This window comes from Streptopelia decaocto (assembly GCF_964273445.1).
Source record: "Streptopelia decaocto genome assembly, chromosome: 9".
NCBI lineage: Eukaryota > Metazoa > Chordata > Aves > Columbiformes > Columbidae > Streptopelia > Streptopelia decaocto.
In genome coordinates, this window is record NC_138664.1 from 20,986,802 (window position 1) to 21,230,594 (window position 243,793).

General features: G+C 53.9%; 8 protein-coding genes across 23 annotated transcripts in view; 3 read left to right on the forward strand and 5 right to left on the reverse strand.

Annotated features, from left to right (window-relative positions):
* The window catches only part of ZNF609 (zinc finger protein 609), a 59,783-nt gene extending 51,006 nt beyond the window's left edge, over window positions 1–8,777 (forward strand). For 2 of the 3 annotated variants that reach the window (XM_082060573.1, XM_082060574.1), the window contains exons 4-10: window positions 1,503–1,590; window positions 1,845–4,197; window positions 4,598–4,964; window positions 5,110–5,285; window positions 5,751–5,967; window positions 6,629–6,698; window positions 6,835–8,777. In XM_082060573.1, the coding sequence (XP_081916699.1) occupies window positions 1,503–1,590; window positions 1,845–4,197; window positions 4,598–4,964; window positions 5,110–5,285; window positions 5,751–5,967; window positions 6,629–6,698; window positions 6,835–6,841 (3,278 nt within the window). In that variant the 3' untranslated portion in view covers window positions 6,842–8,777. Of the gene's footprint in view, window positions 1–1,502; window positions 1,591–1,844; window positions 4,198–4,597; window positions 4,965–5,109; window positions 5,286–5,750; window positions 5,968–6,628; window positions 6,708–6,834 lie in introns of all 3 variants that reach the window. The other variant, XM_082060575.1, reaches the window with a different exon arrangement.
* Window positions 8,778–10,396: 1,619 nt separating this feature from the next.
* OAZ2 (ornithine decarboxylase antizyme 2) lies at window positions 10,397–21,374 on the reverse strand. The gene is given in 6 exon segments (XM_082060618.1): window positions 10,397–11,137; window positions 12,730–12,815; window positions 14,451–14,626; window positions 18,334–18,414; window positions 18,416–18,491; window positions 21,228–21,374. Coding segments are annotated over 6 exon segments (573 nt in total). The 5' UTR covers window positions 21,248–21,374; the 3' UTR covers window positions 10,397–11,003.
* A 27,257-nt stretch (window positions 21,375–48,631) lies between these two features.
* On the forward strand, window positions 48,632–75,359 carry RBPMS2 (RNA binding protein, mRNA processing factor 2). 4 transcript variants are annotated; one of them, XM_082061403.1, is made up of 8 exons: window positions 48,632–48,959; window positions 60,548–60,625; window positions 61,085–61,123; window positions 61,350–61,412; window positions 62,936–63,158; window positions 63,607–63,755; window positions 73,824–73,897; window positions 74,105–75,359. In XM_082061403.1, the coding sequence occupies exons 1-7, from the start codon at window positions 48,900–48,902 to the stop codon at window positions 73,884–73,886; spliced, it is 675 nt and encodes a 224-aa protein (XP_081917529.1). In that variant the 5' UTR covers window positions 48,632–48,899; the 3' UTR covers window positions 73,887–73,897; window positions 74,105–75,359. The 4 variants fall into 4 exon arrangements, with proteins under 4 accessions (XP_081917529.1, XP_081917530.1, XP_081917532.1 ...); XM_082061404.1 differs by having other exon boundaries at window positions 73,824–73,893; XM_082061406.1 differs by having other exon boundaries at window positions 62,936–63,086.
* A 23,951-nt stretch (window positions 75,360–99,310) lies between these two features.
* Window positions 99,311–119,831, forward strand: SORD (sorbitol dehydrogenase). The gene is made up of 9 exons (XM_082061015.1): window positions 99,311–99,457; window positions 102,786–102,819; window positions 104,688–104,852; window positions 107,602–107,761; window positions 110,094–110,212; window positions 110,516–110,581; window positions 115,612–115,787; window positions 116,547–116,668; window positions 118,691–119,831. Exons 1-9 carry the CDS (start codon window positions 99,398–99,400, stop codon window positions 118,854–118,856), a joined length of 1,068 nt encoding a protein of 355 aa, XP_081917141.1. The 5' UTR covers window positions 99,311–99,397; the 3' UTR covers window positions 118,857–119,831.
* Window positions 119,832–120,882: 1,051 nt separating this feature from the next.
* Window positions 120,883–160,759, reverse strand: DUOX2 (dual oxidase 2; the record flags this gene model as incomplete). Its single annotated transcript, XM_082061110.1, has 39 exons — window positions 120,883–121,005; window positions 121,406–121,534; window positions 121,657–121,812; window positions 121,962–122,120; window positions 122,351–122,583; window positions 123,085–123,238; window positions 123,422–123,549; window positions 123,640–123,689; window positions 123,803–123,902; window positions 124,423–124,653; window positions 125,463–125,641; window positions 126,118–126,210; window positions 126,321–126,381; window positions 126,620–126,795; window positions 127,352–127,445; window positions 128,110–128,335; window positions 128,742–128,927; window positions 129,183–129,385; window positions 130,223–130,336; window positions 131,044–131,181; window positions 132,062–132,180; window positions 132,375–132,541; window positions 133,191–133,354; window positions 134,074–134,176; window positions 134,521–134,608; window positions 134,730–134,826; window positions 134,955–135,015; window positions 135,097–135,263; window positions 135,756–135,957; window positions 137,230–137,417; window positions 138,787–138,951; window positions 141,022–141,110; window positions 141,748–141,839; window positions 156,533–156,726; window positions 157,253–157,467; window positions 158,702–158,915; window positions 159,068–159,202; window positions 159,782–159,839; window positions 160,613–160,759. The coding sequence occupies 39 exons, from the start codon at window positions 160,757–160,759 to the stop codon at window positions 120,883–120,885; spliced, it is 5,598 nt and encodes a 1,865-aa protein (XP_081917236.1).
* An 8,288-nt stretch (window positions 160,760–169,047) lies between these two features.
* On the reverse strand, window positions 169,048–233,446 carry NMB (neuromedin B). Of its 8 annotated transcripts, none has more exons than XM_082061304.1 (8): window positions 178,176–178,490; window positions 177,347–177,442; window positions 176,814–176,939; window positions 172,902–174,581; window positions 172,627–172,866; window positions 172,101–172,294; window positions 169,517–169,610; window positions 169,048–169,324 (listed from the first exon to the last, which is right to left on the reverse strand). In XM_082061304.1, the coding sequence occupies exons 5-8, from the start codon at window positions 172,760–172,762 to the stop codon at window positions 169,254–169,256; spliced, it is 495 nt and encodes a 164-aa protein (XP_081917430.1). In that variant the 5' UTR covers window positions 172,763–172,866; window positions 172,902–174,581; window positions 176,814–176,939; window positions 177,347–177,442; window positions 178,176–178,490; the 3' UTR covers window positions 169,048–169,253. The 8 variants fall into 8 exon arrangements, with proteins under 8 accessions (XP_081917430.1, XP_081917427.1, XP_081917429.1 ...); XM_082061301.1 differs by having other exon boundaries at window positions 172,902–174,957; XM_082061303.1 differs by lacking the exons at window positions 177,347–177,442; window positions 178,176–178,490 and adding an exon at window positions 233,433–233,446 and having other exon boundaries at window positions 172,902–174,957.
* SEC11A (SEC11 homolog A, signal peptidase complex subunit) lies at window positions 181,247–192,894 on the reverse strand. Of its 2 annotated transcripts, none has more exons than XM_082061300.1 (6): window positions 192,800–192,894; window positions 192,611–192,720; window positions 189,242–189,391; window positions 184,950–185,069; window positions 184,422–184,479; window positions 181,247–182,093 (listed from the first exon to the last, which is right to left on the reverse strand). In XM_082061300.1, the coding sequence occupies exons 1-6, from the start codon at window positions 192,848–192,850 to the stop codon at window positions 182,076–182,078; spliced, it is 507 nt and encodes a 168-aa protein (XP_081917426.1). In that variant the 5' UTR covers window positions 192,851–192,894; the 3' UTR covers window positions 181,247–182,075. The 2 variants fall into 2 exon arrangements, with proteins under 2 accessions (XP_081917426.1, XP_081917425.1); XM_082061299.1 differs by lacking the exon at window positions 181,247–182,093 and adding an exon at window positions 183,792–184,256.
* On the reverse strand, window positions 192,993–232,496 carry ZNF592 (zinc finger protein 592). 3 transcript variants are annotated; one of them, XM_082061295.1, is made up of 10 exons: window positions 232,388–232,496; window positions 231,616–231,727; window positions 226,661–228,963; window positions 210,778–210,956; window positions 206,273–206,449; window positions 204,409–204,568; window positions 201,484–201,762; window positions 200,043–200,155; window positions 196,585–196,720; window positions 192,993–195,835 (listed from the first exon to the last, which is right to left on the reverse strand). In XM_082061295.1, exons 3-10 carry the CDS (start codon window positions 228,953–228,955, stop codon window positions 195,323–195,325), a joined length of 3,852 nt encoding a protein of 1,283 aa, XP_081917421.1. In that variant the 5' UTR covers window positions 228,956–228,963; window positions 231,616–231,727; window positions 232,388–232,496; the 3' UTR covers window positions 192,993–195,322. The 3 variants fall into 3 exon arrangements, with proteins under 3 accessions (XP_081917421.1, XP_081917422.1, XP_081917423.1); XM_082061296.1 differs by having other exon boundaries at window positions 195,608–195,835; window positions 196,547–196,720; XM_082061297.1 differs by lacking the exon at window positions 192,993–195,835 and having other exon boundaries at window positions 196,581–197,790.
* Window positions 233,447–243,793: the final 10,347 nt, after the last annotated feature.

The following is a 243,793-nucleotide window of genomic DNA, read 5'->3' on the forward strand; positions in this document are numbered from 1 at the left end:
GCTTAGGATCTATCCCCGGGGTTTAAATTGTCCTGGGTTATTGTTGGAGGATTAGGAGGGGATTTGGGCTGATTGGTTGCAGCGGGTTAAATATAGGCTGGAGCGCGTTGGAGGGCGGGCCGGCTGCGTGCTGCTCGCTTCGCCCTTCGCCTTTCATCTCCCGCCCGCCATCGCAGCGCCGGGGGAAGATAAAATGCCAGCACGTCCTTTCTAATATCTCACGCATCGATCTCCACCTGCGTGGGGGTCCCAGCAGTTGGTTTGGTGCTTGTTTCTACCCGCTGTCACCTCCAGCGTCGTGTCTCGGCCGTGTCCGTGCTAAGGCAGGTCCCCAACGCTTTCCAGAGCACCCAACATTTCCCAGGGAAAAACAGACCTGCGTTTTCCTTCTTTTCCCGAAACAGAGCCACGTTTCGGACCTCGGCTCCATATATTATCCCCCTGAAGGCTGCAGCTGGCTGCTGGCACGGCACACCGTGGGATACGCGCTGAGATTTATCAGCGTGCTTCAGGCACAGCTGCTCCGGGCTCCATCCATCTCCCAGGGCCAGCCGGCCGTATATCTCACCACGCTCATCGCCTCTCGCAAACGAGTTTCCAATCTCTCTGGTTTTACCTTGCTCAGATAAACGTTCTTGGTGCAACAGGCTCCGCTCCCAGTAGTTCTGCGGTAGATCCGAGCGGTTCGCAGCAGAAAGAGGTGTTCCCAGAGCCAAGGGACGCAGTGAAAGGCCCCCAGCTCCGAGGAGAGATGCTGAGGGTCTATGAGCTGTGAGCCAGGCTGCTTCTCTTCTCAAATGGGGGTGAAAAAGCTGAAACCAGGAGTTTTTCTGAACACCCAATGCCTTTGCTCCATGACAGGAGGAGATGTGGCCCCGTGGATGGTTCTGCAGGCTGCGGGGTGTCCTGCAAGGTGCAGAGGGACCGAGATTATTCCCTCAGAGTTGGTTTTCCTACCAGGGTGGGCTGTGGAGCCGGGATGCTGGGCTCAGCTTGCCATCTAGTGGCAAACCCAGCCTTTGCCGGAGGCTGTGGGGCTCACGGCCGCACACGGGGGTCTCAGCCGTGCTGGGGTTCTGCGGCTCCGCGTTGGGGCCGCAGCCTGCCGGGGCTGTCTGATCTCCCCGGGGGTTCCCAGCCCTCGCTCACAGAGATTTCCGCTTTCCCTGCCCGACCTGAGCGCACCTGGAGACAATGTGGCTCTTCAGGCCCCCCCGGAGCCTGCAGAGCTTTGGGAGTCACTGGTTTTGGCTCAAGGAGGAGGTTGGGTGGACACTGATCTCTCAGCCTGGCTGAGAGAGGGGTACTGGGGGGCTCCAGCGCCTGTCTTGGTGTCCCCCCAGCCCCAAGCCCAGGGTCTCACCTCTCCCCAGAGCCCCAAGAGCCTTCATCCACCTTCCGGCAGCCCTAGAGCCGAACTCTTCCTCCTGCTGGTCTCGGGGAAGGACGAGACGCTGAGCGGTGACACCAGCCCCAGCTGACCCTGTCCCCTCCTCTTGCAGGTATGCTGGTGGTCAACGTCACCTGGAGGAACAAGACATACGTGGGGACGCTGCTGGACTGCACGCAGCACGACTGGGCCCCTCCCCGGTAAGCGTCCATGGGCAAACTGGCCACGGATGGGCCCTCGGCACCCGCTGAGCTCTGCCATGGGGGGTGACATCTCCTTGTCCGGGTCACAGGCTCATCCTGGAGGCTAGAGGTGGTCGAGCGTTTGCAGACTGACCTGGTTTGGTTTGGTTTGGGAACCATCCCGCGGGATCGGAAGCGAGGGGAGAAAGGGGGATTGTGTTGCCCGGTGTGACCATCTCTGTGCTTAAACCTCCCTGTCCTCCTCCCCGCAGGTTTTGCGACTCTCCCACCAGCGACCTGGAGATGCGCAACGGCCGGGGCAGGGGCAAGCGCATGCGCCCGAACAGCAACACGCCCGTCAACGAGACGGCGGCCGCCTCGGACAGCAAAGGGACCAGCAACAGCAGCAAGACGCGGGCGGGAGCCAACAGCAAAGGGCGCCGAGGGAGCCAGAACTCCTCGGACCACCGCACGCCGCCCGCCGGCACGGCCGAGGACGTGAAGGCCAGTCCCTCCTCCGTCACCAAGCGCAAGAGCAAACCCCTCTCCGACATGGAGCTCAACTCCAGCTCGGAGGACTCCAAGGGCAGCAAACGCATCCGCACGAACTCGATGGGCTCGGCGGCCGTGCCGCCCACCGCCGTCAAGGTGGAACCGGCTGTCCTGGACCGAAACTGCCCCTCTCCCATCCTCATCGACTGTCCCCACCCCAACTGCAACAAGAAGTACAAGCACATCAATGGGCTGAAGTACCACCAGGCCCACGCACACACGGATGACGACAGCAAGCTGGAGGCGGACGTGGACAGCGAGTACGGCGAGGAGCCCGCCCTGCACGCCGACGTCGGCAGCTGCAACGGCGCCGCCGCCGCTCAGAAGGGTTCGCTCTCGCCCGCGCGCTCAGCCACCCCCAAGGTGCGCTTGATGGAGCCACACAGCCCGTCCCCCTCCAGCAAGTTCAGCGCCAAGGTTCCTTGCAAGAAGAAGCTGGGTGGAGAAGGAGACACCGACCCCGGTGCCCTGTCCAATGATGGCTCTGAGGACGGTCCGTCGGTGGCCGACGAGACGAGTAACGACGGCTTCGACTCACTGGAGAAAAGGTGTGTTGAGAAGGACAAGTCCAAGAAGGCGTCTGGGGCCAAGTCGGAGAAGATCCCTTCCAAAAGCTTGAAGTCGGCCAGACCCATTGCGCCAGCCATCCCCCCGCAGCCCATCTACACCTTCCAGACGGCCACGCTCACCACGGCCGCCCCTGGTTCCTCCGCCGGCCTGGCCACCACCGTGGTGCAGACCATGCCCAACAGCCCCCAGCTCAAACCCATCCAGCCCAAACCCACGGTGATGGGAGAGCCCTTCGCTGTCAACCCTGCCCTCACCCCTTCCAAGGAGAAGAAGAAGAAGGACAAGAAGAAGAAGGAGCCCAAGGAGGTGGAAAACCCTCTGACTCCCGGCAAGGCCTGCAGAGCGGAGGAGGGCAAGAGCCCGTTCCGCGGGGAACCCGGCGAGCTGGGGCCGAAGGGCGAGGGGCTGCTCAACGGCTCGTCCGACCCCCACCAGAGCCGCCTCGCCAGCATCAAGGCCGAGGCGGATAAGATCTACAGCTTCAGCGACAACGCGCCCAGCCCGTCCATCGGCGGCGCCAGCCGGCTGGAGAGCAGCGCCCCGGCCCAGCCGCTCACCCCGCTGCACGTCGTCACGCAGAACGGCGCCGAGGCCAGCTCGGTGAAGACCAACAGCCCGGCATACTCCGACATCTCTGACGCCGGGGAGGACGGCGAGGGCAAGCTGGAGGGTGTGAAGGCCAAGGATCCCGAGCAGTTGGTCAAGGAAGGCGCCAAAAAAGCTCTTTTCCCCCCGCAAGCGCAGAGCAAAGAGTCTCCCTACTACCAAGGCTTCGACACCTACTATTCCCCCGGCTACCCGCAGGCTAGCCCGGGCCCGCTGAACCCTGGCGGCCAGGCCGCAGCTGACACGCAGGCCTTGAAGCTGAAGAAGGACGAGGAACAGGAGAACCCCGAGGTGAAGGTGAAGAGCGAGGGCTGCGAAGAGAAGAAGCCGGAGCTCGGCGGCTCCAGCCAGCAGCCCTCGGTCATCCAGCAGCGTCCCAACATGTACATGCAGTCCCTCTACTACAACCAGTACGCCTACGTCCCCCCGTACGGCTACAACGAGCAGGGCTACCACGCTCACCTGCTGAGCACCAACCCCGCGTACCGGCAGCAGTACGAGGAGCAGCAGAAGCAGCGGCAGAGCCTGGAGCAGCAGCAGCAGCGAGGGCTGGAGAAGAAAGCAGAGCTGGGCTTGAAGGAGAGGGAAGCGGCGCTCAAAGAGGAGTGGAAGCAAAAGCCGCCCATGCCCCCCACGCTCACCAAGGCCCCGAGCCTCACAGACCTCGTCAAGTCAGGGCTAAGCAAGGCCAAGGAGCCGGGAGCTCCCGACATGGCCAAATCCGTCATCATCCCCAAGCTGGAGGACTCGGGCAAGCTGTCGGGCAGCCAGGTCGCCGAGGGGCTCAAGGTGAAGCTGAGCGAGGGCGGCCACCTGGGGAAGGAACCCGGCGAGACGAAGGCTGGTTCTGAGTGTGGGCGACAAGCCGAGGTGGACCCTGTGCTCTGGTACAGACAGGTAATCACGGAATCCCGGGCTGGTTGGGTTGCAGGACCTCTGTAGATCCCCCGGCCCTGCTCACGCAGGGTCACAGAGCAGATCACACAGGATCCCAGGTGGGTTTGAATGTCTCAGAGAAGGAGACTCCACACCAGATCTGGGCAGCCTGGGCCAGGCTCTGGCACCTCCCAGCAAAGACGTTTCTCCTCATGTGATTCAGTAATGCCCACGGGGTTTGCTGGGGCCATCGCCTCAGAGAACACGTGTAGTCCTCTGCTCATGGTGGGAATCCTTGGGGTTCCCCTGGGGATGGAGCCCGGGAAGGGGAGTGGGGTTCACTGGTCTCCAAATTCACCAAGTTTTGGGACAGGCCGGGCTGGGGGATGGCAGCTGCTCTGATGGTGGTTGGTTCTTGCAGGAAGCTGAGCCGCGGATGTGGACCTACGTGTACCCGGCAAAGTACTCGGACATCAAGACCGAGGATGAGCGGTGGAAAGAGGAGAGGGACCGCAAGTTGAAGGAAGAAAGGAATCGGAGCAAAGAAGCCGCGTCCAAGGAGGACGGGAAGGAGAGCGGCAGCTCCGAGTGCAAGCTGACCCCCAGCGAGGAGGCTCGGCTGGTGGGGAAGGACCCCAGACCCAGCGTCCACGTCCCCGTGTCCTCCCCCCTCACGCAGCATCAGTCCTACATCCCCTACATGCACGGTTACTCCTACAGCCAGTCCTACGACCCCAACCACCCCAGCTACCGGGCCATGCCCACCGTCATGATGCAGAATTACCCAGGTAGGGAGCCGGGCTCCTCTCGGGGACGTCCCTTCCCTGCTGTCCCCGTGCCGGGGCGGTGGGTGGCAGCGGGACATCCTCTTGCACACGTCAGGGCTGTGCTGCCCGCAGGTTCCTCACGCCCTGGGTGCTTTTTCTCCCCCAGGATCATACCTCCCCTCCAGCTACTCCTTCTCCCCGTACGGGAGCAAAGCGTCCGGCAGCGATGACAGCGACAAGTCCAGAGCCAGCCCCAGTGTCAGCTGTAAATCCAGCTCGGAGTCCAAGGCCCTGGACATCCTGCAGCAGCACGCCAGCCACTACAAGAGCAAATCGCCCACGGTGAGGGTCGGGAAGGCGCTGGCTTTGGCCGGCTCCGTCCTTGAGCTTCGAGATGCTCCCTGGATCCTGGGGCTGAGGAGTCATCCCACAGCACAGCCCTTTTGGGCTGGATGCGCCAAACCTGCTGGTCCTGCAGCACCTGGGTGACACTTGTCCCCAGCCCTGGAGCTGGCGGGTGGGACACAGGAGCTGTGTTCATCCCACAGCAGTGCGGGTCACGAGCTCCTCCTGGATGACCCGGTGGCAGCAAACCCCAGTTTGGGGCAGGACGGGGGTGCTTGAAACACAACCTGTGTCTGGCTTTTGGGCTGGTCACCGGCCACCCTGTAATCATCTCCCAGAGAGTCGTGGGCACCTGTGGGCAAAGGCGGGGGAATGTCATCCCCATGGGGCCGCCCGAGTGCCAGCACGGCCCCGGGGTAGCAGGTAGCGTCCCTCAGCCTGTGTCTGCTTTCTCCTCTCCAGATAAGCGAGAAGACGTCTCAGGAGCGGGACCGCGGCGGCTGCGGGGTGGTGGGGGGCGGCGGGAGCTGCAGCAGCGTCGGGGGAGCCAGCGGGGGAGAGAGGAGCACAGAGCGGCCCCGCACGTCCCCCTCGCAGCGCCTGCTCTCCACCCATCACCACCACCACCACCTCGGGTACTCGCTGCTGCCGGCACAGTACAACCTGCCCTATGCAACAGGTGAGAGCCCAGCCCGCCCTGGCACTTTCGGGCGGTGTGAGCCGCCACGCCAAGCTTTGCTTTGAGCAAACCTGCCCCTCTACTCTGCCCTGGGGAGACCACACCTGGAATCTTGTGTCCAGTTGTGGCCCCTCAGTTCCAGCAGGACAGGGAACTGCTGCAGAGAGTCCAGCGCAGCCACCAAGATGCTGCAGGGAGTGGAGCATCTCCCGTGTGAGGAAAGGCTGAGGGAGCTGGGGCTCTGGAGCTGGACAAGAGGAGACTGAGGGGGGACTCATTCCTGGGGATCAAGATGGAAAGGGGGAGTGTCAGGAGGATGGAGCCAGGCTCTTCTGGTGACAACCAGTGACAGGACAAGGGGCAATGGGTGCAAACTGGAACACAGGAGGTTCCACTGAAATCTGAGAAGCAACTTGTTGGGGTGAGGGTGTCAGAGCCTGGCCCAGGCTGCCCAGGGGGTTGTGGAGTCTCCTTCTGTGCAGACATTGCAACCCGCCTGGACACCTTCCTGTGTAACCTCATCTGGGTGTTCCTGCTCCATGGGGGGATTGCACTGGATGAGCTTTCCAAGGCCCTTCCAACCCCTCACTTTCTGGGATTCTGTGATTTTCCAGCTCTCCCGTCCCAGGCTGGAGCTCCTAACGCGCCTTCTCCTCCGCAGGTCTCTCCTCCACAGCCATCGTGGCCAGCCAGCAAGGCTCCGCTCCCTCCCTGTACCCACCTCCGCGGAGGTGAGACCGGTAAGGCCGTCCTGCCGGCACGGCCGCCCTGCTCCCCGCGGAGGTGGCTGTGCCGGGGGTGCCCGTGGGGACAGCGGGTTTGGGGTTTGGCGGCGGCGGGAGCTGACGTGCCCTTGGGTCGTGGCAGGACGTGACGCGCCGGACGCCTGGGCTGTACGAGACATGTGACTGGCTCACATGGGGAAGCGCCGGAGACTCGTTAGACATCAGTTGAATGGTGTTAATTGTTCCGCTTGACGTTCCTGCCGTGATCCGAGGCAGACTCTGTCCCGTTCCCCCCGTCGGACACACACTGACCCCCCTCCACACCCTCCCCTTGGTGCGTGGGCGAGCTGGTACCTGCGGAAATATTTATTCTACTGGGCACCAGCGCTCGGGACGGAGGGGACTCTCCCGCCTGGTGCATATGAAGAGGAAACGGAAGCACTGAGGTTTCTCGCTGGATTTGGGACCCCGCCGCGGCTCTGCGAGCTGCTGCTTGGCGCTGGGGCCGAGCGCCACGGGACTGGGGCCGGGCAGGGGCCGCGTCCCGCCGGGAGTCACGCACGTGTCGGGGAGGCTGGTGCGAGCTGGGGGTGTCACCCTGACCGGTGGCAGCCGGGGGGCGCGGGGACGTGCGGCATGTGGGGCGCAGCCTCTCCCAGCTCCGTGGCTGCTCCCACACCCCACGGCACCCGTGTGTGGGCTGGAGCCGCCGGCGCGTGGGCTGTGGCCGGGGCGGTGGGCTGGGGGAGCCGGGGGCTGCTCTTGGGCCCGGCAAAGCAGCGTCTGCCCCCCCTGCACCCCCACCAGGGTCCCTCCCCAGTGCCTTGCACGGGCCAGACCTGCCCCAAGTTCCTGCCCGCGGCTTTTGAGCTGGTTTGTGAGCTGTGACTCTGCAAACCCCTGGCCTCTCCTCTGCCCCCCTCGCCCCAAACCCTGGGGCAGTGCACCCCACTTGGGGCGAGGGCTGTGATGCCCTTCGCATCCACCTTTTGCTTTTCAATGGGCTTTCCCAGGCCGCGGGCAGAGCCCGGCCAGGAACAAGCACACGGGCTCTGCCAGAGGCACCTGCGGCTGCGCCGGGTCCCGTCCGGCCCTTGGTTCCCCAAGCTGGGGCTGGGGGCACCGGGCACTGAGGCCGCCGGTCCCCCCGCCCAAGGACAGGGGCTTTCTGGTCCTCTGCCCCGCCGCAGCGGCTCCCCTGGCCAACGCTACCTCGGCCCCGCAGCACCGGCTGCCCCGGCTCCCCCCGCCAGCCGTCGGTCTCGGTTGCGTCTGTGCGTCCGTGTCGCACCCGGCCCCGAGGGGCGGCTGTACCGGGATGCTCTGCCCGCCGGGCTCTGTACATACTGTAAAAAGCAATTGTTTGAAAGCTGTTGGTTTTGGGTTTTGTTTTCTTCCCCTTCCGGTTCCCTCCATCCCACTTTACCCGGTTGGAAAGGAGGCGCGTGCTGGGGCGGCCGCTCGCGTTCCGCTCATGTTTCTTCCGCTCTTGGTGACGGACCCAGCGCGGCCCTCGGGGACGGGGGGCTCGGGGGTCCCGCCGGCCGCTCCCACCGCCGGCCGCGGTGTCGGCAGAGCCGGCACAACCGGGGCAGCCGCGGCACGGAGGGGTGGCCAGAGCGGGGTGGGTGCCGCCGGCTCCGCTGGCAGCAGAAGGGGATGCGGGGGGCTCCAGGTGCTGCTCCCCACCTTCCCCCTTGGGTCCCAGTTGCGTCTCCCTTTAGGTGTTAAACAAAACAACCTTTTCAGCAGAATAGGTTTGAGGTTTGACTTTTTTTTGGGGTTCCCTGTCAGGTGCTGCCCGTGGGTGGTACCGCAGCCCCCGGGGTGTCAGCGCTGCCCGGGGGTCCCCGTGCCCCCCCAGGGTGTCAAACCGTTGGTGTTTATAGCTCTTGTTTCCATTGGCGTTGCTGTGTTGGGTTTTCATTTCAGTCTTCCTGATTCTGCCCTTCTGTAAAGTGTACATTATTACCAAGTTCCTTGTTTTTTTTATATATATATATATAAATATATATATATACAAACTGTACTCTTCTTGCCTTTGTACATTTGGGCAAGGAGAGAGAATAAATCTTTTTAAGAGACAATCACAAACCTGTGAGGGTGGCTTTTTCTTCCTGCTCCCCCCAGTTCTCTTTTGTCCCCAAACGCTGTGGGCAGTGATTTTTTTGGGGGGCGGGGGGTGCCCATCCCTGGGGTGTCTGAGGGTTTAAGCAGATGTGCTGCTCCCGGCATCACGTTCTGTGACGGGTGAAGAAGGAACAAAGCGGTTCCGTCGCACCCGGGATGCGCCAGCGAAGGGAACGTCCCAGCCCCAGGAAGGGGTTGAGGCAGCTCTGCTCCAAGAAGGGATAAAACTTGGCTTTTCTAAAGCCAGAACTAGAAATGAAGGTTGGTTTAAGCAGAGAATGGTGCGAGGTCTCCTGCGCTGCGTGTGGAGGGGACAGGAGGGTCATACCTGTCACGGGCACAGCAAAGGGCAGTAAATACATTCCCAGGCTCCCACTTCAAACCAGACTATTCAAGGAGGAGCAGAGCCCCCAGCCCTTTGGTTTCATTGGAGGGGAAGGAGGGAAAGGCACAAACTTTAAGATGATTTATTCACACCAACTCATATCCCAGCCCCACCTCTCTCCCCCAGACAGAAAGCGCTGAAGGTGATGGTTGTGGAACGGCTCGGCTACTTCAAACAATCCTCCAAGGGCGAGAGCACAGCAACGCGCAGGGGGACAGGGCCCAGCGAGCAGCTTCCAGAGACACCCGCCTGAGCCCGGGGACAAGAGCACAACCTCCAGTGTCACAGAACACGAGCTCCGGCCAGCACAGCGGGACAGCCCCGGACTGGGAGAGCAGCTCACGGGACTGGGAGAGCAGCTCACGGGACCGGGAGAGCAGCTCACGGGACCGGGAGAGCAGCTCACTGAACTGGGAGAGCAGCTCACGGGACTGGGAGAGCAGCTCACGGGACCGGGAGAGCAGCTCACGGGACCGGGAGAGCAGCTCACTGAACTGGGAGAGCAGCTCACTGAACTGGGAGAGCAGCTCACTGAACTGGGAGAGCAGCTCACGGGACTGGGAGAACATGTCACTGAACTGGGAGAGCATCTCACTGAACTGGGAGAGCATCTCACTGAACTGGGAGAACATCTCACTTAACTGGGAGAGCATCTCACTGAACTGGGAGAACATCCCCCAGGACTAGGAGAGCAGCTCACCGAACTGGGAGAACATCTCACTGAACTGGGAGAGCATCTCACTGAACTGGGAGAGCATCTCACTGAACTGGGAGAGCATCTCACTGAACTGGGAGAACATCTCACTGAACTGGGAGAACATCTCACTGAACTGGGAGAACATCTCACTGAACTGGGAGAGCATCCCCCAGGACTGGGAGAGCACCTCACTGAACTGGGAGAGCATCCCACCCAACTGGGAGCACCAGCATCCACACCTGCCCCTGCATGCAACCCCCTTTGGTTTGGATACAACTCGGTGTCTCAAGGTTTGAGATCATCCCTTTGGGAAGGGGAGGAGGAAGGAGAGGTGGCAGCTCCAGCCCCACTCCAGAGCTGTCCGTCGGGATTTTGGTTCTTTGGGACCATCACACGGTGAGGAAACGTCCTCCCGAGCGGAGGAATCGCTGCTCTGAGCCTGCGGCAGCACCGGAGGCTCCGCTCCTCTCAAAAAAGCAGCCCCAGCTGAGCGAAGTTCATCCGAATGCCCCTTTTATTGAACGAACGCTGTGATAGTGCGGCGGTAACATCGAACGGAGTTAAGACTGCTTAAAACAAAAGCTGGAAGAGCAAGAAGTTTCAAAAGACAAAAAAAAAAAAAAAAGACCAGCTTAAACAGCATCGGTCGCCCCGAAGTGGAGACGTGCGGGGTTTTAATGTAGTGTTAAAGGTTAAACTCGAGCACGTCTCCTCCCTCCTAACACCCAAACACACCATCTATTTAAGAGTCTGAGTGAAAAATAACATGAAAACCAAAGTAGTGGGTCAGATGAGCGCACACCAGAAAGGACCAGCGGGTTTGGAGGAGCCACCGCTGCACCTCGCTGGGCTCCCCGAATTGCACCCCGACAGCTCCTGCGCCCCTTCAACACCTCCCTTTACTATTTGGTGATTACATGTGGATATATAGTTCTCTAGGCAACACGTTTCAATGAGATAGTCAACTTGGAGGATACACAGGCCAACCTAACAATGAGAAATGCAGTTTCAGTCCAACAGAAGCTTGTTTTCCCTTTCCTTGAGGAAGGAGGTGTCGCCCCCTCTCCCCTCAACAGCATTTTGGGGTCCCCCGCTGCGGTTATTCTTCGTCGGAGGAAGAGTTCTGCTCCAGGGGGTACACCATGAACATCACGTCCGGCCGCGACGGGACCGAGGGGTGACCGGGCCGCACGATCTCAAAGCCCAAGAAGCTGAACGTCTTCAGGAGCGGAGCTACCAAAGAGAAGGAAACCGGTTACCGCCAAATAATCCTCCCCACCTGCGGCGCCCGAGAAGCCGCGAGTATCCGAGGGCACTGAGCACCCTCTGTGAGCTGCTTGCTCAGAAAGACACATTTTTAACCCCACAGCACTCTCAAATAGGTGGTTCCGTCTCTGCCTGCGTTCAGCACAGCTGCCCTAAGCGCCAGGGGGATTTGGGTTGTGCAGCGGAGCAGGTTCGCCCCGTTTATCCCGCGACGGCTGTGCCGGCCCCTCGGAAGCGGCGGTGCCTGGTTACCGGCCCGCACGCCCAAGCTTCCAGCTTTTATTCTGTAGTTACACGGCGGCTGCTCTCAGCACCCCTGAGCGGGTCAGACAGCAGCAAACGGGAATCTCCTCACCCCAGCTCTAGGCAGCTTTCTGTCTGTGAGGAGCCGGAGCTCGGCGGAAGCTCCCCGGGGAAAGCCACCGCGGGTTACGCGGGCGATCCGAGCGGGGCCACTCCAGAAGCACCCGCGCACCTTGTTTCAGTCAGACAAGGTTACATAGGCGAGAAGACACGTCCTCGCTTGTAACGAAGCCATCGCTTCCCTGTGGTCCGGGAGGTGACCCTGGTGCCGCATCTCATCTCCGCAGCATCCATCAGTGTCCAGGCACACAGGGAAGCGCCAAATGGTTTTCAAGCCAGCGCTCCATTTCCATCTGCACAGACAAGGACCCGGGATCTGGAGCTCTCCAGAACTCATAAGCCCGGTCCAAGTGCCTGTTTTTAAAAACAAACTGTCTCCTGTGAGCAGCCGCTGTAGGGTCACCTGTGCATCGTGGTGACACCATGGCAAGAACTTAATCTGGAAATTATTCCTGGCGTCATACCAGGGAGTGACATCGCGGCTCTGCTAACGCGTTTTGTTTCAGAGGAGACGCTGCAGCTTGCGAATTCGGGTTTGAATGACTCCTGCCATGGCGATCACTTGGTTACTCGCCTGCGTCTCGGAGGATTTAAATCCATCCATAGCTCGGAATATCAGCACAAATCGCCTCCAACTTCCGTGCTGTAATCACTCCTCCAACACATCTATCTTTAGATCCTAATGCAGCCCCTTAAGCCGAAGCATCTAGAGCCAGGGTCAGGATTACTTGGAGGTCTAGGAAGGGCAGAAGTGCCAGGAGATCTTTAAATAGCAGCTGAACATCAGGGCAACAAGCTACAAGAGTTCGTTTCCTGTGTAATAACCTCTCCCTGGCTTCTCCTTCCACATCACAGAAGCCTGGTATCAAATTCAGATCGTCACTCCTCACCAACGGTGAAACAGGCACCAATTTCTGGACAATAAAATGCTCCAGGTTGCTCAGGAGCATCTTTCCACAGGAGTAACAGCAAAGCCCACCTGCTGCAGAAACCACAACTGCTCCCTCTCTCTCAGTCTCCAGAAAGGGCTTATTTTCTCCATAATAAACTATTTCTACTGTGCAAGAACACCATGAAAACGCTGCAGTAAACAGCGTCTATTAAGCCTGGCCTCGGGATTACCAGACTTTAGTACAGGTTCAGCAGCGCCAGTTTGGACCGAGAGAGCAAACCTGACAGTGGGGGCGAGTTCTCACCTCTGTCTTCTCTGCTTTTTCTGAAGCAAATAAAGACGTAGTTGACTTTCATTTTCTCTTCAGCAAACTCCAGCAGCGCTGATAACCTGCCAAGGAGGAGACAACAAAGGACCATCAGCAATAGGAAGTCCTGGCCTGAGGAAGCCTCAGAGCATTATCAACTGTTCCGATGTTTTTGGGCAGAAAGATCCCTTGTTTAGAGCCCCTTCCAGCGAACAATGTGCTGGAACAATGGGCTTCCTGCCGCACTGTCCGGCCCTGCGAGCCGCAGCCGGCAGGCACCCGCGGGTCAGCAGCCCCGCGCCCGGCACGCCGCCCAGCTTCCCATGGGGCTGAAAACCTCAGTGTACATGGGGGATCTGCACGTTTGTGCTTTATGGGGGGAAAAGCAAAGGGAAGGGAGAGAAGGAGGGAGAAGGGAGAGAAGGAGGGAGAAGGGAGAGAAGAAGGGAGAAGGGAGAGAAGGAGGGAGAAGGGAGAGAAGGAGGGAGAAGGGAGAGAAGGAGGGAGAAGGGAGAGAAGGAGGGAGAAAAGGAGGGAGAAGGGAGAGAAGGAGGGAGAAGGGAGAGAAGGAGGGAGAAGGGAGAGAAGGAGGGAGAAGGGAGAGAAGGAGGGAGAAGGGAGAGAAGGAGGGAGAGAAAAAGAGGAGGGACAGGAGAGAAAGAGACAGGGATGGGAAGAAAAGAGAAGAGACAGGAGAAAAGGGAGGGAGATTAAGTTTGCGAGGGTTTTGTTAATGCGGTAATGAATTATTTTAATTACAGCCTCTCCAAGGCTGTTTTGCCCAGCTGAAAATAATCTTGGGGAGCTGCCCTTTAAGTCGCGGTGACACAGGCGGGTAAATCCCCTCCCAGAAGGTTCCACTGCCAGGGGAGCAGGAATTGCGACAGCTGAAGGATTTATGGGCCGACTGCAGAAATTACACAGACCTTTACCTGGCCTCGAAGTCAAATGTGAGACACGAGAATACCGGCACTTCTGACGGTGCCTAATGAGGGTTTTTTCCTTAATTAGCTTGTGTAATTGATGGATGAAGCCTACCGGGAGGTTTAGGAGGACGCGGTGAAGCTGGGAGCGCTTGGCAGCGGGAGCTGCTCTGGAAGCTGCGTTTACACAACCTGCGCAGAGCGGAGCTGTCTGGACAAAACACCGCCCGGTTCTGCCAGCAGATTGAAACCAGGGGCTCTGGCACAGCCCAGCGCCTGCGCGGACCCACCTGCTGCTGGGGAGCGCATCAGTATCATGGAGGTTTAGGTTTTTCCCTTAAAAAAAGAGGAAAACAGCTGCCAAAAGAAGCTTGCCAAGGGGCCAAAAAATGGAGAAAGGCTTGTAGATTTTTTCCATCCTGAAGCAGGCAAAGCTGTTGGTTATTTTTCATTAGCACAGGGACTGAAAAAAACAGGAACCCATCTGAAATGATCACTGAGGGGAAAGAAAATATATAAGGAGGATTGATAGGAGGACACAGGATGGGGGGGAGAGGAAGGAAGGGAGAAGGAAGGGAGAAGGAAGGGAGAAGGAAGGGAGAAGGAAGGGAGAAGGAAGGGAGAAGGAAGGGAGAAGGAAGGGAGAAGGAAGGGAGAAGGAAGGGAGAAGGAAGGGAGAAGGAAGGGAGAAGGAAGGGAGAAGGAAGGGAGAAGGAAGGGAGAAGGAAGGGAGAAGGAAGGGAGAAGGAAGGGATACACAGAGCAGGACCAGAGCCCGTGGGATGCCCAACTTACCCTTCTTTGCTTCCATCGGCTAATAATCCATCCGGGATTTCCACGAAGAGGCTCTGATTCGAGAGCACGGCATCCCAGGAGGAGGTTTTCACTTCCGTGACCTTGTACTGGAAGTGGACAAGATGAGGCTTCCCCTCGTGCACCGGGACATCTTGGTTAACAGTGATCTTCTCGTCCTGTGCCAGGGAGGGAGGAGAGCGCGTGAAATAAGGTTAAGGGTAAAGGAAACTATCCGTGAGACTGTGGATTAAAAACGGTAAGCAACCGTGCTTAAATGAGCATGCAAAGAGATGGTGTTTTACTCCTGAGTAAGGACCAGCCCTGCAAGTCCAGAATTACGGACTAAAACAGCCAGCGGGGGACTCGCCGTAGCTCACGTCCGAGCCAGAGCTCTACACAAGCATGAAAGGTTCAGAGCTATCATTTTGAACCACCTGGAGTACTTTGTTCTGTTCTAATCAGGAACAAAAAGAGTAAAGCCCTGCATTATAAACAGCCAGGGGAGTGTAACTAGAGGGATGCAAATGGCAAATTACTCCAAACATGATACTTCTCCCTCTCGGGGACACACACCGCAATGAGCGCTCAGACCTCGCAGTGATAGTCTGCTCATGTTTTCCTTGCAGCCTTGCAAATTTACGTTATATTAAATATCTGTGTATTGAGTCTTCATTCACCGCGGGTCCCAGCCGCATGAACTACCGGAGCATCTGCTGCCACCAATTCTGTTACATCCCCACCCCCCAACACGGTCTTTTTGTTTAAATGCCCACAAATTGCTTTCCCAGATTTTACAGCCAACAGGTTTAAGGGATGAAAATGGAAGTGGTGGCGTCACCATCCCCAGAGGGGTTTAAAAGGTGTTTAGATGAGGTTCGCAGGGACATGGGTTAGTGCTCGAGTTGGGTTATGGTTGGACTCAATGATGCTGAGGGTCTCAACATTTTCAAGCAGATCTTTTCTTCTTCAGCTATTAAAAGCATTGCTGGTTCAGAAAAAATATCTCCGAGAACCTTCCGAGGCTCCTCAAGGCTGTGTGCCGGTGCTTTAACTCCTGTAACCACATACATTAAAATAAATCCCTCGTGGTTTGACTATTGTGACACGGAAGCCACCGTCGAGTATGTTAACGCTGGCAGAGGAAGCCGCCGTTTGTTTAAAGCCCACAAAGCTGAGCTGAAAAACAAGTTTACACTTCATCAGAATAAATATCCTGTAGGAAATAAGTTTATTCATCGAGGTTGAAAGAAGTTTTTGTGGTCGCGCCTGCTGTCGGGTTTTACTCCTGTTTCAAGCCAAGTGTATGAAGGCACCCACAGGCTCAAGTTAAGTCAGGAGCACGAGTTAGATCTGAGCTCAGCAAGAGCTCCATGCTGCAGAAAGCAACAAAAAAAACCCCAAAACCAGCAAGAAGAGGATTATCGCACATCCTCCAGTTTCTTTGACAGCTGTTGCTGTGCAGAACGCGTCTCTGCTTCAGCAAAGATCCTCCTCTCCGCAACAGCTCACAGATGCTTTTCTTATACTTTGTGATAACAAAAACAGAGCGAGGAAGTTGAGAAAAGCAGCTGGGGGTGACGCACGGGACGGGGAGCCCGTGGCAGGAGGGAGAAGCTTTGGGAGCCATCGGGCTCGTGTCCCCATGAGCGTCACCCAGTGCTCCAAACCAGCAGAGGCTTTGCCACTTGAACACCCCCGAATGCACCAGCGCAGTGAAACTGCAGGGATTAAGAGAACCGGTTCGCCCGGTTCGGTGGGAATTACGTTTCCATTTGATTTCTAGACCTGCAGCCAGCGAGATGCTGGGGTGAGAAGCTGTTCCTGTGAAGCAGCAGCTTAGAATCCTCGGGAAACCGCCGAAAGCAAAATCCTGTTTACGCAACAAACGTTGGGGTTTAGTTCAACCCCTGCAAAATCCCTGTGGGGAAGAAAATAAACCCACCAGATACACAGCTGCCGAAACCACCAGCTCTCCAGCCTCGGGGAAGTGGAGCCACAAGTAGCAGCTTCCACTTGGTTACAGTTCCATTTTCCAAGCTCCGATGTGCCGAGAAGGACGGGGCAGCCCCTTGGCAGCGTCCGAACAGAGGATGTTATGATCCAGCACAGCCAGCGACTCGAGAAACCCGCGCTGGCATGTGCTGCACCTGCGGGATCCTGCCAAGTTTGCCAGCCAGGGCACGTCCGCTCGCACGATCGCCGCTGCCTCCCCAGCTCCGGTAAAACGCCTTTGCTCGTAACGCAAAGACCGCAGGGAGCTGCTGAATCGATAGCGCGGTTGCACAGGGAAAGGTCACCCCTTGAACCACAGCAGCTGATACAGCTGGAAAAAGTACCAAAGCTTTCGGCCCAGGTGCCTTTCCAGGTCACAGCGGAGCTCACTGGCTGAAAAGCTCGGCCCGGTCCAACTCCAGCGGGATTTGAGAGGGGCAGAGTCCCAGGAACCGCCGCCTGAGGTTGGATTTTGAAGCACTCGCAGCACTGCTCTGGGATGCGCCACCACAGAAGGGGCTGATGTTCTGACCCAGAAGGAATCACAGCTGGGTGCAGCTCTCAGGTCACATCCCCCCTGCCCACACGCCGCCACCAAAATCTTCTGTGTGAATTCGGAACCGTACTGAAGCCAAACCCTTCAAAACCTCCAAACTGTGATTTTCCTCCTACATTGAGCCCGTTTTCTGGCTTTGGCCCTCGCCTGGTCCAAGGCACAGCAAAGCAGCAGTTCAAGGTGCAGGGTCTTTTATTTCTTAGCCCCTCCCTGAGGGAATTGATTAGTTGCGCTGAGCCCCTCTTGAAGCCATTTATATACCTTTGTTATCCATCAGGAAGCCCATTGTGCAATTTTCCTACCTCTCTGGATTTTGTACCACCTGTGACAATTCAACTCGATGGCATTAAGCTGACATGACGTTATTATTAAGAGGCGACAGAGGGTGACATTTATTCACAAGGTAAGCGGGTGAGGCATGTGCTAAAAACTCACCAAGGCTGCATTAAAGGCCTCTGGAAGCAGCCATGAGGTTCTCTCACAGATTTCAAGAGAAGACTTTGGTTGCTGTGGCCCAAAAGTCCCTGTATCTTTTCATCGCCGTGTGCCTCCCACAGGGTAATTAAAAATCAAGCCTGACGCCCATGCCAACACCCCTGTGCGAGCAGCCAAACCTGCGAGCTGCGCAGAACTTCACACTGCCTGATCCGATAGCGCATGGCAGAGCAGCTCCATGTCCCAAAAGGGAGACAGGCAGATGTTTTCCCCTTGTAACACAAGAGAAGCGCCTGTCACCCCTCAGCGAGGACCAGCCAGGTCTCTTCGTGCGGAAGGAAAGGCCTTGGAGAGCAAAGAGGCCAGAAAAGCCAAGAGCTGCGCAGCTCCACGTGCTCCTGAGCAAGCGTCCGCAGGTACAAACCCTCCCGGTCTGCGCTGCCGGTGTCCGAGTGCCAGAAACGGCCCCGTTCGCACTTCGGTGAAGCCACAAGTTCCTCCGTGCGGCGGTTCAGGCCCCGACAGTTCTGTTTTTCCGGACCGGGGCACAGGAAGGAGCTTATCAACCATTCTCTGCATTTTACCTTGCTGCTTCTTGCGAGACTTTTCAGAAGTTGTTTGATGTTTCGATAATCCGCGTACAATAGCTGAAACAGGCCGCTGGGACACAGGGCTAGTGAATTATTTGCTGCACACCTTTAAGAAAAAGGTCTCTGATTTCTTAATAAATAGGTGATACTTAAGCAGGAGAACCAAAAATTAGCTGTTGCTGAAAAATTAAGCGTTCTCCCACTTATCACCCTGAAGTTGTTTGCGTTTATTCCCATGAGAGCGCGGAACGAACCGAACGCAGCTGCGACGCGGGTACAGGTCGGTATTTAGGCACGAGATCTTTCTCACCTTGTAGATCAGAGCTGAAAGAGAAGGATCCCTGCCACCCCCTCGCCCACCGGGGATCTTCGACAGTGGGTGAGGGGCATCAGGAGCACCACAGAGGCCCTGGAACGATGTGCCTGCAGCACTGCAGCTGGGGACAGTTACTCAAAGGTAAAATACTACTGCAAGATAAAAAAAAGAGAGGAAAAAACAAGGTTACATCAGTAGGAATCACATTTAGGACGCAACAGCTCCTCAGCACTCGTATCCCTGCGCATCGGAGGCTTTAGAGCCCCGATATCCACAAGGAAGAGTCGCTGCCCGCGGTGTATCAGTGGCGGTGGGTTGGGAACGTGAGCGCCGAGCAACCTGGTGCTAACGGGGGGACGTGCGGCCAGAGCAGCACACACCTCCTGCAGACAAATATCCACCCGTTCATCCACAGGGCCACGCAGGAGGAGGCTTCGCTTTCACGCTTCCAAAATGAGGAGGAGCAAAAAGGGCCGGTTCTTCAGGTATTACTGCAACGCGCTCTACAACGCCCGAGTTGACATTTTCATATGCAACATCACACACGCATCCTTCACTCCAACCCGAAAAATGACAAGCGCGCCCCACGGATCTACTTTTAAGAGCAAGAAGTTAAGTTTCCCTTGCAGTTGGGATGCCCTACGCAAGGTCCTTCAGGATCGCTTTGAACACACACTTTAATATCTGCTTTAGAAACTTAACGAAAGCCAATGATTTCCCTCCTGGAGCATCGCTTCCTTTAGCGGTGCCACAGACGCTCTTTGCGAGGCACCACAGCGATATTCCTCCGACAGAGCCTGCAAAAGCAACGCCGAGAAACCAGTTGCTCCCCAGTGCTCCCATTACGAACCGCGCCAGCGCAAAGCTATGGAAACACCACCAAAATAAAGCGGTTTCAATAAGCACACGGAGTGAGAAATAAGGCTACTAGGGACGGATGCTGGAGATGCATTGACAACTTACTGTCTGTCCTAAAATTTCTCACTGGAACTGTTTCCCAAGACTTTTCCCTCTCCGCAAAGGGGACAGATGGAAATATCCAAGACCGAGGACCAAACCACGCTCGGGGAACCACCTGGAACGTCCACCAGACTGCAAGCGAACCGCCGGAATCTGCCATTTCTGAACGCCAAAAAAACAACTCACAGTTGCGCCGCAGGCGGAATTTGCTAAGATCTCAGCTCGCCACCTCACACCAAAATACTCGGGAAACACAAAATAGTCTTCTTCCATATATTTCTTCCTCCTCCGAGCTTTTCAGCAGCGTTGCCGTGGCCTAGAGCAGCCCCTGCTTGAAGACAAGGCACTGAAAGACCCCAGGAATGGCGCTGAGCGTGGAGTCGGTCCCTCCTCTCGCAGGGTATCAATGGAGCAGTGTGTATTCCGGAGTAGTGGATGTGCAGAGCCATGACAAAGCACTTTGCTCTGCACTTCCCCACCCCCAGAAAGCTGTTGGCAGCTTTGTTATTCCCTTCCCTCCTCCCTCACCCCCCCCAGTCAACAATGTACTATTGATAGCTCGCTCCAACTCGCCGCCAAGGCATCGAGAAGCTGGATAATGAACTGTAGTTGTGGGAAAAAACACACACAAAAAAGAGACAGGCTGTAGTTTACATGCAAAGCAGTTCAAGACACTTCCCAGTTCTGCTTCCTCTGGCACATGCAGAAGTCAAAACACAAAACCCCTCCAGCTGCTAAGCCCGGCTTAGCCAAGACTTGCGCGCCAGCCCCAAAACCTGGGGGGGGGTCCCAGAGCAGGACCACAAATTAAACGGGGTTTTGCTTCCTCCAGATGCACATTAGCACCTCGGGAAGAAGTTCGTGCGAGCGCCCAACAAAGTCTGAGCGCTTCGTGCATCCACACACCAGCGACTCCGCTCCCCGAGGCCTCTTCATAGCTTAAAAATTCAGATTGTGCTCCCTTCTGCCCTTTGGAGAAGCTGCTTTCCAGCAGCTTGGTTGAGATTACGGTGCACTTAGATCACCAAGGGCCTTTCACCGAAGAAACTCCCGAGCAAAAGCCTCTGGCCGGATCCCCGCCTGAAACAGGAGCTGGAAGCGCGTGTTTGTTTTCAGCCGGCGGGTATAATTTTAACTCACTAAGCTTCCAGCCATCTCAAGCCTGTGTCCCGTCCCTGGGCAGCGCAAAGGACAAGCACCTGCAGCCAGCCCTGCCCCACAACAACGCATTTTGGGGCTAAAACCCGCGCTTTTTGGGCTTTAGACCAGATGAAACGATCCTTGCAGCTCCCTTGACGTTACAGAAATGAAGTTTTTTTGCTTGTTTTCCTTTTCACCCCCTTCAAAACAGGCTTTTGGGATGCTGTTGCGCTCCGCCTGTAATAATATCACGCTTCCAGCCACCGCAAGTCATATATTAAGGAAGCTGGTTTAAAAAGCAACTTGTAAATAACAGCACGGCTCACACACCTACAGCCAAGAAACAAGGATGGTTTAGACGGACGGTCCAGGCGCTTATCTAGAGGCTCAGGAAATGACACTTTTCGGGCTCTAAACAAGGAAGAGACACACGAGATAATTCGGTCAGCTGAGAAAAAACCCCACAAATGGTGTAAGTTCATGATAAACGCCAAAAGATCAGCGTTCCTTGGCGCTGCGGGGGAGACACGGACCCTCCGGGCGCTAAACCCTCATTAGGAAAAGGCTCATTAGCACAAGGCTGCTCAGACACCGCGGAGGTGATGCACCCCCAGCCCCGACACCCCCGGGGGGCAGAAGAGATTTTAACAGAGAGGGGTATTTAAGAGAGCGGCGAGAATTCCCCGCTTGGCCCCGCTCGGCCCCCGCCCCAGCCCGGGCCCGGCGGCCGCTCCGCTCCGCGGGGCGCTCAGGCCGCGACGGGCGAGCCCGGCGGCGCCGCCCCGCACCTGTCCTGGGTGTTTATCATCCTGCGCTCAGTCTCGCCGCGGCCGGGCCGTGTCCGTGTGTCCGTCCCTACGCGTGTCCACCGATCCCGCTCCGCTCCCTACGGCCGCCGCGCTCCGACTGACCCCGCGGGCCCGGCCCGCCCCGCCCCCGCGCCGCGCGCCGCCCGGGCCCCGCCCCCGCGCGGGGCACCCTGGGAAACCGCCGCCCCAAACAAAGCCCCGCCACGCCCACCCACCGCGCAGGCGCGTTGCGCTCCGCCCCCCCCCCGCGAGTGACGTCACCACGGCGGCCGGTCGGGTGCCGTCGGGTCCCGCTCGCCCACCCCGGGGCTCCCGGCAGCCAGAGTGGGGGAGCGCGGGGCTGTGCGCCCGGGGGCCGGTTCGACCGGGGGTGGGAGCGGAGCTGGGGAGCGAGTGTGAGGAGAATGAGCAGCGCACGCAGAACCCCAGAATGTCAGGGGTTGAAGGGCCCTGGGAAGCTCATCCAGTGCAATCCCCCCATGGAGCAGGAACACCCAGATGAGGTTACACAGGAAGGTGTCCCGGCGGGTTGGAATGTCTGCACAGAAGGAGACTCCACAACCTCCCTGGGCAGCCTGGGCCAGGCTCTGCCACCCTCACCCCAAACAAGTTTCTTCTCAGATTTCAGTGGAACCTCCTGTGTTCCAGTTTGCACCCATTGCCCCTTGTCCTGTCCCTGGTTGTCACCAGAAGAGCCTGGCTCCATCCTCCTGACACTCCCCCTTTCCATCTTGATCCCCAGGAATGAGTCCCCCCTCAGTGTCCTCTTGTCCAGCTCCAGAGCCCCAGCTCCCTCAGCCTTTCCTCACACGGGAGATGCTCCACTCCCTCCAGCATCTTGGTGGCTGCGCTGGACTCTCTGCAGCAGTTCCCTGTCCTGCTGAACTGAGGGGCCACAACTGGACACAACATTCCAGATGCAGCAACACTGTGGTGGGAAACATGCGCGTCTGCAGAGCTGTTCAACATCTGCATTAGTGACACGGGTGAAGGGATCGAGTGTGCTCTCAGCAAGTCTCTGGGGACAGGATCCATCCGCAGGGACCTGGACATGCTCCAGAAGCCGGTCCATGAGAACCTCCCGAGGTTCAACAGGGCCAAGTGCAAGGTCATTACAACCGTCCCCCAGTGTAAGGATCGTTTAACAAAGAACTGTTGTTTTTACAAAACTGGGGACCTGGTGCCTGACCCCAGCTGGGGGGAAGGACTGAGAGACATCAGACTATGAATCCTTAATGCAAAACACAGTCTCTTTGAACTAATCCCAGATTGCAGACTGATTCCTGTATTTAAAAAGGTAATCTAGGGGGAAGGGTAACCAAAGATCCAGGAATCCATATTTTAAATAAATCCATAAGGGGATTGAGGTTGTTAGAATTAGATGAATGAGGCAGGTAAACTGAGGCAGGGTCAGGTGGTCTGTAAACCCTGCAGTACTGACCAAGGGGGAACAGGGGAGGGAATCTGCGGCCAGGATTTGGGTGATATAAGCAGGGGCTTTTTGCCTTATTCCATGTGTCTGCCTTTAGGTAGAACACCCGGTCTTGCAAAATCATTATTAAAATATGCTTTGCCGAGAGATCTTGCCTGAGCCTATAATATTTTCAAGGTATTGTTTCCTACAATGAGAACCTCCTGAGGTTCAACAGGGCCAAGTGCAAGGTCCTGCACCCGGTCGGGGCAGCCCCGGTGTCACTCCAGGCGGGGATACAGGGATGGAGGGCAGCCCCAGGAGAAGGACTTGGGGTGCTGGTGAGAGATTGGACAGGACACACATGGACCTGCTGGAGAGGGGCCAGAGGAGCCCCAGAAATGATGCGAGGCTGGAACAGCTCTGCTGGGGACAGGCTGAGAGAGCTGGGGTGTTCAGCTGGAGAAGAGAAGCTCCAGGAGACCTTAGTGTGGCCTTTCTGTACCTAAAATGGGCCGATAAGAAAGATGGGGACAGACTTTTGAGCAGGGCCTGTTGTGACAGGACAAGGGGTGATGGTTTAAAACTAAAGGAGGAAGATTCAGGCTGGACATGAGGAAGAAGTTTTTTATACTGAAGGTGGCCTGGGGGACTGCAGGCTCATAACCCAGGTGAGCAGGAGCTAAAATAAGGAAACTGGTGGAGGGGATGTCGAGCTGCCTGTGGCAAAGCTCTGCGGCACACCCGTAAGGGACAGGACAGTCACCTGGACAAAGACAGGACCCTGGAGAACCAGGCAGTGCCATCAGACCCGCAGAGCTCGGTGGACACCGAACCTTCCCACGGGCGCAGAGACTGGAAGAGAAGCTCTTGACACCCTCGAGATGCAAACCCTGCAGGCTGGGGTTGTGGGTCTCACACCCCTCGCCGGCTCTCACGCTGTCCGTGTGCTGCTGCTCACAACGCGCCCGAGAACACCGGCCCTGCGCGGCTTCCCGAGTGACACTGGTGGCAGCGCCGTGTCCCAGCGAGCCCCGCGCTCCGGGATCTGCCCGGCTCGGCCGTCCCGGTTCCCAGCGCGGCGCAGGAAGCGGCCAGCTGTTGTGAGAGAGCTGGACACCGGCCAGCGCCCGAGTTCAAACGCAGCCCGTTAAATGGCCTTTCCCCCTTCCTCCGCGTTTAAAGCCCCGCTCGCAGCCGGCGTTCTATTTATAATACCCAGGAAAAGCGAGCTGAGACTTTCCCACAGTGCCGGCTTCTTGGGCGATTGTTGTTCGGGAAGCTGGAATGTACACGGTATTATTTTTATATCCCTCTGGGAAGGATTATTTCTGTTTTAATTGCTGCGTGTCCCCATCTGTGCCGAGGGAAGTTTGCAACGCGCGAGGTCTCTGGCTGCTGCTCGCGGGTCTCAGACGCTGCTGTGGGTGTCTCTGCCTGCGTGTCCCTGTTGGGGAGGGTGGTGGGTGCCGCGAGAGATGTCCTAACAGCCAAAATATCGCCGATGTCACATTGTTGAACCCCAGGAGCACTTGTTGTGCCGCTCGCTCGCCCTATGCCTTTCCCATCCCCTGCTCTGCAAGGCCCTGCGCCGCTTTCCTTCTCCTCTCATTTGCTGCCCTCTGCCCGGCACCGTCACCCTTCTCCTCGCTGATCTATCACGCTTCTCTCTGCTTTTATTTCTCGAATAAAAGCCATTTCCAGGCAGCTTCACAGCCCCGAGAGCTCTGCTGGTGATTTTAGCGCCGGCTGGTTCCGCTGTGCTCCGGTTCTGCTAACGCCGCGTCGCTCCTTCATAAAATCATTGCTGCCGTGTCCTCCCCTGGCCTGGAGGTGGTTTTATTGCCCTGCCTGGGGTTTCAGCACTGAAAAGTGCTGTTGCGCCATGGTTTTTGCCTTTTTGCTACGGGCACCTCTGAATAGCTTTGCTGTTCGTCACGCCACGTTTTAGGATTAATTATCCCAAATTCTAGACGCAGAACAGGTGACGTCTGCAACCTTCCTGTTTTAGAGGCTTGCAAACGGCAGTTGTGCACCTCCCTAATTATTCTCATAAATTATTGTGATTAATTGTGGGCTCTGGAGCTCTCAAACGATACTTTCCAGCGCTGGGGTGTGCGGTGGGTGCCGCGTCCAGCCGGAGCCTCCGCCGCGGTTCCTACAGCACATGCGTTTGAAAGGGGTTCCCTCGTGGAAAATGCTTCCAAGCAGAGGTTTCAAAACAGAGAGAAAAGAGCTGATGGTTTTATATGTAATTAATACCCTGTCGCTATTGAAAAACACCTTGAGAATTGTGCCATTCAGAACTGTACACATACCTGGGAATGTAATTGTGTTTTCAACAGCAGCCTTTTCATCCCCCATTCTGTGATTGCTCTTTTCTTTTTAACGCGAGGATCTTGTTTTGCTAGGGGAAAAATAAAAGTGAAGGCTGCCAGGGAATTTTGTTTTCATAGCTCGGTGCTCCCAGCCCAGCTGCCGGTTTGGCCGTCCTGTGCCAACACGCCTGTATCGGTTACAGCCGCGGCAGCGCCCGGAGCGCCCCTGGGATCGCAGCCTGGCACCGCGCTCCAGGTGCCGCCGCGGAGGTGGCTTTTCGGTGTTTGAACTCTTGGACTGTTCAGTGTCACCAACCTGTGTCTCCTGCCCACAGAATCACAGAATGGATTGGGTTGGAAAAGCCCTCAGAGATCATCCAGTCCAACCCTTGGTCCAACTCCAGCCCATTGACCAGATCATGGCACTAAGTGCCGTGTCCAATCTCGGTTTAAAAACCTCCAGGGCCGGTGAGTCCAGCACCTCCCTGGGCAGCCATTCCAATCCTGACCACTCTCTCTGCACAGAATTGCTTTCTCATCTCCAGCCTCAATTTCCCCTGGCAGAGTTGAAGCCCATGGCCCCTTGTCCTGTTGCTGATGCCTGGGAGAAGAGCCCAATCCCCACCTGGCTAGAACTGCCCTTCAGGTAGTTCTAGAGAGTGCTGAGCTCAGCTCTAAGCCTCCTCTTCTCCAGACTAAACAAGCCCAGCTCCCTCAGCCTCTCCCCATAGGGCTTGTGTTCCAGTCCCTTCCCCAGTCTTGTTGCTCTTCTCTGGACCCACTCCAGCACTTCAATCTCTTTCCTGACTGGAGGGGCCCAGAACTGAGCACGTCACCTCTGTCACAAGAGGTTCCTTCCAAGCTGTGTGGATGCGGTTTTCTGCCCTTCCTTTATATTTCTAACGGGATGAGCTGATTCCTTGGCACACCTGCCTGAAGCTGGGGGTCAGACTTGAGGCACGTCGCTGCCATCAATGGCTTTCTTTTTTTAATGAGCTTTGTCAGAATTTATTTAGCCATTAAGCGGTGCCAGCGCGGAGTTCACGCATGAGCTGAGTTGAGAATCTGCTAGGTGTGAATTAGTGATGAGAGAAAAGCAGGTCAGGGGACGTCTTGTTTCGGAGCACGCTGAGCATCAAGCTTAGCTTGGGCGATGTGTCCAAGGCCTCGGACCAGGGTGAAAACATGTAGAAATCACAGCAAGTGTGTGCTCTGAAGAGGCATCATCCTTCTTCATGCCAGTGCAACGAAGTTGTCCTTGTGCAGCGTGAATTTGGGGCGTGCTGGGGTGAGATTGAAGCCACGTGGTGGCCCATCACAAGGTGGCTCTGTCACTCGTGTGTCACTGATGAGCCCCGCGCTCTGATCGATGCTCCGGGCCAGCGCCAGCACCTTTACAGGCGCTAGAGCGGGGACGATGGGATGCGGGGTGAGATGCTGCTGTGGGAGACGTCCCTGCAAACCTGCCGTCCCTCCAAGCACAGAACCTCGAGATGGGCTGCCCTGAAGAGGCAGGTCGTGGTTTTATGGGCAAACACCGGGGAAACAAGCGATCCCATAACCTCAAGGCGTAACAGAACATGGGAAGGAGGCGTGTTGGGAAGAGTGAGCCGGGAAGTCCAAAGGACTTTTCGGCCAAGAGGTGACCTCCCAAGGTAAGTCTGGAGATCACTCCTGGCCAAAATCAGTGCTCCCCGAAGGAAACCTGCCCGTAGCATCTTCTCTGCGCCATCCCCGCTCCTCTGTGCCCGGAGCTCTTTTCCTTGGAGCCCGTGGTCACACTCCAGGACTGGTGTGTAGCACCAAGAGACAAAAAAGGGGGAAAATCTGAGGACAAATTGGTAAAAAAGCACACAAAGGAAAGCACTGTGTCTGGCATTGCACATCTGAACCCAGCTAGGTCTCTGTATTGATTTTTGTGAAAGCTCTTTCAATTATTTTCTCAATGAGCTCATCTTTCCTGGCACGTCGCTGCTCGTTTCATACAGACACGGCAGTTTTCATTTCACGTCCCTTTGGTTTCATTTCCCACATGGGAACGGGCAGCTCCGCGTGTTGTTCCTGCAGAAAAACAGGTGCCTGGAGGGTGTCTTGGTGCTTTAAAGACGCTGCGTGAAGATGGAGTGGATGGAGCTGGAGGTGTTTCAAACAGAGCTGCCCAAATTTAGCCAAAACCATGCCCATGTCCTACCTCTGTGCAACGGGACTTGCTCGCAAGCTGCTTTTGCTTTTCCATGTGGTTTCGGTGGTTCGGGATCCGTCCCCATGAATGGAAAGGGGGTTGTGGAAAAGGATGTGTTGGCGTGAAGAGGCGCGGTGATGATGGGAGCCACAGCCAAACACCCAAAAGGCATCGTGGAGCTGCATTGTAAGAGCGCAGGCTGACTGCACATTGCGAGCGCAATCTGGAAATTAAAGCCTTGCATCTCCTTATGGCATTTCTCAGTATTGGAGTGAGGCTTCCTAGAAATTTCACATGAAAGAATTCAGAATTATGTCCTGGGGGAGCTTGTTTTCTGTCATTTATATTAACCTATGGCTGTACCGTAAATGAAAAAGTCTCAGAAGGGACATCTGGAGTCCCTGCAGATCTGAAATCCTTAAAGCGCCATCTCAAAACTCCCTTGTTGGAAACAAAGAGCTGAGAAGCTCGGGGACCTGTCCAGGCAAAACACCTCCTCCATTTGCTTTAATAATTGTGTTTTTCTCAATTCTACACCCCCATAATAATGTGTCTGGGCCTGTTTTAACGCACTGGATCGCTCAAAAGCTTACGTTGAGGCCTGATAGCCGGATATTTCTAGAATAGGTAAAACATCATTCCTCTCTTTCCATGTCACACCTGCAAACATGGACTTGGCCGCCCAGGCTCGGGGGTGTGCAAAAACCCCGCGGGTTCGGACCCTTCTGTGCGCACACGAGGTCTCTGCTCAGCGCGTCTCCGTTCCTGTGCCCTCGGATTCGCGACGCTCGTGTTTTCTTGTCCCGCAGGAATTTGCCGGCTCAGTGGAAGCGCTGGGGCTCCCTGCGGAGGTTGCAGGGTGTTCACCCTCCGCGTCGTTTGCGAACGGAGGCAATGGAAGGAGTTTTTCCCTGTGGATCTGCCCGCCTTGCCCCCGGCCCGGGACCGCAGCGCGGCTTTGGGCTCCTCTCCGCAGCTTGTTAACCACAAGCCAGCCCTCAAGTGGCTGATTTTCTGAAGATGAGTTCCTTTATATTTCCCAAATTCTGCTAAAACTTCTCTCTGGATAGTTTTATTATGGATGTACATATATATAGGTGCTCGTCTCCTAGAAGCCTGTGCTTTATGGATATTTTCCCAAGTGATGTAGGTCAATTATTTATCCACAATATGGATAGCTAAGTCGCTTCATACAATATAACCTTGCAATCCTTTCCTGTTTCAAACCCGCCAAATAAACCTTCCTCTAGTGTTTCAAAGTTGGCTGTGTTCTGTTTTTTTTAGGTGGGATTTAGTTTACTCTTACAAAATTACATTCTTTATTTGAACCAACCTCAGAAGTCACTTCTCGGGCATGAGGAGGGGGAGAAACGTCTTGGATTCTGGAGGAGTTGCGAGTTTAATTTAGCGGATGTGACAAGAATGAGAAAAATGCCGTGAGCTCTTTTACAACCACTACCTTAGAAAGAGACTCCAAAGCTCCCAAGTTAGATCACCTGTAACTCTGGTAGTAAAATGGTAGAAGGAAAGTAAAATTGATGGTGGGTTGTTGTGTTGCAAAGGAGACTGCAAACCCTTTTGGGGGTTGTGAGCGCGCATCTGTAGCACTGGGTGGGATGTGCACCCACGTGGGAGCGGGGAACGCGGCCGGGAAGGTTTTGTGTGCCCACGAGGGGGTGAGCAGGATCTCCAGCGCGTTCCTTCGGTTTCTGGGTGCCCGAGGTGCCGTTCCCTGCTCCCCTGGCGCTTGGGTGTGTGCGGCACGTCGCTTGCCAGCATTGTTATAACAGCCGTGGAAAAACGGGGCGAGGGTTTGTCAGCTCAGAACACGTCCAGATGCCAAACCTTTTCATACCTCTTACCTCGCCGTTCGCCTTGTTCCGGGGAATTTGTATTGAAACACAAAGAATAGAGAGGGGAAAGAGAGGAGATGGAGACAGGAAAAGGGCGTCCCCGGGCTCTGCGCGGCGGGGGGACAAACACACCTTTGTGTCGCAGGTGACTCCAGCTGGGTTCATCCGGTTGTGTTGGCCAGCGAGAGGAGTCCCCAAGAAAACAAATGCCTTGTTTTTCAAGACCCCCACAGCTAAAAATATTTCTGGAGACCTCGTTCCGTTGGGAGAGAAAGCCGAGGTGCACAGCTGGGCTGTGTCGCTGGTGTCTTTATGGATGGGGCAGCCTGTCCTGGGGGCTCCGGTTCCAGCTGCCGGGTGAGCCCAACCTCAGGAAAGCTCAAAATATTTAGCGATAAGGAGCTTTAGAAAATGCCGAGGAAGGGGTTGATGTGCAGGTCATCTGTAACACTGACAAAAGGATTCACGAGCTGCCCGCGTGGAGGATGATCGCGAATACAGCACCGTAAGTTGGGGGTACACGTGTTGCTGGGGCTCACCTGTAAATTTAGAATCATAGAATCATTTTGGTTGGAAGGGACCCTCAGGATCATCGAGTCCAACCTTAACCTGTTTAGGGTACGGATAAAGGTCTTACACCTGTGGGAAGTGATGTAATGGCCTCACTACAGCCCACAGCTCCTGTGGGACGGACTCCTGAATCCTCTCAAAGGGAACCTGGCGCTTGGATAATTTGGATTTGAGTTTTTGGATAGTGTCCCCTTCAGCTGGCCCTTCGGGAGGGACAGGAGGCTGTTTGGGCTGGAGCATTGTACAAAATGTCGTATAATGGCTCTGCTGGGTGCTCAGCCTTGCTCTGGATGTTGAGAACTCACCCGAGACCCGCGGCATCGGCAGAGCAGTTCTGGCCGTGAGCGGGTCCCAGCGCGGGTGTCCGGCCGGGGAATGCTGTGCAGGGGCCGTTCCAGCCCGGGACCCGCTCTTGGCCTCTCCTTCCACCCACGGCGCGGAAAACATGTCCACCCACGTGTCCCAGCACCGCAGGAAGGACAACGGTCGTGGGAACAGCCCGGGATGGGAGGATGAGCCCCACCGAGCCCGGAGTGCGAAACGACAGCCAGCACTGGGCCCTTGTGGCCAGGAAGCCAATGGGACCTGGGGTGGGTTAGAAGGGGGTGGTCAGTAGGTCAGAGAGGTTCTCCTGCCCCTCTGCTCTGCCCTGGGGAGACCACACCTGGAATCTTGTGTCCAGTTGTGGCCCCTCAGTTCCAGCAGGACAGGGAACTGCTGCAGAGAGTCCAGCGCAGCCACCAAGATGCTGCAGGGAGTGGAGCATCTCCCGTGTGAGGAAAGGCTGAGGGAGCTGGGGCTCTGGAGCTGGACAAGAGGAGACTGAGGGGGGACTCATTCCTGGGGATCAAGATGGAAAGGGGGAGTGTCAGGAGGATGGAGCCAGGCTCTTCTGGTGACAACCAGGGACAGGACAAGGGGCAATGGGTGCAAACTGGAACACAGGAGGTTCCACTTAAATTTGAGAAGAAACTTGTTTGGGGTGAGGGTGTCAGAGCCTGGCCCAGGCTGCCCAGGGAGGTTGTGGAGTCTCCTTCTGTGCAGACATTGCAACCCGCCTGGACACCTTCCTGTGTAACCTCATCTGGGTGTTCCTGCTCCATGGGGGGATTGCACTGGATGAGCTTTCCAGGGCCCTTCCAACCCCTCACATTATTCTGTGATTCTGTGTGACACCAGGTGCAGGGCTGTGTGGGGACACGAGTCATCAGCCCGGGCTCATGGTCCCTCACAGGATGGCATCGTGTGTGGACACGTCCCATGCCCGTGTTGCTGCCCCTCTCCAGGTGTGGGTGCTCTGCACCCCTCATCACCCCTTCCCTGCTCAGCCGTCGCTCCCACCGGCTGTTCCCCCCATCTGAGCAGGCGCTGGGCACTGCATGAAGCAAAGAGGCAGGTTATTATGGGCCAGTTTAAATGTCCCATGTGCCTTTTAATATTTGCCTCCTTTTTATTAAGTGAGGCACCTTCTCTGGCTACTAAAACCTCTGCGTACTTGGGAAATGATTGAAGTGCCACTTTTGGCTCTGCCAGCAGGATTTTTTTTAACTATTTACCAAGTTCTGCTCTCAGTTGATTGAAAGATGGCATGTTTTGGAGTCCCTCATGCCCCAAATCTTTCCCAGGACTTTCTGGGGCCGTCGCTGTGCTCTAAGAGCCCCGGGAACGTGGGTGCAGCAGTGTCCCGTCCTTGTCCCCAAGCACGGCCTTGTCAGGCACACTTAGTCCATGGCCCTGTGTTTTATTTTAGGGAATATTCAGCTCAACCTCCACCTCCTGGCTGTTTTGCTCGGTACATTTCCAGTTCCCTTCTCTCTCAGCGAGGCTGGATACACGCAGGGAGGGGGAATTATTTGGGACAGGAGTTCTTGGTGGGTTTATGATTTTGCTCCCGCTCTGCTCGGTGTGTCCCCAGCTGGTACCGGTCACTGGGGGTGTCCAAACGGGGCTGCGATGGAGCACATCCAGGCGTGGGAGTGATGCTGAGGGGCCGCACCCCATTGCCAGAGGAGAACCATTCAGGGTGGGGATGTCCCAGGACCAAACCCCATGGCCACCCTGCTCCCTGTGCGCCCCTCGGTGTCACTTGTCACCCCATCCGTTACCTGTTTTTTTGTCTCTCTTGCTCCTCCATTCTCTCCATTCCCACTAGTGACTGCATTTTTACCACTTTATGAGGTTTATATCAGCTCTTGTGGCCTCGGAGGGGCACAGAGGGCAGGTGCAGAGTGGGACGTTTCCTTGTCCCAGGAAGGTGACACCAGGAACAGCGACACATCTCACTGCTGCCGCAGTGAAAACAGAGATTGATCCATTTAAATCCCACCTCGTGACACCTCAAACTTTGGAGTCTCAAAAACATTTTCAAGCATCTAAAACTAAACCAGGTTCCTCTCCTTCGCCCCCCAGGCAAACTCCTGGGGGAGAAGGACGCGAGGCCGCGTCCCCTCCACGCGTGGTGGCGGTGCCGTGTCTCCCCGCAGCGGTTCCAGCGCTGCCCTCGCCGTCCGGCGCCGCGCGGCCGGGCTGCGGCGGAGCTTTCCCTGCAGCGCGACGGTTGGGGTCACTCTTTCACAACCAGCGGCTTCTCCCGAGCTCCGAGCGTTGCATCCCATTAATGTGCCGGCCGGGGTTTCAAGCTCTCAGGACTACATTATCTGGACAAACGCAGGGTCAGCAACATCTTTAATTTTAAATAGCACAGCCACGCAGGAATAAGCTTTTTACATGGCCTCAAAAGCTCAAGAAATCCGTTTTCAAGCTCCGTGGGCTTGTCTAGGTCTGGATCCAGCGAGGGAGGTGGGATCTGTTCATCATCTCGCCTGTCGTCGGTGGGGAGGGGGTGATGTGGCTTAAGCTTGCAGTGTCATCCCCAGGTCTGGCACATGGGCTCATGCCACCGTGTTTGTCACGGTCACCACAGCCTCCTGCTTGGCGCCCCAAAACCGCTGCGGTCCCGCGGCAGGGGGGGTGTGGGGTGAGGCCAGGACCGTGCCAGGATCCCCATGGGGAGGGCTTATGGTTTCTCCCCGTGACAGACTTATAATTTATTCTGAAAGGGCCAGTGGAAAATGTAATTAGAAAGCAGAAAAAAATAAGAATAAAGTCATGGCTGTGCCCTGGCTGCCGTGCACTGGTGGCAGAGACGGGGGATCTCCCCACAACTTGCTCCCCATCCCTTCCCTCACCTCTGCCCGTCTCAGCCCCTCCCCCAGCTGCTTCACCCACCCTGACAGCCCCAAAACCACCTTCTTGGGGTGAGGGGAGCACAGACCCACCAAACCCATCCCTATGGCTCCCAGCCTGGGTGGGGAGAGGGGACGATGCCACCGCGGTGTGTGGGTCTGGCTTGTGGTAGGCACGGGGGGGCCGGGCTGAAGCTGTTCTCTGGCGGTGAGGGGCTGGGGGTGGCCAGGCTGGAGCATCCTCAGGGGGTCCGTCCCGTGTGAACGTGGCCTCTCCCAGCCCACCCGGGGCACGCATGGCCACGTGGGAACGTCCTGTCCTGGCCGAGGAGCTGGGGGAGGATGGCGGGGGAAATGTGGGGGTGGGAGCGAAGTGTCACCCGGTGCTGGGAACCGACCGCAGCGAGGAGGGGTCTTCAGGGAGAGGTTTAGTGGTGGTGAGAGAGCCCAGCTGGCCGTGGCCGGCTGTGTGACCAGCCAGGCGTGCCAGGAGCGCACGTGGCTGCTGCTGGCGCTGGGTAGCAAAGCTGTGCCGGGAAGTGCCGAACAGCTGGCGGGGCAGGGAGATGGAGTGGGGGGATTGCACAGCCCCATGGGCCACCCTCTTGCATGGCTGCTATTGCTGGAGGAAGAGGAGCCCGGAGGAGATGTGCTGGGGGTGGTTTGGGGAGCAGATCACCCACGCGCGGGGTGCTTTGCAGTTCCCGGGTGTCCGGCTCTGCAGAGGACGTGCCAGTGCCGAGGAACCAGCCGCAACCTGGCACCATGGGGGAGCCGTGAGAAGATGATTCGCTTTATTATCAGTGTGGCAGGGGGTCCCATTGCTGAGCATGGGCCCAGTGACACCCTGCCAGCACGTCCCAGGGGACGTGGCGCTGGCAGCGTCCTGGGCCTCGCGGGATGGCCAGTGCACCGGCTGGACGCTCCTGGCCTCGCCATGTGGGAGGTGTGAAGTGCCCTATTTGCTCAGGCAAAAGTGTTTCTCCCTCTGGATCTGACCCTTACACAGGGGCAGCCCTCTCCTCACATCCCACATGTTCTATCAGCTGTGGAAAACCATCCTCTTCCAACGGTGCCGGCATGTGGGGCCTCGCTCCTTCCCTGCGTCGGTGCTGCCGCCTGGGGCTTTCATGGGCGACTTTCTGCTGGCCCCTTGAGCCCAGCAAAATCATCCTGTGCTTCTTCCCCGCGCTGGGCAAACACTTGCCGTGTTATTCATTAACCCGGTTAGTCACATAGCTGTAGCACTGGACTCAATACTGTTCAAGCCAGTGAACCCGCGCCTGGATTCGCCCGCTCCTGTCGGCTCCGAGGCACCGCAGCTCCATGGAGGAGAAGTTCGTGCTGTCGGCGGCCCCGGGACGCGCTGAAACGGAGAGGGCAGTGGCAGATTGCGGGAGGTGAAGGAGCCTGGAACAAGTGCTCGGGGGCTGTGGGTATCCCCAAAGCCAGGGTTTGGTTTGGATGCGAACGTGGTCGGCTTTTGGTGGTGCCCTTTGCTGCCGCATGTGCCGGCAACGCCGCCGTTCCTTCCGCCTCGCCGAACGGCAGCCGGCCCGAGACGGAGCCTGTTTAATTCAGCAAGTCATAAATTCATAATGCTTATTTACCACGCAGGGCCATGAATATTTGATAGCGGACACCGGCCTGCTGCAGCTCGGCTCGGGGAGGAGAAGGGGCGGCAGGCGGGGGGTGGCGATGGGGCTGCCAAGATGGGGCTGGAGAGACGGGGGCTCCTCCCGCAGCCCCGCACACCGGGGTGAAGCCGCGATGGCTCTGCCGAGGGATGCGTGGGGGCCGTTTCGGCAGCTGGAGGCTGTCAGGTCGCGGAGGAACGAAGCGGGGAGCTGGGCACCGAGCGGGGAACCCGGCCATGGGTGACGATGGGGGAAATTTGGAGACCTCGTGGGGGCCTTGGTTGTCCGGAGGGTGTCCCAGGGACGCGGGGGCTGCCCCGTGTGCGCTGCTCGACGCCGGCTCCGCTCGGCAGTGGTTCAGCAATTAGCGCCGTGAACTCGGGAAGCCCCTTGACCCCCGACCCTGTCTCACTAATTGGCCGTGGGAGGAGCGAGGGGTAGGGAGGAAGGCAAGGAGAAGGCACGGGCGGGGGAGTTTAGCCCTGCAAAGACAATATTTTGCAGTTCACTCAAAAAAAGCCTCTTCCTGCTTATGGATCTCGAGCGTTTTGCCCAGCGTAAGCAAAAGCCGTCACGGCTGTCAGCCCCCCTGCAGCTCCTGCCGGGCCCAGGGGCGCCGTTCCTGCTGTTTTGGGGGGGCTGCTCTCTCCTGCCTTCCCTTCGCCCAAGCTCTGCCCACCCTGGGGTGCACGGGGGGGATGGAGGGAGTGGGCACGGGCTGGAAATGCTGGGACCCCATGAGCCAGTCCAGGTTCCCAGCAAAGGGCTGCGGTGGTGGGGGGACAGTGTGTGGAGTGGGGACAGTGAGTGGAGTGGGGACAGTGTGTGGAGTGGGGACAGTGAGTGGAGTGGGGACAGTGAGTGGAGTGGGGACAGTGAGTGGAGTGGGAACAGTGTGTGGAGTGGGAACAGTGTGTGGAGTGGGGACAGTGTGTGGAGTGGGGACAGTGAGTGGAGTGGGGACAGTGAGTGGAGTGGGGACAGTGTGTGGAGTGGGGACAGTGAGTGGAGTGGGGACAGTGTGTGGAGTGGGGACAGTGAGTGGAGTGGGAACAGTGTGTGGAGTGGGAACAGTGTGTGGAGTGGGGACAGTGAGTGGAGTGGGGACAGTGTGTGGAGTGGGGACAGTGAGTGGAGTGGGGACAGTGAGTGGAGTGGGGACAGTGTGTGGAGTGGGGACAGTGTGTGGAGTGGGGACAGTGAGTGGAGTGGGGACAGTGTGTGGAGTGGGGACAGTGTGAGGAGTGGGGACAGTGTGTGGAGTGGGGACAGTGAGTGGAGTGGGGACAGAGTGTGGAGTGAAGGGACAGTGTATGGAGTGGGGGACAGAGTGAGGAGCTGGGGGACAGCATCAAGAGTGGGGGGACAGTGTGTGGAGTCAGGGGACAGTGTGTGAAGTGGCAGACAGAGTGAGGAGCTGGGGGACAGTTGGGGGCATGGGGGACAGTGTGTGGAGTGGGGAGACAGTTTGGGGAGTGGGGGGACAGTGTGTGGAGTGGGGACAGAGTGTGGAGTGGCGGACAGCGTGAGGAGTGGGGGGACAGTTGGGGGAGTGAGGGGACAGTGTGTGGAGTGTGGACTGTGTGGAGTGGGGACAGCATGCAGAGTGGGGGGACAGCATGCAGAGCGGGGGGACAGCATGCAGAGTGGGGGGACAGCATGCAGAGTGGGGGGACGGCAGCTGGCGGACCCGCTGCGATGTGGCCGCTCCAGCCGGGCGCGTGCCCGCAGGTCGCCACCACGGGGGACACAGCTCGGCGGTGCCCGGCGGGTCGGTGCCGTCCCCGGCGTCACTCAGCGGGTGCTGCCGATAAGGTGCCCCAGCCGCGGGAGCCGCGGTGGCACCCTCTCGCTGAGCGGCTCACCGCGCTCCGTGCCGCGCTGACACAGACCAGGCCAGCCCCTGTGACAGGTCTCCCCTTTTACGGTAGCTTTTATCTGTCCCTGGGGAATGTGGCTTCAGCGCCGGCTCGGCCCACGGCAGCTGTGCCGCCTTCCCTCCTGCCGCCCCGAGTTTCCCAGCAGCACATTTCCCGGCCCTGCCGCTGTTCCCCCCAGATGCAGCAGGAATTAAAGCCCCTTCCCAGCACACGGGGGGTCCTGTCCCGGGCGGCTTCGCTGGCGGTGAGGAGAGCACGTGCTGGTGGTGGACAGCTCAGCCTGGGGACACCGAGGTGCACCCCTGGGTGTTGCACCTCAAACCTTTCCTCTGCCCACAGGCTCCCCCAGCTCACACCTGAACTTTTCGCCCGGGACGTGACTCCGCGCACTCCCCTGGTTGTTACAACACCGGTGCCGGCAGAGCTGCCGGCGGGGCTGTGGCTTAGGGGATTGGGGAGCGTGACCCGTGTGGGCAGCTCTGCTTTAATTTACAGTGATGGATGTTTGTGGGCCTCACGCTAGAGCCTGTTCTTCACCGTCCCTGTGGTCGGCTTCCTCCTGTTCCGCATGGAAAGGACCAGATTGCTGCGGCTGGTGCTGCGAGAGGGGTTTCCCATGGTGGCGTGCGCGTCCTCTGTACCAAACACTGTCACCTTCCCCACAGCCACCAAAACGGGGGTGACAGGGCAGGAGCAGAGCTGCTTGGAGGACACGAGTGGCAGGGAGGTCAATTGGGAGAAACTGGGAAGATGGGGTGTTTGCTGGGAGGCAACTCCAAAGTGATGTGGAGCGGGTGGGTGGGCACGTGCGTGGGAGCAAGCTCTGGCTGCTGTCACACTGTGGGAAGACCCCAGACCCCTCCAGCACCGATGTCTCGTTGGTCACTGCTGTCCCACAGCTCTGTTCTGTTGGGCGTCCCCACCGGTGTCACCTGCTGTCCCCAGCAACATCCCAGCCCGACCACACCGCAACCACAGGGCGGCTGTTTGCCAAAGCGCTCAGCCGGCCCCGGCCTCCTCCGGGTGCCTGTTCCTCTGAAATATTCATCAGCGTGTTCCGCGGGAGACACCGAATTGCTTTAAACCTCTCTGAATATTTCATCCCCCCCGCCCCGCAAATGGTTCTGCTGTTCTGCGAGAGCTGGTGACGTCCCCGCGCTCAGATCCCCCGGAGATAAGCTGCAAGAAAAGGCAGGATGGTGTCCCATGAGCCCGCCCGCGCGCTGGGGCCGTGACACCGCGACACAGCCGCCCTCTCCTCCTCCCCTCCCAGCTCAGGGCTGGGCAGGAGGAACTGGGATTACTGGGGCGCAGGCAGCGGGGCTTGACAAAGGCTGCCAGGCTTTGCACAACAGCTCTGCCTTGCAGTGTCTGACCGTTGCTTCGAGGCACCCGAGTTACTCATTATTCTGATTAAGTCGTCAGCAATTTTGACCAAATAAGTCAAGAAAGTGGAAAAGTATCTGAAGAGGTTCTTGCCCCTTGCTGCCCTGCCCGGAGCGGGGTTGGGAGCTGTTGCTGCTGTGCCAAGGCTGGTCGCCACTGCTGATTTTGCTGTCTTGGGGACAGGGGACAGAGAGAAATTGGGGTTGCCCACCCTGGGTGCATAAAGAGACATGTCTGGCCCCATCCCATGGCCTCACCCCACTTCTTGGGGGGCTCTTCTTCCACCTCCTGGCTCCAGGAGTTAAAACCTCCCTTCCAGCCTGGCGTCGCTCATGGAAAGTTTATATATAGCCTTTTGTTTTTGCCAGCATCCCCCTTGAGTTTAAATAGCTCTTCCCCGTCCCTGGTGTTGACCCCGGATGTATTTATAGACAGCAATCAGCTCTGTGCTCAGCACCAAGCAAACCGAGCTTGTGTTGTCCCCCCCGTGGGATGTCCCCCCCTGGGATGCTCTTACATCAGCGTGGCCTGACGTTTATCCTCACACCTAAGGAGGAGGGCTGAGGACCAGAGGGGGACTGCTTGGGGGGTTCAGAGCTGGAGCTGTGCCAGGCGGGCTGGCTGCACCAGTTCTAGCGGTGGAGCCATCATTAGGGTTCAGAGTGAACACCAGCTCGCCATCATTAGGGTTCAGAGTGAACGCTGGCTTGCAAGGACCGACAGCGTTTCTCCTGAGACTGCTGTTTCACGTCTTCCATGTCAGGGAGGTGTACACGCAAAGCCAGGCCTGTGAGCCATCCCGCGGGGTGGTTTAACTCCCCGGGGTTCATCAGGACACTCCTGCCACCTCCCCTCAGCAGCTCCCAGCCAGGAGGTCCGGGCTGCAGGGCGGCCTCCCCTCCAACCTCAGCTCTTGACTATTTAAGGCAAATCTCCTCGCTGGACTTTTTAAACAAAACCCGGGCTCCTCTCGCTCTCCTCGTTTTAAATAACTCGCCTGGCGTAAACACAATGAGGCATAGGACGATAAATCAGGCATTCCCGGGAGCCGCCTGGCAGGGTGCGCGGGGGGCTCGCCAGACCCCCGAGCTTCGCAGGGAGCAATTTTCGGTGCCTGGAGAGGAGCGGACGTACACGGGGAGTGATAAGAGGACAAGAGGGGCTCTCGTGGGGCAGGCGTTCCCAAGGAGACTAATGAGATTACGGGGCGAGAGGCGCTGCTGGGGCTGCCGGCGTTTGGGGTGAAATAATTAAAGATGCAAAGCAGTTTCCATCACAGCCCCTTGCTTGTTGTTCCCCACCAAGGCTGGAGTTTTCCCTTCTTGAAAATGAATTTTTCCTGGGAAGTTTGTGCTGGCGATGGGCAGTGATGCAATGGAATCGCAGGAATTTTGGGGGAAATGCCTGGACTGCAGGCACGAGCCCAGTGTGGTGGTCATGGGGACACTTTGCACCATGGCATGTCCCCTCCCATCACACCGGCCGAAGCCATCGGCAGCGACCACCTCTGGAAAATCAGTCATCGATCCTCGGTGTTTACACACTGTGGTTGAAGTAGAACAGAAGTAATTATAGCTCGTCCCAGGGACCGGTGCTTCCCATGATAAAACTCTTTGTTTTCTGTGGTTTCAAGGCTTTGCCAAACTTTAATCATGAGCTCAAGTCTTTCATGCTGGGTGTCTGACATACCAACGTACACAAATTCATCTAAACAGTCCAGTTTAAACAAGTCTGGCGCTTCTGCCACTGAGAAATGGGGAAGATCTATGGCTTTGGTTCGCTGCCAAGGCTTGAGGCTCCACGGGGTGAGACTTGGGGGTGCCCTGGGGATGGGGATGCTGTGCCCGGTGGGAACCCCACGCTCTGCCCAAGCCAAGGAGCCCTGGAAAACCCCGCAGGTCGTGCAGGCTGAGCTGCGGTGAGCGTCCCTGCATGGGGACGGCACCGGGACGGGTGCTGCTGGGGTGCATTTTGTACCCCCATGTCCCGGAGGGATGGTGGGGCCACACTGCCTTCCCTTCTCCACCCGAAGACAGGGTGGACGGAGCCGCCTCTTGCGAGGCAACGCTTCACTGAGCTCTCATCCTCCCCTGACTTGCTAATCCCTCTCGTTATCCACATGACCGAGGAGCAGCCTTCGAAACGTCGGGTTTTCACAGTATCACAGTATCACAGTATGTTTGGGATTGGAAGGGACCTCAAAAGATCATCCAGTCCAATCCCCCTGCTGGAGCAGGAACGCCCAGGTGAGGTCGCACAGGAACATGTCCAGGCGGGTTTTGAATGTCTCCAGAGAAGGAGACTCCACAACCTCTCTGGGCAGCCTGTTCCAGTGCTCTGTCACCCTTACTGAGAAGAAGTTTCTTCTCAAATTTAAGTGGAACCTCTTGTGTTCCAGCTTGATCCCATTACCCCTTGTCCTATCATTGTTTGCCACCGAGAAGAGCCTGGCTCCATCCCCATGGCACTCACCCTTTATATATTTATAAACATTAATAAGGTCCCCCCTTAGTCTCCTCTTCTCCAAACTAAAGAGACACAGCTCCCTCAGCCTTTCTTCATAAGGGAGGTGCTCCACTCCCTTAATCATCTTTGTTGCCCTGCGCTGGACTCTCTCCAGCAGTTCCCTGTCCTTCTTGAACTGAGGGGCCCAGAACTGGACACAAGATTCCAGGTGTGGTCTCACCAGGGCGGAGTAGAGGGGAAGGAGGACCTCTCTCGATCTACTAACCACCCCCCTTCTAATCCACCCCAGGATGCCATTGGCTTCCTGGCCACAAGGGCCCAGTGCTGGCTCATGGTCACCCTGCTGTCCCCAGGACCCCCAGGTCCCTTTCCCCTACACTGCTCTCTAATATGTAATCTCCCAACCTATACTGGAACCTGGGGTTGTTCCTGCCCAGATGCAGGACTCTACACTTTGCCTTGTTAAATTTCATTAGGTTTTGCAGAGCAGGTTGCACCCTTGGCCAGCAATTGCCTCCAGGTTCTCCATGGGTTCTCCTTGACCAGAGGAAACGGAAGGCTGGAGTCAGTGGGAGATCGTCTCCGTGCCATGCTTGGTAGGTTGGGATCTTCCCAGCACACAGGGTCTGATGATGGAGAGACGCAGGGTTGTTCCCTACCCTTGAAGCCACCCATGGACATGTACCCCCGAGGTGGCCGAGGGGACCCCATCTGAGCAGGGGAAGGGGTGATAAACGAGCTGATAAAGGGCTTTTCCAAGCTTGCAGCTGTCACAGAGAAAGCGCCACATCGAGACCGGAGCGATGCTCATCCCGCACGTCCCCTCTCGCTCACCGCTTGCTCCGTCAGGCTTTGGGGACCGTGGTGGCATCGGGGCCCATTGCGGGCAGCCGCGGTGGCATCACGGGAGCCAGGCCGTGCCGTGCGAGGTGGGATCGCTCGCTTGGCTTTTGGGCCATTTGTTTTCCAAGTCAGAAGGTCATGTGTATGTCGGTCGTGTTGCCAAAGATTCCTCCACAACAAGTCCTTTTGTTTTATTTGACAAGGTCTGCAGTGTGTAGAAGAGCTGGACATTAATAACCTTCGTGAAAATGGAGCGCCTTTTTTCTTGGGAGAGTTCGGGTAATGCTTTCTGTGGTGACCAGGGAACACATCACGCGGCAGGGCTCAAAGCTCCATTACAAAGGTGCCCCTTCTTGACTCTCTAAATGCTTAACAGCAAAGTTTGGGAGCATTTCTGCCCTCCAAATGATCCATAATGTCTGCTAAGTAGGTACAAAGATAACTTAGCAGAGGGTTAAGAGATACTGGGCTGGAGAAGCCACATGGATGGTCAGAGATGGGTCTGCTGAGCAGGATGGGACATGGCTTCTCCACTTGGTAGCACCTGGTTGAGGGATCCTACCGTGGGCAACCTGGGTTTGCTGACACCCAGAGGTGCCTGGGCCGGGTCCTGGGCTCAGGACACCAATGACATTGATCCTGTCTCAATGCCCCGGGTCAAGCCCCGTCCCGTCCCTGCTGCTTCAGCCACCCCCGTGGGCCGAAGTTCTCACCAACCACCCTGTCAAAACCTCAGCCAAACAGCGGCAGAGGGTGGCAAGGGGCAGGATCTGGCCTGGCAAGGGCTCACCACGGCCGCCGGGACGGATCTGGAGACCGTCGGTGCCACTTTGTCAGCGCCGGGTGCCAGATGCCGAAGCAGAGCTGCGCTCGCTGACAGAGCCGGTGATAGCGGAGCTGGGGCAGCCTTCCCCCGCGGAGCTGAGAGCACGTCCCGCCGCCAGCACGAAACTCCTGTGCTTGGAGGGTGCCAGAGCACAGCAACAGGCTGCCCGGAGAGGCTTTGCTGAGCTCCAGCTGAACAATGCGGAGCATTTTGGCCCCCGAGAGCACCACTCTTGACTTGAGCTGCTCTCCTGGCTGAACGGCGGTGGAAGGAGCTGCAGGGGTGGACACAGAGGGAGCGTCAGGATGGAGTCTGATGGAGCTGGAGTCTGTTGGAGTCCCCATCAGGGAGACCCTGATGCTCCAGCGTGTCTGCAAGGTCCGTGCACGTCGCACGGCCCCGGCGCTGGGACCCGCTCGGCACAGCCGCGTTTCTGCCTCGTTAGGGACCAGCGATCGGTGTCCCGTGGGCAGCGGTTTGGTGCGGGAGGGTGCTGGAGCCAGGCGTGCAACCACGCGCTTGGCTTTCTCCGGGGGCTTTAACAAATTCCTGCATAAAACACTCACGCTGGTTTGCTCCCCTGTAATTAATACGCCCAGACAGTGCAAACGACACATTAATTATGAAACTAAAGAGATAACAGCACTGCACAAGCAAGGAGGAGCGCTGCCCTTTTTTCCTCCGTATTTCATCTTCAAGGCGAAAAAACAAAGAGTTTCGGGGCAGACTAAAGTATTGTCTTCATTTCCTAGGTGAATAAACAGCAAAAGCCCTGCACGCAGCCGTTCTGTTTCCACCCAGAGATTGCCAGCACGCTGCATCTGCAACCCATCAGCGGAAAGAAGCGCTTGGGCTTATTGTTCCCTCTCCTGGCTCTGACCAGGCTTTTCAGTTTGGCGGTATTTTTTTCTTATTATTATTCAAATTTTGTAAACACCAGCTCTCCTCGCCCCTTTTTGGTCCGAAGCCCAACTCAGTGGGTTCACGTCACGGGGCGCGGCGAAGCGTCCTCGGCGGCGCTGCCAGGAGCCGCTCCAAAATGCCCATAAAAGCAGCTTTGCGGCGATGCGATGCATCTGAGCAAACATTTGCGCACCTCCGAGCCCTTGTCTCTCCCGGTTAGCTTCAGCTCGTCCCCCTGGGGGAAGGCCGAGCTGGAGAAGATGAGTGGTGACGTACAGAAAGGAATTAAAGTTTGAAAGCGCTCACCGCCGTCCTCCAAGCAGCTACTCCAGGCATGTGATGTTGGATGAGACCCGATGTTCCACCGCTCCTCGTCTCTGCCCAGCACCCACCGGGCCACCCGAAATCCCGCGCAGCCCCCAGGATGGGGCTGTTTGCATCCCATCATTCGGTATTCAAACATCAGCGGTTCGCGGTGCCACTTTTCCTGCCAGGATTTCACCCTCTGCCCTTTAGCGGTGCTGCTGAATCAGTCCTGGGGATGTCCCAGGTTTCGGAGGGAAGGTTTTGGTTGATTTGGGGCAGGCAGTGGTTGCCCTGGGAGGTCGCTCTGGCCATGACATGGGGTGACCTGCTGCTCTCCCACCTCAGAGCATCCTCCTGTTGCCCTAGAGCCCTCACACCTCTTACCATGACATTGGTGACATGCTCCAGGGCTGCCCATCCCCTTCTCCAAGGAGTGACGTGTCCTGCAGCTATCGCGGTTAAATACAGCAAAAGAACTGGGACCAGCGGGAAGCTCAATGGTTTGACTGGGCAGGAGCAGTAATCCGTCCCCTGAAACTTTGCGGTGCTCAGGACCGGTGTAGCCATGCGACATTTGGTCCAGCACAGGGAAGGGGTTGGGAGCTGCTCTTCAGCCTGGCCTTGGCCAAGTGCCATCCCTGCTGTCTGGGGACAGACGGGACAAAGGAGGTTGTGGGTCCGGGAGGAATGGCTGGGTAGGCTCTGTGTTGGCAGAGAAGGGGACCAGGAGGCGGGGGAACCACTGATGAGGACAGTGAGGGGTCACCAAGGAGGTGGGGGAACCACTGATGGGAAAAGCGAGGGGTCACCAAGGAGGTGGGGGAACCACTGATGGGAAAAGCAAGGGGTCACCAAGGAGGTGGGGGAACCACTGATGGGAAAAGCAAGGGGTCACCAAGGAGGTGGGGGAACCACTGATGGGAAAAGCAAGGGGTCACCAAGGAGGTGGGGGAACCACTGATGGGGACACTGAGGGGTCACCAAGGAGGTGGGGGAGCCACTGGTGGGGACACTGAGGGGTCACCAAGGAGGTGGGGGAACCACTGATGGGGACAGTGAGGGGTCACCAAGGAGGTGGGGGAGCCACTGGTGGGGACACTGAGGGGTCACCAAGGAGGTGGGGGAACCACTGATGGGGACAGTGAGGGGTCACCAAGGAGGTGGGGGAGCCACTGGTGGGGACAGTGAGGGGTCACGAAGGAGGTGGGCTGGGTTAGTCTCATCACATGGAGGTTCAAAGGGGGTCTACTAGCAGCTTACAACTCCCAGAGGAGTAGTTACAAAGGTGGTAGAGCTACACTTTCCGTGACAGTGGCAGATAATATAACGTGGGGCAACAGCTGCGGATGGTGGCTTGGGAGGGTCAGGTTGGGTGTCAGGGGTGGTGGGACAGACACCTGGAGAGGTGGGATTGCTCTGTCCTTGAGGCTTTTCAAGGCAGGACCAACCCAATCCAGTGCTGGTGAGAGTCCTGTGGGCTGTTTGATGGCAGACTCCAGAGGAGCCTTCCCACCACTGCTGGCTGGTGCTCTAACAAGCCTCCAGATGTTTGAGTGACAATCCGTTCCAAAAGCAGCATCTCAGCCCTAAAGCTGCCTCCTCCCTGTGGCCAGAAAGCTCTCTAAGAACTCATCTGAGGGCTTGCAAAGAGTCTTCGGTGACACTTGCACGTGCCCATCACTTGCTGCAGCGGTGTCAGCCCCACGGCACAATGCGGTCACCCGGTCTGCACAGCCTGCTTGGAAATCAGGGTTTCTCCCCATCCCACGGTTAGTGGCCTCTTTCCAACCAGCGCTGCGAATCCCAGAGTAATTAACCAGCAAGACCAAGGGCAGAGCAGCTGGGATGGACAGAGGCTGTGCAGGGGGGTCTCAGGGAGGTGTGGGGCCTCCCAGGCAAGGACAAGAGGAGGAGAAGTTGGTGTTGAGCAGAGGAAATCCTCCCTTCATCGTACCTCAAACGCATTGGACGTGGCACGGGAGCATCTTCACTGCCCTGGGACAGTCGCCAAGGCTCAGCTCTTGTCCAGATAAGCAGTGAGAAACAGCAAAACAACGCAGCACCTCATCCAGAGCGTGGCACAGCCTGTGAGGGACCCAAAGGACCCCCCGTGACAACCACCGTGAGCCCAAAAATGAAATTCACTGCCTCTATACAGTCCTGGGATCACAAAATTATACAGGATGCAGGAATCCAACCGGAGAGAGACATCGCTCCATTATCACCTACATCCCATCTCCTGTGCCCGTGACCTGCTCGTTCCAGAGTGAGAAGGAGCGCTTGGAAAATGTGAAGCAACTGTGCGAAAACACAAGATTGCCTACAGGTGGTTGTCCTTTCAAGTCCCGCCTTGATTTCTCAGCCCATGACAACCTGTTTCTATCTCAGGTACTTAAGTCACCCCCTCACTAGGACCTTCTTGATGGTTGTGAGCACCTCACAGCTTTTACTGCATTTTCTTGGTGAGACTTTGCCATTTCTATCATTTACAGGCAGGACAGTGTGGCATCATGGCAGGACAACTGAGGACAGGGACAGCCCTGTGTGGGCTGCCCATCCCTACATGTGAAATAGCATCTTGGTGGGTGTGGGGTGATGAGGACAGGGCCTCTGGTGCTTGGACGGCACAGGTAGATGCTCTTGGGTGAAAAGTGTTGGTGTAAAAACACATTTCTGTAAAACCTGGATAAGCAGGGGTCAAACCAGAGTGCCCCCCTGGTCCTGCACTGGTTCCTCTGATGTGGTTTCAGATTGCAGCTGAGCATCTCCATGTGGGAGTGGAGAACCACCCAAAGAAAAAACCTGCAGCCAAAACCACTGTGGAGACATCCCAGATTTCCAGCTCACCTGCACAAGCTGGTAGCAGCGGCTGCTTGTTTGTCCCACCTTTGTCCACCCCGGGGGGCAGGAACCGTGTCCCTGCGCAGCTGGTTGGACCATCGAGGGCTCCATGTGCAAAGCACACGCTGCTTCGCCACGGTGCTTTGGGAGGGGAGAGGCTGCCTGGGTGCGATGTTTATGGGGACATCAAAGGGACTTGCAAACCACAAGCTGCTCAGATGTAGAGACGCTGCCACCACGTACGGCCACACAAGCAGGACGCCTCTCTCTTGCCCAACAGCACCACGATGAACTCGCCTACGGAATAAACCACAGGTCGCGGCCACCGCTGTTGTCCCAGGGCGATGGATGCGGCAGCTCTTGGCTTGCGGCGGGGCTTTCCTGCCGCGGAGGAGGCGGGATGTTCCCCCCCCATGCCGCTTCCTCGGCTCTGATGGAAACCCGCTGCTGCTCCCGACTTCCACCCTTTTGTGTCCTCCTCCGCTTGCCGCAGGCTGCGCATCTTCTGGCTCCCACTCTATAGAAAGTACAAAAACCCCCACTCTAAACACCCATGTTATGCTGGGTTTTGCTTCATTAGCACAGGAAGCAAATAACCCTGGTCTTTGTCAGGGCGGGCTTGCTTCGAGTCTTTTCAGCACTTTCCTGGGAGTTATTACTGCACAGGGACAAAGTTTTGGTGAAACGCAGCATCGCCAAAGATGGAGAAAGCCCTCACCGTGCTGGGCGCTGCGGGTGGATTGGGGGCTCTCGCTGTGGTTCAGCAGGGCTGGGTGGGTTCTTTGGGTGAAAATTCTCCCCACAAAACACCCCGTAGGACAACATTGTCAATAAGTTTTTTAGTTAAAAAGGGGTTTTTTCCTCCCCTCTTGCAGGACCTGGCAAGGATTGGGCTTTCTGGCTTAGTGGCTTGTTACGCAGCCTCTCAAAAAGAAATAGTCGCTTTGCTGCTGTGTGTATGAGAACTCGACACACAGATCCAGCGTGCTGCATGCAAACTGCCGCTGCTGCTAAAAGCCCTCATGTAGAAAGCAAGGAAATGCAAAGCCAACCCTCCCGGGAGGACACTTCCTCCCCCCAAAACACCTCCTGCCATGAAACCCCGTGGCCCCACAGGCGCTTGCTTGAGTATGGAACCACCTCTGTGATGGTGCTGCCTCCACGTCCCCTCCACTGCTGGACCCGCAGCTCCTTGGCTTGTGCTGGATGATGCTTGTGCACGGGGGTGGCTGAGCTGAGGGTTAAATGTTCACGGGGAGGCTCTGCACAAGCAGGTGGCAAAGCAAATCAGAGGCTGGGGCTTGACCAGGGCGGCAAACCCAGGTGCTGGTGGAGAAATCAGCTGTGATTGCCCTTCAGGACATGCACATGAGCAAAATGCTATCCCGCAGCTGCGGGCAAGTGGTCGCTCAGAGCCAGTCGATTTTGAAGTGACGTTTGATGCAGCTGGGACAGCACAGGCCATGGATGTGTTAGAGCATCTCCAGCCAGGAGAACATGTTGCTTTTGCAGCTCGGGGGGCTATGGAGCCACCAGGGCTGATGTTTCGCCTCCCTTTCACCCAGCTGTGGAGCTGGGGAAGCGGTGAGCACCGGGTACAAGCCACACTGGTGGAGCTGATGTGCCTCGGATCCCCTGATCATCTCCCAGTTGGTGGATTGACCCCAAACTCTTGAGGTTTTACACCTTTGCCTCGCACAGGGAACGAGCTGGGGGATGCGTCGTGCAGGGATGAGCCACATAGCCCATTTCTGCTCCTGTTACACATCCCCAACTGCGGGCTGCAGGAAGGCTTGGAAGAAGGCAAGACCCTCTTCATCCTCTCCAGCTGCCATAGTGGAGATAGGAATGGGATGGGCTGCTCCCTGGGCATGGGGGGGATCTCTGTGTGATCCCTTCTGGGGATCTGGGGACCCTGACCTGTGCCAGCCTTCCTGCCGGCTTGATTGGGATGAGGCTGGTCGGGCACCAGGGTGGGCAGAGAGAAGGGCAAGAAGATGGACATGCCTCCTCTTCCCAGGCTCCTGGCACCCACTGACCGGCTGCAGGGACACTGGGCGGCTGTCCCCAGGGAACCCCGGGCTGCTGTGCCTGGGGACTTGGGGCTGCACTCCCGGGGTACACGGGGCTGTTGTCCTGGGGGATGTGGGACCACTGTCCTGGGGGATCTGGGCCATAGTCCTGGGCTCATAGGGCCACTGTCCTGGGGGATGTGGGACCACTGTCCTGGGGGATCTGGGCCATAGTCCTGGGCTCATAGGGCCACTGTCCTAGGGGATGTGTGGCCACTGTCCCAGGCTTACAGGGCCACTTGTCCCTGGGGCTGTGGGGCCGCTGTCCCAGGGTTACGTGACCCGAGTCCTGCGCTCCTGGGGCTGCTGTTCCAGGGGCTTCATCGGGGGTTACAGCTGTGCCGTCCCAGGGCTGTGGGGCCGCAGTCCCGGGGCGTTCGGACCCCCGCGGGGTTCAGCCACGATCCCCCTGCCCCGGGGATGCCCCGAAAGGAGCAGCCCGGCCCCTCTGCGGTGGAGAGGCCGGCGGCCCCTTTAAGAAAGTCGAAGCCCGAAAGTTCATCAAAGTTGAGAAAGTTTTTCGTGGAAAGGAGGAAAAAAAAATAAATTAAAATAACTCGAGCCCAACAGCAAAAAAAAAAAAAGCCCCGCACCCCCTCGGGGGCCGGGCCGGGCCGGGATTGGCGGCGGGCGGCCCGGGGGCGGCCCCGGGCAGGCGGGGCGGGGGCGGGCGGGTCCCGGCCCCGCTGCTCGGTGCGCGGCGGCGGCGGCACCGGGAGCGGCGGCGGCGGCTGGGGCGCGTCGGCCCCGCAGCTGCGGCTCGTTGCGCTCCGCTCGGCCCCGCTCCGCCCGGCCCGGCCCTTAACAGCGGCGCGGTCCCGGGACGCCGCATGTGAGCCGGGAGGGCAGCGCCGCCCCGCACCGCCCTGCACCGCCCCCGCGCACCGGCACCGCACCGGCACCCCCGGCCCGGCCCCGCGGAGCTCCGGAGCAGCCGGCACCACCCCCCTAACCGACCCCGGCACCCTCACCATGAGCAACCTCAACAAGGACACCGAGCACACCAACGGCAGCGGCAACGTCGAGGAGGAGGTGGGGACCGGGGCTGGGGCACGGCGGGGCGGGGGGCTGGGGAAGGAGCACGGCACGGCGGGGACCTGGCGATGGGGCGGCGGGGACGCGGCACTGGGGACGGAGCGCAGCGCTGGGCTCGGGGAACCGAGGCTGCGGCGTCGGGGCTGTGGCGTCGGGGCACCGGAGACGGAGTGCCGGGGCTGGGTCGTGGGAGCCGGGGTGCGGAGCCGCCGGGGTGCGGAGCCGTCGGGGAGCCGGGACGTCGGGGCTGGAGCCCCGTGGGTCTGGCCGGGGAGGGACCAGGGCTGGGGTGGGTAGGGTGAGCCCTGGCTGGGAGCCCCCATGTCAGCCCGATGTCCCTCTAGCCTTGTGGGACAGGGGAATGGTGGATTCGTGATTCCTCCAGCCTGACCGAGGGGACAGTGTCCTGTCCCCAAGTCCTTGTGGCTGGAGGGCACCAGGCTCCCGCATCTAAGCACTGCTCTGCTAGGGACACACTTGGACCATGGTGTGGGAGACCTTGCTCTGCTCCCCATGTGCTAGCAGCCTCGTTGGGCATGGAGGGCTGTGCCCAAAATCCCTTCCCCTGGATGGCCATTGTGAGCCAGAGCACGGACCCTGTGCTGGGTGGGCTTGCGAGGGTCACTTGTCCACAACCACATGCTGAAGCTGAGCTCGCAGTGCCGCACGTTTGCCCTCGGAGCTGCTGACATCGCTGCCGGCACAGCGCCTCTCCCATCGCGCCCCTTGAGCAGTGGGTCACCAGCCGCCCTCCATCTTGGAGCCGGCGCTGGAAAACGCCCGGCCTCGGTAGTGTTTTGCTGCAGTCCTCCGCACCCGGCCCTCGGGACCGGGGAGGTGCTCTGCCCCCTCCCCTCGCTCTCCTCCAGCGCGCCGTGCGCTCGCGCCGCCGCAACATGGCGCCTGGCTCCTTCCGACACCCGCCGGGGCTGGACGGTCCCCGTGCACCAGCTGTCTTGGGGCCACCGTGGCCACTGGTCTCCAACCGTGGCATGGGGGGACCCGGCTAATGGGGTGGAATGGATTGGCGGGCAGCGGCCATAGCGTTTCTCTCCCCTGTGCAGATCAGGGCTTTGGTGATGCGATGGGACATGGGTGTGATGCTGCTAGTGACACCTCCCAGCCTCACTGGGTGGCACTGGTGTGGGTGGGTGGAGAGGGAGCACCTGGGTCCCTGCACCACTTCCCCGGTGCGGGGAGGCTCGGTACCAAGGGGTTTCGCGGGCTGCGCACGCGTGCACAGAAGACTCAATGCGGTTCCTTGATCCAATTATTCACTGGCCTGCAAAGCTCCCCGAGGTTGGTGCTGCTTGGCGCATCCCGGCCGCGTCGCTTTGGTGCATGGCGGGTGGTGGCCGGGGCAGAACTGGCCTGCTCTGCTGCCGAGTGGTGGTTTGGTGAAGCGGGTGTTGGAAGTTGTTGCATTTTGGCAGCCTGGAAATCCCAGCCCTTTGGGGAAGCTGGTCCTCCCTGGAGTGATGCTTGGTGGCCGGAAAACCAAATTAAAGATTGTATCCCTGGGGAATGGAGCAGGGGTTGAACAGAAGCAGCCCCTGCTCTCCATCTGGGCTGGGACCGGGGGGGTGTCCCTACCCCTGGTGGGGTTGCCGTTGGAAAGCCTCTCTGCACCCAGATCCATCGCAAATAACACTGTGGGTGCTGAGCTGCTGGTTGGGCTCCACAGTGACCATTCTGAGCCCCCGGGAACTCTCCAAATGCTTGTTGTTCCTACACATGCTCCCAGGTGACCGGGGGCCATTCCTCACCACAGAAGCAGCGAATGGTGGTACAAAGAGTGACCTTGTGTTCAGGGTCCCAGCATGATCTGGGGATCTTAACACCACATCCCACCAAAATTCTGGCCTAGTGCTCCCTTCAATACAGAGCGATAAGTATGTTTGGTGCAAAGCTGAATCCTTCTGTCCCAACACACGCAGGGGGCTGCGCTGGAACATCTTCCCACACTGTGTGGGTGACGCCGCCAGATCCTGGCGCTGCGGACACTCCTCCATTCCCCCCTGCGAGGCTCCTTCGCCGCCTCCTCAAGTGTTTCAGAAGGGCACGGTGTGCCCCAGAGATGGCGAGGCGAAGCTCCTAAATCCAGCCTTTCCCTTTATCTTATCTGCAAGCCCCTGGATCTCGCAGCCCCTTCCTGCCCGGTGACATGCGGAGGACAGGAATGCCTCTCGCTCCTCTTGAGGTCGTTAAGGGGAATGTTAAACAAACAGGGCCTAGTGTCAGTCCCTGCTGTTCCTCACCAGACACCTCCCCAAACTCGATCCCTCCCCGCTCGCTGCTATCTTCTGTTTAGTTTTCCAGGCAGCTGCCGATCAGCGTGACAGAAACGTCCCGGTGCTCGTGAGGGGTGCTGCCGAAGGCGCTGTGCACCCCCTGTTGCGGGCAGAGCTTCTTCCAGCAGCCAGAGGAGCTTCCTCGTTTACCGTGGGCACTGCGTGTTGTCTTTGTGTCCTTATTGCAATAAGGATGCCGTGCGTTCATCCTTCTGTCCTGGGTGTCTGATGCGGAAGTGTTGCTTCTGCTCTGGAAGTTCAATCTTGTTCTCCCAGGAGGTCACTGGGAAGCTGAAGATCTGTGGGGAGCAGGGGACAGCTGGAGCTGGCTGTGGTGAAGTCTGCAGTTGTCCTGTGTGTCCCCTCGGCCCTGTCTCTCTAGGCCACTCTCAAGGACTCGTTTGCAGCTCCACGGGTAGTGGCGGCTGCTGTCGTGGTAGAGCTTGGACATTATGGGCTGGTGGATGTGGAAAGTGTCAAACGTGAGGTTGTGCTGCGTGGGCAGAGCCCAGGTGAGGACCAGGAGAAGCCATGGGGCTGAGCTCTGCCCAAGGAGGACCATCTTCCCCGTTGGCCCATGGCAAGGCTGCAGTGTTGCCCATCAGAGTTAGAAAACGCCCCGTGAGGGGAGGCAGGAGCTCTTGGCTCCCAGATGGCCTCCTCGGTAGCAAGTACCTCATCCCTGGCCTTTCTCAGCTGCCAGGACCGCCCAGGAATGCCAGTGGCGAGCAGCCCGTGTTACGTGCTGGATGTCTGTAGCACATCACGGACGGGTGCCAGGCATCTCTTGATTCCTGTAATCTCTGCTTGAGTGGACCTAGATACCTCTTGCATGCGTGGATTCTGGCTGTCTGGCTTGAAACAAATAAGGTTAACGTAATTTCTGAAGTCAAATGGCTCTGTGATGCCGCTCTTTGCTACAAAGAACTTGAGGGTGTAGTAGTTATGGTCACCACTTGCTAATCTGCTTGTACTTGGTCTGGTTGAACCAAGATGGTGCTTCAGAGCTGTTTTCGTGCCTCATAAGTCCCCTCAATGTTAGATGCAGCTTTCTGCTAGTGACAGCTTGTTGGCTGAGCAAACACCCTGAAGTCACTGTGCACGGAGGTTCTGGGAACTGGTGTGTTCCTGGACCTCCTCTTGGTCCATCAATGAGTTGCTCTTACTAGAGGAAGGCTGTGGGAATTTTTGTCCTGGAGCCTCTGTAAATACCCTGCAAAGGAGCTTCCTTCTTCTTTCTTGCTCTTTTGAATCTAAACATCTTAGACATGAGTTTCAGTTGCTTTGAGCACCAAAACCCCATGATGGGGTAGCTGTTCTTCCTAGTAAATGAGACCCAGCTTCAGAAATTATTCTTCCTCCTTGGCTAATCTGAGGAGTTGCTGAGCAGAGCTTTCCCTACTTGCCCTGAAAATGAAGGGCTTTCTGGTGGTGCTTGCACAAGTTATGAAGGGCCAAAGCCAAATGCTCCCTTGCTAGCAAGGGACTCTGCTTTCCCCTCACCAAAATGGGAAGAATGCCCTTGGAGATGTCTGGAAGGCAGCTAAGAGTGGTTCAGGCTTTGCTGTCCTTTCTCATGCCTCTGCTGGAGGAACTGGTGCTGTGGGAGGTTAAGTACGGCTCTTGCTGGAGCTGGTAAGGAAAGCTTGTGGAGCCAGAAGATCCTTGGCCATGCCAAGTTAAGTAGACTTTGCCACTCTGATCATGGAGACTGTCTTGGACATCTGAGTGCCTGTAGTAAAGGCTTCGTCTTGAAGTGTCACCAGGTCAGGACATCACCGATAGTGCTCAGCACCTTCTCTTCAGGAGCACCAGGCTGAGATCCAGTAGTCTTCTCAGTTTTGAAGGTGAGCAATCTCAAAACCATGTTCCCAGGGATATCTGTACATCACAGGCCACCCCTGGAGCAGAAAAGCACCTTCTGCAGCAACAGCCACTGTTCCATGAAGACCATCTGATGAGGAGGTGCCAAGGGGCAAGCAGTGGCACCAGCGCAGTGAGGAGATGTGTGGCAGGTGATCCTGCCCTTGGTGTGGCAGAAGTGGATGCTGCAGGCTTGAAAAGGACACTTTGACCACTGCAGGGTCATGGCATGGTTGGGATGTTGCCTGTCCCACCGGAGAGGAGTGTCTTGATGCTTTGGGTGATGGCTGGATGGCAGGTGAGTGTGGAGCTCTTGGTGTGTCTGGGCTGGTGAGGCTTTCTGTGGCCCCAGGGCTCACCCTCTTGCTTGGAGATAGGAGCAGGGATGATGCTGAGGCTCTGTCTGTCCATCTGTCTAGTGAACGTCATGTTCTGCACCCAGTCCTGTGGATGGGGATGAGGTGTTGCCCTATGGGAAGGAACAGTCTCAAGCCCAACTGGCCACTTGTAGTTATCCTGTGGTAGGGTAGGGTGGAAGGGTGTACATCTGAGACCCTGCCTCAAGCCTTGTCCTGGTGTGTCCAGTGGCTGTGGGGGTGGATTTCTCTAGAGGACAGTTGTGTGGGACCTCACATGCTGGCCTTGCATGTTGCTCTCCTTGGCCACTGAGCCCCAGCTCACCTGGCTGCAGGCTGTGCTGGAAACCCAAGGACCCTGTAGGGCAGTCTGACCCATGCGGAGGATCTCCAGCCCTACTGCGTTGCCCAGAAGAGCCCATGGAAATGTTGCACCTCCTCGTTTGGGATGGTGCAGTCCCTCCTGCACTGCAAAGGACGTGGTGATGGGTTCTTGCGTTGGTGTGGGGTCAGGTCTTGGTACGCGGCTGTGTGTCAGCTGCTGTCCTGGGGACACGTGTCCCCCACATCTGCTTTCAGGGGCAGGACACCAGTGTTTGTCTGAAAGTGGGACCCCCCTGGGTCACCTAGAGCAGTGATCTACGGACCTGGAGAGAGCAGCCAGCTCCTCTGGGAGGTACTGGAGGAGGGAAGGAAGCTTCACCTCCTGGGGCTTCCCTGTCCTGGCATCCTCCTGCTGTCCCCAAAGGTCTCCCTGTGAGGGAGGTGACACCACAATAACCACTGTCTACAGCAGAGAGCTGCTGCAAACTTTTAGCTTGCCATCACTTGGGTTTTGTGGCAACCTTGCTTGCTGCTGGGCTCTAGAGGTGCCCGATGTGCTCTGTGGGGCTGTGGCATGGCCAGCGGTGTGCTGCCCCCAATTGAGTTGGCTTGAGGAGGGATTCCTGTGTCCTGGTGCTGTGGGCAGAGCAGGCAAAGGACTGAAAAGTGCCCAGGAATCACCTTGTGGCAGGGCAAAGTGGAGACAGACGTACTTGCTGAAGGACATGAGGTGGGAACGGGTATCGTGAGGGTTCTGCATCCAGACCGATGTCGTCTGCTCAGGGCAGAGGCTGCCAGGAATTCATCTCGCCTCTGTGTCTCCTGCCAGGAGATCAAGTGCCGGGGTGTGGGCAGGAGGAGCAGTGCTGGGGCAGCACTCCCCGGTGTGAGAGCTGTCCCTGTGGGTGAGGTCCAGAGCTGCTGGTGCATGTCCCCAGCATCCCAGGGTCCCCAGAGCCGCGGGCTCAGTGCAGCGGGCTGGGCGGTGCACACTTAGATGTGAGTGTCCTTCAGTGCGTTGGCTGGGATGCTCCTGCATGTCTCCTCCGGCTTCACAGACCCCTTAGCAAGGGGGGAAGCTGTGGTGGCATCTCCCTGCACTGGGGACCTGATATCTGGGGAGTCATGGGGGTGGCTTCCCCACGTCTCAACAGCTCTGAACCCTTGCTGTGGCCCAAGCCCCCTACGTGCCATCCTGTTCACGAGATCCCGCAGAGACATGGGGGACAGGGCTCGATAGTGGGGAGTCTTTGGTGCAGAGCTTCCTCTGCGGGACCATGGACTATTTTTGGGTGCTGCCCCGTTGCGCCCAGACTTATCGGTGCCCATGTGCTTCCTGGTGCCTCTTCCTGCCCCGACCGCAGGGGCAGCTGAGCCCCCCTGACGTCCCCCTGCTCGACACAGGGTCCCCGCGATGCTGGCGAGGGGCCGACCCTGATATAAGCGGTGTCACATGTGAAACACTCCAGCCTTGGGGATGAAATGTGTGTGTGCTTGGGCTGGCTGGTGGTCAGCCTGCCTTCCTCTGCTTTGGGTGAGCAGGATGTTGGTCCTTGGATGCCTTTTGTGCAAAAGGCTGATTTTTTTGGAATGAAATGCCTATGTGGGGGATCAGTGCTGCCCTGGGAGCTGCCTGGGGACATCAGAGCTCTTCTGGTGCTGGACTTGCAAGCTGCAGCCAGCTCTCGCAGCATCTCTGCTGGTGGAGGGGAAACTGAGGCACGGAGCGGTGAAGGAGCCCGTTAGCAAGCCCATTCCCTTTGGGAGGCACGTCGAGGCCGCCCTGCTCTCCCGCTGAGCCGTCCCCAGCGCAGATCAACCATCTCCCTCCCTCAGTTTTCCCCTTTATCTGTGTTTTCTGGAGGTTTGATGTTTAGAGGAGCAGAACATCCCAGGGCTGGGTGCACCCAGCTCCGTGGCCGGAACCCTGCTGGATTGGTGACATGAGGGCACTGTCCTGTTTTTAAGACACGCCACCGGGCCCCGGAGCACTTCCCTCCCCGCAGCTCTGTTTTGCAAGCTCGTCTCGCCGCTTTTCGCTGCCGTGCCTTATAAGTCCCGGCTGCTGGGGCCGCCGGCAGCCTCGCTGCATTCCAGCAGCCTCGCGTCAAGTGGCCTGAGCGGCATCGTGGTGGCCAGGGCTGGGGCTCTGTACCCCCCCATGGCTCTGGTGGCCCTGGGTGCTGGAGGGACACCCCACTGGGATGCTGGGACCTTGGGGTGGCTGCGGCAGAGCTTGTCCCCATCCTCGGCAGGATGGCACGGGGTCCCTGCCGCTGTGGCACAGGAAGAAGGCTCGGTGGGAGACGGCTTGTCCCCAGGGATAAATGGCACATAGCAGGGGGTGGCTTCTCCAAGAGGAGGGACAGCCAGTGGCCCGATGTAGATGAGGCACCAGAGCATGTTCCTGCTGTAGCTGTCCCCAGAGGTCCCCTGAGCAGTGGTGGTGAAGGCTGGTGTGCTCCTGGTGCAGGGAACGTGGCCCCAGGACACAGCTGGTTTTGGGGGCTGTGGGTGGTGCAGCTGAAGGGCTGATCTTGCAGAAGGGGAGGAACCAAAGCTGTGGATTGTGTCTTAACAAAAGCCCAGTGCTGGAGACCCACCGGAGCAGCCTTGTGCCAGGTGGGTGCTCATGCCTTCGTGTTTAATGTTTCTGACATACACTGCCCTGCAGCCCAGCAAGGCTCAGGTTATGGCTGCACTTGGGACTCCATTTCCAGAGCTCTTAGACACGGCCAGGAGCTGTGGGTGTTGTAACACCCATTGCTGACCTCCTGGCAGTGCTGGAGCTGTGGTGGGAAGTGGCAGGTGTTGCTGCTTGGCTTCTTTAAAGCCTTGGTGCTAAGTACCTGGCTGTGCTTGCAGCAGAGATGTGTCTCTTCTGGGAGGCACAGCTGTGTAAGGACTGCTTGATAGCCACCGAGGACTTGAGCACTAAACGAGTTTGTCCTTGTCCCTCCCCGCTCCTGCGTGGGAAGCTGTGCTGGGATCCTCCCTCCCTACGCGATGGCCTGGATGGTCATGTCCCTCCTGGCACAAATCTTGTTTTCCATGGCTCTCCTCCATCTCCGCTGGGTGTTTGCAGCGGGGACATCCCCAGAGGGGGCAGGGATGGGAAGGGAAAGTGTTTTCTGCAGGGCCTCCAGCAGCATCACCCGGCTGGGCTGTTGCAGCCCAGAGCTGCTCCCTGTCCTGCTTTTCCCATGTGTGTCCAGTGAAGATCTGTTGTCTGGCTGAGCTGCACTTGTTCTCACCTGGTACCTCACCTCAAGTGGCTGGTGGCAGAGTCTAAAGGTGACCATAAGAACAAGATATTCCTGGAGATCTGCTTCTGCAGTACCTTCTCCAGGCTCCTGCTGGACATACAGTTTGGCCCAGGCAGTTCCTGATGTAGCCCTGGGTAGATTATTATTATTTTATAAATATTGTTTTCTTTTGTCCCATGGCTTGTCCAGCTGCTCTGTGGGGAGGCTGAATATCTACATGTGTTTGGTGGCAGGGAGAACATATTTAAACAGAAACCTACCCTGTTTTGGCATGTTGGGTGCAGAGGCTGGGAACCGGGATTCATCAGCCCTGGGTGGTCCCTGTGGCCTCTCGAAGCCAGCAGGACTTGTCCTGCAAAGGGGTGACTGGAGAGTCCCAGTTGAGTTAACCTACTGGAAGGTGCTTGTCCAGACCCTCTTGTCCTCATCTAGTTTCCTAATTTGGGGAGCAGAGGGAGGAGGCTGGACCAGCGTGGCTCACAGGGCATGAGATGCTTAGACCAGCAAGTTGCCTCCTACTTATCTGCCGTGGGATAACCCGATCTCCTTTGCTTTCTGGTTGCTGCTGGTTACACTTGGTCTCAGAAGCTTTCTCCTTCTGGTTTACCCCACTCTGTCCCTCAAATGTATTGCTCAGGACTCTCACCAGCTTCACTGTCACTTCCCTGAACAACCTGGTGTTGCTTTCCCCTTTTCTAGATCCCTTATGGATGTGCTGAATTACAGAGATCTCAGAAAACCAACTGCTTGGTCTCATCGTTTCTAACAAGCTCTTCTGAGCGGTGACCTTCCTTGGTCTGTCTAGAGACCCTTGGGGAAACCTCATTTGAAGATGTTAGCTGGTGGCACGTGGTTGCTCTGGGGCAGTGCCATCCCTCGGCAGGTGCTGTGGGTTGGCTGGGATCCCCTTTGCGATACCGTGTGTGGTGACAGGCTGGGCCTGGAGGCCAAGGGAGGCTTTTGGTCTGCGACAGAAGGTCTCTTGCTCCCGTCCTTGGCAGCGGCTTGTGGGGCTGGCGTTAGGAGCTTGGTACCCTGACAAAGGGCTTTCCTGGGCACTCACGTTGTTCTGCTCAGGCAGTTGTAAGTGCTCCGAGTAGCCGACTGCCCCTTCCCCGAGCAACTGCGCATCTTCCATTCTGTCACGCCTGTCGCATGGACTTACCGAGCGACACATCACGGGACCATTTAGAGACCCAACAGGGATGCGGATTTCTATCTGCTTGGAAGAAACATCCATTCTGGGGGGCTGAGCGCACTCGGATCCTGAAATATTGAAAAGGGCCGGTGCTTTCACGTGGCTGAGGCACGTGCGTGCCGCCGTGAGTCCTCCCCTGCAAGACATGGCCGCACGTCTTCTGGGAACGCGCTGCAGGCATCGCTGCTCCATGTAGCTCCTGCTGAGGCGCAAACGCTGAGGCTGTCAAGGCAGCCAGCAAGCTGAGACACGGAGCCTTTGCGCTCGGTCCGGGTGGGAGGTGGCCCTGGAGTGATGCATCAAATGAGGGGCTGGGTCGGACAGGGAGGCTGTAGTGCTGAGCCTGGGAGATGTTTCTGGTGTGGTCCAGAGAGCATCCTGCTGCCCTGGGTGGGACAAAGCAAAAGCCAGGGTGTGTGGTAGGGCCAACCATACCGAGGGATGAGGGGATGGGATGGGAAGGATGCCGGTGTTGGACGGAAGGATGCTTGGTAGTTGCGTTTTGGAGCAGTCTTGAGATGTGCTGGAGAGCAAGAGGACCCCAAGATTTCCTTGATCACTGTCCATCCTGGAGGGCTTTAAGCTGCCCTCTGAGTTGATGTGGAGGGTGTCTCTGCTCCGGCAGGACTGTGGTGGGCACAGCAGCACAAGAAGGTTTGTTTTCTCCTGTAAAGAGAAGCTTCCCTACTTGGAGGAGTCTAAATCTGGCTGCCCCCAAGGAGCTACAGGGTGCAGAGGCTCTGCTGTGTGCTCCTGTGTTTGCAGGTGCCCCCTGTCTCCAGCCTGGGAGCGGGGCAAGCATGTGCCACTCACTTTGGTGGCAAAAGAGGCTGTTGGATACAACCCCCTTTGTCTGGGGAAGGGGAAACAGCCGAGCAAAAACTCAAATGTGGGAGCAGAGCGCTTCTGCCCAGCAGATGTGATGGGGTCACTCCAGACTGGGCCAGGAGGTGGGCTTGGCCTATGGCTCCTGGTCCTGCTGCATGTTCTGCAGCTCGGAAGCATCTGGCACTGTTTGGTGTCGTTCTGAGCACTGGGGCATCAGTGCTGTCCCATGACCTTCTTGTGGCTTCTTTGGGGCTGGCTCAGTGGGTGGCATCCCTGTGCAATGAAGAGTAAGAAACATAAAGCTCCATCTCATAGTCTTCTGTCTTCTCTCACCTGTCAGTACTGGCCGAGCTGTGGATGCCATCTCCTGGTCCTCGTTAACGATGACTAGTGTCTTGGTGATGTCTGTTGTGCATAACTTCCCTTTCCAGCTCCGTGTTGATCTACAAGACATCTTGGCAGCTTTGTCATGCTGCTTGCTATGGAAATAGGCTGCTGGCCAACATCTCCCAGTGCTGGGAGAAGGTGACCACCATGGTCTCAGTGTTGAACAGAGTTGTCTCAGCCCATGAGCCTTCAGCACTGTTTCTTCTTCCTGGATCCTTGTGTGAACTATTACAGATAGTCTGTAGAAATTATCTATTGAAATCTTCCTCCAATGCTGTACTTTTGCTTATTGTGCTGCGTGCATTTGGACTTGGTAGGTGACTTCTGCAGCTTGGAAAGAGCAGCAGCACTACATGGTCTTGGTGTAGCACAGCTGGCTTTGGGCTGGCCACCATGGAACCAACTGCAAGAGCTGGTTTGGGAGCAACTTCTGAAGGGTCTGGTGTGTGGTGGTGAAGGAGCCTCCAAACAATATCCTGGGGCTTTTGCAGAAGTCAAAAGATGTGAGGTATTTTTGAAAGTTGAGGGCTGTCTTTGAATGGGTGGCTGGAAGTGCCAGGATGGGCTGGGAAAGGAGATCTAGTGCATGATCTCTAGAAAGAGTTAGAGAGACAACTGGTCTCTTCTGGACCCTTGATATGTGTCAAACTCTGTTAGTGCTCGTGACAGTCTATGGTCTTCCAGCAGTCTTTTCAAGTTTGAGTTATCAAAGTCCAGTCAGAGTGTGGGGCTGGTGTCCATGTCCTAATCAACCCAACCTAATCAATTTTTGTAAAGGTCTAAATCCTTTGTGGCAGGGAGGAAAGGACTGGGTGTGTTTTATCCTGGACAATGCGTCTAGGTGTATAGATGAGGTTGCTGGGGACATGGTTTAGTGCTAGACTTGGGTTATGGCTGGACTCAATGCTATTAAGGGTCTCTTTCAACCCAAATGATTATATGATTCTAGTGCAGAGAAGGGTTAGTGCCTGCAAGGCCACTTTTTGGTGCAAGGTGGCCTACTCTTATTGCACCTGGCTTGTCAACTGCGCTCTTTGGGCCTTCCAGTAGACCTCATTGACCTCTCTCCTAGGTCCGGACGCTGTTTGTCAGTGGACTTCCTGTGGATATTAAGCCCAGAGAGCTCTACCTACTCTTCCGACCATTCAAGGTAAGGAGGTCTTCAGACTTGATCTTTGGTGGGAAAGGTGCTGCCTTGTGGCCAACCTTGCAGCCAAGATCTCGGGCAGAGGGAAGCATGTATGAAGTGGGAAGGTGGGTCTTCTGTGAGAGCTTGGGGAACCTGGTCTGAAACCAGTGTGGTTTCATGCTCAGCTGGCTAACTTCACCTGGAGCCTGTTGAAATCATGCTGTCTCCAAGCTTGGTGAAGGGCTAGAAAAGGGGATTTCTTCCCAAAGGACTAGCTGAAATACCTCCTCTGCCCTTAGACGCTAATCTTAGTCTTCTGATGGGAAAGAAGAGACATGTTAATGTACCCACTCCTGCTGCAAACCTTGCCTTGCAAAGGGTTTGGTGCTGCAGGAGCTCCTGGAGATGTCCCATCACATCTCGGTTGTAGCTCAGCTCCTTCAGGAACCTGATGCTGACTTGCTTTCTTCCGTTCTGCAGGGTTATGAAGGGTCACTGATCAAGCTCACTTCAAAGCAGGTACCTCCTTCTTCCAGCTTGGGTATTAGTGGCTTTGGTGTGGTGGGAGCAGATATGGAGCAGGAATCTTGGGCTGATGACCCAAGACCCTTCAAGCTCTGCTTGAAGGCCCTCTGCAGTTTTAGGTGGTCTCTTCTGCTTGCTGGGGACAGATGGGGGTGGCAGGGTAGTCTGAGGAGCTGGAAGAGGCTTCCAAACTGAAATTAGGGTTTTGTTTTGTTTTTAGCCGGTTGGTTTTGTGACCTTTGACAGCCGTGCTGGTGCTGAAGCAGCAAAGAATGCCTTGAATGTGAGTACCCGATGTGCCGGGAGGGCTGGGGGTCGTACGTCCTGCTGTGAGCTGGAGCAATGCTTGGCTTGTCCATAGCGTGGGAAGGATCAGGGTGTCCCCGCTGTGCCCTTGAGTCTGGAAGCAAAATGGTCCTGCAGGATCCCCTCTGGGAAGCAGGAGACCTGTTTAAGGCTGACATCAGCCTGAGCAAGTGGATGTGAACTGTTCTGTGCTCAGTGTAGGTGAAGTTTCCAACTGCTGGAAGACTCTTCAGGGTCTCTGAGGGTGTAGGGAAAGAACAACTACTTATTTTTTTGAGTTGGTGTGTACCTCCTTGCTCAGCAGCTGGCCCTTGATAACAGGACCCAGGCTGTGAATCCTGTTCCTTACCCATCAAGTGCTCCCTCATGTACAGGGAAGAGTTGTGGGCTGAGCAACCCCTTGTTCAAATGAGCGTGGATTCCCTGTGTGTGCCAGACCTGTTCTTCAGGGAGCTTTTTCTCCTGTTGTCTGGGCTGAGCACCATAGTGGGGGCTCATCCTACCTTGACTTGAGCTTGGAGCACCTGCAGCAGGCAGGCCTTCTCTGGGGAACCAACCCTTGGCAAACAGATGGGAAGAGGTGTTGTGGGCAGAGGTGGTTTCCAGGTGTAGGGTGAAACCCAGCTGATGCCCTGTAATGCTTTAATGAGGCACGTGGAGCTCCACTTGTGTTTGGCATCAGCTTTTTGAAGCTCTACGTCAAGCTCACCAGGGTGCAAGTGTAGTGAAACAAGCTCATAGCAAAGCTGGTCTGTCCTACAACCGTAGGACTTGCTTAGTGCTAGTGGCCTGGTTAAAGCTTTGCTTACCAAGCGCCCTGATGTGTGGCAGCTGGGCAGAGCAGGTCCTTGTCCTGGACTCTGGCCTGCCATGACCTTTGCAGCCAGAAGGTACTTGTTTCAGAAAGCAAACCAGCCTTCCCACGCTGCTGTTTCCATGGCAGGGCATGAGGCAGGGACAAAACTGTCTGGTACAGGCTCTTCAGCACATTCATGACGTTTTCGAGCTACTGTGACTCAAGAAGAAGACTGGTCAGCATGACAGGCACACCCAAAATGATGTCCATCCCATGTTGCCCTGCAGAAGTCAGTGGGATCTAGGCAGCAAGACAGGCTGAGCTGGTTCTGCTCTGCTGTGGACCTTGCCTTGGGCATTGGGGCACATCCTGGTGGCTCTGCCCAGCTGGCAATAGATGTTGCAGCTCCAGTATAGATGGGGCCCCAGCAGACAGATCTTTCCTGACCAGTGCTGGTTGGTGAACTGCACATAAGGAGCAAAACTGTGTCTCATGTTGGAAGCAGTGACACTAGGCTAGCTAAAAATAGAAATACAAGCCTGTGGGAGCTTGAGTGTTGCAGTGAGGGGACAAAAATCCAAGCGTGTGACTGCAGCATGATGGCCTTGGTTGCCTGGTTGGGCTTTTCTCCATGAGTAGACACCACCTGTGCTTGGACTGGAAACCTCACCTCTGAGAGGTTCGTGTGCTTTCTTCTGTGACAGGGCATCCGCTTCGACCCAGAGAACCCCCAGACCTTGCGGTTAGAGTTTGCTAAAGCCAACACAAAGATGGCCAAGAGCAAGCTGATGGCCACACCAAACCCCACCAACATCCACCCTGCCTTGGGCGCACACTTCATTGCACGGGACCCCTGTGAGTATGCTGCGAGGCAGGTGGAGGTCGTGGCTGGTCCAGCCTGGGAGATGCTGGGATGGGAAGGAAACTGTGAGTGCTCTGGGTGGAATCCGCCTGGTGTGGGAGGACAAGCATGTTAGGGTTGCAGGAGAATATTTAGCATCTGGTAAAACTTCTGGCCAACACTGGAAGTGTTGAGAGAGCAGGTTTGGTTTGGTAGCTCAAGTGATGTAAGTCTTTTAACTCATCTGTAGGTGTGAAGTAGAAAGGATGAGCCTGGCACTGTGCACCCTCAGCATAGCCTGGTGGGGCAGACGTGCCCTGGTGGCACCAGCTTCACGCTCTGTGTGACAACCAGCCTGCCCAAAGCCTGTGTGGGGTGCTGAGCAGCGATGGAGCGTGTTCCTGCCCTCTCTTGGCAGGGTGTTAGTTTTACACCTCACTGGAATGGCACTGCAGAGCTTTAGCTGGGGTTGGAAACGCAGAGCCTGTCCCTGAAGCAAGCTGAGCCGCTGTCACCTTGTCTCCTCCTGTCTAGATGACCTGACTGGAGCGGCTCTTATCCCAGCCTCCCCAGAAGCGTGGGCTCCCTACCCGCTCTACACCACGGAGCTGACCCCCGCCATCCCCCATGCCGCCTTCACCTACCCGGCGGCCGCCGCCGCGGCTGCTGCTCTTCACGCTCAGGTGAGTCGCTCCCCGTGTCCCGTGCCAGGAACCGGGCTGTCCCCTCTCCCCTGCCCCTAGTGCTCGCTCCTGCCGGTCTCTGCTTGGCTGGTTCGATCCTTGGCTCCTGGGCAAAGCCTCCTCCCGGCTGAAGTGCATGGGGGGCCCCCCAGCCCTGAGCAAACTGCAGGGGGGAGATCGAAGTGGCAGAGAGCAGCTGGAGCTGGATGAGGATTTCTGACCCTGCGGGTCCAACCTGCTTCCCTGTGAGAGTCAGGCAGGTGCGGACAGGCAGGGCTCCATTTCTGGCTGGCTTTGCTGGTCCCCATGGCTAGAGAGCCACGTTGTGGGACTGCTGGGAGGAAACCCAGCATGCCAGCAAGTAAAATAGCTGAAAAAATGTTCTCCTTGAAGCCAGAATAGGCTTAGCTTGGTGCTGCAGCTGTCGGGGTCAGCCAGAACCCACTTGGGCCAAGCAGCTCCCACACTTTTGAAGCTGGAGGGGGATGTCCTGCAGGAGATGAGTGACCAGAGCCTTGCCACAGTGAGGGACCACGATGGGATGGTGGTGTTAGCCACTGGATGCAGGCTAGAGAGGGTCACTCTGTATGAGCCTATGGAGATGCTGGTGGTGGTGCAACCAGCTGCCTGGTATCCCAGGGTGTGCTCACTGACAGCTGGAGGTGTAGGGATGCCTGGACTGGTCTGAACTGGAATGTCCTGAGACCAGCACTCCTGCTGAGGGTCCATGAAACCATGGAAGTGGAGAAAGGAAGGTAAACCAGAGAGGTGTCCTAATTCCGGGTTAAGGAGCTTGGTTTGGAGCACTGGTACAACAGGAGAGCCCGGAGGCCCTGTGCCTGCCCTGCCAGGTGTCCCAGCCAGCTGTGCTCTGCTTGCCTCAGTCTCTGCTCCTGCAGTTGTGCCAGGGGACGAGGGCACTGGGGCTCTGCACTCAGACCCCAGAGCATTGGGGCATAACCTCTGCTCTCTGCCCTGCCAGGCAGGGTGCTCAGCTCTGCTCTTTCCTGCTTAAACGGAAAGGAAAAAGAGCCGTGTCCCTTCACCTTGTCCACTTGCCTGGTGGTCAGCTCAGTTGGCCCTTTGGCGTTTTCTTGCTTCTTGGAAGTGTCTTGACTGTAACTGTCCAGCTTTGACCCCAGCTTGTTTCCCAGAAGCAATATGGATGTGAGCTCCTGGCCTATGTAGGCTTGTTTGTCCTGCCTCTCACACGCTCAAAGGCCTCTGCTGCTTTTGCCCTTCTCCTGGTGAGCTCACGTTGGGCTGAAGCTCTTGCAGAGTATGTGGGGCCCAGGGCAGGACCAGGCACCGGCTGGTTCTTCCAGGGGCATCCAGAGCCAGGCTGCTTCTCCAGGTCAGCTGGCCCTTCACTGGGAGGGTTGTGCTTGCTGCTGTTCTCTGAAAGTTATTGATGATGTCCACACCTGAGTGTGCTCTTCTCCTGGGCAGCCCTGGAGAGCAGGTTCTTCCTGTCCCTGTTGTTTGCGTGTAGGGTGGTGGAGCCAACAGCTGTTGCTGGTTGAATTGCCCCTGGCAGGGAGCACCAGGAAAAAAACCTCTTTGTTCTGGCTGAGGTGGTTGAGGAAGGTGGAACCATAACTGCAGGTCCTTCAAGGATGGATCACCAGTGACATGTGGACCCTGAGTGTAAGGGTTAGATACCAAAACTTATGTTGCATGGTAGGGGAGAAAACTGCTCTCCTAAAGCAGAGGGTATCAAGGATGGCTTCAGCCAGATCTTTTCCCTCTGGGGTCTTAGTTCCTGCCCTCCAGGTGGCAAGCTACTTGTTCTAGACAAACAGTTTAGCTTTCCAAGAGGTCTTCTGGTCTAAAGAAAGACCCTGAGGCTCCAGGGAGCTCCCTGCATGGGTAGGAATCCCTGCCCAAGGCGGTCTGTAAGTGGTGACATGTCCCTAAGCCAGTGTAGCCCCTCAGGCCGTGGCCACAGCTGGACCCAGCTCTCCTCTGGAGAAGAGCACTTGGGCTGGCCAAGCAGTTAGAGCTGCTCCTTGCTGCCTTGTGCTTGAGCTGGCAGTGACCTCGCAGGAGAACTTCTGGTGCAGTATACATTACCAATAAACTTTTATGGGGTTAAACATTACTCGGGCTGGCAGCTCCGAGCTGCCTGATCTCTGGGCTGGAGCCCTGTCCCTTGCGAAGCCCAGGCAGGGTGGAGCGAGTCAGTGAGATGACTTTTGCTCACAAACTGGGCAAAAAGCTGTAACCTTGGTCTTGGTGTGCTGAGCCTTCTGCTCACACTGGTAAGGGCTGGTTTGCCTTGCTGGTGGGGTGGTGGGCATGTGGGTTGTTCTCCAGGACAGCTACAGGTCTTCCTCTTGAGACTGGTGTCAGCTGGAGGATGTTCATGGGGATGGCCAGAGCTTTAGCAGCTCTGTGTCCTTCAGTCCTGGGCCGAGTGTGAAGTTGGAGGTGGTAGCTAAGCTGAGAGCTTGTCGCAAGAGATTTAAACCCGAAGTGCTCATCCCCTCGCGGCTCTGTGTTCAAGTGGGAAAGGAGGTGGCCGCCCTCTGTGATGGACCTGTGCAACCTCCTGAAGAGCTGCCCGGAGGGGCAGGAGATGGTGCAAGGAGCTGTTGGTGAGCTGCTCGCCGATGAGACTGGTGGCACCACCAAGCCATGGTGATGGTCCCTGCAGGCACCAGGCTGCTGTAGAAGTGACCGTGGCCTGACCCTGCACCGCTGGGAGCCTCTACCTGTGGGGACTCCACTGACTTTGACTGTCCCATCTGCCTTCCCTCCCTCCCACCCTCTCTCAAATCCCTCCTTTGATGTCCCTAGTGAACTCCAGCCATGATGCCAGCGCAGGCTAGCCCCGAAGCTCAGAGCTGTCCCCGGAGATGGGACACCCTAGTGATGCCTTATTGCAGCTAGTGGAGTGGCTGTCCCACAGCTCCATTCCTAGAAGTGTTAAGCATGATGGCAGCCACGTCTGGAAAGACTGGTAAGGTAACCATCTCTCCTCCAAGGTGCACCATGGGATTTGCAAGCTTCTGCCCATCTCTGTAGCCCGTATCTCCTTGGCAACCCAGTGCATGGGCCTCACGCTACCCACCCACCAGAGCCTGGGGAATGAGATACCAGGCCTTCTTTCTAACCCACGTCTCCAACTTGGCAGCACATGACATGGCGCACACAGCATGGCACCATCTTACATCAACTCCTCCCAGCTGAGCCAGGCTCAGCCAGGGCCCGCCGGTGGGAGGGGAGCAGCCCGGTTGAGCCGGGACAGCGACAACCCTGCCGCTCGGCGTGAAAGAAACCCGGTTTCTCCCCAGCCACGACCCTTCGAGGGCAACCAGAAATACACCTTGACCTCACTCCTGGCACACGGTGGGGGAGGTGAGTGACGTGGTAGCGACAGCACACGACTAAATTCTAGCGGGCACGTTAGACAACAGCACTTGCCGGTCACTTTGTTCCAGAATTGCATACCGGGACAGACCCTGCCCTCAGTCATGGGTCTAATCTCACCTCTTTCCTCTCCAGTTACTGGAAACAGAGCAAGTTCCTACCTGGAGCTTGGCTTCTCTCTTTGCAGCCTGAAATGGCAGGCAGGACAGAGGTCTCATGGGCCGTAACAAAGGGAATCGGCAGCCTGGGAGAAGTGTGAGCGGTGTAGGGAACTGGGAGCTCGGGGAGAGGGAAGATGGTCTGGCTTAGGACTGGTTGGTGGGAGGATGGTGGCTGTGGTCAGCTCCAAAGGAACTGAGTCCTGGCTCATTTCTTGTGGTGGTTCTGAGAAGACAATTTTCCTCTGCGTGGTAGTGTTGGTGGGGAAAGAAGCCACCAAAGGTGGGGGCCCAGGTCTGCTTGTGCCCTTGGAAGACTGTGAGGCGCAAAGATGCGCAGAGCTAGTCTCCCAGGAAGATGGGGAACGCTTGATGCAAGGATAGAGACAATGATATGGCTTGTCTTGTTCCCTTTGGGCTTGGTGAACAGTTTTGTGTGTTGCCTATGTGATGGAGTTGGGCTGCATTGTGTCTCTGATGTGAAACCTCTTGTTCTGGAGTGCAGGGGAGACACCAGGGGCTACTGATGCTCCTGGGGCTCTTCTGCAATGAGGTGCTTCCAGCTGTGGCAGCACCCCTGAGGGCAGGACTTGCCCTGGAAAGCAGGGACTAGATGCAGGGTTGTTTCATAAGAATGTGAATGAGGCTGGTGGTGGTTACTGCGTGGTGCTTGTAGGACACTAGGCTGACATGATGGGTACGTAGAGCCCAGGAGACCATCTGTGGTAGGTGCTTCCCAGACAGGGAGCAGGTGAGGGACTGAAAGCTGGCAGCTGCCCGTCTTTTTGGATGTGGGATCCCCAAGGTGCCCTCAGAGCATCCACATTGCAGCTGTTGGCAGCAGCCTTGTCTAAAGGCTTTGAGGAGGTGGTGGAGGTGGACCTCTGAAGCTGGGACCCGTCCAAGCGAGTTGTGGGTAGAAGGAGCAATTCTGGATCCATGGCTATGTGGTGGTGGTGCAAGAGCCCAGCGGGACCCTGAGGCTTCCCAGCAGAGCACATCGATGGAAGGGGAGGTCAGTGCTCCAAAAAACCCTTTCCCTCTTCTTTGCTGCCTGGGCTGGCTCAGAGCAAGCTGGATCTCCTGGGTGGTGGCTATGGTTGTGGATGGACATGAGGCAGATCCCAGTGGCTGTGGTCTGATGCTGAGCCCATGGAACTGGGGATGTGAGAAGATCTGCTGGGGCTGTGGTGCTGATAGACCCTCCTTGGGGTGGGAGGCTGGAGACAGTGACAGATTTTCTGTACCCAGAGTCTCATTGCCTGTTTGGGGCTGTCATGTAGGACTCGCCAGGATTATTTTTTATGGGCAATCTCTAGGCTTCTAGGAGATTTCAAGCACTCCTCGAGATCTGCGTGGCTATGATGCTCTCCTAAACTCTGGTGACTTGGTGCCTAGCAGCCTGGAGCACGCTGTCCCTAAGCCAGCTGTGTCCCTCCGGCCAGAGAAAGGCAGGAGATCTTCCAGATACCTGCTGAGCAGCGATTCTCACTAAATCACACCCAATGAGTGAGTCAGACTGAGATGGTGTCAGAAGTGGCCAGCACTGGTCCTCCCTGGCTGGCTTAACCCAAATAAAAGCAGCACAAGCCACTTCCACTCTGGGAAAAGGAGAAACACTTGTTTGTTGAGGTCTGTGTGATGGGTACATCTCCATGAGACACCTCAAGGCCTGGGGGGCGCAAAGCAAAGGATGGACCCCTGTTGAAATACTCCTTCTAAGCAACAGGATGGATCAGCGTCCATCATCTTCTGCGTGTTCTGCAACACGGTGAGAGATGATGTGCTGATCCTCCAGCTCTCCCTCGCTGTAGCTGCATGAGGAGAGGTGTCTGCTCTGAACACAGCAATGGTTCTTGGTGGTGGGCTGAGCTGCTTGGTTCTTGCACAGATGCAAGTGTTTGGATGCTCATCTCAACCCAGACCCCTTGAAGGACCCTGGAGGTGGGTGGCTTGAAATGTGTGTCCAGAGAGCACTAATGGGTGACGTTGGTGCCTTTGGGTGCACCTTTGCAAGCTGTCCTTGCCGGCCCTGGGTTGTGTTCCTGCCAGCTGTGTCTGCAGATGGAGCAGAGCAGCTCTTGGTGGCACCTTGCCCAGGGCTCGCACCCGGTGACCTGCGGTCTGGGGGATGTGGTGACCGCGAAAGGCTCATGGCTTTCTGGTACCTGGGGAGGTGGTTGGGTCCATCCCAGTTGTAGGGAGAGCTCTGAGCGCCACCAGATGCTGGAGAGCAAAGATAAGCAGACCTAGAAGTGACTAAGGAGGAGAGGCAGGTCATCCAAGGTACAGGTGGCTTGAGGGTGGCTCTCTGTGCCCAGTCCTCCCTTCCTCTTTTTTGCCTGCCGATGGAATCACTCTCCATAAGGATGGTGGGCAAGATGAGACATTTAAATTCTGAGGGTAACTGGGACAATGGAGGAGGTGACAAGGAGAGTGGAGTGCCATTTATCCCCCCCATTTATCATTTCTGCATGATTTTTGGGTAGCGCTGCAGCAAGGGAGAGGCTCTTTGCTTCCAGATGTTTCACCTGGCCCCTGGAAGGTGACAGGCAGAGGCACGAATTTCTCACTTCCAGCTGTTTTCTGGGCCAGATGTTGAGTGTGGCAGCATGAGGCTGGTGGTGCCTGTCTCATCCCTGTGGGTGGGTGAGCAGGGCATGTTGGCTGTGGTGTGGCCAGACTCCTTTCCAACTGTGTCTCTTCCAGTAAAGGCCTCCCTTTCTCCACTTTCCTCACCCAGTGTTGGATGCCTCCATTCACTCTTTCTCAGCTCCCTCTTTGACAGATGTGGTATTTTGAGATAATGGATCTTCCAGAAGCCCCCTGAGAAACGTGCTCCCTACAGGAGCTCTGGCTTGCCCGCTGGGTTGCGATCCCTCTTGGGGCACCCCTGCGCAGTCTCTCGTGGTGCTGGTCTCCTCTTTCAGGTGGCTCTGGGAGCTGCTCTGTTTGCAGATCCTGGGGCAAAATCAGGTGTCTGAGACACTTTGAAGGATGCAAAGAGAAAAGTGTCCTGGCAGGTGCCACTGTTTTAAAGAACGTGTCCTCTTGGCTGTCTGCTGCCTCCAGTCTGGTTCTTCCAGTGGTTTCGGGAACATCCCTCCTAGTGAGGGGTCATTCCTGCTTTGTCCCAACACGTCCTTCATCTTTCTGTGGGCTGGAAGCCCTGGCAGGTCAGCACAGCAGAGTGTTGGCCTGTCCCCTGGTCCATCGCATCTGCCCCCGCTCTGGGCTGAGCTGCTCTGGCTGCCACCAGCTGGAGGGGACATGGAGTCGGGCTGGTTGGGTTTGTGCATATGAGCACCGGAGGCCTCCAGGAGGAAGGCAAGGGGAGGTGGCCCATCGGAAGTGGAGGTTTATTAGTGCCAGAGCTACAAACGGTGCGTGTTTGGGGAGAAAAGCAGGATCTCTATTGCAACTGGAGGTTCTGGCCAGGTGTGGGGTGTGCATGTGGGGCAGAAGCTGGATGCCCTGAGGAGGGGATGGAGACCCACCAGGCGCAGGCAGTGGGTGGGCATGGCCGTATGGTGTGGGATGGAGGCAGCTCTCGGGTTGAGCTGGTGGCCCTGTGACCGCAGGGGGAGGTTCCTGCTGCTGGGCAGGAGGAATGTGCTTCCAGCTGCTGAGGTGCTGGAGCGGGGGAGCTGGCCAGGGAGGACAGCTGGCTGCTGAATGTGGCTCTGCTGAGCAAGCACCTCCTGGTGACAGGGCTGGCGGGCAGTGTGTCACTCCCATCCGTGCCCTGGCAGCTGCTGTGGGCATGAGGTGTTGGTGACGCCGGTGTTTCCTGGGGGTGTCAGTGCATGGAGGTCACGGTGCTCCGGGACAGCGTGGTGGCCACAGGCTGGGGAGCTGAACTGCATCCTCTCACAGGTCAAGGGAGAAGCGAAAACATAGTGTGTGTGGCACTAAGGTGGCACTTTGACGGGAAGCCGTATGAGGAGCAGCTGAAGTCCCTGGGTTTGTTCAGCTGGAGCAGAGCAGGCTGAGGGCAGAGCTCATGGGCTGCAGGTTCAGCAGGAGCAGGAGGGGCAGGGTGAGCTCTTCTCTGTGACAGTGACAGAGCCCAGGGAACGGCAGAAGATGTGCCAGGGAGGGGCAGTGGGACATGAGGAAAAGGTTCTTCACCAGAGGTGCTGGACACTGAACAGGCTCCCCAGGGAGGTGTCACGGCCCCAACCTGACAGTGTTCAAGAAGAGACTGGACAACGTCCTCAGACACAGGGGGTGACCTGTGGGGTGTCCTGTGCAGGGACAGGAGTTGGACTCCGTGATCCTTGGGGATCCCTTCCGACTCTGGACATTCAGCAGATCTGCCCTGCTGAGGGGCTCCTGCTGGGACAGAGCTTCTGCGGACTTGATGGCTCCTCCAGGGATGAACCCTACACGAGAAGAGGGACTCGAGGTCCCTGAGCTCGTGCTCGGGGCTGTTCAGTAACTGGCACCACACCCCTTGTGCTGGTGATGGGAGGACTTGGCCATTGCAGGTAGGTGGCGGCTTGTTGTCCCCTCCAGCTCCCGTAAGGAGGCTGCAGTGTCGAGGTCTTGGCAGTTTGCTGCGTGTGTCTGTGCGAAGGAGCAAAGGTAAAGCCTCTGACTCTTCCCCTCTGTTAGGTGTCGGGCTTCTGCTTCTTGCAGTGGTAGTGTAGGGCTTGATGGGACCTGCTGAGGATGTGCCCAGCCTGGAGAGTAACTCAGGGGCTCTCGCTGAGTTTCTAGATGTGCTGGTCTTCAGCGCTGTCTCTTCTGAAGACCTGTGTGCATCTTTTGGAGGTCTCCTGTGGTTGAGGTTGGAAAATAGCCAGCGCCTCTCCCCCTCATTGCCAGCTGTCTTCTCCACCTGGAGTGGCTTTCCTGATGTCCTTGCACACACTTACAGTCTGTGGGGGAGACCTGGCTCTGGCAAGAGCTCTGCTAGGAAGAGTCTGGGAGAAACACCCTTGCTGGGCACAGCCACGTAGAGCGAGATGAGCTGTAAAGCTTCTGCCAAACTGGACGCTTTGGCTGTGGCTCCAGCTCTTCCTCTGCCCAACTGACCTGGGTTCTAGCTTCAAGAAACTCTGCCCGTCCTCATCCCAGGTTGGACGGGGCTCTGAGCACCCTGATCTGGGTGCAGATGTCCCTGTTCATGGCAGGGGTTGGACTGGATGAGCTGTGAAGGTCTCTTCAACCCAAACCCATCATGATGATGAAGGGTATCTCTTAGTGGTGTGCACGGGAGCTGGAGCTGCTCTGGGAATACTGGTTTTTCCCTCTGGCCCTGGACTGGTGCATGTGTTGGAAGGGGAACACCTGGCCAGACTTGTTCAGGATGGTCTAGCAAGGGGAACAGTTCATGTTGGGCTCTAAGGGGTTTTCTGCCTCTGTTCTATCCATCTTAGAGTGAAGTCCATCACTCTGTGGGTACCCAGAGCCCTGGCCGTACCTGCCACCGGCTGGACGGGAGGACGGGGGGTGGCCGCGGTGTTTGAGCAGCTCTGGCTGCTCCTGCTGCTGGATTTGCGCTCAGCCAAGCGGCACAACCTCATTTCCCATCCTCTCAGGCATGAAGCTGCTAACTGAGCCCAGCCTGACGTCTGCCGGTCTTGGAGACCAAACGGGAGCATCTGCATGTCTGATGCTATTCTGCTGGATGCTGCCAGCTTGCTGCATCTACTGACGGGCTGGGAAGTTTCTGTTCCCTCGTCTGCTCCTTGTGTCTCCATCTCGCAGGAGAAGGAGCAGTAGATGTGGCAGCAGCAACCTGCTGGGGAAGCCTCCCAGTCTTGCTGGTTGGCAGCTCTACCAAGTTCTTCCCATGATGTGATCTGCGTGGCTCAGAAAACTCCATGGGTCTCTTCTGCCATGGGAGCGCCAGTTCTTACCCCACGCGTGTCACGGAGAGGTGGTCTGGTTTAAATCGGCAGTCTTGAGATGCCTCCTCCTGCTGGCTGAGGATGGAGCGGCCACCACCTTGGGGTGCTACGTGTCCAAAGGGACCTTCCTCTGCCCTGTCTGCACCTGCACAGGGGGAAGATGTAAATTTGGGGTATGGGAGTGTGCTGGAGGATAACAGCCCCTCCTTGCGTGCACTTCAGCAGCGATAAATGTTATTGAGAGCTTGGTGGTGAGGAGCTTTCCTGGCTTGACTGGTGGTGTTCTGCGTGTAGTGAGCTGGGGCCAGGCACGGCGGTGAATTTGGGGGCTGTCATCTGGTTACACCAACAGGCAGAAAGTACTGGAGATGTTGGCAAGCCCTGAGCTGGGTGTTAGGTCCCTCCTTGGATGTGTGGGGTCCTGCCGTGCTCTGTAGGGCAGGATGTCCCGGTGCCGGGGGAGCCTGAGCCTGTTGTTGCAGGGGCCACCAGTGCTGCCCATGGTGCAACCCCAGGTTGGGGTGCTACTCGAGTAGTGTTTGGGGCTCACCATGGAGCTTCCTAATGCTGGAGATGTCTCTACTCCGTGTACCTCAGATGTGGCCTGAAGGACCTGAAGGTTTGGGCTCTGCTTGAAATAAACCCGGATCATGGACCTCTGGCGTGGCTTTCTCTTCCAGATGCGTTGGTATCCTCCCTCCGAAGCTACCCAGCAAGGATGGAAGTCTCGTCAGTTTTGTTAGTTTGTTAGTAAGTAAGTAATCATTCTTGGAGCTGGGTCCTTGTCTTGCTCATCCCTGGGTTCCTTGACCTCTTGTGGGAGGAGGGATGGGAGCTGGGGCTCAGCGCCCAGGGATGCGGTTGGGTGACACTGGTGGGTGATGGGACTAAATCCACCAGGGAGTGGGGAAGTGGGGAGCAGATGGGGCCGGCCCCGCTCACCGCCGCTCCTCTCCCGCAGCGTCTCCTCGGCTCGCGCTCCTCCTCCCTGCCCCTCGGCCGAGGGATGTGCCAGGGATGACGGCTCCAAGTCCTCTCGCTTTGGTTTGCGGACAAGGCGCCGGGCCCAGCCGCACTCCCCCAGGGCTGCCGGCGTCCCCCTCCCCGGACTGTGAAGCCGCCGCGGCCCAACGCCATGGGCCGTGCGCCGCCTCCATCCCTCCACCCCACGTCCATCCCCGCATCCCTCCATCCCCAGGACCTCCTCCCCGACCGAGCTTCGCCGTCCGGCTGCGCCGAAACCCGGCCGGGGCCGCTGGGTCCTGGGCTTCCCCGGGCTCGCCCTGCCCCAGCGGCTCGGCTGAAGGCAACGAAAGGCAAATGGGTTTTGCATGTTTTCTGGCATGAATTAAAACACTTAACTTGTGTCCGTGTGAGTGTAAGTTTGTTTGTTCTAGCGTTTGTGTAACCGTTAGCAACAGGTCTTGGCCCAACGGATTGATCCATCAAGGTTTTCATCTTGCTTCGGTGAAGACTTGGCTTTGAGAAATACTAACTGTCCTTGTCTCACCCCTTCTCCCACCTCCGCCCTCCCCATCCCAGTACAACCAGAAGAATTTGAAAAATGGGTTTTTTGTTGTTTTTTTTTTTTTTTAAGTATGATGCACTGGGTTTCTGTTCTCATCCATTCTTCTCCAGTTTTAAAGTCAGGGTTATTATATTAATTTTCTCTTCTTCTTCAGACTTCTATATATAGAACGGCTGTAAAATACCTAACTTTTTGTTCTTTTAATTTCCACCTCCTTCTGATTGGAGAGCATCCAGTCCTGCCAAATAATCAGCCATCCTTATGGGAATACCGAACAAAAAAAGAAGTATGAGTATTTTTGTACCATGTGTAATAAGGAAATATTTATGCATCATAAAGACTTTGTGTGTTTGTGTGCAATTAATTATTATTATTATTATTAAAGAGAAATTGTAATCCTGTAAGATAAGTTAATGTTTAGTTAAAAGCTTGAAAGAGAAGGGTTGTCTTCTGTACCAATGATTCAGTCAGGCATAGTAAATGAGAAATTGTGCAATTTTTGTTTTAGCATCTTATTGCTTGGTATTGAAGTGCTTTAAGTATTATATGACCATGGCTATCTCGCTTGTATTAAAAGATTTGAGAATAAGTTGCTATATAATTGCTGATCCTATGAGAATGTGAAACTGGATAATATATGAAATGCAACAAAAAAAAGAAAATATACCCAGAGGCTGCTGTGACTCTTTTTCTGTGGTGTGGTGTGTTTTCTTCTGGGGCCGGGGTGGGATGTTTTGGGTCTGGTGGTACCTGCACCCCTTGTCCTGCTGCTGGGAGGGATGCAGGGATGTGGGGGATGATGCTGTGGGGTTGCGGCAGCTTCTTCTATGAGGGCTGCTTGATGCCAAGCTCTTCTGGAGGCCCCTGAGAGGGCAAAAACGAGCTTTTTCTGGCTGTTTTTGTTTCCCCCTCCCCGCTGCCTGCGCAGGCTCAGGACTTCTCCTCTGTGCCAGCACCCCAGCGAGATGGCCATAGAAGGCAAAACGTCCTCGGCAGCGTCGGCCCGCTCCTCCTCCGGCGCTGGGTGCCCTGCCTGCCCCTGCTCTTCTGGGCTTTATCGGTACCTGGTAAAGTGGCCGTGGGAACCGCAGCCCGGGGGCGGTTGAAGCGCTGGGATGCAAACAGGGCTGGGTGTTAGCAGCAGGAGCTGCTTGTGGATGCGCTGGAGGCAGCTGAAATCCCAGCGGGGTGGCCTGGGGGCTATCCTGGCTGTGCCCTGCGGCTGGGCTCGGCGTGTCCTTGTGATGGGGTGCTCCGAAAACCCTCCCACGCAGCTTCCCACCCACCCGGGGCTCAGTGTTTTCCTCTTTCCCCAGGGTTTTGAGGGCAGCACTGAGCAAAGGCAAAGAGCAGGAAAAAAAAGCAAAAGCCGGATCTAAAAATAGCCCTGCTGGCCACTGTGCCTGGGAACGGGCTCAGCTGAGCTCGGCTGCTCCGGGAAGTGACTCGCTCTAGGGCCACGGGCTGACCCAGCTGGAGCAACGCTGCCAGCCCCTGCCCCACGGGACCCCCACCCACGGGCTGCAAAGCTCCTGCCTGCATCCCATCTGCATCCCAGCTCCTGCCTGCATCCCATCTGCATCCTGCATCCCAGCTCCTGCCTCTATCCCATCTGCATCCTGCATCTCAGCTCCTGCCTGCATCCCAGCTCCATCCTGCATCCCAGCTCCTGCCTCTATCCCATCTGCATCCTGCATCTCAGCTCCTGCCTGCATCCCAGCTCCATCCTGCATCCCAGCTCCTGCCTCTATCCCATCTGCATCCTGCATCCTGTCTCCTACCTGCATCCCAGCTCCTGCCTGCATCCCATCTGTATCCAGCATCCAGCTCCTGCCTCTATCCCATCTGCATCCTGCATCCCAGCTCCTGCCTCTATCCCATCTGCATCCCGCATTTCAGCTCCTGCCTGCATCCCAGCTCCATCCTGCATCCCAGCTCCTGCCTCTATCCCATTTGCATCCTGCATCCCATCTCCTGCCGGCATACCAGCTCCTGCCTGCATCCCATCTGCATTCCAGCTCCATCTGCATCCTGTCTGAATCCCACATCCCATCTCCATCCTGTATCCCATCTCCATCCCGCATCCCATCTGCATCCTGCATCCCAGCTCCTGCCTCCATCCCATCTCCATCCCATATCCCATCTCCATCCTGCATCCCATCTCCATCCCGCATCCCATCTCCATCTTGCATCCCAGCTCCTGCCTCCATCCCGTCTCCATCCCACATGCCAGCTCCGTCCTGCATCCTGTCTGCATCCCACATCCCATCTCCATCCCACATCCCATCTCCATCCTGTATCCCATCTCCATCCCATATCCCAGCTCCATCCCACATCCCAGCTCCGTCCCGCATCCCAGCACCTGCCGGCTCCATCCGCATCTCACAGCTCTGCTCACCGAAGCGCGAGCACCCCGGAGAGTAGCTGGGGCCTGGCGATGGGAGCGTGCAAGGCTTTAAATTATAGAGGAGATTTTTTTGTATATTAAAAAAAAAGAAAAGCCTTTAGCACATGCATTAACATGGCCAGGCAATGAATAATTTATGCCCGGCTCTATTAAGCTTTTACACTGGGACCCGCGCAACACGGCTCGACTCAGAGCTAAAGTAGGTCACGTCTGCTCCGAGGGTCCCCAGGCGTCCCCCCCACCAGCCAGAGTGAGCGCTCCCCTTCTTCTTTCCCTCTTTTTGAAGGTGGGACAATAAATAAATCAATCTGGGAGCTTCCGGAGCATTTTCTCCTGAAAATGCCATGCTCCACCATGCCGTGTGGTCCAGGTGCTGCAGGAACGAGCGCTTTGGAATCTGAAGCAAAAAGGCCTCTCGGCACAACTGTGCTGGACAAACTGCCGTGCAGGGGGACAGGTCATCTAACACCCATGGTCACCCATCCAGGGACCCGCTGGTCACGAGGGACCGCAGAGCTCCTGTCCCCGAGGTCGGGAGAGCCGACGCTCTCCTCATGGTCCTGCGCACCCTTGCAGATGGCCAAGGGTACCCAGACGCGGCTCGGTCACGCAGGTTGCGTGATCCTTCAGCCTGTTTCTGTGGCGAACGCCGATGAGGCTTCAGCCGGCTTCTGCAAAGCATCAAAATGGTTCCCGCAAACCCCAGCAACTTCCATCTGCTGGTGCGCACGGGCAGCGCAGCCGCGGCCAGCGGCTCCTCTCCCGAGGCAGCCCTCCTCGCTCGCGCTGCAGGCTTGCGTGGTTGAAGACCACTTTGTCCTCTGGATGGAGGACAATTCTCATGGGTCTCCAAGGACAGAAGCAGGGGTGTCTCCACACCTGAGCTCTGCCTTCAGTCCTGCTTGCCCACCTTGGATTTCATTGTTAAAGGACAAGTGAAAAACACGCAAAGGTACAACTGTACAGCTGCCAGCTGTTCCCCAAATGCCATTGCCCGTGGAATCAGGGTGATGCAATCAACGTCACCCCATCGCTGCAGCTCCAGCCTGGCCTTCTGCATGAAGAGTTACACGGACAGAAAACACTCACATCATGGCATTGGAGCTTCCCAAAAACTGTATGTTCATCGCCATCATCATTAGAGGTGTGAATATCTAGTCTAAGATTGAATTTCAGCCGCTCTGTAAAGGGTAATATTTAGAAATAGCTGGAATTTTACATAGACAAAAACTTCAATATATCATTCATCAGAAACAACCTCTGAAGATGAGAGTGAAACTATCACTCTGAACAACTGAATACATACTGTCTTGTAGGATAAATTATCAGTTGGTTTCCTAGTCTGCCACCTCCACTGCCAGAATAGCCAGCAAAACATTCTTAGAAACCCAAGTTTAATATTGAATGTTCTGTTTGAGTTTTATGTAGCAGTTACCAATTTAAGCAAGTCACCTACAAAATAATAAGATTGTTTTCTTCTTTCATCACCAATACTTTTGGTAATGAATACTAAGCCTCTTTTTTGAGACTTTTAAAAAATCTCTCACCTTTAAAGAAGGATATGGCAAGATACAACCTCCATAACAGCACAAGTTTGTTACTTATATCATCACTTTTTTCAGCCAACAGAAAGACTTGCAAAAATCACTATTAAGATTTCAAGTACCACCTTGAAAATCATGACACTACTAATTCCCATACCGTACACCTTAAAAAACCATCCCATATCTTCTTGTTTTTTATTTTTGGTGGCCTCCTTCCTCCAGTTAAACTCTACCCAGCTGCTCTGACCACTGATGTCGTCCCAGTTGTTGGCACCTTTGGCAGATACTAACAGCCACAACCAGGTTCCAGTATAAGCTGGGGAATGACCTGTTGGAGAGCAGCATAGGGGAAAGGGACCTGGGGGTCCTGGGGACAGCAGGGTGACCATGAGCCAGCACTGGGCCCTTGTGGCCAGGAAGCCAATGGGACCTGGGGTGGGTTAGAAGGGGGTGGTCAGTAGGTCAGAGAGGTTCTCCTGCCCCTCTGCTCTGCCCTGGGGAGACCACACCTGGAATCTTGTGTCCAGCTGTGGCCCCTCAGTTCCAGCAGGACAGGGAACTGCTGCAGAGAGTCCAGCGCAGCCACCAAGATGCTGCAGGGAGTGGAGCATCTCCCGTGTGAGGAAAGGCTGAGGGAGCTGGGGCTCTGGAGCTGGACAAGAGGACACTGAGGGGGGACTCATTCCTGGGGATCAAGATGGAAAGGGGGAGTGTCAGGAGGATGGAGCCAGGCTCTGCTGGTGACAACCAGGGACAGGACAAGGGGCAGTGGGTGCAAACTGGAACACAGGAGGTTCCACTGAAATCTGAGAAGCAACTTGTTTGGGGTGAGGGTGGCAGAGCCTGGCCCAGGCTGCCCAGGGGGGTTGTGGAGTCTCCTTCTGTGCAGACATTCCAACCCGCCTGGACACCTTCCTGTGTAACCTCATCTGGGTGTTCCTGCTCCATGGGGGATTGCACTGCATGAGCGTTCCAGGGCCCTTCCAACCCCTCACATTCTGTGATTCTGTGAACCACGTCTCAGATGACTCCAGAAACCACCGAAATTTCTGTCTCAAGCAGCTGCCGCTCCCAGCTGACTTCCAAGAAGCTGCAGCTCACGTCCTGTTGCTGGGATTTTCCTGGCAAATGTGCGTGGACCAGCCCCGTGGGGTTGAGGAGCAAGTCTGCTGCGCTGGGGAGCATCACCGTCCCAGCTCTGTGGAGCCCCCGCCCAGCCGTGGCTTGTGGCCAAATAAAATGAGTGGCCAAGCATGGACTTGGTAGCACAGCTCTGGACCAGGCCGGTTTGGCTGGCAGGTTCTGCTTAGCCAGGCCAGGAACATCACTGGAAAGGCAGAAAGAGCTGGGAAATGACGGAGAGGCAGCAGGGAGGAGAGAGCACGCTGCAGGTACGTTATTGTTCATTTCCTTACTGCACAGTGCCCCCTCGCAGGGGTTGTGCTCACCTGCCAGGCTTGGGTATTGCCACACTGACAGCTCCAAAAACACCTTTGCCATCCCCCTGCCAACCACCCACTTCAGTTATTCACCAACCGAACAAGAAGTCTGGAGGGACTTGGAAAGAGCATTCCCAAACAGCGAGCACAGAGAGACAAGGTGATGTTAATACACACAGGGGGTCATATAAGTTTGTAGGGAAAAAATACTAATACAACCTGCACAATATCTGCTGGTGAAAAGGGAGAGGTATCCAGACGTGGACCAAAGTGATCGATCACAGCCCAGGGGGGCTTTCGGGGGTCCAGGTGCTGCTGAGCTCACATGGATCCTGCACAAAAGCCTTTAATGTAACAGCGAGTGAGTGACAGGAGGGTTATTAGTTACCGGAGTTACCTCCATTCTGATCCAAAAATACGTGGGATGGGGTCAGATTCTCAAAGAACAAAAGCTGCTCTGAACCCGTAAAGGCTTCGCACGGCTTTGTTATCTTTCTGTGGTGTGATGGGGAAGGTGCTCCGGCTCTGTTGGGTCACGGCACATTGTGGAGACGCACAGTTCGGTGGGAAAGCCAGGAGGTGGCATCCGAGACCTGAGCACATGAAACCAGGACACTTTCCCAAGCAGCAGCTGAACGGGAGGCTGCAGCTTGGGACAGCGCAGAAAACATGCGCAGATGTTGTCCTGCATCTTCCTCTCCTCCTTGAAGTGCTTTAGTCAAAGAATCTCCGCACTAAGTTAATAAGAGGAAAACCTTTCTAATTTTTTTGGTCAGCTATAGCATTTTTAGCAAAAATACGCTGAATATAAGCGGGTTTGCTGAGGAGGGGGGTGTCCACAGCCCAGCCTGACTGTGGTGGGACCATCACCAGCACTGACTCTGGCCAGTCTTGGCTTGGTTCAGCTGAGCCTGGGAAACCCCCGAGGCTGGAGAAGTCCCTCTTCTGGGTGCCTCTGCCCAGGCATAGCTCCTGGTATGACTCATTTAACTAAAAGAGAAGAAAATTTATCACAGCCTTAGCTGATGACACAGCGATGACACATGCAGCTCTTCACCAGGGCAGGGAGGTCCACCCAGGCTTGACAGTGGGCTACCTGGTCCAGCTCTTTTTTGCAAGTGAGGCTGAGGGCTGCGATGGGTGGGAGCATCACCACAACCTACGATGGTGTTGGGGCAGACAGCAGATGGCACTGAGACACCAGCTCGGGAGGCACGGAGCACGTTGGGCTGCCTGGATGGCCACTGCTGGAGTTGCCAATCTCAGCCCAGCATGGACTGTAGAGCAGTTGAGCAGGCTGGGCAGGAGATCAGTTGGACTCAATGATCCTTGTGGGTCCCCTTCCAACTCAGCACATTTTATGATTCTATGACCAAGAAGAAAGAAACAGCTGCAGCAACCCAGGCTCCTGAGACAGGGAAAGCAGGAGAACACCCACACCTCAAAAAAGCAAGAAGTATCTCCAAATACACCCAAAATGTTCTGCTCCCTTGGTCCGGGGCACTCTCACAGAAGACATCCCAGCTTTTCCTCTCTGATGCAGATGGTTTGGAGTCTCCAGGGTGTTTGTCCTGCTGCAGGAATCCACAGCTTTCCCCTTCCCACACTCGAGGCACGGCAGCCCAAGCACACCTTATCTGGTGGGCTTCATCTCCTGGGCTTCATTTTGGTTGACACACTCCATCCATCCTCCTCGGAACCATAGTACCAAGTGGGAACTCCTGAAGCTCTCTGGGGGACCCAATCTCCATGCTGCTCATCCAGGAGTTTCCATGGGCAAGAGGAGGATGGTGGCTTGTGCCAACATGTGCCCTTTCTCCTTTGGCTTTCCTTGGCGTCCTGCTGAGGACTGGGGTGGTTGCTCAAGGGTCTATAGGTGACAATATGGTCCCCCTCCTGCTCTCTTGGTGAGGTGGGTACCTGCTGTCGTCTGCAGGGTCTTTCCCTTCTCTGCTGGCAAAGAGAGCAAAGACAGCCTTCTGTCCACCACCAGTGGTGGGCTGAGCTCACATGGGTTGTGCTGGGGTTTCTCAGGAGATCTGCCAGCCCTGCCAGAACGCAAACAGGGTGTGATCTGAGAGGGTCTCATGGGAGACCTCAATGACAGGGTGAGGGGCAACGGGCACAGACTGAAACACAGGAGGTTCCATCTGACCATGAGGAGAAACTTCTTTACTCTGAGGGTGCCAGAGCCTGGCCCAGGCTGCCCAGAGCGGGTGTGGAGTCTCCTTCTCTGGAACATTCGAACCCGCCTGGGATCCTGTGTGACCTGCTCTGTGACCCCGCGTGAGCAGGGGTTGGGCTGGGGGATCTGCAGAGGTCCCTTCAACCCCAACCAGCCTGCGATTCTGTGACCTGCTGGCCTCAGGGACTGGTGCCTCGGGCTCATGACAAGGCCTCAGACCACGCTACTGCCTGTTGGGTGTTTCCAGCTTGGAAATCACAGATACTGATAGCAAGTGCTGGAAATCTTCCTGCAACAAGCTTTTCTGGCCGTTTCCACAAGGCACAGAGGTCTGGACCATGGTGCTTCATGCTGCCTCTCTGGAGGTGGGACAGAGCTGTTCTGCATGGAGAAACAACTTACATCTTGTTGTTATTGACCTTCAGGTTACTGTGAGTTCTCAGCACCAGCAGCAGTGGTCGTGACTTGCGTATGGCCTTCTGGGAGAGAAAGCTGCAGGGAACGCGTGAGCTTAGCAGGGCTCTGACAGAAGAACCTGAATGTTGCAGATGGCTGGGAGAGGCTGTCAGCTCTGCTCTCTCCACAATGGCCCCCATTTCAGCCTGAGCTGGGTCATGTCCTGCTCCCCCAAGCAAGAAGCATCATGGCTACCCAGCTCTGGGAAGACCAAGCAGCTGCCACCTCCTCCCTGCCAGGGACCAGAAGGTCCCTGTGCTGCAGGGTGGCCATGCTGGTGCAGGTGGATGCCAAGCGGTTCATCCCAGCGCCTGACCTTGGGAACAGGTCCTGCTAATGCAGACCAGCTGAGCCGCGGGTGCCATCCTTGGCCAAAGTCAACACATCGAGCGCTGCTTCCGCGTGCTTGGCTCGGTGGGGCGCCAATGGGTTGATGGACAGCCTGATGAGGCATCCCCGCGTTGCAGGAAGCTTCATGCCTTCACCCGCCTCCCTGGCAGTCACCTGCAGCCAGTGCTTTTGCTTCCCAAACCCACACCATGAGGAAATACAGTTTCTGTGCCAGAGGACCACTTCCAAAAAACAGGAGTGAAGAGCAGGTAGTGGGACCTGCGTGGAAGCAGATCCCTGGGATCGGTTTTCCTTCCCGAGATGTTGCAGCACAAGGGTGTGATCATGTGGCCCTTGTGCTGCCCAGGAGATGTCTGTGGCTTTGGGAAGCAGCTGTCACCCCCAGAGTCACCTCCATCTGGAGAAACGCACTCCGGGTCCCTGGCCAGATGGTGGGAACCCATCACCTCTGCAGAAGTTCACTGCTCTGTCTGTGGGGCTACGACACTCAACAGAAACCTCTTAGTTTTTATCCTCATTCTTGGAGGAATGAAAGATGAGAGGAAATGGCCTCAAATTGCGCCACAGGAGATTTAGATTGGATATCATGAGTGATTTCTTCCCGGAAAGGGTTTCTGGGCGTTGGAACAGGTTGCCCAGGGCAGTGCTGGAGTCACCATCCCCGGAGGGTTGGACAGATGGAGATGAGGTTCTCAGGACACGGGGCAGGGACAGGGCTGGGGTAACAGCTGGACTCGATGACCTTGAGGGGCTTTTCCAACCCAAATGATTCTATGATTCTAAGACCAGTTGCGATAAGGGCTTCACAGACAAAGCCCTGAGACCTTTAGGAATGGGAATCACCACCCGGCCTAATTGCCTAATGGCTCATTTCCGTAAGAAAACAACTCCAGGACAAATCACTGACCACAAGTCAGGACTACCCTGTTCCTGAACCAGCCCTTGCACTTGTGTCCTGAGCACATCAAAATGCTGACGAGGACTAAATAAGGTAAAATTTGATTAAAGTTTAATTAAATGCGCACATTTTTGGGTTACTCCTCCATTGTAGGTGCTTAGATATGAGCTGTTGCTCAGTGAGGAAATACTGCTTTTCCATGGAAGTTGCCACCTGTAGGTATATTGCCTTAGGTTCATTGCCTTGAACTGAGCAGTTGGATATGGACTTCTTTTCTTAATATACACAAAAAAGGCTTACCTCCAAATCCCAGGGACCACTGGGCCTATTGCCTTGGTTTATTTTCTCAAAAAAAGAAAAATCTGAAAAATTTGCCCGTGTTACAGATTAAAAGGTTACAAGGGCATCTCTTTGGAAGACGTGCTGAGTTCATGTTATAGATTTGGCTGGAAAACTTGGATCCAATATATGTAAAAAAAATCTTGGTGGTGGAACGTTAAAAACTATTTTAGTATTTAACTAAGGCTAAAAATCCTTTATTAACATTTAACAGTTGAAAATGATGGTTTTTTTTAATTTGTGATGGAGAGGTCCTGTGGCTGGGGAACAACCAACAGCCCCTTGGGAAAAGGGCTGAAATTCCAGTCAGATCCAAGGGAAAAAAATCACATGGAGAGTGGTGGAGCTGCTGGAAACCGGACAGAGAACTGGGACCTCCATCCTTGGAGACCTTCACACACTCCTGGTGGGACGAGACCTCCAGAGGTCCCTCAAACCTCCTCTGATTATCGCAATTTATGGGACATTGCAGGGGAGACGGGATAACTCTGGCTAAGTCTCTGGCCACAGTCAGTAGGAAGTAATTTATCACTTAATACATGTGGATAAACACATTTTTTCCTTTAAAAAGTAAGTTTCTAGCTCAGAACAAAAAATACCTATTGTTTTCAGGATTAGCTTTATTATACTCACTGAATGCAACTGATGTTTTCCAGAGTTTTAAGCATTTCTTAGTTTCAGCATTTCAAGCACGTCTTGGTGTTCACTTCTCAACGCACCTGCCCTTAAAAAAAAGCGCTATGTAAAAGAAAACTGGAAGCTAACAGCGTTTAAAACTCTTTATAATCTTAAAAAAGGTTATTACAAACACACACACAAATGAAAAGCCATTAAGTAAACCTTGGGTATCTAAAGAAAATACGTTGCGGTTAAGAGAAAGGCGATCTCCCAGAGGCGTGTGTTTGCGTATCGGATCAGCTGCGAAACGCGGGAGGTTCTTGAGCTGGAAGTGGAAGCAAATGCCGGTGAGACTCACAGAGAATGGTGCTGGGTGAGCCCTGGAAAAAACACAAAATGGGTTTTCTCATGGTTTTCTGAATGGGGGTAGTCAGAGCTACGGACCTTCCATTTCTGGGCAAAGTCCATGTCAGATCTGGAGTATCAGCAGATCCGAAGGACAGAGAGGAACTGGCCAAAGTCAAAGCCAAGACGAGAAAGGGGGGAGCTGAGCCACCACATCTAATGCTTTTTGCAGTGAGCTGTGGAAAATAATATCCTTCCATTTAAATTCATGTTTTTTCCTCCCAGTATAACCTTCTTGCGTGGACAAGGCAGGATGTGAGAAAGCATTTTGGGACAGTTGCAGGAGAAAACCCAAGTGATAGAGCACTGTTGAGGACTGTGAGGAACATCATCTCCAGAGCCCGTGATGAAGGAGAGATTGTGGAGAGAAGACATTTACCTTCCTGAGATAATGGAGCAGAGATGCGTGACCTTCCTTGGACAAGATGATCCACAAAACCATCCCAGATGGAACAGAGGAACCGACTGGGGGAAACCAGCTCCATGTCAACCCAACAAGTCATGTGTGGCTCGATTCCCACCTGGTAACAGATCTCAAGGGCAGATACTTCTCAGAAATGCAAAACTGGTATCAAGAAAGCATTCGCCCGTCTTTGTTTCCACCTGCAGAGATGTACCTTGAGGTGTCCTGACTTGCCCACAGAAATCCCACTGGTGCTTAAAGCAGAGCCTTAGAGCAAACACGGGCAAAACCAACCTGCTCTGTGGAGATTACAGGGCTAGAGAAATGTGCACACTCATCGCCAGTACCCGAAAGTGCTGTCACGTGCCTCTCCCTCCCATGGATTTTGGACAGATCTCCATATCCCTTCTCTCCATCACATGCATCCCACTCTTTTGTTCTTTTTCTAGGATCTCCCGATACTGTGGGTATTTCTGGTCACTATTAAGATGTGTATTAAATCTTTGTGGAGAAAAACGGTGAGCTGTCTTAAATAATTTTGAAAATGTTCTTTTAGGGAAGAGCAAATACAGATATTATGCCAGCACTGATGCTTGTGTGACTGCGACCATTAGGAGCAAAGCTCGGGCTAACAAATTCCAAAGCATTGTGCGGGAAATCATGTATTTTGGCAGGGAAATGCTACAGAGACAATTCAGTTCTAAATAAGGTCATTGAAAATAATCTTATAAGAAGATGAGTATAGAAAAGTAAAATTGAATATGTGTTTTCCTCATTTTAGAACAAAACCCCCTCTCTGTGCCACGATGTGTTGAAATCAAGTTTCTCTTACTAACTGCACAAAGATCTCCAGCGGAGCGCAGAAGCTGTGCTGGTGAGTCAGGCGCATAGCGCAGGACCGAGGTCACGCTCCGCTCGCACATCAGTGGCCACTGGAGATGTTTTCCAGCGTGAAAATAATACCAGACTAAAGGACTGGGTTTCATTTGCCACAGATGAGCACTCTCAGAGCTCCGTGGGGAATTCAGCGTGTCTCTGTGATTCATGTTGTCCCCGGCCTTGCTCTCATTCCTCCTTGCTTGCCCCAGCAGACCAAGCCCAACCCTTTGAGGCTGACCCATCAAGGACCACAGTGAAAGGCTTGCCCTGGAGATGCTCATCGTAGTGCCGACGGTGGCAACCTGCAGGAGCAGGAGGTTTTGGAAGAGCCGTGGGGACTCAAGGCGGTGGGACCTGAGGGAGGCTGAGAGCTTGGACGGTGACGTGGAGCAGCAGATACTCGTGTGTTGCTTCCCATCCACCATCACCCCTGTCAGGTGTCTCAAATCAACCTTCAGTCCAACAAAAACAACCGGCAACTTGGCCCAGCTTACAGGAGCAACAAAAAATACCTGTGCTGCCTTCTTGGAGGGGAGAACAACCTCCACCCATGAAGCCCCACCGTGCCTTTCCCTTTGAGTCATCTTTGCCCGTGGCAAGACTGGGATCCTCTCATCTTCTTTGGCTGAGGCCTTTTCGAGTTTTCCAGCAATGTGGGAGGGCCCCAGGACTGATTCACAGCTCCGAGAAACCATTTTCTTCCAGCCACCAACTCTTTTGCATCCGGCTTCTCCCCAGCCTTGCTCCTCCAAAACCACGGGGCTCCCTTTCCCCATCAGCTGCTTCCCAGCTAAGAAACACAATCCTGGTCACGTCCAGGTCAGGATGGACTTCACCTCTGGCAGAGCTGCAGCTGCGCTGATGGGACAGGAGCCATCACGGGTGTCAGAGCTGCTTCCACGCTGCAGCAGCACACGGGGTCTGCAGGACTTCGCCCTGGAGAAGCTGGTAGAGCAAACTCCATTTGTTAACTGGAGAATTGCCCCAAGGCTCGGGCAAGAAGCATCTGTGTATGAAGAACTCTAATAAAGCCACGGACCAAAAACAAGGATTGTTCTATTGAATGCCAGGCCCCGTGATGATGAACATCTGTGAAATCATCTTTGTTGTCCTGTTGAAGTCTTCTCCCACCCCTCAGCTGGTGATGAGTGTGTTGGAACCCCTAGCAAATGGGTTCCTGGCAGGGCTGGGGGAACAATGTTATAAAAACTCAAGTTATAAAACCTTCAGAGGCTCACAGTGGGCTTTTAAAGCTGCCTGCCGAAAGTGCTGCGTGGAAGGAGCCATTGCCAAGATCACAAAGGCTTTGGAGGACAGCTGACCGTGGCCACGCGCTTGCTTTGACTGAGATTTGAATCCTGCTGCACTCAGGTCTGAAGCTACATTTTCTCAATCACTAATACATTATGGCTTTTGTGCAGCTCTAAATCACCAACCACGCATACTTGAGGGAGAAGTTTGCACCTGAAAATAAGAAAATTAGTGTTGTCATACTTGCTGCTCCATTTATGAGCTGAGTTAATTGTATTTTAATGCAGTGGTTTTCCCTGCCTCTGAGGCTACTTAGTACATCATTATCTGCACAAAGCCACCTGTAAATAACCAGTTCAAGGGAAGCGAAAGTGCACTTTTAACCAGTCTTTTGAAAAATCTGACAAAAATGTCAGCAAAACAAATTCTCTGGCCCTGAGCTGTTGGCAGAGGCGGCCGTGGCTAAGGCTGTAAGAACACCCGTGTGCAGGAATGAGCAGGGCCGGGGAAGGAGTGGTGTGGCTCTGCCAAGGTGAGTTGGCAAAGCAAACTCCGGGCAAGTGCTGAAGTGCCCTGTTGAGTTGGTTTTGTGCAGTAAGCAGCGAGCGGGTAAACAAAGGCACCCGGCGGCTCAGACCTCGCTGCCAGCGTGGGGGCGGCGATTAGCTTTTGAACACACGTGAGGAACAGGCAATGACTGCTGGGCCACACAGATGTGATGGTGATAAGCAGGAGCGATGGACTCAGCCGCAGGAGCCACAACCTTGCAAGAGATGGGCTTAGTAATTTAAAAACCAGCTTCTCTAATAGGATCAGCAACTTCCAGCTCAGTCACAGCTTTGGAAGAGAAGAAAAAACAGGAGTGACTCAACTGTGAAGTGTCACGTGTAAGCCAACTGGTATGCTGGAAAGAAGAAGGGAATGAACAGGTTGTACTCAGCATCCTACAGACCAATTAATTATCTGTAGCCTGCAAGTCAGGGCCAGACTTGGCACCTTGCTGGCCTATGTCCATCTTAGCCCAGGGATGTACATGATGGCCACCTGCCAAGGGCTAAAAGAGCGGTCGCTGTCTGTGTCACCAATCCACCAAACGAGTCAGACGGAGCCTTTACAGGGTTTCTGAAGGCATCATCCCGTTTCTTTCTCGGCCCCAGGTTTTTACTTCTTGCCAGGGCATGTTCCCACCCTGAGTCAGCCAAACCCTTGCTGTGTGTCTCAGACTTCCCAATCCCCACAAAGACTGCTAGCATAGCAAACCCAGTATAAACTACAACAGATCGCTTTTCATCTAAAAGGCACTCAAAGTTGCAATGCTGGAATAGAAAAACAAGAAGTTTATACAAATTTTCCTCCAGTTCTGTGGCCATGAGGCTGTCATTGCTTCCAGAGTTGGGTTTGGTCAGCTCTGTGGCTTTGAGCTCAACTCTGTGTGAGGCCATTGGTCCTTCTCCATCACCCCAGCACCTCCTCCATGCTCCTTCTAGCAGCTTCTTCTGGAGACACAGCTTCCCAGCCTCTTGTTGTGGCTCTTAGTCCTGGGCTTTCTCCCCAGCTGGGTTTGGCTGCTCCCCAGTGAAGGAGCCGATCACTCACTGCTATCCAAAAGGAACAGTGAGCGTGGTAAAACAGGTTGTCCAGAGAGGTGGTGGATGAACCATCCCTGGAGACATCCCAGGCCAGGCTGGACGGGGCTCTGAGCAACCCGAGCTAGTGAAGATGTCCCTGCTCATGGCAGGGGGTTGGACTGGATGAGCTGTGAAGATCCCTTCCAACCCCAACCATTCTATGATTCTACCACATGCAAAATGAGGACAAGCAAATCACAGAGGGCTGAGAGTTGTCTGGGGCAAACCTTGGAGATGATCCGTTAGATTGGTCTTCAGAGCAAGTTTTGGAGTAGGATGTATCACCATGCACATGCAGGTCACTTCAGCCATGCAGCAGCAGAGAAGTGACAGCCCAGGAGTGTCTTCTGTCACTGGGAGAACATTGGTAGCCCACATGGTGAAATAATCTAAGCGTTTATCAGTTGCAGTCCCATTGGTCTTCAGGTGGGTGCAGAAGATCTACCTCATATTCCAGCTGTCAGCCCAACACCTGCGGCTTGCGGCTCGATGGGCTCCAGCGCACTCCCAGCCTTGGGAGAGCTCTTCCTACAACCTCCTGGCGTGGCTTTCTCCCCAGATCAACTCAAGCCAGATTTCCACGCTCAGCCTTCTCCTTCGGCGGTTGCTTTTCCATCGTATTTCTGAAGGAATGTCATTTGTACGTGGACAGTGGGCTGGTCATGCCAAGCCCAGTGCGCCTTTCTAACCACACCCAGCTCTTAGTTATTTGGCCCCAAAAGGATGCTCCAGATCATTCCTGCTGCTCACAGTGTGAGGGTTAGTATGCAACTCCTACATACCTTTCTTAAAAGTAATGCATACTCTCTGCCTCCTAATACAAACACCTTAGGAAAAAAGTCAGCGTCAGATGGAACAAACACATAACGAAGCCAGTATGTGACAATTCAGCAGCTTCTCACTTCCAGAGGTGTCCAGAGAATGTGGGAACACTAGGAACATCAGAACACCTTGTCATGGTGGTTTCCAGAAACTGGAGCTACTCCAAGACTGTTGAACAACACTTGGATGGAGAAAATTTAATCAATGGTCCCTACAGACTGGTAAAGAACCACCAAAGAGTTAAACAGCAGAGCTTTATTTGTAGCCCTTAGCCACAATGGGTAACATAAAAGAACCACTGAGGTCTGGGGCCTCCCCAGCGCTCTCAGAGGAGCCAGGAAGCCCAGTGCTGTAGATGACGAGACCAGGAGGAACCAACGGGGCAACCCAAGGGAGAAGAAGTCTGGCAGGAGGGAGCAGGTGACTGCAAGGAGAGATGTTTACTGGGTGGGTGTTAGCCTTGAGGGCAAGGAACTGCCTGTGACTCTGTAGAAGACCCTAAGCAGGCAAAAGAGCTGAGAGGAGAGAGAGGAGGAGGCCTTGAAGGAGAAGGGGACATTGCAAAGAAGAACATTTGAGGTTGACTGAAAAGGGTGAGATCTTCTCCAATGGTGAGATCTGGAAGGGTGAGATGTTCCTAGTGTTCCCATGTTCTTCTCCAGATACCTCTTGAGGTAAGAAACTGCTGAACTCTCACATATTTTCTTTGTTATGTATTTGTTACACCTAAAAATGACTTTTTTTCTAGGGTTTTTGCATTAGGTGACAGAAACTATGCATTGCTTTTATGGAAGATAAGTAGGACAGGCTATTCCTGCCTCTAGGCTATCATCCCAGGCTTATAAATGAGAACAGTCATTTAGCAGTAGGCAAGAGAGGGACACAATGATTCTTGTTGGTCCCTTCCAACTCAGGACATTCTATGATTCTATGAATGGGAACCATGTTTCCTCTGTGGCTGAAGACTTCAAGGTGGACAGTGATGTTGTGATCTCCTTGGGTTGCTCCCTTCCCTTGGCAGAGCTGCTCCACAAGTCGTTGGCAGTTTGGCCCGCAAGCAAACACCACACAAACATCTATTGTTAGATCCACAGCCATTGGAAAGGAGATTATCTGGCCTCAAATCCTGTTCTCATCAGTAAGAGGGGCTTCTCCAAGTCCTTCTGGTGCTTTGGGAACTGGGGGTTTGTATGGCAACCAGCCAGACATAAGGTAGCACCAGGGTTTGTCCATGTTTGTTTAATTTCAGAGCAATCTCTGGTTACTCTCTGCAGAAATGTGTGTCATGAGGTGCTCTTTACTCCTGACATCCACCTGGCTCAGGGCGCAGATTAGCGTTGCTGCAATCCACCCTGACGGTTACTGTAGATGATGTCTAGTTGATCTTTTCCCTCCTTGGAGGAGAGCAGAGAAGGACAAGAGTGTCACACCTCTGTGTACTCAGGATGAGGTTAAACAAGGAAGAAAACCCTCCCGGGAGGCTTCACTGCTAGGCTGTCCACGTTTCTGGCAAGACCACTGATCAGGGAACTGCTGTGCTGTCCAAGGCCTCCTTGGTGACATTGAGCAAGATCTCCAGCTGTCCGGTGCTGCCAGAGGAAGGAAAAACCTGGATGCTGCAGTTATCACTTGACTCACAAGCTGTCTTCTGTCTGTCTTTGTGTTTTAGTCTCCAAGCAGGGCTCCTGATGGGTAGATTTTTATGTCCTACCCTCCACTGGATCTGGGAAACATTCAGAGGCCTGTCCCTGCTCCTGATGTACCCAAGTCCCGTCTGCTGGGGATGTTCACAGCATGGACCACCAGCATCCATCTGATCTGCTCAGAGCTTGTTTCTTCTCTCAGTATCTTCCCCATGATCCTCTACCCTGATGTCCTAAATAGTTTTTGTTAAAGTCTCAACCTTTTTTGCCCATATGGGCTATTAACGCTATCCAAGGGCTGAGATTCCACTGGGGCCAATACCTGCCCTCCCGTCTCAGAAGTGGGGTCCACGTCACATCAGAAACCAGAGCTTCACCCCCCGAGAAGGGGAAGTTATTCATTCCCCCGTCAGATGTAGCATTCATTTCTAGCCCTGAGTGGTTGAATTTATTGTAAAGAGGTGACCTTGTTTAACAAGAAATAATGTCAACACATTTATATTAACTTGCCAAACAAACCTTGAGGGGTAGGGCAACAAACTAGTACCCAGCTTCCTTGCTGCACTTGATGTTTTTGTTTCCCTGTGTTTCCTCATCTTCAGAAGAAGTGTGATTTATGCTTCATTCCAGAGTGCTTAGTTATTTGTGTTTGACGATGTGTGTGTGGCTTTTTTATAGTATTCCTTCGTCCTGCTGGTGTTGAAGTTAGTGGTGAACGGCACGGGAATGGATTAGATACGGCTGCAAAGCAAAGCAAACAAATGACTGCAGCCGGTGCTAAAAAAGCCCAGGCACCCCCAGGAAACAAACCCTCGGGAATAAACCAGCATGAGAGGGGGACAAAGTGCAGAAATTTCCCATCAACCAGAGCTTGGAGTATTGATCCCTGCTGAGAAGTAGCTGGACCTTCCACATAGCCCAAGAACGTCCTAGCTTCCTCGTGCGCTGTCCAAACTTTCCTGCGGTCTCCATCTCACCACGGTCCAGGGTCCCCTCCCTGTGGATCCACATCTCCCTCCAAGCCCCACTTGTTTTCTGCTCTGTTGTCCCATTTCACAGAATCACAGAATCCCAGAATGTCAGGGGTTGGAAGGGCCCTGGAAAGCTCATCCAGTGCAATCCCCCCGTGGAGCAGGAACACCCAGATGAGGTTACACAGGAAGGTGTCCAGGCGGGTTGCAATGTCTGCACAGAAGGAGACTCCACAACCCCCTGGGCAGCCTGGGCCAGGCTCTGACACCCTCACCGGGAACAAGTTTCTTCTCATCTTTCAGTGGAACCTCCTGTGTTCCAGTTTGCACCCACTGCCCCTTGTCCTGTCCCTGGTTGTCACCAGAAGAGCCTGGCTCCATCCTCCTGACACTCCCCCTTTCCATCTTGATCCCCAGGAATGAGTCCCCCCTCAGTCTCCTCTTGTCCAGCTCCAGAGCCCCAGCTCCCTCAGCCTTTCCTCATAAGGGAGATGCTCCACAGCCCGTCCCCCAGGTATGAAACAGCTCCCCCAAAACTGGCCTCACCTCTCCTGCATGGATCTCTCAGGGCTCAAGCTGCCATCTTAATGACGATTTCAGAGAGGGCTTAAAAGACATATAGACGAGGCTCTCAGGGACATGGTTTAGTGCTAGATTCAGGTTGTGGTCGGGCTTGATGATCTTGAGGGTCTCTTCCAACCAAGATGATTCTATGATTCTATGAACTTAGGAAAAGCTCTGAAAAGCATTCAGGCAGGTTCTCTGCCTTCCTTCATCAAAAGTCATGTCCCTTTCTTATGGAAAAATAAAAATACTAGAAGCCCAAAACATAGACCATTGACTGCACTGAACCAACAGTCTCTGGGTTTGAACACGAGCACCGTGGTGTGTGACAAGTAGCAGAAAAAAAATGAAAAAAAAGCCAGACACGAACAAGAAGGGCAACAAAAATCATTAAGGGAGCGGAGCATCTCCCGTGTGAGGAAAGGCTGAGGGAGCTGGGGCTCTGGAGCTGGACAAGAGGACACTGAGGGGGGACTCATTCATAGGGATCAGTATGGAAAGGGGGAGTGTCAGGAGGATGGAGCCAGGCTCTTCTGGTGACAACCAGGGACAGGACAAGGGGCAATGGGTGCAAACTGGAACACAGGAGGTTCCACTTAAATCTGAGAAGAAACTTGTTCCCTCTCCTTCCAGGGAGGTGTTGGAAGCTTGGTCAACTGCAAAGTCCTGCAGAGCATCACTAAGATGGTTGAGACTGGACTACATGGCACCTAAGGAGATTCTGAAGGAGCTGGACTTGTCCCACAGGAGAAGAGAAGGTTTCCAGGGAATATAATTGCTGCCTTCAGTTATGTAGAGGGACAATAAAGAGAAGACAGACCCAGCCTTTTCTGAGATGCCCTAAGGATAAGAGTTAACAGGTCAAATTGCAGTAGGGACATTTCAGGAAAGGAAAAAATTCCTCATGGTGCAGCTGTGGGACAAGCTCAAAGACTCAGAAAGGGATCGCCAGCCGTGAAAACATCACCACCAGTCTGGACAAGGCCCTGAACAACCTCAACATGGCTTTGAAGTTAACCCTGCTTTGGCCAGGAGATGGATGAGAGACCCCCAGCAGGTCCATGTAGCCTAAATCTCGCTATGATTATATGGTGATAGACCCTGGTGACTGCATTTCTTTCTCCCACTTCTCTTAATTCCATGAGTAAGGCTCCTGTGGGGCCAAAAAGGGTCAGACAGTTGGGGTTTATTTTGCTGCTTGATGCGTTGCAGATTAGCCATGGGAGGACACTGGACTCTTAGGGCCATTTAAAATGTGACCACTGGTGTCTTTTGCTCATCTGTGCAAGGTGAATAACAGATTTTAATTCAGGCAGGAATTTCAGTAGGATATTGTATGGCTTATGCACACAGAGGGTTGTGGATTAAACATGAATGATTAATCCAGGCAAGACTCCTGAATTATACGCCCAATTGCCATGTTGTGCTGGATCAGACTAAGAAGCAGATCTGGTTATAGTCCACGCAGGCAGACTAACTAGTCTGGGGAACTGATACTAGTGCCTGGCTCCCAGGAATGGTAGTAAGGCTGGGGAGGGAGTTGCCAAAGATTTGGTAGTGTCTTGAGTGAAAAGTGGACATAAAATTAGCAAAACTGTACTTGAAACCAAGGGGGATCAGAGCAGGCATGGCAACACTTGGCAATGCTGTTGCATGGACGTGGTTGGGTGGTAATGACCTGCTCATGGGGTGGCAATGTCAGAGCCAGGAAAGAAGCAGTACAGGAGACTTCAAAATACATCAGCAAGAAGGTCTTGCTGCTCCTAAACCTATTTTATAACCGTATATGTCTGGGAGAACGTTTTATTCCTGATAAGCTCTGGGGCGCAGGACCAGAGCCGAGGGCTCTGTGCTCCCACTCAGCCCTGGATTCAGTCCCCTCTGTACACGAATGTGAGCCAGTGCTTTAAGTCCTGGATGCTTATGTGGATGTTTAGAGCTCTGCCACTGTCCGGTAGCTTAGCAAAGCTGGCTGACGTGGGGTGTTCTGGGTGTGTGAAGTGAGAGTTAGTCACGAACCGGAGCAAAGTTTCTCCGGGATGTGTCTTTGGCTTAAAAACCCCAAAACTCCACCAAATTGTCTTGGGTGACTACGTGGCAGTTTGCACCTGGCGCAGCCTGCAAGGGTGGCTCACACCGCTGCGTGTGTGGGCTCGGGATATTCCAGGGAAGGACACACAAAAGAAACAGTTGGACACGTCTCAGACAAGCAACGCGTGTCCCAGACCCACCGCTGCCATGCAGACAAAGCTCGTTTGCAAAAGAGGTGGTTGGTAAGCTCTGTAGTTCTGAGAATAAACACACCATGCGGACTTGTGGTCCCGCCTCAGGTTTGGGGACAGGACAGACCCGGGTAATTGACACTGAGGGTACAGCCACCTCTCCCGGGATGGGGGAACGTGCGTGCCTTCATGTGCTTAAAAAACTGACACCCCACCTCTGAGTGTCTCACAAATGCATTTCAATTTATTCCCTGAGCTGTACTCTTCTGGGGAAAATTAAGTTACATATTAATTGATGGGATGATCCGAAGTGCAATGTCTTATCAGCATGTGAGGGTACAAGCAGGTGTGGACAAGGAAGTCAGTGGCTGAGGATGGCTTCTGATTAAATTATAAATCTGAACTGTTCACATAACTACGTGTTTAGGAAATATGTGACTGATCAACTCATTCCATAGAAAAGGCTGGGTGAGTGGTGGCACGTACACGCAGGGCTGTCTTGACCCAGAACAGAACAATGCTGCAAAAATTTAATCAGCAGCCACAAACACTCACGGGATCTTCTCCTGCCCTCACCCAGCTGTCCGAGTGTTCGAAATGTTGCATCCTGATATATTCCTTGGTCTGTCTTCCCAGCAGAGCATCTTGTGACGTGCTCAGGGGACAAGGAGCAGGGGCAAGCTCTGTGGTGGTCACTCAAACCCCCAAAACAGCAAAGGAACTGCTTTGGCAGGGTAGGAGTAAATATTTTAAAATATGGATTGTTGATAGCTCCAGCCCTGTTGGTATGTTCAGCAACAGAGACTCTCTATTTTGGGGGGGACAAAACTGAGTCTTTTTCTAACTGTTGTGACAGGTGTTGGTGGATCTGAACAGGCATCTTAGTATTTTCTGCATAAATCTGAGAGAAAACATCTGATCTAGCTGCTCAGAAATAGAATTGCAACACTGGGATGGGCAAGAAGCTTCGGAGGGACTTCAGGAAATCCAAAGTGAAACTGTTCTGGTGATAAGGATTTTTCTGCAAGGTCAACTTATGGTTATGGCACGATCTTGATGTGTGCTTCAAGGAATGGGAATGATGCCTGTGGTCAGTAAAACCTGGATGCCCGTAAGCATAACTGAAAAAGAAATGAATGCGCTGCTAAGTCCTAAGTATGTTTTGTTTAGAGCTTTCTCTGGTTGGCAGGGAAAACAGCTTGCCAGACAGTCCTGAAGAAAAATAAAGAGAAATGGACCACGGGAAGAGCTTCAAAACTTCTTTTAAACGAGGATCTCTGAGGATTTGGAGCAGCTGGAGAAGGTCCTGGTGGTCATGAAGCAAGAGCAGACCCAGTCTGCACGCTGGAGAGAAAACACAGATGGACGTGGAGTTAATCTGATCCAGAAGGAAAGTGGGAAAGAGAAGGGGAGAAAACTGAAGACACAGCACTGATAGCCACAGCAGGGAGGAACGGGAGAGCTAGAGGAACTTGTTCTGCCCCAACAAAAAGCCACTTGTCTGCCCAGCCGCTGGCAAGGAACCACCTTCCTCCCCATCTTGCTGCGGGGCAGGAGCAGAGGCTGTGTGGCCACGGGGTCGTGTTGGCCGAGGGCACGAAGAACCAGTTCCATCAGGTCCTCCTGGGAGAGAAGAGAACAGAACCGAAGCACTTTAAATCCGCCAGCCCTCCCCGTCAGGGCACAGCAGCGGCCTGGGGGTGGGATGTTCAGTGCATCCCCTGCTGCGCAAAAGCAGATCAAAGCAGCGCAGAAGCCACTTTCACAGCAAGACAAAGCCTGTGGTAATTGAAACACACTTTTTTGGCTGGCCCAACACACCTGCCATTGGCCCGGTGTGTTCGATGCACTCAGAGGAAATCTGGGCAACTGCAGAGCTTTGCCTGAAGATCAGCAACATTGGGGAAGAGAGTTCATCAGGAGAGTGAGATTTAGTGCTGTGGGAGCTGAAGATGACTCCTGTGACCCAAAGGAATTGTAGTAAGAGCCCCAAGTTCTCAGCTGAGCCCCACGTAGGTGCCTCCGGCGCTTCTTCCGACTTCGGGAGCCAAAGGGCCAGGCTGCACGTTGCTGCAGAGCTGTGGGGCTTCACAGCACCTTCCAAGCTGGGATGCAGACAAGACAACGCAGACCGTTTGCACGGCAAGTCAAGCTTGGAGGCTGGCTGCAAATAAACCCCAAAAAGGAGAGGTGCAAAGAGGTGCTTTGACAAAACCAGCGTGCCCAGCGGCCAGCATCCGCTGCTGCGTAAACCCTGAGTAAGGCGTTTCATCACGGCTTGAATCACACTCACGCTCCTGCCCTCAGAGTAACCGTGGGGGCGGCTCATGGCCACTAATTAGACCCTGGCTCAACTCAGATAAACAGGGAACCAACAGGACACCAACAGGGAGCAAAGAAATCAGCAGCCCTTGGCTGCCAGGCAGGTGGAACATTTTTGCAAGGAAAGCAAACACTCCCATTCATGCAAGCGGGAGGAAGCAATAACATTAGAAGCGCGGTTTATTTTTAGCTGTTTCTGGTGACTTTGCATGACATATCCTGCACTTTTTCTATTTTTCCAAGGAAGTCAAGCTCAGAAAGCTTCTGGCTTCAGATGGCTCTTAAGGAGCACTGGAGAGCATAACCTCTTGAGATCTTTGCCAGCTCCATCTGCCAAGGATTCTGGGCAGAAAACCTCTTATCCCTGGAACCCAGAATCCTCGTTAATCTCAAGTTTTTCTCCTGATAAGCCATTCTGCCCGCTGAGATATCCACATTCCAGCAATGCTGCGGCTGGTTGGGTCCAGGAGAGCCCATGGGCTTCCTTGAATCTTAGCCAAAGTGTGCAGGGACGCATCGACTCCGGTTCGCACCAGTGGTGGGATGACCCAAGACACTCCATTTAGCACAGAAACAGAGAACACGAAGAAACACACTTCACAGCAGAGTCAGTTATACCGTTAAGCGGCATTCCTTATTTTATCAGCGCTGGGGGGCTCTGGGAATCGTTCTCCATAAGTGCTCCAAAGACCGGATGCTCTTCCATTGCTTATATTCACATAATTTTTACATATGCATTACAATTTTTGGTAATTTTTACATACATCTACACTAAGAAATAATTATGTTATAATTAATTTCTTACTTACATCTACTAATTGTTAAATATAAACTAAGCACTCTGCTTCTAAACAATGTATTACTTGATCTTCTATCTCCCTCTCGTCATGCAGAAGGATCTAAAACTTGAAAAAAAATCCGCTCATTTTGTAGGTGGCCAGAAAGCATTTATCTCATGTCAATTGGTTAATTGATGGGTACGTCTTTTATAACTTAACCACAGTGTACGTTAATTTGGCGGCCTCTCTTCACTGTGTGCCCCCGGGGGAGGCTGGGCCAGTGTAGGGCCTGGGCCTGGAGTGCGAGCTGGGGCAGGAGCCTGAGGCGGGGGCCTGGGCTTCGGTCTGGGGCAGGAGCCTGGGGCAGGGGCCGAGGCCTCGGGCGTGGAGTGTGGGCCTGGTGCCTGCGGCCTAAGGCCTGGGGCTGGGGCAGGGGTCCGGCCGCGGGGCCGGCGTGTGGGGCCCGGCGTGCCCGCTCCGTGCGGCGGGGGCGGTGCCGGGGCTGGCGCGGGGGCGGCCGGGGGCAGAGGGGCGGCCCCGCCGCGGGAGGCCCCGCCGCCGGCCCTTGGACCAGGGCGCCGCGCCGAGCCCAGCCGAGCCATGGCGGCGCCGGGGCAGAACCTGGCCGTGGTGGTGCACCGAGCCGGGGACCTGCGCCTGGTACGGGCCGGGGGGAGCGGGCCGGCCCGGGGCCGCCGCGGCTCGGCTGGGCTGGGGGCGGAGGCTGCGGGGCGGGCCCGGCGGCCGGGCCGGTGGTGACGGGGGCGGCCCGGGGTGGGGGAGCCGAGCCGGGAGCGCTCCGGCGATGAGCCCCGGGGAGGGCGCGGGGGGCGCGGCCATCCCCGGGCCGGGGAGCTCGGGCCGGAAGGGCTGCGGCTGTGGGTGGAGGGGAGCCCGCAGTGCTGAGCTGCCCCACGGGCACGGCCGCCCGAGCCCCCGGGGTCCCGCAGGGCTGGAGGGGCCGGGAGCGGGCGCTGCGGGGCGCTCAGCCCCTGGAAAAGGCGTTCCCAGAAGGCAGAAGCGGGGGGGACGTGTCGCTCCGCCGAGGCGCCAGGCGAGGGGCAGGGGGGGTCCGGGGAGGGCAGCGAGTGCCCCAGCCCCGCGGCGAGAGGGAAGAGGAGAACACTGGAGACACTGCGCTGAGAGGTGTAGGAAACAGTTCTTTTGCAAATATAATAGGCCCAGGCAGGATCTCTCAGCAAAGCATATTTTAATAATGGTTTTGCAAGACTGAGTGTTCTGCCTGAAGGTCGGCACACCTAATAGGGCAAAAAGCCCCTGCTTATATCCCCCAAAATCCTGGCTGCAATTTCCCTCCCCTGTTCCCCATTGGTTGGTACTGCAGGGTTTACAGGCCACCCCGACGCTTACAACACCCTTCCCCTTATCAATCTGTTTAAGATATGGATTCCTGGTGCTTTGGCTACACTTCCCCCTAAATTACCTTGTAAATTGGTGTGTATACAGGTATCAGTATATATTGCGGGAAAAGACCGTGTTTTACATTAAGGATTCATAGTCCAATGTCTGTCGGTCCTTCCCCCCTGCTGGGGTCAGGCACCAGCTCCTCAGTTACGTAAAAACAACAGTCCTTCGTTAAACCTTCCTTACAGTCCTGGCAGGGAGGAGCAGGAGAGGTGAAGGAACCTGTTCTGCCCCAACAAAAAGCCACTTGTCTGCCCAGCCGCTGGCAAGGAACCACCTTCCTTCCCGTCTTGTTGTGGGGCCTTGGTTTTCAGTCGGTGCTTCAAACCATTTCTGCTCCTCGGATGTCCCTGGGTGCCGAATCGCTGCTGGAGGCTGGTGTTGGTTTGGCAAGCGCTGGATGGGGCAAGAATGATTTACATAGGCAAACACCGACGGGCAGTTTTCCGTGCAAACAGTGCGGGCAGGAGGGCTCTGGGGAACGTGCGGACTTTGGATACCTCCTGCAGCTTGTTTGGGGGATGATTATCAGGGAAACGGTTGATTTTTTACTGTTCCTGCACAGATCAAGTGACACGTGCCGAAGGTGTTCATGTGGTAGTTCCCCTGTGGCTCCAGCCACCTTTGATACAACTGCGATTTCACTAGAAGCACGTGCAGCCCCACTTCTACTAGAAATAATGGGTGAGAATGGAGATGGTCCCTCTAGTTCAAGAACACGTTTCCAGACCCCTGTGATTTACAAAGGCGTGTGGGATGTGAGGGTGGATTCTGGCTCCATCCCATCTACGTTGCTGGTCTCTAAACCAACCTACACCCAAATGTGTAAGTTTTCCTTGGGATATTCGTACTGCTGGAGCCTTGGGAGGTGCCGTCGGTGCTCCCCTGGCATTACCCTCGGGTGCGATCCTCCCCGGCTTCCCTAAAGTTTCTCTGCCACGCTGTGAATGGCACTCGTTGCATTGCCCCGCTAACCATGTAAGGAGCTGAAACAGTGAACTCTGCACCTGTTATTTGAGTTATTGATTCCTAAAGATAGGTGTGATCATCCTCCCCGTAATTCCCACACCCTTCTCCATTCCTGTGGACGTGCTGCCCACGGGGAGAGTCTCCATGACTTCAGTAGCCGACCCGTGTTAACGTGAAACTGCGTTGGCCTCATTGTTGACTCTCCTCTTGGTCTGAGGCGGTTGCCACGGGCTCACATTTGCTGCCACTTGAGGATTTATTGTTTCTCATGCATGTACCGTATCCTCTCTTTACATGTCTTCTTCCACAGAAAACAGTTGAGCGTTTCCTTCACATCCTCCGTTCTGCCAGTTCCCGTCTCTGCGTCTCTCAGTGAGCAGAACACACATCCTGAAATGCTTTGGGGTCCTTTTTGGTCACCCCCTGTTTTCTGCAAATCAGTCCAGGGGATTTACTTTCCACCAAAACGTCTGTTTTCCAGCACAGCTGTTATTTAAAAACATAAAAGCGTATTGCACGCTCATCAGATGTTTTCTATGTATGAGGTTACATTTAGGTCGATTTTTAAAAAATGATGCTCTGGGCCGTGCCCTTGGTGGGACAAAACAAACACCCCAAAATGCAGGTGCCGTTCTGAGCACTGAGCTTTCAGTAGGTTGGGTTGTATTTTGATTTGCGCTCCAGCTGACACAACTCGGGCCGTCCTGCCCGCTGATTATTCAGCAGGTATTCTTTTTGTGCCATTAAATTGCTCAAGTCCAAAGTGTGAGTTGAGGAGTCGTGCTGGGATTGAGAATGGATTTAATTAGCTAGAACGCAAACCAGCGCTCCCCAAAAGTAAGAGGGGGTTCCCCTCTCTCGCCGCAGGAGGGAAATCTCGTGTTCCGTGTTGTGTAGCAGCTTTTACCTGTGACAGTGAATACGTGGAGGGCTAAAAGTGATTGTGCATCTCTCAAATCCAGAGATCAATTTTCTTGCTAAGTAGATGTTCTGGCGAGGAGAAAAAACCAACCGTGGGCTCGTTAATATGTGTGTAATAGATACTTTTTAAAGGAACTGTGCGAATAGGAGCTGCACTCAAAGGTCTTGCGCTCAGTTTTGGGCTCTAAGATGCAAAAAAATTGTGCGGCAGATGGTTATGAAGAGTTCCTTGATAGCACTAGTTAACTTTGGTGGGGACTCAATCATAGAGGTGGGTGTTGTACTGTCCTGAGGTTGTAAAACCCAATGAAATGATGTCTTTATCTTTTGAGGGAGCTGCGGGAGTTCAGTGCAGGGCGACTTGGGGCCAAGTGACTGCTTTGATTCTGTTTTTTTCCTTCATCCCGCAAGAGGATGTGCCTTTAAATGTGATTTACAGTAATATTTACCATTGATTTACACATTATTACATAGTAAAATATTTCCTATTATTTATAGTAATAATAAAACACTTCAATATTAACTTTTTATAGAAACAGGTGGTTCAGAATCTTCCTGGTTACAGAAAGTGATTACAGATTTACCTGAGCCACCCAGGGCTGACTTCCCACCAGGTATTCCCATGGCCACACACAGACAACTGAATGCTTTTGTATCTTCTTTTTGTCCATAGGAAAACCGTCCGATCCCAGAGCCGGGTCCCAATGGTAGGTCTGGAGATGACTGCTTCTGTCTGCTTCTTTTAACAATCCCTTTCTTTTCTCACTCTCTTTTGTCGGTCCTTGATATTGCAAGGAGAGATAGTATTTCTGAGAAAGTATAAAATAATCTGAAAAGAAAAAAAAATGGTTGAAACAGGTAATGCTGAATTTCCAGTAGAAAAGAAGAGCTGGAGCAGTGGCAGATATACCCCTTAATCTGCCCTTTTCCACGTCCTGTCTCCTCAGTTCACGTATTTCATGTTAAATGGCTTTTGGGACATGTCAGATGATCTCACTGCAGGACTCAATATTAATAGGCTGGGCATATGGGCTGATACCCTGTTTCCCTGAAAATAAGACAGAGTCTTATATTAATTTTTGCTTGAAAAGATGCGTTAGGGCTTATTTTCAGGGGATGTCTTATTTTTCCATGAACAACAATCTACATTTATTCTCGAACAAAAAAAATCCACATTTATTTAAACGTAGTCATGTCACATTCTGGAACATCATCATAACTCTCCAAACCTTGAACTCCATCGTGAATTTCTTGTGACTCTATTTTCTTGAGAACCATCAGCCCCGATTTCTCATGTCCAGCAACAGTGCTTTCTTTAAATCAGCACCTCTTGTCCACGTCGCTTGCTTATAATGTACAAATGTCAGTTATCTATCAGCTGTCTGCTTTTCTTGGCGAAGAGTCTATCTGTCCTGCTGTATTCTATTGCCAATTAATTTTACTTTATTCACATGTATAGCTATTTAAATTGACTTTTTAAACGAACCATAACTAGGGCTTATTTTTGGGGTAGGGCTTATTTTCGGGGAAACAGGGTAGGAATTTGATTCACTAACTCTCCAGGGCTGAAATCGTAGTTTAGGAAAAGGAGAAAATTAAACAGACTTGCTCTTTCATTCTTGCTCCAGCAGTAGTTATGCCCCTCAGCGATTGTATAAGCTTTGTTAATGGGGGTCTTACCATATTTTAAGCTTTCCTGGTTTGTCAACCCTTTGTATTTCAGCAGATGTCTTGCGAATGTGCCACCCATCCTCACGCGTACATGTGCCGTTCTGCTACGTTTATTTAATGCTAATAAAGGTGGTACTAATTGACAGGAAGCTCAACATGAGCCATCAGTGTGCCCAGGTGGCCAAGAAGGCCAATGGGATCCTGTCCTGTATCAAAAATAGCGTGGTCAGCAGGACAAGGGCAGTGATCCTTCCCCTGTGCTCTGCATTGGGGAGGCCACACCTGGAGTATTGTGTTCAGTTCTGGGCCCCTCAGCTCAGGAAAGAGATTGAAGTGCTGGAGCGGGTCCAGAGAAGAGCAACAAGACTGGGGAAGGGACTTGAACACAAGCCCTGTGGGGAGAGGCTGAGGGAGCTGGGCTTGTTTAGTCTGGAGAAGAGGAGGCTCAGAGCTGAGCTCAGCACTCTCTAGAACTACCTGAAGGGCAGTTCTAGCCAGGTGGGGATTGGGCTCTTCTCCCAGGCATCAGCAATAGGACAAGGGGCCATGGGCTTCAACTCTGCCAGGGGAAATTGAGGCTGGAGATGAGAAAGCAGTTCTGTGCAGAGAGAGTGGTCAGGATTGGAATGGCTGCCCAGGGAGGTGCTGGACTCACCGGCCCTGGAGGGTTTTAAACTGAGATTGAACACGGCACTTAGTGCCATGATCTAGTGAATGGACTGGAGTTGGACCAAGGCTTGGACTGGATGATCTCTGAGGGCTTTTCCAACCCAGTCCATTCTGTGATTCTGTGAAACATTTCAGTGCCGCCTTGGCCTTTATGCTGGGCCATGGGGACAGCACACGTGTTGCTCTCCCGAGAAGGTGAGATGTTTATTAGAACTGTGTTTCCGTTTTGTGGCAGAGGTGCTGCTGCAGATGCACTCCGTTGGGATCTGCGGCTCCGACGTTCACTACTGGCAGCACGGCCGCATCGGGGATTTTGTGGTGAAGAACCCCATGGTGCTGGGGCACGAAGCTTCTGGGACCGTCATCAAAGTGGGATCGGGAGTGACTCATCTGAAACCAGGTACCTGGAACGAAAAATGGCTTTCTATTTGTTTTCCTGCCGGTCGGTTCGTGAGAATGCGTTGATAACAGGTTGTGCTTTTTTGTTGGGTGAATTTATCTGATGTTCTGAGCTGCGAATTCCACAGCGTGACCATCTCTTTTCAAAGGCTGTCACCGTGCTGGCCCCTGTAGTTTATGGTATTTCTTCAGTAGGCTTGATCCTGCGATATCTTGAGCTGCTCTGACTTGATTTGAATGCAGAACAGAATGTCTGCTGCTATGAGGTGCCTTTTAAAGTAGCTAGATAATGGGACAGAAAACACATCTGTTGCTTTTGCCAACAACCTGCTGTTAAGAGTTGCAGAGAGACCTTACGGGTGCCCAGGTAATAAGACGTAGATCAATGTCAATGCAAATAAACTGGTTTTTGCTGCAGAAGAAACAAAACCAGCTTTGTATTTAAAATGATGGGGTGAGCATCACTGCTGAGCAGTGAGGCCTTTGGCTCTGACACAGCCGTGGGAACATGGTTAAAAATTCAAATTGGTGTTAGGAAAGGGACAGAGGCTCAATAAGCGGCTGTCACCGCACGGCTGTGGACAGGTCTGCTTTCCTTTCCAAAGAGAGATTAAAAAAGTGAAGTTTCTAAGGAGGAGAAGGAGATCACAGAATCCCAGAATGTGAGGGGTTGGAAGGGCCCTGGAAAGCTCATCCAGGTCAATCCCCCCATGGAGCAGGAACACCCAGATGAGGTTACACAGGAAGGTGTCCAGGCGGGTTGGAATGTCTGCACAGAAGGAGACTCCACAACCCCCCTGGGCAGCCTGGGCCAGGCTCTGACACCCTCACCCCAAACAAGTTTCTTCTCAGATTTCAGTGGAACCTCCTGTGTTCCAGTTTGCACCCATTGCCCCTTGTCCTGTCACTGGTTGTCACCAGAAGAGCCTGGCTCCATCCTCCTGACACTCCCCCTTTCCATCTTGATCCCCATGAATGAGTCCCCCCTCAGTGTCCTCTTGTCCAGCTCCAGAGCCCCAGCTCCCTCAGCCTTTCCTCACACGGGAGATGCTCCACTCCCTGCAGCATCTTGGTGGCTGCGCTGGACTCTCTGCAGCAGTTCCCTGTCCTGCTGGAACTGAGGGGCCACAACTGGACACAAGATTCCAGGTGTGGTCTCCCCAGGGCAGAGCAGAGGGGCAGGAGAACCTCTCTGACCTACTGACCACCCCCTTCTAACCCACCCCAGGCCCCATTGGCTTCCTGGCCACAAGGGCCCAGTGCTGGCTCATGGTCACCCTGCTGTCCCCAGGACCCCCAGGTCCCTTTCCCCTACGCTGCTCTCTAATAGGTCATTCCCCAACTTCTACTGGAACCTGGGGTTGTTCCTGCCCAGATTCAAGACTCTACACTTGCCCTTGTTCTATTTCATTAAATTTCTCCCCGCCCAGCTCCCCAGCCTGTCCAGGTCTCTGATGGCAGCACAGCTTCCAGTGTCACCCACTCCTCCCAGCTTGGTGTCATCAGCAAACTTGCTGGTAGTGCACTCTATTCCCTCGTCCAAATAGTTGATGAATGTATTGAAAAATGATGAGATGAGATGTGTATCACCGTCTCTGTGGCGAGTGACTAAGCTGGGAAGTTGAGGAGCAGTGGGCTAGGTGGCTTTTTGCTTCAATCCATCCTCCTGCCAACTGAAAGTCTGTTGGTGGAGGGATTTGGCTTTGTTGGCTTCCTCTGCTGAATAAAAAGAGCTGTCTTCTGTTCTTTGTGTACTTGCAAGTTTAATGTGGTCGTACATTCATGTCTTTAGTCCATCCTGCCTTGTGATTGCAAATAAATAAGTAATTTTTGTCCTGTCTGGGCAGCTCCATCGTAGGAAATTTTTGTAGGAACAATTTCTTCCCCAAAGGGCTGTGGGGCATTGAACAGGCTGCCCAGGGCAGTGCTGGAGTCACCATCCCTGGACGGGTTGAAAAGGCTTTTAAATGAGGTTCTCAGGGACATGGGGCAGTGCCAGAGCTGGGTTATGGTTGGACTTGATGATCTTGAGGTTCTCTTCCAACCAAAATGATTCTTGAACAAAAAGTCAACATTCATTCAAATGTGGTCATGTCATTATCTTCTGGAACATCCTCATAACTCTTCAAGCCCTGAATTCCATTGTGAATTTCTTTTGGGGGTGTCTACATTTCTTGGTGAAGGGTCTGTCTGTTCCTGCTGCATTCCGTTGCCAATTAATTTTACTTTTTTACATGTATAGCTGCCTGGACACTTTTTAAATTGACTTTATAATGACTTGTAACTAAGGCATGTGTTTGGAGTAGGACTTATATTTTGAGCATCCTTGGAAATCCTGAAAAAGCATGCTAGGGCTTATTTTTGGGGTAGGGCTTATTTTCGGGGAAAAGGGCTAATTATTTACTGTTCCAGTTACTACAGATTCGGGAAAAAAACTGATCACCTGAGATGAGAACTGCGGTTTTGCTGAGCACAGGGCAGCTGGGGAGGTTTGTGTGTGACTGAGCTTTCATCCGTGTCTGTGCCTCAAACAGCGGCTCTTTTCACTTAGCGGCGAAGATCTCGGTGATGCAGCCACAGTGAAGGGAGCGTCGGGAGCTTGGCTGGTGCAGCAGCGTCACCTTTCTCAGCAGACGTCCCTCGTGTTTCTCTCGTGCTGGGGTTTCACGCCATCTTCCCCAGTTTGATGCGACTCGTACCTACGTGCCCACCTTCTTCGTGAGTAACTCGGTCTGCTTTCACCCTGGCAGGTGACCGAGTGGCCATCGAGCCCGGCGTCCCGAGAGAAATGGACGAGTTCTGCAAAACCGGCCGCTACAACCTGTCTCCAACCCTCTTCTTCTGCGCGACGCCTCCCGACGACGGCAACTTGTGCCGCTACTACAAGCACAACGCCAGCTACTGCTACAAGTTAGTCGGTGCCCCCTTTGCGGAGAAATATAGACTCCCTGGGAGGGATTAGCTGAAGCAGTCGCCTCGTGGCCCTTTTGAGTGTTGCAGGGAGCTCTCTTTACCTGAACACAATGGGTTTTATTGCTTTCTGATCCCTAAATAACATGTTCAAGGCTTGGATGGCAGCCACTTTGCAAAGGGTTTGTCAGGCAGCTATAGTTTATCCCCTCTGCTGCCAGACATAAATAAACATTTCTCGTGTGTTTCCTGGGATGTCACCGCTGCTTTACCCTCTAATTATTTTACTGTTTGCTCCCTCCTCTTGGTTTCGTTTCTGCCGTCTTTTTATATCTTCGCCTTCTTAGGACGGTGCCTGGAGGTCTTTGATTCTCTGAGCTGAGCGAGCTTTGCTGCGGCTTTTGGGAAGCACCGCACTGACTGCTCACACCTCGCTGTGTCACTTACAACGAAGTTATCCTGCTCAGAGCAGAGCAGGAACAGAAAGCCGTGTCCCTACTACGCTGCTTTTCTTTGTGGTGCTGAGCGGCCCCGCTAAGCTGCCGGCGTTACGCATCTGTTTTCCTATCCAGCTCAGCAAACTGGAATCTCCTCTTAATTGTGGCAGGACTGACGCATTTGCTTAAAAGCAAGTCTGTGCTTAAGTACTTTGGCAAATACTCTAGAAACCTAAACAAACCTCTGCGATGTTATACTTGCATAAATGCATTTACACAATGAGTTAAAAATAGGCTCAGGTCGTGGCCTCCCGAGACTGATCTACCTGTGGAGCTTGTTCTTTCTCAGTCTGTGTGGAGCTGGTGCTTCCATCCTCAGGGTTGATCTGCAGAGGGTCGGGAGGAGACGCTTGAGTGCTCTTCTCCTGAGAGTTCTCGAGCAGGAGGCTCCTTTCAAAGCAAACCCCAAGCAGCCGGTGTCAAGAGGAGATGTTGCTCTGGATGGGACAAGCTTCTCCCTGTCCAGACCTGCTGTCACTGATGTCCTGTGTGCTGTTAAAGTAGCATCACAAGTTTTTGCTTGGGAGGAAGTGGCTGGTTTGTAGCTGTCTTCTTCCAGGGAGAGATCTGCTTTGAGAGATTGCTTTCTTCAATTTGAGTAAATATTACTCAGGCTATATTGTTTTTTTCTTAGGCTGTGAAATGCAAAGCCTGAATTGGGTGCCCCTGGGTTTGAATCCGCAGGGCCATGCCCATCCGATGCAGAGCTCATTCCCTGGCACGAAGTCACTGCCAGCGCGGATTTGCTGAGAAAAGGTGGTGTCTGAGCTCCCTGGGTTCTCACATGTTTGGGCAGGTGTTGTCTGTCCTTCTGCAGGCGGACAGACTGTGCTGGGCACTCCGAGCAGAGTGATGGAGGTGGGATCGTGCCGCAGAGCTGCTCTCCCCGTTGATGGGAGACCCAGTAGGAGTGAATGTGATGCCAGATGTGATGCCAAATGTGAGGCCAAACTCTCAGGCAACTAAACGTTTGGAATCAGCCCTTCGGTGCCTCCTGGAGATAAGGGACATACAGCCATCTTACAGCTGCCTTCCCACAACTGTCATTTCCCTTCTTTTGTGTTGGCCTGGCTGAGATCTGACCTTAGGCTTCCCAGGGCTGTCACAAAGACTTTCCTTGCAGACACAGCTCCTGGCACCGCATGAGAGCCCACACTGGTGGCTTTCTGGAGGGCTGGGATTTATTTCTGGCAGCAGTTCAGATGGCTTTTGCCCCACTCTGCTTTTTTCCACCGCTGCATTACAGTGCTGTTTGCGTCCAGAAGGTGTTAGATACCCACTGTACACATTTTCCTGACTGCTGGGACACTTTGTGCTGGGACCAGTCTACTGATTGAAGCACTTGGTGCATCAAGTGAGGACATCCAGGGGGTGATGGGGAGACCTTTGCTCTCCATGGCATCACCATTGCCAGCAAGATGTTTTCAAAAAGTGCAGAGCTGAATGATTCAACCCAGATGAGGGGTCTGGGAGCTCAGTGGTGGGTCCCAGCCGCAGGTGGTACATACACAACTGTGGGGTTTATTCTGAGGGTGGCAAAGGAGTTTTAGTGTTGACTCACCAAGTACTGGAGAGATGGGGTGGGGAAGTTTGTGTTTGGTGCTCGGGCAAACCTCACTGGTAAATGGTTTAGGTGTCCTGGCTGCTGCTTCAGAGGGATATAACCACTTGAAACGCCTTCCAGCCCTGCATTTCTCAGACCATACAATGAGAGTGTATTTCGCCACTGTGGTTTAGACCCGTGTTTGGGGTTTCAGCGTTTCAAATGCCATGGCTTTCCTCATCACCCCCCATAAACCTCTTTGGTGACTGTTGCTTGTGTCTGGTTCTTTCAGGCTTCCAGATAACGTCACCTTTGAAGAAGGAGCCCTTATCGAGCCGCTTTCGGTGGGAATCCACGCCTGCAAAAGGGCGGGAGTCACTCTGGGAAGCAAAGTCTTCGTGTCTGGCTCTGGTACGGCAAACATTTTCAGTCCCCAGGGGATGGACGGGGTGCTGCACTCCAGCGCTGTGTTTTGCGCGGCCCAAACGCAATGCGCAGGGTCTGGGTGTGCTGAGGGGGCAGAGCAGCGGGCGCTGGTTTCCTTGCGGAGTTTCTCATGCAGCAGCAGCTCCTCTGGTCTCGCTGCCCCGGCTCGTGGTGCTGCTGCAATCCCAGAGACCTGGAGCGCAGCCGGAGCCTCCTGCTGCCCGGGAACACGCCGAGCCCGCGGCTGCTGCTCTCCGCCACTTCCATATGTTCTCCCTTTGTACCCAGGACCAATTGGCCTCGTTAACGTGCTTGTCGCTAAGATGATGGGCGCAGCGGCTGTGGTAATTACAGGTAAGTCCTTTTAACCTGTAAGAGTGTGCCTGTTTCCCGAAATACAACACTTTGACTCGTTCCACGTTATTCCTTCAAGTAACCGCTGGGGAAGGCAGCCCACGCACAATGGAAAGTCTGTCTATGAATGGAGTAGTAACGTGCCTTTCTGGAGGGAATCCCAATTAACACCTTGTTCCTCAGGACAAGACTTTAATCCCCACTAACTGGGGTCTGTGAGAAGGTGCAGGTCACAGCTGTTGCTTCTCTGTGAGGGTAGCAGACCAGGGTAATAACTTCTGCTTCCCAACGAAGACAAGTTGTGCGGGCAGAGTAACCACAGTGCTTCAAGGACAATAAACCAGCGGCTCATGAGTGGCCCTTGGGTCAAGCCTGGAGACCTTTTTCAGACTCTGAGCAGGTCTTTTGGGAAGAGGCAACACTGTGTGACAAAGCTCTGAGTTACAGAAGCTCTGTTTGCTCCTGGCACCTCTGATCACTGCCTCTTTGTTTGTTTGGGGTTTGGTTTGGTTTGGGGTTTTTCCATTTTGAGCTCTTCTAACCGCAGCTTTGTGTTTTGCCTTTGGCTCATAAGCCTTAAGGATCAGGTTTCATCTTCCCTGTAGTGCTATAGACCTTGATTGTATTTGCTTCTGGTCTTCACCTAGGCACACAGACCATGCGACACAGCATATTTTATACCCTGTTTGGAGCTATTCTTGGAAAGTTTGCTCTGAGCAGGTTTCTTCCTTCCTCTGGAAGTCCACGGTGATGGCCTGAACATGTTTTCACAGTCCTTTCTGTGTCCGGACACATTGTCACTCTCTAATTCTTCTGCCCTTCTTCCAGCTGGGGTTCAGTTCCTCTTCTCTTTGCCCTCCTACCCCAGCCCAGCTCGCTCCACCTCTCCTCGAAGGTCAGGCTCTTCTTGGTGTGCCTTGTCCCGAAGAACTGAGACCTGGAGGAACCGGAGGAGGTCCCCAGGTTGAAATTTCCACCTGGGGCTTGGGCAGGGCCTGGAAGTGGCATTTCCACCGCTCTGATCCTTCTGAGCAGTGGTGACCGGGGGGGTGGTTACAGGTGCGACTAGACAACAAACACAGGTTGCTGTGGCTTTTTTGGGCCCAAGACCCAACGTGGACCTTTCAGAAGGCTGTCACTCCACCTCCCACGCTTCGGGCCAGGTCTGGTTTTGACCTCTTGCCATTTTCAGGTTGAGAGACCACGTTCAGGTTGCACCCTCTTGCCTTCGCGGAAGCATTCTTCAGGAGTATCTCACATCAGAACCAAAGGCAGGTGGTTGCCTTCTCCTCCCTAAGTCCTCTTGCTGCTGAGTCCAGGGCACTTTTCACTCCACTCACCCCACCCTGCAGGCGTGTCCTCGGTGGACGTAATCAGTTCGGGCCTCGGATTGCGCTAAGCATCGTCATTTGGGGATGATGGTTGCTATAGCAGGAGGAGCAGCTCTGCCTCTTGAATCACACACAAGCTGAGCTGGTGCAGGAGCTGGTGTGAGCCCATGGGTGGGTGGGGAAGGGCTGAGTGAGCTGGCAGGGCTTGGTGGGGCTGAGGCAGCTGCTTCAGGGCTCCAGGTGACGGTAGGAAGCTCTTGGTACCTGGTTTGTAGGGTCAGCAAGCTCAGCGTCACGGAATTAACCCCTTCCAATCTTTACGCCTTGGCCTAGGTAACAATCCTGATTCCTGGGAGGTCCTTGGCAGAGATGCTCAGAGACACCTGTGGAGGTGCTGGCCCTGGTCAAATATTTGTACGTGACGCGAGCCAAGGAAAGGGTTTAGTTTGGCTCGTTGCCGCGGGGGATTTTGCTGCCCTTCTCAAGGAACTGCTTTTTGCCTCGGCTTTAGGAGCCAACACCTGCCAGGTGACTGTCTGCCCACAAAGGCCCCTCTTGTGCTTTGCTACGAGATTCTTTGGGTTTTTATGATGCGTTTTGTCTGTGAAGAGCTTTGGGCAGCGCTTAAGGCTTGAAATGTTTGAGTTTGTTTTGACAAGCTGCACACAAATACAGAAATACCTACAAGAGCTTTTTCCTGACCAGGGGAGAACTCGCCTCCTGCAGCTTCTGTGGCAATTGTCTTTGGCACACCTGGAGTCAAGGAGTTTAGGAAAGTTACGTCTCTGCCGAGGGGTCGGGTCCCTTCCCTGGGACCCCCAGAGAGCAGCTGGCACCATAATTAGATACTGATTTCTCAGCCTGACCTTCCAAAGGCTGGTCTGTGCCAGAGCTTGGTGATAAAAGCTGTTAGTGCTCCTGGTAGCCTTTGCTCTTCTCCCTGGCAGGCTGGTGTTCTCCCTTTTGGGGGGTGTGTGTTGTATCTAACGGCCTGCAGTTGGGTGGCAGAAGGTCAGTTTGTTCCATGGGTCCTCATCTTCTCTTCCCTAAGGTCCGTGGTTTTCTCCACTCCTCCTCCACTCCTCCTGGTTGATTTTTATGGGCAACCTTCTCCTGTCCTTCTGCCTTGCTGTGGACATCACTGAAAAACTGCTTTTCTCCTTACAAGCTCATAAAAGAGCAGCCTTAATCACCAGCAAGTGAAGGGACAGTTTGGGTGTTCGTATGGCAGTGTTGGGATGTCTTGCCTCACTCTGTCACTAAAGTTGCTTAGTAATTCCTACTTAAGAGAAACTTCACCTTGTGTTGTCTCAGTGTGAAGTCTTGGGTGCTGGTGTCTCCAGAAACCCTGGAAGTCAAGGTCAGGGAAGATGAATAACTGGACATAGTTCAGCTCCTTTGTGGAAAAAGATCAACGTAGAAAGTGTGAGAGCTTCCGGAGTATTTGCATGTTAAGTTGGCTTATAAACCATAACGAGAAGCTTAAGTGTAATAACTTCCATGGAAGCAGAGATACAAGAACTCTTAATCTGGCAGCCAAAACTTTAATTAGCTCCAAGCAGCCAGGAAGTGAAAACAAATTTCTGCCTAGAGGCGAGATGCAACCTTTAATTGTATAACAGACCAGTTTCCCAAGAGCTGTGTGGGGTTCAGCCACAGTGAGGGTGCAAATCCAAACAACTCAGTCCTTCTTGAGACTCACAAGTGTCTGGAGCTCTAAACGACGTGGTGACCTTCTCATTTGATAACGTGCAGATCTGTCTGCTTCATTAAGTGATTCATTAGGCCAGGTGTACCAAGGTGGTAGCACAGTTGGGTCTGATGGTGTTGCTGCCGCATCCTGTGTGCCTCTCCAACCCCAGGACGTCCTACCCGAGCAGGTCAGCAAAACAGAGGGCAACTGTAGTTGAGATGTGGAGTTCTGCTGCCTGAGAGCAGCTTTTGCGGCCTGGCAGGACAGCCTGTCTCTCCTGTTGCTCCAAGACACTTGTGTCTGGATGTATTTCTGCCAGAGAGCACAAAATACATTAGTGAGTGGGCAGATAGTACAGATGGCTGAATCCAGCGGTATCTGCTGCGCATAGGTGTTGTGAGCAGGGGACGTCGCGGGGAGTTTGGTGCGTGGTGGGAGCGCTGTGGTCTCCTCGCTGCACACGGAGATTTGGGAGACAGCAGCCACCAGGTAGAAGTGCTTCTGAGCTCTTCAGGTGCTTCAGAAATAGCAGCTCTTGTGCCTTCGGAGGTCTCTGGGTGCAACTCTGCCAGCAAAGACCTTGCAAACAACAACCTGAGGCTCAGAGCTCTGGAGGGACAGAAGTGACTCACATCTCCTGCAGCCACAGGGAGCAGAACCCACCTCGAGGCTTCCGGGGTGACGCTGCCCTCAACTTTTCAGCCTCGGCTTTCTCTCCTTCGCTTGCGTTTTCTGACTCTTTGTTCTCACTTCTTGAAGCTCCCTCCACAGACCTCCTGGGTGCTCATCTTGCTGGGTGTCCCCTCAGCCGGCATCCCAACCTCTCCTGCTGCTGGCGGGGCACGTCCATCACCCATCCCGGTGGTGAAGAACGTCCCATTCGCGGTGCAGTGGGCAGGGCAGGTCCTCTGGCCTGGCTTCCTCCTGGCGCTGAGTCAGAGCGGCTCATGAGGGAGCAGCGGCATTGCGCTCCTCCTCTTTTCCCTTAATATTTCCCCCTACACCCACCTTTAACTTCCCTGAAGACCGTGGGAGCAGTATTTTCTTTGCAGTGAGTATGCTGTGCATCCTGCAAGCAAGTAGGGCCTTGGCAAAGCATGATTTTCCAAGTCTTCAAGCCTAGGAGACACTGCCCACCCTTCAGTCTTGGTTCTAGGACATCTTGGCTGTTATTATACATCCTCCTTTGATCTGAACATCTTTTTGAGTGCCAACACACTGTAGACCAGACAGCTCATGATCTGCTCTCATCTGGTACCGTTAGAAGCGAAGTGGCCATGCTAACGATCCTCTGAGCCCGACGTCTCCGGTCTGAAAGGCTCCTTGGTCTTGTGCTGTGTGTAGCCAGGTCATTTCTGAGCATCAGGGTGTAAAATCAAAGCAACCTTGTCTCTGCCTGGTGCCCTTTGGATCATAAAATTTCAGTTGGAAGAGACCCTTAAGATCATCAAGTCCAACCATAACCTAGGGAGATGTATGACCAATGTTCTCATAGAAGACACCCCTTGGGTCTAGCAGTGACGGTTGTTCCTCCCCTTGGACATTGCTTTGCATGGTGCAGGTTTTGTCTGTGAGTTTAAGCTCTTTGATTTACACCCCTAAGCTTCGACATCTCCCAAGTCTTTGAGTTGTCCCCATCACTTGTCCTTTTCTGCCTGTCGGGAAAAGCAGGCAGGTCTCCTCCCTGCCCTGCGTGAGTTTGAGGGAGGGAGCTTAGACCCTTTCTTTCCTCTCCTGGTTGTAGCTGTGAACGCGTGCTCAGACCCCAGATCAATGTGCTTCCATCAGGGCCCCTCGATGGTGTCCTGCTTACTTTGGTCTGGGTGGTCTAGATAAATTTTTGAGAATGTACTAGTGGGCTGGAGCTTTCCATCTTCTCCTACCATGTAACAAATACTCTCTTCTCTCCTGAGACAGGTGAGAGCTGGTCACCCAAGCAGGTGGCTCTGTTGAGATAGGAAGCAGATTGCAGGCTCCAGCTCTTGCCTTGTTTTGTCTTTCCCCAGATTTATCCGCCTCTCGCCTGCAAAAAGCCAAGGAGGTGGGGGCGGATTTCACCATCCAGGTGACGACCGAGACCCCGCAGGAGGTGGCCTCCAAGGTGGAGGCTCTGCTGGGCTGCATGCCCGAGATAACGGTGGAGTGCACCGGGGTGCAGGCCTGCATCCAGACTGGCATCTACGTGAGTACCGCTCAGCCCCGGGGCGCAGCAGCGAGGCGCGGCCTCTTTCTGCGGTGAACAGCAAGTTATTTCCCTCCCCTAGCGCTTCGTTTCACTGAGAGGAGGTGCTCATTAGGCAACAAATGAAGAGAGGGAATTAAAGAGTTAACGCCTTTGCAGATGGCGTGGACAGAGTTGTCTGAATTGATGCTCAAGTGCTTTACCACTTAGCAGAGACCACAGTGAAACCCAAGCTCGGCTGCGCCACCGTGTCTGGCAGCTGGAACAAGTAGGGCAGCAGCTTCCATTACATTGAAGTTATGTCCAAATAAAGAGAATAATTAAGAAAATTAATGCCGGCAGGTGACGCAGGCAATTAAGGAGGGGGTGTCTTGCTGTCATGGAGGATGTGGAGAAGGTAGCACAGAGTTTCACAGTGAAAGGACAGGAGACAAATGGGACAAGCTGCAAAAAGAGACATTCCAGTGGAGCATCGGGCTCTTGGTTTTAAATCTCTCCCACTGAAATCTGGAAGTACTTTTTGTACTCCTGAGTGCGAGTTGTTTATCAGAATGAGATTCAGATACCAAAATCCTTCAGGGACTTTTGAAAGATTGCTTTTTAAGCCTTATTTATTGCATGTTTCAGCCTTAGGGCCTCCTGACAACATCCTGCCTCTCCCCAGCTTCTCCACTGCACCCTGGACAGCCCGTTACAGCCTCAAAGTGTGACTTGATTTTATTGCAAAATAAAACCTATATCTGTGTGTTTGTTCTCCAGGCCACCCGTTCTGGTGGGACCTTGGTGCTGGTGGGGCTGGGGCCTGAGATGGTGACGGTGCCCATGGTGAACGCGGCCGTGCGGGAAGTCGACATCCGGGGCATCTTCCGCTACTGCAACACGTGAGTCTCCTGCGGGGTGGCCTGATGAGTCTCCAGCTCTGGCCTTGGGGTATTCTTGCTTTCCACTAGGGGAGAGGTCGCAGAAAAGGCTGGTTTCCCATACAGCGGGTTGAACCCCATGTCACTCTGTGATCCCAGCACTGCGGTGCAGGCGGCGTGATGGATGCGTCTTGCATTTTTCCCTGGAAGAGCCTTGACCACCGCAGAGCTGTCCAGTTGGGTTGTCCCGCTGTCCTATTTCAACGCAGCATTTGGTGCAAACAAAAGGCCCAACAAACCCTTAATCTGCTGTAAGCAAGCAGGCCAAAATGATTTAAAAATTGTCAGTAGTATTTGTGCCTTCAACTCATGTCCTGTAGAAAGGGCAGGCTGGGTGCTGGGGGGTTTTGGAGGAGACATTTCTGGATATATCCGGAGCTGGTGTGAAGGTGTGTGTCCTCTGTGCGGATTGCTGAGCCGCACGGCTCGAGCACAGGTGGATGTTTTAGCGTAATGAGAGCTGGTCTTGCCTGAAGGAAGGAAAGCTCAGCTGTTCCGTCCTTGGTCTTGTTCTCCTTGGGCAGAGCCAGCGTTGCACCCTCGCAGCCTGGTTCCTGGTGTCTTCAGAGCTGTAGTTTCTCCCTTGCAGAGCAGGAATCTCCGCTTAGTGCGTAGAGGTTGTTTTCCAGTGAGGATTTATGAGGCGCAGTCAAGCTCCTTCTTAAGGAAGTGGTGGAGTCACCGTCCCTGGAGGGTTGGACAGACGGAGATGAGGTTCTCAGGACATGGGGCAGGGACAGGGGTGGGTTATGGTTGGACTCGGTGATCTCGATGGTCTTTTCCAACCAAAATAATTTTATTCTATTCTACTCTAAAATGACAAATGTCTTTAAGTAGGTGGTTTGGAAATTAGTTTAGCTGTTGCATCCATTTGTATCCCCATCACTCTAATTTGGCCCATTCAAGTGGAGCAATGAGGCGACCAAATCGCATGAGGCTCAGCCCAAGCCGAGGCTGGAAGCTGATCAAGGTTTTTTCTTTCTTCTCCCTGCACCAAGGTGGTGAGTCTGGACTCCACAGCGATCAGTCTGCAAAGGAGGGGGCAGGGCAAGAGCAGCACAGCAGTTTTGTTTTTTGTTCGATGCTTCAGTTGTTACCCATGATTTTCACTCATTTGGAGGGTGAAGCAGCTCCAGATCTCTGCGTGTGGCAGTGCCTCCCGCCTCGGTGCCCAGCAGCACAAAGCAGTTGGCTTGTCCTGCCTCCCACAGAATCCCAGAGTGTCAGGGGTTGGAAGGGCCCTGGAAAGCTCATCCAGTGCAATCCCCCCATGGAGCAGGAACACCCAGCTGAGGTTACACAGGAAGGTGTCCAGGCGGGTTGGAATGTCTGCACAGAAGGAGACTCCACAACCCCCTGGGCAGCCACCGTCACCCCCAACAAGTTTCTTCTCATATTTAAGTGGAACCTCCTGTGTTCCAGTTTGCACCCATTGCCCCTTGTCCTGTCACTGGTTGTCACCAGAAGAGCCTGGCTCCATCCTCCTGACACTCCCCCTTTCCATCTTGATCCCCAGGAATGAGTCCCCCCTCAGTGTCCTCTTGTCCAGCTCCAGAGCCCCAGCTCCCTCAGCCTTTCCTCACACGGGAGATGCTCCACTCCCTGCAGCATCTTGGTGGCTGCGCTGGACTCTCTGCAGCAGTTCCCTGTCCTGCTGGAACTGAGGGGCCACAACTGGACACAAGATTCCAGGTGTGGTCTCCCCAGGGCAGAGCAGAGGGGCAGGAGAACCTCTCTGACCTACTGACCACCCCCTTCTAACCCACCCCAGGTCCCATTGGCTTCCTGGCCACAAGGGCCCAGTGCTGGCTCATGGTCACCCTGCTGACGCATAAGGTTCCCCCTCTAAAAGCTTGTGGGCAAAACTCCCCTTGGTTTCCCTCGCTGTGGAAATCACTGTTACAAAGCCAGGCTCCTCTGTGCTCTTTCCTTGGGGTGCCAAACTGGCAACTTCTCTCACCTCCTGCTCTGTTCCCCTGGCAGGTGGCCAGTGGCCATTGCTCTGCTGGCATCCAAGCGGATCAACGTCAAGCCCTTGGTCACCCACCGCTTCCCCCTGGAAAAGGCTCTGGAGGCCTTTGAGACCACCAGGAGGGGTGAGGGGGTCAAAGTCATGCTGAAGTGTGACCCCACCGACCACAACCCCTGAGCCGCCACCGTCCCGGCCCCTTCCCCACCATGCTGCCTGCGCGGGACACCAAGCAAGAGGCCACCGGACGCCGATGTCTGGCTCTTGCGTGTTTACACCATCACCTTATGCAGGCACAGCTTTGTAATAGAGCTAGAAAATCAAACCATAATAAGGGTGAATGGCACTGAGGGGTAGATACATCGTTAGGGTATTAACAGGTAACTACAAATCAGAAGATTTGAATCAAAGTGCTGCAGTTTGTTTAGACGATGGTTCACATCGTTGGCTCTCCTCTGGCGGACCCAGAAGAGCCCGGTTCTCTCTGCATCAGGCAGAGCCGCCTGTGTGTCCGTGTGGACGTGCTGCGGGAGGCGTCACCGCGCGCGGGGTGACGGGAGGACGGAGGTGCTGGCACTCCGCCTTCCCCCCCAGCTCTGGGGAGCCCAGTGTGAACCCCGCACTTCCCAGTCGCCCCGTCCCTCGGGGATGCTCAGGGGCTGCACAGCCCGTCGAACAAAGCCCTGCACGTTCAGGTCATTCTCTCTGTGCTCTTTGCAAACAGCGGAGTGTGAGCCTAGAGCTTTTCTGGAGGAGACACCTGGAGGCCAGCTGGGACCATATCTGCTCCATGCGGGGCAGTGAGGATCTGCAGAGCTTCACTGTGGGGTGTGCGGTAACTGAGGCAGAGAGCCCTGTCCCGTGTGGCTCCCTGCGAGGCTGGGGGCACAGCTCGCTTTTTAGCGTGTGGGGAAGCGCAGGTGAGAAGGTAAGGGACAGCATCACTCAAAGGTTTTACCACTGCAAACAAATTATAACTTTGGGGGGATATCAGGCCTTCCTGCTGAGTTTGTGAGCCAAGAACCAGGTACTAGTGAAGTAGCAGGTTGCAGATAACGAAATCTCATCTTTAATTATGGTTAATTTTAACACCGGGAGATCAGTCCCTTTCTTGGGCCGGTACTGAACTTTCCTCAATAAATGCTGCCTACCTGCTGTGTTTGTGTTTGTTCAAGTGTGGGTGGGTGGTTTGAAGGGGTCTCTGACTTTAGGGACCCTGCGGACCCCTGGGCTGAGGGTTGCAGATGAGCTCAATGCTGGCAGCACCATGAATCCTTAAATGACCCAACTGCTTGTAAATCAAAGCCTGTGTTTATTGCAGACGTGACTAAGTTCATTTTGGCAGAGGTAGGGCCCTGCGAGTCTGTGCTCAGACATAACCCAGGGGAACTCCCCGGAGCAGCGAAGTGGAGTAAACAGGGTTGTGAGCGTGTCAGCCCGAGCAGGTAAAACCAACTCAGAGCAAGGCCAGCACTGTGCCACAAGGCTGGCAAGGCTCCAGGTCACCAAAACACAACCGCCAGAAGCGAGAAAATGTTCTAAAACTTCAATCAGCTTTATTTAAGCTCAGTCACAGCGTGCGAGAGCAGCAGCCCGGCGATGCAAAGCCAGGCCTTGGTTAAACAAGCACCAGTGATCCCTGATCAAAGGGTGATGCTGCTGAAAGAAGCCAAGGACGACCCGTGCAAAGCCAGGGAAGGCTTGGAGTGCTAACGAGCAGGCACTAGTGAGCGTGTTAGTGAGGCTGAGTTTCAAAACAAGGGATGGTGAGGAGCTCTCTGGCTCCTCACCCCAAGTGCAGGTCCCCCAGATTGCTGTGAATTGGGGGGTGCAGGCACTGGGCTGTTCCCCAAAGCCACTCAGAGCCGTTCCCCATGTAACCCAGGCTCTGATTTGGGATTAATGTGCCAGAGCCAGGCTTGACTCAAACACACCGGCTTTTCCGGACTGGGACGTGTCAGCCCAACCCTGGTGTGGGGCTGCAGGGGTGCGTGGGGGCAACAGGATGCTTGGGGTCACACCATGGCCGTGCGGGGTGATGCTGGGATGGCAGCGCTGTGCTGGTGCACCCCGAGCTGGTCTCAGCATCCCAGCTCAGCCATGGGTGGGTTTCTCCTGGGGGTGGGAGCCCAGCACCGTGACCACCTGGATGGAACACACGTTTTCAATGACTGCAGCCCGGGGGGTGAAACAGCACGGGGCAGGGTCAGAAATTCTCATAGTGATGCGCAAAGTAGGCCTGGTCCTTCTTGTTCAGCTGCCGACAAGCCTTCTCCACGCTCTTGGTCATCCCGGGCGGGCCGCAGCTGAACACCCCGATCTTCTGCACCTGGGGAAGAAGCGACCAAAGGGCTCAAACCCCACAGCACCAGCTCCCCCCCAGCCCAGCTCCCCTTGGCCCTGTGCCCTCCAGCAGCTTTGGGCACAGATGATGGCTCTGGCCTGGTCTGAGGAGGCTTTTGGGGAGGTTGTCACCTCCCCATGGAGCTGCTGGGGCCGTGGAGGAAGGATGGGACCACCCAGGGTCCCTGCCAGCGCCAGGGTCTTGCTGGTACAGGGCATTGCAGCTCATCCCAGCTCCGGAGGCAAAGTGGGGTTCATGCCTCTCCTGACCTACCCTTGGTGCAGATGCCACCAAGGTCTCCAGGGCCAGGAGGACAGTTTGGGACCAGCTCCAGTCCTCCAGACTGGTGGGTGAGTGTCCCCCCCGTCCCCAGCCAGGCACTGACCTCGGGGTGCACCTCCTGCAGCGAGTCAAAGAAGGGGACGAAGGGAGGGCGCCCGAAATGGGTGATGGAGCGCAGCCCCGTGAACAGGCTCTTGTTCAGCACCTTCTGGAAGTGCCGCTCGCAGATGTACTGCAAGACACCAGAGCGTGTCAGGTGGCCCAGCATGGCCCAGTATGGCCCAGCATGGCCCAGTATGGCCCAGCACAGCCCAGTATGCCGTGGCAGCCTTCCCAGTGGGTGGCCAGGCTCACCAGCATGGTGGTGCGCAGGTCAAACTTCTCGGCCAGCTGCGTGATGTAGATGTGCACGGAGACCAGGTCATTCCCGTCCGCCTCCTCCACCTCGCGGATGATGTCCGCCAGCCACTCGAACTGCCGCTGCGTGCGTGTCACCCAGATGAAGTAGATCTGCGGCACACGGGGACGAGGCTCAGCATGGAGCTGGCACGTCCATGGGGCTCCTTCCCAGCTGGGTCACGGAGGATTTTACCCCAACAAGGCCACAGCAGCAGGAGGCAACCGGGGAGGGCTCTTGTCCTCCAGATGCTTCCTCTTACCTTCTTACACAGCAGCTTGGAACTGATGGATGACTTGAAGACCAGGTCCTTCAGGATGGACGCAAAGGGCGTCACCCCGATGCCTCCTCCCACCAGCACAGACACCTCGAACTTGTTCCACTCCTGGTGGCCCTCACCAAAAGGCCCATCCAGATAGAGCTGGAAGGAGGACAGCTGTCAGCAGAGCATCTCCCTCCTCCGCTTGCCCATGGCTTGGCCACTTTCAAGGCTGGAGAAGCGCCACGGGCTGGGCACAACCCATTGCTCTTGGGCTTGGGTCACAGAATCACAGACTGGTTGGGGTTGAAAGGGGCCTCTGGAGATCATTCAGTCCAACCCGCCGCTTTCACCCAGAACAGATGTCCCCGGAGGAGCAGCGTGGGGCTCACCTTGGGCATCTTGCCGATGAGCGCCAGGCTCTCCGGGGAGTAGAGCTCCCGCAGGCGGGTGGTCCAGGGCCCCGCGGCTCGGATGTGCAGGCTCAGCGTGTCCTCGTGCGGCGCCGAGGTCAGGGTGAAGGGGTGGTACTCGGTGGTGCCCAGGGCCACGCAGGCGATGCGCACCCACTGCCCCGACTTGTACTCAAAGTCCTGCGGCCGCTGGAACCGCAGGTGAGTGACGCCTGGCGGGACGGGGATGGGGACGTTGTTAAGGTGGAGAAACGGAGCGTTGGAGAGGAAAAGCTGGGGAGATGAGCGGGCTCAAGGAAAGATGGAGCTGTGCGCTGGGCTGGTGGGATGGGCCTTGGGGACAAGGCGTGGAGCTCAGGGCTCAGGGTGCTGGAGAGGCTGTGATGGGCCACAGCCCTGGGGCCAAACAGGTCTTCTGGACAGCTAACCAATCCCCATGGGTGATGGCCCAAGCTCTGTGCCTCAGTTTCCCTGTCTGGGGGGAAGGGGTGGCACAGAAGACTCTTGCCATGCAGAAGTGCTGCAGAGGCATTGGGGCAACACACAGCTAATGCTTGGAGATGCCAGCCTGACCCACCAGCATGTGTGAGGACATTTCCTGGTGCCAGGGTCACCCACTTGCCACCCGGTTTGGGATCCGCTGCCACCCCGTGCTGGCAGGGCCGGCTGCTGTGTTCCCTGCACCGCTGCAGCCCACGTGGAGGACGCAGTACCTGAGGGCAGCAGCTCGGCTTTCACCACGCTGATCTCCACCTTCTTCCTGCTCAGGCTGAGCAGCTTGTCCGCGCCGTAGATGAGCGCCGGGATGATGAAGTAGACGTAGAAGCGGGGCTGCTGGATCAGTGCGTAGCTGCCGTGGATGATGACCTGGGCGGGGAGCAGCTGCCATCAGCACCACACTCAGCCCAACAAGCCACCACTCTGTGTCTGACTTGGTGGCAGCTCGGCAGCAGCCAGGACTGCAGCCACCAGCTCCTTTGGTGACCAGGCTGCCCCATGGGCTTGTGATGCATTGGCCACCAATCCACCCTCCCAGCCCAAAGGGTTTACCAGGACGTAGAGCAGCACGTAGAGATGGTGGGTGATCCAGAAGCCCTGGAAGCTGACGCGTCGGAAGTGGTGGGTGGCGAACACGTACATGACGGCCAGGATGACCAGCAGCAGCACTCCGGTCATGCCTGCCAGGGAAGAGGTTGGGAGGACTCAGCAGGGATCGGGACAGCCCCACGTGGGCTCCATCTGGACATAGGCAGGGCAGGTGGTCTCACCTGGAATAGTTTGGAAGAACCACCAGTAATACTTCTGTGGGAGCTGTGACCTGGAGAAGGACAAGAGGCTGCAGCATGGAGTGGCCAGAGAAAACTCCTGGTTTCCACTTCCATTCCCATCCATGCTCAGGACACTCTGGATGGTGTTTTAGAAGTCACCTACCCATCGTCTGTAAAGACACTGGAAAAGAGGCAGGACAACACGCTGAGGGGCGTGACTGAGAAGATGTAGACGTTCACTACGTGACCTGCAGTGTGGAGCACTGGAAGAGAAAAGCAGGAGAGAAAAGCATCACTGTTGCTGTGGGTGGAGATGCGGCAGATCCTGCTGATGCGTTGGTCTCTTCTCCTGAGTAGCAAGTGACAGGATGAGAAGAAACGGCCTCAAGTTGCGCCGGGGAGGTTGAGGTTGGATTTTGGGAACAATTTCTTCCCCAAAGGGCTGTGGGGCATTGGAACAGGCTGCCCAGGGCAGTGCTGGAGTCACCATCCCTGGAGGGTTGGACAGACGGAGATGAGGTTCTCAGGGACATGGGGTAGTGCTAGAGTTAGGCTGTGGTTGGGCTCTATGATGTTAAGGGTCTCTTCCAAGCAGAACAATTCTATGATTCCATGTGCCAGGGACCTGGCAATTCCTCCTCCTCTCTGGTGCAAAACATCTGTGTGTCTCCGCACTCCGTATGGGTCTTCAAGAGTCTGCCTGGTCCTGCTGTGCCATGATGGGCCGGTCCCCCTGCTTCAGCTGTGGTTCACGGGCCATGCATCCCCCAGCAGCCCACCTACCTGAGAAGATCAGGGCGGCCATGGCAATCCAGCGGTGGAAGTCCACGGCGGCGTCGAAGGGGATATAGTGGTTGAGGAAGGTCTCCCGCAGGACGGTGATGAGATTGCGGCACATGGTGAGCAGGATGTAGGAGTACATGAAGGAGATGCAGGCGGCCGATCCCCGGGAGATGATGATCCCCACAAAGGTGGTCTGTGCGATTCCAGTGCTGGGGGACGCAAAGGCGTAGTCTGGGGAAAGAGAGAGGAGAAGACGTCAATGTGGTCGGCGTCGAAAGCCATGACCCTTCCTGCAACAAGGGGACAGCCACCTGTGCAGCTCTACCAAGAAAAGGTCACCAGGGATAGGGCTGTGTGGGGACAGCGGCACGATTCGCTGTGTCAGACACCCCAGAGCTGCTGGTGACAGGGTCTCCTTGGAGGTCAAGGGAGGTGATTGTCCTCCTCTGTGAAACTGTACCTTGGTACAGTGTCCTCAGCTGGGCATCCCAGTATGAGACGTGTCAAATGGGAACAAGTCCAGTGGAGGCCACCAGGATGGGTGGGAGTTGGAGGATGTCGCATAAGGGAAAGGCTGAAGGAAATGGGCTTGTTCAGGCTGGAGGAGACGGGTTGGGGAAGACCCTGTCACTGTCTGCAACAGCTTAACAGGTGTTCCAGAGAGGAGAGAGCCAAACTCCTCCTCAGAGATGCACAGCGAAAGGATGAGAGGCAACAGCATGAGTTTCACTGAAGGAAATTCAGGTTTAGAGGATGGTCAAAAACTAGCACAAGCCCAACGAGGTGTGGTGGGATCTCCAACCTCAGACCTCTTCAAACCTTCTCTAAATACAGCCTTCAGCAGCCTGATTCAGCTGTGAAATTGGCCTTGCATTGGACCAGAGCCTTCCAGAGGTCCCTTCCAACCTCAGCAACCCTTTGGTTATTCCAGGGAGGACCAGCCCTGTTGCCCAAAGCTGAGCCGGGACCTTTCACAGCCCAGCATGCCCTACGCAACCAGCAGCTTTGGGGAGCCAGGCCTGCTCTGGCTGGGCACTCACAGTAGGCTCTCTCCACGAACACGCCGGCGGTGATGGCCGAGAAGAGGACCACGCAGACAATATGGCGCCGATAATTCTCAATGAAGCGCTTGAACTCCTGGATCTTCTGCTGGATTTTGTTCCGCTCGTACTTCTTCCGTTGCGCTTCGGTGTATAAATGCAGTTGGTACTGGTTCACCCTGGGAAAAAGAGGAGGGATGGTGTCATCTCAAAGTTATGGCCCAGGCCACACTGCCCAGGTTTGGGTCTTCATCCTGGTGGCCACCTCTGCAGACCGGTGACAGCGGTGACGTGCAGGGCATGGTGTCAGCAGGTGATCTCAAGTCATCCTGCAGTCTGGAGCACTTTTGAAAGCCAATAGCAAACATGCAGATAGTGACTCATAAATGAAACAGTAGATAAGAACTATAAAGGGTAATTTTCATAGTGATATTGAACTGACTGCGGGTTAGGGAAAGGCCCTTGGAGCTATTAAGGCAAACCAGGATGTTCTGGCCATGGGTAACAACCACTTCACTGGTTCCTTCCTGCACATCACCCAGACCCATCACCCTCCAGCACCGTCCCCGCTGAGGTGACACGGAGATATGAGGAACAGCAACCAGGCTGGACCGAACCCGAGCAGCATGCCCGGCGAGAAGAGGACATTACTCACTTTCTGCCTGGTCTCCTCCTCAGCTCTTGCCCTTCTTGCTCCACGTAGTGGCTCACGTTGTCCAGGTTTGGGTCTTTCTCCTCTGAGATGGTCCTGTTGGACACAAAGCTACATCTAGCCCAAAGCTGTACCTGCAGGAAGGGCTTTGGCAGCACTGTCCCCATTTCCCCATATATAGCAGCAGCAGCAAGAGGAGAGCTTACTCTTTCTTTTTTATGAAGGAGACGCGGTTGTGCAGGTTTTGCTTGAGCTCCTCGGGGACACCTTTCAGGAGCCAAAAGGACAAAGAGCTGTTTTGTTTAGAGTCTGTGAGATGCAGTGGACAATGTTTGGGCAGGAGTGGGATGGGGAGAGGCTCGGAGAGAACCCAAACATGTTGTACATGGAGCGACAGCTGATGCCCCATTACTGCGGTTGGTCTGGAGGGATTGATGTGACACGATTTAGGTGCTGCCCATCACCTCCAGCCCCGCAGGGCCCGGAGTGACCCTATGCTCCTGACCTTTGAGGCAGAGATGGGTGAGACGAAGCTCCCTGTCATGGTCCCGCAGCATGTAGTGGAAATCCTCCCATGTCAGCTCATCCCTGTCCTCAAAGCCTGAGGCCCGAAACATGGACTCGGTCACCTGCTCCGCCTGCTCTCTTGTCAGGCAGTTGTTGGAGATCTCAATGAAGGACCTGGAGCAAGGAGGGGAGATGGGACCACAGCTTGAGTCCTTCACATCACAGAATCACAGAATCCCAGACTGGTTGGGGTTGGAGGGGGTCTGGAGATCATCCAGTCCAACCCCTCTGCTAAAGCAGGTTCACAGAGCAGATCACACAGGTGGGTCCAGGTGGGTTTGAATGTCTCAGAGAAGGAGACTCCACACCCGCTCTGGGCAGCCTGGGCCAAGCTCTGGCACCTCCCAGCAAACAAGTTTCTGCTCATGTTCAGATGGAGCCTCCTGTGTTTCAGTCTGTGCCCGTTGCCCCTCACCCTGGCGTTGGGCACCACTGAACAGAGTCTGCTCCATCCTCTTGACACCCACCCTGAGATATTTATCAGCAAAATAACCCAGGGCAGAGCCCCAGACCAATTTTGTAGGAGAAATGGTCTCTTGGTTGCGCATGTGGAGCCCGTGGGCTCTCCCACAGCACCCTTGGGGAGCTAAGCACAGAATCTGGAGCTGCTTTTGGAGACATCTCTGTTTACAGACATTGTGAAAACATCTCGAGAGATGAGGAGAAGTACCTGAGCATCCTCAGGAACTCCTTCTTGGAGAGGAACCCATTCTCATCAATGTCATACATCCTGAACATCACCTTGGACTTCTCCTCTGGGGACCCTGGAGGGGAGGGAAAGAGGCGAAGTAAGAACAAGATCCTGTTGTCACTGGCAAAAGTGCTTTCAAACATTGTCTTTGAGAGTCTGGGCCTGCAGCAACGTCTCACCCAGCTCCGAGAAGACTGAGATCACACGGCTGAGCGCACCGTGGACAGTGGGAACAGCCTCTGCTTGGCCTCCTCAAGTGCAAGGTGAAAAATCAGGTAGATACTGATGCTTTCTTGGGCATTATTTTGCACACTCAAAATGGGGTTTTGCACAGTGATGATTTTTCTGGGAGCTCCTTTGATAAAATCTGGCATTCACCACTTCTATATATGAACCTGCTTTCCCAGTGGTCATTTAGGGGGGATCAGATGTGATGTCTGATACGGCTGTTTTGTCTTTCAAGGACAGGATGCATGGTCCATTCAGAAGACTTTTCCATGGCAGTGACAGATCAGTAAATCACTGCTCTGAGATGGCCCCCCTCATGGACAGTCTTACAGAAAACATAATTACATTGTCACTGCCCCACAATTCAAGTTGAAGCTGTCCTAAGTGAAGGGGATTTTAATCGGTAGAAGTGTCTACAGATTAACCTGCTGGATGTATCTTGTCCTTCACTCTGCTGGTGGCATTGCCAGGACTTGGGGCAAGAGATGAAGGCCAGCTCCAGCTCTCACCTTTCATGAAGACCACCAAGATGTCCAGGAACTCCCGGAAGGAGATGTAGCCGTTGCCATCTTTGTCGGCCAGGGAGAACATGGAGTCCACAAACATGGAGTGGGCTTTGAGGCCCAGGGCCTCGGCAAACTCAGCCCTGCTCAGCTCACACGTCAGGGACTCCTTGGCCTTCTGTGGAGATTCGAAGTTGAGCTCCCCGGCATCGGACCTATCGATTTCCAGCACCTGCAGGTTGTGTCCCACAAAAGAAGTCCCATGAGTGCTGGCAGAGCAGAAGGCTGGTGTCCACTTGCCCAACCTATCGTACAGACACCGGTGCCTCCCCCAGCACAAACCCTACAGCAGATACCACGGGGAAGTTCCGTGTCACTCCTATACAACGTGACTTCCACACTAAACACCACTGACCACTACGGAGACCTCAGTTATGTCATCCAAAAGTCCCTTTTCAACTTCAGACACTTTTACCACCACAGCCTTTTGTCTTCTGCAAGGGGAAATGTCCCTTGGTCCTGAAGCTTCCTTGTGCATGGCTTACCAGCTCTTACGGTGAGCAGCAGCAGCAACGTTCTTTGCTTAATCAATAGCGAAATACCTTCCTCCATGCAGAGCCGGCCACACCTCTACATACCTGAGCAAACAGGTGCCTGAAGAAAGTCTCCAGAATTTGTTTTCTCTGCTCCTGGGTGACTGCCCGTTTCATCAGGCTCTGCTCCTTCATCTCGGACACGTGCAGGTCGAGGCCACTCTCCTCCAAGTAGCTTTGCAGCTTCCCAATGAAGTTGCTCCTCTCTGCCTCCTCGCTGAAGAGCAGCACCTGCAGGAGACCCCACCAAATGGCTGTGAGCAGCAGACACCCCATCGGGATGCGTGTACTGCTCCTCTTCACCACAGTGGTCGCCCCATGGTCGGCGTTGGACCTGGTGGTTCTCAGGCGGCCACTGACACCCTTTGGGGACACACGCTGGTCCCAGTGCCCAGGACTGGGTGCTGCAGGGTGTATGTGACCAGTGGCAGAGGATGGTGGAGGGTCCAGGGGAAGGTATCGTACCCCAGGCATCACAGTACTCACCAGGTCATACTCCTTGGGGCTCTTCAGGAGCAGAGCTTTGTTCCCTCTGTTGCTAGAGAGGATCACCTCCACGCTTTGATGGGCTTTCAGGCTGATGTTCCTCAGCGCACACCCTCTCCTATCCAGCACTTTGAGGACTTTGTCAGCTTGGAGCTGAATGTAGACGGGAGAGCTGTCTGTCTTGGGACCGTGCCACTCCATGGCTGGTGGGAGAGAGGACACGGCTCAGCTGGAAGGTGCACTTGGCCTCTTACTCATCCCAGCACTTCCTTTACCGATGTTCAGCTTGGGAGTGATTGCATGAGCAGACATACGTTAAGGGAAAAAGGATGATCTCCCACCCGGAGAATACAAGCGCATTGTCAGGGGAGGAGTACAGACCATGGAGCAGGGAGGCCGGATTTTTCCATTGTCCAGGACAAGGAGATAATAGAATCACAGAATGTCCTGAGCTGGAAGGGACCCACAAGGATCATCAAGTCCAACTCCTGTCCCTGCATATGACAACTCCTAAATTCACACCATCTGTCTGTCCAGTCTCTTCTTGAACACTGTCAGGTTGGGGCCGTGACACCTCCCTGGGGAGCCTGTTCAGTGTCCAGCACCTCTGGGTGAAGAACCTTTTCCTCATGTCCCACTGACCCTCCCTGGCACATCTTCTGCCATTCCCCGTCCTGGAGCTACTGGTGCAATTGCTCCACATAGGATTCCTTCAGATAAGGTGTGATCTGGAGAGGGTTATAATTAAAAGGTCATAAGATGACTCAGGTTGGAAGGGACTTGCCCAGCCTCCTGCCTAAAGTAGGACCAGCTATGGCATCAGGCCAGTCTGCTCAAGGCTTTATCCAGTCAGGTCTTGGATAAGATGGAGACCACACAACCCCTCAACCTCTCTGGGCTACCTGCTCCACTGCTTGTCTATCCCCATGGGGAAACAGTTTCTCCTGTCTGGACACAAGCTCCATGAGCAGCCCTGCCTGTGTCCCCTGACTCCAGCAGCATAACCAGCCACCATGGTGGGACCAGCAGAGCCACCTCACCCTGTATCGCCTCGCCGGTCACCTCCCATCGCACGCTGGAGCCCTGCTTCTTCTGCAGCTTCTTGAAGTCTCGCTTGCGGAGAACAGCCACGATCCAGGCAACAAACAGAGTCACTGGGGACACGTGGGAGAAGAATCACAGACTGGTTGAGGTCAGAAGGGACCTCTGTAGATCCTCCAGACTAACGCGGGGTCACCAGAGCAGATCACACAGGATCCCAGGCGGGTTTGAATGTCTCAGAGAAGGAGACTCCACACCCGCTCTGGGCAGCCTGGGCCAGGCTCTGGCACCTCCCAGCAAACAAGTTTCTCCTCATGTTCAGATGGAGCCTCCTGTGATTCAGTCTGTGCCCGTTGCCCCTCACCCTGGCGTTGGGCACCACTGAACAGAGTCTGGTCCATCCTCTGACACCCACCCTGGAGATACTTATCACATTGATAAGGTCTCCCCTCATCCTTCTCCAGCTGAACAGCCCCAGCTCCCCCAGCCTTTCCTCACAAGAAGGACGCTCCAGACCCCTCATCACCTCCGTAGCCCAGAAAGCATGTGGTATCACAAAGCTCCTCCTGCTTTGGCAGCATCACCTGTATGGCTGGGGCAGCCAAAGGCGTTATTTCTTCCCCATCACTCTATGGCTTTATTTAACACAGGGCTGCCGCATGAAAGCCCTGCTCCCACCATTGCCCGAGAACCCTGCCACCTCAAGGACCTCAAGAGTGGCCAAGACTCAGCAGCTCCTGCTGGGAGGTGCTCAGTCCACTGGCACTGAGTCCCTTTCTTTGGTGGAAGCGGAGATGGGTAAAGAAAGGGAGCAGCAAACCTAAAGGCAGACAGCAGAGGACAACGATGATGATCCCGAAGCCTGCGCCGCTGCCTTCGAAGTAGTCCAGCACGGTCATGGGCGTGCAGTTGGCCAGGTGCTGAGCCGTCAGCTGCTGGGGCTGGGGACACGCGTCCCCTGCACAGGGGAGACAGGCTGTGAGTGTCAGGGACCTTCTACCCCTCTCATCATCCCCAGGAACCTCGGCATTCAGATGTTGGTGGGTTTCATTGTCAAGTGACCCAGGGAGCTCTGCAGAACTGGGAGGCTGGAGATAAACTCCAGATGTTAGGAGACAACCCTAGTTTTTGGGTTGAAACTTTGCCTGCCACAGCAAACCAAGCACAGAACTGGACTCAAGCACCCTTGGAACTTGGCACCATCATCTCTCCTGATGGGATGGGTTGAGCAAGAAGCACCTTAGGCCACGGTAAATTTGGGCTCTGAGCCTCTGCTCATCCATGTGCTGCACATCCAGGGAGTTCTCCTGGTGCAACCGCATGGAGCGTACCCCAAGGGAACCAAAACACTCAGGGGTTGTTGCCATTAAAGGCAAAAGCAGGCAACGTTACACAGTTAACGTGCAAAGCTTAATTCATCTGCAAACTTCATCACTTCTCAGGTCACTCATCAGTTTAACCTGCAGAGCTGTGTGTTTATACCAAGGGGGCTGGAGGACACATCAGTGCGGAGCGTGACACAGCGTGGGGTGGGCAGAGGATGAGTTCCAACCCCAGCATGACCTTCCAGGGCATCAGCTGCATTTTTGTGCCTGGAGATCTTTCCAAGACTCATGCAATGCATGGACTTCAGCCCACCTTCCACACCAGCGCTGTTTGCCCTGCTGACAAGCAACCCGTGCATTTTGCAGATGTTTTGCTGGCTTAGGGCCACCGCAGGTGTCAGGCTGGAGAAACTGCCCGTCTGATGCTTCCCCTGTGTCACTGAGTCACCGGCTGTCTCACCGAGATAGGTTTGCTTCCCTCCCCAAGTCCCTGCTGTTGCACAAAGGACTCACCCTCATTCCACACGAACACGTGGGGCTGGAGGTCTTCAGGGTCTGCGGAGGTGACGGTGGTCAGGACATCATGGAAGGTGATGTTACGGATCTTCTTGGCTTCTTCCACCGTGAATAGCCTGTGGAAAAGATGTGGGGCCAAGTGGTGGCCTTGGGTGTCACTGGTGGCAGGAGGGATTCGCTCCCCACACTGGTTTAGGAACTGAAGAAGCTAGAGGATGGTTTTTCCTCCAGCCCTGGTTGTTATGTCTTACTGGGGCTGGCAAAGCAGTGGGCAGCTGCTCTGTGGGCCAGACAGGGAAGAGGTATTTACCCATTCTTGGTATTTTCAAACCAAAATCTGTCGCCGTCACGCAGGCGCACAAACTGGTCCAGGATGATGGCACTGAAGAGGGAGCTGCCAGCCTCCAGCATGCCCCCGGGGAGCAGCTCCAGCCTGGCCGTGTCGTTGGCGTACAGCAAAGCCACCGTCTCCAGGACCTGGCCAGAAACCCACACCACACACGTGAGGAGAGGGAATTCTGCCAGCGCCTCCGAGTCCTGCCAGGAGGAGTGCAGAACGTGCCTTTCCAGGCATCATCACTCGTCCATGGGCTGGCAGGATGCTCAGCCCCACACGGCCCTGAGGTCGTGGCTTGGACTTGAGCAACTCAGCATCAGTCCCAGAGCATGCAGATCACAGCAGTGCAGGCGCAGAGGAAATGCCTCAAGTTGTGCCAAGGGAGGTTCAGATTGGATATTAGGAAAACATTCTTCACAGAAAGGGCTGTGGGGCATTGGAACAGGCCACCCAGGGCAGTGGTGGAGTCACCATCCCTGGAGGCGTTTAAAAGGCATTTAGGCGAGGTTCTTGGAGACATGGGTTAGTGCTCGAGTTGTGTTAGGTTATGGCTGGAGTCACTAAAATGATTCTATGATTTTTATGATTCTATGGGGCAGGATATAGTTATTCATGCCATTTAATTACAATTACCCCAATGCAACAGCCTCGCAGGCATGAAAATGTGCTAGGGCAGAGTGTGCACTTATGTCCCTCTTCCTACTTCGCTGGAGAAGCCAGTGAGCACCTGGACGGCCCCAACGTCCTTTGAGCCACACGCTTTCTGTGGCCAGACCAGTTCCCTGTTACCTGTTGATCCAGGTGTGGGGCAAGGGCTGACCAGTTCTGGAGACGCTCCAACCCGAATAGCTCCCGGGCTTGGTTGTAGGTGGGCAGGCCCAGGTCTCGCCCGCGCTGGAGCCAGCTGGCCACGTGGTCGGTGCGGGAGTACTTCAGGGGCCCGTACCAGTAATCTGCAGGTGGGTTGAAGCTGTTGTGATGGCAAGGCAGAGCTGGAGGAGCAACCACAGCTGCTGGACCAGCCTAGTCCCTCTGCCATGGGCCATGCTGAACATGGAGGACATCTCCATGGCCTTGTCAAGATAGTCCCAGTAACACGCTTAACATGCCCTGCATCTTCTGTGCACTTCCATTAACAAGGCTCAAGTTGGTCTTACGAGGAGCAGCTGAGGGACCTGGGGGGCTTCAACCTGGAGAACAGGAGCTGAGGGGAGACCTTATCGCTGTCTACAACTGCCTGAAAGGAGCTTGGAGCATGGATGGTGTTGGTCTCTTCTCCCAAGTAACAAGTGATTGAACAAGAGGAAATGCCCTCAAGTTGTGCCAGGGGAGGCTCAGATTGGATATTAGGAAAAAATTCTTCATGGAAAGGGCTGTTGGGCATTGGAACAGGCTGCCCAGGGCAGTGCTGGAGTCACCATCCCTGGAGGGTTGGACAGATGTGGAGATGAAGTTCCCAGGGACATGGTTTAGTGCTAGAGTTACGTTAGGTTATGGTTGGACTTGATGATCCTGAGGATCTCTTCCAGCCAAAATGATTCTATGGTCTGAGGGTGTGCCTGGGTGCTGATGGTGGTGGGTTGGGACCTGCCTCCCCACCTTGGCCCCTGCACAGCCCCACGAGAGACAGTCCCACACCAACGTGCCAGCCAGGGCGCAGGGGAGTGCAGACCTTGGAGATCTTCCACCACAATGTTGTCCTCCCGCTCTGCAATCTGTGAGCTCATCCCCAGCAGGAGGTTGTCCACGTCCATATCGTCTGTCTGCTCGGTGCTCTGAGGGGAGATGGGAACAGCAGGCGATTGCTCACAGGACTGAGGGCATGGGACAGCCCCACACCCCTGAACTGGTGCCCATGAGGGTGCAGACCCTGGGCGTAGGGACACCAGGGGCTTTTTCCAGGTTCATTTTCTCCACATCAGGTCAACCGTGAGGTGTGACCCTGGTGCAGCTGGAGGTGGTGTCTGGGGATGATTTCACACCCCTTGGTTCCCTGTCATGCTCTGCACCTCATTTCCTTCTCAGACCCCTGTGAGCTCCTCCAGAACATACATTAAGGAATGAAGCCCCCCCAGCCAGCCTGCCATGTCCTCAGGACCCCGCGCTCCCTTCCCTGTACCTTTCTGCTCCAGTAGCTGTTGCAGAGCCGAACCGCTGGGAACGAGCCGCCGGGGCCGGGCACTTGCTGGAACTGGCACTGGGGGTTTCTGGAACAGCAGACAGGGGCTGGACCCACAGCCAGGAATGGACAAGGACCATCCCCAGCTCGGGTATCCTCATCCTGGGCACAGGCACCACTCTCCCACAGCCCCACCAAGCCCATCCTACCTCATGTAAACACCCGGTGGCACCATGGTGGCCAGGAACTGTCCTGCAGCTGCCACGAACTCCGGTGAGATGCTGGGGTCCAGGTGCTGCTGGTACCCTGCGAGGCAGTGGCCGTGGTCCAGCGGTCAGGCTGGGGTGAAAGGGGCCGAGCTCCCCATCCCACCCCGTCCTTCATCTCCCCTGGTCCCCCCACCCTGCCCCCCGCAGCTCCGCTGTGCCCCTCACCATTGTACTCTGGGACAGGTTTCCCCAGCAAGGTCGGCAGCCACTCGTACAGCACAATGCTCTAGGACATGGAAATCAGGTCAGGGACAGAAATGGGAGGTTACTGGGGGCCTTGGCAGAGCCAGAATGTCCCAGCCCTCACCTGGAAGGTGGCGATGACCCACTTGCGAGCGTGCTGGAAGACATCCTCATCCGACCAGGTGGAGTGGTTGTTGGCCAGCGCTGCGGCAAGGTGGTTGTGGTAGCGAAACCAGACGATGCTCTCGGCCTGCAGGAAGAGGTTCTCGTTCCCCCAGGCGCTGCCCAGGTCTGCAAGAGCCACCGGGAACAACAGTGGGGTTGTCACCACTGGAGGAGCATCCCAAGCCCAGCAGCCCAGCATCCCCTCACCCTTCCTTCCTCCCTGGGAAGATGAGCAGCCCAAGTGAGTGAGAAGCAGAAATGCAGCAGGGACAAAAGGTGAGGATTCCAAGCAAGCTGAGCAGGTTTTTATCAGCAGCAGCCCATTTCCCCACAGGAGATATTGCCTGAGATCAGAGAGAGCAGCACTCGCCGGTCTCTATGTGTTGGCTGGGAAATGACCCGCTGCCTGAAGTTCACAGCGTGTCTGTGCTGGGAAGCCTTTGCTGGGGCACACATCTTCCTACTCCTGGGGCTGGGAAACCACCTGCTCTCCCACGGGACTCCTGACCCCCGTGTCATCGCATCCCCCACCCCTTCCTGGGGTCCCCTCTGGGCTCAGCTCCTCCTGCTCCCCCTGCTCACAGTCACATGAAAAGCCATTGAAGATGCCACCGTTACCGTAGATCCCCTGGGGACCGCCCTGTCCTGTGGAGGGGTCCAGTGCCTTCCACATGGGGACCCTCCCATCCGTTTCCCTGGGGACACGTCTGTTGGGTCCCGCGGCCAGTTGTCCCCCCGAGAAGCTCCTCAGGGCATCGCTCCAGGAGTGCGAGGGGCCGTAGATGGAGCTGCCGTCCAACCAGCCCGTCACCTCGTTGGTCTAGGGCAGGAAAAGGGCTCTTACAGGAAGGTGCAAAACATCTGAAAAGCCCCAAACTGGCCTTTTTTGTCTTGCAAGGCAGGCACCCCATCCCGCTTTAACAAGAGGTGTATTCAAATATATAGATGCAAACTATACTTATGGCTGGACTCGATGATCTTAAGGGTCTCTTCCAGCCAAAATGATTTTATGATTCCGACTGCAGGAATGAGTTCCAGGTGCAAGAAAAGACCAGGTACAGCTTCTTCAAAAGTACATTTTGTCTCATGGATCCCTACATAGGCAAGACCAAGCTGGAAGGGGACTACATCCATCTCTGGGGAAACTGGAAACAACTGGTGAGCCCTGTCCTGGCAGCATGTTGAGTATCTCCCCTGCTAAATGTGTTCAGGAAAACCACCTTTTTAGTCTGAAAACATGCTGGAGTTTCCGTTTTTCCAAGGTTTGAAACACTGCTAAAACCATGACTTGCTAATCTGGTCTCATCGTGGTTTGTCATGTGAAAGGTTCAGGAGGGAATTTTGCTTCAGCGATTTTGATTGGGAAGCTTTCTGTCAGGAAAGGAAAAGCACATGTTCTCGGGAACACATCCAGCCTTAGTACAGCAAAATAGAGAGGAAAATCTGGGGAAAATCTGGACTTTTTTCCCAAAATGACTGAAATTAAGAGAAGCTTTACAAGTTTACAACTTTATGACAGTACCGGCTCAGTTTTGTGATACGTTGTTAAAGATAAGAGTTGATGATTAAAAAAAAACATACCATAATTACTGACCTTCTAGAGCGGCACACACGTATAAATTAGTGATGGAAGTTCATTACACTTTCCGAAATGCTCCAGTTATCACTTGTTTCACCACAGACAGCCCTACCTTTGCTCATTTTAATTGAAGTGATAAAAACTTTGGCAGCCAAGCAAAACCATTAATTGTTCCTGCTTTACCGTATCCTCTTCTGCTTCTCATAGACGATGCAAGATACTCAACCTTGCATTAAAATACATGACACAGATCTAGAGTAGTTACATTTTCTGTGGCCAAGAAATGCACCGAACTTGAGCAACCACAAATGTTGCTCTGCATGAACCAGAATCTTGGAGACTGTACTTTGGGTTAGTTTGAAATTGGTTCAAACACTTGAAAGACGTATTTTTAAGGAAATGGTGGTGCTTTCCTTTATCTTTTTATTTGCAAACACTATCTTGGCTGCCACAGACCCCGGTGTTAGGTGAAGAGGAATTGAGCCAAAGAGCAAAAGAAAGGCGATGTCCTACCTGTTCCCGGGGGCTGTTGGGGCTCTGCCCTGTCCCCGTCGCCCAGTGGATGCGCTGGAAGGGCAGGACCACATCTCCAGTGCCCGCGGGGTCAAACGCAAGGTCTCCGCGCGGGATGTGGATGTTCAGGAACTCAGCGGGGCAGCCCGGTTTCTCTGTCCCCAGGATGTCTGAGAGCACGTGGAAACCTGCCAGAGAGCCAAGGGTGGTCAGCAGCTGGGAGGAGAGTCACCAGCACCCAGAACGGGATGTGGTGGTGGCCAGTTGAGCCGTACGTGATTTCCTTCCCTGCCTTCACTGCTGGTTTGCTACACGACTTTGAAAAAGTCTCTTTGGGCTGGAGCCCAGAGGTGTTGAGCTCCAGTCAACTCAAGCAGGGCTCTAGGAGCCCCTGGCTAGACCTCACAAGTGGGTCAGGGACCCGCACAGAGAAACTTAGCCAACAGATGTACAGAGACCACTGGCAGCTGGACCTTCTGCTGGCCACCACTTCACCAGGATCAAGGCTCTGCATGTAGCCATTATTTCCCTCAGCTCTTCCTTGCCCGTGGCCTTCAAGGCCAAGGGTTGCTGCTGATGCTGAGCTTCGTGGCTGCTGTTGCTCTTGGCCTATTAGAACTTCAGTGTGATGGGAAATAGTGCCTCCAGGGAGAAGCTAAATGGAACTGCACTAGTGTTTGCCCTGCCTGTGGCACATCTTAGAATCTACAGTTGGAAGAGTCCCTTAAGATCGAGTCCAACCGTTACCCCACCCCTGGCAGTGCCCCATGTCCTGAGAACCGCATCTCCATCTGTCCAACCCTCCAGGGATGGTGACTCCAGCACTGCCCTGGGCAGCCTGTTCCAATGCCCCACAGCCCTTTGGGGAAGAAATTGTTCCCCAGATCCAACCTCAACCTCCCCTGGCGCAACTTGAGGCCGTTTCCTCTGCTCCTGGCGCTTGTTCCTGGGGAGCAGAGCCCGACCCCCCTGGCTCCAAGCTCCTTTCAGGCAGTTCAGAGATCAGAAGGTCTCCCCTCAGCTCCTGTTCTCCAGGCTTGGGTGTCAGGGGATGTATATGAACCTTAAGCTGTACGAGGAGATAATTGTCTCCACCTTGTCAAGTTCAGCCAGTTTTCTCAATGAGCTGGGAGTATTTCCCAGAGACAGACACAACTGGGTTTGGAGACCCAAGACCCCAATGAGCTCCTGAGCAACGGCAAAAACTGCTCCAACTTGCAGGAATTCTGCCCAGCAATCACTCACCGCATGGCTCTTATCGCATCTCTCAGATGTTTTGCAACAAGGTAACTCTACCGCTAAAACAAATGAGGAAGTTCTCAAATGACAAATATCAGTATTTAGGGCAACTGCCGAAGGTCAATGAAAATTCACGCAAACTCTCTTGGCTGGACAGTACCTTGGCATGGCCATACCCAAGGCTTTCTCTTTTGGGTGTGGGTCTGCTCTAAGCAGTGGGTGAGGAGCACTCAAATACGTTGCCTTCAGGTGCAAGAAACCAACATTTTTCCACTCAAAGCAACATTCTTCTACCCGTTGCCAGGTCCCAGCTCTTACCGAAGAAGACGGCCAGCACGGTTGTGTTCCTGAGGGAGGGCAGCCCGGAGGGTCCCCGTGCCACCGCGTTGCTGAGCTGGCGAGCGTTGGGCACGTGCGGCTCCTGCAGTGCCTGGTAGACACCATCCGCGTAGTTGGCCGGCAGCAGACGCAGCAGCCGGGAACCTGTGGCACCCATGCAACACAGTGTGGGTCTGGTGGCACCCAACAGATGGGAGACACAGTGATAGCGGGGTACACCGGCATGTGCGAAGGTCCCAGAAGGGAACAAGAGGTCGGCATAGACCATTACTAGGTTGAGAGAGGTTCTCCTTCCCCTCTACTCTGCCCTGGGGAGACCACACCTGGAATATTGTGTCCAGTTGTGGCCCCTCAGTTCCAGCAGGACAGGGAACTGCTGGAGAGAGTCCAGCGCAGCCACCAAGATGCTGCAGGGAGTGGAGCATCTCCCGTGTGAGGAAAGGCTGAGGGAGCTGGGGCTCTGGAGCTGGACAAGAGGACACTGAGGGGGGACTCATTCCTGGGGATCAAGATGGAAAGGGGGAGTGTCAGGAGGATGGAGCCAGGCTCTTCTGGTGACAACCAGTGACAGGACAAGGGGCAATGGGTGCAAACTGGAACACAGGAGGTTCCACTTAAATTTGAGAAGAAACTTGTTCCCGGTGAGGGTGGCAGAGCCTGGCCCAGGCTGCCCAGGGGGGTTGTGGAGTCTCCTTCTGTGCAGACATTGCAACCCGCCTGGACACCTTCCTGTGTAACCTCATCTGGGTGTTCCTGCTCCATGGGGGGATTGCACCGGATGAGCTTTCCAGGCCCCTCCCAACCCCTGACATTCTGGGATTCTGTGAATTACAGTGGCCAAAACCACACAAGTTTTGGTACCAACACCCAAAACTTCTTGCAAGACTGGGATCAGTGCTCTCAACACTAGGAGGGATCCTCCATGGGCATGTTCCCTTCCAGTTGTCCTTCTCTGGTGCATGTGCATCCTCGTTGCCTTCTGGGGCTCTGGGGTGCCTTGGTCCAGTAGGTAACTGGAGTGATGCTAAGCTGCCCATGTTTGCTATGTAATCCTGCATAAACACGGTGATTGCCAACACCATAGGAAACAGGAATCATAGAATTGTTTTGGTTGGAAGAGAGCCTTAAGATCATCGAGTCCAACCATAACCTAACTCTAGCACTAACCCATGGCCCTAAGAACCTTGTCTAGGAGAGGGAACAGCCAGAGAGGCAGAGAGACAAGGGAGAAGATGAGAGAGAAACACCCTGACATTGTACCCACCACCTGTCCTGGAACTGAGCATCCAGGAGGCGGGAGGTCATTTCTCACTGATGAGCAAGTTCATTTTGAAAGGCTCTTCACTGTGGTGGGCTCCGTTTGCTGGAGCAAATCCTACATTACAGGCTTAGTTTCAGGCTTAGTTTCCACAGGTTTGTTTCCAAATGTTAAGGCTTGATCTGTCTTCTCTGAAAGAGGGAGATTCATCTGCCAGGGATGTCCCTGACAGCCTTTGCTGTAACCAAAGCTTTACTGTAATCTGCTGGATGTCCCTGAGAGCCTTTGGTGTAACCAAAGGGCTGATGACACACACATCAAGTTGGAGAGCCAGCTGGACTCAGAAGAAGCTGTCTAATTGCCACTGCACCTTGTGTCACCATGAAGGCAACCGATCTGTGCTGCAGGAAACAGAAGGATTCATAATATTTTAGATAAGATGCTGCCTGCTCTGCCCCGGTGTGTGTGGCTTGGGGACATCTCCTGGAGGTGGTCCCATGGGCTGGTTGTAGGCATGAGAAAGCAGCTCACCAGTGCCACAGGAAAATCCCACATCCCATCCCAGTGTACACCAGTACATGTTGCATATCAGCCCAACAGCGCAATATCTGCCTTGCGTGGAGCACAAAAGCAGTAGGTCCAGTGTGCCTGGAACTCCTCTGTCTCTGGCCCTGTGTTGAATGCTGCTGGAACTACATGCTGACTTTTGGCTAAAAACACCTTTTTCCCAGCTCTGGGATCCCTGACACACCTGCTGGGAAGAGCTGGGTACTCCTACCTGTGCAACCAGGGACATCATTTGAGCGCAAACAGCTGCCTCTCAGGGCCATGGGAGGTGGCCTCGCCTGGTCACCTCTGTGCTCAGGTCGGAAGGGGTTTCCCTCTCAGTCACAAAGCGAGCCAGACGCCAACGTGCCAGCTCGCCCCGTCCCACCGTCCCCGTCCCCGGCACTCACCCACCGCGCCGCGGCTGTGGTGCAGCAGGTTGTTGTACCAGCCGTCATAGCGCTGGACCTCCCAAGAGATGCTCTCCTGGGCTCCTGCAAGAGATCAGACCCACTTGGTGAGCATCACAAACACACAAAACGAGCACCTCCATTACAATATTATATTTATATTGTGATATTTTCCCATATTCTTTCTTAAACTCTCTATACAAACAGTTCTTTAGATGAGTTGTGCACTCTTTTTGAGGGATAAGCCATGTCTAAAATCGGAAATTCATGCTTGTGACCCTGATGTCCCCAAAGCAATTTCTGGCCCCCACCAGTCTACTCCAAAGGATCTTCATTTCCTCCTTCTCTCTCAGGGTATCAGAAGAAGTCTCTCCTTACTTCTGATGCCCACTGTGTTCATGTGAGTCAAGAAAAGACCTTGACACTGCACTTTGCTCTGCATTGTGTATCACCATCAGCCCTTGTCAATAAATATATACTTTGTTTCCCTTGCATTAATTTTTATTGCTTTTATTATAATCCTAGCAAGAAGCTCCAGGCCCTGGTTACAAGTTGTTTACATAAACAGCAGTAGGTGTGTCTCCTGATCTGCAAGTTCAGTGTTTCGCTCCATTTTTTTCTTATCACAAACTGAATCATCCCCATTTCTGACAGGATGTCCTAGGAGTCTGAGGAAGGTCCTCGGAGCGGACCCCCTTGGATCCTCTTCCCTGAAATCACGCTTACTTCCCCAGGTCCACGTCAGCAGCAGAGCCACCGTCAAACTCAGCATCATCTCTGCGGGTCGCGGTGGCCGCTGGGTCTTTGGAAGAAGGAACCTGCGAAGGGAGAGGAGAAGGAGGGAGCTGGAGCTGGGAGGATGCTCAGACCATCATCTCAGCTCCCTCTGGTGGTTTTTCTGCCTGGTAAAACCCCGCTGCCATCATCCTCCAACTCGATTGAGTTGTCTCATAACCAGCCTTTCTCATGATGTTTTACCATCTCACTTTCCACAAAGGCCCTGGATCCAGAGCAAATTTCATCAGTGGGACATAAACCTTTAAAACCCCGGCCAACACCTGACTGAGGAGAGGGATTCCCAGACATGAACAGCAAAAGCTATGGTTTTTGCTCAAAAACGCCACAATGCTTCCGCTGGCTTTGCACGCACAGGAACGCCAAGCTTGGATTTAACTCCAAGAGAGGGTTTTCTGTTAAATCTGTCTCTTTGTCCCTTGTTCCAGTGCCGCAGGTGTGTGCCCAAAGAGCAGCATCACTTCAGAGCCAAGAGATGCACGATGCACAGCTTTCAGCTTTTCCTGCAGCGCCCTGTTGCAAGTGAAAGCGATGCTTTTAGTTTCTTGTTTTCATCGTTTCAATCAAAACTCCAAGAAATGATGGTTTCAGAAAGGCTCCCATGTTGCCAGCAGCTCTGTAGCCCTAGATACACCATCCGCTTGGCAAACGAAGTGGTTTGAGATTTAGATGTTGTCATTTGCAGTCACATTAATTGTGTTGATAAACTGAACACTAGTTGCCAGGTTGTGAGTGCAGCATATAACCCGCGTTAACTCCCTTCTGACAGTTTTCTGTATTATGACCTTTATGACATGCTGTTTCTCAAGAAGTGACATCTTCATGTTCCTCCTCTGTCACAACAGCTTCTCTGCGCTCCACACCTCACTAAATATTATTACATGCAAACCTCGTTATCAGGTTCCCATAACGTGGATTTAACACTAAATCACTGTTGAGATGCCTCTGCGCTGACCATGTTTTCGGTTCAGGTCTCACCTCCACGGACAGAGCTGCAACCCCCACCTAGAGTTGAGGCCTGAAGGCATCACCAGGCATGGTGCAGCAGGTCTCCCCCTTCCCCTTGGGTCTTCTCGAAGGGCTCCAGCAGAAAACGTGTGCTAAGATTCCTTCTGGCGCTAAGCAAACCTCCCATGTCCTCAGCTCTCGGAATCACTCTTGACCCAAGCCATAAGATGACATGGTGGCTCTCAGGCACTTTTCATCTCCCCATGGCGCAGCACTGAAAACCCACATATTGCCCAGTCGATCCAAGACTGTGGGGGGCGTCTCTGGACCTTGACCATGGACAACATGATACAGTGACAGTGGTGGTCTTGCTCCAAGAAGTAGTTTGGACCACAGACTTCTGAGGCCTTTCCCACCAACATGGAACTTCTCTCCCATGCCTCCACACTACCTTTATGTCTATCTACAAGTTACTGGTCACATTTGTCTCTCCCAACCAAACCTCAAGAACCAAATCCCTTCCCTGGGAGCAGCTCTCCCCGGCAGAACTTGGTCTGTAAAGGCGTGAGGAGACATTGACACCATCAAGCCTTCTCCAGCTATTACTGGGAACGTCCTCTCAGGCAGGGCTAAGTCACAGCAGTCCTTACAGGATGCACTTAAGAAGAGGGACATGCAGATCTGGGCTGGGGACCTCGTGCCAGTGGCACCCAGTTGTCCCACAATCTTTCCCATGCTGCAGCACTCCCCAACGTGCTCTCCCAAAGTTGAGGACCAGTTGCCAAGCTTCTCCACAAAGAGCCCCCTGTCCTCACACCTGCCTCCTGAATCTCACAAACCACCCAGGGGGTTCCTTGACATAAGGAAACCAGATCGACCTCGGAAGCCCATGGTGCAGGAAAGCTTTGCAAGCTTGGATTAGCTCCACAGACTTATGAAGCGTCAGGAAGCTTGTAAAGTCTGATGAGCCCTCCGGGCTCTGCTGTTCCACAGACTCCCTGTGACACCTTTGGGAAGTCACTCCTTTCCTCTGCATTTAATGAAATCAAGCACTTGCTTCCCTCATCTTTTTTTCTCCCATCAGAGAGGATCTCTGTGCCCTGGAGTTTCATACTCCTCCAAAAACAATGGTGCACACAGTGCAACACGTGGCTTCCCCCAGAGCAAGGATCTCCTGCTCCACCTGATCTCAGCAGATGGACCAGGTGACTGTCACCTTCCTGGGTCTGGGAGCAAGCTGCATCTCCCCAGCCTTGGATGCCCACCAGAAAATCCCAAACCTGTGTGCACACACACAGGGACCAATGGGAGGTGTCCACCTCGGGACACCCCTAGGGCCACATGGCGCAGTGCCACCAGAGTGCACAGCAGGGGCTGCCTCCCCTGGTGGGACAGAAGGTCCCTGCCTGTCCCCATGGTGACCTGTGCCCACACCGCAGGGACATGCACAGTCCCAACCTGCTCTGTCCTGCCACCCTGCTCCCTCCCAGGCAGGGTGTGCGTGGCTCCGTCGCACCCTGCGGGTGAGGACACGCGTGACTCCATCCCATCTGTCCCCACATGTGACCCAGAACCCCAAGTCCCTGCAGGCAGGGACAGAGGTATCCCCAACCTCCTAGTGCCCCACTCAGGTGTGTCCCCCAGCCAGGTGGGGACACAGTGGCCCCGACCCCTTGGTCCCCCGTGCAGATGGGGACGTGACCCCCATCTCACTCTGTGTCCTGTCCCCCGAGCAGGCAGGGACACCAGCATCCATGCAGGTGGGGGGAACACACGGCCTCATCCACCCTGTCCATCACCCAGGAAAGAAACGTGTAGCCCCATCTTTTCCACCCCCCCATGCATGACCCCTTCCCAACTTGTCCCCCACGCAGGAGGAGTCGAGAGCAGCACAATCCCCCCCGCAGGCAGCAGGTGCGTGGCTCTGGCTCCCAGTTCTCCACGCAGGGGGAGGAGGGACACGCGTGGACCCGATTCCCCAAATTCCCCCCGTGTCCGCAGCCCCCGGTCCCGGCGCTCACCTCGGCGGCGGTGCGGCGGGCAGTGCTGCGGGGCGGCCCGCCCCGGCATTTACATAGGGCTCCGCGCCCGCCGCCGCCTATAAGAGCCGGTGCGGGACGGTGCCGCCCGATCCCCGCCACCGCCGCCACCGCCCGCAGGTAGGTACCTGGAAAAGGGCCGCCACCCCCCGCGCCGCCCCGCCCGCGCCCCGCTGACCGCCCACCCCTGCACCCCGCCGGGGCGCCTCGCCCCTGCTCGGGCCCTTCGGGCGCTCCGGGGAGCAGCCCCCGGACGCTGCTCGAGGGGTCCTGGTTAGGCGGGGGGAAGAAGGGGAGAATGAATTCCCATCCTGAGCTAGCCCGGCGGTTTTTGCTGTCCCAGTTTGACCCTCTTGAAGGGGCAGGTAAATGCAGTCCCCCCATCCCGGAACTGCAGCTCTGGTCATTCGGTTTCCAGGGGACAGGATTTTCCTTGTTTCAATGGAAAATACCCATCTGCAGCCCCGAGCAACCCCATCTAGGATGGCTGTTTGCTCTGCTGTGAGGATGTTTTATCTGGGCACTTTAGAAAGGTCCTTGATTCATCGTGAGGCAGGAAAACCGGGTTTCTCTAAGAAGAAACTCCTGGGTTTTGGGCAAATTTTCTGCCTCCTTTACCTTTCTCCCTTGCCAGTCCGGAATACTTTAAACAGAAAAGTTGTCCGTTTATGCCAAATTACTGCTCTTTCCTTGAAGATGTCTCTAGTCTTTTCCCTGTCCATACACTGTGACAGAGGAACGCACAGAGACTCCATGGCCGTGCTTCTGCATGGAGGATGCTTTCCAAGGTGCGACAGCTTCAGCTTCTCCTGCCCTGAGCTGCAGGCACCGGTTTTCCACTTCAAAGCTGCAAAAATGCCAAGGAGCTGGTCTCCTGTGCAGGGTAATCAAGTGAGAAAGACTGGGCGGACAGCAACAGAAAGAATTGTTTCCCTGGAAATCCTCTATAAAACTATTCCCAGAAGTTCTAAAGTATAGAGGAAATATAAATCTCCCTTTATATAGCTCGAAATTTAGATTTTGATTTAGCAAGGCAACACTTTGCATGTTATGTTTTGGGGTTTCAGTTGTTCCGTATCTGTTTAAGCTGTGAAGAGTTGTGTTTCAGTGAGTACACACTTGGAATCTTTCCTTCCCTCTCTGCATCTCATATGAAATTTGGGCAAAGATATAAAAATCTGGCGGAATTCAAGCAATCAAGATTTAACTTGTCCTAGGCTAAACTCTTCATTTATTTCTTCTCTTATAGCTGCTCAGACTGTTTTGTGGGCACATGGGTTGGATCTTACCTAAAAATACGATTAATACTGTTTTCAGAAAATGAGAATAAAATCAACTCCTCCATGCAGGGACAGAATGAAATTGTATTTGGGTGTGAGTCATATTAGCACCAGCATTCCCTAACTTTAGGAGACTTCTCGGGGTAGTTGCTTGCAGAGATGCTATTAAATAAGCAAAATAAAAGGACTAAGCATGTAATCAGTTTTGGTAGAGAAGCTCTAAGCCAGGAACGGGGGAAGCTCTGTAATTGCTAGAACTAAAGTGCCAGCAGGAGTTCAAAGCCATCTGTGGGAATTACACACTTTGTTGTCTCGTGTAACTCATGTTCCTTTAGCCTTGAGATGAGCTCCTGATGCTCGTGCGCTCCTTGGACCCACATCCCCGCTCTGGGAATTGCTTCTGGTCCCTCTGGACCAAGCACGGGAACAGTCCTGCCTCCCCAGATTGTACTTTTTAGGGGGAAAAGCTTCATCAAGGTGATGGGGCTGGTGGGCTTTGTTCCACTTGGAGGTGGTGGCCCCTGGCTGGGGGTAATTTTGCTGCTTAGAGATCGATGTATCAGTGGTTCCGTGTCGTTTTGGAGGAAGGCTTCACCTGCTGGTGGTTGCTAGCTCATGGGCTTCCTCTAAGGGTTCTCCACAAAGCGGAAAGCCCTGGCTGATTAAGGGAGTGGAGCATCTCCCGTGTGAGGAAAGGCTGAGGGAGCTGGGGCTCTGGAGCTGGACAAGAGGACACTGAGGGGGGACTCATTCGTGGGGATCAGTATGGAAAGGGGGAGTGTCAGGAGGATGGAGCCAGGCTCTTCTGGTGACAACCAGTGACAGGACAAGGGGCAATGGGTGCAAACTGGAACACAGGAGGTTCCACTGAAATCTGAGAAGCAACTTGTTGGGGGTGAGGGTGGCAGAGCCTGGCCCAGGCTGCCCAGGGGGTTGTGGAGTCTCCTTCTGTGCAGACATTGCAACCCGCCTGGACACCTTCCTGTGTAACCTCATCTGGGTGTTCCTGCTCCATGGGGGGATTGCACTGGATGAGCTTTCCAGGGCCCTTCCAGCCCCTCACATCCTGTGGTTCTGTGGCTGCTGGAAGGAAGGACCCGGCTCTGTCTGGGGAGGAGCTGCTCGACAGGTTTCTGGGCTCGTGCTGCTCCTCAAGCCGCAGCAGGACAGCAGCTGGCGGTTCCCTGGGCTGCCGCAAACCCTCCAGGCTGGCGGAGCCCTGCCCCAGGCACCTCCTCTCCACTCAGAGCTTTTGGGCGGTGTGTTTCTCTGCTGGGAAGTATTTCACCTGCTTGTTTCCTTGCAGCATCACATTTCCTTGCCCCTCCGGGGAGTTTTGAGGTGGACCTGCTGCAGCTGGTTATTCCGGAGCTGAGCTGGGACTGGCCACCACCACCACTGTAACCAGCCCTCTCCCGGAGGTGCAGGATGACTCTCTTTGACGGCATCTACCCCTTCTACCCGCAGCCGAGGAAGGCCTCCGTGTTCAACGTCAGCACCATCATAGTCATCGTGGTCTTCCTCACGTTTGCTTGCAGCTTCCTGCTCATCACCCCGGGCATCCGTGGACGGGCGGTGCGAGACCCCTCTCCCCATATCTGCTCCCCACGTTTGGGATGCTGGGACAGTCCTGGCCGGTTCAGGGTGAGACGGGAGGACAGCCAGGGCTGATGTCCCACCTCATGTCCCACCTCTCTCCCCGCAGAGGCTGTACTGGACGCTGCGGGTTCTCCTCAGCCTCATCGTGGGAGTGGTGATTGTCAGTAAGTGCTGCTCAGCTCTCGGAGGGGGAATCTGGGAGCAGGATTAAACCCCAGGGCAGGGTCTGTGTTGGGAAACACCGGGTGGTGGTCACAGCCGTGGCCTGGCCAGGGTTGGCTGCATGGTCTGCCCAACCCCTGCTCTGCAAAGCAGTCCCACAGCTTCCCAAAAGGGCTTCCCCCTCCCTGGCATCCAGAGGTGCCTGTGGTTACTGTTGAGACGAGAAGGAGCTTTGCTGGTTGTGACTGCACAGCGGAGGTTGAACAGGTGGTTCCTCTGGCCGTGCAAGCTCTCCTGAGCTGCCCATGGCCAAGGTTGTGGGTCAAAATAAAACACAGGCAGGGCAGAAGTGTGGTGGGAGGGAGGGTAAAGACCTCTGAAGGAGCAAGGCAGAAGGAGATGAAGGATTTGGTTTAGCAGAAACCAGGGAATCACAAAATCATGGAATCATTTTGGTTGGAAAAGACCCTCAAGATCATCGAGTCCAACCATTAACCCACCCCATGTCCCTGAGAACCTCATCTCCATCCGTTCAACCCCTGTGGGGATGGTGACTGCACCACCGCCCTGGGCAGCCTGTTCCGCAGCTTCACAACCCTTTCCAGGAAGAAACTTGTGTAATAAATGGAACTGGTAGTAGAAACCCGGCTGTGGGATTTCCAGCTCAGACAGGGCGACAGAATGTGTACTGAGGGGATAGAAGGTGCCAGATGGGGAGAGCAACCAGCCCTGACCCCAAATCTAAGAGATTTTGACTACAAGGCTGCCTGGAGAGGGATGGTGAAGCACAACGTAAGTGACACAACCCCCAGTTCACCCAGGTGATAGAAGGAGATATCGAGGCTGTGACCAGCCGTGGGGCTCTGCCAGCTGACATGTGGTGGTCACCCTCTGCCTGGGGACATCCAGATACTGGGAGATGCTGTCAGAGCTGCCCGGGAATGTGGTGTCAGGATGGAGATGGCAGAGGGATGGAGGTCAGGGCTTGCTCCGCCAGCTCAGCCCTGGGGAGCCGTCCAGTGCCTCTCTCTTTACAAGGACGCAGCCAGGCGGAATTGATTGTTTTAAAGCCAGCGTCAGGGTTTCTGTCTGGCGGCAGCAGGGCACACTCAGCCCCGCAGCTGGGAAACGTTCCTGCAGAGCTGCTACTGGATCAGTGCCCTCACAAGTTGATTCAGCAGCTGAACTTATTTTCAGGCAGGTTTAAAAGGTCTTGTTCAGCCTGGGAGTAAATAGTCACCTTCTTTTTCTTTCAAAGAAATTGTTTACACTGAGGGTGGTGAGAGCCTGTCCCAGGTTGGCCAGAGAGGTGGTGGATGAACCATCCCTGGAGACATCCCAGGCCAGGCTGGACGGGGCTCTGAGCAACCTGAGCTGGTGAAGATGTCCCTGCTCATGGCAGGGGGGGCACTGGGGGAGCTTTGAAGGTCCTTTCCAACCCAAACCATCCGTGATTCACTTTCAGCTTGTCTCAGCGTCACAATGTCAAGCCCACCACAAAGTGAAAGTATATCAGGAAAAAAGATATTCTGTTCCAAAAAAAACATATACTAGAAATGTTTCAACCTTTTCCCCCAGCTGAAGTGTCTGGCAGAGCTGTGACGGCACTTGCCACCCCGGTTTGACAGTGATCTTCACTATTCACTAACAGGGCGATCTAGGGAGCTTAATATTTGGCAGTGAAACTCACCCGTGTTCCCGAGGCTGAGGAACGGGCTCATTTCCCAGCCCTGTCCCCGGGGGCTGCGGTGCTTGCCGTGCTGGGCAGCTTGCAGGGAGGTCCTGGAGAGGATGTCCAAGGAGGAATCAGGTCGTGGGGTTCATCCCTGGGGATGTGAGCTGCCCTGCTCCGGAATGGAGGGAGGAGATGCTGAGCGCGGGGCGGACACGAGCTCTGCCAGGGCGTGGGGGCTGGTTGAGGCACGTCCTGGGCCTGAGTCAGCTCTCCTGCCCTCCTTCCCCTCCTTGGCAGTGCCGCGGTGCCAACGCCGCCCTTGCTGCTCGCCCGTCATCCCCCTTGAGCACAGCAAGGCCCAGGACCAGCCCCTCTTTAACCCCAGCCTTACTCTTCCTGGCAGCTGTGCAGTTCACGGGGGACTGGGAGACCGGTTGGGTGACGGCAAACACCTCCTACAAGTCCTTCAGCCAGGCCCTGGTCAACGTGGACATCGGGCTGCATGTCGGCTTGGCGGGGGTGAATGTCACGCTGGTGGGTGAGTCTGATGTCCTTGTCTGCAGCTCTGGAGCGGCCGTGGTCCCAGGGGGTCTCCAATTGCTCTGTGGGTGGCCTTGGTCTGCACGGAGGCTCCTGGGACCCTGCTGTCCACCCCAGCTACTGGGACACAGCAGGACCTCAATCTTCTCCCTCTGGCAGGAAACCCAGTGAATCAGGTCAATGAGACCATTAACTACAACGAGCACTTTGCCTGGAGCTTCGGTGCAGACTACGACCACAGCTATGGTGAAGGACTGGAGAAAGGGCTGCCCAACCCCATCCTTTATGTGGCGGAGAAGTTCACCACGCAAAGCCCCTGCAACCTGCACAGGCAGTACCGCATCTCCGGCCACTACGCGTCGGCCACTCTCTGGTGAGCCTTGCTCTCCTGGTCCAAGCAGGGGAGATGCAGACATGTGGGAAAGGCTCTGCTGCCCTTCCCAGGAGGAAATCCATGTGCGTGATGGGGCCTCTGCAAGGGCACCTTGGGGTGAGCAGATAACAGGGATGGTCCTGGTTCTCTGCTGATCAGCTTCACCAGGGCTGGGCACAGGAGAGAGGAACGTGATGCAGATCCCTGCTGCGATGTGGTGATGACGGCAGGGGCCCATCCCTGTGGACCTGCCGCCCTCAGTGGCCCCAAGAGGCCCAAGGGCATGTGTAGAATTCTTCCATACCCATTTCTGAGGGTATTTAATGTTTGGGAGCGAGACCAGATGAGGAGAAACTGGTGATGCTGTTATTATGGGGTTGACCTCAACTCTTCAGTTGGCTGTGCTGGGCAGTGATGTGTTGCTGCTCATCTGGGCCGAGGGAGAGCTGGTCCACAACTGTCAGGAGATGCTCCTCTCTAGCATGGGTTGTGGAGAGTGAGGACCATTGCACTGGATTTGAGAGCAGGGTTGCTGGAGAGGGACCTGGTGGTACCATGGAGTGAGAGGCCCTGGTCCATAGCAGCAGTTATCCCAGTGCTGTGTGCTGCTCTCTGCCCCACGCGTGGAAAGACAGGGAGCTGAGATAGTCCACATACACTGCCGTGACCTCCTCGAGGCTGGTACAGTCTGTGGGCTGAGCAATGGGAGGAGGAAATCCGGGCTTCTGCCTTCGGGATGCAGCAGTGTGAGCGTTGCACGTCTGCTTGCTCAGCCTGGGGTCACTCCAGCCTGCCCACAGAGCTTCTTGGCCTCATGCAATGCAACCTGGACTCCAGATTCCTCCCCCCACCTGGAAATCCTCACAGATCATCCTAGTGCCTGGCACTTGCACAACTCGTTTGTTTGTTTTCTCTTATCTCCAGGGTGGCCTTTTGCACTTGGCTCATCTCCAACATGCTCTTCTCCATGCCCGTCCTAGTCTATGGAGGCTACATGCTGCTGATCACAGGGGCCTTCATGATCTTCTCGTTGATCTCATTCTCCACTGTGAGGAACTCCCTGATGTGCCCAATCCACTTTGGGACCGCAGTCCTGCACACAGGCTATGGGGGATCTTTCTGGCTCACGCTGGCGATTGGTAAGGACACTGAGCTACACTGGGCAAGAGAAGTGGGCCCATGCAAGCCTTGTGAGGTTCAACAAGGCCACGTGCACGGTTGGGGCATCTGGGTCGGGGCAGCCCCGGTGTCAATCCAGGCTGGGATGCGGGGATGGAGAGCAGCCCCAGGAGAAGAACTTGGGGTGCTGGGGTGAGAGATTGGACAGGACACACATGGACCTGCTGGAGAGGGGCCAGAGGAGCCCCAGAAATGATCCGAGGCTGGAACAGCTCTGCTGGGGACAGGCTGAGAGAGTTGGGGTGTTCAGCTGGAGAAGAGAAGCTCCGGGGAGACCTTGTTGTGGCCTTTCTGGACTTAAAAGGGGCCCATAAGAAAGATGGGGACAGACTTTTAAGCAGGGCCTGTTGCAATAGGACAAGGGGTGGTGGTTTTAAACTAAAGGAGGAAGATTCAGGCTGGACATGAGGAAGGAATTGTTGGCCCTGAGGGTGGTGAGAGCCTGGCCCAGGTTGGCCAGAGAGGTGGTGGATGAACCATCCCTGGAGACATCCCAGGCCAGGCTGGACGGGGCTCTGAGCAACCTGAGCTGTTGAAGATGTCCCTGCTCATGGCAGGGGGAACTGGAGGAGCTGGGAAGATCCCTGCCAACCCGAACCATTCTATGATTTTCCATAAGAGAAGGCATTTTCCCCTGGCAGGGGGACACGAGAAGAGGGGTGGCAGTGTGCTGATGGTTACAGGGATGCTCACAGGGAGCACGTTGTCTTCCAGGCTTGCTCTGTCTTGTGGCCGGGATTGCTGTTGTCGCACTGCACTACTTCAACTTGGACTTGCTGAAAACTTTCTTTGATCTCCGCAAGGACAAAGCAGAGGAGTACCAGGAGATGACTCAAGTGTACGTCAACTCTCATTGTGCAAACGAAGGACTGTGTCCTTCTCAGCCCTCCAAACTCAACAGCATCTAGAAGAAAGTTTTTCCTGCACTTTCCCTGAAGGTGGGTCTGAAAGTGCAGGACACAAACCCTTCTTGATGTCCCCAGAGACCCATTTCCCCATTCAACTGCCTTTGAAGAGCACACGAGGGCACCTTGGGGTGATGTGATGTACCTTTGCAGGCTGTATCTCCCAGTGCGTGCCCTCTGGAAAAGGACAGGCTTTGCAGAGAGCTGCAAAGGGAGCAGCTCCCAGCTCTGATGACTTGAGCTGGACCCTCCCCTGGGGATCTCTGTCCCAGGAGAAATGTCCCTCCTGCCCTGTGCCCTGGCACAACGTGGTGCAGCAAGTCTCCGATGACCAGTTCCCACAGCAGAAACTGAGCTCACTGCTCACGTTCTCATGAGGAGGACCCCTGACTCCAAAAGACGGTGATTAAACCTGCTCATCTCTTTCTCAAGCACTTGATAAAGTACAGACCTTTTCATGTAGACCTTTTGGCCTACCTAGGAAAGCCAGGCACAGACCCCAACCCCACCAGGCTGGATGCGGCACGAGCTGCTCCAGAAATACAGACTGAGCAAACCTGCGGTGCAGTTTGCTCGGGGAGAATGTGGTGATGTGATTTCTTTTCGCTTTCAAACCTGGGCTTTGTTAGGTGAGACTTCTAGCCTAGTGTGGGCTGAAAAGTTGCCAGAGGGAAGGACAGAGCCAGAAGGCTGAAGTCATCCCCATCCAGCTGGAGCACACTTGGGCTGGTTGGGCTCACCACGAAACGCAAACCGGAGGCCAGAGCCAGCCAAGGTGAGAAATGACACACATCAGGCTGCGTTATTGCAAACAGAAGACGGGCTCTGGCACCAAACCCACAGCCTGAGGGAGCCTCCAAGCACCCGCATAAGGAGATCACTACATCTGAATGCTGGAGACCCGGGCAGCTTCAGCCCAATTAATTGTAAAGGACATAATTTCAGTATTTGGACTCTTTTCTATCTGAAAAAAGACCCTTGCTGTTAAGTTACTTACTTCTTTCACATCATATTTGTGTTGCACTAATGTGATTTGTTATGGGCAAGAATTATTATTTTTGATAAAACGTCATTAAAGCCCTGCTCCTTGGAAATGCTTTGGGCATTTTGGGGGGCTGGTTTCTTAAGCAGGGGCTCTTGCGAACCCCCAGCTGCCCTGGCAGAGGTGTCCACAAGGAACGACGAGGCTTGTTGACATGTGTCAAGGTGAAAACCCCTTGTCACGGGGAGCAGCACCCTGCAGGGATGCAGGAGAGCATCGAAAGGACTTTAACGAGCCAAGCAGTGGGACAAAAGCCATAAGATCAAACCAACAAGACTCCCTTGGGAAAAGGAGGGGCCTTTCTCGAGTCTTTCTTGCATCCAGACATGTCAGATCTGGAAGCATCATGGGAAGATGCTACAACCAACCACAAGTTATTGAGCTGGTGTGGGACAGATCCCATGTCCTGAAAGCACAGGGTGCTGTGAGGTTTCCCATCCTTTCTGCCAACGCATCTGCCCCTCTCCAGCCCCATGTCCTGCTTTTAGACATGATTTTCCCCCATTGCATCCTCAGCAGAAGAAAAGCTTTGGCCTGTTGCATCAGACACACAGAGGCATGAACCTAAATAAAGAAAATTTGATCCATTTGAAGCACAAAGACACCAGATCTGTGTCTTGCTTGCTCCCCAACAAACACCAGCTGTCCAGGATTTCTGCAGTAGGGCTTGCATGGGGCCAGTGACATGATGGGGGATGCAGGGACTCCTTTGTGCATCGTGTCTCCTGCAGAGCAGGCGGTCAGCACACCAGGGTTCACCACCTGCACGGAGGTTTGCAGGTGGAGGATTTCTCCCCTTGCCACCATGGGGACGGGCACACACAAGGGCCATCGCTCAGGGATGATTGTTTTCCTCACTACATGCTGTCATAGCAGCTTCTTCACGTGCTCTGTAAGAACTGTGGTTGTACAGCTCCTGGGCTGTGTCGCTGCAGGTCCTACCTCCTCTGTCCACCACAGCTCCTGCCTCAGTTTACTCACTGTGGGCAAGAAGACGTAAAATAATTGCCATTAAATCCTTACCTCTGGGGCTAGGCTGCTTCTGCCCCTTGCTTTCCAGGGGATCTCGCATCTAACCAGGGAGACAATGCCAGCAGTGGAGCAAACACTGTAAGTATCTTGGAGAGCACAGCTCTGCAAGGGGCGTCTTCAAGGACCGTGGTCCCCACGCCTGGAGGAACTCCTTGCACCAAGACATGCAGCCACTGTGCCATCAAACAGGCAGCAGAGCCATCCCCTCCCCTGTCCCCACGCTCGGCTGCAGAGGGGAACACGCCTGCGAAAGGCAGAGGTTTATGAGGGCTGAATTTCAACCCAATAAATACAAGGGGTTTGTTGCACTTTGGATCTAGTCCAGCTGTAAGGTGATGCACCTTCTGGTAGATGCCACTGGGGACATCCTGGCTGAGGTGTCCCAAGCCCAAGGAGTTCAGCTCCAACCTATTTTTAAATGCTTGTTGGGTCCTCTAGGTCCTCACTGAAGGCTCTTCCATCTGGAATGGGATGGGGATGCCACGTCTGAGCACCCCGCCCCACGGTGGTCCCTCTGCAAACCTCTCTGCTGGGCTGGGAGCTGCTCCTGTCAAGCCTTCCACTGGCCCAGGGTCACTCCAGCAGCTGAAGTCCCCCCATATCTCCCCTTCTCGTTTGCCTGGGGATGCCCCAACACACTATTTACCGCGTGTGGACTTCATTGCCCTGCACTGACCAGCCATGGTTAGACGCCCCATACGGGTCCACAAAATGTCTCTGCCTTTGCCTCTTTCCCTTCCCTACAGCTGACATGTCCCAGTAGAAGAGCATCCCCTGCCAGCCTGCCCCGAGGGACCCCTCTGTCAACAGACAAGAGAAACACCAAGTCCAACTTGTTTTATTGAGACAGAGGGGAAGATAAGTGAGCACAAAACAGAAAAAAAAAATAAACTGCAAAACTTGCACAGAGTTAAAGGGGTGAAAACCTGAAACGTGCTCCTCCCCTGCATGGACAAGGTACCTCCTAGATGTTGGTGGTTGGCTGCACCCACCTTGGGTTGCAGGGTTCCATTGTCACCTGCCCCATAACACGTGTATCTCCATGGCTGAGCAGGAGGAAGACAAACCTCCCAGACCAGGTGCGATGCTCACCTCTGGCTAACTGATTACAGCCACTCTCCAGGGCACTGCGGCACCTCCATTCCCACCTTCTCCTCTGCTTCTCTCCCACCAAAACATTCTGTCTCCCTTTCAGAGGGCTGTGAGAGCACCGATAGCTCACAGGCTGGTGGCTGTGGCTTGAGGTCTTCATAAGCGCTGTGAAAAGAAGGAGCCAACCAACCAGCTCCTGACGGCAACGTTTCCAACCCAATGTACAGCCCAGCGCATCTCAGACCCACAACAAAGCTAGGCTGTGCAGTGCCAGGTTGGGTCTGAAATCCAGGATGTCTTCAAGGTCTGGTATCTCCAGCAATCACGGACCTCCTTGCCAATCTACTCTTCAAGAGAAGGTGCGGGATACGGGGCACCCTGGTGACCACAGCTCTGCTTGCTCTTCCTGACCACTGGTGGGATAAGCATCCCTGGTCAGAGGGGACTTCTGAGAGGTCTTTGGGGTAAAGGTGAACCTGGGGGGGGCTCTACTTCTCCTTTGGTTCATATTTATTCTGCGTTTATTTGATTTATCTCCAGTTTGTTCTGGTTTACTCTCTGCAACTTAAGGAGGACTCTTGAGGTTTGTTGGGGGTGGACTAAGGGGCAGGGCAGTATCCCAGCGCCTGCAACTGGGCAGCCAGGGATGAGGCAGGAGCTCTTCCAGCTGCTGGTGAGTACAACAACTGCAAAGAAAAATGGGGGCAAACTGTCGTGTTTGAGACACCTTTCCAAGACTTGTCACCAAGCTCTTGCTGTGACACATCCCTCCTGGGGGAATTGGACCAGAGCGTGAATTCGGGGGGTGTCCTTGGGCTTTGCCAGTGCCTTACAGCCGGGTGGCTGTCACCTCGCAGAGCTCGCCCAGGGGCACCATCAGCACATCCCGTGCAGAGGAGCTGGGCTCAGCTGGCCGGCAGGACTTGTCCCACACCTCTTCTTCTTCTCCCTTGTCCTCGTCCAGGTTAAAGACCAGCTTCAGCTTCTCCGGCCGCAGGGAGTTGAGGATGAGGATGCCCAGCCCCAGCAGCAGGCACAGCAGCCCTGCGATGCACAGCATGGGGAGACACATCAGCACCTCCTCCCCGTGTGTCCCAGCCCCATCCAGACGCAGATCTGGGCTTGGAGGCCAACAGCATGTGGCATCATGCAGGAGGTTAAGGGAAGGTGTTATTTCCCTCTTCACATCTGGACTCTGCCACTAGTTTGGGGTCCCCAGAACAAAAGAGAAGTCAATGAACTGGGGCAGATCATAGAATCACCGAATCATTTTGGTTTGAACAGACCCTCAAGGTCATAATCCCAACTGTTAAACCACCCCTGGCACTGCCCCATGTCCTGAGAACCTCATGTCCGTCTGTCCAACCCTCCAGGGATGGTGACTCCAGCACTGCCCTGGGCAGCCTGTTCCAATGCCCCACAGCCCTTTGGGGAAGAAATTGTTCCCCAGATCCAACCTCAACCTCCCCTTGAGGCCATTTCCTCTGGTCCTGTCGCTCGTTCCTTGGGAGCAGAGCCTGACCCTGCAGGGACGGAGAACAAAAGCCCCAGGAGTAACCTGAGCACTCACCTGTTGCTAATGTCAGCCAAAAAGATCCACCATAGTCTGTTTTCAAGGCAGCTCGGCCAAACTGGATGGGGCACTTCAGGGTGTTCCTCGCAGTGAAGAAGAAGAGCAGTGAGAAGAGCATCAGCACAGCAGTGAGCAGGAGCATGTAGCCCCCATAGAGCAGGATGGGCATGGAGAACAACAGGATGGAAATGAGCCATGTGCAAAAGGCCATCCTGCGAAAGTACCACAAAACTGAGCAGAAAGAATCAAGTTCGGAGCCTCTTCTCAGGCTGTTCTCTCCACATTCCAGTAGAGGGATATGGCCCTGGGCAACCTGCTCTAGCTGACCTTGCTTGAGCAGGCAGGCTGGACAGGCTGATGTAAGGACATCCCTTCCAAACCAAATGATTCCATAACTTCATGAATGGTGGAGCCGTGGGACAGGTCCCACAGTGGTGGAGAGGGGTCTCCACACCTGGGGACACTCAGTGTTGAACTTCATGAAGCACTGAACCCCTCAATACGCCTTTGATGCCAGCCCTGCTCTGGGCGGGGGACTGGAGTGGAAACCTCTGGAGGTCCCTCCAGATCAACTCTTTCTCTGACTCTCGTGGTCCTCCACACCTGGCCGCGCCCAGGCGGTTCCCACCTGTTCTAAGGCAACAAGGGAGACCTTTGTTTGGAGAACGGCACAAGGAGTCGTGCCCGCGTCTGATTCAGCTCTTGGAGTGAACCCAGCTGCCAGCCCTGCCCAGCTTTGGGCTCAGCTCACAGGGAGCTGAGCACAGCAAATTGTTCTCGTTCCAATCATAATGACGAAAAATAAGTTTGCGTCAACATCCCTGCCTTGAAATATTCCTTCTCAACAGCAGGAAGGTTTGAGCAGGGCTTGTTATTTTTCCTGAAACTCAAAAAGGAGATGTGGGCAGGGACCTGGAGGGGGAATCGCAAGACTCTTCCCCACAGTGGCTCTTCCATGACCTCTGGGGCACGTGGGGATGCTCTGGGACTCCATGATCACAACACACACAAGGGCCCTCAGCTTTACACCTCAAGACAGCCTCTGAGCACTCTCATGACGGTCCCTCCTGCTCCTCACCAGTGGGTCTCATGCCCTCTTGGGCACGCAAGAGGAACCCCACCACAACTGGGCTCGTCAGGGCTCCACGTCTTGCTTGGGAGAGGACCCTGCACCATAAACCCCACACAGATGTATCTGCTTTCCTTTAACTGAAAAATAATTTTCCTCCACCTGCAATATTGCACATCAGGGGAGAGAAGACAGAAGAGGGCTCAGGGGACATGGTCAGGAATCATCAGCACCCCTGGTTATGCACAGGGCTTGGTACCAGCGACCAGCCAAAGCTTTAGAATGGCCTTACAGGGACAGGGTGGCTCCAACAAGCTCCCTCTGCTCTGCCTGGTTCTGGTCAGCAGAGACAGGGCTGACCTCTGGTTCTAACTCACCACAGCGTGAGGGACGCGTAGTGGCCGGAGATGCGGTACTGCCTGTGCAGGTTGCAGGGGCTTTGCGTGGTGAACTTCTCTGCCACATAAAGGATGGGGTTGGGCAGCCCTTTCTCCAGTCCTTCACCATAGCTGTGGTCGTAGTCTGCACCGAAGCTCCAGGCAAAGTGCTCGTTGTAGTTGATGGTCTCATTGACCTGATTCACTGGGTTTCCTGCCAGATGATGAAGACTAAGGACCTTTCTCAGCCTCGGAGGCAGCTCCAAGGCTCCCTGGTGTGGGGGCTCGAGGGTCCACAGCCCAAGTACCCAGGTGCACGGCTGCCAAACCTGCACCTGGTCCCGTCCTGTTGTGATGTGCACTCACCCACCAGCGTGACGTTCACCCCTGCCAGGCCAATGTGCAGCCCGATGTCCACCTTCACCAGGGCCCGGCTGAAGGACTTGTAGGAGGTGTTTGCCATCACCCAGCCCGTCTCCCAGTCCCTGCTGAACTGTACGCCTGTGAAGACTTCAAAGGTTAGTCAGCGAGACATCTAGTGCTGGAAGCACCTGCCATGATAGTCACCATGGCCTGGGCATCATCCACCCCATCCCAACGGCAAGGCCTGGGTTGTGAGCCCCAAGGAGCAGAAGCCTTGTATGAGCCTCCCCAAGGCCAATCCAAACTCATGACCCTGAGAGCCCCACTTGGGTTGGTTTCTCCCCAAACTCAGCGCAGTCCCCAGCCCTAGAGGCAATGGGGATTTTGTGAGGGCACCATCCAGGCACTGGTCCTCATCCAAGCCCCTGCCAGTTTGTCTGAGTCCCCTGGCAGCTGGCAGTGGGCTTTTGCTGACTGCCCAGGAGGTGTCTGTGCATACAACCACCAGCCTTTGGAGAGGACACAGATGACCGCTTGCATCTCCCACCGCTTGCTGGAGCCAGGTCCAAGGCACAAACAGGCACTGGTCTCCCCCTTAAACTTATCCTGCAAGCTGGACTTGGTGCTTGTCTGCTTCATCCACCCTCCCTTGCTTTGCTCCTCTGTCTCCCGTGTCCTGGGCATCCTTGAGCTTCCCCCCAGGACCCTGGTACTCACTGAGGACCACTGCTCCCACGAAGAGACCCGTCACCACCCGCAGGAACCAGAAGAGTCGCTGCGAAGGGCGAGCAGAGGAGGGGAACAGGTCTCAGGTTTTGCCCGGGGGAGCTCGGCACCAAGCATATCACCAGCTGCTGAGAAACGGGCCTGTCCCTCCCTGGGACACGGCTTCTGCAGGCGGGTGGCACGGTGGGGACGTGTGGCTGGCAGCGGGGAGATGCCAGCAGAGCAACAAGGGGCAAACAGCCCGCTTGGGAAAGCCGTGAGGTCCCGTCTCTGGGACGGAGCATGGAGATGCTCCCTTTAACAGTTCTGAGCTGGGATTTCCACACTCAGCCAAACCTTGTGTGTCTGGACGTGCTGGCAGCTGGCCACAGCTGGGGACAGGAGCAGCGCCAGGGGTGTCCCCTGGGGGCGGCTCTGGGCCAGCCCCGCTGCGGAGCTCAGCGTGGGACAGGCGCTGGGGCACGCACAGCGCACACCTCATCTTCGAGTGGAGTTTCGGGGAAGGTGGAGCGAGGTCTTTGAGCCTCACCCTGTTTTTCCGCTCCTATGAAATCACCGGGGCTTGCTGACAGGGAAATCCAGCCACGCTCAGACCTGGGCACCTCCTAAATTTGGGATGGGGGAGTTTGGTGTCTCTGGCATGGGGGTGCATGGTGGGTTGGGCTGGAGCTCATCCTATGGCTTGCTAGATGTCCCAGAGCCCTGGCCATAACCCTGTGGGCACACTTGCTCCCCAAGTCTGTTTTTGAGGCTGGGAAGGAGGAGATGTGGGATGCACAGGGCAGGGACCAGAGGCCTGAGCTCCCTTGTCCCTCCACTTACTGCCCTGCCCCGGATCCCCGGCAAGATGATGATGGAAGTGGCCAAGACGGAGAGGAAGATGGAGACAATGACGGCCCAGGCAGTGTCGACGGGGAAGCAGGCGTGGGCGCCGGGGTAGAAGGGGAAGGAGCCATTCCACAGCGTCATCCTGCTGCCTGGGAGGGCTGGAAATTGGTACCCAGAGAGACAGCATGGAGAAAGTCACCTCCACACTTCCATCCCACCCAACCTTCTCCACAGAGCCACCTCCTGCCCACTTGCCAGCGTGTCCCTTGGCCTGGGCATGGTTGTGTGAGCATCCCAGCACCCATGGACATCACAGTCCCGCATCTGGGTGTACGCCCAGGCATCTCCCGCCCGAGCCCTCCATCTCCTCAGGGCACATCCCAGAGCAAAGCAGGTCTGGAGACACCAGGACTCCTGGTGCAATGCTCAGATTGTCCCCAAGATGGGACAGCAAGATGTGCACACTGGCTCCCCTCCTCTGCCTGTCCGTGACCCCGGGCTCCTGCCCGTGCTCCCACCCTCCCTGCTCAGGGCACCCGGTGAATCACTGCACAAACACGGCTGCACCCAGCCCAGCTGCTCCTCGCTGAGCCTGCACGCAGAAAGCTCACTTCCCACTGTCCACGGAAACAGGAGTAACCCAGAGGGGACAGAACTGCCTGTCACTGCTGCCAGTCACCACCCGCTGTCCCTGGAGCCGCCGGAGGAAGGTGCCGCAGGGATGCTGCTCGGGAAGCTGCCGCACTTTGGGGCAAGGCACCTCGCTGCTCTGAAAGGGGAAAGGGCTGCTCAGCACCCCTGCGAGTGGGGACTGTCCCAGCAGAAGCACCTGTGTCCCCTTCCCCGGACGAGCCTACCTCTGCCTGGCCAGTCCCGAGGGCTGGATGTGCGCAGAGCTCCGGGTGCTGCCTGCTCGCGCTGCCTGTTCGCACTGCCTGCTCGCGCTGCCTGTTCGCGCTGCCTGTTCGCGCTGCCTGCTCGCGCTGCCTGTTCGCACTGCCTGCTCGCGCTGCCTGTTCGCACTGCCTGCTCGCGCTGCCTGTTCGCGCTGCCTGCACAGGCTGTGGGCGAGGAGCCAGCCTGGCGTGTCACGGCTGTGCTTGTCCCAGTGTTTTCCATGGTTCCCGCCTCCAGAGGCGGCTGGATGGAGCAGCCATGCCCACGGCAGGTCGGTCCCCATGGCAGGTCGGTCCCCACTGTCAGCCCCGCTGAGCCCCAGGGTGGGCAGGGGAGCCACAGCCAGCACGGTGCTGTGCAGCATCGCAGGGTGCGTGATCCCAGGGGGGCTTTGCCTTCTTCTCCTTGACTTTTCCTGCAGAGCAGTGAAAAGTCCATCTGTTCCTTATGGGATGCTGGGGCTCCTCAGGAGCCCTGACCGGCACTGCCTGGTGCAGCATCCCAGCCGAGGTCACTTAGCACGGGCTGTGGCTGCACCATCCCACTGACCCTGCTCCTGACTCCATCCCTGGGGCAGGTTCCCTGGGAAGGTCCCAGCTGACCTGTGGGTCACTGAGCAAGGTGACACAGTGATTGGTGATGGGGACCAGAGGAGATGCACAGGTCTAGAGGGGCCCCCAGCAGAAGATGCACAGGTTACTAACCTGGCCACAATCTGGAGATCACAGAAATCCAAGCTTTTGGGGTTTGCTCTCGTTCTTGGGCAGTTTGGTTGGTTGAAGCAGATTGCATGGATGCAGAGAGGTCCTGGCGTGGCAGAAACACCCTCCTGACCCACGTTTTGGGGCTTCCCTCCAAAGCTGGCGCAGTTACTGCCATTCCCTGGGCACTTCTTGCTGCGTCCTGGGTGATGGCCTGGCCGGGTGCCTTGAGAAGCTCTGCTCCCCTCCCTGGGCAGAGGGAGGTAAAACCAAGCTTTAATTCAGGCCCAGCAGGAAATAAAGGCATTTCTGGGCAAAGACTTTGCCATTTCCCCTCAAGTCTCAGACTGGTGCAACGCAGTCTGAACACCAAATCCTTTCCCAAGGGAGGGATTAAATGAAATTAAATCAAATGCAGGGTGGCAAGGGTGACGTGGCTGGGAAACGTGTGCGCAGAGCTGCGCTCAGAGGTGTCTGACGGTGCCGGGATGTGGCGTCAGCTCCAGCTCCGGCAGCATCTGCAAAGTGCAGGGAGATGTGGACTTCACAGCAGATGGCACAGACCTCGGGGTGAGGACACGTGTGGGGCTTGGGAACGCTTGGAAAGGTCAAAGACCCCTCCAGTGTGGGAGAGGGATAACTGGGGAGGTGCCTGGTGATTGGCATTAATTGGGATTAATTGAGGTGGGGAAGAAGCAACCGTGTGAGGTGGTACTGAGATGAGTGGTCTGGGGTTAGACCATCGCTGGTTGCACTCCCTGTGGCCAAAAATGAAAGCTGGGGGGAGGCAGTTTTCCTTCTTCTCTAAAGGAGGTGCCCAGAAACACAGTGTTTGCGTGCAAGGACATCAGGGCAGCTCACAGGGCTGCTCTGCGTCCCCCGTCTGTCCCCAGCGGTGATGGAAATGGGGTGTGATGGTCGGGGGGGATGCTCTGATGGGCTTGCGGGCTGCCAAGTATGGGAAAACTGCTGGATTCACCTCACCCAGCCCTCTGCATCCACAAAGATGTCCTATAGAAGCCTGAGGCCGTGATGATAACTGGCTTTTGAGATTTATTTTTCCCCTCTGATTTTTAATTTTCTGGGTATTTCTGTAGGTAGTAAAGGTGTGTAGTTCATCGAACTGGTCTGGGGACTCGTTCTTGCTCACCAGGAGCTCACAGGCTCAGGCTCAGGGCACTGCTCCTGCCGGGCAGCCCTGGTTGACTGGGCAGCTTCTGCTGCAGCTGTGTGCGAGCGACGGACAGGGCGATTTGGGATGAGTCACCCATCCAGATCACCCCAGGGAGCCGGGGGCAAGGGCAGCAGCACCCATCACCTCTTGCACAAGCTGCTGTGTTAGATCAGCTGCCATATCTCGTGGTGCAGGGAGGTAGATTGGGGACCGAGCAGGAACCCCAAGGGGCTGCCCCTTGCTCAGGGGATTTCTGTGGGACAGATGTGTCCAGGTGTCACCCTGCCCCGCTGGCTGTCCCCATGGCCCCTTTATCCTGGTCCCCAGCATGGAGGATGCTGCAGGGGGGGTCAGGCTGGGGCTCTGTCGCATTGGAGCCGGTGCAATGTCCCATCCCTGGATGGGGCTCAGAGCAACCTGAGCTGGTGAAGATGTCCCTGCTCATGGCAGGGGTGGCACTGGATGAGCTGTGAAGATCCCTTCCAACCCAAACCATCCTGTGATTCTTTTACCCTGACGCTTGGATGCGGCTCCTTGCTCGGGATCCTTTGCAGCAGCCGATTGACACACGATGGAGCAGCCTGACGTAGGGACAGAAGGAAGGATGGAGGGACCTCCTCTGGCCAGTGTCCACCTGGCTGAGCAGGGAGGTTCACAGTGCCTTCGCCACAGTTTGGCTCTAGAAATACTTGCAAGAAGGATCTATTTTTCCAGGTTTGCGTGGAAGTTACTGAAAGAGAAGGTGTCACTGTCCACCACACTGGCCAGCAAGCTGGGGTTTGTATCTCACGATGGAGACGGCTCTGGGCCAACTGGGAGGGCTCCCAGGAGATGGAAGAAGAGCTCAGCAGGAGCCACCCATCCTCTGATGGAGGGGCTTCAACCATATTTTTAGGCCAGAAACTGTGTTGGGTGTCCAACCCTCTGCTCCTTACAAGAGCCATCACCATCACGCAGGAGAGGTGCCAGAATCTCCTACCAGGTGCTGTTGCAGGTTTCCACGTGCTCTCAGAGACCCAGGGGACAGAAACACAGCCGCCCCATTACCTCCTGAATATGTCCATCCCACCCAGACACCCCACGTTTGACCCCATCATCACAAAGAGGTGTTGCCTCTCCACTCAAGCAAGTGTGGGTGCCCGATCTCCTCTCTCGCCTCATCCCCGTGGACCCCAGTCATCCAGCACATCTCTGCTGCCCTGGTATGAGCGTCAGGAAGGACATCAGCCCTTGGGACACATCTCATCGGGGTTTCACCATCCCAGCTCGGGGAACCCTGTCCCCACAGATAACAACCACTCCGACACAACTATCAGCAAGTCGAACTTTTCCAGGATCTGCTGGGGCTTGTTAATGATGCACTCGGTGGTAATTAGCACTTTTGTCCCAGGCTGTACCACAGAGAGAAGCTTTATTTTGTAATCCCTGTTGTTAGAGGTGTAATTAAAGTGATACACGTTTTTTCCACAGAACTCCTGCACCTGGTGTCTCCCCGCCAGCCTTGAGATTTACGTACAAAGCAACGCCACTGGTCTGTGCCTGAGCACACACGCTCCGCACCCCGTGTCCCGCTGCGGATCCTGCAGGGGATCATTCAGAATCTGCTCCGTCCAGCCAGGCAGAAGTGCCCAGAGCACACGGTGCAATAAGAAACCCTGCGTCTGTCGGAAAAGCTGCGCAAGGATCCAAAGGCTGCTCCGCAGCATGTGGGCAGAAATAGCGTAACACAAATTAAAATCAGCCGCTTGCTTAATATTAAAAAGTAATAATAATAATAATCCGTAGAGTCGACGCAGTCTGCAAGCAGAGGTGGGATTGCCTTATGTGCAATAAATACTGCAATCTGGCTTCAACTAGCGCAGATTTTTGTAGGGCTTGTGGGACAATCTGCCAACCGGTTTTGATCCTGCAAGACCCTGTGACTGTCCCAGAGACCCCCAAGGACCTCTGATTGAGCAGAGTCCCTCCACATGGCTTTAGCCTCTGGAGCTCAGAGGACTTGGACAACCTCCTGCTGGGGCTGAGCTTGCAGATGTTGGAACAGGAGGACAAACGTTGTGGTGGAAGACATCTGAAGAAGATCTGAGGTTGGGCAGGTCTCTCGTGCATGTTCTCTACCAGTTTTGTGGCTTGGGGTGCAGAGCTCTTCCCACCCAGTGGTCCTGTTCCTCCACCCGTCACCTTGGGATAGTATCTTGCGGTTGGTGACAGTCCTGCTGTGAAAGGTTGAACTAGAGACCTTCAAAGGTCATCCCACCAGCATTTATATGAATCTGGTAGTCCTGCTCTTCCCACCACAGTCTCACAGACCTCCCAGCAGAGCTGGTTCCCCAAAACCTTTCTGGGCATGTGAGTCCCATCCCTCCAGAGAAAGCGGACATGGCAGGTGAGGAAGCTGGGGAGAAAGGACGTGGCCACTTGGATGTTTCCAGGCAAGAGGAACAGAGTCCACCTTGGCCCAAGGCCCAGATCTGAATTCCCACAAGTCCTCCAACCAGAGGATGGGGGATGCCAAGACCACAGACACAGCAAGAGTTGGAAATGGGAAGAAAGGAGCATCCTACGTTCACTCTTTCCAGATCCTTCCTGTGCCCACCTCTGCCCACTGCTTCAGGAAGGGACGTGCCTGAATTACGGCTTTGATTGGCCTCCCACACTGGGAAAACGCCTCAGTGTTGCATTTTATAAACTGCATGTAGGTTTTATAAACCTACATGCATTTTATAAAAACCATCAATTTATAAAATCCATCAATTACGCAGCACCACAGCTCCTGGTACAGTCTCAGCACCGTACGGGGAGTCCCGAGGTTGGCAGGTGGACTCAGGAGCACCTTCCACCCCGCAGCTCCAGGAGCTGTCACCGGTGCAAAGCAGTTTCCCTGCACTACGTCACGTTTAGCCCACTCGCTTTATTTTATACACTACGAGCCTGAAGAACCTATTAATATATTGTTCTTCTTCTTATAGTCCTTGGCTGGTTCTCAGCACCACATGGCGGTTAAAAATCCATCATAACTAATAGAAAATGGAAGGGAAATTGTGTTAGACCTCCTCTCCCTGCGCTCCATCGCCCTGATGGAGTCCTCTGTAGATGTCCTCTCTAGCCTGAGTTATTCTGTGCTTCTAGGATGGCATCCAAGGCAGGCGCTGGACATGCTGCTTCTCAAAAGTAGGTGGCTCAGGGGGTCACCATTGCTCCAGAAGCCTACAGAGCCGTTCGGAGGAGCAGAACGAAGCGGCTGCTTCACCAAGGGGACCGAATGTCACCTGTGGTGGTAACAAGGAGAAGAAGAGGTGCTGGAAGCCTGGCAAAGGGCAGGGGAGGCGCTTTCCCCAAGGCTGAAAATGCTTGGAGGTTTTAGATTGTTTGCAAAACCCGAATCAGTACTCAAGTATTTATATTCTATCAATTGACAGTAAATTAAATTCCCCAAGCTGAGTCTGTTTTGCCTGTGACAGTAATTACCAAGTCACCCCCCCATCTTTATCTCAGCCCATAATACAGTGATGGGGGGAGATGGAGGACAGACAGACAGATGGACAGGTCTTGCTGGGTGGGTGTGAGAACAAGGATCTCACCCGGGTGTCTCGTGGCCGGTTTCTGCCGGGATGCTCAGGAACCTGCTCGCCCTCCCACGAACTTGCCTGTGCGCGGCATGAGCTGGTGGTCCCATGACGTGACATCAGGTCAGGAATCCCATCGGGCTGCCAGTCCATCCCACGGCCGGATGAGAGGCATCTGGTCTGCTCCAGCGTCAAACGCGATACGCTCTGTCATTATTTTCCTTGCTTATAATTAGTTTTAAGCCAAGGCTTTGCTACAGCTAATGAAAGGCAAGCTGGGGGTCACCCACATCCCAGAGCACAGCAGAAAGCCTGGGTGAAAACACACAGGTTGGAGAAAAATCTCCTGCATCCCTGGGCATGAGTGACCACAGAAGGACAGTGGGACAGCTCTGGAGAGAAGCTGGTGGGTAGGAACTGTGGAGTCACCATCCCTGGAGGAGTTTAAAAGACACATAAATGAGGCTCTTATGGACACGGATTAGTGCTAGAGTTAGGTTGTGGTCGGACTTGATGATCTTAAGGGTCTCTTCCAACCAAAATGATCCTGTGGTGCACAGGTTGGAGAACCTGGGAGGGCTCCAGTTGGCAGCAAGGTGACACTTTCCCCAGGGGTCATGAAACTGCTCCAGGGAGGCAGGGGAAGTTTGCCAGGACCTGAACCATCATCACATACCTCCTGGAAAACTCCCTCCCTGCTTGGTCCCATCTCCTGAAGGACACAGGGCAGTGGGACATTCAATGGGGAGCACCAGGTTTTGAAGGCAATATTTGGGACAAACTAGCTGTAGGTTATTCGGGGTTTACCCACCCAAACCAACCTTTGAATAGGTGAAAAACCACCGACTCTGAAGGCTCAACAGCCAGGCTGTAGGTGGAAAACAAATTCTCATTTATTGGTCTAAGATCTGCAGGTTTTGAGGGCCAACGTGTGGGGCTTGTGTTTGCTGCATGGGGGGACACTGGGGCACCTGGGCAGGTGCTGCCAGTGAACGCCAGAGTGGCACAGGGGACAAGAGGGGGACAGGTGAGCAACGGGGCAGACGGGCAACTCTGCAAATAAGGCTTGTTTTGTTGCAAATGAAGGCTGGTGTTGCCTTTCCCTCACTCATCAGTGAGTTCCTGCAGGAGCAATACGTCCATAAACATATATTTAGGACCAGAGGAAATGGCCTCAAGTTGCACCAGGGGAGGTTGAGGTTGGATCTGGGGAACAATTTCTTCCCCAAAGGGCTGTGGGGCATTGGAACAGGCTGCCCAGGGCAGTGCTGGAGTCACCATCCCTGGAGGGTTGGACAGACGGACATGAGGTTCTCTGGGACAAGGTTTAGTGCCAGAGTCAGCTTATGGTTGGACTCAATGATCTCAAGGATCACTTCCAACCAAAATGATTCTGTCATTCTGTGATAAATACCACCTGGGCTTCAAGCCACCCTCGAAGCGATAGGGAGCAAGGTGAGAAGGTCTCCTACTGCAGCTTTCTCCTCTCTGCTGGTCGCCAGCACGTTCAGATGCTGGATTGTGCCTTGGCTTGGTGTGGCTCTGGGTTCCCATCACTCTTTAGAAGGACTCTCCTCCCTGCAGGACCTCAAACGTTCAGGTTGAATTTAGCGTCAGAAGTGGAGAAGAAGCTTACGGCTTCATTTACAGCATCACCCTGGGATCTGCTGCCAGGTTTAGCTCTGCCTGGTGTACCTGTGAGCAGCATGGTGAGAAGGGGCAGAACCAGAGCCTGTTCACAGGACTGTGCTCCATCACCCATTTTGGGCAGCCCTGTTTGAAGCCAAAACCCCAGCAAAGCTTCGAGCAAGATGCTTTTTGTTTTCAGGAGGGTTTGCTGGTGATGCCCCCAGCAAAGAGGGTTATAAAGATGCTCCGGTAGTGAGTGGTGTAATCAGCTCGTCCAAGCTTGTAATTTCATCACGCAGCAGTTCAGGTCTCCCTCAGTGAGCAGGGACTGAATCCAACCCCCTCCCAGCTCCCAGGGAGAACCAGGAGCTTCCTCCCCCCCAATCTGCCCCCATTCCCCTCTTCCCACACCAGCCCTGGGGTTCCGCCTGCTCACGCCCACGGAAAACTCTGAGCTGGTGTGCGCAGAGCCGGCTTTATTCACAGGGGCACGGCAGACACCGAGAAAGCAGAAAACATACAGGAAATATAGAGGGAGGCTCTGCTTTTCATACAAGCAATCACTATTGACAAGATTAAAGGAATAATAAATAAAAGTGACGTTGCTACAGTAACCCACAAAGACGATGCTCTCCTCCGCTCGCCGCGCGGGGCCGAGCCTGCAGAGCTCATCCTCCAGCGCGGGGCTCCGTCAGTTTGAAAAGTACTTCTCCAGCACCTTTGCTAAGAGCCCTGTTTCCTACAAGAAAAGGCACAAGGGTGAGACGCTGGTCCCGTGCGCAGCCGACACCCCCGCCTGGTGCCACGGGGCGGGAGGGCAGACAGAACTGGACCACAGCGGCACTTTCAGGGGTGGTTTGGGACAACAGAGGCTGGGGGGCAGCACCCGAGAGGGAAAGAACCAGGAGCCTGGATGTTTTCTGCCACCCACCGCTCCAACAGCTGGACCACAGCTGGCAGACAGCAGAGCCAAACCTCGCCAGCACGCTGGGTTTGGGATTCAGGACCAAGAGCAGCCTCAGGGTCTGATTCAGCAGATACAGAATGACACAGAACACAGCAGGGAAGGGTTAACACAGGGATTATGTACTGGCCAGAGGTGCCGGAGCAACGCAGGGCAGCGAGTCACCGCTCACCCAGCGTCACCCCGTCTGTCTCCAGCAGAAATGCTGCCGCGGGCTCACGATGACAAGGGATGGGGACGATCCTCCTCTGCCGGTCAAACCCTGGTCACACACGGCAGCACCGGGAGCCCCAAGCCTGCCCGCCCCTTGTGGTTAAAAATCCAACACAGAACCACCCGTTCGCAAACGCATTCTGCTCCGCACGACAGGCTGGGAAACAGCGAGACAAACCCGCCAGCAGCTGGCGGGACTCAGCCACAGGAGGGGACAACGAGCAAAAAGAGCAAGCCCTGGGGTTTATTTAGTGCTCACCCGCAGAAAGGAAGAACCCGCTTGTGAATGACCAGCGACACCCTCCGAAAAGGAAAAGCCCACCAGCTTTTTCAATGAAAGTCAAATTCCCTCGATATTCATCCTGCCACACGTGTGCCGGAGGAGCAGAGCAACACTTAGAGAGCGCGTTAACTCCCGACTTGCTGACCGGGGGTCCCCAAGGAAGGAAAAAGCTTGTTTGCTTTCCTAAACCTAGTTGAAATGGAAGTGACGGATCCTCAGCAAGGGGTGGACTGAGAGTTTCACGGAGCAGAGCTATTGAACAGCTTATTAGGCAGGTACTGAACACAGCAGAGATCAGCTAAGCAGGGGCTGGGAGCTGAGCCCAGGTGTCCAACAACAGTCACAGCGAGGGGGAACACAGGGATGCACATCGGCACCATGTCACCCACAAAAGGAACAAAAAACTTAAGGTCCCACAGAAAAGTCTGACGCAGACAGCGCTCCAAGGCACCGGGGAGGAGCAGTGCTGCAGTATCAACCCACAGCTCGGGGGGAAGGATGGTGAAGAAAGAGGCAAGAGCTGAGTTTAGTGAGGTGCTCAGAGGTGCCTGAAGGGCAGGACCAGCCCTGTCACCCAGCAGGGTCCCCAGTGCCACCCAGGGGACAGCTGGCACAGCGGCCACCGAGCGGCGAGAGGCTTCGGGAGGAGACGAGCGGCCAGACGCACATCAGGCAGCTCAGCTGCGATGGGGCGTGTGTGCAGGACACCCCAGCTCCCAGCACAGCCAACGCGGGGCGAGCGCCAACCGTGCGCCTCGGCTGCACAAGGACTCACTCACGGCTCTGCAGACGAGGCAGGGCAGTACACCCACCTGCCCCCCCATCGTTGCAGGGGTTAATGCAGCAAATCTCCCCCTCAAAAGCTCTCGGGGAGGATGCTGAAGGGTCCAGGACCTTCACAGTCCTCTCCTCCCTTTCGGCCGCACCCCAGAAGCCAAAGTCGCAGCAGTGCTCACGGCACCATGAGGGGAGCAGGGTGGGCTCAGCCGTATCTTTGTGGTGGAAATCCCTCTGTCACAACAGGACCAACTTTCTAGGAATGCCTCAGTTTACCTTAGTCTGCCGAAACCGAGCCAAGAAGGCACCTGAACAACCAGTGCCATGCAGGTTCACATCCCTGCGACTCTGCTGCACCTGCACCTTCCCAAAAAAAGCCAGGGACAGGAGCCAGCGCTGCCGGACCTGGGCAGCAGGAGCAGCTTTACCTGTGTGCAGGGTCACTGGTAGCTCCACAAGTCCAGCAGTTCAGTGCGACAGCACAAGCAGGACCCACCTAAGCAGATTCATCCCTTTTAGGCTCTGTGTTACCTCCCGCAGAGACTCGAAAGGGCAAAACACCCAGGAGTCGCACCATGAGGTGACTGAGCGAGCCCCATGGACCGAGCGGTTCCGTCGCCACGTCCTGCGTGAGGATCCGTGCGTGTGCATTGCTCCCAGGGGCACGTTTGCCACCTGGAGCCGGGTGACTTGGACACAAAAAGCCACAGGGAGGAGGCTGAGGGTCTGCTGAAGCACAGCGGGACCGCCGGAGCTCCCCCTGCTCCCCGGCAAGCGAACGAAGTACCAACCACAGCGACACAGACCCAGGTCGGGGGCATCAGAAGCCCAAGATGGGGCTGTGTCCCTCTTGGCCTCTCTCCACAGAAGGTAAAAAAGGATTTCCATGGCCCTGCAGTGGCTGGAAAAGGGGCCATTTCCTCACAGCAGCCACAGTTCCCAGCCAGGCACTTCTGTGTCTGGCTGAGGAAGACCCAGATGCTTATTAACAACCCCTGGGCTGGAGATCACTGCCACAGCTCCATCACAGCATCCCTTGCTCGTCCTCACGCCCTTCCCCAGCATTTGGGACTAGTAGCCACCGCCCAGCTAGACACAAGCCTTCCTCTCAGCCCCTTGATTGTTGGTGTAAGAAGGGTTAACAGGACGAGAAGGGGGGGAATAGCAGCATCAGCACGGCTGCTAGAGGGGCATCTCCAGCAAAGCCGGCTGCTGTAGCTTCACACAACCACCACTGCCCTGCTCCAAGCATCTCCCTCCAGCTTAGTCAATATTCACCTGGTCAGCGAGGTCATATTTCCCCTGGTTCTCATCCAAAAGTCTCTCCTGCAAGAGGATTCTGAGGAGCTCCCGGGTCAGCAGCTCCACCATGTCCTCCAGCAAGGCGCGGAGAGAGGGGCCGAAGGCCACGGGCTCCTCGGGCGGCTCCAGGCGCGGCGAGCCCGGCACGCTCTTCTTCCCCATGAAGTGACCTGCAACGAAACACACGGAGCATCTGCGCCAGCGGTGTCCTCACCCAGCACAAGGGAACACGAAGTACCGAGCAAACATAACGCCTAAACCAGCCAGCGCAGCTCAGCAGAAACCCAGAAATCCCAGGTCCTCGTTCCACACGGGACTTCAGGAAACTTCCCTCCCTGGCTGACAGGTTAAAGAGATGCAGGACCCATCACCAAGGGATGTGGGATGATGCTGCCCCATCCCTGCCCTGCTCTTCGCCGCCCGCCGCGGGTTCCCGCGGCGCGCAGAGGGGAGTAGGAGCGTCCCCGCACACGCGTGTCCGTGTCCTCCCGCCCCGCGGTACCTGTGGCCCACAGGTTGCCGCGGGGGTTGACCTTGATCTTGGCCGCCTGGCTGCGGTGCTCGGCGAAGTCCAGGTGCACGGCGGGTCCCAGCGCGGCCCCGCACAGCAGCAGCAGGAGGCAGCGCAGCGCCGCCATGGCCGCCCGGGACCCGCCGCGGCCAGCGCCGCCTTATAGAGCGCGGGCGGGCGGGGCTGCGGCGGGACCCGCCCCGGCAGCGCTGGGGACCCGCCCCCAGGAGCCTCAGCCCGGACCGACCCCGCGGCCCCGGCCCCACCTCAGCCCCGACCGACCCCTCAGCTCCAGCGCCCACCTCGGGGGGACGGGCCACACTTGCTGCCCACAGCCCGTGGGGGTGACCCCTTAAGCACAACCCTCAGAGCCCCACAGGGTTCTCAGGGTTGAAGGCACCTCTGTAGATCCCCCAGGCCCCCTGCTAACGCGGGGTCACCAGAGCAGATCACAGAGGATCCCAGGCGGTTTGAATGTCTCAGAGAAGGAGACTCCACACCCGCTCTGGGCAGCCTGGGCCAGGCTCTGGCACCTCCCAGCAAACAAGTTTCTCCTCGTGTTCAGATGGAGCCTCCTGTGTTTCAGTCTGTGCCCATTGCCCCTCACCCTGGCGTTGGGCACCACTGAACAGAGTCTGGTCCATCCTCTGACACCCACCCTGAGACGCTGATCAGCATCAATAAGATCCCTCTCAGCTTCTCTTCTCCAGCTCAACAGCCCCAGCTCTCTCAGCCTTTCCTCAGCCTGATGATGCTCCAGCATCTTCATAGCTCTCACTGGACTCTCTCCTCACCCCCCAGCTTGTCCCTGTGGCGGTGGCGGGAGATGGTGGCAGACCTACCCCAGGGGTGGACAGCATCACTGCTCTGCCCTCGCCCACAAATCCCATGGTCCCACCACAGGAGGTGACCAGGGTGGGTTTACCCTTCTCACCCCAGGCTGCCCATTCCCCAGTCACCTGCTGCTTCTGCGTCTGCCCAGGAATATGCTCCATGATGTTACGAGTGGCCTTGTGAGGACATCAACCAGCACCCATGGCCAGCTCTTGGCACCCTTGGACACAGCCTCTCTGGGGTTTTATGGGTCAAGTTCTCCAAGTAATAATCACCCTGACCCTCGTCCACTGCTGTTATTCTCCTTGAACCCTGTCTCCAGGTGTGTGGCCTGGGAGACCTTGTTGGTAAACACTGTGGCAAAGGTGGCACTTGTCCACATCTGCTACCATTTGCAGTGGTGCCTTTGTGAACACTTTCCTTCTTCAGCCTTGACTTTGTTGAGATGTTCCTTGCACATCTGAAGCTGAGTTTTGGCTTTCTTAGTGTTCCTACACGCCCTGGTAACATTTCCAAACTTCTCCTTCATGGTCTCTCCATGCTTCCACATCCTCCATGCTGCTTTTTCACACTGGAGCTCGGTTATGAGTTTCATTCCCAGTTCAGCCAAACCCATCTCCCAGTACATCCACCTGTGTACCCAGTTATTGGAGTGTACTTGGAAGATTCCATCCTTGAAGACCTGGCAGCTCTGCTGAGCTCCTTTCCCACCGAGAGCAGCCTCCCATGGGATCCCACTCACCAGCTCCCTGCAGACCAGAGTCTGGGCATCACCACTCGCCTTTTCCACTCCCTTGAGGGCCTTGCAGACCATTTCCTGGTCACTACACCCAAACCCACCACCAGTTATCCCATTCCCCACCATTTCCTCCTCTTCCATTGATGGGATGGATCTCTGCGTGCCCAGGAACAGCACGGATGGAGCTGGGCCCAGCGATAGCGTGGGCCTGTGACACGGGCTGTTTATGCCCAGGGCTCAAGTGAAGTGACGTCCATGTAAAAATGGATTCTTTTTGTCTTCTTCTGCTCCTTCAGCCCGCAGGGCTTTCAGGCTCCACATTTACACAAGGGGTGCTCCAAGGGTTGGACCACTGCAGGAGAAACCTGTGTGTCTGAAACAATGAAGACGAGTTAAGAATGCTCAGAAATCTCCTTCGGGGCTGTAAATTTTCTCCATTTTGTGTCATATATACAGGCTGCTCTCAGGAAGCGGAAGGTCTGAAGAGTTTGGGGCTGCCCAGGACCAGGCGGGCAGCGGTGCAGTTCTCAGCAGCCACGGGACCTCAGAGCCACGCGGAGCAGATTCAGAGACCGTCACCAAGTTCAAGAGAGCCCAGATCATCAGGCACTTCATGGTGATGGAGCAGGTCCCGGGGTGAGCTGCAGGTCTGGTGAGGGTCACCACAGCCAGACACATCCAGACTGGTCCGTATTGATGAGGCAGGTCTGAGGCCAAGTCAGGCCCTGCTGAGCTGGACACCAGTGCTCCTACAACACAGATCAACGAGAGACTAAAGGCCCAGGACTGAACTTAAATGGGTTCCTGGGTCCATGAGGCCCCAGGTGAGACCAATTAATGCCTATTAGTGTCCTCAGAGCCCTGACAGCTTCTGCCAAATTTACAGCTCCATAACGTAGCAAGGAGGTGCTGGCTGGTAGGGGAGGAAGTGCCTGAGATGGCCCAGTTCTCCTGGGAAGATTTATTAGTGATGCCCTTCCCAGAATGTCCTGCTATCCCAGAGGAGATTATTTCCTCCTCAACAGCAGAGGGTTGGAGTCTGAACTGCAAACACAGCTCTGATGTTATCACAGAATCCCAGAATGTGAGGGGTTGAAGGGCCCTGGAAAGCTCATCCAGGTCAATCCCCCCATGGAGCAGGAACACCCAGATGAGGTTACACAGGAAGGTGTCCAGGCGGGTTGGAATGTCTGCACAGAAGGAGACTCCACAACCCCCCTGGGCAGCCTGGGCCAGGCTCTGACACCCTCACCCCAACAAGTTGCTTCTTATCTTTAAGTTGAACCTTCCAGTTTGCACCCATTGCCCCTTGTCCTGTCCCTGGTTGTCACCAGAAGAGCCTGGCTCCATCCTCCTGACACTCCCCCTTTCCATCTTGATCCCCAGGAATGAGTCCCCGCTCAGTCTCCTCTTGTCCAGCTCCAGAGCCCCAGCTCCCTCAGCCTTTCCTCACACGGGAGATGCTCCACTCCCTGCAGCATCTTGGTGGCTGCGCTGGACTCTCTGCAGCAGTTCCCTGTCCTGCTGGAACTGAAGGGTCACAACTGGAGACAATGCAGCATCCCAGGTAATGACCCTTCCCCAGCGCCAGGAGAAACCTGTCCCCCTGACATTCTGTGATTCCTCCACTGCACATGCAGGCGATTTATTCACTGCTTTTCCCCCACAAATTCCAGGGTTTCGCTCAGGGAGCTGCAGTGCCAGCCGGGGGGAGCCTCTCCCTGCGTCAGGGTCCCAGCTCTGCCCGGTCACCCAGGACTGGGTCTGCTACAGCCACCGTGTCCCGCACACCCGCAGCCAGAGGCAGAACAGCGAGGCACAGGGATACCTGTAGGATTAGGGAGGACGAAGCCAGGGATAAAGTGATACCAGTTGCAGAGAGAGCAGAGCAAAGAGCCCTGAGCAATTACGGCACCTACGGAAGCGTGACGGGGGGTTAAGCCCTGCTGTGTCGGGGCAGCACAGAGCTCCTGGGAGATTAACTGAGAGGGACATGGGACGAGCACCGGGAACAAGCATTTCAAACAGGGTGAAGGCTTCTGTGCTGGTGTCTTTTAAACTAGATACAAAACAGACATGACACACATCTTTTTTTTCAGCTGGTGGCTGCAGGCGTTACCTGCCTTGGGAGGAACGGTATTTCTGATCCCAGAGGTGCCGATGACAAGGCAGGAGCGGGAGAGGCTGGAAAAAGGAGAGCAGGGAGTTCCTGCCCTGTTGCACTGTCACAACAAATGCTCAGAACCTGAGGGGACACGGGGTTAATCGCTGAGGACTGAGGCCAGACGGGGCGTGCGTGGGAGCTCCGAGCCCTGATTCCCAGCCTGGGAAGAGCTGGGTCCATCCGGAGGGTGTTTTACGGCACCTGGAAATAAGGCTGTATGGGGCCAGAGTGGCCAAATTCCTCCGTTCCCGGGAAGGCAAGAGAGCTGCCACCTCCCTCGTCACCCTGAGCCTGAACAAATGCAGCCTGAGAGGCGGCTGTGGCAAAAGTGGCCTTGCCTACAGTGACCAGGTTTTCTCTGGATTTTCTAGTCTGGATCTCCTCCAAAAAGAGGTGATGTTGTTCCTAATTTGGGAAGAATAACTGGTAGCCAGGACCCACCTGGGAGCAACACAACTGGAACTCCAGCCTGGCAGGGTTTGTGATGGATCTTCTCCTGTGCTCCTCCACCGCTTGTGCTCTTCAGCTCGGCAGAAGTTCCCAACTGCTGCCAGACACTGAAGGAACCTTATAAAATCATAGAATCATTTTGGTTGGAAGAGCCCCTCAAGATCATTGAGTCCAACTGTAACCCAACCCTGACACTGCCCCATGTCCTGAGAACCTCATCTCCATCCATTCAACCCTCCAGGGATGGTGACTCCAGCACTGCCCTGGGCAGCCTGTTCCAATGCCCCACAGCCCTTTGGGGAAGAAATTGTTCCCCACATCCAACCTCAGCCTCCCCTGGCGCAACTTGAGGCCGTTTCCTCTGCTCCTGGCGCTTGTTCCTGGGGAGCAGAGCCCGACCCCCCTGGCTCCAAGCTCCTTTCAGGCAGTTCAGAGATCAGAAGGTCTCCCCTCAGCTCCTGTTCTCCAGCTGAACCCCCCAGGTCCCTCAGCCGCTCCATCACACTTGTGCTCCAGCCCCTCACCAGCTCCATTCCCTCCTCTGCACTCTCTCCAGTACCTCCATGTTCTTCTTATGAGGAGGGGCCCAAAACCGAACACAGGATTCAATGCAGGGCCAGCTTACGTATTAAAAAAAGCAGGGAAAATTCTATTTTAGAAACCAGTTTTGCTGGTAAAGGTCACCACACCGGCTTCTACAGGTGATGCCACCAGGTTGCTGCCAGGGCCACCCAACGCAGCCAGGGAAGGATGACACAGCAAACGCCGACGGTCACATCTGCATCTGTACCAAGACAAATGTCCCCTTTCCTGGTGGGACTGGCCCTGCAGCCCCCTCTGCACAGACCCACAGGTGCCAGGAACCGCCCCTGGTCACCCACAGCAGCCTCAGAGCCCCAGGATCCCCAGCGCACCCCCCGGTTTCTCCCGATACCCAGCTGGAGGAAACACGATTGTCTGTTTTGCTCTGTTTTCCCCCGGTAATTCCCACATGCCGTTTATTTTCTTGATGGGTACTGACCACTGAACTGACATTTCCATCACACAACCTGTTACAACCCCGACGTTCTGGATGGTAACACTTAACTCAGAACCCGTTGTTTTATAAATAGAGTTTAAATTGTTTTTTCCCCCTGTGCACCATTATACATTTATGTACATTTGAATTCCATCTTTTTTATTGCCCAGTCTCTTTCCGCAGTTTGCCTTCACCCGCACAACCCTGTGTATCAGCAGCAAACTGCACTATTTACTAGCTTCTGCTGATCTTTTCTGAATACACCGAGCCGGTCCCTGCTCAGCTCCCTGCTGTTTTCTGCTACGGATTGTTACCTCCTACCTTTTGTTCCTTACCTTTTAGCAAACGATTTCTCCTCTTATCACCTCCCTTTCTTTAGGAGCCTTTGCTGAGGGACCTTCCCGAATACCTTTGGAAAAGCCAGGTGGGTTCTTCTCTTGGTCCCTGATCTCTCCTGCAGGTTCTGCCAGGGCTGGTGTCCCGGAGCTGGTGGCAGCACAGGACACCAGGGTGCCTTGGTCCCTGTCAAAAAGCGACTCTTGGCTAATACGGGTAGTAAGAGAGCTCTGAAACAGGCACCGTTAGCAAATCCTTCAAAGGTACCTAAAGATGAAGCCAGATTTCACTAGGTGAAGAAAGATCTTTCTGTAACCACCTGAAATATTGTGTCCAGTTGTGGCCCCTCAGTTCCAGCAGGACAGGGAACTGCTGCAGAGAGTCCAGCGCAGCCACCAAGATGCTGCAGGGAGTGGAGCATCTCCCGTGTGAGGAAAGGCTGAGGGAGCTGGGGCTCTGGAGCTGGACAAGAGGACACTGAGCGGGGACTCATTCCTGGGGATCAAGATGGAAAGGGGGAGTGTCAGGAGGATGGAGCCAGGCTCTGCTGGTGACAACCAGGGACAGGACAAGGGGCAATGGGTGCAAACTGGAACACAGGAGGTTCCACTGAAATCTGAGAAGCAACTTGTTGGGGTGAGGGTGGCAGAGCCTGGCCCAGGCTGCCCAGGGAGGTTGTGGAGTCTCCTTCTGTGCAGACATTGCAACCCGCCTGGACACCTTCCTGTGTAACCTCATCTGGGTGTTCCTGCTCCATGGGGGGATTGCGCTGGATGAGCTTTCCAGGGCCCTTCCCATCCCTGACACTCTGGGATTCTGTGATTCTATAACGATGCAAAATAAACATAACTACAAACCGCAGAGCTGAGCCGGCCTTGCTAACGCCGAACTAAAAATGAACAGACAACACAGACCAACCCAGAAATACCCTGGTTTGCAGCATTTAAAGCCAGGTCTGTGTTGTTTCTTCTCTGCTGAATTTTGGGCTGATGTCTCGGTGTTGACTGATGCATCTCCCAGTCTGGACTGGAACAGACTGGGAGCTGCGGAGCTCCCGAAACACAGCGCAGGCCCCGCAAATACTCAGCCGAGTAGGCACACACGCTCAAAACCGATGGCTTTAATAAAAAACAAAGAGCAAAGGCCTCAAATCCCGCTATTTGTCTCTTCCGCAGAGCTCCTGGTGCCAATAAAACTCTTAGCAGTGGTTAAGCCGTTGCAGGCTCCTCACCACTCACCAAAGCCAGGTCGAATTTAAAGTCCTGCTGTGTGCCCCAAGGTCTCTGTTGATGTTTTTGTCTCTTGTTTACAAAGATTAAATCCCCCTGTTACATTCATTCGTCCACAGGCAACAACCGCTGTTTATAAAAGATGAAATGTGAAATCTCGCACATCTTGTTTTCAACTCTTTTCCAATTTCCATTTAAGCCGTAAATGAGCTGTGGTTCTCCCTGAGGTTTCCCGCTCGCTCCACACCCGCTGGCCATAGCACAAATAACTGCTCTGCAACAAGACTTAGCGAACAAAACCTTGTTTTCTTGCAGGCAAAGCCAGGCCTAACTCAGAAGCGTCCCAACCAGAATTACGTGGCAGAAATCTGACATCCCAGCCTGAGTGAATTGAGGTTCCGAGAGATTAAATTGAAGTTCGTTTTCTCCACATTGTTTTTACTTCTGTCTCGCTGGAAACTGAAACCCCGCGAGGCTGGTTTCTACAAGGAAAGATTGGGAAGGAAAGATGCTCAGAAGAGAGAGCTCTGGGAAGTGTTTTTATATTATTAAACAGAAGCAGCAAAAAAAGTCAAGAGATGAGGTGCCGGGCAGCAAAAACAAGAGAGTCCTGAATTGCACATGGTGCGTTTCTAGTCCGTCCCTAATTCGTCTGTTCTTGTCTCCGGAGATCCACAATTTCCCCCAAGGTCTGGGGAGCTCAAGCATTCAAAGGACCTGCCGGAGTCGTGTAGGGATTGTCCCGCGAGCAGGACCCGGCGCGCATGGGGAGGAGCTGGTGGTTTCCTACAGACGCAGCAGCAAAGCCACCGATCACCAGCCAGCGGAGAATTCGGTAGATGCCACCGGGAAAGCCACCGTGTCCCTTCGCACGGAGGGAATGAGCTGAAGCGGCGGGGGCATATGACAAAGGTGAAGGTCAGGATGAAGGTGAAGATGAAGAAGATGAAGATGAAGATGAAGGTGAAGATGAACAAGATGAAGATGACAAATTAATATTGCAAGGGAGGGGAGAAGGGAAAAGGGGCAGGAAGTGATTAAATCAGCTCAAAATGCAACGTGGAAGTGCAAATGGATTAGGAAAGACTCCTATTCGTGTCTGCTTCCATTACTGATGGATGTGGTCTTGTCTTCTCCATTTTTTCCCTAAAATTTCAGCCAGACAAGAGAACCTCTCATTACTTTTGTTTATAGTTACCTATTTTCATGAATCCCAGCACAAAGCAAACATCTCCTCAGTTACCCAAAATTATCCTGATAACTAAAATCTCTTAAGTGTCTCTTAAATATAAAGCAAATATGCCAAATATGCTCTGCCACCCTCACTGGGAAGAAGGTTCTTCTCATCTTTCAGTGGAACCTCCTGTGTTCCAGTTTGCACCCATTGCCCCTTGTCCTGTCACTGGTTGTCACCAGAAGAGCCTGGCTCCATCCTCCTGACACTCCCCCTTTCCATCTTGATCCCCAGGAATGAGTCCCCCCTCAGTGTCCTCTTGTCCAGCTCCAGAGCCCCAGCTCCCTCAGCCTTTCCTCACACGGGAGATGCTCCACTCCCTGCAGCATCTTGGTGGCTGCGCTGGACTCTCTGCAGCAGTTCCCTGTCCTGCTGGAACTGAGGGGCCACAGCTGGACACAAGATTCCAGGTGTGGTCTCCCCAGGGCAGAGCAGAGGGGCAGGAGAACCTCTCTGACCTACTGACCCCCCCTTCTAACCCACCCCAGGTACCATTGGCTTCCTGGCCACAAGGGCCCAGTGCTGGCTCATGGTCACCCTGCTGTCCCCAGGACCCCCAGGTCCCTTTGCCCTACACCGCTCTCCAACATGTCGTTCCCCATCTTACACTGGAACCTGGGGTTGTTCCTGCCCAGATTCAAGACTCTACACTTGGCCGAGCGTCCCCTCCTTCTCTTGGCCACTGCACGCAGCCCGTTCCAGGAGCTGGTGTTGCCTTCACACATTCCTCCAGCAGCAAGAGGTCTTAGAACTGTGCATGGACACGACTTCATCCTGCAGGTTCTCCTCAAAAAAAATAAGGTTGACTGTTCTGATTTTAAGGGCAAGAAAACCACCGTAAGATTACCCGGTCTCATGAAATAAAGCAGGCAACCGATCGGCTTACCAACCCAAGCCCTGGCAACCCCTGCTACCACAGATCGGGGTGAAGCAGTGTAATGTGTATCATTGTTTAACCGGCAACCGCGCGTTCAAGCGGCGTAAACACACACAGACAGCCTGGTCTGAAGGAGCCTCAGCTCTCAGCACATTACACCTCACCGCTCGCTTCCCATCCAGTGTGCTTGTGCTTATCCCTCAGCTTGATACGAATAGAAGTCACCCAACACAATTCCAGCGAGGATGAGGAGCCGTGCGGAACAGTCCTGCCCACGGAGGAATCTGTGCCCTGCGCTGCGGATGTGACTGAACGGTAATTAAACAATAAATCGCCTCCCAGAGAACCTGCTGCGTTCGGCTGTAACCACAACAGACACAGCAGCAACCTTAGCCCTGGCAGACTCTTTTTTCTCTCTTTGCCTCTATAAACCAGACCGTTCAACACCCACACGCTTTACAAACAAATCCCCTTCCCGCAGCGACACGGAGATCTCCATCCTTCCCACCTCCATCTTCCCTAAGCCTCACGTCTCAAAGGCTTTGCCGGAGCTTCACCTTTAACAACAAGGAGAAACCTGAAATGAAAAACAAAGACACATCAAGTTCTAACAGCAAAACCCTGGCTCTGCAGGAGCACAGCAGCGCTCACCAAACCTTTCAGCATTAGCACCCAGAGCCTGCACGCTCTGGGGCTTTTCTGCTCAGCAAAGCAGAATAAAGCTGGTGGGGACAGAGCCAGCGACAACCCTTTGTCATCCTGTCCCCATGTTCTCGGTTCCCAGGCTGTGCAGCCTCGTCCCCGGCTCCTCCCGCTGCAAAAGGTGTCGCGGGGATGCGGGGGTGACGGGGCTGCGGGAGCTGCTGATTTATCCTCGCTCTAATTAGAGCCAACACCTCGTTTCACGACTGTGGGTAACGCAGAACCACGTTCTCAGCTGCACCGAGCTGAAAATAAACAGAACATGGGCCACAGAGACAACTTCCCAAACCTCATGCTACAGCCCCTGATTTAGGGCACATGTTTGTGTCCTTAAAGCATCTGCAAATGCAGAAGAGTGGCCACCCAGTAACACCCTCCTGCCACAAGCAGGATGGGCACGTTATTCACCACATCTCAAAAACTACCATTTCTTTTCTCTCACAACCAGGGTTTCTGCAGGTGCCCTTTAAGAGCTAATCCTTGAATCCCCTACAATCAGAAATCCTTTGTGTTTCAGCCTTTTTTTATGTTAAATTGACTCAGCGACAGTAACACAGCTACTGCACGCTCAGGTTTTTGCAAAAGGTGTGAAAGCGAGAGGACGGGGAGAACAGCAACAGCTCTGGGCGAGTTTGCACCGAGAGGTGTTGATCAGCACATTTCAGAAGAGCTCGGCTCAGTCCCAAGTTAAAAACCAATTTATGCACCAAAAGAGTTGAAGCTCAAGGCAAAGCAGGGAACAGACCTGGGCTCAGCGTGTCCTGCAAAGGTGGAAACGCTGCGACAGCAGCTCCCAAAGGGAGATTTTGTGTTCCCTCACTGCTGCCCAGGTTCGGCTTTTAACAAAACATCCCGTTCGTGTTGGAGAAACTCTGCATCCAAATCCTCTTCTCAAGGGCTCCAACACTGGGAGTGGGAGGTAGGGATTTTATCCTCATTTTTTATTACTAAGTGATGATTACTCCAAGAGCCTCAGGCCCTCAGCGCCACGGGCTGGACCTGCTCAGAGACTTTTTGCAGCGTCCCAAACATAAGATGATTTGTTTTCCTTCATCCTACGCTGAGAACAAACCCCCTGGTTAAACTGTGTGACCCTGGCGCAGCCACGAAGACGAGGGAATAGAGGACACAGTGAAATGCACCTGAAGTCACACTCTGTAGGTTTGAACTGTCTGAGGATTCTGCAAGATTGAGGAGAGCTGTTAACCCTGCCAAATAGCTATAGGTAATAGCTATAGGTATTGGCTATAGCTACAGGTATTTCCCACCCCAATTCTGTTACCCAGGGCCGCAGTGACAGCTCATGTGCAAAATAATCCTTTGCCACCTTGAGCACAGAACACCTCGCGGTCTTTAAATGATTTCAGTATGATATTGAGCGGATCTACAGCTCGGGAACCACTCAGTCTCCAAAAAGCAGCAAGAGGAGCAGCCGCTGTTGCTCTGTAAAGAGGCCGAGTGAGTTTGCCCAGCTCTAGGAGCCTCCACAGCAGCAAAGCGCACGTACCCCCCTGGGAAGCAGGCGACGGGGCTGCACTCGGCAGCGATAACAAAGAACGTGTCAGGGCTCATGTCGGGCGAGATGAAAAACCTTTATTCCAAATAGGAATTGGAACAAACGTCGCGTCCGCGGGTCGCGGTGTGACAGCGCGGGCAGCGCCCGAGCGGCCGCGCTCGCCCGACGCGGAGGACACGGCCCTCCAGGCACTTGGAGAGGAAGCTCAGCTCCAAAGTACAAACACTGAACGGTTTGGCTTAAATTTTTAATATAAAAACTCACTAAAAATGCTAAAATGTGACAAACCATTGGAAATACTGTGACAAAACATCCGCCCTTGCGCAGTAAAAAACAAGACAAACCCAAACTGGCAAGCAGCTTTGAAATGCATGTTTTCTTCTTCCTTCCGGCACACCGGACCATCGTCTACTTCAAACGTTCATCTAAAAAAATCCTTGGCACGTTCAGCTTGTGTTTCAGTGCAAGAGGCTACTCTCGATGGACCAGCACAAATAAACCCAGTAAAAAGAGGACTGCGTACTGTAGGAGAAAGGAGAGAAGACACAAGAGCGCACACCCACATCTAAAGATGCAGCAGCAGCAGCAAACACGCAGGGCAATCGGTTCTGCCCGTGTGTATAAGGTTCTCAAGAAGGAATTTTAGCTGGGGTGGGAGAAGCAGGCGGAGAATGAAAGAGCTCTTACCTTGAATTTCGGATAATCGTTCATTAAGATAGTCACTATTCCAATGTAGGGCACAAATCTACAAGAGTAGAGGTTTTATGGAATCAAACAGGGTTGGAGGGCGCAGGCGGGGAAGCTTGAGCATGCAAGGGTGATGGTCAACAGGCTCGGAACGTCCTTCCCCGAGCAGGGTGGCTGTGGCCACGCGGAACGAGCGACAAACAGCCCCGGAGCGCGTTTGAGCCTCGGCCTTTTTCAGCCCTCGCCTCCCCGCAAAGCCGGTGCCTCGCAGAACGATTTCGACGGAAATTCCAATCACGCCTGAGCGTGCGCTGCCCTCACACTGCTGTCCGCCCGGCAGCGGAGCCCCGGGCTCAGCTCACAGCTTGATGCCTTCTCTTAAGCCAAGCTCAGAACTGAGCGGTCTTTGTTTTTTAACTCCCCGCAGTACTTTTTGAAACCTTTCCCGCAGGGAGAGATCCAGAGGATTAACAGACGGCGTTGGGGGAGGGCAGCGTGAGAAGCCGCAGCTTTTTCACCGTCACTTACCCTCTCGCTCGTCCCACGACGTCCTTTTTCTCCAACCAGTGCTGTCCCCGTTTGTACAGCCCTCGGTCATCCACGGCGTTATTGTCTCCCTTCGTCAGAAATTTGATGTCACCGTTTTGCCTGGCAAAGACAAGACAGCCGGTAAGGCAGGGAACAGGAACTTAATAAAAGCTGTTCTGGAACGAAACTAACACTAAGATATTAGAAGCAATCGTGTGCTACAGGACTCTGCAGCCTGGAAAAGGCGGAACTGATGGAGATACAACAGTCGTCCAACAGAAATGGCACAGACAGCAACAACCGAACGGCTTTTGCTGCCTCTTCCAATGCAAGACCCAGAGGACAGCAAACGAGACGCGGCGGTATCGGGTTAATTCACGGCAGACGAGGTGCCGTGCAGATCTAACGGCGGTGCACCCGACCCCGGCTCCCCAAGAGCATGGTTCGGATGCCAAAAAATGGTATCAGTTCAAAAAGCGACCAGTGTGAGAAAGGAAAAGGAGGAGGCTATTGATAAAGGACTGAGGATTTGCGCTCAAAATCATTTGTGGAGAGCGGGGAAATGATTGCTATGTGCTGTCTTTAATTTGCTGTGAGATGAGTTAGTGAGTTTGTCAGCAACAGGATCCTGGGGCAGAGGAAATGGGAAAAGGGGGGGAATGGAGGGAAGGAGAGAAGGGGGGGGTGATGGGGGAACTGGGGGGAACAGGGAAGTGGGGGGGAAGCAGAGGCGGAAACAAAGGGGAGGGAAAGGGGAGAAGGAGAAAAGGGGGAAAGAGGTGTAAAAAGTGTGGAAAAAGGGTGGAAAAGAGGGAAAAGGGGGGAAAAGAGGGGAAAGGGGGGGAAAGAGGGGAAAGGGGGGGAAAGAGGGGAAAGGGGGGAAAGGGGGAAAAAGAAGGGAAAAGGAGGGAAAAGGAGAGAAAAGGGGGGAAAAGGAGGGAAAAGGAGGGAAAAGGAGGGAAAAGGAGGGAAAAGGAGGGAAAAGGAGGGAAAAGGAGGGAAAAGGAGGGAAAATTAAAAAGGAAAAAGGAAAAAGAAGAGAAAAGAGAAGAGAGAAGAGAGAAGAGAGAAGAGAGAAGAGAGAAGAGAGAAGAGAGAAGAGAAAAGAGAAAAGAGAAAAGAGAAAAGAGAAAAAAGAGAAAAGAGAAAAGAGAAAAGAGAAAAGAGAAAAGAGGGGTAAAAAAGGAGAGAAAAGAGAAAAACAGAAGCGGGGAGAGAATGAAATAAAAGGGAAAAAGGGGGAAAAAAATATCTCTTTTTTAAGACCAGATCTTTCTTCAAAGCACATTTTGTCAGTGTGGGAACAACCACCACCCTGGGAGCTCAGGGACAGTCTGGCAGATGCTGCTGGTCCTGATAACACGGGCTGAGCCCCCAGATGATGCTGGAGGCACCAGCTCCAGGAGCAGCTCCAGCTCCTGCCACCAGCACCACTGGGCACAGTTTGAGCGCAGACTCTGTTTAGCGATAAAGAATGAGCTCAATTTCCTTCTGCACACAGACTAGCGAGGAAAAACCATTTTCTCACTGGAACGATACTGGTGTGGTGATGGAGTGGAGCATCTCCCGTGTGAGGAAAGGCTGAGGGAGCTGGGGCTCTGGAGCTGGACAAGAGGAGACTGAGGGGGGACTCATTCCTGGGGATCAAGATGGAAAGGGTGAGTGTCAGGAGGATGGAGCCAGGCTCTTCTGGTGACAACCAGTGACAGGACAAGGGGCAATGGGTGCAAACTGGAACACAGGAGGTTCCACTGAAATCTGAGAAGAAACTTGTTTGGGGTGAGGGTGTCAGAGCCTGGCCCAGGCTGCCCAGGGGGTTGTGGAGTCTCCTTCTGTGCAGACATTGCAACCCGCCTGGACACCTTCCTGTGTAACCTCATCTGGGTGTTCCTGCTCCATGGGGGGATTGCACTGGATGAGCTTTCCAGGGCCCTTCCAACCCCTGACATTATTCTGGGATTCTGAGTTACCATAAAACCCTAAAGAGCAGGATTTCAGTTTTCCTGCACTTTGACACTCCTGTCGGCTTTCGCGGAGACTTTTCACAGTTTTCCTATTCATTCCGTAACTACAGGAAGAAATGGGAATCTCCAGCCACTCAGAGGACACTCCTGAATTCCAAACCAGTACCAGAAGAATATTCTTTAAATAGTGAAAGAAAAAGAAGCAAATGAAGCAGCCGACACCGCAGAGTCCGATACCTTCAGTGCCTCACTTCAGGTCACAGTGCAGGCTTTTCAGTTGTACCTTTCTTAACGTAAAGATGTGTTTGGTTGTTTCCTTTAAATGAAACCTAAAATAGCAGAGAATCTAGGATTGGCACTATGGTCCTGTTATATTAAACAAAAAGTGCTGGATACCTTAATACCTCCTGCTGAGACAGAGCCAGGCAAAAGAAGAAGGGTGGGTAATATTTGGAGACCAACTGCCACACCAAATGCACATTTGTGCTTCTCCTTCCCGTACACCGGCTGAGAGCGGAGACCCCAGCTCTTCAATAATAAAGCCCCAGCGGCAGCACCAGAGCAACACGGGAGATGGAAAGCAGCATTTTACTTAAAAGAGCTCCTGACATCACCAAAAGCGCACATGCAGCGTCAGATAGCAAAGTCACCACGTCTATCGACCTTCTTTTTAAATTAGTGGTCTCAAGGAACTGACGCTGGTCAAAGTTTTGGGTGCAGAACACACCTGAACAGCAAACAACCTGCTGGGTCACCCTGTACCGCTCACACAGACGGGGTTTCTGCTGCACTACTGATGCCCACAAAGGTGCTCCACCTTGACCTTGGGCCAGGGAGACCATGGTCTCCATGTCCCAACAGCTGTGGCTGCTACAAATGCTGTTGCGCTCTCAGAGCTGCCTTGAAGTTCAAGATTTAGTTTTGGCTCAAACGCCTCATGGGGCTGGCGCGTGTCCCCCCAGACTGTGTTTTGAGTGTTGTGTCCGGTTTAAGAAGGACAAGGAATTACTGGAGAGAGTCCAGCGAGAGCTACAAAGATGCTGAGGGGTCTGGAGCATCTTTGTGATGAGGAGACACTGAGAGAGCTGGGGCTGTTGAGCTGGGGAAGAGAAGCTGAGAGGGATCTGATCAATGGGATCAATAGCTCAGGGTGGGTGTCAGAGGATGGAGCAGACTCTGTTCAGTGGTGCCCAACGCCAGGGTGAGGGGCAACGGGCACAGACTGAATCACAGGAGGCTCCATCTGAACATGAGAAACGTCTTTGCTGGGAGGTGCCAGAGCCTGGCCCAGGCTGCCCAGAGCGGGTGTGGAGTCTCCTTCTCTGAGACATTCAAACCTGACTGGACCCACCTGTGTGATCTGCTCTGTGACCCTGCGTTAGTCTGGGGGATCTACAGAGGTCCCTGCAGCCCACACCAGTCTGGGATTCTCCAACCAGGAAGGCTCATGGCTCCAGAAGAAGCTTTGCTTGGAAAATGAAGCCCCGTTCAGCAATCAAACCCAAGCAGCTGCATGTCAGACATGCAACCTGTGAAATGTAAGAGAACCGACAGTATGTGGAGAGCACAGCGCATAAAACAGCACAAAACTTCTGACAGAGAAGAAAAGGAACAAGGAAATGGCCTCAAGTGGCCTAGGAAGAGGAGAAACGGCCTCAGGTTGTGCCAGGGAACATTTAGATTGGATCTGGGGAACAATTTCTTCCCCAAAGGGCTGTGGGGCATTGGAACAGGCTGCCCAGGGCAGTGCTGGAGTCACCATCCCTGGAGGGTTGGACAGACGGACACGAGGTTCTCAGGACATGGGGCAGTGCCAGGGATGGGTTATGGTTGGACCCGATGATCTTAAGGGTCCCTTCCAACCAAAATGATTCTGTGATTCTATGAACACTCTGCCTCTGCATGAGAGCAGAACCATAAAGACAACTTTAAAAATAACACAAGCTACACACAAAACTCCTTCTCCATAAGTTCTACCTCTACCAGCAAAACTCACTTCACACACACAAATGTAGCCACAGCTCCAAGGGACAACACAGCAACACGATGCAGCAGCTTGGGATGGAAATGATGGCACCGGAGACATTCAGTGATGTGGGGAGCCCAGGATTCTGGCACAGACTCCCCACTTTGCGCATTCAGCTGGGTGATCCTCACACGTAAGCCCAGGAGGGCAGATTCTGTGTGTCTGAAACTTCTGCGTCACTTCCTACAGCACCTGCACACCTGTTACTGACATCCCACCCATTCGTTTACCCAACGAGATGAGGAAAAATACAATTTAGCTCAACATCTGCAGTACAACCCCCCCCCCAGTTCTCCACATACTTCTCATGAATTTTCAGGACGCGATGGACTATGGGAATTTCCCGTCCTTCTATCCTAAAGACGACGATTTCTCCCACTCTGATGGGATCTTCGATTCGGTTCGTGAGGAACAGCAGGTCTCCCCTGTGAAACGCGGGCTCCATGCTTCCGCTGCAAAAGAGAAGAGGAGCGGTTCAACAGGATTTCAACACTCAGTCGGTAGGGCTACACTGCAGTGGTGCAAAACTTTGGTCATTTATTTTTTATCTTTAATTTTTTGCAGGTAGATAGATCATCCTCACAAACAAAGCGCTGAAAACACACAGGGCTCTTGTATTCCCATCTGGAACAGACAGACAGATGCGCTAAAAATTTGTTCCTGTGATTCATCACTTTGCTTAACTATCTCATTTCAGGCACCACTATTCAAGGTATTTTTCTCCTGTCTTGTAAATGGCAATTGTTACAAAATACTTAACCTTCTTAATTCGGAATAAATAATGCAGTAGAAGACAAAATGATGAACTTTCAGCACCGCATATATTTGTGTTTTATCTCGAGACAGCTGCTATTCAGCACAGGAGATCCCATCGCTGCAGCAGAGCCGGGACCCAATGGCCCCGTCTTGCTCCCTGCTGCCCTGGACTTCACAGCCCCATCAGGACGGAGCTTTGTTAAATGACACGTGGTAATTAACACTGATGTAAAAAGACACAGACAAGGCCCCACGTGGTGTCCACACCAGCGTCCAGTGGCTGCCCCCCAACTGCGGCCGCAGGTTGGTTGGTTAGTAGGTCGAGAGAGGTTCTCCTGCCCCTCTGCTCTGCCCTGGGGAGACCACACCTGGAATATTGTGTCCAGTTGTGGCCCCTCAGTTCCAGCAGGACAGGGAACTGCTGGAGAGAGTCCAGCGCAGCCACCAAGATGCTGAAGGGAGTGGAGCATCTCCCGTGTGAGGAAAGGCTGAGGGAGCTGGGGCTCTGGAGCTGGACAAGAGGAGACTGAGGGGGGACTCATTCATGGGATCAATGTGGAAAAGGGGAGTGTCAGGAGGATGGAGCCAGGCTCTTCTGGTGACAACCAGTGACAGGACAAGGGGCAATGGGTGCAAACTGGAAAACAGGAGGTTCCACTTAAAGATGAGAAGCAACTTGTTCCTGCTGAGGGTGTCAGAGCCTGGCCCAGGCTGCCCAGGGGGGTTGTGGAGTCTCCTTCTGTGCAGACATTCCAACCCGCCTGGACACCTTCCTGTGTAACCTCATCTGGGTGTTCCTGCTCCATGGGGGGATTGCACTGGATGAGCTTTCCAGGTCCCTTCCAACCCCTGATGTTCTGTGGTTCTGTGAACTGGTCTCAGGCAGGAGGATGGGAGGGACACGGGTGCTGCCTCCTGCACGGCGCTTCCCTGAGGGCAACACACGAAACAGGTTTTATCACATCCAGTTACAGGGGAATAGCCCTTCTATAAAAGGGTACAGCTGAGGCTCCCCTTTTCCTGATCACGCTATGGCTCACCAGAAGGCCAGGAAAAAAAACAAACAGCTGCAGAAGCAGCATTAGTGGATCCTTTTAAGGATGCAACATAACATATAATAGAGTTTGCTGCAGCCAGTTCCCATTTAAAATACACTTTTCACTATACAAGTTTATTCTCTGGCAGCTCAAAGATTTCAGGTTCCTCTTCGCTGACCAAGAGTCATCCCACCAGACAACTATTCGGGCAGCAGCAGCGACACGCGGGCAGGGCGGGAGGTGCCGCCACGTTCTGCTGCCGCAGATGCCACTGTGGGAGCTGCCATTGACCTCAAGGAGAATCATTTGGGTTAGAAAAGACCCTCAAGATCATCGAATCCAACGATAATCTAACTCTCGGACTAACCCATGTCCCTGAGAACCTCATCTCTACGTCTTTTAAACCTCTCCGGGGATGGTGACTCCACCACTGCCCTGAGAAGACGAGCTCTGCCACCAACGTTGCATTGACACAGGGACAACCCCCAAACGAGGGGCTTGTCACTTCGGCCAGGCTCTGTGCTTCAAGACTTGCCTTTTGCAAACCGTTCCCACTCAGAGCTGTGGCTGAGCATTTCTCCAAGGGGTTTGCTACGATCCAGAAATGCCTGCGTTGCGCTCTCACCATATTCCTTTGAAGTCCTTTCTCCTCTTGTTTCCTCCCTCAGGGCCACCTCTCAGGTACACTCCAGGCAGCTGACAGATGCTATTGTTACACGAGCCCAGCAGCCTCACAGAATCATTTTGGTTGGAATAGGACCTCAAGATCATGGAGTCCAACCATTAACCCACCCCTGGCACTGACGCGTGTCCCTGAGAACCTCATCTCTGTCTATTCAACCCTCCAGGGACGGTGACTCCACCACTGCCCTGGGCAGCCTGTTCCGCAGCTTCACAACCCTTTCCAGGAAGAATCTTGTGTAATAAATGGAACTGGTGGTGGAAACCAGGCTGTGGGATTTCCAGCTCAGACAGGGCGACAGAATGTGTAAGCGAAAGATGTACTGAGGGGATAGAAGGTGCCAGATGGGAAGAGCAACCAGCCCTGACACCAAATCAAAGACACTTTGATTACAAGACTGCCTGTCACTAAGAACCTCGTCTAAATGCCTTTTAAACCCCTCCAGGGATGGTGACTCCAGCACTGCCCTGGGCAGCCTGTTCAATGCCCCACAGCCCTTTGGGGAAGAAATTCACAGAATCCCAGAGTGTCAGGGGTTGGAAGGGCCCTGGAAAGCTCATCCAGTGCAATCCCCCCATGGAGCAGGAACACCCAGATGAGGTTACACAGGAAGGTGTCCAGGCGGGTTGGAATGTCTGCACAGAAGGAGACTCCACAACCTCCCTGGGCAGCCTGGACCAGGCTCTGACACCCTCACCAGGAACAAGTTGCTTCTTGTGTTTAAGTGGAACCTCCTGTGTTCCAGTTTGCACCCACTGCCCCTTGTCCTGTCACTGGTTGTCACCAGAAGAGCCTGGCTCCATCCTCCTGACACTCCCCCTTTATATATTTGTAAACATTAATAAGGTCACCAATTGTTCCCCAGATCCAACCTCAACCTCCCCTGGCGCAACTTGATGCCATTTCCTCTTGTTCCATTGCCTGTTCCTTGGGAGCAGAGACATTTACAGCGGATCAAGCACGGTCTGACGATGCTGGTGTAGAGAGATCTCTGCAGATCGCACTGATATTAAACCATAACCCGCTGGTTGAGCCGCAGGGCGCTAAATCAGCGCACCCCGGGTGGCCTCGCTCCCTCGTTCCCGCCCGTCCCTGCCCCGCCGCAGCCCCAGGGCTCTCACCCCACGGCCGGGAAGCCCCTCGGTTCGGGCCCAGCTCCCGAACGAGCCCCCACGTCCCCCCGGGGCGGGATTTACCTCAGCACCACAACGATGGGGCTCTCGCTGCCCGTCACCACCATCAGCCCCTTCCAGATCATGAGCGCGGACGAGACGATCATCCCGAAGTTCAGCACCTGGTAGTACAGCTGCGGGGGGGTCAGGGCACGCCCGGCCCGATCCCCCCAAAGCGCGGGCCCTCCCCGCTCCCCCCGGTCCCTCCGGCACCTGCCGCTTGTTCATGCGCCGAACATCGTCCAGAAAATCCAGCGACAGCATCGCCGGCGCCGCCACCACCGCCCGCCCGCCCGGCCGCGCTTCCGCTTCCGGCGCCGCTGCCGCCCGCGTCACCGCCGCTTCCGCCCGCACCCCCGCGAGGGCGGCGGCCATGGCGGCCCGAGGGAAGAACGAGGCCCAGGCCGGCACCTTGGATGCGTTTATTGGCGATACTTCGAAGTAAACATCAGAGCAAAGGCACAGACGCCGCTGCGGGGTAAATAGAGACGTGACGGCTCGGGAGCGGCCCCTGCGGCCCGCCCTGCGCGCTCGGGCGGGCCTGGGCCGCCCACAGGTATCAAAAGTACAAAGAGTCCAAAGTGTTCGTATCAAAACACGTCGAGGAGGTGAGCGGGCCGAATGCGACAAGATAAATAGTTCTTAAATTAGTTAAACATCGTCATAGTAAACAATAACGAGCAGGGTTCTGGCTCAACGTAATAAAAATAATGGCGGAGGAGATAATTATATTACACGAAGCGGGTGTGAGACGGGGGAGCGAGTGAGGAAAGAGTCAATATGACCACACGGAAAGAAACGGCTCCCAGGGCAGGAGTCACGCTGAGCCGCGCAGGAGGAGAACTGATGGAACCAACGCCAGAGCGTGCGATGGACACCAGAGCGTGTGATGGACACCAGAGCGTGCGATGGACACCAGAGCTTGTGATGGACACCAGAGCGTGCGATGGACACCAGAGCGTGCGATGGACACCAGAGCTTGTGATGGACACCAGAACGTGTGATGGACATGAGCTCCGGAGACACCAGAGCTTGTCATGGACACCAGAGCTTGTGATGGACATGAGCTCTGGAGACACCAGAGCTTGTCATGGACACCAGAGCTTGTGATGGACATGAGCTCCGGAGACACCAGAGCTTGTCATGGACACCAGAGCTCCTGAGACACCAGAGCTTGTGATGGACATGAGCTCCTGAGACACTAGAGCGTGTGATGGACACCAGAGCTTGTGATGGACATAAGCTCCTGAGACACCAGAGCTTGTGATGGACACCAGAGCTTGTGATGGACACCAGAGCTCCTGACCAAATGCCCTTGTGATGGACACCAGAGCTCCCGACAGACACCGGAGCTCCCAACGGAACAAACAGCCTCGTGATGGACACCAGAGCTGGCGATGGACACCAGAGCTCCTGAGAGACCAGAGCTCCCGATGGACACCAGAGCTTGTGATGGACATGAGCTCCTGAGAGACCAGAGCTCCCAAGAGACCAGAGTTCCTGACCAAATGCCGTCATGATGGGCACCAGAGCTCCTGAGAGATCAGGGCTCCCAACTAAACACCCTCGCGATCAACACCAGAGCTTGCAATGGACACCAAGGCTCCTGACCAAACACCCTTGTGATGGACACCAGAGCTCCTGACAGATAGTGGAGCTCCTGATGGAACAAATGCTCTTGTGATGGACACCAGAGCTCCTGAGAGACACCAGAGGTCCCAACCAAATGCCCTTGTGATGGACACCGGAGCTCTCGACGGAACAAATGCCAGAGCTCCCACCAGACGCCAGCCGTGGTGATGGAACTCCAGCCCTCATGGTGCTGCAGGATGGCAGCTCCCCCCATCCTCTCGGCGGCTGCGCTCCCCTCCTCACCACAGCAGCTCAATACCCGCCCGCTGGTGAGCTCTGACACCGGCTGACACGGTCAGGGATGGTTTGGCTCCAGCCAGCACCACGGATGGGATGGGAGATGTTTTCCCCTTCCAGGGATGGTGCCCACCCCGGGACAGCGTCCAGCAGCACAACCCCACTGACACGCGACACGTGGCTTTGAGCTCTGCTCACCCGAGAGGACGGGGGCTACAAAATTCTCTCTCAGGATGATTCAGGTCCAGGATATTTCATTAAATTGCCTTTTGGAATACAGGGTGGTTATTTGGGCAATTAAACAAAAATGAGCACAGCTCACAGCTCGAACCCATCCCGTGTCACGCAGGAGCCCCCGGATGGGCCAGCACGGTCCCGACAAGCGAGTTTTGCTGAGACGGTGTCACAAGTGAAAATGAATAAAACAAAGACAGGATGGGAAGAGAGGAAAGCCATAAATAGGAGAAAGAAAGCGAGACGGGGAAGGCGAGGCCGGGCCCCGGGCAGGGCTGAGGCGGCGCGCGGAGGAACAGAGCTCGTCTGAAGGGACCGGCAGCTGCAGAAAGTGCTCCTCGATCCTCAGGAGCTGCACGAGCTCCAGCGAGGATTCTCGCCCTGCTTTCCCTTTTCACCTCTCTGGGCTGGCAGAGAGTTAGCGCTTAGGATGCAATGGCAGGGTTTGCTTGGTTTTGTTTTGTTTTTTCCTTTTTTAAATTTCCCTTACAAATAGAAGTTAACGGAAAGCTGTGTCCACCCCAAGAAATCAACAGAATATTTCAAAGATTCACCCCATCCCCACCCCGTCTTTTGAGTAAAAACCCCCCAACAAAACCCCCCCGACCAACCAAAAGGGGTTCTTTTTTGTTTTTAAGTCTTAAGAGACTTCGAATGATTGTTCTGCGAGGTGCTGTTGGGCCCCTCCACGCCGCACGTCTGACTGTGCTCACAAAGAGCTGAGTCACTTTTGCACTCTTTGCATTTCGGGTTTTCTTCTTCCGCCGTAGTGTTCGTCTCGCCATTGTACCCCTTGTGTCCGTTCTCACCCCTCTCCCTTTGTAACTTCTGCCTTTCGTCTTCCTCCTCCTCTTCATCCTCCTCCTCCTCCTCCTCCTCATCTTTTACTTTATGGACGATGAAGAGGTGTCTGTTGAGGGAGATGTGTGAGGTGTAGCACAAGCCGCAGAACAAGCACTGGTAGGTGGAGCTGTCTGTCTTGTGCCGCGGGATGTGTTCCTGAAACTCGGCGCTTACGTCGGTGGCAAAGCCGCATTTCGCGCATTTCCAGTGCGCTTTCAGTTTTTTGGCCGGCGGCGCGTCCGAACCCGCAACAGTCTGTGCCTGACCCAGCTCGTCCGCTGCCGTCTTCTTTGGAGATTTTGCCTTAAAAAAAACAAGATTCAAAAGTTACTTTATCATTTGAGCCCGTGGAAGAATGAGTGCTAAATTCCACACCCTAAGGGTGAATACACGTTGGTTTGTTGACACAAACTACACAAAGAGACTCCAGGTTCCCTTACGGCATAAACGGGGGAGTCAGTCTGGGCTGCGATCCCTCAGCGCCAGGGTACAGCTGAATGATAAACTGTGGTGATAACAAAACCTCACATCTATTTTTTAAGTAAATGGAGCGATGAAGCGCAATCAGCCAACCTTCCAAACCAACTCAAAAGCAGCCGAACAGTTATGTTTGCTGAAAAATGTGCTACTTAGGAGGAATGTGGTTCTTGTATGTAATGGGTCTAATAAGTATTTTAAAACAGAAATCTTTGGTAACTAGCAGAAAAAAACACGGGAGAAACAGGAAAACTGTACCAGGCTCATGAACTGAGTGGCAGCAAAACAAGGGTAAAACCAAACCTACGTTAGACCTGGTTACTAAGCAGACTGAGAAAAGGCCGGTAAAATACGGGGCTACACGTTCAAGAATGTCTTGAAAAATGCAAAAGACGTTGCCCTGGTGCTGCTGCAGCTTCAGCTGCACTTTTGGTTCTGGCCCTAACGCTGCCAGAGAGAAGCAACGTGGATGGAGCTGAGAGGAGGGGAAGGATCTGCCAGGGCTCGACGTGACACCCCCAGGGAACAGCTACTTGCCAGGTACGGTTATTTTGCAATGAAAATATATCAGTTACTTCTGCTGTGTCTCTCTCTGGAACTTTTGCTTTGGCCATCTGGGATAAGTCTGGGTTTTTGATGCCGTGCATGAGGCTGATGTGATTCTCCAGCATGAACGGCTGAGGAAACGTCTGATGTTCATCTGTGCAGTACCTGGGAAATACAAAAAGGAAAAGGAATTGTTAAAGCCCAGCTGTTCATTTCCATCCAAACAACAATTTGTTACGTGCCAAACCAACGGGTGTCACTGGGGACAGACGCTGGTGAGTGATGTACTGTTAGATGACCAAAATATGCAGCAAATCATCATTTTAATAGTAAAATATTACCCCTGAGAGAAATCTAGAACCGTTCAGAGATTATGGATGAATAAGAATGAAAGCAAGGCATGTCTTATTGTAGTACAGCGCTCAGTTTTAATAAATACAGGGCCTAGAGGAGATCAGGCCTGCTGTAACACATGCTACGCAAGCACAAGATAAATAATCACGATGGGAAAAGCACGGGGGGAAAATGACTCTTGGATGAGAGACCTACACGGAGATGGGCCCCATGGCTCATCCAACACCGAGGAGCCTGCAGCATGAGGCCACGTGTATCATAACAGACTCAAAATCCTTACTAAACTGCTGACCTTCCAACTTTAATAACAATAATCTATGCAGAGGCCCTCACAAACGTATCATTTATATGTAATTATTCACGGTCAAACTAGGTAGGACTCAAGAATTGCCAGAGAGCACGGTCCATGTCTCAAAAGACAAGAAGGGGACGTGCCAGCTGTCAACCTTCTCTCCCGATGACCGACGTCTACTGGAAATAAATGCCAGGTCTTGCGGAGCCGTAACCCCCCGCGTGCGGCACGGTGAGGTACACAGAGGTCTCTGTGAGCAACGTGGAAACCCAAAATTGCCTTTGGGTGACATGGGACGGTCCAGCAGCTCCGTGTCGACCCCAGCGATGAGGCTTCTCTGAGACACACAAATGGCAGCTGAAATGTGGGATGAAAAGCATCCGAGAGGAGTCAAAGCGTCTCTGGGCAACAAAGACTCGGTTTGAAAGGAGGGAAGAAGATTCCTATTGATCTTCCAGTAACGAGATGGAAATTAAGCAACAGTCGGTAATGATGTAAAAATGTAGATGTGCTCATTGAATACTTCTGGTTTTGAACAGGAACCTCTTAGATGATGCATCAATATTTAATCGTGATGGAATTTTTCTTCCTTGTGGAGGAAAGATGAGAGGTTATTAAGTGGTATTTATCAAAAATAAACATGTTGAAAATCAGGCGTGCCAGGCAGTTTGTACTTAAGGCTTGGGAAATAAAAGCGAGTCCTCATCACAATGAATTATGAAAGAAAACACACAAAACATGAGACTATTTTGCAATTTGTCCTAATTTAGAATTCTTTTCATGTGAGCAGGCGAAGACGCTTTCCTAACCTGAATTTCTTCAGTGAGAAGCTTGGCAGGGGGTGTTCAAGCAAGTCCATCATCCTGCTCTCTCCCTACACATTTAGCAGAAGGCAGAGAAGGGGCAATCACAGCTTGAAATGGTAGAAGCCAGAGGGAGGTCACCTACAAGACAGTGTCCTGGAGTCACAAAAATACTCAGTTGTCAGAAAAATGGCAGATTTTCCTCCTGCCTCACTTGGAAATCCAGGAGAAGAGGGTGAGACAGAGTTAAAGCGTCAAAACCTCTGAAAGAAATAACAGGTGAGACTGATACAAACTGCCTGGTGGGATGAAAAAAAGAGACCAGCAACTGAGGTAAAAGAAAAGGAGCAGCGGAGATGTGACGAGCGCAGAAAGGAGCTGAGATGTTCAGAGGGATGGGAGGAGAAGAAGGGCTTAGAGCTGAGCTCATCACTCTCTAGAACTACCTGAAGGGCAGTTCTAGCCAGGTGGGGATTGGGCTCTTCTCCCAGGCATCAGCAATAGGACAAGGGGCCATGGGCTTCAACTCTGCCAGGGGAAATTGAGGCTGGAGGTTAGAAAGCAATTCTGTGCAGAGAGAGTGGTCAGGATTGGAATGGCTGCCCAGGGAGGTGCTGGACTCACCGGCCCTGGAGGGTTTTAAACTGAGATTGGACACGGCACTTAGTGCCATGATCTGGTCAATGGACTGGAGTTGGACCAAGGGTTGGACTGGATGATCTCTGAGGGCTTTTCCAACCCAGTCCATTCTGTGATTCTGTGATTTGCGAGCAACAGTCATGGAGATTTTTTAAATGTCTGGACAAACAGAGATCAGAGAGAAGACCTTGGATCCAAAGCAGCTGTTGGAGACGCTGGGACAAGTATTTCAAGGAAGAAGAGCCCTGTGATTTCAGGAGTGATTAAAGAGGGCGTAACTGCTGCCCAATTAAGACTTCATCAACAGATTTCGAGAAGGAGCAACTGCAAGCTTGAGAACTGAACACAACCCTAATTCACCTGAATTTCTAGCAGGGTCTTCTCTGCTGTAACCATCAACCATAGACCTCTGGGTGAAGCTGCGGATCCACAACTGTGTGTTCTAAAAAATCATAGATAAACTGGACCCTGGGGCCTGCACAAGCTGGTGAGTCCTTGGGTATTTCTATAGAAATCGCTCTTCCCAGCGAGGCCTTGTGTTCATTTTGATTCTGATACGCTCCACTTTGAAAACAACTGGTTCAGAGAGAATAGATTTATACAAATCACCTGCATGTAACTCCAAAGACCAACACCCACCAACTTAAAACAGAATGAAGCATCCTGGGAGTCAACATTTCATCCTCTCTAGAGGTTCCACAGCAGAGCTCGGATACAAGAAATTGAAAGTTTAGACACCCTGGCCAAAAAATGCGTCAGGAATGCATTCCTGTCATGCCCCAGTGGTGATGCCAATACTTTATCCATTTACTAAAAGCTATTGTGGCTCATATGGCAGTGCAAAGAAGTAAAGTACACGAGGGTTGCACTCTTCAGGACAGGCTTTTAGTAACTTAAGTGCAGTGAAGTGAGAGCATACTCCTCAGAAACACTTGCATTAAACCAAAATTTGAGTTAAGCGAAAAGATATCCCCCAACATACAGCCCTACAAACTTCCAACACAAATGTGCTGTAATTCTGTCTCAGAATGAGGTGGGAAACAAGTCTGCACGGTCACCTTTTGTACCATCTTTTCATGGGGAAGCTACAAGAGTGATGCATCACTACACCAACCACAAAGCAGCAAAGATTGGCCCAATATTCTACTGGCTGTTCCACAAGGGTGCGTGATCTAAATCTCATTTGCACCTGTGGATCTCAAATCAAACCTTCCCCTAAGCTTCCAAAGTCAAAAGCAAGGACTTATTGTAGCCACCAGGTCTCTCATGTTTAACATCTCATTCTCCCTCAGTAACTTACAGCCTGGAGTGGACAGGAGCAGACAGGATCTATTACAAAGCACTTCCAAAATTGAAGGATTAGCCTGTCCTTGAAAACAAAGTGGTGTTTGGTACGTACCAGCAAGTATAAACTTTCTTTGCTGTGTCGTGATTATTGCGGATGTGTCTGCGCAGGCTGTTGGAGGCGTTAAACGAGCGTTCGCACTGTCGACAGGGATATCTCTTCATAGACTGGCAGGAGAACACAAAGATCCTTTAATAACAGGGAGATGGATTCTAACGTTCCCATGCTCTTCATCTCAACCTCACCTCTCAGGTGCAGAAAAACCCACTGAGAATTTTGAGGTCCCACTTAGACTCAACCCAACATTTGGCTAATATCAGCACTGGTCTTACAAAAACCAGGACTAGTTAAAGTATATGATTTTTTTTGGTTTGTTTTTAATAGGAATTGCATTAGCTGCTTGACCTGTGGGTTCATTTCCCCACAGGCCCCTCTGCAGAATTAATTCACCCCGGTGTGAAGTACAAGCCAAACTACTTGTTTCTCTCCTCATAATTCAGCACAATAAAAGGGTGAGATGTTAAAAAGCATCACACAGTCCCACTTGTCATCCACGTCCGACATCCACGTCCCCCTACGCAGCTCTGCCCCATAACCAGCCTCCTCCTTTTCCTGCCGCCCTTCGTATAACCTCTATGCATTCCATTTAAAATCCTCTGGGATTTGTTTAATGAATACATATATGTACTGAACTTACTTATTTGGCACATTTCCTGCTTCTATAGAACTCGAATGGGAAAATCCAGCATTCCCCTATCCCTGCCCCCATCTTCTCTCGATACTTAGCGAGTGGGACAATCCAGCACTGCCCAATCAAGCTGGAAGGAATCAAAGACCACGATCCAGATTTCCACAGCCTCTGCCCATGGGACTCGAGAAGGGCGACTCAGTGTATCAAACAAGAAGTCCTGATGCCAAAGGACTAAGAAATCTGGCTGCGCGCATCACCTTGGCCTATGTTCTGCCAGCGAGCAAGGATTCGCTTGACAGAAGTAGGTCAACGCAATGCAAAGCAACAGAATTGAGATGTACAGTTCTTAGATCGGTCGCTCTGTGCACCGCATGAGTCTTTCACTCTTCCCTAGTTAGATGCAGTGGTATCTACCAAACAATAAAACATCAGTCAAGGAACCGTATGTCCTTCTGTAACTTTGAGTGCAGGTAGTTGAGATCAGACTGTTGAACTGGCAACTGGAAAGACATGACTTTCCATCCACTTACCCGATGAGCCGAAGAGGAAGCCCGAGATGAGACGCAGTGCAAGAAGGAACAGCAAAGAGGATGAGGTGCACAGGTTTAGAGCATACGAGCAAGGATAGAACATGTGCTTATAACAGGCTACATCATTTTGGTTTTGTTCAGGCCCTGAGCTCACTCCTCAGTGAGCTGGTGATCAGATTCTCATCTTCTTTTTGCCCCAAATATTAATGATTATCCGACTCTTTCGCTAAAACTAACTTGTTACCCAGTCAAAGAGTTTCACCCGAGACCTTACCCTTCCGTGGTTTCTCTTCATGTGGGACACGTAGGTTTCCCGATCGGGGATCCACTGGGAACATTCCTTGCAAATCCAACCAGTTCTTCTCAATCTGGACTTGGATTCGGGGTTGTGTCCTTCCACCCTCATGTCCTTCCTCGGCACAGGGGGGTGGGAAGTCCCGTTGGCAACCGACAGCTCCTTTGGTGGGGTATGAACCTGGTTCCTTGACGCCTTCTCAGATTTCTGGCGGAAATTGGAGAGCTCCTCAGGATTTTGGGGGACTCCGTGAACACCCTGGATAACAATAATAATAGAATCACACATAATATTTACATGTAATTCATATGATACAGCTTTATTTATCAATTACTAACATCTATTATTTAAATACATACTTCAAGCCCCCCACCCCTCAAAACAATGAGCTGATGTCTTGCCCCCGCAGGTTTTCCCATTTCCCCTTGATGCGCTTTCCCCAAGAAACATGAAGCTTCTATTTATGTTTCCTGCACGACAATAGCAGCTCCTTGGTGCTGCCTGTTTAACATTTTGGAGGAGCTCTGAGAGCTCTGGTTCAACGGGGAAGATGTCATGGGAGAGAAATGTTAATTGTCATGATTTCAAGAGCCCAAGCTCTAAAAACACAGAGTTTGGTGAGCTCTGAATGAAATGATCGCTGTTATCTCAGGGGCTCCAAAGCTACTTCACCTTTGCTCAAGGGACGGCAAGAGACAACCTCTTGGCTTCTCCAACTCTACGTTCTTCAATTCCACACCGTCTATTGCTATTTACATTTTCTGAGTTCAAAACTTGGCTCCTGACAAATACCAGTGAGCATAAAGCCAGAAACCAGCCTTATAAGGAATATGTCTCCAGGCTCTTTGGTTGTTCAACAGGCTAAAATCCAAAGTCTCCCCCAAAAAGTTATTTTAACAAAGAAAATTGAACATAAGGAAAATAATCCATAAACTAAGAGCTGTGGGAAAGCAAAAGCAAGCAAAACAGCAACATACCAAAGAAACCTCAAGAAACTCCCCTAGGGACACCACCAGTGCATGCACACAAAAGGATAATTTAGAGGTTTAATTGTGCGCAATAATTAATAACGGGTAAAGTCTCAACACACGAAGGCCCCGGGCCTTGGGAAGCCTTTCTGTGGGTTACACACCAACCAAGCTCGAAAACACGAGGTCCCATCTGAGCGGCCCGTGCGCTCTGCACCTGATGGGCCGGTGTCCGCGGCTCCGTCGCAGCATCACTGGCTGCCAGGGCGACACAAACGCCGTGTTTTCTGTGCGCTGCCCACGTCAGAACGCGTTACTGCAGCTCTCCCCTGCTTACACCGCGTCAGAACGCGTTACTGCAGCTCTCCCCTGCTTACACCGCGTCAGAACGCGTTACTCCAGCTCTCCCCTGCTTACACCGCGTCAGAACGCGTTACTGCAGCTCTCCCCTGCTTACACCGCGTCAGAATGCGTTACTCCAGCTCTCCCCTGCTTACACCGCGTCAGAACGCGTTACTCCAGCTCTCCCCTGCTTACACCGCGTCAGAACGCGTTACTCCAGCTCTCCCCTGCTTACACCGCGTCAGAACGCGTTACTGCAGCTCTCCCCTGCTTACACCGCGTCAGAACGCGTTACTGCAGCTCTCCCCTGCTTACACCGCGTCAGAACGCGTTACTCCAGCTCTCCCCTGCTTACACCGCGTCAGAACGCGTTACTCCAGCTCTCCACTGCTTACACCGTGGGGAGCTGGGGAAAAAAGGAGCGGAGAAAAATGAACCGACTTCTCCGCAGAATCAATAACAGGAACCAGACCTTCCAACTCCTACTCTTACGCTTTAACAATGGGAAGATGAGAAGGCATGTGGTTTCTTTATTTTGCACATCAGACAGCACCTCCTATAAACTCTATATTGCAGAAAGGAGCAGGATCTGATAAGAGATGAGAGAGGTGCAATTATTAGTGCAAAAATTAGTGCAGTTCCTACCCTGGCACATCTGCTTCAATTACCATCTCAAAGACCCGTTGATAGCCCAATACAGCCAAAATACACAAAATCCAGAAGTTTTGTAGTGGAGATGCCAGGGCGCTGGGGCACAAACTGCTCCCTGGGAGCTGGAAATGAGCTGCAGCCAGTTGTGTATCTCAACTCAAGCCTTGTCTTTGAGCATGGGGGTTGAATTCCGATTTGAGGGTCCCAGCCTTAATCTCAGCTCGATTTTCCAAGCTATAATACAGCAAGATGAGCGATCATCAACTTCACAGGAGCGCTTCGCATTTTCATGCATTACCACACCACAGCATTTCCAGATTTGCAAGCTAAAGGGCAGTAAGACTTTGCAAGCTCTTGCTTTAGAACACCACCAAGAACCGTTCCGAGAGGATTTCCACGGTAGAGTTGTTAGATGTTGTACATAGAACATACTGACTGAGAGGAAAGTGCGGCGCTCGCACATTGATGGGATAATCAGACCTGCAAGTCCTCACACGCATCCAGCTATAAACCACTACCAAATGGACAATAACCGGCTTTTCATGTGTCTAAAAGAGCGATTTTTGCAGTGCTGATTGCAATATGAGCTGTTGCTGAGGGCTGAGAATACTTCTTCATGTTTCCCAGTCAAAGATCAATCTCCCGCCCTGGTTTAATCAGACCCTTGGGTTTAATATAGAACAGCTGAAAATCAAAAAGATTTACTCCTTGTCGTAATGTAAAATTACATATAGATGAGCGTAACCACCTGCATTACTACCAACTAATACAAAACACTCTATTGATGTTTCCAGATAATACTGCAAACCACTGTAATCCATTTTTCTACTAACGTGTTGCTCAAGAACCTTCCACTTCTTCAACCCATTTCCTCACGCAGCTGATGCAAACTGTGAGCTCCAAAAAGAGGAGCTCGTACCAACAAGCGGCGGGAGTTACGTACCTTAACGTGCTGCATTAGCTGCTGTTTCTGCATATAGACCAGCTGACACTGCGGGCACTTAAACACCCCTACTAACAACTTGCTGGTGTTCTGCTCGAAGTGCTCTTGGAGCAGCTTCTTCTTGTTAAAGACCGTCTCGCAAGAGCATTTGTAGATCACCCTGGAATGATTCAAAACAAGGGAAACTCAGTCTCTCTGGGTTACCTCAAGAAGACAGCAGAAAAAGTTACCTCGGGAATTTCGGGAGGGCTGCGCTCTCCGTGTGTTGTCAACACGCACCCAAGGACAGCTGAACCACCGGCGCAACCGGGAAGAACAACAAAACGCCTCAGGGACATACCACAGCTTTCTAAAAATAAGTTTACTTCTATGCATACGCTTAACTACCTACGTGTGCGTGTCGCTAAGCGCGGACAGATGGGAGCAAACTCAAAGTATCTTTAGTTTCCATCCCACCTTTCCCCCATTCCTCCCTTAACACACATATTTTCAGCACTAGATCAAACCTTGGAGGGGAAAGCGAAGGGTGGAAAAAACAAGAGGTTCCTCTCTAGTGATTTTTGGGAGTAACGCTCTGCAAGTGCCAGAGGCTGCGGTTGCCCTGGAACCATCTGCCAAGAGGTGCCAGGGTGGGCACTGCTGGACAAAGAGGCGACTATTAAGAACCTTTTAGGGATCTGCTTTTTAGCGCTCTGCTCTGGTGACCCTGCTTTAGCAGGTGGGTTGGACTGGATGATCTCCAGAGCTCTCCCCTGCCCAAACTCTTCTCCTCCTACCCAGGAAACCACGTTCGTAGCAAGCAGAGCACGCTGTGGCTCGGAATGGACCCCCAGCAGACAGATCTTCTCATAGGAGGAAAGAAACCAAAACCAGAAAAAAATATATACTCAATATATTCATCAATGATTTGGGCAAGGGAATAGAGTGACTGTCAGCAAGTTTGCTGATGACACCAAGCTGGGAGGAGTGGCTGACACTGGAAGCTGTGCTGTCATCAGAGACCTGGACAGGCTGGAGAGCTGGGCGGGGAGAAATTTAAGGGCAAGTGTAGAGTCTTGAATCTGGGCAGGAACAACCCCAGGTTCCAGTATGAGTTGGGGAATGACCTATTAGAGAGCAGCGTAGGGGAAAGGGACCTGGGGGTCCTGGGGACAGCAGGGTGACCATGAGCCAGCACTGGGCCCTTGTGGCCAGGAAGCCAATGGGACCTGGGGTGGGTTAGAAGGGGGTGGTCAGTAGGTCAGAGAGGTTCTCCTGCCCCTCTGCTCTGCCCTGGGGAGACCACACCTGGAATCTTGTGTCCAGTTGTGGCCCCTCAGTTCCAGCAGGACAGGGAACTGCTGGAGAGAGTCCAGCGCAGCCACCAAGATGCTGGAGGGAGTGGAGCATCTCCCGTGTGAGGAAAGGCTGAGGGAGCTGGGGCTCTGGAGCTGGACAAGAGGACACTGAGGGGGGACTCATTCCTGGGGATCAAGATGGAAAGGGGGAGTGTCAGGAGGATGGAGCCAGGCTCTTCTGGTGACAACCAGGGACAGGACAAGGGGCAATGGGTGCAAAGTGGAACACAGGAGGTTCCACTGAAATCTGAGAAGAAACTTGTTGGGGGTGAGGGTGTCAGAGCCTGGCCCAGGCTGCCCAGGGGGGTTGTGGAGTCTCCTTCTGTGCAGACATTGCAACCCGCCTGGACACCTTCCTGTGTAACCTCATCTGGGTGTTCCTGCTCCATGGGGGGATTGCACTGCATGAGCTTTCCAGGGCCCTTCCAACCCCTGACGTTCTGTGGTTCTGTGAAAATCGTGAGGGAAAGGGGGAATCCTGCAGCTACCCAGCAAATGAGAAGAAAAGTAAAAGCCACAGTACTTACTGAGTAGTCTTGTGAGGCTCTGCCGGGTGCTGGCTGCTCATGTGGGCCGTGGTGCTGTCGGCCGACTTGAAGGCCATGGGGCAGAAGGAACACTTGTGGAAGACTTCGCAGTGCTTCTCGTGGATGTGGACTTTGAGCAGGGCGAGGGTCATGAAGACGACTCCACAATGGATGCACCTGGGGACGCAGCAAGAAAGAGGCCGAGGTACAGAGGTGAGCACCAGGTGGGAACTCTTTAGTCTCTTCAGTAGCAATGTGGAAGAGTGAAGGGGGGACACAATACAGGAATTCACAAACTGGGCAGATCCCAGAACTAGATGGCAGCGCCGAGCAAACAAGATCTACAAAAGAAGCCTTCCAAGATTAAAACAACCCAGAAAGAAGAAAGGAAGAGGCGGTTCAGCAAAATGCCATCTGTGAAAGCCAATTCCACCACAGGTACAAGTGAAGAACTAAAGTAGAAGTTTTTGTTGAGATCTCTGCGTAGCAATAAGGAGCAGAAATGCCAGTTGGTCCCCAGTACAAAACAAACAGGAAATCTTCAGTTACCCTCTACTATTGCTTCTCATACTCCACTAAGCCCTAGAAAATAACAACAGTGACAGCAAAGATACTCAAAACAGCAACAGAATCACCCAAGGAACTGATTAAGCTCATTAAAGTCATTAAGACACAGGTGTTGCCTGGAAAGCGCTTGTCTGGGATCTGGGGGGATGCTCTGGGAGGAGAAAGAAAAAGCAGCAGAAGTTGCATGTGGAGCCAGGAGGATGCGAGATGCTCGAGGGATCTCCCCCTCCAGTGAGCCCGCAGCTAAGCCGCCCTGGAAACACCGTTTTCCTTCTTGCTGAGGTTTGCCCTTTGCCTGCGGCGCTCATTAGGGTTTGTGCCGCGGCACGGACGCTGCCGTGGCAGATGGAGCGCAGCTATGGAGCTGCTGGAAGAGCTCCAAGCCTGTATCAAAACCAAAGAAGCCGTCGGATGATCCTTCCCTCCGACCCGGCCTCCCGACGGCGCTGAGGAAACGAGCCCGCGCTTTGAAGTTACACTTCAAAAGATGGCTCGGCAGAAGCCAACCCCGAGGAGCCAAACCCCCAAAATATACACAGAAATGCTGTTTTCTGCAAGGGAGAGAGGGAAGTGCTGGTGACAGCTGGTGTTGTCTTTGGGGAAGAAAGAAAATATTCTGTTCGGGCGGCTCTGCCTTCGAGCCTCGTTCACGTGAGACGGGGAGAGATTTTCTGTTATAGTAACACCGGGAACAGTGTTATTATGGAGGAATAAATTCCCAGGTAAAGATGGAAGAACAAATGCTAATCCCGACAGTAAAACCTGGCTGGTATATCCAGGAATATCCAACAGGCTCCTTCCAGAAACACCCCCCAAACTGCATAGAGATGGTTCTGTGTTACGTTCAGTGAGTATTTTTTACAATTAGGGATGAAATAAGTAGTAATTCAGGGTCAAATGATCACGAGTTAATTTGATTTACAGTAAACGGAAGTTTAAACAGCCACTTTTAATGAAGAATCCCAGTGCCAGGAGGATGACTTTTGATAAAGTAAACTAATTAGCAGAACAAAGTGGATGGAGGATGTCAGAAGCTTGTCCTCTCTACTCCTGCAAATTTCGAATTCCGCTATGGTCTCCCTGGCACCGCGGAATCATTTGCTGGAGCAGCCTCTCGGCAGCCCCAGGGCAAGGAGGAGCAGCATCACAGTCCTGGAAAGCTCTTGTGAGAGAAGATAAAGCTACAAGATGTTGACATAACCCTCGGAATGTTTCCTTTGCCGTCACCTTCCAGCCCCTCAGCTCTCCAGAGCAGGAAAACGGGAAAACAGCAGCGGGACAGCCGGAACGTGCTCGGTTACACTTGGGAAGAAGCGTTTACAACATGCTTGTTGATTTTAATTTTTACCCGCAGAACACCTTTCTCATTTTCAGCGGAAAATGGTGACAACCAGGGACAGGACAAGGGGCAGTGGGTGCAAACTGGAACACAGGAGGTTCCACTGAAATCTGAGAAGAAACTTGTTTGGGGTGAGGGTGTCAGAGCCTGGCCCAGGCTGCCCAGGGGGGTTGTGGAGTCTCCTTCTGTGCAGACATTCCAACCCGCCTGGACACCTTCCTGTGTAACCTCATCTGGGTGTTCCTGCTCCATGGGGGGATTGCACTGGATGAGCTTTCCAGGGCCCTTCAACCCCTGACATCCTGCGATTCTGTGATTCCATGAAACTCAAATAAAACAACCTTACTCCAAACGTCATTGAATGCATTGGGGTATTAGCAGAAAAGGACACAGAATAAGGACTGCTCACAAAACCAAACCCAAAGTTACGCATCAGAAATTCAAGGAAAACAGGGATATAGTGAGAAGCGGCAAAAGTCGAGCTGATCCTGGGAAGGATTTAAAAGAACTCCTCGGCTTCTCAGCTCTGCAAGTAACAAAAGGGAAAGAAAAGAAGCCTCTCTGTGGCCGCAGGGCAGATGCCACGGATTATCTAGATATGGTTCTGCAGCTCGGATTTATTTCTTTGGTTTTCGGCGATGCCGATGACATCGGCAGGACAAGGACGGCACAGCCAGACGTTCACCCGTCTGCTGGACTCGCTTTTCGCAGATGAGCCGGAGCAGATGCCAATTAGAAGAGTAGTTAAAGAAATTCAGCTTCTAGAGAAGCCTCAAAGATCCGTAAGTATCATTCTTGAGCTCTTGGTTTGGATCTTATTAATGTCTCTGGCACAGAAAGCAGATATTTGCTAATGACACCGGTAGATGGATGGAAGCTCCTGTTGCTGACAAGGATTAAGGCATCATGAAGATATTCCTGTCATACCTCTCCAATGAATAATGTGTTTAAAAATACCAGTTAAGAGTCAGGACCAAACTCTCGGTGAAGTCCAAAGAACTGCACTAAACCCGTGGTTAGTTTTTGACATCTACTCCATTCCCATTTTTCCATCTCAGGGAAAACATGTTTGTTTTATTTTTCCAGCTTTCCCCCTTCTCTCATTTTCAAACAGCCTGAGTATCGCAGCCACTTCATTTGCAATGGAATTAATTCTTTGTTGTGGGCTGTGCCCCTCAAATCACATCCCACATCAAAAAAACCCAATCTTATCTGTATATAATTAAATTCAGAATCAGTTTGTTATGCGTCTCTTGTCTTCAGGGCTGAAAGAAAAAGCCCTTGAAAACCTAAGTGGGATTTCAGACCAAACCGCACAGCGGAGCTTCCTGAAATTGCAGACATCTCAACAGAACAGCTTCAAGAGCAGAAATTGCCCTGTTAATTTGAAATTTCAAAGTATCTAATGGCAATCGAACTAAAAACAAAACTTTAAGGCATCTTAAAGGGCCACCCTGTCTGTCATTCATCTCCCGAGCAAACCATCTTAAGAGCTGTACTGGGGCTAAGGTGACCTTGACACACCAATGAGGAAAGGTTTGCAGGGAAAAGTGACGTCCTTGATTAAAGCAATCAATTTGGCTGGAAAAAAGATGACGAACATACATCCATCCAACCTTCGGAGCCTTCCTCGGTCTGTCTCATCTAACGAGAACTGTTTGGAGACTTGTAGGGGCACAAGAGAAAATAATGTATGGCCTTGTGAATGCACACATCCCTCAGTCCGTTAGAACTGACGCAGACCTTACAGAGATGAGAGGATTAAGATCTGCAATCTGTTTGCTGACAATAAAAGCAGTGTAGGGGAAAGGGACATGCAGGGGACAGCAGGGTGACCATGAGCCAGCACTGGGCCCTTGTGGCCAGGAAGCCAATGGGACCTGGGGTGGGTTAGAAGGGGGTGGTCAGTAGGTCAGAGAGGTTCTCCTGCCCCTCTGCTCTGCCCTGGGGAGACCACACCTGGAATCTTGTGTCCAGCTGTGGCCCCTCAGTTCCAGCAGGACAGGGAACTGCTGGAGAGAGTCCAGCGCAGCCACCAAGATGCTGCAGGGAGTGGAGCATCTCCCGTGTGAGGAAAGGCTGAGGGAGCTGGGGCTCTGGAGCTGGACAAGAGGACACTGAGGGGGGACTCATTCCTGGGGATCAAGATGGAAAGGGGGAGTGTCAGGAGGATGGAGCCAGGCTCTTCTGGTGACAACCAGTGACAGGACAAGGGGCAATGGGTGCAAACTGGAACACAGGAGGTTCCACTGAAATCTGAGAAGCAACTTGTTGGGGGTGAGGGTGGCAGAGCCTGGCCCAGGCTGCCCAGGGGGGTTGTGGAGTCTCCTGTGCAGACATTCCAACCCGCCTGGACACCTTCCTGTGTAACCTCATCTGGGTGTTCCTGCTCCATGGGGGGATTGCACTGGATGAGCTTTCCCGGTCCCCTCCAACCCCTCACATTCTGTGAAAATATCAAGACCAAGATGCCCATCTGCAACCTGAAGTCAACACGAGCACCTTCCAGCTGAAACCTGCCCCGAAATAATTTCCACTCTCAGAAACCTCTGAAATCCACTTAGCCGTTCCTCTTTGGTTTCTCCGGAGCCGCACGAACCTGAATCCGACCTTGCGTGAGTAGTGCAGGCAGTTCTCCCTGACGTGCGTCTGGAAGTACGCGGAGCGGCAGACGGCGCCACACTCGGGGCAGCAGTACGGGGACTTGTGCGCGTGGATCCGCTGGTGAGCGCAGAAACTGCACTGGTTGGGCAGCATCATCAGGCACACCTGGCACGTCTGATGGAAAAAAGGGTTTATTCGTTATTTATGCTTTTTTTGCCTTTTCCCCACCCCTCAACCCCCAGTTCAGCCCAGAAAACTTGCAGGTTTTAGGAAGACTCCTGCACGTTCATAGAATAGAATCACATTGCAGTGAAGAGACCCTCAGGATTGTCGAGTCCAATCATAACCCAACTCAAGCACTAACCCATGTCCCTAAGAACCTCATCTAAACGCCTTTTCAACCCCTCCAGGGATGGTGACTCCAGCACTGCCCTGGGCAGCCTGTTCCAATGCCCCACAGCCCTTTGGGGAAGAAATTGTTCCTAATATCTAATCTGAACCTCCTGTGGCGCAACCAGAGGCCATTTCCATTCCTCTAGGATTAGTGTTAACTCTACAAAGCACCTCAGCTTGTCTCCTTTCCACCTTTTCCCCCAAAACCCCCAACAACTTCCACAATTAGCCATTCCCAACGCCAGCAGCCATTCCTAAACCTCTGTGGTTTATTTCCCCTAAGAAAGGAAAACAAAATCTTTCACCTCTTATCTCTGAAGGTTTTTTGCTTGGTCTCTGCTTTCACTTCAGCATTAGGGCACTTCAGGAGGAAAGCACTTTGCTCAACAAGCCCCCACCCCGCACCAAAATCGCCCCCCGAAAAAGCAGAAAGAACTCCATTTTACCGCGTTCCCGCCGCAGGCAGCGCAGCCCCAACGTGCAGCAGCGACCCCCAAAACCAGCTGTGGCTCCTGCGAAACCTCCTTGGACCAGATGAAATCTGAACTTTCAAAGGCCGCAAAGCATGTGTAGGAGCTTCCCGATGACTACAAGTGACGCAAACACTTTTCTCTCCCTGTTTCCGCAACCTTTATAAAATACGTTGTTCTACCCCACTCTTAGAAGGGCCACACTTACTATCAATACAGCTTTGCACAAGAAGCACCATTGATTTGGCGTGTAAGCAAATCCAACCACTTCATTCTATAAATGCGACAGCCTGGATGAGCCACTTTGAGCTCTCCCCACTAAATACACGAGCTGTGTGGCGATGGTTTCACTGCTCACAGGTCAGTGGATGAGCCCAATTCAAGTTCAATATTAATCATTTAGCTTAAGCAGATGCACACTGAATGTAATGGATTATTTAGAGATAGAAGGTTGGATGATTTTTAATATACTCTTTGATTCATGTTACTTGGTAAGCTGGATTTGCTAAAATCTTAAGCTATAAAGTCCTGCTTGTATTTACCAAAAGCAACTACAAACTACACTGAACACATATAAGATAAGGCCTATTTTGTGCTGACTGGGAAAACAACGACCCAAGGCTAATGCAGAGACATCACAGACCTCTGCAAAACGGGGCCTGTTTCGCACTTCACTGAGGAGAAAGGATTTATTTAGATCAAACAGCACCTGCAAGGCCGTGGACCAGAAACAACTGCAGCCGAACAAAACAAAGGCCCGTGTGGAGTCAGAGACAAAAGGCCCAAGGGGAGCAGAAGGATCTAGTGGTGAAATGTTGCTATTGGGCTGGATGGTGCGCGAATGGCCTCTAGAGATCTAAAGGTCCGTGGTTTCCTGCGCTCGGGCTGGGCCTCTGCGCGGGTACCAGCTCCAGCCGCCCTCCCGCTGCTCTGCTCCCTCCAGTTCTCGTCCTGAGATTTGTTTCCAGAAACACGGAAAAGCCTGAAAGTCTGCTCTGCATACGGGTCCCAGGCCCTGGAGCTCTGAGCACAGACCCCGGAGCGCACGTTTCTCAGGAGGGAAGCCGGACGGCTGCTGCGTGAGCGGGCACAGGCCTCACGGCCGCTGCCCCCGGAGCTCCAGGCGCAGGCTCCGCGCTGAGCGGCTGTCGGGGGAGACGCTCAAAGTTGCTCCATGACGGTCCAGGCTCCTGGAGGGACGGTCACAGCACTCGGCTTGGCACGTTTGGGTGTGGGGGGGAATAGAAGTTGGGCTTTTGAAGGAGGAAACAGCAGAAAGTGCCAAACGCATCAAAAGCCTCGGACAAGTCATTTGAGACGTGTTGCAACTTAAGTTCAGGGAAAAGGTTTCCCTGGGAAAGAGGTGGAAGAAACTGATTGTAGGACCCATGAATGCACCCAAATGCAATTCAGATAAACGGGGATGGGAAAGTGGGGAACAGAAATGCGAGAAGCCAAGCGGGGCCTTAAATCCTCCAGAGCTCTCCCAAACCTCCAAATAAGAGCTACAAGAACAAATTAAGGTTCAGGGCAGTTTACTGTGATTTATGGTATTTTTTTTCTAACCGGGTTTCAATTTGCAATGGGAAATTTAACTTCTTGGGGCTGTTAACACAGGACTCCTCTCACTTTGATGCCGCCCTAGGATTTAAGGCGGACTCAGCAAAACCACAAGTTTAAAGCACCTTTTCCCTTTTAGCTCGGCGAGAAACATTTTCCCTCCAGATCCTGCCTTGTCAAAGCCAATTTAGTCTGGATTTTAAGTCTGCAAAGAGGTGGTTTGGGGCTGAGCATCCTCCCCAGCACGTGGTACCCAAAGGCAACCGGCACGTGCTAAAAGCTTGAATTTTCACTGCCGCGTAGGCACAAACCGTCCGATATTTAATGGGCTCCACAGCTGAGGAGCAGCGACTCCCGTCACTACGTGAAAGGCTCAGCACGGACCAAAAATGAGCTGAAATACAGCAAAAACGTTTAGGGGGGTGAAATCTAGTGGTTATCTTCTTCAGGCGTAGCAAGATGAGGGTGCCGGCCAGAAATTGTGCGCGCACGATAATAAAAATAAATAAAAATAAAAGCAAGACTGAGCGAGGAGAAGGCGAAATGAATTTATTGCGGGTGGAGGAGCTGGAAGGTTCTGCAGGGGGGGCACAAAACACCAGCCCAAGGCTCCGAGTTCAGGTTGTCTTGTGGAAGAGACAAGGAGTGAGGGAGCAAAGGGTAACAAGGAGTGATGAGCCACAGGGATAAATCAGGAAGGATAAGGAAAAGTGGCGTCTTTAAGCAGCGTTACCGCTGTACTTGGGAAAAGCCAACGCGGCTTCGCTCTTCTTGGCTCACAAACCCGTCCGAGCGCTTCAGAGGATCAAAACCGTGGGGGTAACGAAGAGCTGAAACAGTTTTGTGACACCCTTTGCTAAAGGATTTGAAGGCGCCGTGGTTGAAGAGAGGAAGGTTAAGTAAGTAGAAGGATGGAAAAAGCGGTTGGTGTTTGATGGTTGAAGGTCCCCGGGATGTTCTGCTGGGGTTTGGGCGCTTCAAAATAGCCTCAAAATATCTGGGAAAGGGAAACGAGCAGCGAAACGGCAAAGATCGGTGATGATAACCCGGTAATTCAGTGTTACGGACAAGGGCTGACCGCAAAGAACCAAAGGGGTGACAACACAACGGGCTGTATCGCTCCATCAAATCGACCACAGAACACAGCAGAGCTGGAAAAGGTTCAGCGGATGGAAAAAATTATAACCAGTGTTTTTATGCTCATCCTTTTTTTAGGAGGCCAGAAAATCCTGCCCAGGGGGGTGAGGAGTGTCCGCTTGTCTGTTTTAGGGCAGAAACTGCTGCGTTTATCAGGAAAAAGGGCTCCCCATGGACAGCTTCGTCTTGGATTTTCTTTTTGCAACTCTTGTGCTTTGCAGGGGAAATTGTAACTTGGTTCCAGATGTCACATTTTTATCTCTCTCCCAGTTTTCCGTGACTTTTCAAAGGAGTCTGGCAGCAATTTCAGACATTCATTAGTCAGTTATTTCTCAAGCGTGTTACCAGGATATGATTTTGAGTTGTGTAATGTCTGTGTTTTTCATATACTCCCATAACCTACACTTTAATCAAGAGTTATTTATTACAAGTTTTCTTTCATTCCGGGTTGCCTGCCACATTTCATTGGGGCTTTTCTTCCAGAAGTCACATTCGCACACACAAAATTGCTCAGAAGCTCAGCCGCTTCAGAACGCTTGATTTTCCTCCCATTTTTACTCATTAGCTTCTTCAGAAAAGGAAAAAGAAATTAAAATACTCACCAAGGGAGAGTGAAGGCTAAAAAACCATAAAAGTTCATCTATTAAACCCAACTCTGTAGCCACAGAGGTGTTTGCAAATGAGGGAGTTTATTATTAACACAGTTTTGCTCTGGGAGGAACCTGCAGATCACGGAATCACAGAATGGACTGGGTTGGAAAAGCCCTCAGAGATCATCCAGTCCAACCCTTGGTCCAACTCCAGTCCATTCACTAGATCATGGCACTAAGTGCCGTGTCCAATCTCAGTTTCAAACCCTCCAGGGCCGGTGAGTCCAGCACCTCCCTGGGCAGCCATTCCAATCCTGACCACTCTCTCTGCACAGAATTGCTTTCTCATCTCCAGCCTCAATTTCCCCTGGCAGAGTTGAAGCCCATGGCCCCTTGTCCTATTGCTGATGCCTGGGAGAAGAGACCAATCCCCACCTGGCTAGAACTGCCCTTCAGGTAGTTCTAGAGAGTGCTGAGCTCACCTCTGAGCCTCCTCTTCTCCAGACTAAACAAGCTGTTGAGGAGGTGTGGTCTAGACAATAGAGTAGTGAGGTGGGTTGCAAACTGGCTTAAGGAGAGAAGCCAGAGAGTGGTGGTCAATGGTGCGGAGTCTAGTTGGAGGCCAGTATCTAGTGCAGTGCCTCAGGGGTCAGTACTGGAGCCAGTATTATTCAATATATTCATTAACGATTTGGACGAGGGAATAGAGTGACTATCAGCAAGTTTGCTGATGACACCAAGCTGGGAGGAGTGGCTGACACTGGAAGCTGTGCTGCCATCAGAGACCTGGACAGGCTGGAGAGCTGGGCGGGGAATAACCTGATGAAATTTAACAAGGGAAAGTGTAGAGTCCTGCATGTGGGCAGGAACAACCCCAGGTTCCAGTATAGGTTGGGAAATTACATATTAGAGAGCAGTGTAGGGGAAAGGGACCTGGGGGTCCTGGGGACAGCAGGATGACCATGAGCCAGCACTGGGCCCTTGTGGCCAGTGCGCCAATGGTACCTGGGGTGTATTAGAAGGGGGGTGGTTAGTAGATCGAGAGAGGTCCTCCTTCCCCTCTACTCCACCCTGGTGAGACCCCATCTGGAATATTGTGTCCAGTTCTGGGCCCCTCAGTTCCAGAAGGACAGGGAACTGCTGGAGAGGGTCCAGCGTAGGGCAACGAAGATGATTAAGGGAGTGGAGCATCTCCCTTATGAAGAAAGGCTGAGGGAGCTGGGGCTCTTTAGTTTGGAGGAGACTGAGGGGTGACCTTATTAATATTTATAAATATATAAAGGGTGAGTGCCACGAGGATGGAGCCAGGCTCTTCTCGGTGGCAAACAGTGATAGGACAAGGGGTAATGGGATCAAGCTGAAACACAAAAGGTTCCACTTAAATTTGAGAAAAAACTTCTTCTCAGCGAGGGTGACAGACACTGGAACAGGCTGCCCAGGGAGGTTGTGGAGTCTCCTTCTCTGCAGACATTCCAACCCGCCTGGACACGTTCCTGTGCGACCTCACCTGGGCGTTCCTGCTCCAGCAGGGGGATTGGACTGGATGATCTTTTGAGGTCCCTTCCAATCCCAAACATGCTGTGATACTGTGATCGTGATAACTAAACTACGCTCCTCTAATGAACTGGCGTCATCGCTTTAGCTTGTTTGAATTATAGATGGAAAAATTCCTACAACAGAAACTCGAGATTATTAATTTTAAGAAGAACAATCTTACTCAACACTGAAACTGGAACGCACTGGTTGGGGTAGCAGTTAAGTCCAATCCTAATGTAGACATTTTATCCTAATTAACTCCTATACACTTACCCAACTTAGACAATGTCACATCAAGTGAGCTTAATCCTGAAGTTTCTGTCTGCAGCTCTTTTCTCTTTATGAGCTGCAGTTTCTTTATCAGTTGTCATTTCGAGAATTTCAGTTTCCACATCTTTCTTCCGACCCACTCGGTTGGGTTTATGGGGCAAGGTTTTGGGGGTGGGAGCTGCAGGGGTGGCCTCTGGGAGAAGACACCAGAAGCTGCCTCCATGTCAGATAGAACCAGCTCCAGCCACCTCCAAAGAGGTCCATGGTGGAGCAGAGACCCACCTGCAGCCCATGGAGATCCACCTGCAGGCCATGGAGGTCCATAGTGGAGCAGAGATCCACCTGCAGGCCATGGAGGTCCATGGTGGAGCAGAGATCCACCTGCAGGCCATGGAGGTCCATGGTGGAGCAGAGATCCACCTGCAGGCCATGGGAGGTCCATGGTGGAGCAGACATCCACCTGCAGGCCATGGGAGGTCCATGGTGGAGCAGAGATCCACCTGCAACCCACAGAGGTCCACGGTGGAGCAGAGATTCCCCCTGCAGCCCATGGAGGTCCATGATGGACCCAACTCACCACACTCACCAATGAGCTGCTCTACCTCCCACGTTGTGACTTAACATCTGAGCTCCCAGTTGCTGGAATTTACTCACTGGATTACGCCGAGTTTTCACATCCCCACTTTCCGGTCACCAGTACGGCGCCTCAGGCAGCACCGCACGTGTCCCCTCTTGTGATGGCAACACTCCAGCCTCTGCTCCTCCCTCCACCCCACAGGACTGATTCCTGCCCACCCAGCCAATCCCAGCTCAAAGATTTTGACTCTTGTTCCAGAAGGAAGACACACAGATACTTGTCCACTCCCTCCTTCCAACAGCCTCTCTCAGACTCCCTCACTACCTTCTTCCTTCATGACTGGTTTATGCCAAACTAATGAGCAGCTGCCACCCACGGGGCAGTCACAGAGTGGTTGAGGTTGGAAGGGACCTCTGGGGTCCATTTGGTCCAACCTCAAGTATGGTCACCCAGAGCCACTTGCTCAGGACCATGTCCAGGTGGCTTTTGATACATCCAAGGATGGCGACTCCAGAACCTCCCTGGGCAACCTGGTCAACATCACAGTCAAAATACATTCAGAGGGAACCTCCTGTGTTTCAGTTTGTGCCCATGGCCTCTGGTCCTGCCACTGGGCACCCCTGAACAGAGCCTGGCTCCATCCTCTTCACACCCACTCTATTTATATACATTGATGAGATCCAGTGCTAAGGGGAAGGATCACGTCCCCAGATCTGCCAACACTCCCCCTAACACAGCTGGAGACCATTCGCCACCTTTGCAGCAAGGCCACATTGCTGGCCCATGGTCAACCTGGTGGTCACCAGAACCCAGGGCCTTTTCTGTAACCCCGCTTCCCGGTGTGGTGGCCCCCAGCAGATATTGTTCCTCCCCAGGGGCAGGACTTCGCGCTTCCCCTGCTGAACTTCTTGAGGTTCCTGCTGGCCCATTTCTTCAGCCTGACCATGTCCCTCTGGACATCAGCACAACTTTCTGGTGCATCAGCCGCTCCTCCCTGTTTCATGTGAGCAGCAAACCTGCCGAGCGGACGCTCTGCCCCACCATCCGGAGCATTAAGATGTTGAACAGGACTGGACCCAGTGACGACCCCTGAGGTGCACCACTAATTACTGGCCTCCAACTCACACCACTGATCACCACCCCCGGCCCGATCATTCAATCGGTTTCCAACCCACCTCGCTGTCTGCTGACCAGCCCACACCTTATCAGCTTCTCTAGGAGGATCCTGTGAAGACAGCACCAAAAGCCATACTGAAGTCAAGGCAGACAATATCACAGAATCCCACAATGTCAGGGGTTGGAAGGGCCCTGGAAAGCTCATCCAGTGCAATCCCCCCATGGAGCAGGAACACCCAGATGAGGTTACACAGGAAGGTGTCCAGGCGGGTTGCAATGTCTGCACAGAAGGAGACTCCACAACCCCCCTGGGCAGCCTGGGCCAGGCTCTGACACCCTCACCCCAACAAGGTGCTTCTCCTCTTTCAGTGGAACCTCCTGTGTTCCAGTTTGCACCCACTGTCCCTTGTCCTGTCACTGGTTGTCACCAGAAGAGCCTGGCTCCATCCTCCTGACACTCCCCCTTTCCATCTTGATCCCCAGGAATGAGTCCCCCCTCAGTCTCCTCTTGTCCAGCTCCAGAGCCCCAGCTCCCTCAGCCTTTCCTCACACGGGAGATGCTCCACTCCCTTCAGCATCTTGGTGGCTGCGCTGGACTCTCTCCAGCAGTTCCCTGTCCTGCTGGAACTGAGGGGCCACAACTGGACACAAGATTCCAGATTCCGCTGCTCTCCCCCATCTACCAAGGCACGGAGGGTTATCGTCTCAGTCAAGCATCACCTCCCCTTGGTGATCCGTCCTGATCACCTTCATGTCCTTCATGTGTCTGGAAATGGTTCCCAGGATTAGTTGATCCATCACCTGGGGACTGAGATGAGGATGACCAGCCAGTACTTCCCTGGATCCCTCTTTTTGTCCCTTTTCAAAGACAGGGGTGACACTGGCTTTCCTACAGTCCTCAGGCATCTCTCCTGTTCTCCAAGACCCTTCAAAGATGATGGAGAGCAGCTTAGCAACACCACCTGCCGGCTCCCTCAGCCCTGTGCCTGTGTCTCAGCAGGGTCCATGGACTGGTGTACCTCCAGTTCAAGTATTCCCTGACCAGTTCCTACATTCCCAAAGGCTGGTCCTGCTAGTAAAGGCTGATGTGAAGCAGCATTCGGGACCTCAAGCCTCTTCCATGCCCTGTGCCGCCAGGTCCCCCACCCTGCTCAGCGATGGGCCCATTCTCCTTAGTCTGCCTTTTGCTCCTTGGCTGCTTACAAAAGCCCTTCCTGTCGCCTTTGACATCCCCAACCAGATCTCATTCCACGTAGGCTTTGGCTTTTCTACATCACCCCTGTATACTCAGATGGTGCCTCCACTTTCCTCCCAGGTTACTCTTCCCTGCTTCCACCTTCTGTACATTCCTTTTTTAAGTCTGAGCTCTGCCAAGAGCTCCTTGTTCATCCATGCAGCATCGTGGCATTTGTACGCAACTCGCTGTTTGGTGAGATGGGCTACATGTGAGCATGGATGAGATGGCCCTTCAGTAACAACCCCCTTCATTGGACCTCTCTTTCCTCCAGGGCCTTATCCCACGGGCCTGTTTGGAGCACCCCCCTAAAGAGGCCCAAGTCCACCCTCCTGAAGTCCAGTGAAACCTTGATTTTTGTCCTCAGGATCCTCAACTCTACTATCTCACGGTCACTGCATTTGACCTTCACATCTCTAACAAGCTCCTCCTTGCTGGTGGGTCTGAGGTCCAGCAGAACACCTCTCCTGTTGGCTCCCCTATCACTTGGGTCAGCGAGTTGTCATTGATGTTCTCCTGGGACCTCCTGGACTGTTTACACCCTGTTGGGTTGTCCTACCAGCACATATCAGGGCGGCTGAAGTCACCCATGAGGAGGACAAGGGCTGGTGAACATGAGGCCATTTCCAGCCATCTGCAGAAGGCCTCATTCACTTGTTCTTTGGGATCAGGTGGCCTACAGTGGACAGACACTACAGTTTCACCCAGACTGGTCAGCTCTTTAATCCCGACCCATATGCTCTCAGGTGGCTCCTCACTGCTCCCAGCAGAGCTCCAGGTACCCGGAGCTGCCTCACATGAAGGACAACTCCAGCTCCCTGTCACCCCAGCCTGTCCTTCCCAAAATGCCCCTCCATGGCACCACTCCGCCCTGTGAGCCATCCCACCACATCTCCGCTATGTCAATGACATCAGGGCCCTGCAACCACACACAGATCTCTGGTTCCTCACACTTAGCCCCTGTGCATTAGCATTAGACATTAGAGGCGCCTCCTCCTCCCACCCTTTCTCCTGGCCAGCAGGATTGAGCAGACCACCCCCAGGTCCCCATGTCCCTACCCATGGCCTCCAGAGCTCTCTGGTCACTTCTGATCCTCTCTCAGTTGCCCTTGGCAGAATAACAGGGGAGCAGAAGCACTGGTGCCAGAAGACACCAGTTCCATCCCACCTGGAACAGACTCTTAGGTTGTCCCCTCCACATCTTGGCCCCCAGTTCGTACCCACCTCATTCTCCTCTTCCCACAAGCTGGTCCCCGTCTCCTGGGGGCTGCAGAATCACCAGGGCCAGGCAAGCGAGAGTGACTGGGGAAGGAGATGGTGGGACCATCGTCTCACGTGGCAGCGGATCACACACTGATTTAAGCAGACCGTGGAGGTTCACCTTAAATTTTCTTCCTCCCCAGCCTCTCCTCCTCCTCATCCCACGCTCTGTTCTGGTCTCAGGGTTCAGGATCTCCCTCCTACCCCAGCACTTGTCTCTTTGTCCAGCAATCCCTGCCTGGAGCTCCGATCCCTCAACATGCTTCCATCATAATATCCTCCAGCCCTTTGCTTCTATGAAATCCAGCAGGAAATCTCCATATAAACCAAAATCCGTCCTCACTGGTACCCAAGGATAGCATCAAGCACCCTTGGTACCCAAGGACAGCATCAACCACCCTTGGGTGGGAGAGGTGGAAAGCAGAGCTTGACAGGGCCAAGGGAATTTCAGCAATATTCAGTCGTCTTGTTCTGAGTTAAAATATGAACACACAGAAGGAGAGGGGAAAAGTGGGGGGGGAAGGGGAAGGGGAAGGGAAAGGGGGGCAAGGAAAAGGGGGGCAAGGAAAAGGGGGGCAAGGAAAAGGGGGGCAAGGAAAAGGGGGGCAAGGAAAAGGGGGGCAAGGAAAAGGGGGGCAAGGAAAAGGGGGGCAAGGAAAAGGGGGGCAAGGAAAAGGAATAGCAAAGTTAGAGCTGCTGTCCTTCTTGCTCCTTCGCTGTTGGAAATGACCAGTGCAGCAGGTGGTCCCGTTGGCTCCTGGCAAGTTTTAGGCAAGAAATTATAAAGCATTGATTTAAGACGGGGAAGGAAGAAGAAAAAGAAAAGGCAGCAACAAAATTGCTTTTAAGTAAATCCAGCGCAGGTGGCGTGTAAACAGGATACGTCACGACTCATTGGAAAATTCTTACTGGACAAATAAAGCGCGACAGAAGAAGAAAAAGAGGGAGGAGAACAAAACCACAAAAGCGCAAGAAAATGCAGAGGTTTACATTTAGTACTTTATTCAAGTTCCTGGCTACCTCAAGTGGATTTTGGGTGGTCAAGTCAAAAAACACTGGAAAAAAGAACTATGAAACATCTCTGGTTAACGGTAGATGGACAATTATGCCCAAGAGGGTCAGGAAGTACTTTGAATTCCTGCACGCTACTGCGCGCTGCTCTGTCCTGGCCAATAAAACAAACACGCTCCGTCTCAACACCGCTTTGTGTCTTTTGTTCGTCACTCCTGCTGCAAACCTCTTCCAGAATTCACTCGGCTGGTGATTACTGACCGTCCTTTAATTATCCATGTAAATCTATGTCAGTCTGCTCTCGCATCACTGTTGTCCCTAAATTTAAAAGAGTCGTTTTCTATAAGCATTGCAGCGGATACACGCGTCTGTAGCTGCTCTTTAAGGATAAAGAACATCTCAAGTGAAGGGACCAGGAGCTCCGCGGGTTTTGTTCATCTGCAACTTGAGCCCAGCCCTGAAACAGCTACAAAAACCTGATGCTAATGAACCACCCTGCAAGTACAGCAAACACTTATTTTTTTACAATTTAGTTTCTAGGGGGGAAAAATGTTCCACAACCCTCACCTTAATGTAATACTTTACCTACTAAAGGAGACCCACCCTGATTTACCATGCTAAGCTCCAAGGTTTTTTAATTTTCCCCCCACTTTCCATTTCTCTGGCTCTTCTTCCCTCATTTATTCCAGTTTATCCCCGATAAACTCCACATTTATTCCAGTTTATCCCAGATAAACACCACAGCCCACTTCTCCAGCGAGGATATTCCCAGCAGGTTCCACAGATGAACATCTCGGTCATCCAGAGCCTCCTCCCGATCCAACACACACGTCCTGGTCTCCATTGACTCATCCCATTCCCACTCGCTCTTCAGGACGCTCTGGGTCCTCCTGTCAAATACCCCGTCTCCTGGCATTTCTTACCCTGTTGGTTCAGCAAATTTTATCATCATGTTCATCCTCCAAGGTCCTTCATACAAATCCAGCTGTATCCTAAAGCCGGGAAGTCCTACAAGCAACCTGGTGCCATCACCTCCATTTACCTGATTCTGCTCCAACCTCATCATTCAAGTTCTTCAGAACGTGGCACGTTACCAACCGTCCCACGGACACGAACAAGATTAGGATCTACCTATTTCTCTACTCCAAAAATAGATGTATATCAAATTAATTTGGCACACACTGCACCTATTTAATCATCCCCTTTTTTTGCGCCCCCCAAAAAGTCTTGTTCTAGAACATAACGCGGCTGTAGTCAGATCAAACGGACCTGAAGTTACACGAGATATCTGCTGCCACCTTTTGAACACCTGGATGAGCATCACGCCTAACGCAGCGCAGCTTCTAGTTTGAACAGCATCCAATCTACTGATATTCAAATTCGCTTCTTGTGCTTCTGCGCTTGAGAAGTCCCATCAAGGGACCCAATTCACAAGCTTGCAAAAATTGCAAAATTGGCCTGACTAGTCTCCAAAAAAGTACCTGTGATCTGTTAAGGTGATCACTCAAAATACACATCCCCTAAATCCAGTTCTTGCTGTTTCTGAAGCGGATTAGCTCCCAATTCGCACAGCCACGGAGATCCCTGCGGTATTTGGTGAACCACCTTCATCTGACGCACACTGCGTACAGAAACAAGCCAAGTGGGACATCCCCGCTGTACTTTGGACACCTGCAATCACACAGCCAGCACAGGGTCAAATGGAATATTAAGGTTAAGCGCTCAATCAATTTTCTGAAGGTCTTTCTCGACCCCATTGTCCCCTCTCTTCCTCCAGATCTCCTCCTCTCCCTGCTGCCCAGGCCACGTCCGTACCGTCCGTCCTTCCTCCGAAACACGGTGACCCAGCCGTGTCATCCTCATTTTGGCCGCTCCGAGGAAACTCGTTGACCCCTTATCGGCTCTCTGGACTTTACCCAGGGCCATTCGCCAAGATAAGCCCAAGTATTTCCCAAGCTACCAACTGGAACACGCAAACAGAAAAGCCCCGAATCACCTTATTTTGCTTTTAAAGGGATACAGGAGACGTGAAGATGTCAGAGATGTCTTACATCATTGGTAAGAAATCCCAATTAAAGAGAGAAGCCTTAAGTACCGACACAGGATAAGTTTTCTCAGGGAGAATCCCCGCTCCAATCCAATCATTCCTATCTCTTACAGCAGCCTCCTCAGCTGTACCGCTTAGAAAATAACCCTTTTTCCTGCTCTTTCTTCTCCCTGTTGACCAACCCTTCCTCCCTAGCAAGGCAACATCCCAGTTCCACACCAGGTCTAAAGCGGTTTTTGAGTTAAAAGCACTTCAAAGCCCACTCAGTTTCTCAAATTACGTTCACATCAGATGCGCGAGTCGTGGTTAATAATCCAGATTTGGTGTCATTTCACAGAAGAGCTTCTAAGAACATCAGTCAAAAATCCACCTGGCTTATTATCAATATTTTCCATAGCACAAATCCAGATAAATCACTTCCACCCTTTGTCTCCAGCCAAAGATGCTCTTTCCCTTCTACACATATCCCTCCCAAGAATTCTAATTTTGGCACAACCTGGTACTGGGTACCTGAATAGTCCCAAATTCAAAGCTTTGGGCCATAACACAGTGGGGGCCTACGCTGCTATTTCTTGAAGCTCTTTAAAAGGTCTAAGTCAAGCCATAGCTTTATGTAGAAAATATCAAGCGCGATCTCTTGTTAGCTTTAAGAGGTCATGACGACGTCTGCACCACACCCCATACAGTTGCTTCTAAACCGGCGTTTCAATACAGCAAGAAAAACATCAGGTATGGAGGAAGAAATACATAGTTTTTTGCACAAATGCGCAAAATGATAAATACTATTTAATTAAATTTGGCGATGTGGATCATGCCTGAGCTTGCCCACAACTCTTTGCACCAGCTCTGCATCCCGGCAGATCATCCCGCAGGAGCTCTGGACCCAGCACGGATACGCAACTATCGCTCCTGTACTGGTTTTAATTGGAAGCACCAGTAGATAAATCAACGCCTTCTGCCAAGTGGTTCTGACCCACTGCTGGGGGCACTAAAAGATCTGTTACGTTGAACACACGTGTTACATCAATATCCCCCTCAGCAACGCGATTTCTGCCACTGCCCCCAAACACAAGCGACCTGGTGCAAGTCTGGAGATGGAAACCAGAGCGAGCGCAAGAAGAGGACGGGAATGTTTTCCCAGTGCTGCTACCACCTAAGAAAGTGTTTGTAAAATCAGCCGCTCAATCCAAGATTCATTTATGACCAAAATAAAAATAGCAACCCAAGAAATGAGCTTCGTTACTGCAGAGTCAGGCACGTCCACAGCATCTTCAATGGACGGGTTGGGCTGTTCTACATCTTCCTATTTTGGGAGCTTATGATGGATCCTCCAACAGCCCCACCTACACCCTTCTCACACCACGCTTAGTACCAAACTCACTCATGTTCATGAAGAATGATTATGTTCATAATAAGAACTATTATTTCCTTTAGAGATGTGAGTGGTTTTGGTGAAGCAGATGTTCCATGAACACCTGGAGAACAGCACATCCCGTGGAGCAAGAGGATGAGCAGACACATCCCGTGGGGTACAAGCATGGGAAGATCAAACAGGGAGGAGATGGTTCCACAAGCTCTAATGTCACCTCTTTTCTCCAGTTTTTCACCACTCCTATTTAAGAAATGCTACAAGAATCATCTCACATCTAGCAGACCTAACTGGAAGTGAGAGGCTTCTTGGTTAAGTAACAGAATAATCAGTTGATTACAGGTTAAAAATACTTACTAATAAGTTGTGGTGTTGACAGAACGCAGCGCTCGCTGGGCCGCCGCAGGCAAGAAACCCGACCACGCAGCCACACCGATCCCTTCTGGCCTCGCCATTTTTCACAACACAAGAACCATTCAGCCATCATCTATTTTTTTTCCAAAGATGAATTTAAGAGAAAGATAAAGCATCTAAACGGGACCACAGCGACCTCAATACTCCTGGAAGCCACTGAACAAGCAAAGGGAGGCTCTGGAACATGCAGGTGCTGCGACCGGCGGTCACATCCCTGAATGTCTCGTGGTGGCACCAAGTCCTCGTTCACAGAGCTCGAAGAGACAACCAGACTGGGAATTTGTCAGATCTGCTGGCAGCCAGATGGATGCCGAAAGCTTTTATCTCATCTAAAGAGATCAGCAGAGAGGATTCCTCCTCCTGTTCACCTGCAGGTTGGTTTATATTTAAACGGGACTGACCAAATCCTCCGCCCTGCTCACCTCTCAGCCGGTCCCGGCCCATGGCAAAAGTTAAACCAGCACCCAACGTTCAAAGCGTTATGCGCAAGGTTTTGGCGCGAGCTCTAGGAAAGGTAAAATTAAATGGTATCAGCTCTCCTCTAGCCACGCTCAGAGCACAAAACCCTGTTGCAGGTAACGCTCCGCTGGTCCTCCCTGCGGCATTCCTGTGATCCAAGCGATCGTTCACCTCCAACACCTTCCTTTGATGCTCAAGGATCTCCACAGTCTCCTCATTACCCTAGTTTTGTTGGCAAAGGGTAAAAAGAGGGCAAGCAAGTGATGCTAATCACGCGCACACATCCAGGCTCGCGCGTACTCAAAACCCTCCCCAAGAGCAACTTTTTAGGCAAAGCGACTCATTTGCCGCTACAACACCTATTTTTTTTACCCTAGAGGACAATCTCTTTAAACTCCAAGAAATTTAACTACTAACATTAAAATGATGACTTACCAGTCTCTCATTATCTTCTGAGATTCTCTGGTAATGAGCTGCTAAAGCGACGTAATCCTGCGCCTGCTTGTTGCACTCCAAACACTTCAGTCCGTGCCGGATGAGACTCAGCGGGTCCGTGTAGAGCGGCAGGGCCGGCTGAGCGCCCGCGGAAATTCCTCCCCCGCCGCCCGAAGCGGCGCTGGACTTACGCGAAGGAGACGGCGAGTGCAACGTCTGCGGAGCCAGAGAGGCCGAAGAGCTCGTAGGAGAAGGTGAAAACATTTGGTCTAAGGAAATGGGCTTCATCAGCAGCTGAGAACACTGCATGATGAACCCTTTGCTCTTGTGATCTCGCGCGTGTTTAAGCAAGCTGCACTTATTAAAAAAGAGCAGCGTCGTTGAACACTGAGTGCACATGACTTCGATATGAACGCTTCGTCGACTATAGTGTTGAGTCAGGCTTTTCTCTAAGGCAAACGAGTCCCCACATTCCAGGCAACAATACCCAGAGGCAGGTAAATTAATACTGGTGTCAGGCGGAGGACTAAGGTTTGGAGTATAGACGGGCACCGGGTTGGCGCTCTGCAGCACTTTATTAAACGCCTCCACGACAACGGGAGCGGCTTTCTTGACCTGGTGCACCAGCGGCACAGACATCTGCGTCACCTGCGCCTGGTTTCGCCGCTGCGTGGACGACTTGGCCGTGACGGACGCGGCGACGCTGTGCGGGACCAAGTTGAGATTGGCCAAGTGCACGGCTTTGGGCAGGAGGCTGGAGGCGCTGGACGGCTGCTGCTGCTGCCTCTTCACTCCCACCTTTATGGCCCCGCCGCCGCAGCTGGGCAGCGGAGATAAGGACACAGCACACGCGCTGTTTGCAGCGAGATCTGTTTTCATATCATCCCTGTAAGGACTCGTGTTTGACAGCTGGATAGCCATGGCAGCCCTGGTTTTGCTTGAATTCTTGCTAGTCTCGCTCTCCATGACCGCGCTGGTGTCAGGGGACGGGAAAGATTTGATAAACTCTTCGGCAGACGAGGTTTCCGCAGGCGACTCTTCCGAAGATTTGCCCAACTCGTCATTTTCTGGCAAAATTCTTGTTACAGTTCTTTTAATTTCACCAGAGGATGTCTTGATGGTCTTGATCCGAACTTTGGGAATAGCTGGCGGAGAGCCAGCGGCCATGGAAGGAGAGCCCTTCCCGCTGCTGTCGCTGCACACGCTTCGAGGACTCTCAGGCTGCTTGCCGGCCTTCCTCACCACCTCCAAGGGGCTTCGGGGACTCTTTGGTGACTTGGGCATTTTTGGGCTTCCTTTTGTCCCGTCTTTAAAAGGACCAGGTTCCTTGGTAAGGTTTGGCTGATCGCCTTTTGGAATACACGCAACCTTTTTGGCCTGAAGAGCTACCAACGCCGCCACGCAGGATGACAACTTGGAATGAGTTGGCTTTAACCGCTGGCGAGGCGGAACGGACGAAGACACGTTTAGCTCGGGCACACAGCCCTTGCTTTCTCCTAAATTATTGTGAGGGAGGTCTCCAAACACCAAGCCTTCTCCAAGAAAGCTGTTGGTATCTACCAAGTCCTTGCTTGACTCCACAAACCTCTCCGCTGCTTTGTTGTGGTCTCTCCTGCTCGTCTCCAGCCTGTTCTCCGGCTGGCAGTGGATTTCCATCTTTTGTTCCTTTTTACAGTACTGATCAAACATGCTCAATTCAGGCTCTGGTACCTTCCTAAGATTATCCAGTACTGAAGCTCCTGTCGGTATATACATTGAAGGCGGTAGAAAATACGGAGTTTGGGCATGTTTGGGTTTATCACCAATACTGTTCTCTTTGAACGCGTCCTCTGGTTCGGGGCTGGAAATCGGGCTAAACTGACTAAACGTTGGCAAAGGTTCCGACTTGGACTGGTCCAGTTTATCAGAGTAACTTCTCGAGCTGTCGCCATTAATAAAAGTCGACTCAAACTTGCCATAATTATGCACTAAAGCGTGAGCCTCCGACGGCAGATCAGAGCCGCGGAAGCCGTTGTGTAGCAGACCAGTCCCAAGGTGATTCCCTTCCTTTTCTGCTTCGAAGGACTCCTGGCGACTCGTGTTCTTCACTATCACGCTCACGACGGGCGCGTCGGAGGGAGGCAAAGAGTGGGACAAGGACACGTTCTCATCTATGCAGATGCCCGAGGACTTGAGGTGATTCTCGTTCTCCTCCCCGGTTGACGGGATGGTCTCCTTGGCATCCAGGCTCGTGGGATCGGGGATGTCAAAAGCAGCCAAGAGGTCATCGAAATCTGGGGTTTTCATGTCCCCCATGGTGAAAGCTACAATTAAAAGCAAATACTTCGTCAGGTACGTTTCCCTCAAGGACAAGCTTTGCAAGACTCATTTGCCTAAACATCTCAGGTGACAAAAAACAACTGCCCCAAATGCCACTGCAGCAGGGTACAACAGCTGGAAACATCTGCAGCAGACACCTCGGCTTCCATTCTAACTATCCCAAGACTGACCGTTTATACACAAATAAATTAGCGTTTTCAGCACAGCTTGGGACACCACAGCGCTGTTTACGGGGAAGGAACCTCTCCTGCAGTAGCCGTGCCTGAAGTATCCGCGAAAACTTGGGTACCATCCACTCAGGTGACAACAGAATAGATTCACTCCTGTCCTGCAACACAACCCATCCCCTCCTCGCAGCGTCCCCGCTAACGGAGCTGGATCACACACGACATTGTAAATGGCACCAGGCTCACGCAGGGGACATCTTTTCAACCTGTCAGACACATCGCTACTGCAAAACCAGCCGTTGTCATGAGCCTCGGCAGAAAAGATTCAGAAGTACATTAGCACAGGGTTTCTCTTTGGTTTGGTTGGGGCTTTTTTTTAGGGCTAACAGGCAAAAATCGCTGGTGCTTTCTCAATGGATTGTCACATCTGCAGAATTCCGTCCTCCTTCAAGGAAAAAAGGCAGGAGTAAATAGGTGGCCCAAGAGCAACAGGCCTGAAAAGTGAGATGACTCCCTGCCCAGAGCAATTTAAATAATACACGTCTTCATTAAATATTTCAACACAGCAGCTCGAAGCACGGTAAACCACGCAGGGTTTATTTGAAACCAGGGCGATCCTCAATTAGGTAACGACATGAGGCAAAAGTGCCCAAAGACAGAATGAAAGATCATACCCAAACCATGACAAAAATGGTGTTCCCAGGCAGCTCTTTATACGCCCTCCAGAAGGGAAGGGAGGACTCAGATGCCACAGAGACCCACGACAGCGCTAATCGAGCTCTGATGAGACGCATAATGAAAACTGACAACACGGAATTACCTGAACTTGCGTTCGCTACCATCAGGGACACTGTTTTCCCCCCGTTCAATCACAATATTTTCAAGCTGGCGCAACATGTAACTTCCTAAATATTTAATAAGCCGTTCTTTTAATATGTGTTCCACTTAACCCCCAATTTATGTGAACCGACATATGCAGGGGAGGTAAAAAATCTCAAAGAATGTCAGCTGAACTCACAGAGCGCTTGGCAAGGAGCACCCATGGGTGCTGTGCATCCTGCCACGCTCACTCAACCTGGCTGCACCAGCTCTGCCAAAGCCGGCGGTGACAGAGGGACAGGGAGCCCAGGAGCCCAGGAGAAGGGGACGACCCTGGGACACAGGGAGGGAGAGGAAGAAGCCGACACCTTCCCAGAAGGTGACTGGCTTAAGGCTGCTTTCATTATTTCCAATTGGGTTTAGAAGTCCATCAAGCATCGCATTTAAACCACACAAACCAGACTGCTGGTACGGGGAAGAATCTACAGATAAATCACTTTGGCATGGAACGAGAGGACGTGCTGGTCTTCGAGCTTGAGCTCAGCCGTGCCTGCACACGAGCCCCGGAGCTGCTGCTTTGCTTAAATCTGCTCCAAAAGGCCCTGCGGAGATTTACTTGGCTTAAGAGTGGCTCACCGTGGTTCAGCTTAAACTTGTTCTCATTCTTAAATTAAACCACAAATATGAACGTCCACAGAGGGCTGTGCAATAATTTAAGCAGCACATCAAGGTATGGCGGCTGTGCGTTAAGCCCCTGGAAGCCCAGATCATCCACACGCTTCACATCGCCAGCGCTCCACAAGGACTCGGGCGGGAAACATCGCAGATTAGCGCAGTTGGCAAAGAACATGGATGTGAAAGCTCCCCTTCCTTCGGGTGCGAAGGAGGATGGCGCTGGACACCCAGTCCCTCGACACTTTCATTCTCGCTCTCGAACACCCATCCACATCCTCGGACACAGCGGTGCTCTAAAATTCAAGACAAAATAAACCTGAGGTACCTGCAGCATTACAAAAAATGCTTTTCTTGGAGGAAACCTTGCGTCTTCAGAAGCTTTCATGTACATCTTTGAGTCCTGTAACAGGCTAGTTTACGTTATTTGCTATTATGAGAGCACAAGTCTCTACTCAAGCATTTGCATCTTATACTTGTCACACATGAAGCTGCAATTTCCCGAAATAAAGCAAAATTGAACCCAAGATTCTTCTGGGCCCAAGTAAGTATCTTGCCAACAGAAGTGATTTTTAAATGTCAGAAACTGAAAATATTGACTAAACGCCTTTTATTTCTGTTCCCAGACAACAAACAGAAAAGTATATTAAAGAAAATTAGGTCAAAGTGTTGGCAAACTGGAAATCAAGACCTTACTCCATCCCTCTTGTGCAAAGGACTTAGAACCCAAGCTTGGAATCGTTGTCTCCCTCTGCTTCCGATGAAGCCATGGAGGCTGAGATTTGCAAAGCGACAGAAGAGGTGAACAAAACGAGCAAAGAAGGATTTACAGAGTAGAACGCACGTATGCGAACGTGCAAAACCCCCCTCACCAGAGCACCTTTCTGCAGGTGGCAGGGAACGTCAGGCTCCCAGCCACCCAAAAACCCCAGGAGCTGGCCTGAGGCAGCATCTCAGCTTCAAAAGCAGCACACAGACCTTCCGCTGGCCGCGCTATTCCCGGGGGCTGTCGGGGATCCGCGGCAGCTCCTGCGCAGCTCCTGGACCAGCGCGTACCATAGTGCTCAGGGAGGGAGGTCCAGGTTGCCACCTAACAGGAAAGCACAAAAACCACAATTACGCCCGGGTTAAATAAGAAAGGGAAAGAATTATAAGAGGCATTGATGAATCTGCAAAATAACGGCGAGGTGGAAGGGACGGCACCTGCCCGGGCGGCTGTGCGGTGCAGGAGGGGGCGGGCGGGGTGCTTTGGGCAGAGGCGGCGGGTGCCCGGGGCTGTCAGGGCTGCGGGAGGGGGCGGGACCCGCGGCTTCAACACCGTTAAAGTTCCGGCAGCCCCGCGTGGGGATGCGGCGCGGGGGCCCGGGGTGACCCTCCCGGCGCCGCCGCCGCCCCCACCCGTGACCCACCCGAGACAAAGGCCCGCGGCCTCCCCCGCTGACAGCCCCGCGGCCCCGCCACACGTGGGCCGGCCCCGCAACTTAGTTTGTCCCGCCGGGCCGGGCCGGGCTGGGCCGCCGCGGGGGCCGGGGCCGCCGGCGAGGCGCGGGGCCCGGCGGGGCGGGCGGAGGCGGCGGGCGCCCCGCGGGCCGGAAGAGCCGGTGCGGCGGGCGGGAGCGCTGCGCTCCGGCTGCCGGCGGCGGGGCCGCCCGCCCTGCCCGCGGGGCGGCAGCACCCGCCCGGGCGGGAGGGCGCGGGGAGGGCGGAGGGCGAGCGGCAGGGGCGGGCCCCGGCGCGGCCGAGCACTCACCCACGCAAGGCGGCTGCTCCTCGGAGGGCCCCGCCGCCGCCGGGCCCCGCGCAGGCCTCACCCCGCACCGGGCACCAACGGCCGCAACATGGCGGCGGCGGCGGCGGGCGGGGCCGGGGGCGGAGCGGGGCCGGGCCGGGCACGGCGGAACCGCCTCCCCAGCCAGCGCCGGGAGCCAGGCCGGGGCCTGAGCGTGTGCGGGTCACACAGCCGCAGGACCGCAGAACCACGCACCGGCTGGGCTGGAGGCACCTCTGCAGATCCCCAGCCCCCCTGCTCACGCGGGGTCACAGAGCAGGTCACACAGGATCCCAGGCGGGTTCGAATGTCTCAGAGAAGGAGACTCCACACCCGCTCTGGGCAGCCTGGGCCAGGCTCCGGCACCTCCCAGCAAAGACGTTTCTCCTCGTGTTCAGATGGAGCCTCCTGTGTTTCAGTCTGTGCCCGTTGCCCCTCACCCTGGCGTTGGGCACCACTGAACAGAGTCTGGTCCATCCTCTGACACCCACCCTGAGATATTGACCCCATTGATCAGATCCCTCTCAGCTTCTTTTCAGCTGAACATCAGGAAACACTTTTCCACTGTGATGTTGACCAAGCACTGGCACAGGTTGCTGAGGAGGTTGTGGTATCTCCATCCTTAGAATCATAGGATCATTTCAGTTGGAAAAGACCCTCAGGATCATCAAGTCCAACTGTAACCTAATTTAGCACTAACCCATGTCCCTAAGAACCTCATCTAAACGCCTTTTCAACCCCTCCAGGGATGGTGACTCCAGCACTGCCCTGGGCAGCCTGTTCAATGCCCCACAGCCCTTTGGGGAAGAAATTGTTCCCAGATCCAACCTCAACCTCCCCTGGCGCAACTTGAGGCCGTTTCCTCTGCTCCTGGCGCTTGTTCCTGGGGAGCAGAGCCCGACCCCCCTGGCTCCAAGCTCCTTTCAGGCAGTTCAGAGATCAGAAGGTCTCCCCTCAGCTCCTGTTCTCCAGCTGAACCCCCAGGTCCCTCAGCCGCTCCCATCACACTTGTGCTCCAGCCCCTCACCAGCTCCGTTCCCTTCTCTCCACCCGCTCCAGCACCTCAATGTCCTTCTTATGATGAGGGGCCCAAAACAACCCCTGGAGGTATCAAAAGCCACCTGGACATGGTCCTGGGCAAATGGCTCTGGGTGAGCCTCCTTGAGGTTGTACCAGATGGACCCCAGGGGTCCTTTCCAACCTCAACCACTCTGCGATGCCATGAAGCATTTTGTGTTCAGGTATAAACATCCTTCCATCTCAATAAGAGGCAAATATTCATCAAGTTTCTCATTCCTGTGATGTTACAGTTTCACCATCTACACCTGGTAGCAAAGAAACAACACTGTACGTACTGTGCTTGTTTCTCAGCTAGTTAAATAATATTTTTTTACCTTATCATCAGTCACATGGGCAAAATATTTTTATTTTATTGACACACATAGCTTCACTTCCTTCATTTCTGAATGGTTGTCATCACCTTTCTACTTTTGGAGGTGATATCCCGCCCCTCAAGACCAAGAAAAGAGCAACATCATGCAAACACTTTCCATATCGCAGCTGCTACTGGTATTTCAGCACATCGCAATGAAAAGCTGCTCAGGACCTGTAAGCTCTGTCTAGTAAGAGAGCTGACGTTTCTTACACGATTTGTAAAGATCTGCCACAGTCCTGAGCGAGCTGAGGCTTGCAGGAAAGCCACTGGAAGCTGAAGGATTGTGCTAATTAGGAAATATAATGCCGAAGGGAATGTAGCTCCAGCCCAGATGGCCAAGGAGTAAGACAGCGGCGGGGTGGAAACTCCATCCCCTCCTCAGGAGAGCAGAGACACAACAAGGGCTACGGAGAATCTATATTCTTCTGTACGATCTAAAATCACGTTTCGTTTTTATTGTTATTTTTAATCCCATGTGGTAACTTGACAACTCTGGAAATAAAAAAATCCTTCTCTTTTTTTTTTTTTGAGGCTTAAATTTGTCCCTTTAGGCTTGTTTTGTGATCCAAGCTGAGGGATTTGATGCAGAAGCCGTGGATCTGGAGGAGATGCTGTTCCACCGCTCCCTCCGCTCTGGGGACACGCTGAGGCCGGAGCGGGGACCGGTGCCACGTCGCTCTGGGAAGCCCCTGGGTGACATGGTCCAGCTGCACCCAAGACCTTCCCTTTCAATTCTTCCCCCTGTTTGGGGTTGTTTGTGCGTCCTTTTTGGCGTTTTGTCTGGGGGAAGCCGGTTCTCCCCGGGCGCTGGCCATATCAGGGTGTGCGTATGTAGGCGGGCGGGCTGGCAAGTGCAGTGAGACCCATTTTATTTATACATAAACGTAATAAAGTCTTGAGCGCTCATGCCTAGGCAACTGTCAGTTCTCCAACCAGCAATTAATTTGTTTCTGTCAGAGCTCAGTGTTACAGAGAATTACCTTGAGCTGGTTGCAAAACTCGCACTTTACAAAACTATAATTAATGTTTCAGAAACTCCGGGGAAGGTTTATTGTTGGCAGGGTGAGAATGAATCTCCAGACACAAACATTACTCTGAGATAACGGTGTAGCCTTTGGCGTTATCTACACACACACAAAAAATCGGTGTAACTTAAATCAGCGTGATTAATTACACAGATGTCATCTGTATGCATTTAAAACCATTTACACCTTGTCCTCTGGCTTTCTGGTCTCCCCGGGCATGCCCTCTGTGTTGCCCCAAACTGATTTTTTCCCCCTTTTTGACTTCTTCACACATATGCCAGCGAGCTGACGTCTCTTCAATGAAGATCCCTCTGTATGACGACTAATCCACCGCGAACACAGGAAAGACTTGCCCTGGCTCCACATCTGTGCTTACGGCAGCTTGTAGTCAGTGTCCATGGCGGTTGCAATGATGGAGACCTGACCTCAAATTCTCACGTCAAATTAAGAAAGCACAAGGCCAGGTATCCCAGCAAGGCTGAGACTGGGAGTAAGAACCCTAATTCGGCAAAATCCTGTTAAGAAAGAACTTGTTTGTGCTTCTGGTTCCTGTTTAGCAGAGGCGTGATGAGACAGAACGATTGCTTGCGGGGGGGTTGTTGTCCAAGGCTGCTGGGATGGATCCACGTGTCCCGTATCGACTTTTGCCAGCGCAGCAGCAAACCCGTTTTATGACTCAACGAGAAAACTGGGAGAATAACTTTCAGACAGCCAATTTTCTTCGCGCAGGAGAACTGCAGGAGACACAACCACTCGCAGGCCTCTGCAGCAGAACACGAGGCAGGTTCATGGTGACCCCCTTCTCAGGTTGGCTCCAGATGGGCTCACTTCCATAGAATCACAGAATCGCAGGCTGGTTGGGGTTGAAGGCACCTCTGTAGATCCCCCAGCCCAACCCCTGCTCACGCAGGGTCCCAGAGCAGATCACACAGGATCCCAGGTGGGTTTGAATGTCTCAGAGCAGGAGACTCCACACCTGCTCTGGGCAGCCTGGGCCAGGCTCTGGCACCTCCCAGCAAAGACGTTTCTCCTCGTGTTCAGATGGACCCTCCTGTGTTTCAGTCTGTGCCCGTTGCCCCTCACCCTGGTGCTGGGTACCACTGAACAGAGTCTGGTCCATCCTCTGACACCCACCCACCCGTGCTCCAAGCGATGGCCAGAGGACCTTCTCAAGACGGTTCTCCTGCTGGAGCAATGTTTGATGTGACTGCAGCCCCGGGCCTGGCCTTAGGACCGAAGTGGCCGTGGGACACTGTGGTTTCCCCATACATTTCCCAAGGTGACAAGACTGGTTTGAGCTGTTCTTTGTGCTTTCAGTCACCCCACGCGATGGCAGCGGGACCGCTCTGTGAACCGGAGAGCATTGACCAAGGCTTTATAAGCCTCTTTGGGGAAGAAATTGAACTTCATTACTTCCTTCATCAGCTTACACGCAGGCCCACAAGCGGTTGTGTGGATGAAAATGCAGAGTGGGACGGTTGCATCCCAGAGGAAAAGCTGCTGGGACAGACAGACCAGAGGCATCAACCCACAGCCCACGTCGCTCCCAGAAACTCTCCTGAACTTTGCAAGAAAGTTTAACCAAAGCCTGAGAAAACTGTGAGAAGAATCATTCTGCAAGGGTGCTCTGTCCTAACGTGCCCCTAGCACCCTCCTAGTGATTGCTGTACCCTGCAAAGCCTCCCCAAGAGAACTTGAGAGGTTGCTCTGCACATTCACAAAAATAGAGATAGTAACGTAGATGTGGGCACGGCGTTGGTCTGAGTTGCCGGCAGAGCCGAGGGGCAAGCGGGATGTTCTGGGTTCGGTGGTCGCCGTTGTGTCGTCCCGTCGTTTGGTCAACATGTTGAACTGCAACAGGGTGGCCCAGCTCAGCCCAAGGCTGGGCTTTCCGCACAAAGCCTTTTCTTCAAGTAATTTATAGACTTAAGCTTAATAGAAAAACGTTCACATCAGAGATACCCCAGGAGCCCTAAGAGTCTGCCCTTTTGCTCCAACCTTCCCCTCTCAAGACGGGTCTCTTGGGGAAGCAGAGATTGTGCCCATATGTTACAGCAGCCTTTGGATATAATAAGCTATTTTTTTTCCATAAGAAGAACAAGCAGTCTATACGACCATGTTGGAAGGTAAGGTGCGAAAGAGGCGAGCAGATGAAATCGCGCTGCACGCTAATTATCTCGTATGGCTAGGAGAGGCATTTAGGAGAACGTACGAATGTTTCCAGGTGTCAAACAGGGATTGAAGTGCAATGTAGCCCCAAAACAAGGTGTAGGATTTTTGCTTTCTGTGCAAATACATCAATAATGCTAAAGCAAATCTGACACTTCTGGAATCATGTACAGAAGCTAATTTCAGCGCTGCGGTAAGAATAAAACAGCTCAGAACCGAGGACTTGTGGTGCACAGCACCGCCAACTGTGCCGCTCCTGCCTGGCTCATATGCACTTGAACACTTTTCATTCACTCGAAAATTAAAAACTCAGTAGATTTTTGTTTTCAGAATCGTACACTACTATTTTGTCTGTTGGGACAACACTAAGAAAACACAGCTGAACCTCTACATTGCAAAAGGTGTATTCATTTTTTTCGTCACATCATTGGTCTCCAAGTATTTGTTATCACAGAATCACAGAATGGACTGGGTTGGAAAAGCCCTCAGAGATCATCCAGTCCAACCCTTGGTCCAACTCCAGCCCATTGACTAGATCATGGCGCTAAGTGCCGTGTCCAATCTCAGTTTAAAACCCTCCAGGGCCGGTGAGTCCAGCACCTCCCTGGGCAGCCATTCCAATCCTGACCACTCTCTCTGCACAGAATTGCTTTCTCATCTCCAGCCTCAATTTCCCCTGGCAGAGTTGAAGCCCATGGCCCCTTGTCCTATTGCTGATGCCTGGGAGAAGAGCCCAATCCCCACCTGGCTAGAACTGCCCTTCAGGTAGTTCTAGAGAGTGCTGAGCTCAGCTCTAAGCCTCCTCTTCTCCAGACTAAACAAGCCCAGCTCCCTCAGCCTCTCCCCATAGGGCTTGTGTTCCAGTCCCTTCCCCAGTCTTGTTGCTCTTCTCTGGACCCGCTCCAGCACTTCAATCTCTTTCCTGACCGGAGGGGCCAGAACTGAACACAATACTCCAGGTGTTATCACACCGTTATTTAAGCTCGCAGCTCTAGTTAGTCCTTCCGTCAAGCTCTCAGTTAAAGGAAAGACCAACACCTTGGAAAAAAATGCAAGATTTTCAGTCTGGTTTGGATTTCAGTAAATTAAATTTGTCTCGCCTTCATCTCCATGCCTCTTTATTTCACAGGCGAGGGCAGAGCCCCCACATTCCTGCATCAGGGGGATCCTTCGGAAACATCTCTCAGTGCTGCTGCTCCCGAGAAGCAGTTTTAGGTGCAAAACCTATTTCCTAAAAGTTGGTCTTTCCTTGCCAATGACTTTCTCTCTCTTCTTTTCCAGACCTTCGGATTTTTACCCCTCAAGAGAAGGACCTTGGGAATTTATACACGATATCCTTCTTTCCTCTCTCCCCTTGCTTTGTTCTTAAATTCAAACCTGGCTTTAACTGATACAACTGGTGCTGTGTCCTGTGGGAGGGTTCTGCCTCTAAAATGCGCCACCTTCTTCTTTGTTTTATTTTATTTAACAGTAGAAACTGCCTCATCTGCTTACCCGTCCATAAGGATGACTGAGGTGTGGACAAAGGGAAGAAAAATACCACTGTGCGTCAGGACACAGCATCTCATAAAAGGCGCAGGATGCTGAATGCTTCTTCTTCAAACCAGGCTTGGGGAGAAAGATGAAGAAAGGTAGGAAACTGTAAGGGGTGTGACAAACAGGCTTTTCAGAAAAAGAAATTGTAGGATTTGTTATTGAGAAAATTGGTTTTATGCCTTAAAAACACTAGGGACTATGCTGATAAGAAAGCACTGTACTAGCACAGTCAAAAATCATCTAAAAATTAAGTTTTCCATAGTAGGCCTCCTTTGACCCCATTACCTGTGAACATTATAATATTTTCATGTCCTTTTTCATCCTGTTCGACACTCACTGGGCCCTCGGTTGTGCCGGGCTGTCACTCGGCCATGGGCTGCGATTGCTCTGATGTGTCACTGAAAGGCATTTAAGTACAGGACTAACAAATGTCTCTGGCCTTCAAGAAACAATTTGCCAAAGGTTGGGCTCGCGTTGACTCGCAGCAGCGATGTGCTTAGCGCCCTCCGTGCCGCTACCGGGGAGCAGACATGTGTCCTGCGAGAGGAAACAGCGCAGGGCAGCCAGGAGTGAATAAGCAGCTTTATTGCGTTGTGGATTACAAACCCGCTTCCTATGAAAGGGATGAGTCGGGCTCGTTAAAGCATTGATGAAGACAAAGAGTAAAATTACAATGAGGTAGGCAGGGTAAGGTTATAACCTGCAGCTTTGAGGTAGGAAGGAAATGAGCAATGAAGGAATTGGGTTGTGTGGGAGGCAGCGGGTTCCGCATCTTCTGGAACATCTTGCCGTGTCACACTGCTGGAGGTGACGTCCTGCGCTAAAGGGGCTTCTGGTGAACGTCCTTATGCTCAGAGACCTTTGTGGGCATCAGCGCGTCACTCTCCAGTGCCATCATCACCTGCAAACGCCAAACTTCAAGGTGCTTTTCAAAGAGAGGGGTTGATCTTGGAGATCTCATGTTCAGGATCAGCACCTGCACATCATCCCCAAACCACTCTCAAATTCAAAGCATGGTGGAGTGATCTGGAGGGGGTGACGGTCTCTTTTCCAACCCAGCCTTCTGCATTTCTCTTCAGGACAGCGAGCAGGAGCGATGCTTTGCCCTACAGCCAGGTTCAGACCCCGATTTTGTAGCCAGACCCAGCAAAGAGGGATGCACATCACACCAAGTACTTCTTGAAGAGCTGCCGTGCTTCTGCCAGCCGTGCAGGGGCTGTGTCTGACACAGTCCTTGTGATCTGGACCTGCCCTAAGGAGTTTACTGATGCCAAAGGCCAGTTGCCCACGGGACGAGCAGGTTGGCTGGGCTGATGTCAAAGGGAAGAGCATTAAACCTGCTTCATCTCACTGAGTGATGAGCATCCATCACCCGAGGAACTTCAAAGCCTGACAGGCACAGCATGCAGACCACTTAGAAGGATCGATCTTATTCTTTCCATCAATCTTCTGCCCATGACCCTTATGTTTTTCCTCCCAGACTGACTGTACTTTTCAGCGTGTTTCTTGTATGCTCAGCAGGACTGGCCCAAATCAGTGCCAGGACTGGATCCTCCAGATGAGATCTCACCTTTCATGCAAAGCTATCAGCTTTGGCGTTACCATTTCACAGGCAGGAGATGCTTCATTCAAGGGCTGCTGAAGAGAGCTGAAGACATGGATGGATGCAAAATTCACTGAGATCTGAGCCAAAGCTGGGGCTGCTCCAGGCAGCTGCTGGAGCTCGATCCACGGTCACAGCTGTGGATCATCTTGCTGCTTCTTGTGGGTTTGGTCACCTTGACTGCAAGAGAGGGGGCTGTGGGCGCCTGACCCGGCGTGATGGGGGGTCCCATAGCAATGACAATGTGCCGGGTGACTGCAGACCCTCACCCTAACCCTGTGAGACTGCAGTGGGACACAAAAGTCTTGGGAGAGAATTAATGGTGTGAATTTTTGGGTTGTGCTGTGCAGGGGCAGGGGTTGGACTCTGTGATCCTTGTGGTCCCTTCCAGCTCGGGACATTCTATGATTCTGTGATCCAGAGGCTCTGTTATGCCAGCAGTGCGCTGGGAAAGATGATCCCAAAGCTGGAAACGTTGTGTTAGCAATTAAATTTCAGATTTTCCCTAATTAACACAGGTGCTAGGGAGACTCTCTTGATAGACATAAAGAAAGTGCAAGGATGAGAGTAATTCAGCAGCAGTGGGACTTTGGGGAGCAGCACAGTGAGTGAAAGTATCCATTCAGCGGTCACAATAGGGGTCTAAGGACATAGCTTGGCAAGGGCTGTAGAGAGATGCATAAATCTCATTAAACCAGCTGATACTGTTGAGGAGAAAGAAGGTGCTCCCCTGTTGAACCTCCATTGCTCGTCCCATAGCACCTTTGTCTGGGAGATCTCCAGCAAAACGTGACAAAATGACACTTACATAGGAAAAGCAACCATCCTCTGAAGTCTTTTCACTCTTCACCCTTCAAATGTTCCCAAAATGACCATCCAGAGCAAACAGGAACATGCCGGGCTGGAGCACCACACGCGAATCCCATCTGTAATCCCAACTGTCCCAGCTAAAGGGTCCCTCTGCTCTCCAGGAACCTCTCAAATGTTCCTCTCAAATTAATCTATTAACACAGTCAAGCTCTGCCTAGAACCGCTCCCAAGACACCATTCCCCGCAGGTTCATAAAGTGTGAATCCCCATCCTACTACTCCAGGCACACAGGCCCATCCTCTGCCACCAATGGGATGAATGACCCAGGACCATGTGAAGCTGCAGCCGGGGTGGGTGTCCTTGTGTTGGCCACATTCCTGGTTTTGTCATCAAAAACAAGCTTCAGGAGAGTGTGAGAAGGCAGAAAACCTCAGTTAAGCAGAATTTCACGGCAATTTTTCTAGTCCTAGAAGGACTTAGTGTGGAAGGACACCCTGGAGGTCTCCAGGTCAACGTCCTGCTCAAAGCGAGGCTGGTCAAACAGCCAGATGGACTTGCTCAGAGCTTCCTCAGGCCACTCTTAATGCGTCCCTTCAATATATAAATGGGGTTTATAAGAAAGATGGAGAAAGACCTTTTTACCAGGGCCTGTAGTGACAAGGGGCAACTGTTTTAAATGGAAAGAACATAGATTTAGATTGGCTATAAGGAAGAATTTTTTCATGATGAGGGTGGTGAGACATGGGAAGAGGTTTCCCAGAGAAGCTGTGGATGTTCCCTCCCGGGGACTGTTCAAGGTCAGGTTGGACGGGGCTTTGAGCAGCCTGGTCTAGTGGAAGGTGTTCCTGCCCATGGCAGGAGTTGGACTAGATCTTTAGAACATCCCTTCCAACCCAAACCATTCCATGATGCTGTGACTCTGATGCCCAGGATGGCTGTGGCTCTAATGCTCGTGACAGTGCCAGTTTAAAGAAATGTATTTATCAGGCCAGGTGGAGACAGGGACGTGGCCGGTCTGCGCTCAGAGCCAATTCTTTCCTGAGGTTCCTGGTGTTAGAAGTTATGACAGGCTGTCTCAGTGCTTTGCTTCTCACAGAATCAGAATCACAGGCTAGTGGGGTTGAAGGGACCTCTGTAGATCCCCAGCCCTGCTCACGCAGGGTCACAGAGCAGATCACACAGGTGGGTCCAGGCGGGTTTGAATGTCTCAGAGAAGGAGACTCCACACCCGCTCTGGGCAGCCTGGGCCAGGCTCTGGCACCTCCCAGCAAACAAGTTTCTCCTCATGTTCAGATGGACCCTCCTGTGTTTCAGTCTGTGCCCGTTGCCCCTCACCCTGGCGTTGGGCACCACTGAACAGAGTCTGCTCCATCCTCTGACACCCACCCTGAGATACTGATCAGCATCAATAAGATTCTTTGGAAAACAACAAGGTTCTTGGACCATCAACACTGGGGCTGTTTTGGGGTGCATCCTCACAGGCTACAGACAGAGGCCTCAAAGAAGGAAAACCAGAAGGCGCAGCGGTGTGGACATCACCGTGCAGATGTGCCACGGGAGCACGTTGGACCCCGGCGTGCACGTTCGTGCTGCAAAATGCCGAAGGGCACGTACCCACAGGTATCAGGACACCGATCAAATCCTTTCGCAGCTCCCAGAGCTCTCCACTGTCCCATCTCTCCTCCAGATCTCTAATATGACATCTTGGATGCAAGCTCTGAAAGGCAGATGATTCTGGGGCAGGATCGGCAGCTGATCGTGCGAGGAGAAGCCATTAGCAGTGCCAACAATTACAATTGAAGTGGAAAATGCTTGAGACATTTGGGTTGGCACCTGGAGTTCCTTTTAGAAAGCCTTTGCAAAGGACTGTGAGCGGTCAGGGCTATTGTGGAGGGCCAAGCAAAACCATTCGCAAAATTCTGGTCACATTTAACAATGTTGTGTCAGCTGGGGAAGACCACCCAGAACCCATGTGGGATTAGAGCTTCAGTCATTTCCAGCTTTTGTTAAAAGAAAATTCCTCAAGTTTTCATTTTGAAGAGCCATTTCGTTAAGAAATTTAGCTGGCTGACATGTTTTTAACTGCACAGAAGTTTCTCAAACCAAAACCATACTCACGTTCTTTTGGGCTGGCCGGTCTGTGCCGTTGCCTATGAAAAGTGCATGGTGGGGGTTGGTCTCTTCTCCCAAGCAACAGTGATAGGAGCAGAGGAAACGGCCTCAAGTTGCGCCAGGGGAGGTTGAGGTTGGATGTGGGGAACAATTTCTTCCCCAAAGGGCTGTGGGGCATTGGAACAGGCTGCCCAGGGCAGTGCTGGAGTCACCAGCCCTGGAGGGGTTGAAAAGGTGTTTAGACGAGGTTCTCAGGGGCATGGTTTAGTGCTAGAGTTGGGTTGTGGTTGGACTCGATGATCCTGAGGGTCTTTTCCAAATAAAATTTTATGATTCTATGATTTATATTCCCCAGGAAGCTTCTCCACAAAAGCAGCCCAAGGACCACACAGCGAGCACCTGAGAAGACGCGGAGGCCTCAGCTACCTGGAGATAAAAGCAGTCATTACAAAGGCATAAACAAAGGGCATCGTGATTGTTTCACCACGTCTCCAGGCTTGAGAGGAGGCTGAAATAACCTTTACATAATCCCATTAGCATTTCCAGTGAAAACAATGGCATTTTAGGAGGCAGAACAATGTATTTTCTTATCATCCAGAAAGGTCAAAGGTATTTATCTGATTTAATATTTTATAATTGATATTAAGCAACAGAGAAGAATAAGGCAGGCATGCGGGAGATGTCTGCAGTGACATAGC

Excerpts from the sequence above, each read along its gene's own strand:
- RBPMS2 (XM_082061403.1), top strand. The coding sequence starts at position 48,900 with ATGAGCAACCTCAACAAGGACACCGAGCACACCAACGGCAGCGGCAAC. Across the intron at positions 60,626-61,084 it reads TACTCTTCCGACCATTCAAG|GGTTATGAAGGGTCACTGAT; the intron begins GTAAGGAGGTCT and ends TCCGTTCTGCAG. Across the intron at positions 61,124-61,349 it reads TCAAGCTCACTTCAAAGCAG|CCGGTTGGTTTTGTGACCTT; the intron begins GTACCTCCTTCT and ends TTTTGTTTTTAG.
- SORD (XM_082061015.1), top strand. The coding sequence starts at position 99,398 with ATGGCGGCGCCGGGGCAGAACCTGGCCGTGGTGGTGCACCGAGCCGGG. Across the intron at positions 104,853-107,601 it reads AGTGACTCATCTGAAACCAG|GTGACCGAGTGGCCATCGAG; the intron begins GTACCTGGAACG and ends TCACCCTGGCAG. Across the intron at positions 115,788-116,546 it reads GCATCCAGACTGGCATCTAC|GCCACCCGTTCTGGTGGGAC; the intron begins GTGAGTACCGCT and ends TTTGTTCTCCAG.
- NMB (XM_082061303.1), bottom strand. The coding sequence starts at position 172,762 with ATGGCGGCGCTGCGCTGCCTCCTGCTGCTGCTGTGCGGGGCCGCGCTG. Across the intron at positions 172,295-172,626 it reads CGGCAACCTGTGGGCCACAG|GTCACTTCATGGGGAAGAAG; the intron begins GTACCGCGGGGC and ends GTTTCGTTGCAG. Across the intron at positions 169,611-172,100 it reads AATATGACCTCGCTGACCAG|ACCCTGAGGCTGCTCTTGGT; the intron begins GTGAATATTGAC and ends CTGCTGAATCAG.
- SEC11A (XM_082061299.1), bottom strand. The coding sequence starts at position 192,850 with ATGCTGTCGCTGGATTTTCTGGACGATGTTCGGCGCATGAACAAGCGG. Across the intron at positions 189,392-192,610 it reads CCCATCGTTGTGGTGCTGAG|CGGAAGCATGGAGCCCGCGT; the intron begins GTAAATCCCGCC and ends TCTCTTTTGCAG. Across the intron at positions 184,480-184,949 it reads GTCGTGGGACGAGCGAGAGG|ATTTGTGCCCTACATTGGAA; the intron begins GTAAGTGACGGT and ends CTACTCTTGTAG.
- ZNF592 (XM_082061295.1), bottom strand. The coding sequence starts at position 228,955 with ATGGGGGACATGAAAACCCCAGATTTCGATGACCTCTTGGCTGCTTTT. Across the intron at positions 204,569-206,272 it reads GAGCCTCACAAGACTACTCA|GGTGATCTACAAATGCTCTT; the intron begins GTAAGTACTGTG and ends GAATCATTCCAG. Across the intron at positions 201,763-204,408 it reads AGCTAATGCAGCACGTTAAG|GGTGTTCACGGAGTCCCCCA; the intron begins GTACGTAACTCC and ends ATTGTTATCCAG.